Source organism: Phycodurus eques, chromosome 15, assembly GCF_024500275.1.
Source record: "Phycodurus eques isolate BA_2022a chromosome 15, UOR_Pequ_1.1, whole genome shotgun sequence".
NCBI lineage: Eukaryota > Metazoa > Chordata > Actinopteri > Syngnathiformes > Syngnathidae > Phycodurus > Phycodurus eques.
The window spans coordinates 15,023,632-15,264,807 of record NC_084539.1 but is presented as its reverse complement, the minus strand read 5'-3'; the positions used below and the strand labels follow the sequence as shown (position 1 = coordinate 15,264,807).

The window sequence follows — 241,176 nt, the reverse complement described above, 5'->3', positions numbered from 1 at the left end:
TGGTGCACCTCTCGGTTTTTTCCTGTTCAGTGATAGACAAAAGTGAAAAGCTAATAATGCTAAGTTTGGTTGTCAAGTGAAATAAAGTAAATTTTATTTTCATATCATCAATTCACAGTGGAACTTATCTCAAGGCACTTTACATATGGGCTAGGCCGAGAACCACGCTCCTCACAAATTAAGAAACCAACTAATCTCGCATGAGCAAGCACTAGGCAACAGAGGCAAGCAAAAACTCCCCCTTAGGAAGAAACCTCAAACAGACCTGGGTCTCTGTAGTGGGTGGCTCTTTACCTCAACTGGTTGGGTTGCCGTAAACCAGGGGTCATTGAGAAGGGCTACCAGTTTGCTACATCTGAAATAACAAATTTGCTCAAATTACCTTTTAATATATGCTTGCTTTGCTTTAATATTTTAGCAAAAATCAGTAAGTCGACGCTCATGATTTGCTTTGGCAGGCCACACACAGTGTCACTTAAAACTGAGCATGATTATACTTGACCCTACAATTAACTGTCTATTAAAATCCTAATAAAGTGTCCACTAAAGCAGTGTTTCCCAACCTTTATTAAGTCAAAGCACATCGTTTTTATTAGAAAACTTTCACGGCACACCACCCAAATTTTTTTCCAATAAAAAGTATAACAATGTAATTATACAACTTATAAACTTAGTTGCGTGATTAAATCTGGGCCTATGAGTTAAACACAAAGCTGTTATTTGCTTGTATGAATGGCAACAAGTAGACCGGTTAATTGTACCTAAGGCCATCTAGCATTTAATAGGCATTTAATTGTACTGTGTGTCACTATATGTTGCTGGGATAGATAGATGAACAAAGATAGATTATTTGTAGTACAACCCCAATTCCAATGAAGTTGGGATGTTGTGTTAAACATATATAAAAACGGAATACAATGATTTGCAAATCACGTTCAACCTACATTTAATTGAATATACTACAAAGACAAGATATCTAATATTCAAACTGATAAACTTTATTGTTTTTAGCAAATAATAGAATTTTATGGCTGCAACACGTTCCAGAAATGCTGGGATAGGGTCATGTTTACCGCTGTGTTACATCACCTTTTCTTTTAACAACATTCAATAAACATTTGGGAACAGAGGACACTAATTGTTGAAGCGTTGTAGGTGGAATTCTTTCCCATCCTTGCTTGATGTACAGCTTCAGCTGTTCAACAGTCCGGGGTCTTCGTTGTTGTATTTTATGCTTCATAATGCGCCACACATTTTCAATGAGAGACAGGTAGGCCAGTCTCGTACCCGCACTCTTTTACTAGAAAACCACACTGTTGTAACGCGTGCAGAAGGTAGTTTGGCATTGTCTTGCTGAAATAAGCAGGGGGGTCCATGAAAAAGACGTCGCTTGGATGGCAGCGTATGTTTCTCCAAAACCTGTATGTACCTTTCAGCATTAATGGTGCCTTGACAGATGTGTAAGTTATCCATGCCATTGGCACTAACACAGCCCCATACCAACACAGATGCTGGCTTTTGAACTTTGCGTCCATAACAGTCCAGATGGTTCTTTTCCTCTTTGGCCAACGTCCACAATTTTCCTCTTTAGACAACGTCCACAATTTCCAAACTCAATTTGAAATATGGACTTGTCGGACCACAGAACACTTTTCCACTTTGCATCAGTCCATCTTAGATGAGGTCGGGCCCAGAGAAGCCGGTGGCATTTCTGGGTGTTGTTGATAAATGGCTTTTGCTTTGCATAGTTTCAAGTTGCACTTACGGATGTAGCGCCAAACTGTATTTACTGACATAGGTTTTCTGAAGTGTTCCTGAGCCCATGTGGTGATATCCTTGACACATTGATGCCGGTTTTTGATGCAGTGCTGCCTTTGATGATATTATGGACCGTAGATAATGAAATCCCTAAATTCCTTGCAATTGTACATTGAGGAACATTGTCCTTAAACTGTTTGACTATTTTCTCACACACTTGTTCACAAAGAGGTGAACCTCGCCCCATCTTTGCTTGTGAATGACTGAGCAATTCAGGGAAGCTCCTTTTATACCCAATCATGGCACCCACCTGTTCCCAATTAGCCTGTTCACCTGTGGGATGTTCCAAACAGGTGTTTGATGAGCATTCCTCAACTTTCTCAGTCTTTTTTGCCACCTGTCCCAGCTTTTTTGGAATGTTTTGCAGCCGTAAAATTCCAAGTTAATGATTATTTGCTGTAAACAAAAAAGTTTATCAGTTTGAACATTAAATATCTTGTCTTTGTGGTGTTTTCAATTAAATATAGGTCGAAGATGATTTGCAAATCATTGTATTCCTTTTTTATTTATGTTTAACACACCATCCCAACTTCATTGGAATTGGGGTTGTAAATAGAAAATGGAAAAAAATGGAAATTGGATCCTTCCTACAGCACACCTGATGATCTCTCAGGGTACGCTAATAGTGGTTGGGAATCACTGCAATATGGAATGGTAACATTACCACACTGTTTGTAACCATTTTGTGTACGTGTTGCTTCTAGGTGTGCATGTTGTGTTCCGTCGGCTATCATCTGTTCTTGTGCCATCGATCGGAGAAGACGAGTCGTCGCTGGCTGGCGTTGGACTACGCGGGCATTTCTGTCGGCATCTTGGGCTGTTACGTGCCTGGCATCTATTATTCCTTCTATTGCAATGCTGTATGTGGCGCGCAGCATTTCCTCCAACTCTGACAGGACTTCACTACTTAATCAGTTTTTAATCATCTTTTTGTTTTCCAGTTTTGGCGGCAGGTCTACTCGCTGACGGTGCTGTGCATGATCCTGTTAGTCTGTGGTGCCCAGTTCCACCCACGGTACATGACCGCTGAGTGGCGGTGCATAAGGGTGTCCATCTTCTTCGGCATAGCCGTTATCGGTGTGGTTCCGACGTGCCACTGGGTGTTGCTCAATGGGGGGCTCACCTGTGACATCGTTAAGGTGAGGAAAGATTCATCCAACAAAAGCTCATGATCGGTGGTTTCCAAAGTACCACCATCATGACCAACATTATGATACAATAGTGTTGTAGTCCTAAATGTTAATCAAAAACAAGACAGAGCTTTTATTCCTAAAAAGTAGACTTAATATTATTGAAAGCCACTGTAGCTTCATGTATAGATTGAACATTACCACTGGACTTAGATATAGAAAAATAAAACAAATACTTAAAAATAATTACATTAAAATGTATTACACATAAAAGTTGAAGTAAAAATAACCTATTAAAACTATACAAAATAAATAAAATATTTCTAATATTTCTGTTGTTGCTGGGTCAACTTGCCACTGTGTGAAAATGGCCTTTTTCAAATTAAATTGGACATAAGGCCAAAAAGGCTTTGCACTTTCTTTGATAATCAATAAAATGTGAAGTCTAAAATCAAAAGTTTTACATATTCTGTAAATCTCAGGTGAATCTCAGTACTTTATTCAATATGACATTGCTTTGCCGACGTTGTGTTTTGTCATTTGTGCAGATGTTCCTGCCTCGCCTGATTGTCATGTACCTAATCGGTGCAGCTGCCTTCGTGTTCTACATTACCAAGATGCCTGAACGCTGCTTCCCCGGTGAGTCCATTTCATTCCGCCTTTGTCTCTCGCCAAGTGCTGCCTACTCACCAGCCGATGCACTGAGAAAGAGGACATGTTAGTGGAATTCACTCAGTTTAAATGAAAAAGTACAGTGCAATAGGGTTGGCACAATGGCGGTGAGCCAGGGGGAAAGAGTCCATAAAGACAGAAGTATTATTTCACACTTACCAAGGAACATAAAATTTCAATGTGTACCACAACAGCATGTCTCCGATTGCCAACACATGGTAACGCACGGATGTTAGCTAATTTAATATAGTCTGCTATTGCTATTTAGAACCTATTGTAATATCCCTGCAAGTGGTCAAGGACAGACACACTCCCCGGGGCACTTTCAATCGCTTTATTGATCAAATTCTCAGTTGTCCTGAGTTTCTTTGTTGCCTCCTAGATGTGTCATTGCTGTTCTCTTAGTGCAGTGATTCCCAACCAGTGTGCCGTGCCACATTAGTGTGCCATGAGCGATCTTCAGGTGTGCCGTGGGAAATTATCAAATTATTGATCGGTAAGACAAAAAAACACATAATAAGCACATTCCTAGGCGAGTTGCCGATGGTCACTGCCCACATGGAGTTAAAACTCAGTTAACAGTCAGCCAACTCTATAACACTCATTTAACAGCCAGCCAACTTTACGCTCTCCTTTGTCGACACCCATGCACTAGTCACACACACTCAGTCACAGATACGACAGTAGAATGTGAGGATGGCGACCCCAGGTGGACAAAAATAATACCTGTACCTCACATGGACTTGTTATTTTGTTTAATAATGCTAAATACATTTTTATCTAATTAATCGACAGGATAATTGGTTGAATACTGAAGTCTAAAAATTCAAACTGTCATGCAAGTGGAGTATAAAAAATAATTGTCTACTCAGCCTTAACGTTGATGAAAATTGATGCACACATAGCATTTCAGGAAGTGGAGAGGGAGAATTACTAAGGTGAGTCATCTTGTATGAAGATACCACCTCCAAAGCCGGGGGCAACTTTGTTGCCCCATTCCTTGTTGGTTCCGTTTTTACACAACAGCGAAAAAAGCTTACATCGAGTATTTACATACCTTTCTTTCTTTTAGGCCACGTGAACTATGTTGGCGCCAGTCATCAGGTGTGGCACGTTTTGGTGGTTGCAATGCTTTACTGGTGGCATCAGACCGCAGTCGACATCATGCAGTTCCGGCACAGCCAGCCCTGCCCCTAAAAGACACAATGACAATGATCAAATAACATAATAATGCACTTGGGTATAGGCGAAAAAACCAATTGCTTTTCGTTAATGTTGAAAACGTTTACATTTGGTCAATACAAACAAGCACGTCCACCGGAGCCAATATGTGTCAGTAGCAAGTCGATTAAGAGGACTGCAATTGCCAGTACAGTGGAACCTCAATTTAACTGACTCCGATATAACGGTTATCGGCTGGAACGGACAGAAAATAGTGTCCAGAAATAGTGCCCAGTTCACTCAAATCTCCGTTTCTAGTTCCAGAATCGGCCATTGTTGTTTACTGGAGTTGTGGAACAGTCAATAGGCAGAGACTGGGCCACATATTTCTGGCTTGTGCCGCTATTGTAACAGATATACAGTATGAATACTAGATCCGGCTAACAGATGTGCCTACGTGGCAGCCAAGTTGGATGTGGCAACATTTTATCAAGAGCAATGCAAGGAAATTAGCCTAGCGTCACCCTAGGTATGCAGCTCACGTATTTACCTATCTATCTATGGAATCTATGGCTGTTGTTTACGAGAGCGAGCGCTCGTCCCCCGTCCTATTAGTCTGTTAAATCGAGGTTCCAAAAAAAAAAAAAAGGAGCCTTTTATTGAACAAAGAAGCACTGTCAACGACACGGTGCGTGTCGCTGCCTAAAGTGTTCAAAAATATTTGGTGTAGGTGGGTGGGTATTAGCATGTTATTTATTTAGCATGACACAATTTGTGTTTAGAAGCAGGAAACTTGATAGTGTGATGGATGCCAACAGTCAACCAACTTCATTGCTCTAATAATCATAGATTTGGCTGTTAGGTATCGAATATTTCCAACAAACTGGAAATGTTACAAAAATAATAATCATTGCCATTTCTATTCCCTTATATGATTATGGAGTCGTATGATATCTATTGTAATGTGAAATGTATACTTGTCGCAAAGCACTACAATTGCATGGCGCTCTAAAGAGAACATTTACTTGATTAAATTAAATAGTGGGCGCTACCTCTACATTGCTTGTGGTTTCCAATAACATCATTGATATTGTCAGCATGTTTTCTTCATTTGTAATAGTTGAAAAAGCTCGGGGAAACGAATGATCCATGCTGAATTTGTGAGTTTTCTCACTTACAAGGAAATGAATTGTCTGTATTTATTCATTATAGTAATAGGCCCTGTATCAGTAAAAGTAGAAAGGTGGCACAATATAAATGTGATAAAATATTTGGCATTTTAATGAGAAAAGTAAGCATTTGATCCTCAAACAAAACATAAGTTCGTACTTGATATAGAAACCCTTGTTGGCAAGCAGCAAGTTGGTCACCAGGTTTGCACAGAGCTCAGGAGGGATTTCGGCCCACTCCTCTTTTCAGAATCACAGTTGTCAGACTCCAGCACGGAGGTAATTTTTCATACATTTGTGACTAATATGCCACACTTGTATATTGTATACAGTATAGTCTTCAAACCTACAAATCCAACAGAAGATCAAATAATCATGCCCCCCCACTGTAAAGCCAAACTATGCATGATGTAAATATCTATTTTTGTATACTTGTGTAGGAGTGATTGCATGTCTTTGGCCCATTGGGTGATTAGCTGCCTCTTTTGTTTTACTCCTGTTTTACAGCACAAATTAGGTAGGCCATCTCTGTATGACAGTATATTATAATGTGTGTGTAATGTGTGAATTGGGCCAGTCTGACTTGATCCGGGAAGCTTGAAGGATGTTTGTTGTTTATAATTTGGCTCAGTCTTTGTTATACAGCACAACTTCATTGATTTGCCTTGTACCAGAACAAACGTATACAGTACATGCACTGACTAGACTTTTGCACCACGAGGCCACTGTCGTATTCTTTTTATCTTTTAATTTTTATTCTGACATTAGGCTGTTTCTTGATGACGTGATGTTGCCTTCTGTCGTTATTACTTTGGACTTTTCATCAATCGTCTGTGCTTTTCTCAAATATGATATGTATCACGAAGCACTGGAACTGACCGTAAATGCTGAAACTTAAATAATGTCAGGCCCCATGTGCAAAGAAATATGTTTTCAATGAATAAAGAATGCTGGGAACTATTTGTTACCAAGTGTCATACTGTTCCAACTGTCACATTGTAAATAGACAAGATGCCACGGAACATTCCCCCAAAGGGTGTTGAGCTTGTCATTTCTAGTGTGAACGATAGAGGGCGGCGTTGGTGCTCTTATTAAGAATTTGAACCACAAGTAAAAAGTTTCTCATTTTAACCCTACGCATAGATCATACTGCATGTGATCAGTGATTTTAATTTTATTTTATTTAAAAACAAAATACCCAAAATGTAACCATATTTGGTCACGTAAAAACTAAATACATAGCTGTGAAAAAGTATTGGCCCCCTTCTTAAATTCATAAATGTTTGCATATTTCCCCCATTTCCATGTTTCAAATCATCAAACAAATGTAAATATCGGCCAAATATAACCCAAGTGAACTAAAATGCTGTTTTCAATTGGTGACTGTATTTATTAAGGAAAAAAAACAACCTAAAAACTGGTTAGGCCATCCTCAGTAGCAACAACTGAAATCAAGCATTTTCTATAACTGGCAATTAGTCTTTCACATCTCTGTGGAGATATTTTAGCCCGCTCTTGCTTGCAGAATTGTTTGAATTCAGAAAAAATGGAGGATTCTCAAGCATGAACGGCCTTTTTAAGGTCACGCCACTGCATTTCAGTTGGATTCAAGTCTGGACTTTGACTAGGCCTCACCAAAACCTTCATTTTGTTTTTGTAAGCCATTCTGAATTTAACTTGCTGTTGTGTTTTGGATCGTTATCCTGCTGCAGAACCCAAGTGCACTTAAACTTAGGTCACAAAGTGATGGCTGAACATTCTCCTTAAGGATTTTCTGTTAAAGAGCAGAATTCATGGTTCCATCAATCACAGCGAGTTGTCCAGGTCCTGAAGGAGAAAAGCAGCCTGCTGTTATGATGTTCCATTTCTGAAATGCTGTGCTAGATTTACACCAGATGGCACAAGACACACACTTTCAAAAAAGCTAAAATTTCATCTCAGTCCATATAAAATTCTCTCAAGTCTTTTTTTTTGCAAAAGTAATATGAGCCTTTAAGTTCTTGTTGGTCAGCAGTGATTTTCGCCCTTGGACCTCTGCCATGGATGCCATTTTTGGCAAGTCTCTTCCTTGTTGTTGTGTTGTGAACACTGACCTTAACTCAGGCAAGGGAGGCCTGCAGTTCTTTAGAAGTTGTCCTGAGTTCCTTTGTCGCCTCCTAGATGTGTCATTGCTGTTCTCTTAGGGCAGTGATTCCCAACCAGTGTGCCGTGGCACATTAGTGTGCCATGAGCGATCTTCAGGTGTGCCGTGGGAAATTATCAAATTTTACTTACCTGCTCAAAAAATTATTCATTTACAAGAAATAATGTATCTTTGTTACTCTATTTATGCCAGTGAGGCATTGTGATAGACTATTCTATTAGACTCTTCTATTAGATGGCTTCTATTACTCTTCTATTAGATGGCAGGAAGTACATACAGTAATTACTGTGTATCTACTTTTTGTGACATTTTTGTTTGTTGGTGTGCCGTGAGATTTTCCAATTGTAAAATATGTGCCTTCACTCCATAAAGGTTGGAAATCACTGTCTTAGGGTCAATTTTGGAGCCTCCTGCGAAGGTTCACCACTGTTCCATGTTTTCTCCTTGTTAGGATAATGGCTCTCCCTATTACTTTTTCACACAGGGCCAGGTGACTTTGAATACTCTTTTTCCTTAATACATTAAATTAACTTTTAAAAACAACATTTTAAAATCACTGGGGCTATATTTGTCTTATATTTAAATGTGTTTGATGATTTTAAACATTAAAGTGGGGAAACTATGCAAAAAATATAAGAATTTGAGAAGGGGGCCAATACTTTTTCACGGCACTGTATTTGAAATGTTTTGTTTTTTTTAAATACCAAAATATAACCATATTTGTTCAGGCAAAAACTCAGCATACACTATATACACAATAAGTAATGAAGGCCTCTCCAAAGGTACACAGTATGTAAAGTAGATGTGTAACTTTGCATTGAATAATTAGACCATGAGATTCTGCTGGATGCTGACACTCATTGATGTTTAACAAGTCACTCACAATTTGTAAGAGTGCTAATTATGTTGGGAAATGGCGTCGCGGAAGAGTGGAGCATCTGACGCATCACTTTGTCACTATTAATGTGACATACTCCACTTTTTGACTCATGGTCAACTTGTCAGACTCAGCACATCCGGTGCACGCACAGGCCATAAGAAAATTAAACGTGCATCTCAATACATTAGAAAATCCTGGAAAATTTTATTAATTTCAGTAGATTTGAAAATGTCACAATTTGCTCACTTGTATGTAGTGATATATTTATTTCTCGTAATTTTGCTGATTAGATCTTATACCTCATGAAAAAACCCAAATTCGCCGTCTTAAGAAATTGGAATATTACATAAGAAACATTCCAAAATGATTTTAAACAGAAATTAAGTAGGAATTGTCTTTATGAAACAGAATATCCTGTGTTTAATGAATCTATACAACATATGAGTTCACTTTTTGAATTTAATTACAGTACTGAAATAAACATTTCCAGGACATTCCAATTTATTGAGATGTACCTGTATAAATACATACAGTACATATACTGTGTAAATAGTCAACTTATTTCAAAGGTTGGTTTCAAATTCAACATCATGTTGTCACGGTTGATTTCAGGGTTGTATTGGAATTATGCATAGTAACATTTTAAAAAATTATTTTATTTCCATAATGATGACGCCAAATGTGTTCCTGCCAGTTCTGAGTAATGCTATATGATAAAAGTGTTTTGATTCATTGGATGCCTTAAGTTACATTTTGTTGTGGTTCAATGTTGAAATATTTAGTTTTTTTAAATTTGGAAAAACAATATAACTATCCACTTTTTCAGATTAAAAATAAAAATACCTATTTCACATCACATTACAGTTTTAACTAATTTCAGTGTTTTTTTTTTTCCAATTCTAAATAAAGTTCCTCCACCTCTCACTTAATGTTGGCAATAATTGCAGTTTTGTACCAGAATTATGTGTAATATTAGCATAAGAAATGTTTTCCAGAAATACAACATAAATGAGCTCTCTGTCCAAGTTTGTTTACAATAGTTCGTTAGAGCAATATTGTAATAAATACATTGTCGCTAGAAGAAAGTCATAGATGACCATCCTGTAACATTTTGGCATGGTTCACTGAAAAGTACTTTTCTGCCAATTTTTTTAAATCCATAAACACAAGGCCGTGTTGTTTCTCTGGAGTAAAAAACAAAAATAAATAAAAATAAACAAAACCTGGCGGCACGGTGGACGACTGGTTAGAGCGTCTGCCTCACAGTTCTGAGGACCCGGATTCAATCCCCGGCCCTGCCTGTGTGGAGTTTGTATGTTCTCCCCGTGCCTGCGTGGGTTTTCTCCGGGCACTCCGGTTTCCTCCCACATCCCCAAAACATGCATGGTAGGTTAATTGACAACTCTAAATTGCCCGTAGGTGTGCATGTGAGTGCGAATGGTTGTTTGTTTGTATTTTAGGCTCCTACACAACATTCTTGTTGTGGACTTCGATGTACCTCTGCCATATGTTGACATAATGTGACAAACATGACATATTTGTACCAGTCCACAAAATAAAAAAATGAAAAAAGAAGTGTGAGTTGTGGTGGCCCAGAAGGGTCAAAAAGTATATTAGCGAAGTGCTCCACTGTAAAAGTGGAACTTCAAAATAAGACATTAATAACATTACATTTGCTTGATAGTGAATAATGACCCAACAGGTTTATTTTGCTTTGATCTTGGTCATTGTTTTTGTACCTCCTCATACAGATTCTTGACCTGAGTTGCGGGATTTGATAAACGTCATAGGAATAAGCGTCATTTCAGCTTGTATCACAACAATTCGTTTACAGCTATATTTTGATTGACATTCAGAACGCGCCTGATTCAGCTGGACCAAGTGCGAGTGACAAGTACAGTGGTCTAAAGGGGTCAAAAAAGTGTTTTGTGAAAATGCGCCAACCTAAAAGTGAAACGTGCGGGAACAATGTGATCATTAAATAAAATCTGTACTGACTGATGAACTGAGTTTTGCTTTGATTTTGGATTTTTTTTCCTATCTTAAATTATTCAAATGCACATACAGTTGTGTGATGGGTACCGTCCATGGGTTAAGGGGTACAAATACTCTGAGCACTGACAACCCATGTGATGCTACCGCCTTGGTGCAGGTCTGCTGTGCTCTATGGAGTTCAATTTTAATTGGACTTTTGGTTGTGCTCTTTGACGACAAGTCTTCCCTCACAGCAATATCAAAGCTGCCCACATGTACTACACTGTTCCCCCGCAAATTTGCACATTTTATTGGAAACTATCCTCCGTTATTGGCTGAAATTTCACCTGTTCGAGCTTGTGCCGAGATTCGAACCCAAGAACTCTCGACTCTGTGGCAGATGTGCTAAACACTGCCCGCCATGCTGCCACGAGCCTACATATTTTCCCCATTTAGTTCATCTTTTGTTCTACAAGTCAGAGTCTTCTAAGCTCTTGTCCGTCTGCCGAATGCTTGTCTGCAGGACGGCATGGTGGACTGTGTGGAACAGCATGTTGCTCATGTCTTTGCCACCCTTCCCAAAAAACTGTCCCTTCTGCAAGGTATCAATGAGCGTGATGTTACAGCAGGCGAGCACCACTCTCACGCCTATCTCCTCAAACTCTGTGAGCAGCCCTTTAAAGGCAGCCATGCCAGTGGAGTCTATGAAGGGGATGGCAGAGCAGTCCAAAATGATGGCATGGAAGTCCAGTTCTCTTTGAACGAGTGCCACAACGACATCTCCATTGTTGGCGTCTCCGTTTGCCTGGGCCTGTGTCATGGACATCTTTTTGGCCTTCTTCCCTGCCTTTTTCCTCCTGGTCATCTCCAAGAAAGGTGTCACCCCGACAGCTTTGTAGAGGGCTTTCAGGAAGGTGTCCTTGTTGGCGTAGTAGAGAGGAGCCTGGAAGCGGAAGACTCGCACTCGGGTTGGCGGGACCAGGTTTTGGTATTCCTCCACATCCTCATAAAGATCAGAGTCGTTCGCCCGGCCCAGAAGAGAGACCTGATTTTTGACATGGGAATTTTGAGATTGACTTTCAATCTTTCACTCATTGGTAATCTGTAAAATTGCATAGATTGGCAAGAATAGGGTGCCGTATGAGTCTATTTTTGTCCGTAAAGGTAACTATCATACGTAATACTGTACTGGACAGAAAGATAGATGTTTGTACACCTTTCAAGTCTTTATACTCTAGGTACAAATATGTTCCCAAGCTATACGGTTAATTCTTAAAGGCACAAAACAGAATAGGGGCCTCTCTTCAATGTGTTTTAACGACTTGTTTTGCGTCACAAAAGACTGATACCGTTCATATTTCGGGCATGCCTTTAACTAAGGAGATAAATATTTGAGTTTCCACACCAACACTCGGGCGAGAGCTGTCCTATCTGCCATATGTGAGTGAACTGATGAAGCATGCTCCGATGAGAGGCGAAACGTCTTCTAAGACAACCAGTTGCGATCGATTCAATGCCCTCAGAAGGAAGCAAATGGACAGAAAATTGCTCTATGCAGTTCCATCGCTATCACTCACCTTAGGGTTCTGGGTCTTATAGATGATGCAGATCATAGAGAAGGTGATGCCAATCAGGAGGCCGAGCTCGACGCTTATCAGAGCTGTGGCCGACATAGTGACCAGCCAAACCACGGCGTCGTTGCGGCTGGCTCGCCACTTAGCGGGGAGGTCCTTGAACTTCCTGAGTGCCCCGCGAAGGCTGACAATGATGATACAGGCAAGGACGCACTTCTGGAGAGCGTGGAAGAGAGGCGCGAAGAAGAGCAAGACGAGCAGGATGACCAAAGCGCTGATCAGACTTGATACCTGATAGAAGGGCACAGAAACACACTCAGAATGCTACTTTCCACAAAAACTATAGTCTTCTGATGTGCTTTTCTTAGGTATGGACTTTACCTGTGTCTCACAGCCCGTTGAGTCCTTCACCATAGTTTTTGCCAAAGCTGCACTTGTGGTGAAGCAATGGAAGAAGGACGGGATGATGTTACAGCAGCCGATGGCGAACATCTCTTGGTTGGGACGAACTGTGTAGCCATTTTTCTTGGCAAACATCTCGGACAGTGACACGGTGAAGGCAAAGCTAGAAATGAAAATACATTTTTGTTGACCAATCACTATTTAAAAAAACAAAACAAAAAACAATCTATACAAACATACACCCTCATCGTACAAAGATTTCTTGTCATTTTTTATTATAAAATTATTGCAATTGTCATTGCTGTTCATATGTGTACCTGACTAAAAAGTCATTTTCTGATTCTTCACAGCATGTCTACCTAACTAACTAAAGAATTATGGGATAACACTTCAATTCTTGTTCATAATTGTGGCTTTTCACTTTTCTTCATTGTCATTATAGTTAGATTTGAAAATGCATTGATTTGTTATCATTTTAATACATTGTTAAACAATATGCAACCCACCACCAAGAACCAATGTGATGAATAATAGCAGGAACACACAGACAATGGATAGATCTCCAGTGCATTACCATTATAATATTAGATTTCATCATGAATTTGACATTTAGTGCAAATAAATGCCAATTCTGCTGCCCGTGAGACAGTAAGCCAGCTGCTATATTTCTTTTTAACAACCCATACGAAGAGATGCTGCTCCCACCAAGCAAAGATAGCATTAACTTGTTTAAAAATTACCTGATGACAGCAAGAGGAACGGCGTCCAGTGCTACTCTTGGCATCAGACTAAAGCTGGGCACTTGAGGAGGCATAAAGCCTGTGGGGATGTGTCCTGAAACACTGGTGCTGTAATGATGGTTGAGATTGCCAAAATGACTGGCCAGCGTGGCTCCGGCTACTACGACCAGCTCAGTGGGCAGAGGGATCTTTAAACGATTTTTGTAGCGTTCCTGGATCTCCTTCCCTGCCACTATAGAGACCCCGAAAACCCCCCAAATTAAAATGGCCTTATTGCACGTTATTCCGTGATGATCCAGAGAGTTCTGGTCCATATTTACCTAACACTGTGATACAGATGGCACTAGTGATGAGGTCACACACGTTGGTCTTGTGAATGTTGGCGAAGATGTTGAACCAGGTTACAACAACAGTGCCGTAGCCCTGATGGCGCGGGATCTTCAGACCCAAGAGGTATTTGGCTTGGACGGTCAGGATAGTAAACGAGGCTCCTGTGGCAAAACCATCCAACATGGGAGCCGAAAGGTACACAGAGACGAAGCCCAGCCGAAACACGGCCATCATAACCTGTGTAGGGAATTGCGAGACCTGCTTTATACTTCCATAAATAAAAGACTGCATTGTACATAGATGTGGGAAAATGAAGTAAATAACAGTATCGCTATGCCTTCTGTTCCAATATTATACTTTACTTTGTCATCCATCCATCCAGTTTCTATGCCACCTATCATCATTTGGGTTGCGATTGAACTGGAGCCCATTCAATCTTGCGATCTGTGATATGTTTAGGCTAGGAAACTTGAAAGTTGTTTCTTTACCTGGTAGGTACCAGCCAGGAACGTAAGAGCAGCAGCAATGCTAATAGCGTAACACTCCTTCCCACACTGCACACCCAATATCTCCACACAATGAGTTTGACTGGCTGTGAGGTTGATGCTGAATGAACCGTTGAACTCTGGAGCACCAGAAGAGTCCTCGTTGGGGTCAAATCCAGCGAGGAACACTTCTCTGTTGACCACCTGCAAAAAAGCGGAGGCTGTTACTAATAGATCAGCAGGTTGAAAAAGTCCAGGACCAGTGTGACACACCTCATATGTAGCTGTAGCTTACCTGTCCAACCATGAGGCTCATCAGGCTAAAGATGCCAACAGAAACATGTCTGGATGTCCCCATGAGGAAGTAGATGATGTTAGCATAAAATGACGTGTATAATCCATAGATGGGCTCTACTCCAGCCAGCAGGCAGTAGGCGATGGCTTGCGGTACCAATATGATTCCCACGATCAAGCCAGACATGGAGTCCCCCCACACGTACTCTCGCAGTTTGTACCTGGGCAGCCAGTGCAGCACAGGGAAGAGGCCATACAAGGTGGAACGTACTCGGGGCACAGAGCAGCTCACGCTCTGCTTCAGCTTGGACTTGAGGATCGTAACTGTGGGCTGCGGAGGACGAGCCCTCCGCTCCAACAGAGACGGTGGATGAGCTGGTGGGTATTCTTTGAGCTTGCCGAACTCCTCCATGGCCTCAAATGGGGAGAGTGCGCGGCAGATGAAGAGAAGGGTGGAGTTGATGGCTGGGTGGTCAGCTGTGCTCCTTGGAGATCATCAATTAGGAATAAACCAGGGAGAAAGGGGCAAAGACAGTGAATATCAAATGTTATGGCAGTGGAGCTACTTAATCACTCTACTCACAAATGACACCGATTCTCTTATTTACAACCCCAATTCCAATGAAGTTGGGACGTTGTGTTAAACATAAATAAAAACAGAATACAGTAATTTGCAAATCATGTTCAACCTATATTTAATTGAATACACTACAAAGACAAGATATTTCATGTTCAAACTGATAAACTTTATTGTTTTAAGGAAATAATCATTAACTTAGAATTTTATGGCTGCAACACGTTCCAAAAAACCTGGGACAGGGTCAAAGTTTACCACTGTGTTACATCACCTTTTCTTTTAACAACATTCAATAAACGTTTGGCAACTGAGGACACTAATTGTTGAAGCTTTGTAGGTGGAATTATTTCCCATTCTTGCTTGATGTACAGCTTCAGCTGTTCAACAGTCCGGAATCTCCATTGTCATATTTTACGCTTCATAATGTGCCACACATTTTCAATGGGAGACAGGTCTGAACTGCAGGCAAGCCAGTCTAGTACCGCACTCTTTTAGTACGAAGCCACGCTGTTGTAACACGTGCAGAATGTGGTTTGGAATTGTCTTTCTGAAATAAGCAGGGGCGTCCATGAAAAAGACGTTGCTTGGATGGCAGCATATGTTTCTCCAAAACCTGTATGTAAGTTTCAGCATTAATGGTGCCTTGACAGATGTGTAAGTTACCCATACCATTGGCACAAACACAGCCCCATACCATCACAGATGCTGTCTTTTGAACGTCCATAACACTCCAGATGGTTCTTTTCCTATTTGGCCCAGAGGACACAATTTCCAAAAACAATTTGAAATGTGGACTCGTCGGACACAGAACCCCGGCCCCGCCTGTTTAGAGTTTGCATGTTCTCTCCGTGCCTGCGTGGGTTTTCTCCGGGCACTCCGGTTTCCTCCCACATTCCAAAAACATGCATGCTAGGTTAATTGACGACTCTAAATTGCCCGTAGGAATGTGAATGTGAGTGCGACTGGTTGTTTGTTTGTATGTGCCCTGCGATTGGCTGGCAACCAGTTTAGGGTGTACCCCGCCTCCTGCCCGTTGATAGCTGGGATAGCCTCCAGCACGCCCTAGTGAGGAGAAGCGGCTCAGAAAATGGATGGATGGATAGTTTTCTGAAGTGTTCTTGAGCCCATGTGGTGATATCCTTTACACATTACACCGATGTCGGTTTTTGATGCAGTGCCGCCTGAGGTATCGAAGGTCACGGGCATTCAATATTGGTTTTTGGCCTTGCCGCTTACGTGCAGTGATTTCTCCAGATTCTCTGAACCTTTTGATGATATTATAGACCGTACATGATGAAATCCCCAAATTCCTTGCAATTGTACGTTGAGGAACATTGTCCTTAAACTGTTCGACTATTTTCTCACACACTTGTTCACAAAGAGGTGAACCTCGCCCCATCTTTGCTTGTGAATGACTGAGCAATTCAGGGAAGCTCCTTTTATTCCCAATCATGGCACCCACCTGTTCCCAATTAGCCTGTTCACCTGAGAGATGTTCCAGACAGGTGTTTGATGAGCATTCCTCAACTTTCTCAGTCTTTTTTGCCACCTGTCTCAGCTTTTTTGGAACGTGTTGCAGCCATAAAATTCCAAGTTAATGATTATTTGCTAAAAATAATAAAGTTTATCAGTTTGAACATTAAATATCTTGTCTTTGTAGTGTATTAAATTAAATATAGGTTGAACATGATTTGCAAATCATTATTATGTATTATTATGTATTATTTATGTTTAACACAACGTTCCAACTTCATTGGAATTGGGGTTGTATTACTCTGCTCACCTTATTTCCTAGACAGTGAACCCCTGTTTATTGCCAGGGATACGTTCCAGACTCGGCCGCAATAGGTGAAAATCCACATTATTAAGAAACCGTACAGTATACGTAAATGTATTATTATTATTTTTTTTTTTTTTTTTAAACTTCAAAATTGTAAAGCACCCGTGTACTGGCTTGATAGACACTCCGCTGGAAGGTTTTCAGTGACAATTTATTGCAACATTAAGGAGGAGTGCCCAAGGTAAAAATTCACTTGTGATAAGATAACAAAGCAATTTGCAAACCATACTCTATAGTACAAACCATATTGTGTCTATTTTATTATTTGTTTAATCCTCATCCTGTCTGCTGTTGCTCTGAGTGTCCACCAAAATTTAACTGACTACAATAACAAGACAGACAAGTTTTGTCCTAATTGTTTGCATTTCAATGTACTCTCTATAACTACAACGAAACACATTAAAGACTCTTGTCTCTAGCAATGATTATGCTTACACCAATGTACTGGCTTAATTTTGAACCATATTGGCACAAACCAGTGGTAATTATTGAAAAAAAAATTTAAAACCTTTGTCACTTTAAGTCAAATCACTGCATACTCCAATATAATTTTTTTTTTTTTTGCATCCTTTGCTTTTTATGGATCTGGTGAAAAGCACTCATAAAACTTGCTTGTAGCCTATGTGGTCATGCGGTGTTTATATCCTGGTCTTATATGTGACATAATGTGCATTGTAAAAGTAGTGTCAGAGAAAGCAACAAAATAAAGCATGAGCAACATCAACCATGCAAAAAGTCTTTTTGCTACCTTGGGGTCAAAATAAATCTTAAAAGCTGAAAAAAAAACAGCACGAGTCATGTGGTACAAAGTTCACTCTACTTTGTTGACTCTAATTGGAATATAATTTATGGATATATTGTCATGTCACTTCATATCTTATTGACTAGTTACGCTTAGAAACACCTGACAGTTTTACCTTATCAATATTTGTGGTTTTTGTAACCTCTTGTCAATTATTAATGGTAACATAACTTATAAAACAATTGCGCCTTAAAATGTTGATTTGTATGGTTAATATTAAAGAATTTTAGAATATCTCAAACTTTAATTTGAAATTGATCACATATAATGAATGCCAATTATCCACTTATCTGCCATATTATTAGTTTACAGTCACACTCTCACTGTGATTGTAGTTTTCCCTGTTGTCGAACTGCATAGCATTTATGTCTCAAAAGTGTTCTCTGTCAATTGGCTGTCTGTTGCCATACTAGACCGGCTCCAACTACCGCAGACAAATTCCTTGTGTTTTTTGGACATACTTGGCAAATAAAGATGATTCTGATTGTGATTCCGATTCTGATTCATACTGGTGGAAGGTTTTTCTTATATTATGGGTACCTTGTTTGGCTACGTGAGACTTGTTCAATTGTACCTAATAGCATTTTTGCAATGATACCTCTTTTCTGCAAGCTATAGTTCATTTGGTAAGATCAGAAAAGATATAGTATTATTAACTTTAAAGACAGAAAATGTAACTGCATACATGTTCGCCATGAATTGTTTGTCACACAGTTTCCACAAAGTTTGTTAGTTTCAGGAGCAAACCATGAAACCATGTGACACTAGCAGTAAAACAATATATGTCATCCATTATCATCCTCATCTCAACAGGATCATGCGGTGTGTTTCAGAACTCTTAATGGCCGATAACCCACTGAGGTAGTCAATAATAAACTACTAACATCTGTATTTCTCAGTTGGTATTAACACCCATTCATGATGTTACTGCATATATGTGACAATTGTGAAAATTCAGCACTTCCTTTACACGGTTACTTATGTTCTCTCACATCTTACAACAGCAGTAAAAGAAGGCAACTGGACCGTGAAAAGAAAGCATTACCGTCTTGCTCTGAAGCCTCTCTTGACTTTATATGGAAAAAAGCAATCGGACACAAATTATGAGACTATTTCGCTTTGTGATCTGACACAAGCAAGGTTAAAAACATCTCCCACAGAGCCTGGGGACAAAGCTCCATCGACAAACTTATAGGTTCCAGCCAAACATGGGCTTTCTTACTCAGTGCAAAAAGCACCTGATAAATGGCTGAGCATGGGAGGAAACACCCTGATGATCCTTTGTAAGCAGCAGTTAGATTGATCACCATGTCACACACTAAAACAATGGCCTAACTTTGTTACCGATTATTGGTAATCAAAGATGACAATAACTGATATTTGGAGGTGATATTCATTTGCAGTAAAAGGCAAAATATTGGCATCAAATATTTGAACAATGCAAACTCCAACACTTTGTTTAAATGCCTTTAAGCATACAAATGCAAGGAGTTTTCATGGTCATCAGCATCTCTTAGAAAGTCAACTGAAAATGTAATAAACAGATAAATAGTTGCCTGAAGTTTGCCCAGTTTTAAATTGATCTCTTATTGTAAAAAAAAAAAAAAAAAAAAAAAAAAAAAAAAAAAAACGGATATGCATCAGAATACCAAATATCGGTGTCGATAATCAGCCCGGCCAATAATCAGTCTATCCCTAATATTATATCTTATGACGTTTTAAGTTTAAAAGAGAAGACATAAAAATAACATTTTGTTAAATGTTTAGCAATTTACCTGAAGGTAATTTTTTTTTCCCCCCACCGGAATAATAATGTTTTTTATCCAAAATTTGATAAATAATTCAGAAGATGGAACATATAAATAATGAAGAATTGTTTTAAATGTTTTCTCACACATTCACTGCAAAATATTTCCGTAATATGAAATACTGTAGCAAGCAATCATTCGGGGAAAACTTTGGTACCACTTAACAATATGTCTCCCTTGCTGTAACAATAACATCATAAAGTGTCTGTAAATAATTATTAAACAGTTATAAATTACAATGTGCAACATTTTTCTTTTCTTACAAAATGTTTTGACAAGTGCATGCAATTTGTTTTTAACAATGCTTTATAACATGTTAATAAAACATTTATAAGCCATTAATAACATTTAAATAATGCGGTACTGCAAAAGGCTATTAGATTCCCCCCACACACTTGTACTCACCTGGTGAAGTTGAACCACAACACAGTCTGATGTGACGTCTAAGTCGTCCGTGTTGACTGAGTGAGTGCGATTGCTCTCGAAAGTGAATAAAGAGCAGCCCTCTGAGCAAACATTTTCAACTGGGTTGTCAGTTTACAGTGGGTGGGGCTTCATTTGCATCAAGTATTACATTTGTACATGAGGTTAACCTGAGTCAATTTTTGACCAAACTGCGCTGTTTATCTGGCGGCCTGTTTGCGCCTCACATAGACACATTGATTTCATGCAGGTTAACGTGTTTGACCTGAGCTGCAACCAGTCAGCACGTTAACAAACGAATCTAATGCCATCAACAATACACTTGTTTTTTTACACAATTGAAGATATCAGTCAGATATCTTTAATTGATTTACGCCAAACATTTCAAATCATTCTGCCAAGTGTTGGTCTATTAATTGCCTTATATTAGTGTAAAATGATCCTCATTATGACATGTTGTATAGTGTTTATCTTTATGTACCAGCCAGCCAGATCATTAGGACTACTTGCCCAGCATTGTTGCCTTTACCGTGGTGATATTGTTCTGTTTTGAGGTATTACAGTATTTGAACAATACATTCATTATTATACTGCGTTATAATGAGCGCTGCATCTAATATTTTAGTTACCTCAATTCGGAAGAACTCTCAATGGTCATAATGCTGTGATTGGTCGGCGAATATATTATTCAGTATCATCTTTTTTGAGGGACCATGTAGTAATTTGGAGACGGCGTGATTTTTCAGGAATGTGTTTGTAATTTTAAAAATTATCTTACATGGATTTGAAAACCATGATTGTGTCTGACCTTCTAAAAATCTTTTTTTTTTTTTTTTTTTTAGCAATATTTTTATGGAGAGTAACAAAAGTGAGGGCATCTGTTGTAATATAAAAATGCACTTGAGAGTTACAGTTTATAGTTTCCCTGAAACTATCAGTCACATTACAAATGGTACAACATCAGTGCAATTCACTTCAGAGGCTGAATGCACAGAACAGGACACAACACTGAAGTACTATAAATGATGACAATTGACTTTTGGAGCGCTTAATCCAAATATTTAGACATTAATGACTACATTTGCTAATAATAACTTCATTTCTAGAGCACCTTTAAAAAAAAAGGTTCACAAAGTGCTTTGACAGACAGAGTGGAAGACAGTACATACCTAACATCGCTATCATATATCATAAAGATAAAGTCAGACTTTTACTGAGAGCTTCTGTTTTTTTTTTTTTTTTTTTTTTGTCAAACTGGAGCAGTGTCAAAGTTTGCGCGCATGCGTACGTGTGTGTGTATTCTTTAAATACATTCTATGTTACAATGAAAGGCGTTACTGTCAGTGTTTCAGCTAATCTTGTCATCCCTTTCCTCACAACAGTCTTGGTGAAGATATTTATCATGAACGCTCATCAGCCCTACCATTATGTCCATCTTCCCAAGCTAATAATATTTCTTTCACAGGGGATGTATTACAGCTTTTTAAGGTGATGATGATGCGATCTGATGTTGGTCAGAGGGAGGAGATGTTCCAGCCTGAATGCATATGAATGACACTCACATATATAAATAGATTAAGTTTCTGTGGAACATCATCTATTTTGCCTGTGGGTGAAATTGAGGACACGTCCTCCCACTGAGAAACAGCCACAAGATGTTAGGATCATCTTGTCACATTGTTTAAACCATTACTGTACAACAACAATAACAACACTTGTCTCTTCTCCTGGGAGACGATCAGTGGACTGTCTCTTTAAATCCTTCTGCATCCATGTGTACAAGCTCCATCAGCCAATATGATGTCACAAGAAGGAAGACTAACCATGAGAGGAGGCGAAGGTTGGATGGCATGTGGAGGACATTCCATCTCCTCCACTGGCGTTATTTCATCCAGCATCTTTTAAGCTGCTGCCCACTGGCTTCTTCCTGCTTCCGACTGCAAAGCATGATGGGAGCTGTCAGCCACCCCCTGCAATTTTCCGTCTGGAGCAGAGCGAGAGGGGGAGGGGAGGGGAGGGGAGAGAAGAGGAGGAGGAAGAGGAGGAGGAGGACGGGCGTCGGGTGGGGTGGGTGGCAGAAGTTGATGGTTGCCATGGTGATGCATACTCAAGTGAACATATTGCTACATTTGTTGACATCAGCTGGTAAGAAATGCAATACATTTTTTTAAAAAACGCATCCTTTTTAAAGCCTTAGTTGCTGTGTTATGTGTTTGCCGCTTATCCTGTTCAGGGTTGCGGGGAACTTGAGCCTTTCCCAGCTGAATTCGGGCCAAAGGTGGAGAACACCCTGGACTGGTCAGTCGCAGGACGCATACAGTATAGATCAGTCATTCTTAAAGTGTGGTACACAGGATCCCCTAAGTACAGTTCAGTCCTATTTAACTTTTTGGTACTATACATTTGCATTTAATCTTTAAGAACTGTTTGTTTTAAAACCTGTATTTAGGTGCATTTTTTAAAAATTTATCTTCTATGTGCAATTCATGTCAATCAAATCATGATCTAATTGACCCCCGCCCCATTATCCTATATAATCTGCATAATATTGAATTGGCTACTACCAGTCAAAAATATTTTCTCATGCTATTAAATAGAGAAGTGTCTCAAAACTTTTGACTTGTAGTGTAAAACCTCTGCTTAATTTTTAATGAACACCTAGGCCTAGTACGCTGCAGTATTTTAATGTTAGCGTTACATGTATGTTTTGGAAATATGGTAGAAAGCTGGAGTACCCGAAGAAAACCCAAGCAAACATGGAGAAAACGGAAATGGAATGCCACACAAGAAGGTCAGGATTCGAACCCAAAACCACAGAGGTGCTAACCACTTGTCCATCGTGCAGCATCTGTGTGGATGTTAAACAACAATTTCACCTGCAATTAATGAGTAAGCTAATAAGATTTTTGAAAATTGACTTATAATTTGGTTGTATACATATATTTGGCTATCCGGCTGCTCACCCTATCAAGTGTGGAATTAAACAAACAAGTAAATCTTTTGTTATCTGCCTTGTTGAAAAAATGTGGTTCAGCATAACATAACATAATCATTGCCCCCATACCAACCCATACCATAACAAAGACACCTGGGAAATGTTTTGCGAATAAAAAATGGATCTCCTTGTAAGAATCATTTTTGATGGTCCGGGAGCATGAGTCTCAAAGTTTTCATGAGCCCCTCCAGATTGTGTTTAATGGGGTTCAGGTCTGATTGAGATTCAGGTGTTTCCCTCATTGACTTTTTTTTCTTTCTTTTTTTTTTAAATACTATCTGACATGTAGCGTCGTCCAACTGGGGAAAAGATTCAGAAGTGTCAAACATGATCTGCTTAAGCAGAAGGAAGCAAATATTGGTTCAAATATTGACTCTTCAAAGAGAGACAGGCTTATTCCACGTATGCTTGACACGTTTAAGGACCCTCGCAATCCCACAGTTATGCCCCGATGACCCTAAAAGTTCCACCAGTTAAGCTCCTCAACTATTGCAACACCGTCCCGGACAATTCCTATTTATTAACAGCCTAGGTTGAGAGCCAGCGCAATAATGTTTTAGTAGTAACTGTGACAAAGGTAGAATCATGTTCACAAAGAAAACAGCTGTCATCTGATGTGCGTGTGTGTGTGGCGGTGTGGGGGGTGAGTCGCTTTAATCATCTTGGTAACTGCATTAGTAGTGGAAGGTCAAAAAAGCATTTTGCTGACTCAGCAGAACACAGTGCAAATGACGAGAAAACCGGCGCCAATCAGCAAGAATGGAAAATATAGTGAATCCGCAACATATTCGCAGTTCAGCTTCATTAATTCATATTTCCTCTGCTATTCGCTGAAAAACTCACCTATTTGCTGTTTTTCTGCTCAGGCCGGAGCAATAGAATAAGAAATATAATACAAATATATTGCTTTATCACCATCTTTTGGCATTCTATTGCCAAGGAACTTTGGTCTTTTGGGAAAATATAACCCCTCAATTATTAATCCTAATTATCATGTTGCCTCATATTAACATGGTAAATTATTGTTTTGTAGCATAATGGTAATTTACTCGCGATTCATCACTTCTTCTCCATTATTGTTTTCTTTTCTTTCGCTTCTGTACTCTCGAGCGTCTTTGCGAAGAGTTTGTCGATGGCCTGGCCGTAAAGGATTGTGGGTAACATCCTTTTGTAATGGATGGTCAGGAGTAACCTATGCTTTCCTAAGCATTTTTAGAATTCGAGCAACCTTTCCTCCAATTGCATCCATGTCATCTTGCTCGGATAGAAAACAAAAGGAAAGTTGCTCAGCAAAAAGATAATTTTTAAGAGGCTTTATGTTGAAGTGAGTTGAGGAGCTTCATTTGGAAATAAGTAGTGATTTACTCCCATACGGCGGCATCTATAAACAATTATTTAAAACAAATTCGGGTGGGAGGGGCATCAATTGTTGCGTAATCTCTAACGCTGCACTATGTGAAACAACTACACAGAAGTCATCCAACACTATTTGCTTTCATTATACAAAATTCCAAGATTTAATAAAAATCTAAAATGTTCCATGGGAATTAAGTCCAATTTGTGGGAAATTATGTGACTGTGGGTTGTGTTTAGTGTGTGTCAGTGTGCCACATCCTCACAGTGTAGTGCAATCTTTCCCAACCTGATGAAGCCAAGGCGGTTCGAATGTGGGCTGTGGACTTCCTGTGTAGATTTTGCATTGCAGTTTGTCTCCCTGTGCTTTTCTGGGTTTTCTCCAGGTACTCCGGCTTACTCTCACTTTCCAAAAACGTACTTCACGTTATTTGGAGACTCTAAATTCTTTTTAAGTGTGGCTGTGAGTAGGCCTGTCACAATAAAAACTTTAGATACATTTCCCCCCTAAACTATCCCGATAAACAATACTATCGTAGTTTGATTTATTTATTTTTATTTTTTAATTTTTTTTTTAACCTGTCCTGCTCAGCTACATGGAGAAGCATGCAGAAGAAGCGAGCAGTTTAGCTCCCTAGCCCGTCAGCTAATTGAAAAGACACAAACAGTACATGTCATGTTCAGAAACAAAAACGAAAAAAAAAAAAAAATGGAACGCTGGTGACTGTCTGACACTGACATCTAGTGATAAGAAGCGATAAAGCACTTTGGAAAATAAGCAGTTTTTTTGTCTTCGTTTCCTAGGCAAAACCAAGCAAAGGTTGTGTTGTAAAACAGTACAAAAAACCATAAGAAGACCTCTGCTGTATCAATTGTCTATCAATAGTCTAGTACTATTATGTTGTACTTGCTTTCTTACTTTTTCAAAAGAAATCCATTTTATGAGGAATAATTTAACCTCTTGCAAGCTACTTTCCTCTCAGTCTTATTGCTTTGATGGTGAGTGGGACCTCTGAGCGCCACATGAAAGAAGATCATCCAGAAAATCCTTTGGACTTTAGTCACAAAACAGTCGCAATCCTACAGCAAATTGCTTTCCACAGACACCTCTTTTCAAGGAAAACTGATTATGAAAAATATGCAGACACACACACACACACACACACACGCGCGGGTCTAGAGTGAGGATGCACTTTTAGTAACATAAGTGATGTTACAACAGGACCTTAAAATCATTTCTTTTGACAGGAAGCACAGCATTTTGGGAGGCTTCACAAAATAACAAATTTCTCCACTGTTTGATTAATGATAGACTGTCACTGATTGTTGATTGTAGCGTCGCTGTCACCAAATAGACTGCCTGATTGATGATGCCGCTTGTTATAAAATGTCTCAGGCTGACACAGAACAATATATTCCTCCTTTGAAGACACATTTTAATTTGTTAATGTTGTTTAAAAGAGAGGTGCGATGACTAAAACACAAGGGACATGAACCCGTCCAGAACTTGATATCAGAGATTGTCGATGTGGGCAAAAACAGTAAATTTACTTCAATATTTTACAAATTGTCAGTTTATTTTTCACCTCCACCACAAGCAATAGACGGCGAACGTTGCAGACAAGACATTTGTCTGCCATTTGTAGTAGCCTACATTACTCTATTGTTTCCACTCATGTAGGGAAAGGTAGAGTAGAGTATATGACAAAATACATAAGAAGAGAGGATGGGCAACCTAATATACAAAGTTGCTGTGAACAACCAAAACAGAATGAGGTCCAGAAAAAGTGGTTTTCAAAACGTGTCGTTACAAAGATTACAAGAATGGCAATAACTTGGTTGCAGTCCTCCGCCAAGCCTTTGCCTTTTTTTTTCATATGCCTGAATTATAACACTTATGTACATGTGTCTTCCAGAGACAAATATAAGAAAATGTAAACAAAAGTGAAAAGGCTCTGCAACTTGATCAGGAGGAAGACCAACACAATCAATTCTTCACTCCTCCTTTGGCTAAAATCTGTTGTTTTTATGTAACCTTTCAAAAAACAAATAAACAACATGTGTATATATATATATACATATATCAATCCATCCATCCATTTTCTGAGCCGCTTCTCCTCACTAGGGTCGCGGGCGTGCTGGAGCCTATCCCAGCTGTCATCGGGCAGGAGGCGGGGTACACCCTGAACTGGTTGCCAGCCAATCGCAGGGCACATAGAAACAAACAACCATTCGCACTCACAGTCATGCCTACGGGCAATTTAGAGTCCCCAATTAATGCATGTTTTTGGGATGTGGGAGGAAACCGAAGTGCCCGGCGAAAACCCACGCAGGCATATATATATATATATATATATATATATATATTATCCTACTATTATTATGTAGCTGCTCAAGAGGGGGAGGTCATGATATTAGAACCAGCTTTTTGATACAGTTTGAATGCAAGCACAATAATAAACAATGTAACATTAATACCTCTTTGATATTATCAGATTTTTTGGGGATTTTTTAAATTTGCATTGGCTCTCATGAGATTCTGGAAGTTGACTTAATGTTTTGCCTATCTGCCCTCTAGTGGTACAAAGTAAGACAATGCACCTCTAAAATGGAGTTCACCAAGTTACATTAACATTAGCAACACAAAGGTAAATATGTGCTTGTAATAAAGTATTGGCAATTTTGTAAATATTAAATGCTTTACCTTTATAGAACCTCTTAAGCCAAACTGTCACTGCATAATGGGACCCACTTAAATGTGAAGGCGCACAAAAATTACTCAGAATTTTGCCACATAAGTTCCATCCATCCATCCCTCTTCCTCTGTATAACTTCCTTATCAGCTCATATTTCATCCATCCATCCATCCATCCATCCATCCATCCATCCATCAAGCACCTATAGACTTCCTCTAAATTGTTCATAGGTGTGAACGTTAATGTTTATTTGTCTACATGTGCTCTGTGATTGGCTGGTGACTAGTCCAAGACGTAACCTGTCTCTCATTCAAAATCCGCTGGGATAAACTCCAGCTCATCCGCAAGCCTAATGAGGACAAGTGATGTAGAAAATGGATGCATGGCTGTTCATAGGAAATCACTTGTGCTATACTTCAGTTACTGTATTTAAATCACATTCTGGCCTCCAATACTAGATACCAAAAATCAAATAAATGTAAATAAAATGTATATTAACAAAATAATTTAGGTAAAATTCGCCTGTTGTATAGTCCGAACAAGAGAACGTAATGAATGAATGAAAAAATTGTTTTTTGACATATGATAGGCGGGATATAATGAAATTTTGATTCAATTGTCAGCATTTTATTATGCGTCTTATTTTAAGATCCATTTCTTTTTGCAGGTGGTGCCTTTTCCTGATGCAGGAGGGACGCTTCTGCTATCAAAATAAACACAAATAAACATGAACTTATTATCTAGTCATAAATATTTTCACGACATAAGAAATAAAAACAATAGAAAATGACCTGTTACAGTATAATAAACCAAACACTGCAACATTATTGTATTCATGCAGGAAATGATCCAGGTTAATTAATGTTGTGCGTGTTGATGCGTTTATGTTGAGAGTCAATCTGAAAAAGTGGAAACACTTCCATACTTCCAACAAGGAGCTTGGTGGCATCATTTGAGGCCAATTAAAAACACTAAATGATGATGAATGAAGCAGAGACTGAGCTTTAATTCAATTGGACCCACAGTTGGCTCTTATGAAAATTATATAAAAACAATGAAGCACCTTGCAGCCTTTACATCCTGTCGTCCAGATGTTGCTTTAATAACTGGAATGTCCACCAGCGTACATGAGCTCATTAAATATCCAGGTATGATGTCATCACTGACCACTACGGTACAATTAGATCAGTTGACAGCAGTTGATGTCACAGAGGAAACTTGGCATCGCAGCAAGCCTTCAACTGGAGAAGTCTTCCTCATAGAGGTCCAAGGGAGTCCTGGGACTCCTGCTCGTTGGACAGTATGGTTCTTCGGTTGTCACAGTAGCTTCGATTTGGCAAGAAGGACAATCTGAAAAAGACACACAAATATATTTGCTTTTCAATTAGTATGTGCGAGAGGGATGGCTTTGATTTGAGGAAATACCGAAACATCGTTTCCCATCTTAGAACAAAAGTTTACGTCCTTCAATCCCGGTGATGAAGCGATAATACGCTAGATTGACAGCGTGCACACAGCCCAAGCGAGGAAAAGAAAAACAGAAATGTTCTTCAACTTGGGCTCCTCTTTTTTCCCCCTCTGTTTTTTCTGTACGAGAAGTGTGTTTGCTGTCCAAACAACGCCTCGTCTCTGTCCTCCTCTCAACAAGTGGAGACCTCCAGCAGTACAAGCGTTGGAGGGTTTAGTGTCCGACAATACGACGCCCTGCTAGTTTCACAAGCCAAATCATGGAAATGGGAAGCTTGATTACAGATCAACAAGGAATGAGTAAGGCCAGAGCTCTCCTCACCACACATGCCAACAAGTGTCTTCAGGAATATTTCTATAGGATGCTTTAGACATGTAAGCAATAAAGCCTCTTAACCTCATGCAGATGAGTCAAACACAATTTAGCACATGTCGGTTGCAGCATTTAGGTCGATTAAATATTCATTTATGAGCTCATTTGACAAGAACAGAGCTCATAAATAAAACATAGCAGTGACTGTACCCCAATGGTGCCAAAATACTGGACAGAAATCACATATTTAGGGAAAAAAAATGAAAGCAGGGACTGGAACATTAGCATCAACATTAGGTTTGTGTGCTCTCACGCTCAAATAAGTATATTTCTTTTATTTTCTAGAGGGATTCCTGCGGAAAAGTCCAAAGGTAACAGCAAATTTATGCCAGTGGATTATTAAATTAGTTGAATGAAGCTGCCATATCAATAGATGGATCTTTCTTGCAAAGTTCTTGTTTTATTATCAGTGTTGCACACATTACAAAGTATGAACACTATGTGCAAAATGAATAACTGAATAAGAACATCCGTACATCCATCCTTCCATTTTCTGCACAGCTTATTCCATTCAGGGTCGCGGGGAGATGGAGGCCAACCCATCTGATTAAGGCCTAATAGTGGCCTAATTTACAAAAGGTTTGCAACAAGCAAAAGTGGGCACAAACGTGGTTGCACAGTCAGGCAGACGCGGACGGTGATTTACTGACCCGGCAAAACCAGGATTGAGTCTTCCAAATGAGCAACATTGCCGTGCATTTCATTTTGGACGTATTGGGAGGAGTTAAATTCTGCAAATAGATACATTTAGAATGCACAGTGTGATTTAACAAACCTGAGATGGTTTGCAGAGGCTGATTTTGCATCTTTAAACAGCGCGTCTGATAGGCAGGTGCAAAATGAGAGGCGGCAGGGAGAACTTTTCAGCTCTCGTAAACATGTTTGAAATGCCAAGAAAGATTATCATGGCATATTCAGCAATGCAATTTTAGAGCTTCTGAATTATTCTAAGGGCTGTCACAAGAAGGAGTCATGCCACCTGTGATAGAACTCCTTTTCAACTCTGCATTTCCATGTATTTGGGTCTGTGACAATTGGTCAAGGCCTCTTCCAGAGCATTTTTTTCAGGCGTGCTGTCCAAGTTTTAAAAGCAATGTAACGCAAGATTGGGTACATACCTTTACATCTATATGCCAAGTACTTGGGACAAGTTAAATCAAACAAAAATGGCGTTTGTGTGGTTGCCATCTCTCCCCAAATTATTAGAGTGATAGATTTATTTTCTGTAACTCAGCAAAATGTTCGTTTTGTTTTTTTAGTTACACTTCCAATTCCATCACATCAAACTTCATTTTGCACTTGTGGTGCGCTCCCAGAATTACTCAGAATTACCTTGAGCGCAAAACCCTTTATTATGGTGGTTTACACGTTGCCAACAGTGCGCACAATCTTTCTTTCTTTCTTTCTATCTATCCATCCATCCATCCATCCATCCATCCATCCATGCATTGCCCAAAAAAAAAAAAAACATTAAAAAAAAACTATTGCAAGTGGCTTTAATTCTTTGGAACTATTTAGATTCACTCATATGTGTTGCATATGTGCGTGTTGCTGGTGAACTCAACTGTTTATAAATTCATAAATTCATTCCGGTTGAGTTGAGATCCAGGTCAGTGTAGTGAACATACATATATGGTATGATTCTTGGCTAGACTTGGCGAACATCTTGTGCCTTTAAGACCTAAGCAGATGTTTTGAGTATCAAATGAAAAATCATACTTCACATATTGAATAGATGAGTGTAATGCATTGTGTACTGTATATCTTTGTTGGGGCTTTAAGTGAAGATGTTTTTTCCACGAGCATCTTCAAAATGACATGTTGTAGCAGTAAACACATCATAGAACATTCCCAAAGTTAAAAAGGGCTGTTTTTCCATGAATTCCCATGACTCAAAAGCAAAAACACAAGACCACATAGTTTGACCGTTAAGTGCCAATTGGTCTCTTATGCCCCTCCCCCTTTTATTTTACTAATTTGCTTCTTCAGTGTCCTGATGGGAGTGGGGGGGGGGGGGGGGGGGGGGGTAGAAAGCTGCGCGAGAGCTTTTTCACATTTAGCACGGGAACTTTTCCACTAGTTTGTGCAATTTAAGAGCAGTCAGTGGGGGTTTTAGTCATGAAAAAAACTCGCTGTCAGGTTTAATAGAAACAAAAAGATGCGGAACACCGGAGTCACAAGGAACCACTGAATTGTTCCGTGGGAATGTTGAAAATAGGGAGAGAAAATGTATACATTCTGACAGAGCTAGCTAGAAAGACAGACAGACAGATACACAGACACGCAGACAGACACACAGATAGATAGATAGATAGATAGATAGATAGATAGATAGATAGATAGATAGATAGATAGATAGATAGATAGATAGATAGATAGATAGATAGATAGATAGATAGATAGATAGATAGATAGATAGATAGATAGATAGATAGATATATAGATAGATAGCAGTGGTGGCTGGTAAAGAGAGGATGCTCGGGCCACTATGATTAAGCCGATTCACCTCGAATAAGACAATAATTAAACAATGGAAATGAATTATTCTATTTAGAACACTTATATATATATATATATATATATATATATATATATATATATATATATATATATATATATATATATATATATATTTAGATGAGCAGAATGATTAGTAACCAGTTAATGATGAGTAAAATTGATTCGTTGATGTCCCGTCCGGTTTTGGGCGCTACGATGCTTCCCACCCATCGACTCTCGTTCCAAGTTTGACATGCCGAGTAGCTTTAATGCAAAAGATTGGGCGAAGGTAGAGTGTCAGTTTTCAGCGTCCGCTCCCCTCCCACTCCCCATACACTCATCCGAGTCATCAGACTTCATTTCCGGTCTGACTCTTGCTGATCGTAGGCCGGTAAATTGGTAGGGTGGTCTCTGGGCAAGCACAGTAGATTTTTCTGCCTTATTTGGTCATTTGTGTTTATTGGTTGCTTTCGCTTCTTCGTTAGCTGTGTTGTCTAAACAGCTCCTCTTGCGTCAGGCTATTTTCCATGTAAATGTCCTATAGTGGCTATTTGAGAGGCTCCTATGTAGAGTATATCATCAAGATGAAATCCAACATTGATGTGTCTTTTCCTCAACAGCAAGTGCTTAGTTTTCTAGTTTTGTTTGAACTTCAACTAGCTTGAGTCCAGAGACTTGATACTTCCAGCTTTTTGTTCTTGCATCAACACTGAGGGGAACACAAATTTGTCTCCCCAGTGGAAGCATTTGTGGATTGTTTTGATACATCTCAAATGCTGCAAGGCATTTGACTGAAAGCATGTGGCCCAAGATAAGCACAATATATGAGAAGTGTGTATGTGTTCCTTTCATTTGCTTCTAATATACTTCAAAGACATTAAATAATCAAATTACGCTCTTATCTCGCTTGCTTTTGGAGCTGCAGAAGTGAGAAAGCTGCACAGAGGAAGAGGATGGAGGATGAGACAAGTTTTCCCACAGGAATGTTTATGAGGGAAGTTGCAAGTTCAAATCTCGTTTGCTGGGCTTGATGGAAGCGGTATAAACTGGTTAATTACAAACTCTTACACCATTCTCCCCTTTAGATTAAAAACTGATTAATTTCGGGAATTTCTGGCAGGGGTCAGTGAACAGCAACACAAACACAAGCCGAGCATACAAACTCCACACATGAAGGCCAAGATTCAAACCCAGAAGTGCAAAACTGTGAGGCAGACGAGCTAACCACTACTGCACCTTCTGTGGCGAAACTACTTTGATGTAATTACCTTTACTACAGTAACACTTCCAACAAGCAGTACAGTTGGTGCCACTTGTTTTTTTTTTGTTGGTAAATAAGAAACGTCTATCTCAACACTTTTTTCAAACGACACGTTAGTTTTCTTCTGATTCTGTGCATGAAGCTGGAAGTCTTGCTTAAAAGAATTATTATTATTCTTTGAACAAATCAAACCGTGAGACTGTGTTGAAAAGAAACAAATGAGTAAATAAACACCAGCATGGTCTTGCAGCAACAAATCAGAACCCTTTCAATCCAATGTAGCGCGATTCAGGGATTACAACAATAGGTAGAACCTGTACAAAGCAAAGTTTGGAGCAAAGTAAAGTAAATATGATGCACTTTGGTAGTAGATTTTCTTCTTTCAGAAGTAACTATTCAGATTTTCCTGTTCACGCACACACACAAACGCACACATGCCAAAAATAGAACAGACAGAAGAATCACTTGGCCAGCTCTCAATACAAGAAATATGTTGGACAGACCAATAGGGAGTTCAGGCCTCATCTTGTCCACCTCATAGATAGTAAACATCTGGAGACGCATTCTACCGGCAGTGACGGAATGATTGGCACCGCAACCAAAACGCATTGCTTCACTTGTTACAATTGGTGACGCAAAGCTGCTCAAAACACGGATTCCAATCAAACGTTACACACTCTCCCGCCACAATTTAACTTAAGCCCACTCTTTACTTATTTATACAACACAAGTTTTACCTTGATGCTGCTGGTTAGTAACTGATTGACCATGATGAGATGACTCATTAAAGCATGTCACAAAAAGCCTCCAAATTCAGCTCTGTTGTTTTATTAGTGAGCATTAATATAAAACACCATAAGGCTCACATTAGCAAAACAAGACACAACAAAAAAGTGTATCCTTTGTGATTTGATACACGATCTGGTACCTTAATAATATAAAGCACTGCATTGTCTGACAAATCTTATAGGAATGTTTTGGATTGCTTGGTAGAAGTAGGTCATCCTTATGAGAAATGGAAGAAAAAAATTGCCGCTATAACGTGTCGGTGCGCAGATGTCTCGGGCTCTGATCTTTGTATTGAAATGCAAATAATCCCAGTGTGAAAGCTAAGCAGCAAGCATTCACTGTAATTGAACTGAGTGAACGCTGAAACACATGCATTCAACTGCAGCTCAATATCCATCCTTCCATGTTTCCATCTAATTAGACATTGTGAAGCATTAAAACATCCAATTGTGAGGAACAAATGTCCTACAACAAAGCGACACAGGCTTCTTACATCTATGCGGTTCTGCGAGTACGAAAATGAACTGGTTGTGGATGAGAATAGCGGTCAGCTCCGCCAGCTATTCTGCTCGCCACTAGTGTCGCGATATTCATGCCAGCGGGACCACGGGTCTGGCGGTGAGAGAGGGGCAGCGTTGTTCGTCGCCAAAATGTTATGTCCAGTAATGCACGGACAACAACTGTGTGATCACGGGAACTTGATTCATATCACATTTACAACACGCAACAACGTCCGTGGCGCTACGATATTGTGTCATCACACTGATGGTAATACGGCAGAACCATGCTATAACCATGTGGAAATTACACCGATAGATGGTCACTTTCAAAATAGGAAAGTCTATCCTCAAATAACAGGTGGAATACAGCCAAAGAAACAGAGAATTGCTTTATTTTTTGGAACCTGTCTATGATTTGTTTTTATTTAGTTTTGATGCCGGTCCGTCAAAGTATGTCTTTATGTGCAACCGGTCGGTGGCGCACAAAAGGTTGGGGACTGTCGTACTGTGCTGAAAAAATATCAATGACGTCATCCATCAATTGACTTTGACTCAACTTCCATCATATTATGGATCGACGACAGAATATCTTTCGTCGTTCAACCCCTCAGCGATAGAATATATGAGTTTTACTTTTTGAATTGAATGACTGAAATAAATCCTCTGATATTCTATTGAGATGGGCCTGTATACCGCTGGTGTCCCCATTCACTTACTTATTATATTCCTGTATGGTTGCAATTGACATCTGCATATTTGGTATTTATTATTCATGTACAGTTGCCACATACACTGCTGCTCACATTGGGCTCTGACTCTTTTCCTGATGTTTTTCATTTACATTTCTGCTATTATTCTTCTTCTTTGCTGCTACTCTGGAACTGGAATATCACAATTCCGGGACTAATAATGGCATATTCTATTGCATTCAAAATCGATTCTATTCTATAACTGTGAAAATATAAATTGATCAAATAAAATGTATATAAAATATCAGCTAAAAAGTAAGTCAGCTTATCCGACTCCTGAATAAACATTCATTTGGTAACAGACTATTAATACGGGCTAAAAGTGTATTTTCTTTATTTTTGTGTGCCTAGCGTGCAAGAAGAATGTTTCTCCAAGTTATCCCTTCTTCAGTTGAACAGATATTGTAATGTATCAGGAGATTCCGATTACGGGCATTTGTCATTATTCAGTGAGTAAAGTCAAGTCATAGTGTGAAGTGATTATTTTGTGGGCTAAGAAAATAGTATAGAAAATGTTTTTTTCCCTTTCCCAAGCTTATGACAATGTTTTTTTTCTCTGCAAAACTGGAAATGGCTTATTGTGGCTTCCACCCCAAGACAAATTATTGAAGGAACTTCCATATGAATACAAATACTGTATAAACACAGTCGGATCTTATTACTTATGTGTATGAGTATATGAATAAACGACTGTATACAATATTGCCGGTCATCAGCTCCTCTTAAAATGTTGAAGCCATATCAATTATTTCAAATAAAAGTCTTGTCTCTTCTATGGCGACAATAGCAGGGTGTCAACAGTGACAACAACAGCAACAGCCAAAGAACATGACAGCCAGTGGACCAAAAACGTGTCTGGAGCGTTAATATTAACATAATAATATGCAGGTAATCCTTCTTATCCGAGTCATCTTGGTAAAATAACCACCGGCCAAATGCTGTTAAGAAACACCAAATAATAAAACAAACATACTGTTGAGAACACACTTGACTGCGTGTGTGTGCGTGTGTGTGCGTGTGTGTGTGTGTGTGTGTGTGTGTGTGTGTGTGTACAAAGTTCATACTGAAACGAGTGTCCTGCAGCCTCTTCAGGAGCTTTTTCTGGGTTTCTGGGACATAAAGTCCCCTATGTGTCATGTTTGCTTCTTTTCAAGCAGGAACTCTCAATTAAGTAGCTCAATCCTTGTAAAGGACCTGTGTGTGTGTGTGTGTTTGTGTGTGCGTGTGTTTTGCTGTTATTTTAAATTACACACCCACACAAAGGATGGACAGATGCTTCATGCCATTTGATATCTGAATTGAAACATGATAAATGAGCAGTCATTTTCATTTTGTTATCCAGTTCTTCAGACCAGCTCTTCCAAACACTTCATATTCTGTAAATACGTGATTTATTATTTAATAATCAATTGCAGTGACAGTATATTATATATATATATATATATATATATATATATATATATATATATATATATATATATATATATATATATTACTGTACTGTAGTAACACTTTCTACACGTGACTTGTCTGGCCTAAACACATTTTGTTGGAACCCAGTCTTATTTAATTAGTTTGTGTGCATGGTTGTACACAAAAGCGACCATGTGGTCCTTTTGAAACTTTTCCACAAAATATTTTACTTGGAAAGGTTCTTTGGATATTTGTGATAAGAATTGGTTGCTTTTCACCTCAATCTAAAAGCTATTTGCCACATCTTCAAAATCTAAATCCAAGACTACTGACTGTTCTTATTGAATAAACTTCAAATATAGTGAATTTGAGAGATCCTCTTGCAGTTGCAGATTTCCACTTCAAACGCTCTGTTACAATTGTCGGATTGGGTAATGAAAAGATTTTGAAAATCTTAACACACCTGAAGCAAATCTTACAACAGGTTCTGACAAGAATTTAATGGGAACCAGCGGATATATGTTTGAAAGTGGACTATTTTTCAACAACCTGATTGATTTTGTAACCTATGGAGTGATTTACCTCATCCTAAATCCTGCAATAGAATTATCCACAAAGATGGCCGACCTGCTGTGCAGAAAACATTTTGCCCCAAAACCCACACTGTATGCAAAAACATGTTTAGGCTTTTAGTGATAAGGTGTTTAAGGGAGGAAAGCCTTCATATTTGTGCCAATGCATTTTTAGAACGTCTACTCCGACTCATCATTGTATGACCAGTTATAAAAATACCACTTGTAATGTTATTATGACGTGAAAAAAGGAGTCACCATTTTGAGGTGCGGCCTTTATGTAGTCAAATGGGAGACATGTGCAACGATTTAATTTGGACAAATGTGTGTTCCCTCAAGGCTCAGTAGTGCGGCAACTCCGAGGGCAAAAAGAGCGGCATCTATGCCTCCACGTAAGTAAACAAGCAAACAGGAAGAACTTGGAACGGCAGGCTCGCAGTGTGTGCCGCTACTGAGCGAGTAATAAAGGAAGTGTGACACCTGCTAATCACATTTAGGATAAGAGGCGGCCCCGTTCGGCCTCTGCAGCATTTTAATTTCATCTCCCGTCGTCCAATCGTTCATTCCTTCATGTTTAGTTCACTGGAAGCCTTTTGCTTCAATTTAGATCCCAGGACAAGATAATTCAATTCAACAAGAATCTAGCCGGCAAATCTTATTCATGACAAAACATGTCTTCTCTTTAGTACGAGCATCACATATTGTTTAAACCTATTTTGCAGGATGCCCTGAGGGTGAAACATTAGCGTTTACACTTATGCATAATTGATAAAATACTGTATGTGCATGGAAATGAAAGGGCTCCAAAACAAACCCAGGGAGGTTAAGAGTTTGTTTCACAAATGGGAACGAGCCAGCAGCAACTGCTAGGGAAAGACATATGATACATACAGCCATAAGCGTGAATTCCAGAAATGGACCCAAACATTTTAAAAGTCACTAAAACACACCACCAGAGGGTCGAGTTCATGTTTGGCATCCAAGTCGAGGCCACTGAAACACTCACACAATATTCAGCTGCCTTTAAAACAAACAGACTCAAATCCAACAGAATCATTTTGCCATTGCTACATGGATTTTGTACAAAAATAATAATAATAATAACATAGAAACGGCAAAAATGATACAAACCAAATGATCCAGCAAAAGTCCAGATTTCATCTCCAAATGTAATAGAAGCTCCAAAGAGTGCACCAGAAATGACTAGTCCATTACTTGTCTTAGCTGAGATATGAAGTCTAAAATTCACCAGCAGTTACAACAAGGTCACCCCTTTAATACTGAATAAAATGCTCTGGCGAGATCAGTGACGCTCAAACCTATGAACTTTTATTATTTTTATTATTAACGGAGCTCTGTCATTCTTCAGTCTCAATCCATGAATCATTATTGAAGCGTGTAGGCTACAACATTTTGGGAACCTGGTGATAGAGTAAAATAGGGCAACGTGCACACACACATGCACATCCTGGCATGTTGATTGACTGGAATTGTTCAGTCTAGCAACATGAAAACACATGAGAGCTGACTTATACAAGGGAACAAACCATTTTTAGTGTTACGTGACCATTTTAACCGGATCGATCGTGGATTCATTACTGCTGTCCGTCATTACCTCGCAAAGAAAGTATAGCCCAAGAAAACTGTGGACGAAAATAAGACGTTGAAATATCTTTGTTTTGAGTGGGCAAAAGTGTGTTCAGGCCTAATTTATAGTTCCTGGTAGGATGGACGAAAAGAAGGATAAGAAGAGACAACAGTCAATATAGGTATGGTTAATGTAATTTTTTTGACTAAAGTAATACTTTGACTTGGTATCACATCAAAATTGAAGATCTAAACCACAAATATAATTTGACATAAACTAATACATTTATCTATAACAAATTAGAGTGATTTGTAAAAGTTCAACGTATCATTTTGTTCAGTGCCGATATAATCTAGCATGCCACTATACAAAAATCCAAAAATCCAAAATTGCACGATTGACTGACTTTATTTTGTCTCCAAATGTACAGACATCAAACATCGTGTGTTGAAATTGGTCGCACATTTTTTTCCTGCTCATCCCGCTTGTGTTCTTAATGAGATTAGCTGCGAGAAACGAACAGCGCAGCGGCGTCGGTAATTCTAGCCGCCTCTCCGAACGATGGGAAAGTGCGATAGCGCAAACCCTCTGAGCCCCCCGTCGGGAGCCTGGCAAGAGATGTGACGCAACGAGCAAAGTTTCAACAGGCTGAAATGAAGTAAGGATTTATTTTCGAGCTACGTGTTGTTCTCGGCAGCATATCTCCCGGGCCATCGGTCAGCTGAGGCGAAAAGACCTGAGGTTGCGTTCACAGAGGCTATAGTTTAGATCCAATTAATCATCAGACTCCAGAGAAACATCTAAGTTCATTCCAAACATATTGAAACTGCTCAGCTTGGTTTTCCTCAGTGGAAAATGTTTATCTTATGGGAGTAGAAAAAAATAATTCAACATTTTTATAGACTTCTTAGAGCTTCATACGTACTTCGGCTGAATCATCACTCACAATTCTAAAACAATAAAATAAAACAAATAATAGAAATGGTACAAGTCTATTGTGCTGTCATGGCTATTTTTTTTGTCATTACTAATTTAATTCATTTTCTCAGGGTACTCGACTTCCTCCCGAATGACAAAAACATGCTTGCCAATAGGTGTAAAAGTGAGCGTGAAAGTTAGTTTGTGCCCTGCTGGATGGATGTAAACCAATAACAAATGATCGATAATTGACCATAGGCAACTACTGTAAGGTCACTGGCAGTATAATGGTACACATAGCTGAATGAATTCCTACTCACTGTCCATACTGTAGGTGTATATAGTTGTCTTTCTTTATGTTCGCTGTGATTGACTGGCAACCAGTGCACGGTGGTAGTCTGCCAAATTATCGGACTTCAGCTTTCCTGTCACCCTGAACGGGATAAGCGGTAGAAAATGGATGAATGAAGCCACCGTATACAGACGATTAATCAATCTGGCGCAAGGTGTGTCAGAAAAGTTCCATGACTGGTCTAGTTTTCTCCTTCAATGTGGTCCAGGCGATCAACCATCATGTCTACGAAAAAGATCCTGTGGTGTTTGCTTTATTCAGCACGTGAGAAGGAATGAAAGTTGCGACAGGACAACTTATGGTGGCTGCTTCGCCATGACAACGGAGAAAACCTATGCAAGCAGTGAGAAAAAAAATGCAAACTCGAACCCCCAACCTCAGAACTGTGAGATGGATTTGCTACCCCCTCGTGCGCTCCAAATTAGTTGAAGTAGTTGGGGGGAAAAAATGTAATCATTATAACACTGCAAAATAAACAAGGGAATCCACATATATTTTTTAAAAATCCTCGCATTCCAACTAATTATAGCCGCAAAATTTTCAAAATATTTCAACAGAAGGCGAAAAGGATGATGAAATCTGAGCAAGAGAGAGCAAGAGGGATGTCTCATAATAAATCACTGACTGCAACGTTTACACTCGAGCGGCCTGTGGGTTTTATGTCCTTCACAAAAACATGAGAGGTTAATCGCCTCTACATCACACAGTTACACGGTTGCAAGTTCACCATGACCCAACTCCTGATAAGTGGTATGGAAATGGTCAAATACAAGCGTGTACTCTCTAATTGAAGGCTTGTCTTATTTTCATTTATTTTATTTTTTTTGCGAACCGTCATCGTATCATACGAGCCGTCGGTGCACTTCACTAGACCCGCATCATTAGCGTGCCATCATGCGACGCCATATTCTTACGCCACACAACATTTTCTACTGTTATGTGCTGCTGTCCACTGGATGTTACCGTATGTAACTAAGTAACTTCGTAGACTCATATTCACATTCATGCTCAAGGGCACCTGGAAACTTTTTACAATTGTGAAAAAATGCATAATGTGTCATTTTTAAACCAAAGTGTCTTTTTACTTAAATGTGAGTGCTGAAATCGACAGGCACATGGTTAAAAGTAACAAGAATCATAAAGCCAACGTTGTTAGTGGCTTTTTTTTTTTTTTTTCCCTTACTTGCGCATTTTGAGGACAAATGACAGGGTTGTGTCTCTTTTATTGCAAAGAGATCTGTTACCGATCTGAATCGGATTCTACAGTGTCACCACTAAACAACCGACAGGAAGTCCATGGACGTGGGTGATGATGTCACTGCGAGGCTAAAGGTAAATCCAGGATGCAAGCCCACGAAGCAGATTTAGTGTTACAGGAAAACTTTGACATTCTGAGTTGTAGTTTGTTATGTTTCCATGCAGAAATGTGACACACTCCGGGGAAGCCAACTGTCATCATAGCCTTTTGGCTTACTGTTACATGTTTAAACCTCCAATTACCTTTTTATTGTGCACCTATCATTCTTGTTGAACCTGTGCTTTCATTGTGGAGTTCAGGCTCACGCATTCCCACTCTTTTCAGTTCTCAAGGCGGGAGACGTTGCTAATAATCCAGCGATAACACTTAGCGCTCAAGGGCAGATTTAACTGGGTTACGATTATCTATGAAACAAATGTGCTACATTTAAAGCACATGAAAGCCATTAGCAGCAGTGATCTTACATGGATTTATCATAACCAATTTAGCCGCGCTAAGTACTCTTAATGTTGAAAATTATACACAATTACCATCTATTTGAAACATAGACTACATGTAAAGCTGGATCTGTAAGTGCCCGCACAAAAGCAAAAAAATATATGATCAGTAATTTGTGCATTTTTCTGAACTGATGTATATTTTTGTCTCGTATTTTAATAATAAGTAGATTCATGCTGCTAGTTTCATACTGTTTAAGAGGATGTGATGCTTAAAAGCAGGATTCGCCAACTGCAGAAAGCTGTTGGAAAATATGACTCGAATTGTTAAAAAGGCTTGCATAACTTTAAAACGACTCATCCACATGTTAATCAGTTGATACATTCACTCAGGTGGTTGGATGTCAACACAGTTTAATTCCGTGTTAAGTATTTCGCAGGGGCAATAAACACATCTCGTCAACTGAGGCCAAAGACTTGCAGTAAAGCAGAATATAGCAAGAAATCACGTTAATATTTCGAGAACAATACTATGCTTCAATTTTGGAGCTGTCGGTAAGCATAACGCCTGCAGTGACTTCAGTGACAACTTTTACATACAGTACTTCATGTGGCTTATATACTGTGTATGTCACTCAGAGTCCACAAAACAAGAACTGTGTGATGACTGATGACAAATTAGTGTAGTGTGTCATCCACTATCCTCACCTGCTGTACAGCTTGTTAGGCCTTATACAGTACAGTACATATAAGTGCCACAATAGCACAGTGGCCAAAGATCACTTCTTTATGAGGAGAAAGATAATTTTTTTCTGATTCTCACTGAATATTTTGCCATACGGTGCCAAATTGAACTTCCAGTGACCAGTGTGAGAACGTGAGAGCGATAACCTAACAAAATCTAACAAACCGGCTCCTCATTCACATCTCTATAGCACTAACGCGTCACATGACACCGGGGAGAAAAATGGCTAATTGGGCCCAATTCGGACATTTTCCATTCCGGGTGTACTCAGTTTTGTCTCCAGCGGTTTAGACATTAACGGCCGTCTGTTAAGTTATTTTGAGGCGACATTAAAGTATCTTATTATACAAGCTGTACACCGACTACTTTACATAGTCATTTTGTTAAGTGTTGTTACATGAAAGAAATATGATAAAATATGATGGAAGGACTCTCTTTTGTGAGATACAGTATAGGCGTCGCAATGGCACAGCGACCAAAGATCACATCAAGGTTCCCCATGGAATTTGTGACCATGAGAACATTATGGAGGAATGTTGTACGATATGGTCACCGAGAGTGTAACACGTGATGATGCATATGACTGCTGAATGAATGAATACTACAAACTCGTTTCAACACGTGAGTCTATGTTATGGCGTTAAAAAAAAAGCTGATCGATCGAGCGGATTACAATTCCTCACCGCATCCATATGATATAAATTGGTATAATAAAAAAAAGATTAAATTACATAAAAAATCTACGAGCCACGAACTTTGATTTAATTTTTACACATTGCACAGAAAATTGTTTGTTATGATAATATATATATCTAAGATAGTGTTGCCAACACATCTTCTGCTACATTGTTTTCCAGTAATGATTAGCGTGGGCTTGTTATGAAAGTAGACTATTTAATTGCTTGTATACAGATAGTTGGTTCCCTGGAGTGCTTGCCCACAAATCAAATGTGACGTTCAACATTTAAGTAAATATTTGTCCTCTGCCTATTTCTGAAAATGTGTCTGTAAGTGAGCTGCTATGCACAGTGGGGCAGAAGTGCTTAGCGGCTCACTCATTTACTTCCACTCACACCAAGTTTCCAGTAAAGTAGGGAACTCCTACAACTGCCATTTTCAAGTGCCGGCCAGACTCTGTAGTATGGTCGAATTATATCCACTTGAGGCTTTGCACACGCGCCGTTCATTTGCAGTTTGGACGCGGAGCGGTGAAGAGCTCCTCCACCTAAATATAGCAACAAATAATAACAACTTAAAGCTATGTTGGCAACACTAAGTAGGCCCACTTCATCAAAATTGACCCACGGTAGCTCTGCCACCAGTCGTCCTGGTAACCAAAGGTGTACTTGAAATTTGCATGAAGCAAAATAGTGGACGAGTGGATATTAAGTGTGCTGTAATTCTTCTTTTTTGCGTAGTTTGACTGAAGAATAACGGAACTGTTAAAATTGTGTGGGAGCAGGTGGGGGGGGGGGGGGGGGGGCACGATATGTTGCCTTTAACCTGTACATAAAGAGTGACATAATAACCAGTGGTGCTGCTGTAATGATTGACTTGGAGACTTTGCAGTGAACAGTGATTGAATATCAAGGACTTAAACAGAAACACGAGTCACAGTACTGCAGAGGAATGCATGCAGACTGCTTGGACCCTTTTAGTGTTTCGAAAAAGAAATGTTAACAACAATGTGATATCCTGTATGATCTGCCAATTTAGAGTTGTTTCCTTTTCCTGTCATGAGAAGGAACTAATTACAAGAAGGATATCCACTTTAGAAAAGCATATACCAGTTTGTTACCGTCCAGTAACTTCACTATGAGGTTTTCCACGATCTGAGTCTGTTTTGTGTCTCATTCTAAAAGAAGAGCTCAGAGGTAACAGTTTGCCTTATCATTTCCTCCACACGTTGACCCCAAAATACACTATTTACTATTATTTATACTACATTGACGTTATCTCTTCAACCAAAACTAATCAAACACATGAATACAAAGCAACAGTACTTACAGTACAGAGACACAAGCATGGTTCTGCAATGTATCCCGTACATATTCAATCTTTTCAGTCTTTTTTTACGAAAATAAATACTAAATGTTTCTAAATTAATGTTGAAGGGTTAATTTAGCCAGTTTTTAAAACATATTCATGATTATTATTTACTTATTGCTTGGTTGAGGGTAACACGGGGGATGACTGGTTAGGACATCTGCCTCACAATTCTGAGGACCCGGGTCAAATCCCGCCTCGCCTGTGTGGAGTTTCCATGTTCCCCCCGTGCCAGTGCGGGGTACTCCGGTTTGTGTGACGGAAAATGAATGCATGGATGCTTGGCGGAGTTGTTGACAGTGTTTGGGGTATTTGTGTTTGACGATTTGTCCATATGCCACATACACGTACGCAGTCAGTTGCTGCCTCCAAGTTCAAATGCTTTCTAACCCTAAGCACACTCTCAGCGTCTGCTTTGGTAAGTGGAAGAAAGGAGCCAGGCTCAGCACACGCTCACCGCTGAGGAAGAAGAGATAGATAGAACCAAACACTCGCCCGGCAAAATAACCCCCAACCTTTTGTCTCATCCGCGTCGGCCGAGTGCTAGTGTTAAAGTTAAACAATCCAGACGCGAGCGTCTCGCCTCCTCAATCATCCTCTCCACTTGAAGAAGGGAACGCAAACACAGCTGTCAACTGAGTCACCGCCACTAACAGCCACATAAAACTTGCACTGAAAAAGAGCAGTGTTTATGGTCATTATTATCATGAAAAAAGTAATCTTTCCTCTCCTAAATGTTGTCTAAAGACTGAAATATTCTAACGAGTAGCTAATCTATATTTTATAATAGAAAGGGCTTTATAATCAATATGAAGGTACACTGGGTTACAAAAAGGGAAGAATAGCATCACTCTTGTTGCCATGGTGACCCAACTTTAATGGTCTATAACAGAGATGGATCAGCCTGGACACCTATCATACTGTGTTAGCATTAGCGACAGAGCTAATCTTACTGGTCAGACTTATCTGCAGTATTTGTACATACAGTAGCTGCACACTAAAATGAAATGATGAAAAGATGAGCGGAAAACTGGTCAACCAAGCTTAAAGGAGCTGCGGAAATATCTGGCGACTACTGACTGTTTAGCACCTATGACAGCTCCCACATACACAGAAAAAATGTGTTCTGATCCAATGAATCAAATGTTGAACTTTTTGTTCATAATTCCAAATGATATATTTAAAGCATGGTGGTGGCAGCATCTCATATATATATATATATATATATATATATATTATATAAAGCCTACTAGAACATCTGAACTTGATTTGGGGTTAATCAGTCATGATGTCATATGCATGTGCGCCGAGTCCCATTTAACATGAGTTTGAATGTGATTGATCAATTCTGAACTCAGCCACATCCCAGTTATAAGAGGGTGTGTACAAATGTGCAACTACATTATCTCAGTTGTTTATTTTTACTTCCCTTCTCTAAAATATTATTTTTAAATTGAGTTTTACACATTATAGGTCGCAGACAAGTATTACTTTGTACTTCCATACCTCTTAGGTCACTGGGTGCTGGCTCATTGTGTGCTAACAAAAACAGAACCAAATGAGGTAAAGCAGAATTCTGTTTGAAAACGCATATTTAAATGAAATTACTCTGAATTTGGATTTTTTTAAAAGTAAATGTTTGTTTTTATTGGGCTTGATTTAAATCAGGATTAAAAAAAAAAAAAAAAAAAAAAAAGTACCACCGTAATGACTAACATGAAAACACTGTCGCTATCCATCCATCCATCCATCCATCCATTTTCTGAGCCGCTTCTCCTCACTGGGGTCGCGGGCATGCTGGAGCCTATCCCAGCTGTCATTGGGCAGGAGGCGGGGTACACCCTGAACTGGTCGCCAGCCAATCGCAGAGCACATACAAACAAACAACCATTCGCACCCACAGTCACACCTACGGGCAATTTAGAGTCTCCAATTTATGCATGTTTTTGGGATGTGGGAGGAAACCGGAGTGCCCGGAGAAAACCCACGCAGGCACGGGGAGAACATGCAAACTCCACACAGTCGGGGCCGGGGATTGAACCCGGGTCCTCAGAACTGTGAGCCTGACGCTCTAACCAGTCGGCCACCGTGCCGCCCACTGTAGCTAAGTAGGCTCAAAAATGAGACCGAAGTTTAATTCCTAAAAAATGAAAAATATATTATAAACCACTTAATTCTGGGTTTACATATAGAAAAAAATAAATATACTCAAATAATGAGCCAAAAAAATGTGCTAAAAGTATGACTAAAAGTTAAATTAAAAAGAATGTACCAAAATAAATAAAAACAAACAGTTACTTAAAGTTAAACGTTAAATACAACAGAACTGCACTTAAAAAAAAATGTAGTGTCATGGATTAAAAAAAAAAATGTTAATGCCACTGCAACATTATGAACACTTAATTCAGGGATACTTTCGCCTACCACTAGCAGGAGCTCACGTACTACTAGTGGTACTTGCAGCACGCTTTGAGAACCACGGATTTAGATCATTTGTTTGACCCTGCAACCAAAGTAGGACATGGTTTGGAAATGAAACAGGTTGAGTCAGCCATAGTGGACGACCAAACGGAATTTGTCAAATATGAACAAAAACTGGCGTCTTTACCTCAGTGCCATGGACGTCCCATTGACGGATGTTGGCGAGCACACTCTGTGGGTAGGTCCGTAGGAGCGGCTCCCCTGCCGTACAAAGCGCTCATCCCCACAACAAAGAATGACTAGAAAGGCCCTCCGAAAAGCTCGGTTCAGGAAGGCGTACAGGAATGGATTAAGGCCGGAGTTAATGTAGCCTAGCCACAACCATGCTGTCCACAGCTGCCAGGGCACAGAGTAGTGGATGAAGGGGTCCACCACATTGGTGATGAAGAACGGTGCCCAGCAAAGGCAGAAACAGCCCATTATGACTGCAAGTGTCTTTGCCGCCTTTGTCTCAATGTGCAAGCGGCTGTTGGCTAAAGGAGCCGCCTCTGGGAAGGAGAGTTCCCCCGCTGTCCTGAGGTGGCAGTGGTCCTCCGAGTCCGAGCACGTCGACGACCTCGCGGTGACTGTGGGGGCCGCCGTCCTGGTGACTGGAGCGGAGCCGGCACGTTTTAGGGTCTCAATCTGTCGCACGTGGCTCATGGCAGTCACGTAGATGCGTTGGTAGGCCAGGACCATAAGGGCCAGCGGAACGTAGAAGGCCACCGTGGAGCAGATGAGCGCGTACGGCCGATTGACCAGAAAGACGCAGCTCGTGTCATTGGAGCCACCTGGTGACGTCCGCCTCTCTTTTATCTGGAATAAATATGAAAATAACATTCAGGACAAGCACGGTGAAAATCTTCACTTCAAGTCATCACAACTTCAAATTATATTGTGGCGTTCAGCATGTAAATCCTACACTTTTATCCCAGGGAATTAAGGGCATATCCATCCATCCTACCATGTTAATCTAATCTACCCAGGGCCTTCAGAATCAGCAGTAAGGGCCGATAAAATGTATCTACTAGCAAACTGGTAATTTTTCAAGTGTGGCATGAGTACCACTAACGGTATGCTGGCTCCCTCTAGTGGTACGTGAAAGAATCACTGAATTATATCTCCAAACTGTGCATGGTAATGTTATCCATCCATCCATTTTCTGAGCCGCTTATCCTCACCAGGGTCGTGGGTGTGCTGGAGCCTATCCCAGCTGTCATCGGGCAGGAGGCGGGGTACACCCTGAACTGGTTGCCAGCCAATCGCAGGGCATATACAAACAGACAACCATTCGCACTCACATGCACACCTACGGGCAATTTAGAGTCTCCAATTTATGCATGTTTTTTTTGGGATGTGGGAGGAAACCGGAGTGCCCGGAGAAAACCCACGCAGGCACGGGGAGAACATGCAAACTCCACACAGTCGGGGCCGGGGATTGAACCCAGGTCCTCAGAACTGTGAGGCTGACGCTCTTACCAGTCGGCCGCGTTCACGTTCAAACTGTGCATAATGTTACAATGGCTTCCAATAATATTACACATCGCTGGCGTTGGACGGAATTTGTACATCCAAAAGCATTACTTTTCAGGAAACCAAATAAAGGCATGTTTGTTGAGTCATTAACATTGCCTCATCAAAGAGAGAAAGCCTTCCTTAACACTTAAGATTGGTCAATAGTTTATAAAAATAACACACACAGGGAGACTGACCAATTTGTGAAAAAATATGAAATGGACTAAATTTGAACATAGGAGGTTTCGGCCTGATACCAGTGATATACGTTTTAGAAATAATGCCTCTGCCTCATTTTTTAGGAAGACTTAGGCCCACTACTCTACTGCATTTTAATGTCGTTCATATTGATGGTACTTGGGGAGCTAAGTGTTTTTTTTAAGTGCTTCTTGGTGTAAAAGAGAACCACTGATTTAGAATAAATAAGCAATGGCTCGGACTCTTTCTTTGACCAATCAGATTTCAAATTCGCGTCACAAGGCCAGCCAGCTGGCTCGCAAAAATGTCAGCATTTTTTTTGTCCTCCAATTTGTTGATCAGCACAAAACTGTTACAGCTAACTTTGACAATAGAAACACATCTGCAGTGATCTGCACACATTAATACGTTCAGCATTTCTGGTGAGTATGAATTTTATTCACATTTATTATGTTGTGTCATGTTATTAGATTAATATGTGGCAATGTTGGATACTGTTATATTGCATTTTTATATTGTGTTGATGGTTTCTATAAATGCAACAATGTGGTATTAAGAGGTGGATTAGGTCAGGTAAGTCCCCAGGTATAGAAGGCCCCCGCTAACGTATGCATGGCTGGACACTGCCAGCCATCGAGCCAATCCATTTTCTATATCGCTTATCCCGTTTAGGTCATGGGGGGCTGAAGGTTACCCCAGCTGACTTCAGGTGAAATGAAGACTACACCCTGGACTAGTCGCCAGACAATCACAGGATAATCACATTTGTACACTCAGTGAGTGGGAACTGAACTCATGCAGGCTGCACGGAAGACAGGCGAGTGAACTACTAAACCATCAGTATTCGGTAACTATGAATTTTAAAAAATGCAGGTAATAAACAGTTCAGCATTTTACGTTAAATACACATTTGGTCCATAAAATTATTGTCACTCTTCTGGTCTAACTTTTACTGAGAAATAGAATCTTTCAAGGTACTTTAACAATTCTGGGGATTGTGGGACCCATTTCAGAGAAATTCCCAGGCATATAAACCAACCAGCCACAAAATTCAGACGACTTGCCCAATATAATGATGCAAGAGCATCAAATATTGTCCTTACAAAGTTAATTATGTTTAGTTTTGACCCTATGTTATGTTTATTTTGCTTCATAATGAGCTGTGTCCAATATTTTTACCCTTATGTAAAAAAAGGTAAGCAAATTCTTAGAAACAGCTCTCATCATGATGCAGGATTCTGAAAACTGTACAACCACAATAATGAACCTATTGGTAAATGTCTACCTCTCTAATTGTATCCCTCTAAAGTGGACATTGTCATTTTAATTTTTTAAAACTTATATTACATGATTACCTTTTAAAGCCAGATTAATAGACGCAGGTCTTGTGTTGGATATCATTCTCGTTCACAAGTGGCCATAATTTATTCGCTGTTCCTGGGATTAGATGGAATAAACTGGCAAATGTCTAACTTGCAGGTTTAACTGCAATTGTTCAAAAGATGTTACTCCTGTCTAAAACAATCAGATTTCATGCAAATTCAGTTTAATTTCCACCCCACAGTGTACATCCCTCATTCTCAGGGCACACAGTTCAGTATTTACTGCAGTGCTATTGAGGCCATACACCTTATATACTCTTTTTTGGTTAGAGGTGATGAGAAGGAATGTTTATTTCATTCAACGTTAATGCTAATTGGATGTTTAATGCAAAAATAAATAAATAAATACATTTTAGACAAATACGTCATGGCAGCATGCATATTTGCCGAGGAAAAAACTAAATACTGAATTCATATTCGGCTCGATAGATAGATAGATTCCTTTAATTTACATGTGTTCCTATTCATTCCCTTGGAAAGTGTCCAACACGGAATATTTCCAAAATTTCACCCCGCTAAACATAACACTGGGTGTTTCCGGAACGCTTTCAGAAATCAACTGGCAATTTTCCGCCGTTTCGCAACCCTGCATTTTACCCAAAAAAGGTTTGTGATGATCTTTTCTACATGGTCATTGACTAACAGAGGTACACCATGTCCTCAGAAAGTAAAGGTAAAACGTCTGCACATCTTTTACATTCTGCAGGTGCGCTCAAGCCAAACAGAGAATTTTGCCACCCATAAATCTCAGCGTGTGGCGAGGTACTGAGGGGCTGTTGTTCTGATGTATGATTAAATCAGACCTCTCCATGGCATGTAACTTTGCAATTCATATCCAGTATTGTGGAGGTTGAATTCTAGCATTTTCCTTTCTCACGATAGCATGGCAGTTTGTGCTTGTCACTATAAGTACAACATTTGGAGTTACTTACACTTGTGTCTATATGATCAAATGAACACGTTTAGCATATGTGCATAATTGAAGGGCAAAAGACAAAAACGGCAAACAAACGTTATACGTACAATAGGTCTGAGTCTGACCTAATTCATCTCAGTGTTCCTGACACGTATGTTATTTGGGAGCAGGCCGTGGCTTAGGGAAAAAGCAAAGGGATGTGTATTTCATTAAACGTGGCTGAATGAGTAAGTCCATCTCTGCCCTCCCCCCTGGGATTTGTGCAGCTCATTTCAAGGTAGCTCTGAAATAACCTGACCGCAAAACATTGGCAGACCAGGAGAAAATGTCTGCTCAAGTGCTGTCATTGCTCGCAGCAAGTGAGCCTCTGCTGAGGACGAAATTGTTTTGTGATCACTGCATTACCATGTCATTGTTGGAGGGATAGAAAATGTTATTAGAAACACACAATATGAGGCTGTGGAGCTTTATGTTCCGTTTGCTCTCGCCGAAAGAACATCTTACTCTTTAAGGAGGATATAAGCGCTATATATTTGGTTGACCTTGGATTGCGATGTTTTTCTTTCTATCTTTGAGTTAATTATCTCGTCCTTGGTGACCGTGCCGAGTGAGTGAGGACTTACTATATCCTCGATGCCAATGGCGTTCCAGCTTTGCATGATGGGTAGGAAGGAAATGAACGTGGGGATGAGCCAGCAGCCACTGAGCATCACCGCCACTCGGAGAGGGGTCATCTTGTGTCTGTACACGAGAGGCTGGCAGCAGATAGCGTAATACCTAAAACACACGCACAAATGTCAGCCCACCCTTTTTCAATTACTTCATACACAAACACAAACACACGCACACACACGCAGAAACACACACACACAGACCTATCCAGTGCAATGCAGCACAGATGCAGGATGGATGCGGTGGTCAACAGGACGTCCAACGACGTTCGCACCAGACAGAAAATCTCGCCGTATTTCCACACACCGGTGGTCAGCTCGATGGCTGCAAAGGGCATCACCACCAGCGCCACCAACAAGTCAGCAAAGGCCAGTGACACAATGAAGTAGTTGGTCTTTTTCTTCCTGCGATTTGAGGAGGTAGAGAAAAATAAAAGGACTTCAAGTGGATTTGTACTTAATTACTAGATGTTGCTGGGGACATACATTCATATTTTAAATGCTCTTTAAAATGTGAGAGACCTCACACACGTGGAAAAAAAATGGCGACTGTGTGCTTACTTCTCTTATAGCGTGTTGTGCAATCGATGTAACGAATCCAGCACACCACAAACATCACAATGTCGCCACAGAAAACCGAGTCTCCTACCCTGACCGACCTGTGAAAGGCATCATGGTGCCACAGGACATCCAGACTGAACAGAACATACAAAGACGAAGACTAAAGTAGTAGTAGAAGAAGAACTAGAAAATGTTACGCTAACTGTTCACTGTCAAGTCGCTGCCTAATTGGCTGTCATTTAATTTCAAGTCTCAATCAAGGAGTCCGTGGCTCCCCACACCCTAGGATAATCACGAATATCATCAGGCCTTTGTTGACTTTGATGACAAAGCTCGAATTAAGCCCGATTATCAGTATGTGTGTACCGCACTATAACGGCGATACATTTTCAGAAAAAGAAACATATGAACATAAAGTAAGAGGCGGCCTCAATAAAATAATTTTGACATGGGTACATGTGGGGTTGTCTTTCGATGGTCTATTCCATACTATCTTAGCCAAAACTAAATAAAACGATACAAAATGAATGACTGGGCCTCCCTATTTTATTTCATTTAACAATCCGGTCATGTTGTTACCAAACAACGGTTGATGGTAAAATTACACAAATAGTCAGAATGAAAATAAAACATAGTAACACTGTATTTGTTCAGATTGCACTATTTTCCGGTAAAGTTAGCTCTTTGTGTACATGCAACCCCCTGTGGTGATGCATTCTGGGGGAAAAATGGAAAGTCATGCTCAAATATACACAAACCCACCAGACATGATTTGCTGAAATTAGTATATTTTGCTATTATTTCTTTCGTGGCTAATTTCAGGGGCGTGCACAGAGATTTAGGAGGGCAGGTACTCGATGGCCATAAAGGGGCACCCAAACATTTTTGTCGACCTTGGGTGGCTCTTAGTAAAAGTATTTGTCGATTGGGAGGTGGTGGCCAATGTTTCCCGCCAGGAAAATTGTCTTTGCCAAAAGGGCAGGTGCAGGATCAAGAACAGGACTTTTTCACAAGAACAAAAGGGTTAAATTTGGTAAATGTTTGAAAATGCAAGTAAAACCTTCCTAGGAATTGCAAGAAAAAATGGTTTTTATTTCATGAAGTGCATTATGTTTATATGCAATTCTACTAAATTGATATGTTAACAGAGTCCAGTAAGCTGCCTATATCTTGTCACATTTTCATTATCAAAGCTGTAGAGAACGAGATAGATTTAAAAAAAAAAGTTGATAAGTTCTTCAACTTTTTCCCTTACACACTTTACTCTGGGTACTATTGAAACAATGATGCTCGAGTACTAAAAGGATTTTTTAAATATTTAACAAATGTATCCTTTTGTGGAGAAACACATATGCGCTGGCAGGATTTCTGTCACTTACTTGTGTATGAATATTGTCCTCTGTGTTCAGAACCTGTTATCGTCAGTGTTTACACAGAACAATAAGGGTGTAATTTTCAAAAACATCTACTTTGATACCAGTTAAAATTGATCAGTTGTCAGAGAAACAGTGTCCTCGTGTCTAAAAAGTCTCACCGTAGATGTCGATCCTTGCATAGCGCCACCATGACCAGCAGGTTGCCGAACACCGTCATGATGATAATGACGGACAGCGCAATGGTGAGCAGGATGTTCTCCAGTGACCTCAGGAACTCCTGCTGCTTTTGCTCCTGTTGTTGATGTTCTGTATTTATCACACCGTCCTTCAAACTGCCAAAAACAAAACAAACCACAGGTGAGCTCGCACTTTGTAGTTCGACATACAATATGTCGATCATCTTCGTGACCTACATTGGCAATTTTTTTTCTTTTTTTCTTTACTTGATGAAATAACATGAATTAACAGTTTGGTACAGGAGTTTTCCCAGATGACCTTGGACCTTGCAGCAGTCCACAACAAGTTTAAGTATTCATCGCTTGAAAGTGATTCAGGACTTACAATGGAGGTGATGCTGTGGCCATCACTGGTCATCGGCCTTCAGGTCAGCTGAGGAGAGCCCCCTTCACCCCATGCTTCTGACCTGCCAAGATATTATACGTACTGTATTTATTAATCACATTACCAACGGAATGGCAGTGTGTAACATGTATTATACATATAAGCTTCATCACGATTCAGGCCGCAGAGGAGACATCTGAATCCATCTTTGTGTAAGGTGGTCTTTGCAAAACAATGCAAATAATGTCATTTTTTTTTTTTTTTTTTCTCATTTAGGTTATATAAGAGGTTAGCTGCTCTATACAGTGAACAAGGAATTCCTGGTTGAACTAATAAAGAAGAGTTGGTGTATCAACTGTAAACATAGGTTTACAACAGTTACTTGAATTATTAGTCTACTTACACACTCACGATCCGTAATATTAGGTACACCAGCACCAGCGCGTATACGTAATACAATGACAACAAACACCAATTAAACAGTATAAATTCATATTTTTTTTACTCTCGAATGTAGCTAAATAAGATAATCAAAATATTAGAAACAGCAGTCAGTGTAATGGAGGGCAGTTCTACACCACTGCAGACTACAATCATAATAAACATATTGTTCAATTCGTACCTCTTAGTCAATCTAAACTAAAGTAGGTGGAAGAGTGTGTTATATTACTATTACTATCAAGGCATACAGTCATTTCTTACACAGCACATGGGACAAGAGTTTCATCTCTACCTTTTTAAGAGTGGAAAATTTTATTTTAAATTATAGTAAAATTAAAAAAACAAAAAAAATCAATAAATAATGGTTTTGTGGCGTGACCTTCACCCAATCCAGTTTCTGGGTCCAGGACAGCTAACTAGGACAAAAGAATCCTTTTTCAGTCTACTACACCAACAGACGAGTTTTGTGTCAGTGTTTCCTCTTTAGTTGGCATGCCGTCTTCTGTTGACAAAATAGGTTACACCTCTGAGAGAGAATGAGGAAGTACTCAAATGTGAACTGCTCGGAAAGACGGAGCAGACACTCACAGCACAAGATAATCAGATCGTGTGCCCCTTCCCCAAATAAAGTGGTTTGTATATATTCATGCCCATATTTGTGTCACTAGAGATTTCAAGCAAAATGTTCTCCTAAAGTGTGTTTTGGCATTGTGCTCCATTCTCCTGTCTCGAATAACAGCAGCAAAGGGTTTGGTCATCTGTCATATCAGTTTTAAATACCTATTTCGACTTCATCCTTGTCTTTTTTATGACCCCTGCGAGGTGTTATGACACTCGAGTGTCAACATAGGTGACAGACGGTGATCCTGTCAATACCTACTTCCTGCAGCTAGAGCACCATTTACTCTATCGTCATATCATCCTCCTCCTCTACCTGTGACGTGTTAGGCCTTAAGGTGTCACTTTCGTCATTGAACTTGTCCATCTTTGCTATGTTAAGGCCTAATTGGTTGAATTTCTTAATTTTATGGGCTACTACTGCGTAATGTACTCTATTAAACTGGAACTTACTACATACGTCGCAGTATTCTCGCTACTCTTGATTTTACTGTACACTACTTTGTATTCAGCTCTATTTGTGCTGTACTTTGTCGATAATATTCCATATTGTAAATCACAGATGTCCAAGTCAAGGCCTGCAGGTCAGATCCAACCCTTGGTGTCATTTTTATGTGGCGTGTTAAAGCTTCTCACAATTCTTCCATGACTTGACTGATCATAAACCAATGCAGTGGAAATGGTGTAACATGACAGAGTGAATATTAGGGTTCCCACACAGAATATTTTATTCACTTAAGGTACCCAATTTGAACTAACCGTGACTTTAAAATCAAGGCATGTGCAAGGCTGAACCGATTTTTGACATTCTGGTACACATATAGAAATTGTAAAATTATGTGGTTTCACCTTTAAGGACATCACAACTACAACAAGTTTGACAACCGTGGTGTAAGATGAGCAATAATGTTACTATAATGTGACAATACCCCACTATCTTCTGACTTACTTTTGATTCGAGACAATCACTGGACTCCTTTAATCAGTCATTGTATCACACTGCCTTCTAATTACACATGCATCAGGTGCTAAAGAAAGAAAAAAAAAAGTCCGAAAAAATGTGCGTGGAAGAGGATGACGAGAAGGAGAAAGTGAGATTTCTCGTGGGATGTCCAAAGAAGGAGGTGTCGTTTCACATCTCGCCATTTCTGTTTTATGTGTGACTGGCACAAAATTGAGGTGAGGAGATGAGTGAGAGAACTAAACAAGAGCTTTTTTCTACCCATATTGGACTAGATGTCACTACATTTATTTCCTGAACAATGCACCTTTGATTCATGGCAATGTTGTTCAACCATTGCATTATTCAGGGCAAAATTGAACTCCTGTCAATGCGACAAATTACAATTACTCGTTATGCAACTTCAGGTTTGGTGGAATCAACACGAGGAAAAACAGCATGCCCGCTCTGGACACTGTCACTGTGAGTTGTTCTTCCCAACATTTAACCTTCGTCTTTGAAAAAAAAAAAAAGTCATGTTTATGATAAAAATAAGGGAATTAAAAATTAAATTGTGGCAGTACAACAGTATAAGTGCACTGTGCTGTACTCAAGAGTTTGATGGCGCGTGACCCATTTCTTTTCAACAGCGTGTTGCAATTGTGAGAGAGAGGCTTGTGGCTCCAATTCAATGCCCATTTGATGCTTATCAAGACAAATCTATGCAACCAAGAGCACTTCAGGATTTTTTTTTGGGCCCGCACATTATGGTCACATGGCACGATAATGCTACAAGCAACATCCCATGACTTCCGAGATACAAATAACATTTACAGCAAATGTTCACCGAAAGGTCAAAAGTTAGTATTTGTAAACATGGGAGGAGTCTCTACCTGCATGTACAGCATCAATCTTAAGAATATTGTCCATACTGATCCCATATCAACATAACATAAAATTGACGTTTTGTGCGTGTTTTTTGGGCCCATGCTGCAACCTACTCAAAATGTCAGCCCTAACCCTGAAAAGACAGTTGACAATGTGTCAACATTTTCAACATACAACATCATCTTCGCACAGCTCACATTATGAGGAGTGAAATCTGACCTGTGCATTGGTACTCACGAGACATTTGCTGATCCTCATGTGGAGGAGACTCTGATCCCGTTGCCAAGGAGACTGCGTGGTACCGTGCTTAACAATATATTCCTCTGCAATATTAACTGTTTGTGACAAAGATTGACTTTCAAAATACCGCTAGCACTGATGATGCAAATGGGGCGGCGATTTAATGTGTGTGATACTTACTTCAAAGTTTGTGTATGTGTTGTAAAGTGTGCAAAGTCAAGTTGTTAAGTGTGCGGCAAAGTGGGTCCACATACGCACCCACTTGGGTGCGTATGTGCTGGAAAATAAGTTAGAATGCTGTAAAGCAGGGGTTCTTAACCATTTTGACCTCATGACCCAACTTTTCATATACAAAGAGGCCTGGGGCCCATTCAAATATTTAAGTATAATTAATTGATTAAGCTCATTATCATCCCTTAAGGGGAAATTCAACTAAGACTCTACTGTCTATTTGTGTTGCAGAGAACCAAATCGCACACATGCAAAGAGTTAAAGGAGCACGCGAACACTGCTGCACCTCTTCAACTTGCAAGGTTGTGGGTGCGGGGGTCGGTGCCTTGCTCAAGGGCACCTTGACAGTAGTCAGGAAGCAGACTAGCATCTCTCCAACAACTAGAGTAGTTGCCATTTTACATTTTGTCCACAGTAGGACTCGAACCGGAACACTCCGGTTCCAAAGGCCAAGTCGAATAAATTGCATTTTTACAATGTAATCGTCACGATGACATTTATGATATGTACTGTGTATAAACCTACATATACGAGATCTTACTGTACGACACTTACTGCTGTGGTTTTTTGTTTTTGTTTTTGTCCAGTCATTGCTACCATCAATCACGTTGAGAAGGAATTACTTTATGAGTGGCCATGTGCTATGCACGAGACATTATTTCAGTACAATAATAATTGAAATTCAACGATTGACACTCACATTCACACCGACGGCCGGTTCACAGTCTTCACTTAACCTCCAATGTTTGTTCTGGGAATATGGGAGCAAGCCGAAGTACCTGGAGAAGACCAAGGCAGGCGCGGGGAGGACATGCAAACGCTACACAGGAAGGCCACAGCCCGGATTCAAACCCCAAAACTCAGAAGGAGTTCATGCCAAAAGATGTTTGATGGGATCCAAACTACTTCCCACAATTGTCTAAGTAAACTGAAGAATTAAGATTCTGGGGCAACTAGCGGGCCTAATTCAACCACTAATTGGTTAATTCGTTGACAAAAAGGTGTGTCCCAAGACTTTGGCATTGGAGGACTTAATTCAGGCATGACTCCAAACTCAATGTTTTGTACTCATGATTATGGCCGGCATGTGTGTTAAAACAATAACAAAATATGGCTTTGTTTGGAAGAACATTGGTTACTGGTGGAGAGAAGAACGTAGCTTAAACGGCCAATCCTCAGTGGACAACTGGCCCATATTGGCCAGGACAGATATTACATTCCGTGGCAGAGGAGCATCTGCAGGGAATATATTCATTATCGGACACAAAGGTCCACAGCTGCTTGGAAAATAGATTTAAAATAAAAAACGCAGCACACGAACTGGGGGTGGAGGGTGCAGGAGGGTCGTGTGTGTGTGTGTGTGTGTGTGTGTGTGTGTGTGTGTGTGTGTGAGCCCACGTAAGCTCTGTAGATGCGGCGTGTGATGTGCGAACAGGACATTTAATGCCCGTGTAACAAGCAGCTGAATAAGCAGGCTGCATTTGGAGACACTTTAGCCAGCTTAAAGACCATTTTTGGCAGCTGTCATACTAGTGATTTTTCCCCCCCTCCCCTCCCAGTGAGGCTATATAACGGATTGTGTTCTCCGGAGGGACGGGATTTTCTAAAGCGCAATTCTGTGAATGTTCTCTGGGTTATAAATCTCGAAGATAATCTTAGCATCTGCTAAAATTAAACCAGTCAAAATGTGATCCATTAATTACGGTTTTGTTCCTCTCTGATAGGCTGATCGTGTTGCGGTGCTGATTTTAGAAAGACACGAGGCCCGGGATCAGCCAGTAGCACTGGTGCAATGTACACTTACTGGTCACTATTTTAGGTACACTTGCACCATCTAATGAGCTGATATAAGAAAAACTCTCCCCTGTCTTTTAAAACAAGACAACCAAAATATTAGAAAGAACTCCCAATATAATCTATGAGTAATTTAATTGAAACTACCTCAAATCTCTAACTCAAATATTTCATGTATTTTGTTACAAACAGTACAAACACTTTCTTTGATAAGGTAAAAATGTGAATAAAGAGATACATGTTTAGATGCTTTCTTTGGCAAAGAGATTTGTTTGACTACTTCTTGATCAATGCAATACATTTTATTTACTGACTGGCTCGGGAGGAGTAGTGAAAATCAAGCTATGACGTGCGTGTCCATTGTGCAACAGAAAAGTGGCATCGGACAGATTTTCCTCCACTTGCTCTAATTTGCCATGCACACGCTGCGCTCTAAAATACATTTCAACATTTGGGGAAAACAAATATAGGGACATTTTTAGATTCAGCTTTATATCAAATCTTCGAGATATTCTAATGTCTGATACACGGAGATAAACAATTAATAAAGCTGGTAGAGGCAGAAATGGACAAAAAGAAAACATCACTAATTTTAAGCCAATGTCTCTGATTTGAGAGATTTTGTTAATGAAAAGCAATTATCCTGAATTTTGAGGTACACATTTTTTTTATAGTTCTAAAAGTCTTTCTTATACCTAAATAAAGTATCATGTTTGGGTTTGCACAATACTATCAGACAGGCTTCTACACTAAAAGGATCGGACATTGATTATTTCAAGACATGATCTCCGGTTTGTGACTGTTCAGCATGTTCATTAGAAGAGGCTTGATATTTTTTACATCTCAAGATGTCTTCGTCTAATGACAAAATCATGTTTACTCTGTTGTCTTGTATTGGCAGTAGCATCATAAAAGTAAATGTCACTTGTACAATAGAGGGAGTGACTTTCTTTTATGCAAATCCCAAAAAGCAACAACTAAAACTAAGTCATGCAAGCAATACAAACATTGTCAAGCAACTTAGGGTAAAACTATTTCAAAGGTGAAATAAATTCGTCTTAAAATACTTATCTTTCAAGCAAGTGTTCCCAAAAGTGATTGAATATTCATAAGGCCTCTTTTTGTTCGGCGTGGCTGATTTTTCCATGCTTTCACCACGACGCAGTCATTACTGTGCATACGTACGAATATATTCTACTGCGTTACACATGCATGAATGCAGCAACATGAAACTCCCTCACAGTGAAAGGAGCATGTCTCGTGAATAAAGCAGTAAGGCTGACGGTATAATGTCAAGTGAGAGGGTAATTGAGTGTGCAGAGCTTGTCACATTACGGAGACCACCACACTGGATGGGCTCGGAATGACCGGAAAATAATGATGGCGCAGATACACACTGTATCAAGTAAAGCAAGTCCAAGTCTACATGGCTTTCTCAATTCTCAGCACACACTGTTGCAAAACCAAACAATACTAAATAATAATAAGTTAGTACCTTTTATATATTTATTTATTTATTTATTTTTTGTGCAATGTGGTTTTGTTGGCGGCACGGTGGGCGACTGGTTAGAACGTTAGCCTCACAGTTCTGATGACCCGGGTTCAATCCCCGGCCCCGCCTGTGTGGAGTTTGCATGTTCTCCCCGTGCCTGTGTGGGTTTTCTCCGGGCACTCCGGTTTCCTCCCACATCCCAAAAACATGCACGTTAATTGGAGACTCTAAATTGCCCGTAGGTGTGACTGTGAGTGCGAATGGTTGTTTGTTTGTATGTGCCCTGCGATTGGCTGGCAACCAGTTCAGGGTGTACCCCGCCTCCTGCCCGATGATGGCTGGGATGGGCTCCAGCGCACCCGTGACCCTAGTGAGGACAAGCGGCTCAGAAAATGGATGGATGGTGGTTTTGTTGCTCAGGTGTGTCCTATTCCAACTCCAAATAGTCTACACTCAATTCCAGTGACTTGGCCTGTGAAGGCTACATGTATATATTCCTATTTTTCCTATATTGTAACCAAGATAAAAAACCACAGAGCTGTCTATTGGTGACAAACAAGTAATTGTGAAGCTTAGAAAAAGAAGATGAATAATCAGTCAGAGCCAACAGGGACATCAAAAAGTACAGAGACGAGCCTTGAAAGAGACGCTGTTACCAAATTCATTTTAGTGATGAGGCAAAGATTAACCTTTTCCAAAGTGAAGGAAAGGATGTGAACATGATGACCCCGAACATACAAGCTCATCTGTGAAACTTGCGGCAGTACTGTCATGGCTTGGGCTTGCCTGCCTTTTTTTTTTGGGGTGGGGGCAGAGGGTGGGGAGTGTGGGGGGTTACAAGCTCATTACTCTTCATTGATGTAACACAATGTCAGCAGCAAAAATAAAGTCCAAAGTCTATAAAAACATTTTGTCTGCTAATTTAAAGAAAGACACAACCAAACTTACTGAGAGAGCAAGTTAAGAAAATGATTCTGTAAAAACACCAAAGTAGTTCACATCTTCAGAGGCAAGACAGGAAGGATTTTAAACGGGCAAAGTCAATCAGACCTAAACCCTATAGAGCAAATAACCTCTGTAGCGAGCGGACTGGTAGACAAAGCAAATCTGAGTGTGCATCATAAGCCAGCGCAAAGCACGATTTCCTCACACCAATGCTAGTTACCGGTAATCACTCTTAACAGGTATTGATTATGCCCGGTGGCATTTTAATATATTTAATTAAACCTGTTCTGCCAATTATATGCAAAGAAAACTTCACAGCTTGCTTGGGCCTGAGGTGAATTAGGCTATTTTTGTTTGATCAAATATCTACAACACGTAATTAGACACACCTAGAAAGTCAACTGAACATATGAAAAATAAACAAATTTATCACAAGTGAAAGACTGGCAACAACTATAGTACTTTACTAATTTTATGGTTTCTTTTGTCCGGTCCTGCCATGTGTTACAGACTAATTATCTTAGTCCATTTTAGAGTAATTGCCATATTTCCTTATATAGTGGAGAATGGATAGTGGAATAGAACATCTATTTGGGGGAAGCATTTCTAAGTTACTTGTGTAAACAAAAACAAAAAAAAACCTGAAATTTCTTTCAGGTCAGTGGTGAAATCTGAAGCAGCTTTTCTCTGGAATACTCCATTGCAAACAGCAATGCAACACTGTTCTTTTAACACTGTCAGCTCCAGTTTTACAGATGCTACTTGCTGTGTGTGTGTGTGTGTGGTGTGTCGTGGTATCAGTCACAGTAAAGGTGACTACAACTTTACAACAAATAAGGTGTCCTGTGTCAAAATGTAACTTGACATGTTATGTTTTTGACTGAAATAGCTTTTGGTTTCAGTAAACATGACGAATGTAGCAAATTCAATAAATTACTATTTTCAGTTCTTTAAAACCTGCCAAATGTCTTCAAACTCAGTTGCGCATACCAATTTGGAACAGTGCTTTTTAATTTTTTTATTTTCCCCCAAAAATACTGTTATCATTAGTAGATTTATTCAAAAACATTTAAATTATATTTTCAAGTTTGATTACTTGAAAATTAAGCTGACTGTCATTTGTATCAACTATAAAGGAAAATCAGAAATAATATAATTTGCATAATGTTTGGAATGTAGTGTATGCATTATTCAATTGTGGAGAGATACAGTAGCCTTAAACTCTTTTTCACCATTTCATTTTTCGTGATTTTTTTGGGTGAGGCTGAAACGAGGCCCAGAGACTCACTTGGACCCCTGCATGAGTCACCCCCTCCCCCACTATATAAGAACCGAGCGACTGCATTCACATCAGTGGTTATCTGGCACAACTGCGTCGTGCGGTTAGTTAGCTAAACAGTTAACTTACAATTCCATTGTAACATGCTGCCAAGTTTGTCCTGAGATTGTAGTCATATCTCTGTTGGGCCAATTATACATTATTCATGCACTCACTGTAGTAGTTTCGCCACTGCACGACTTGCCTATCTGTTGTTGACCAATACTGGCCACTCATGTACTTGAGAAGTACCTGCACCATTTGCACAATTGACATTGTTCCAGATTATCACACTACTAGTCATTTGAAACTGCTTAATTTCTTGAAGTCTCTGTGCCATCTGCAAAATGGTCACTGCACCAGACTATTGTTCTATTAGTCATTTCAAACTGCTCTAAATTGCTAGAGGACTTTGCATCATTTGCACAATTGTCCAAAAAATAAATAAAACATGTATTGGCATTACCACACTACTGGTTACCTCTTATTGCTCAGTGAGTTTTTATGTTTTTATGTCTCAAAAGTATTCACTGTCAATTGAATGTCTGTCGTCGTACTACAGCGGCTCCAACGACCGGAGAAAAATTATTTGTGTGTTTTTGAAATACTTGGCAAAGTGCGCGCATGTCACACAGAGAAAGACAGAAGAATGAAGAGGAAAAAAATAAGTCAGACCTGACAGCCAACCTGTGGAGTGAGACTTGCCGGTGCCATGGTCGCTTTAGAGCGCCTCGTTGTGGCTGCGTGGAAAAGCCCCGCCACACATTCAAGAACAGAGACTTTTTTTTCCACAGTTTTGAAGCCTCATTATTTATACTTGGTGATTTTTTAAAATCATTTAAACAGGCAGAATTGGAAACAACACTCTTCTCTGCGGTGTGTCAAATTTAGAAGACATTTACTTTTTCACTTTCACAAGAACACATCTAAGGTGCAGGGTTTATTTTTTCAAGTGAGCGATTAATTGAGCACAATACACAATACCGACAGACACCCACCAATGCAAAGCATTATACAAATGGGAATGTTTTTATTTTTACGACTATTACTAATTATAAATTTTATTCATGTGCACTATTCAAAGGCCCATGAGCAAGAAAATAGATTTTCGGGAGCTTGGTTGAAGTCTTTTCTTCCTCCCTGGCTAGTAAGACCAGGTCAGCCATTTACCTCACATTAAACTAAAGTCTACTTAATGCTTATATGTAGTTGTGGATGGTGACAATGATAATGACTAAACCAGGTCAGAGAGCTGCAGTTGGAAACCAAATTAAAAGAAAGTAGTTCTCACCCTAGTGCCTACATGACAGGTAGGAGATAAGGGACACTCAACTATTTCTTGTAAATTAATAGTATACATTTACATATATTTTTTTGTGTGCTGATAACATGGCAGAATTTATATCACCTAAACGCAAACCCTTATTAATTGTACTGTGTGCTTCAGTGTGATCTGGGTGTTTCATTCTTGAATTGTTTCCTTTTGTTTGATTATAATTTTTACATTTAAGTTTATTTAACAGAATATTATATTGATAGCTAAACTCGGTAATGCCTCATAGGATGTCCATAAGCATCTAAGAACGACATTTTCTAAGGACACGCACGTCATAGCTCATCAATAAGCCATTGGGGGTTTGGTGCCTTGCTTAAGGGCATCTTGTAAATCCTCTGAAAATAATAAATAAAAATAACTGTTTAAATTTACATTTTGTTGTAAAAGACCTACCACTGGACTTGTCACCAGCCAATCACAGGGCACATATAGAAAAACAGTAATTCACACTCACATTCATACCGATGGAAAATTCAGTTTCGATTACCCAAAGCAGACATTTGGCGAGGAAGCAGACATTTGGCGAGAGAAATGGGACGATGTCCACCCTACACTTGCAACCAGCCAATTACATTGAACTTCTCAGCAAATTAAGAACAATTGCCCTGTGCCGAGATTCCAAAACGCAACCTCAGAATTTTGAGACGGACACGATAACCACACTTGCTGTAAAGACATATTTTTACGCACTATTTTCAGTTTACGAACAGTCGTGGCATAGCCGCGGAAGGCTCGGAACTTTGTGCTTTTTTCCTGTGTCGCATAAACATCACTGGCTCCGTGCTTCAAGTATCTTTGTTTTTGTTTTGCCTAAAATGGCTGCCACATCCCACAGTGCAACGCAAAAGCTGCACTGCATTGTGGGAGGTGGTGTCCATTTAGGGCTAACAGTAACCACATTGAACTTAAACATTACTGTACCCGAATAAGGCGAAGACACCGCACAGCGCTTTTGCTAGCGAACCCACTCATCATCAGAAATTGTGTTTTCACCTTTTTCTATATTGCACAGCATTTATGTTTGATTACACAATGATCAAAATAAGGTAAACACAATGTTGTTCTGCGACCGGAACGGATAAGTTGCATTTCAACTCATTTCAATGGAAACATGACCTCGGTTTGCAAACCGAAACCGGTTTGACAACATATTTCTGTGCTGAGAGGACATTTAAATGTTACTACCTCGTGCTTCTGGTTATGACATCACCTATGTCTTTATGGGACCGTTTGCGAGCTTTTGAATATTATTTTACAATCGTTTCCGCTTTCCTCCATCCCCCCCCCCCCCCCCCCCCCAAGCACTCAGACTGCCAGCATCTTATTTATGGTCGTAAACATTGTTTGTGTTTGCATGATCTCAACAGGTCACAATGACGGTCAAAGCAGACAAAATAAATTTGACAAATATCTCAGTTGATCACTCAAAAAAACAAAGAGATGCTAGCCCTCACCAGAGATTGTCTGGGTTCACTTTTCCACCCCCTCACACAAAAGTTTCACATCCTCCTGTTGTGCACATGGTTACCCATCCAAACATCTGCTGATAGAAGTCCATAACACAAGTAAACCAACATAAGGTCAGCTCAAGTTCAAACACGTCATGCAGGGACAACTTTATGAAGGTGTCTCTTATAAAACTGAAAAGCCTTTCCAGTTTTGGTTTTTGAAACCTTCTCTGCTTGGAGTCCATTAATCTCTTTTCATGTGCACCACTGCACTTTGCTCTCTTAAGAGCTATCTACTACCTGCACGACAAATATAGAACGTACGTCTCGTCTGTTTGAAAAGCATCTTTGCCCTACATTTGGGATGTAGAATGGAGACTATAACAATGCCAATAATGCTTAAACAACGAGTAAATATGATGTAACCAGATATGTCCACACATACAGGGGCTACACCAACAGTCAACAAACAGGGGAAATGTGCTAAAATGGGCCACAAATGTATTTTAAAGGTCATGCATCATTTGTATTTAGAGAAAAAACAGCAATAATATGTACAAGAGTGGAGAGTATAAACATCTACATGAAGAACACCCGTAGAACCATTGCAAGGTGACAGACAGACTACACAGGGGTTCAGCGATGAAAGCAGTGCTGTACATTCAAATGTAATAATTCATTTGGAAATGATTGATTTTTCCTTAATCTGAATGTTTCTTGATTTGGATAACTTTTTTTCCCTCTTCTTCTTCAAGTATCTCAGGTTAATCACTAACCTGTTTCAGGCACCTCGCCTCCCTTCCTCCGATCCACTTGTGTTGTGATGCTCTCATACTCCAGCTGGGTCCCCCAGAACAAGCAGCCCGGTGAAGGACTGACTCCTGCCACGAAAAGAGAGAAAGACAGGAAAAAAACAGCGAAAGTAAAAGCAGCGGGGGGGTGGGGGGGGGGGGGGTAAAGAGAGAAAGAGAGAGAGAGAGAGAGAGAGAAAGGGGTGGGGCGGTTGGAGTGAGAGGTGTGACCGATGCTGCCATCCACTGGTCATTTACGTTTGCCATAGCTGTACGTGGTCCTCAATGTTTTTTTATTTTTATTTTATTTAATTATTTTTTTTACACCAACTACTAAAACTACGGAAACGTATTGCTGTCACACCAAAAACAAACAAACAAAAAAAAAGGTTCACTATCACTTTATCATGTGATACGTTTCATGTTATAACATGATATGGTTCACGTTATAATGTGATAAATTACACGTTATAACGTGAATAATTTCATATTATAATGCGAAAAGTTTCACGTTACTTTTCATGTTCTAACATTAAATTTTTCGCGTTATAACGTATAATTGATCACGTTCTAACATGAAACGTAACACGTTATAACGTGATAGTGAACTTTTTTTTTTTTTTTGGTGTGGCAGCAATACGCTTCCGTACTAAAACAACAGCTCTCGAAAAAAAAAACAACAGCTCTCGAAGTACTACCATAGACAAAAATTAAAATACAGTAGCATGGTCGGCCGAAGTGTTGATAAAAAAAACTAAAAAAAATTAAAAAGCTTGATTCCTAAAAAGTATCATATTATCGTAAGCCACTGTAGTTTACAGTGGCTTACGATAATATGATACTTTTTATTAGAATGTTAATTCTAATTCAACTCGCATCCAAGCACTGCACACACATACTCCTTGCCTTGAGCCATTGTAAGCTTAACAAATATACCTTTGCGTTTCATCTGAAATGCTACTTTTTTCCTTTACGCTTTCATTTTTGACGTCGCAACTGTATGGAATCAAATTTGTGCCAAAAAGATTCAAACAAGACTTTTTAAATCGCAAACGTGCCAATTTTGTTTTTTTCTTGCGATGACGACTTTTGCGCTTGCATTGCTTTTTGGGGGGATTCTGTTATCCCCCTGTTTCTGTCTAAAAAATGTCAACATTTTAAGAACTCCACTTCTAACTTGAGAAAACACGTTGTAGGTAGGCTATCTGTATGTAATCTCTGCCTGGTTAGCCTAAGGTTTCAAAATTTTTAGACCATTTATCGAGGCATAAAATGTGCCTTAATTATTTTTATTAATGTTCATTATTGTTTTAGTTAAAGTGATTTTGTTGGGCAATATCTTAAGTTGCACATTCTTAGATTTTTGTCCATTTGAAAATTTAAAATGATAAACCAGATGTATCATATGCTACTCAACAGTTACTCAGTACTTGGGTAGTTATTTTATTTTTTTCAGTGAGTACTTAATTATTTGGAAGATTACTTTTTTACGTTTTGACTCATCTCATGCTAAAGTAACAGTACTCTTACTTGAGTACAATTTCTGGTTACTCCAAGACAGAAGTCCTTACCAAGTGATTCAGAACGTTATGTGCATGATCAGTGCACTGCTGACCTCTTGTGGCCACAATCCACACACCATGGTCTTCAATGACACTGTTCCTACTGGTTCAAAACTACAATAGTCAGTCCATTTTGCCTCACTTCCTGTTTCACACAAAAGAAGACATTTGGATGGAATATGCTCTATGCTCCATAAAGCAGGTCCAAAGAAATATTGTGTTGGCTACCCAGGTGCAAGGCAGTTAGACAAAATAAACGCAAATGTAATTCCCACTTTATAAGCTAAAAAAAGCTGATTTTTTTTTTTTAAAAAGCCCTTTCAGAGAGTTGCCTGTGAATATTCTCATTCATCCAGGCCATTTCATTCACAGGGACTTGAATCGATCGCAACGGGACTGTTCTGGTTGTCTTAGAAGGCATCTGTTCATGCAACAAGGCGTCGTTACGACAACCTAGCCTGAGTTGGTGTGGAGAAACTCAACTATTTATGCTCCAAGTTAGAGCCACGCCCCAAACAACGAGCTGTAAAATTCTTTTGGAATGCAAAAATTGGGACCGTTAGAATGCCTGGCAGAGAGGCCATTAGGTCATTAGGTGGAAACTCCCTCACTAATATTCCACTCAGTTGGAAAGTGGTAGTGGAGCCGCTTCACAGCCAAGCAGGCCACGTTTTTGTGTTATTTGTTGGGGGCAGAATTATGGAGTTTGTGTGGAATGGATGAAAGAACGAGATTCTAAGTGGGAGATAAGTGGTGTAGTAAGCTCCTCCTCTGTTTTGGGATGGTCTTCACATAGATCTCTCACTCCTCTTTCAAACTGTCCTCCCTGTCCAGAACATGCATAGTTGTCCTCAAAAGAGTGCTGCATCTCTAGGAGGTCCAGGCACACAGCTGAGTCTTGACCTGTTTGTGTTGTGCCATTTGCCTGCTCAGTGGTTGCTTGATTTCACCAATGTACTCTATGTACCTGGGCATTCCTCACTGCACTTGACCGCATACACCAGATTGCTTTTTAATGTTTGAAACAGCATTATAAACAATTCACTTGAGATGGAAGAAATGAGCCCCATATTTAAAGATGATGTGATTAGTGCCATGACAGACGTCACATATATGCATACACAGTATACAGCACAAAATCCCAGTGTTACACGTGTTGAGGAAGATTTTTTTTCTTCCTTATAAATAACTGAAATGCATTCCAACTCCCCTGAGATTGTTGCAAGGATAAATAGGTGTCCACATATGACAGAGCCCAAAGGTGAAACTTGGAAGTGAGACGTGAGCTTTTCTGCACACGTGTGAAAGGGTCACGACTCGGGCTCCAGGCGTGGCAGCACAGGGAGGATGAGGTTACCGAATGACGAGTCCTGAGTGATGAAGAAGCCTGACGAGTGTGTGTGCGCGTGCTGCGGGAAAAGACAGTGAAGAAAACTGCAGACTACATCCAGCGTTTTCAACATTCTACACAAAAGCTTCCTAACATAATGCTTTACCTGCAAGGCTGCTTTCTGCTGGGCAACAATGTGCTGCTGCTCTGCACTATCCCGGAAGTCCTTCATGTTGTGACGGGATATTGAAATGCTGTGGAATAAATGGAAGACAGTCTGATAGATGGATAGTTACTTCAGTTTATTATCATATACTGTATGACCCCAACTGATGTAAATGTGGAAACAGTGATGAACAAAGCCATTATGTTTATATCTTATCTTGAAAGATTTTTTTTTTTTTTTTTGCTGGAGCCTTTCGCAGCTGACTTTTGGCGAGAGGTATACACCCTGGATGGGTTGCCAGCCAATCGCGCGCAGTTAACTAATATTCAAACATTATATTTTTTGTTATGGGCCCATTTTACTTGACATCTTACCTGTCAATCCTAGTGCAATGAACTACGACTGGTGCCGTCTCACACCACATGATGATAATATATGTAGCTGTATTGCAGTTTTTATGGTTACCTTATTTCACGACACGGGCACAGTATGAAACTCCGTATGATGCAGTACACTTCTACACTACTAACCTATTGCTAAATGATCAAAATCCCTGACAGTGTCAAAATAATATGATTGTAATATGAATTTATTACCATCATTGTCAATATTGGAAATTAAATCTTTTATCTGTGTGTTCTTATTTCATTACATATGGGCAGGTAATAGTACCAATAACAGGTATCAGCATTGAGCCTATGCTGCCCTTATTTCAAGGTACTGCATCGGGTTCTCATGAAGGCTGTCGATACCAGCCACCGATATTTAAGGTCCCCAAAACTTTGACATTGAATAAGTTCTTCTCGCCAGTAGTTAGCACTAAATTGCGGCAGTTTGAAACGTCGGCGAATTCATCATGTGCGTCAGAAAGAAAGAAACAGATCTTTGTTCGCAATCATCAGTCATTGTGTTAATTAAAACTGTATTAAAAATACTAGTGGTACCGGAAATCTGTACCGGTGAGTACTCAAGAGTGAATACTTGTACTGATATCGGTCTTAAAAAAAAAAAAAAAAAGTGTTAATGAACATCCCTACATTTCATTATTGAAAACTCAAGATGCTATTCTACCAGTACACATTTCTTGATTGGCTTCAAGTCCTAAATACTGTAGTAAAAGCTCCATGATTGTGACTTTGGTGGTGAGATCTCCTGCTACCTGGCTCCTGGAGTGCTGATGGACTGATTCTGCATTAACCGTTTCCTCTCTTTCTCCAGCTCGGCCAGGATTTGTACTCTGGCCTTGTTCGGGAAGACTGCGTCGTGTAAAAAGACACAAACAAGAATGGCAAAATTAGCACCAACGAGCATCCCTAATACAGAGAGAGCACCGCAAGGCTATTTCATAAAACACACTGATTATACACAGGATATTTACAATATCTGCAATTATTCACAGCATGCAGAAACAGATTATTATACCAGCACTTTAAAATAGACAGATGAAGAAAGTGTACGTAGTTGTAATGACATTTTCACTGAAAGGAGACAGCACATTATGCTATTTTTCCCCCATTATTTAAAACAGTGTTCAGGTGTCTTAATAAAAGGTCCCTTCTTCTGTCAGAATAAATAGCCTGTAACTCGACTGGAGGCATATAAATTATGTGGTGTCTCAATCTGAACACTAGGTGGCTCCATGTAAAAGGAATTGGAGCGTCTGGTGGAAACAAGTATACCGATATCATGTTACCTCTGTGTCTTAACTACAAATTAAAGCGAGTAAAAAGAAATACAAGACTGCTTTTGATATTACCACAAATTATACAGTGAAATTGTGACAGCATAACTGTCGTGATCCTTTATTAAACCATCAATTACTTCCCTTTACTCAATGTGCCAATATAATAATTATATTTCTTTAAAAAACAAACAAACAAAAAAACCGAATTGTGATATAATTTTATTTTAATAATTTTTTTTTTTTTTTAGGTAATAGCGCCCTCAAACCAAATTTCCCCGCCCGTGGCTTGACAGCTAAAATCCTTCACTTTTAAGCGGCCGTCTAAAACACTACGTCAAAGTAAAAAGGTCAACTAAGCGGCCACTTGTCGTCAGATTACCAAAAGGAGTACTTGCTGTCAAGAGATTGGGGTGAGTTGTTGCCCATTTGCACGAGCCAGGACCGCCCCCTCAAAACAGAGTGATTTCAACCACGGTGTTTAAAGTGGATTCTTACTGTAATGTAAATCGTGATCTTTGAGGTATCTTGACAAAAGGCACAAAGGGAAGTGTTTTAAATTGTGACAAAAAGGCATAATGTCTTATTTAACAAAATGGGTACATACAGAATTTGCAAATGTATAAATAAAATAAAAACTGGCAAATATCACAGAAGACCTTTTGATATCATAATGAACCACACGTGTACGCTGATTAGCCAAGTAATGTCAATAATGCACGAAAAATTTAGTTGTTGTGCAAAACGTTAGCGTTCAAAATTTCTCCGATTATTTTGCTGCCGGCTTCAATGTTTTAATTAGTTTATCAGTACAAAGAGAATACATGTCAAGATAGTAACACTACGCCTCCGAGGCAGGCAAAGTCCCGACAAAGAACTATCGCGGTAAAGAGTCATTTTGTCGTAGTGCCGGCGAAAATAGTCAACGTACCTGGTCCTGAAGGATTAGCAGCCATGTCGTCGACGATAAAACTGAGAAAAATACAAATACAAAAACATATACCGTCGGATTTACGTGGTAGTTTCACCCCTGTCCGGCCGGCGTTCCTCGTTGTGTCTGACTAACGATCGTAAACTGTGCAGGGTGATCTCAGGACGCCGCAGTTAGGTGTCTGTGGTAATGCCTTATCAAAATACGGAACATTTTACATCAAATAATAATAATAATACATTTATATCACATATATTATAAAACACTAATACTATAAAAGTAATGTACATTAAAATAAGTCACAATGATTTTAAGACATTTTCATTACGACCATGCAGTTATGCTTACGTTTTAATGTGCATAAATACCTCTTGACGGCACAATTGTCTTTATTGCACATTGATAAATGTTAAGTGTTCGGTTTGTTAGTTGTTAAACGCTTCGTTGCCAGACGCGATGTTTACTTCCGGGTTTTGGCAGTTTTAACCTCCGCAGCTGCGCCGTCGGGGTCAGCTGACGATGATAGCGGCTCCGGATCTCCGTTCCTTACAAGCAGACGAACAGAAAATCTTTTCGCCTGTAGGTGCAGACGCCAGTAGCAGCCGTACACTGGACAACCGTTAGCCTCGACTTCCAGGCGAGCCCCGCGCCTGCCGCACGATGAGCGACGGCGCCCAGCGAGGCCTGGCCAGCTCGGGACAGAAGCACATCGCGGACATTCTCCATCCGCTGTCCGCCGCCGTCGAGCCCCTGTCCCCCGGGCAAGATGTCAGCGTCACCGCTGGGGGCGACAAGGTAGGCTGGACCCCGGCTTTACCCAAACCGTGCTCGGTGCTAAAAAAAAAAACCCAGAAAAAAAACAAAAACGAGCAGCGGGAATGTTTTTTTCCCCCTAACCTGTTGTTTGTACTGACTGCGCGGAAGATTTTTAAACTGATCGATTCGGAATACCAACCAATTATTGGGAAGTAAAACAAACAACAGTCTCTGTTCAGTCTTTATAAATGTGTTACATTCTACTCAGAAACTAATAAATCAGTTTAGGAGACGAAGACGAGCTTTTACTAAAGCCAACAGCGCAATAACTTTAACCACAATTTTAAATAACAGATTCATCAGCCCATGTTTTTTTTAATTTTTTTTTTACAAAACATTAGCATTCACTGCAAAATCAAGCGATTTGTGTATGTGTGAGGTACTAAATCGGCACCACCATAAGGTGCCTTTGAGTCTTGACCATTTCACCAAAAGCAGATAATTTCCATCGAACTTCATATTCATTGTATTATGTTGATGTTAAATAAATAAATTCATAAATTAACTGTTAGCAGGCAATGTACATACAATTCATGAAATTAATTGGAACCGCTACAAATACGCTACAAAATATTGTGGTCGGTCGGATTAATATTACAAGCAACCAGACCAGGCCCGATTGTCAACTGTAAATTTTGGCAAATGTTCTTTGAGATTTGTAGCGTGTGTAAATTTCACAATTGTGGATGAACTGGGAAATGTGTTGTACGTCATGAGTATTGGTGCATCTTGGAAAGGAAAATAACGTGAACGCAGTGAAACTCAGAATAGGGCGGTTCGATCGCTCTTCAAGTTACTCGACCAAGCGTCGATTTCATTGAGTGACTCCTGCCGACAAACAGCCAGTGGCTACATGGTGGACTTTCACTTAGAAAGCTCTCTGTGTACGCTTTTTAATTTTAACGAATGTATTTCAAATCTCTGAAAGGTTTTTAATATCAATTGAAATTTCACTATGACAGAGTGGACATGTTAAAAGCTTGACAACATCCACCTACGCACATAATCAAGTGTAAATATTCACTCTTCACTATCCACTGTTTCAGCCAGAGGAATATATAATGCTGGTCTTAATGGCAATGAAAACATCATTATGACAGCATGGGCAGCAAATTCAGGGACACATGCAAAATGTTCAATATGATTGAAAATGGAATAGACATGATCAAAATGATTCAGTTCATCAAATAACTTGTGGACGATAAAACAATGGGATTTTTTTTTTAAAAAAGTATCATTTAACCACTTATTACACATGTAGTGTATATACTACATACTGCAGTTAGCAGAGCAGTGTGGAGGACATGCCAAAACCACATGCACGCAATACAAAATTGTATAAAATGAAGGACGTGGACTTTAAGAAATTAGCCAATGGACTGCACTTGTATTGCGCTTAATCTACACCATCACAGTGCCCAAAGCACTTTACAAAGCCTCACATTCACCCATTCACACACCAATGGGCGGCTGCTGCCATGCAAGTCGCTGCCAGGCCCACTGGGTTCAGTGTCTTGCCCAAGGACACTTCGACATGCAGACAGTCGGAACCGGCATTCAAACCGTCGACCCTTCGGTCAGGACGACCCACTCTACCAAGTAAGCCACAGCTGCCAAAGAAACTCATTGTACTCATTTGACTATATATGGCCACTTATAGGATGACAGTTTCATTATTCTGTTACATTTTCATGATGAGTGAGTGATTCTGATGAGGACACCAAAGGCGATTTGTAGTGATCAAGACCCTTGCAAGAACAAGAGAGTGAAAAAGTTGTAATATTTAATTATATTTTTCAGTCAGGCTGTAGTATAAGGTTACTGTTATTTAAGTACTGGGTCACAGTCACACGAGACAAGCATATATTCAATGGTGCAAAAGGTCATCCATCCATTTTGGATAGTGCTTATCCTGTTTTGGGTCACGCGGAGCTGGAGCCTACTTCAGCTGACTTCAGGCTGAAAGGTGGACGAAACCCTGGACTGGTCATCAGTAAGGGCACACATAGACAATCATTCAGACTAATTGTATGTGTGAACCCACACTGCTTGCACCAAAGTGAGGCGAGTGTGCCCCTGCACCATCAGTGACCAAATCAAATTCCAATACAGTATCACAATATGGGAGGGACATTCACACATCTGTCAGTCTTTGTGAAGAATGAAACCCAGATCAGGATCATATTGTGAACGTGACTCCTTTTGCAATGAGTGACTTTCGTGCTTGTCATTCACTGCGATGCAATGATGCAACCCAATGCAATTATGTGAGCTGTGATTACAAGTTAGGCTTTGCACCGCGGTGTAGAAAAAGCACGCACAACCAAGACCGAACTCGGACTGGCGCTGAGAGGGGAAGGAGAGCGAGCGCATGTGATGGCGTGGGAGAGAGCGGACACGGATTGCACTTTTTTTCAAAACATGAGACCAACATGGTGGAAACTCTGAAGTCAACCTCCTGATTTTAAAATCGTTTCCCCAAAGGTTTCAAACAGTCGGAATCATCATGATGATAATGTCAAGCTCGCATTGACGGGGTATCGCCGATCTGTGCATTTACGCTGCACTCGCCTCGGCAGATAGCTGATACGCATCTGATTTTCATCTACACTGGAAGAGGCCCGATTACGATCAAAAGATATCTGATTTACACTGGCATTGACGCATATCCAAATTTGAGATGTTTATTTACACTGAGCAATGAAATTCTTCCCCTTCACCTAAACAAAGAAGATAAAAAGAAAATTATAAATGTGATATATGAAAGGTAGGCCTAGGCAATGTAAATAAGAACAATTTAAAAAGAGAATTTAAAAAAGACTTTATTCAAGTTTGGTAGGTGTTTAGCCAATGCAAAAATGTGCATGTACTTTATTGTAAAAAGATGTATGTATTCAAGTCTTACAGGTTGCAAAGATATTGCACAGTATAGTGTAGACATTCAAGTATGATCAGGATTACAGTGGGCTTCAAAAATAGCTCTAGATTCTATGTTCTTTGTTAAAGAGTCTGTTGGCCTGGGGGTAGAAGCTGGTTTTTAGTCTTGTTGTGGCTGGGATGCTCCTGCAGCATCTGCCAGATGGAAGGAGTGTGAAATTGAGCCACTTGAGAGTCAAAAATTGGAATTGTGTCACTTCAACCATGCAGTGTAAATCCAGCCTTAAAGAAAGTAGTAAGCAAGAATGTCTCGTACAATGAGGTACTGTACCTGTCAAAGAGGTTTACCTTTCAGTCCCAATTAAACAAACACACAAATACAACAGCGGTTGTTATCTTTTGGTACAAAATGGATCCTGTTTTCAGTGTACAGTGCAAATGCTTGGTCCATTCCTGTCGCATCGTCCATCATTCAGATCAGTCTATGCAGATATAGTGTCACATGATGGGTGGTGCAAGCACACAGCCACGACCTCAACAAGAGCCTCATTCACAGCGACAAACAACTGCTTCAATCTATCACCTCTTTGTTTGCACTTCCTCGTCTTGATTGTATTTATTTATTTATTTTAAAATGTGTCCCTTCAGGAGGCAGGGCTGTCCAATGGCACGCCAGTGGACACGCCAAGTCCCGCCTCGGCATCGTCGCTGTTCAACAGGCTGCAGCTGGACGACATCGAGTCAGACCCCCAGGACCGCTATGGCTCCACCGAAACGCGTGACCTGTTTGTAACGGTGGATGACCCAAAGAAGCACGTCTCAACCATGGAGACCTACATCACCTACAGAGTGTCCACCAAGGTCTGGTTACGGCTGTTGTTATGTGCATAACATCTATCCATCCATTTTCTGTAGCAAGTGTCCTCATTAGGGTTGCGGGTGAGATAGTCTATCCCAGGTTTAACGGGGGGGGGGGTTGCACCCTGGACAAGTCGCCAGTCGATCGCAGGGTAGACTGAGGATGCATCCTATTTAAGCATATGTAGTGGAACACACTATGGCCTCCAGCGAGCTGCATATTTTTTGATTTGTTCCATTTTCTCAATTTGTTTGCATTTGAATCAATGTTGCCCAGAAGAAATAATGGAAATGGAGTTATACAGTTCAAGGGGCCGATTTCTTGCCATCAAAATGGTTTTAAATCAAATTTGAGTCATCTTTTTGAGAGTTTAGCTTTGTTTTCCGCCTGTTCTGGGGTACTGATAGAGTATCGGACCATCTTTTCCTCAAACTTGTTCAGCCACTGTTTTGAGGGTTCGAATACAAAAGTAAAAACATGACTAAAATCTAAAAAGATATATTATTGTAGAAAACATACTACATCTAAATAAATATATACCAACAAATGTGTTTTTAAATTATATTTATCATTGTATTTTTATGTATTAAAGATAGTAAAAAATTTACACCAATATCTAATGAACGTAAGTCTGACCAAAATATTTAAATGGTCTCACTAAATAAGGAGATTCCTGCTGGGCTTTTTTAATAAGTGATTTTGTGAGCGCTTTTGGATCATTGTCAGCCTTTTTCATTCGTCACATTTATTTAAGAATAATATTTGAACATCAAGACACATCTAAGCGATAAACAGGAAAGCTAGATCATCATGACTACATAAACAGATCGCGTGGGAACAGAATGTGGTCAACTAATGCAGTTCTCTTGGCTGACAGAACTCATTAATTCCATTTTGGGGAAAGCGCTCTTCCCTTCAGTCCTAATGCAAAACGATCCAGGGATAAATTCACTTTGATTTGCCGCACTGACACTCTGCTTGTATTCGCTTCCTCTTCGTGGTGACTTTGAGAGCGCGATTGCCATGCAGGCCACTTCCATCTTGTAATGAAGGAAAGAGAGTCAGGGGGAGACACTGCCAGGAGCCACCTGGTGGCGTCATGACGACTGTTGCTAAGTGCACCCGAGTGCTCAGGTCGAAAGGCCTTATCCAAATATCATAGTCAAATATGAAGGCATTGTGTTAATTAAGAGAGAATATGCAAGGTCTTTTAACAGTGACCTGTCATGTATTTCCATGAAGGGAAGTGAACACAACCCTGTTAAAAATAACTTTTACATGTATGTAAAGTAGGCTAATAGTTAAATGTAAATAAAATAAAAACCTTTAAAAAAATTCTATCCATTTTCTGTCACACTTGCCGACAGCTAATAATAATAGCTGGAGCCAATCCCAGCTGACATGAGGTGATCGGTGGGCTACACCCTGGACTGGTTGCCAGTCAGTTGCAGGGCACATATAGGCAGACAACCATTCACACCTCCTGACAATTTTTTACAATCTTCAATTAACCTAACATGCATGTTTTTGTTCTCAGATTCAGAGTCCTCTTTATTGGACAAGTATGTTAAAACACACAAGGAATTTGTCTCGGGTAGTTGGAGTCACTCACAAAAAATATACAAAGTAGAGAGAGTAATTAAGCAATATTCAGAATGTAACAGGGCAAAAGAATTTGCGACGAAGCCAGATTACTGGTTTTGTTTCTTTAAACAATGTAATACTTTATATAACTATTATGCAATTTCACAATTGAAAAATAAAGAAATCTTGTGTAGTCGTTCGTCTTCAGGTTGACACAGGTTTTCAGTGGGCTTTAGGACTAAGCTCAGACCTTATTTAGTTTAAAAACAGGGGAAAATATGTTCTGGTTCAGGTCAAAAGAAGGGTTTGGGCTTTTTGGCCTTAATTCCATTAAAAGAAAAAAAGCTTTTTTGGTGCAAAAAAAAAAACTGCCCATCACCAGAAGAATCCTAGTTTCACTCTCTACACCCACTGTACCGTATGATTAAGCTCTCAGTATCAACGCAACTCTTAAAAATGTAAATGTAGAAATCACCCTGTTAACAATGCAAACCTTGTGTATATGTTCTGTCAAGACAACGCGGATCGAGTTCGACCTGCCGGAATACTGCGTGCGACGACGCTACCAAGACTTCGATTGGCTGAGGATCAAACTGGAGGACAGCCAGCCCACCCATCTCATCCCGGTAAGTGACCACGACAACCACACTGCTTGTCGCATACGAAACAATTTCGTTCACCCTCTTCTTTCAGCCCCTGCCAGAGAAGTTCGTGATGAAGGGCGTAGTGGATCGTTTTTCGGAAGAGTTTGTCGAAACGCGCATGAAGGCGCTGGACAAGTTCTTGAAGCGAGTTGCGGACCACCCAGTCCTCTCTTTCAACACACATCTCAACGCTTTTCTGTCAGCTAAGGTGAGACAACTAGAGGGCGGGAAGCATTTTAATCCTACAAAAACTGTTTTGCCGACATCAGCCATTTAACGACCCTAATACAAATTTTACAGTGAAACACAAAGTAGACCTGCTGATGCAAGAAAAAAAAAAAAAAAAAGTAAAGATACAAATCCCGAATAAATTCTGTTTACTTTCTTATCACGAGTAGACAAATAGCCTCTCTCTGAATGCTATAAAGTGGTCCTCTATCAAGTCCGTCCAGACAATCTTCCATTCTCGTATCACATGCTCACCTTCAATTTAGGTCACATTGGCGCTATGGCAACATCCCTCACGGGTCAGGATGTATAAAGTGTGATAAACTACGAAAGGCAATGCAACTGAATGAAAGCAGATATCAGATTCATTCAACATAATGATGACAGCGCTTAACTTGTTGAGAAGGAGACATTATTCAAACCGGTTGATTAAAAATGGACTAAATTCTTAATCAAACACTTTGGTGAATGTGGCCGATGATAACTGGGAATTTCTGAACTTGTGCATCTGCAGGACCTGAACAAGCGTCAGGGTCTGGCACTGCTCACCAAGGTGGGCGAGTCGGTGAAGCATGTGGCCGGAGGCTACAAGCTGAGGGGGCGGCCGCCCGAGTTCTGCGCCATGGGAGAGTACCTGGACACTTTCAGCCAGAAACTGGGCACCATCGACCGCATCGCTCAGAGGATCCTCAAAGAGCAGTCAGGTGACAGACTGATGCTGGCGACTGATCATCAAAAGTCACGTTTCCATCAAGTGATCTCACTCTTTTCGGCTTACCGTCATATAGTTTGGAGCAGTAAATGCTCATCAGGCTTGGGTCTCCACAATTCGGTGTACTTCTGAAATCCAAATGCATCCATGAGAGGGTACATTTTTAAAATGTCAGCGACCCCACATGGGAGGAAAGGGTGAAGGCAATGCAAGGCACTTCATAGGGTTATTGCCCTATATCAGGTGGTACAGTTGGTACCCCAACATTGGGGTACATAAAGTTTGATGATACAGGTTTTTGTTATGCTTTACAATACTTGGCAGTGGAAAAGCAATACATACCACACTGAACTAAAGGTAAGGGAACTGAAAATAATGTCTAAATAATACAGTAAATCACATCTATAGTCATCTGCAGGCTTCTGTTGCACAATTTATTTTGGTATATTACATTAAATACAGTATAGTCCAATTTATTAAGATGTAGCTGTAAGCAAGATTAGCTGTGCTGTCAGTGGCTGGAGTGAGGAAGTCAGATTGTCATAGCTTCATCTTTATGCACATTTGATGTTGTGAAACAGGAAGCGACACAGAGATAACACAACCTTTTCCTGTTATTTGTCTTGTTTTAAACAGTAGTCAGCTCTTCGGTTTACAACCTTTGGACCTCATCATCCTCCACATACAATGCTCATCGTCACCAACTAATGATGTTTAACTCTGCAGTAAACAGATGATTAGACTCTTTATGTTCTCCTCTCCCTCTCACTAGAGTACTTAGCTGAGCTGCGGGAGTACGGCACTGTGTACTCCAGTTGGACGGGCTCGGAAGAGGAGCTGCAGCGCCCCCTGGAGGGGTTGGCGAGCTCCATTTCGACGTGTTGCGGGGCGATGGACGACCAGTGTGAGAACATGGGCCAGGACTTCCTGCCTGTTCTTAGAGAGTATATGCTCTACATCGAGTCCATGAAGGTGAGACTGATGGGAACCATTTTCTCAATCACCTTACACCACAGTTGGGAGTAAGGCCCACCGCACACCGAGCGACGCGGCCGAACATGACTGAACTGGCCAGTCGCAAACAAATTAACTAATTACAGTGGGCAACCCACATCCGCACACCTGGCAAACACTCTCACACACATACCAACTTGCTGCAATTGAAAAACGGCGACCCCTGTTGTTCCTACGTGGAAACGTTTTTAAACCTCCACATACTGTTCTGTTATTTTACATTGAACCACAAGAAACATGACACAATTGTCGGAAGAAGTGAATTGTCCTGGCCGCTGTAGTTTTATTTGAGTAATACAAAGCGAGAAAATGGGAGAGAAATAAGAGTTTGTGAATATTTTAGAATCTGTTGGCAATGATTGCTTCATCCATTGAGAGCACTAATGCATTTCGGTGACATGCTTTGCTTTTTAGCCACAGGTATATATGAAATTATAAATACAATTGAAATATTATTGTAAAACACCATATACTAGTCTGTATTGGAATGGTTTGGCGGCAGGCGGCTGGTGTATTTTTTATTGTGAAAAGCTCATGTGATACGACATGGCATTTTTGATTGGCCGATACATTTGCAACATTGCAATTAAAATTTCCAGTCGCAGCAAAATTAGTTGGTCGGTCAGCCGTGAAAACTATTTGCAGAACCCCACGCACTGTCGCATTCGGCCGCATCGCTAGGTGTGCGGCGGGCCTTACAGCTTTAACTGAAGAGGTTTCACAGATTTACGGCATTCATCACTAAGGAATTTGTGTCATATACATACAATTTAAGGCCTTGTAGCTACATCAACAGCTACTGAATTTGCAGAATGTTTTGAAGAAGCGTGACCAGAGTCAGGCGGAGTACGAGGGACGCCTGGAAGCCGCCGTGCTACGCAAACAGGAGGACAGAACGCCTGTAAGCATCATTTTAGTTCTGCTTGTTGCTAGCGCCCACCTTTGTGGCCGGGTCTACTGTCGTTTTGCAAGAGCGAGTTAGTATTTATCTGCGGTAACGGCAAAAAGTGGCTTTTGTCCTTTACGCTGTAGCATTTAGGACCCTGTAGCAGTAGTCCTTTTGTGTGTCCCGCTAGATGCCACCCGAGGTGGAGCGGTGCCAGGACAAGGTGGAATGTTTCAACGCCGACTTAAAGGCCGACTGGGAGCGCTGGCAGAGCAACAAGCGACACGACTTCAAGCAGCTTCTCAGCGGCATGGCCGACAAAAACATCAATTACTATGAGAAGGTACACCGCGTAGCCCCTAACTGAGCACAGAGCACATATACTGTTCATTTTTTTTTTTTTTTGTTAATAACAGGGTCCTCCTACAATTTTGTCATTTTTTTTAGTGGTTTAAGCGTTGATAAATCCACAATTGATCAATGTGGCTGTGATTCTCTGGTGTGATGTAAAAAAAAGCCTTGTCAGAGAGTGACAATTGCTTTCAGTACAACATGGAGGGTTAAGTGATGTAAAACGTCACTTGGTTGTGGATTTCCACTATTTTCATTCCACACAAGCTGTGTTCTGCCTCTGATATGATTGATAGTACCTCGCAAGCTGTGAAATTCCATGCTGTTAACACAGAACAGCGAGATGAGACATAAGAAAGAAGTGGCTAGACTTCTTGTTTATCAGTTCGAATTTTTGGGTGGTGAGTACCCGAATTTAAGGCGCCAATTACACAAGAGTATTTTTAACTGTAAATCTTATGATTATGGCCATTAGTTTGTTAGACGGGACCGGTTTGGAGCCTGAAATTACATCTATTTAATTTTTTCTTTTTTTTTTCTATTTACAGAATGAAAGCAGTGAGGCTAAAACAACAGTTTTGTTGCAGTGTTTGTGCTTAGAATACTTCTTCAGCAAAGTGTACATTTACTACACATCACCTGCATCCTGTGAAGGCCAATTACTTAATACAGTGTATATAAATTACATATACTAATACGTTACAACTACTGGCCAGACATGCATATTATAGCCCCTTTGTTTGTTTTTGGAAGATTCATGGGAACGGGTATTGTGTTGTCAATACTGTTGGTACTGGTATGTGAAGGGTGCTCACATAATATAGGGTAATTTACCAACTTCCCCATTTTTTACAACTATTCCCTTCCCTTCCCAGTTAACATGGATATTTGACTTCTAAAGCTGTCAATGGCAGTGAATGTGTTAAGACTGGATATATTATATACACCGCAGGGTTCAAGTGATAATTCAGATAATTTTTTTCCTCCCATATCCCAAAAACATGCATCGAAGGTTAATTGACTCTAAATTGCCCGTAGGTGTGAATGTGAGTGCGAATGGTTGTTTGTTCACATGTGCCCTGCGATTGGCTGGCGACAGTTCAGGGTGTACCCTGAACTGTCTCGCCTGAAGATAACTGGGATAGGCTCCAGCACACCCGCGACCCTAGTGAGGAGAAGCTGTACAGAAAATGGATGGATGGAAGATTTATTGTATTTCCTCAAATAGTGTAAACCCAGCCTTAAAAAACATTTATATTTTCGTTCACTTTCGTATTGCAATGCATAAAACCCAGAAAAATGACCATATGTTTCATTATCTAGACATCCATCCATTTTCTGAGCCGCTTCTCCTCACTAGGGTCGCGGGCGTGCTGGAGCCTATCCCAGCTATCATCGGACAGGAGGCGGGGTACACCCTGAACTGGTTGCCAGCCAATCGCAGGGCACATACAAACAAACAACCATTCGCACTCACAGTCACACCTACGGGCAATTTAGAGTCTCCAATTAATGCATGTTTTTGGGATGTGGGAGGAAACCGGAGTGCCCGGAGAAAACCCACGCAGGCACAGGGAGAACATGCAAACTCCACAAAGGCGGGGCCGGGGATTGAACCCGGGTCCTCAGAACTGTGAGGCTGACGCTCTAACCAGTTCTCTCATTTCTTGCTTTATTTTAATTTATCTTTGTCACACTCAAAAGCGTTGTTTCCTCTCCGTTGCAGTGCCAAGCAGCGTGGGAGTCACTCCTAAGTGTCCTGCAGGACAAACAGACTGAGGATCAAACGAGCGAGACGGACTGAAGCGTCTGGTCACGCTGGCCTGTTGGCTCTCGTCCATCACACACATTTTCACGCCAAGAACCAAGCGGGCCTTTGGCCCCCAACTGTAGGACCGTGTCCCCGTTCTCCCGAGTCGACTGTCATTATCGGACCTTTCCAGGAGACAGTGAATGCAGCGTACAGTACGTGTATGTGACCAGCAGTGACCTATCTTTTTGTCACCGCTCTTTTTCTACTTCATATCACCCGTTAACAGTTGCCAATGCTGCTTATTTAACCACGTGCTAAAGGAACGTGTTTCATTTTTTCCTCATCCTATTTACAGTTTGAGACAAGGGTACTTTTTTTTTTTTTTTTTTTTTAATTTTTTATTTTTTATTTTTTTTCCCCCCCCTTGGTCAGATATTGTCAGTCGGATTCCAGTCAGCAACCTGTAGATAGAGCCACAAACTAATTCCCCCTCAATTACCTGTTAAAGATTGTTTTCCAAAGGTTCTCAAATTTTTTTGTCCTTCCACTTATGTCGGATCACTTTAAAAATCCATTTGCAGAAAGCTGAAACTTGCCGCGGTGTCTTCGTTTCACAACACGGCCCTGGAAATGCTGCGGCAGCTTTGCATTACGGCCTCAGACGAGCGCATTAGCTGTTCTGATTCCTATTTGATTCACGTCCTTCAGCCAGACAGACAGTGAGCAGCTAAGGTGTCCCATTTGAAGGCTGAGCTCCATTGGATCGATCTCTCTTTCGATTAGTTTGCCACGAAATCACTCTCACTAATTAGAACATGTTTTCTAGCTCGTCACCTCCGCTGTGGCTCAAGGGAAATATTTTGAAAAGAGAAACGGTACTGCAACTTTAGCTGGTGGCATCTTCTTCTTATCTTTAAATGTTTCTTAAATGATCTTGCTTTAAGGAAAATGTCCACCTATCTAATGTTGGAGACCTCACACTTGATAGATGGCTTGGAGCAGTATGAATAAAAAAAAAAACTCTATTGGATCAAAATAAGGATTATAACAGCGTATTGGATGACATCTAGTGGTAAACAAGGGTTTATCCATTTTATCTTGCAAATCTCTGCTGCCTCTTTCCAGTCATTTGCTTTTATTTTGTAGTTATTATTACCTTGTTTACAGTGCAAATGACCTCTCAGTTCAGTTCTAAATAATTTGACAGTGTCATTCAAAAATGAGTATTATGTTTGTAAGTCCAGATTGTTTTGATACAGCGATCGTTAGTTACACAAAGTGATTCAACCACTATTGTAAATTACATTTATTTGCTTTCAATAGAAGGGCACTTTCAAATAAACAATTGCCGCTAGTAATTTTAGCTGTCTTGAGCTATTTAAATTATTCTTGTTTTGTTGAAGTCTGCTACCGTTGCAAATAAATATGATTTCAATGGGGATATTAATGTATGACTAATTTTGAGTGCATCTGCATAGTCCTGATAGTAAAAGACAATGCCTGGTCTCTTACATATGAACTTAAAAAGCACAAGAAGTATGAGGGAATTGTAATTTCAGTACTGTTGTAATCGGATTTCAAGATGGCTACAGCTTGGGGATGTGCCTGGTCGCCAGTTGGCTTGCCTTCTAAGCAAATGTTCTGCTGTATTTTGGTTGAAATCTAATTAAGAGCATACATTTGCTGAAGAAGCACCACAAGGCCTCCTGAAATCGAACTGTTTCAGCAGAGGCGCAGACTAAAATGAGCTCTCGATCTGTTGATACTTTTGACTGAATGTAGCAGTTGCTAATATTTAAAAAGAAATGATTAAAAACTGTTTCATTTAAGTAGAGTATTTTTGTTTTGTGTAATGTATCCCAAATGTACAGCCGAGAAGTTGTCGGTTGATCCATTTAATGTGAAAATGTAACCATTATAGAAGGGATGAAACATTCTCAACAATAATATTAAGCTAATGTACTGAAAGAATTGACTTTGTTGTTGTTTGAATCAGAGATGCTAATTTGAACCTCAACAGCATCTCTTCTATTTTTGTCGTAGCTTAATGTTAGTTTGCCTGCTGATTTATTGCTGCACGATACACTATTCCTCCTACTTGCTTCTTTTCTTTTCTAAAAAATGTCTTTGAGTTGCCAAAAGTTAAAATCCTGGTGGCAATTTTCCTTTGTATTTTGATAATGCAGAATGTTGAAACCCTAAATGAAGACAAGATGACTGCCAACACCTATTCTGTACGAAGAGATGTTTGTTTGAATCTACAAATCTTTAGAAAAATGACCAAGTCCTAATGTCCTCATAATTTCCTTCATTACATCACAGGAATAATATGATCACATTAATTGAAGACTCTAAATTGCCCGTAGGTGTGACTGTGCGTGCGAATGGTTGTTTGTTTGTATGTTCCCTGCGATTGGCTGGCGACCGGTTCAGGGTGTACCCCGCCTCCTGCCCGATGATAGCTGGGATAGGCTCCAGCACGCCCGCGACCCTAGTGAGGAGAAGCGGCTCAGAAAATGGATGGATGTTAATGTTTATTTTTCAAAAAGCTAAGTGCTTATGACTTCAGTTATTTTCTGCCTTTTGCTCCCTGATGTTTACATTTTACTTTCGGTCCATTTTGTACACTTGAACATCTTGTAATTACATATAAATATAAAGCCTGTATATTGATGTTGTTTTGATGCAATTATCTTTACCTCAAATTATTTTGGAATATATTGGACCAATATTAAAATAAATTGATTTGATATTTATCTGCGCAGATTTTTTTTTTTTTTAATTGTAGTTGAAATGTAATTTTTTTAAAAACAGCTTTTCATTCATTGAAATTTAAATAAAAATACTAATGGTCATGTAAAGATAATGTATAAATTATAAGTAATGCCAGTTTGGCCACAGCTTTAGAGTTATTAAACGTCTCCAATCTGTGTTGTCATCATTTCTCTGTCCACACATTCATTATTCTGAAAGACTGCATGCTATCTGATTGCTTACATAAACACACACCTGCTCATTTCCTCCACTTCCTTTTCTGCAGTGCTCGTGATTATATCTTTTTCGGACGTGTTTTTTAGTTGTCCTTGTCCGCATGGCGCGTCTCGGTCGTCGCCTCTGTCTCTTGGGAACGTTTGTGCCGAGACCACCTGCATCCCACGACACTGCAGGGAGGAAAATAATTATTTTTAAATACCTATCATCATATACGCTGCTCACAAAAACTTCATGAAATTTGGCTTTTGGGTGAGATTTCAGGATGACCCTAAAATGTACTGGAACCTCTACTAGTGAACTCAATTTGACCTTCTTTAAACTTTTAAATACACATCCATTGTTCAATGTTTCACTACTTTTTTTCACAACTTGTTGTTCTATAACAAGTAGCTGAACGACAAAATTTATGGCAGGTGTTTGATCCATGAATGGACCAATACATTTCCTGGTTCAACTAGAACTGGTACTTAAACAATATACTGTATTGAAATACAAATATATGTACAATACGGTCAGATGATGTGAAAAACACCTGATGGGTATCATTCCCAGAACGGCCATTATGCTCGAGATCGTGAAGACGAAGCCTGGGAACCAGTCTAGTGTTCTCTGGTAGAGTTTAGTGAAGGCAGGGATGTACGCCAGGGCTGGAAGCCTCAGGGCCAGCTGGAGGGCGGTCAGAGTGATGCCTGATGGTAATAAGAACAAACACAATGGGGGCGCTGAAGTACACTAGGCCTTGTCTACACACTTTCTGGGGAGTTTGAATCGTAAACTAGTTTGTTCCTCACCAAACAGAGATGATGGAACCTGCTGTGAGAGTAGTGATCTGATCGTAGGCAGAGGGATGAGACCAAAAAGGCTGAGTGCGCGAGCTGTGGAGAAAGTCAACATTATGTTTGGTGTTTTTTTTGTTTTTGTTTTTTTGGGTCCTGTTCGGCTGTTAGGTCAAGCAGAATGGAAAATCTGTATCCCTTTCATGCCGGAACAGTTTTACTGTGTCACAGTGGAGTTTTTAAGCTTCTGCTGTGGTATTATAATTGAGGTTTATTGAGAATCAGACTTGATCAGTTGAACAGAACAAAGTTTCTAGAAGGGAGAAGGGAGACACAAAGACAAAAGACAAAGTACTAATTGTAAAAAGGATGCGAGAAGTAAATCATTACATTATCTACAACAATGAAACATTAAATATGATGATGATAAATATGAGTGTTGCGTCTTTTAATACGTCTGAAATGATCCCATTCTTTGGAAATTCTCTGTCTTTAAATCACTCTTTCCTCCTGGCTTGTGTTTTTTGCTCTGCAGTAACAGTCCATGTGTAAAAATAATTACCACAAAATCCCGCCAAACAGAAAATAATCTGCGAACCTGCATAAAATGAACTGCAATAGCAAGGGACAACTGTAGTGGAAAAATATGACAGCTTACCGAGGTAGAACATGTAAGATGCAGTGACGAAGGACATGAAGTAGATTCCAGAGGCGAACGAAAGCATGCCGATCAGGATGAGCGCCACATCGCTCACGCAGCGGCGAAAAGCAACGGCGCCAAGGAAACTGGTAAGGAAGACCACAAAGCCTGCTGCATTCCCATAACCCACCTGCAGGAGCAATCTCGTATGTTACACACATGGGTACATTTCCACCAAGAGATACACTTCAGTTCACCGTGGTACGATTTGGACCAGTAAATCTTAATTGGGATTTTGTTTCCATTTAGGCAGGATGGTGACAGCTGGGAATTCAATTCTAAATGAGGCCAAACATAAGACTATTTAAGATCACTTAAATTGAAGACCTTTCATTTACTTAACATTTCCACTGGGAATACATGTATATCGCAATAGCTTTGGAATCCGACAATATTTTTTATATATAGCCCACTATATAAAATGACAGGGATTAGCGCTTGATTTGAGCTCCACGGATGCGACACCCCTGCTCGGCACATAATCAACTGCTCAGTGAAGTTGTTGATGCGTGTGTTTGGTTATGTGTCCAAGATTCGCAGACACAAACATACAGTGTAATGTATGAACCGCTCCCTCCATGAGTGAACTTTTTTAACGTCTTTACAGGCGCTCTTTTCCTCTCTCGCAAGTAGAAGAAGCAGTCTGGCCTGTTCAATCCCTTAACTCCACCCTTCGTCATCATGGGGACGTAGGCATACTTGCTGTTGACTCAGCTCAGGTTGTAGCCTTTAGGGGATCCTCACAACTTTTGATATGGAACAAACAAAATCATGGCAAAGCAAACAGTACCGCTTGGCGGAAACAGAACTCAAATGTGACATCCCAAGACAAACACGTCACCTGGGCAGCGTTCCATTGGAGCGGCTCTTTTATCACGAAGATGCCCAGGATCTCAACGGCTCCGCCCACGGATGAGCCGTACAAGATAGCAGCGGAGAAGAGCAGAACCATGTTCACGGTGCTCTTCCTTGAAGACGTCTCCGCGGGGACACTGTTGGAGGAGTGAGGGAGGAGGGGGCTGCTCTCATCGGGCTCACTTGATGCTTGCCTTACCTTCACACAGTGAGAAGAGTCGAATATTAGCTGGCAGAAGTACTCACATTTTATTTATGTCGAAATACAGATACTTGTGTAGAAAATACAGTTGTCAAAGCTGAAGTACTGATTCAACTCAGTAACAAAGTATGTGTATTTAGTTACTTCTCACCACTGAATAATAGTAGATTAAAGTGCAGCAAGGTAAGCAACAAATAGTGCCAAGCTGTTATGAGAAGTTCTCATAGTTATTAGTCAAATGTTATTGTCTATTATGTAAAAGTACAAATACACACAGACCTGCAGCAGCACGGTGGCGTGAATGAGGCTCAGCAGGTTGAGAAGCGTGCAGACATAGAGCAGGACTGTACCGTGTCCAACACTGGAACTGTACAGCAGGAACACATGACCTGACAGCAGACTGCCCAGCAGGCCCGCCGCTCCGTACATCAGCTCCACTCTCATCATTACCTGTGCCATACACAAGTTACCTCCACTAGTAAGCCACACACTAGAAGAAAGTGGTACAATTTGGGGCTCAGGTGGGACTTCAGATGAGCGAATCACGTGAGAATTAAGCTCGGTAAGCATGCCGTTTGTGTGATGTGTAATTATAACCGTCCATCTATTTTCTATAGCGCTTGACCTCTTTAGGCTCGCGGGTGAGCTGGGGCCTACCCCTGAAGACCTGGGACTTGTTGCTAGCACACTGCAGGTTGCATACAGACAAACAACCATTTACTGTACGTTCACACCTGTGGACGATTTTGAGTCTTCAATGAATGTGCATACTTCGAGAATATGGGCTTGGCCTTCCTGTGTGGCGTTTGCACGTTCTCCCTGTGTTTGTTTTTTTCTGCAGGTACTTTGTCCTACATTCCAAAAACACACATATCAGGTTCACCTAAGACTCAAAGTGTTCAGGTGTAAATGTGTTTTGTCTATACAGTACGTGCCCTGTGATTGGCTCAGGAAGTTCAAGTTGCTTTCTAATGGGCTGTCATTCTCTTTCACATCAGAATAAGCTTTTAGAAATCCAATAATCAGGCCTTTGCTGCAAATCAGGCTCAAAATGGGCCCCATTATTGGTATGTGAGTGCCCACTTTAAAAGGACTTCCTACACATTCAACAAAATTCTGATTTTCTTAAACCGCAGTGCCATATTCTTTATCTACTGCGGAATTGGTGCACTTTCCCCACTGCTTTTGGACATTTACGTAAATACACGTTCAATTCTTTGAATTGATTTTAAAAGATAAATGAATTGTAATACACTGGGACGTCCCAAAATTGTTATTGTATTTTAAATCCATTTTGAAAACAAAGCACAAATATTTCATGAACAATCTACTTAGGAGTTGTAGCCTATAGGAGGTCCTTGATTTACAATGTACACAGTTCCGAGGTTATGAACAATAAACTGGTTTGTGCAGCGGCGAAAGAATACATTGTCAAGTTGTCACGCAGCCCAAGAAGGCTTGCTTAGTTACCATCATACTTAATGTTCTTCATTTGATTGTTTTATTTTTATGGCCTAGAAGTGTTTTTCATTCAAATATTCAGAACGATCCCAAGGCATAAGCGAACGAAGAACCTGCTTTGGGCGTCGTCACCACTAGGCGGGCCCCTAGAGCTATTAACGAAAAGAAATTTATTGCGAAGATGAAATAAAGAGGTATTTGAGATCTTCCATGGCACAAGACAGAGTGGACTGGCAGTGAGTAATTGGCACTAACAACAAATATACAAGGGTGTGCTCACTTGTGCAACCACATTCTCAATCGTTAATTTATTTCCCCTCCTGAATTTTTTTGGGGAATTTGTAGTTGTATATAGGTCACATGCATAGTGGGGGGAAAACGTTTTGGAATGATTTCTCTTGGTCTCATTCTTTCTTTATCACTAAAACCTGGTATTTGAACAGGGGTGTGTAAACTTTTTATATCCACTGCAGAGTTGCCTTGTTCCTGTTTTTTTCATCTCTGCTCTGTGAGCCTATTGTGCTGTTTAACTAGCATAAAGACAATGGAGGAAGACCAGTTCCAATTTGCCCTGATTATAAAGATTTTATTTGACATTATTATTTTTTTGAACATTTTGTTCGTGATATTGTTGGACTATTTGAATGTGCACATTCATATTTTAGTGATTTCATTTCAGTTGACGTCCATGTTCTTATCTATAAAATAATTCATAAGTTACTCACCAGTTACTCTGTAGGCTACTTGAGTATATTTTTTTTTCACCTAGTACTTACTCTTACACAATTATTTGGATGACTACCTTTTTATTTTTTATTTGCGTCATATTATTATTATTATATATTATTTTTTTAATATTGTATTATATTATTTAAAAGTAACAGTACTCTTACTTGAGTAACAATTTTGGCGACTATACCCACACCTCTGTACATAACTTGCAGTATGTATTTAATATATTATTTGATACTCTATTTTTAAAAAAGTGATTGTATTAGTTTTTGCATTTTATTGTTGTTCTTGCACAATATTCGAAAATCTTGCAGTGCAAGATTGCACTTGATTTTTTTAAATTCTAAAACCACGGACAGTAAACCAGATGACACTTTTACAGCTGACTTGGAATTGTGTAAATCAAGCGTTGTTCGCTCTCGTAGCCGAATGCTCTACCTTTAGAGATTCAAAGTACAAATTCGGGTTACGTCGCCTTCGTAGAAACGGAACGTGGTCGTAAAGCGAGGAGCCCCAATAATAAAGTTCTCTGACCTGAGAGCGATTCTCCGTGTTGGAACCGAGGGAGGCCAACGTCATGACGCCGGGCCAGTAAGCGCAGAACCCGCCGGAGATCCCAAGGAAAACCGCCGCCCCGAACATCACCTGGATGGGCAGCCCGAACAGAACCACCTGGAGGAGGGCGACGCTAGACAGCAGGTACCCGCACAAGGGCACCACCACGGGGACTCTCCTCCAGCCGCGGTCGCCCGCCTTAGCGAGAAGGAGAGCGGGCACGATGGGCGTCAGCTGGGCGATGAGGTTGTTGACCATGTAGAAGTCCGACATGGCTTTCTGCTGCTCGTCCTCCCCGGAGGCACGAGTGCCAGTACCGGGGTGAGTGGCGTCGGCATACCGGTCCTTGACCACCATGAGCAAAGCGGTGTCGAACAACGACGTGCCCAGCTGCTCGAGCACGACGAGCGGCTCAACTCCACGAACCGCCCCGAAAGCGCTCCGGCACCAGCTCGACATCGCCGCGCTTCGTTCAATAGGTGTTCATGATTTAAAAGGCGAATTTGAAGGCATGAAGTAGTTATACAATGTCGGCAAGGGGAAGTATAAGAGAAACCCGTTTGGGAGTTCCACTTCCTCATCCTGGTACAGGAGCGAGACTCCTCACTTGCTTCAAGTGATACATTATCATCAGTCGTTTAGAGGTTTAAAATTGATAAGCGGTCCAAAAGTACACATTGATATACAGTACACTTACTGGCCATAAGAGAAAAGCTGTATTAAAAAAATAATTACAAAAATTATATATATATATAAAATTACTTTTATATATATATTGCCCAGAAAGATACCTTCATACAGGTATTACGGTAATTAAACAACGCACTGTACCAACTACAGCAAATAAAGGTGCAATTTAGACATGTATAATAAATTAATTAATAAATATGAAGACAATACTTTTGAACAAGGTAACCAGGACATTAGAAAGAGCTCAGTGGTCCACCAAAGTGCATTCACAATAAAGTGGATTAACAACTATTATCATTGTAAAGACTAGCGCTACGAACGAGTCAGTGGTAACTCAAATCAACTGACGAATGAATCAAAAAAGTAAATAAAAAAATAACACAGAATTAGAATTTTCACATTCAGATCACAACAAACGACTTACTATTTTTTTCTGACGAGCTGCAACCGTCGCATTTAAAAAAATAGATGCAAGCTTCTACCTTTGGCCAAGGTACGGCGAGGGATCCTGGTTAAAGTAAGCCATTTTAAACTTAAAGAAATAACAAATTTCCATTGGGAGACGCAGCGGCGAAAACCAAAACGTGCCAGCGGAGTTTTCATTTTTTGCACTATTATTTTGGAATAGTACACGGAGTACCGAATCGGTCCTGATCTGCTATTCATTCATTATTGTCAATACGAATAACAAATGGGGATTTCTAGGGTGAGTCCGCGTCCAAGTAAAGAGTGCAATGTATTGTTTGGTTTGAAGTGTACTTCATAAAGTGCCCAGCGAAGTGAAGTGACATGAAAGAACTACACTAGATATCTAATTCATAAAGCGTCACTTATGATATATTTTTTATGCAAAATTTGATTAATCAGCTAATTGTCAGTAATTTCACCAAATCGACACATGAGAAGCAGCTAATGTATCCAGCATGCGTGTTTTAATCAAAAGGCCTTAAGACATCCTGGCACACACAAATGATCACTCAGAAAATTGTGAAGTTTTATATTTAATGAGAAAATATTTATAATATGTATAATAGGCGTATAACTGTGAGCCGTACAAGTGCTATATAAAGTGGAGCACAATATGAACATACGAGTGGTTAACATAAGGACAAAGGTTATAATTTGGATCATAATATTGCATCGTCTCACACACTGCAGCGACCTGGAGGGTAAAAAGCAAGCTACCAGCGTTTCAAAAGATAAATAAATCATCCCCGCATCAAGAATTCAAACAAAAACGCTGCATATTCGTGTTAACGATGTTGTCATTGGCAATTCCAACCACATTTAATACAGATCGTGTGAACCTAAATCAAGGACATGGACAAGGACTCTACATTTGTATAGTTTGACAATGGGAGGCTTTTGCTACAATGAGTCCACCAAAAAATGCTTCTGTTGCTAAAAGTTTTAAAAGTGAAGCGTAAGAAGCAACTAATGCTCTGAGGGCATCTGAATAAGCCACTGAAATTAGCATACAATGCAAATGATTCATCCTGGTGTGCATTCTTTAAAAAAAAAAAAAAAAAAAAAAAAAAAAAAACACACAGCAACTCCACAAGTGTTTTAAATAGCTTCAAAGTCACTTTTTTTATTTTTTTTTATTTTAAAGAAACCTCAAAACAACTGATTTGTCAAAATTTGGCTGGCTTAACTTCGTCCTTTGTCCTGGCTGGACCTTTGTCAAATTGCATTAGAATTACATCAGAAGGGACACGTCATTTAAATATTTGTCATTTAATACATTATTATTATTATATGTGTATAAAGGCAATAATGGGGAGTCTGTGAACTAGAGTGTTTCTTTCCTAAATTATTAGCGCTCCTGGTTTCTTTGACATAAGAGATTTAAAAAATAATATGATTAATTTGAAAATAGGTGAACATCTTCATAAATACAATCAGGGCTTGTTGTGTGTAAGTTTACTACAATTCTCACCATAGTGCGCACACTTTACCTCAGGTTGAGTTTGCATTGCATTGTCGGTGAGGATTTAGTTGCGTGTGAGTCAAGGGGCAGACAGGTCAGTGTCTAGCTGAAGGACACTTGGACAAGACACTCTAGCAGATCAAAATGTTGACCTTTGGTTTAAAACCATTCTCACCATTCTCTTGACATTCTCATGCCGGAAGAAAAAAAAACATTCTGCGAAAAGACCAAAGAGTAGAATATTCCTGCTACTTTTCAGTTCAAGTGGTATAGAAACACACACACAAGCATAAAGACTCTTAATTAGGATTCATTCCTTGTGCTCCTGTTTGCTATTTTGAACATGAATCTGGGTTTTACATTCATCTCAGATGTCCACATCCAATCATTGTCGAGTAGGTTTCATTATTTGTTGTAGAGTTGGTAGGAAAAAAATAGCTATTGATGAATATAATTTTCTTAAATAGGCAAACTGGCTCTCCCCCAACTTTTTATAAAAAGTTTAGTTATTTTTTTCAAACATCTGTCATCACACCATGGTCAGCTAGCAAGTATAGTAGTTACGCTGGAATACATGTGCATCTTTCAAATACACAGTCCTACCTCAGTATAATACAACCCTTATTCCAATGAAGTTGGGACGTTGTGTTAAAAACAAATACAAACAAAATACAATGATTTGCAAATCATGTTCAACCTATATTCAATTGAATACACGACAAAGATATTTAATGTTCAAACTGATAAACTTGATTGTTTTTAGAAAATAATCATTAACTTAGAATTTTATGGCTGCAACACGTTCCAAAAAAGCTGAGATACGTGGCAAAAAAGACTGAGCAAGTTGAGGAATGCTCATCAAACTGTCATGTACGGCCCTGCAGTTCCATTATTGGAGCCGGGAGGGCGCTTTGCGTCCTCTCTCTCTCCCGCCTCCCCTCTCTGTTTTCAGCACCTGTCTCCAATCAGCCTGATCACCACCGGGATATAAGTCTGCCTGTTCCAGGAAATCCTCGCCAAAGTATTACAGTTACTTCCAGCGGTAACACGGCCCTTTTACCCCATGTAAGTCACTCTATTCATCATTCCCTTTTTTGTCAGTGTTTCCCCCCCGTGTTCCTGATCCACGTCATTGCTGCCGCCAAGCCAGCCGCCTGCTACCGCCTGCCAACCCACCGAGGACCACCGCCATTATCTTTCCCCAATAAACTGTTCATCATTTTACATCTGGCTCTGCCTTCTCTTGGATCCAGCTACTCCCCATACGTGACCCAAACACCAGTTTGGAACATCCCACAAGTGAACAGGCTAATTGGAAACAAGTGGGTGCCATGGCTGGGTATAAAAGGAGCTTCCCTGAATTGCTCAGTCATTCACAAGCAAACCTGTATGCCGAAAGGAACATACAGGTTTTGGAGAAACATGCTGCCATACAAGCAACGTCTTTTTCATGGACGGCCCTGCTTATTTCAGCAAAACAATGCCAAACCACATTCTGCACGTGTTACAACAGTGTGGCTTCGTAGTAAAATAGAACGGGTACTAGACTGGCATGCCTGTAGTCCAGACCTGTCTCCGGTTGAATATGTGTGGCGATTTATGAAGCATAAAATACGACAACGGAGACCCCGGACTGTTGAACAGCAGAAGCTGTACATCAAGCAAGAATGGGAAAGAATTCAACCTACAAAGCTTCGACAATTGGTGTCCTCAGTTCCTAAGCGTTTATTGAATGGTGTTAAAAGAAAAGGTGATGTAACACAGTCGTAAACATGACCCTGTCCCAGCTTTTTTGGAACGTGTTGCAGCCATAAAATTCTAAGTTAATGATTATTTGCTAAAAACAATAAAGCTTATCAGTTTGGACATTAAATATCTTGTCTTTGTAGTGTATTCAATTAAATATAGGTTGAACGTGATTTGCAAATCATTGTTTTATGTTTAACACAATGTCCCAACTTCATTGGAATTTGGGTTGTACAACAACAACCGCTTATAAAATACACTGTCAACAAACCAATGGTACAATAAGTGATTTTAGACTATATATATATATATATATATATATATATATACAGTTTATACTGTTATACAGCCCGCTCAGAAACACGTGATACACAATTAGGACCTTCCCTCCTTCCAATTTAAAACCTCACAAAGATGAAGTCACCAAAGTGATTATTGAAAAAGGATTTCATCTATTGTTGCTGCTTGTTCTCTCGACAAATCAAATTGTGGCAATACGGGATAGGGCATTAAATCATCATACGCATCATGCATTCAAGGGTCTACGGCAAAGAAGGCCCTCAAGTTGGCGCCGACCAAGATGGAACATGGCTGCCTGAAGGGATGCAGAAAGCTTGGAATCTTGGGAAAACATCATCGCCTGCCTGTTGATTGATGATGAATATGTGTAGCCTCACTAACATGCCAGACTCAACTTTTGACTCATTCAGTGGATGAGTCAGTGACTTACAGGCGACCTTTCAGACTAAAACCTACAGTATATATTCAAGTTACCTCCTATGAATACTTAGCATCCACAACTCTGAATTTTGCATCTTCAATGCAAATTGTCTCTTGCATCACCTTCCTTTTGTCTCACATACTCGCGTCACCTCCATTCTGTTACACCTGCAGAATCCAAGTTCAAAAGTCACTAATTGATACACTTCCTTGTTGAGCTCCATTGGTCAGACCAGAGGGTCATGTGATCGTCAGAACACTAATAGTAAAATAAATACTGTTTCCTCAGCCTGTCCTCTTTTCCGTCATAGTTTCACTCTTCCTCCTCCTCCTCTTCTCCATCTTCATTGGCATAGATACCGGCTTCCCACTTCAGCGCCATGTCACTTTTCCTCCTGGTGATGCGAGTGGCCTCCAACACCTGTTAAAAAAAAATACATCGAGAAAAATCACTTGTTGTTAACTTCAGTGCTTCCTATTAGCGGCATCATCACACCACTGCACATGCCTCTTTGATTTCAACATGCACTGTCAACCACAGAGGGAGCTGTAGGTTCACTGGAGAAGCACTAGCAACCACATGGCACTCGTGGTAGCCAATTGCAGGGCACATGTAGACAAACAACCATCCACACTACAGTCACACAAGGACAATTTAGGGCCTTCAATGAACCTATCATGCATGTTTTGAAATCTGGGAGGAAGCCGGAGAACTCAGAGAAAACATGGGCAAGCACGGGGAGAACATGTAAACTTCACACAAGAAGGCCGTGGCCCGTAATTTAAACCCCCAACATCAGTACTGTGAAGCAGATGTGTCTTGAATCTACAACAAATGAGCTTCACTTTTTGATTAGAACTATTAAAATAAATTAAATTTTACATGACATTCTTATTAATTGATATGAACCTTTATTTATTTTTTCTTCACAATAAAGCACCCTCAGCACTTGACAATAAAAACAAGACATTTTATCCTCACCTCTCTAGTGTGCCATGCTTGGTCAGATGCCCCCTCTGCCCACGCATGCACGCACACGTGCCAGGCCAACACAAACGTGATGCAAGAGGACCATCAAGGACGGCAAACGTGTGCATGAATCCATGTTAAACTTGGGGTGGATTATTGGTCTGACAACACTCAGAACGGTTGGGTAATGATTACAGACGCATTTAATTGGTTAATTGATTGTTAACAGTTCTGTTCTTGGCTATGACAGAATTCAACTAAAATGGAGAGTCCCCATTAAAGTACAGATTGGCTTAATAAATATGTTATATTGTATATCTAACTACAAAATGATCATGATTTTGTTTTGTTTTTTTTCTTACACGTGCTGGTACAAACCTTATATTGCCAGATTCTCTCTTAAAGCACCAACTTGTATAAAAATTATTGGTGATCTAAATTACTAACAAGGTAACACGTGATGACTGATTCCTGATATTATTCATTGATTTAATCATCGTCTCCTGTGCATTCGGTGGGATGGGGTGGGTAAAAGGTTATAACAAATCCAAGTACAAGCACATGCACCATCACCACCCCAGTACACGATAGCAGTGAGACCAAACACAGACCTGGGACACATTTCTGTTTTTAGATTGACTTGATATTAACTAAAAGCAAATTAATAAAAAATGACTCATAACAACTGACTGTGTTTACTGCAGTGATTCATGTTGAGGAGACTTGTGGAGGAGAATGAAGATAATCTGGTTTTGTGGCTATGGTTATGGGGTTAAGGCATTAAAACACTCATTAAACGCATGGTAGTACATTCATATGTTTAATTTGTACTAAATTATCTTGACCTAAACAATGCAAATACAGTACATATTAAATTGTATAGATACAGTTAAGTCTGTCCCAGGTCTGCCAGTAAAGTTAGTGATATCAGGTTTGTGGTGTGCATCAGGTACCTCAGTGGTTACCTCATTAGCCAGCAGAAAACGGGCATACTGAGCGACAAGCAGAAGGGAAGCAATAGTACACAGAGTCAACACACGTGATGTCACGATGGACAAAAAATGGTAAACAACAATTTTACATTCAGTATCTAATAAATGGGATTTCAGCAGTTTTATTGAAAACTCTGGACAAAAATCCCCTACGTCTGCTACTTTTACTTTCATTTCCTGCTTCAAGGTTGGAAAATGTCCTTTGGTTTGCAAACATATTGACTCATGCTGACTGGAAATGAAAGTGACGACAATGAAATGACAAATCCTCACAAAGCCCAACAGAGTCCAGTGTGCATATGGCATTTGGCTTGTTGCCTAATACACCCTGATGTTTCTGAACATACAAAAAATATATTTTGAAGACTAGGCATACATGAAATAATTACAGAGTGAATAATTTTCTAGAGTTGACAGCTGTGAATATTAACTTTCAACAGAAAATAACTCTCCCCTTATTTTCACCTGGCTTTGCATGTGAATATAATTGAATACATGCTATGAATACTTACACTGTTGTCCTCTATTTTCTCCCTCCTCTTCACCTTGTGCGTTTCATAGTCTTCCATGAGCGTCTGCATGAAGTTTTTGGGTCGAGATCCTCCAGAGTCCTCACTGCCTGCGTCAGACAGGGCTCCTTCTGATGGCGAAGGCGAGACTGGCGGAGCAGGTCGAACCTTCTCGATCTTTCCTGCGGCGCAAAAATTAAGTGGTTAGATGAAGAAAATTCAGAGCACACAAACACGTGTACACTTCCTTTTGAACATCCAATTGGGACATTAATTATCATCGTTTAAGATATGATACATGTACACCTGCCTACCTCAACATTATGAGCACCTGCACCATCTTCTTCTTTACCTTTCAGCTGAACGCTATTTGGGGTTCGCCCTAGCGAATAACCCGCTTTCATCTCCCCCTGTCCTCTGCGTCTCCTGCACTAACTCCAATTATCTGCATACCTTCATTCACCATATCCATAAATATCCTCTTCGATCTTCCTCTTTGCCTCCTACCTGGCGGCTCCATTTCCAGCATCCTACTGATATAGCCATTGATTGTCCTTTCTCTCCACATGTCCAAATCATTTCAATCTCTCCAATCCTTCACGTCTGTGCTGCCACTCTGATGAGCTCATTCCTTATCCGATCTACCCTTGGAAGATCCTTTAAAAAAGATAATCATACTATTCTTTTCAATTAATTTGGCATATATTTAACAATATGTTTTAATATTGTGGGTATAGTTTACACTCGCATCAAACTACACTCATATGAATATCTGTTTCTAATTGTTTAGCATGTAGCTAAATGAGGCAACCACGATATTTAAAAAAAACCTGTCTGTCAGTGTTAATCACAACTTGGCATTACTATCACTGTAAAAGAACAAAACATTTTTTGATTCAGCTCTTGTATTGGTTCCTTTTGCATTGTCCAACTAAACAATATTGTTCCAATAATAAGATCAGCTCAAATGAAATGACCACGTATGATAGTTATAAACTTAAAAACTAACATAAACTTTGATGTACGCTCCCTATATTAGACAACCATTTTGTACCAGGTGTCACACAAGAAGTAAGTTAACTAACCTGGTGCTGTCCTTGATGTCATTGTGAGTCTAGTTGGCAGGCTGTTGCTCTTCAACTTGTCTGCCGGAGATATTGTAGTTTTCCGTATCCCTGTTCGTGCAGGAACATGACTGCTACTGGAAGTGCTACCAATGCGAGGAATAACTGCAGGTTGTGCCTCTCTCTGTTTCTTCAGTTCTTCCTCTCTCTGCTGAGCTGCTCGGATCTCTTCCTCGATCATGGACAATGTACGCTGTTTCTTGGAGCGAAGGCGGAATGGCCCGCTTGTCACTTCCACCTCAGGGCCTTTTGTTGCGGCTGCTGTGCTACGCAGTTCAGCCGCTTCGGAGTACTTACTGAAGTAGCTGTACTCTGACTTTTCTGGGCTTGGAGGGGAAGGGGGACGGCAGATTGTGGATGGCCGAGGTACATTTGCTGTGTTCACATGACAAGAAGCCGCAGCAGCAACTGAGGCTGAGGAAGCAAGTGCTCTAGTATAAGAAGACTGGATTTTGATCCTTGGTCCTCCCTCTTTGGGTCTCTGTGGGGGAGAAATAAGTTGAGGAGTTGGAGATGGTTGTGATGGCGGGGTTGGGCTGGATGACTGTTGCTGCTGCAGAACATCTTGTGTTTCTGCAGGTTTCTCTTCGAAAGCAACCTCCACCTCTGGCAGCCAGTCTGGCTGCTGGGATGGGTTACATGTAGCAGTGCTGGAGGACACAGGTGTCTGCAGATGGTCAGCTTCCCCAAAAGACAGAGGGGAGGAAGATACTGGCACTGGGCTACTTGTTGAAGCAGAGGATGGAGACACAGGGCCGCTCATTTGTGAAGAATCTAAATTCGGGAGAGATGACTGCCAGTTATCTCCGTTTGTTGAGAGAGCATTTTGGATGACATTTTGGACAAGGATCTCTGCCTGGTATTCCAGCTCGTCCTCTACTGCACTGCCAGTGGTTTGCCCGTTGACTGGCGTAGTGGGCTGGGGGGTAGATGGTAACACTGGGGTAAGTGGTAGTGGCGTCGGGGGAAGTGAGGCCCCACTGTCCGAAACACTATCCAAGCTAAACACAGTCGTGTCATGAGAGCGGACGGATAACTCTTCCAATCCCGAGTCAGACTCCTCGGGGTGATAGCCTTGGTGGAACTGGTTCTTCCCTTCCTCTTCATCGCTCAGATTTGTCATTACAGCGCGAACACTGGTAAATTCTCCTCCAACACCTTCATCAGACCAGGTCACGTGACACTCTCCGGTTTCTGGTACAGTGTTGCTGCTCCCAAGGTTGCCCCTGGGTATGGACTTGGAAAAGGGTCTGGCAGAGTATAAGTGAGGAGCTATGGAATTCTTGGTCACGTCACCTTGCAGGAATTGCTTCCTGGCAGATGAGAAGTCAATCTTTTTTTCCACAATTTCTTCCTTCCTGATTAAGTCTGGGTCAAAGGTGACCAGTGTGGGAGGTCCAGTAACTTGGGGCTGCCATTGGGGATGAGAAGAGTTAAAGTCAGAAATCAATCACCATTGAATTAAATACAAAAGGTCAACAAATCCTTAATAATCAGCAAACAAACACTTACCATGTATTCAAAAATACATACATTTAGTTGTCTTTATTTTTTACTCAGCAAACCATTTATTATTTTACAGTTGGAAACTACTTGTGCTATGGTGCTTACTGCTTGTGTGTACAGTCTGCTACCTGTGTGTATGTATGAGTTGAATTCTGCTTCTGCGTTTTTCTCTCTTGGTATTTTCGGAGAGATTCAAGCTGTTCAGGGTCCAGCTGCTCCTCCAAAGGAACCTTCAATAAATGTAGAAATCAATAAAAAATCCTATTCATCCATCCATCCATTTTCTGAGCCGCTTCTCCTCACGAGGGTCGCGGGCGTGTGGACCCTATCCCAGCTGTCATCGGGCAGGAGCCGGGGTACACCTTGAACTGGTTGCCAGCCAATCGCAGGGCACATACAAACAAACAACCAGTCGCACTCACATTCACACCTACGGGCAATTTAGAGTCTCAAATTAATGCATGTTTTTGGGATGTGGGAGGAAACCAGAGTGCCCGGAGAAAACCCACGCAGGCACGGGGAGAACATGCAAACTCCACACAGACGGGGCCGCGGATTGAACCCGGGTCCTCGGAACTGTGAGGCTGACGCTCTAACCAGTCGTCCACCGTGCCGCCAGATCCTATTCATGAGTAGTTCAATATTATATAATCAACAAGGATGAAATAATTAACTACCTCCTGTGGAGGGTTCCACCAACGTTGAGCAATGCCAGGGTTTTTCTTCACTGCCTGGTCTCGGATCAGCTCCTGACGCTCACGTTCCAACTCCTGCGCCTGTTGGACAGGTAATCAATGAGTCCTTGTTGCAATACTGATCACAAAGGATGTACAATCATAAATTATTTTCAGCCTCAAAATACATTACATAATTCTATATTGGCACTGCTGTTTTCCGTAAAAGACCATTTTGCAAGATGGTTCAGTTTGGTTTCCATTCAAAAAGTTGTAAAGAGTACTCAAATATTCAATCACATTGCACTTTTCAAAATATTTTCCCTACAACTGTAACAACTGCACTAATACAGAATGAGTAGGGTTTGGTTTGTTGAATTACCATAAGGTTTATAAGATTTATCCTTGGAATGAAAAGAACACAAATCTGACATTTTACAAAAAAAAAACATTGAATTGTGATGAAGATGAGCTGTCAGGACACAGCAATGCAACATTTTGCATTCCTCTCAACAACAAATGTCCCAGTGGAAATGCAAGATGGATTGGAGTTTAAGACTCCACACACTTGTGGTTTGTGAACCGTTATAGCTGATTACATGACCCAATTACCTCTTCTGGATTTCGTCTCATCGTCACTCTGACGGCCTGCTCTTCTCCTGGAGTGAAGAGTTTTTCCGGCCGTCTGTCCTCCTGAAACGCTCTCAGCTCAAACTTTGCACCGCCGTGGCTCGATTCCTCCCTCGGCATATGCCCATTGGTTTTTACAGTGGATTCATCCTGATGTAGGAAGGTGGTTTGTCTTTGCCCCTCCACAATGATTGGTTGGTGATTACCAGGAGATGAATTGGACACACTCACAGACGAATACTTTCCATCGATGCTGATTGGTTTGGTGCACGTAGATGGGGAGGCGTTTCCATTAGTGGGTGTGTCTGAGGCTGCATCCAGCACCTGATCCAGGTAGCGGATCTCCTGAGAAGAGAGTAGATAAAGTTAGACTCAAAATTAGGGCATACATGCCATTTTGCGCACCAACAATAAAACCAGTGGTCCACTATCAGCATTTCTTAAAAATGTTTTGGTATTTCACGGCTAATCAACGCAAGGTACAAATTAGAAGTACCGTAATTAAACCCTGTTTTGTGTTTTACAATATTAAAGTATGTGTCTTGTTACAAAGTAAGAGCTGATGCCAGACTAGAAATGTGGTTGGTGGAAAATTATTGTAGATGTCTGATCAGCTTTATCTTTCTCAATGAGCTGCCCCACTATGTGGTTCACTCAAGTTTTGAAGGTGAACCAAAAAGTCTATCGGTACAATGTTATAAACAAGTGAGATTGATGGAAATGGTAGTATTTGGGCATGAGTATCAATTATCTCTGTTAATGGGATTGCCACTGTAATTGTAAAACTATGGGGCTGTGAAGTACTGACTTCACAAAGGATTGGAACTTAAAATAATGTCTTCCCTTTGTGGAAGGAGCTCACAGCTCTTCCAGTATTTCAGTAATTTGTATGTAGTACATTCATTTCAAACATTTCACCTGGCAAAAGCCTTCTTGATCAATTCAACATGCTGTCGCGAATGAGGGAGTCAGCATTTGGCAGATACCACCTGACAAAGCAGAAGCTACTCAATGTTTTCTTTGAGAAAAACACCCTGAAGAATCAAGTAAGGGACCTGAATACTCAGCTCCAGTTAGCAAACGAGCAGATAAACAGTCAAGGACAAAAATTAGCAGACTTGTCTGCCAAGCTCAAGTCAGAAGGGAAGGAGAACAAGATTCTCTGGGACCAGGTGGAATATTTGACCAATGAGGTAAAAGCTGGAAGTAAAAAGGAGAATGAGGCTAGACTGCCCCCCAAATTACAGGAAACAGGGAGTTTTATTAAAAAGCATCAGAGGATTCCTAAAGAAGACAGCGAAAACATGCTTCAACAGCCTCAAGAGAAAACCGATCCAAACAGAATCCAGGTTTTTTGTGTCATCAAGCAATATGTTTTTTGTGGACACACATCTGTTTTTCAAGGAGAAATGCTTGTGGGCTGAATTACAAAAAGAAGTCACTGAAATGCGGCAAGACGATAAACAGATGGTTCTGGTCTGGTCGAGTGATTAAAACTTGGATGAACAGTTTGTGATAAAGGGATATATTGTTTTTTTTATGGATAAAGCGAAGTTGTTGTTATGGATACAATTTTTGAAATATCATGTATTTGCAGATTAAGCTCAATAATATATTTTTATCATTAACAAATGTATTTGGCACCACAGAGGCCAGAATCCCTCTAAATCAGCTACAGGTTGTCATGGTGATGAAAGTGACTTCACAAAGGTTTGGAATGTCCTTTGCATGATGACATCACAGCTCTCTATGCACATTTCCTTTTAAAAAAAAATTTAAATTTAATTTTAATTTTTTTAGTACTTTTGTAGTAATGGCTGACGGATCAAAAATTAGTTCTATTTAGACACTTTACAACAATACAACAATTCAATTCCAAACCTTAATGTGAGCGCAACACAAAATGTTGTCGCGAGTGAGGGAATTGGCCTGTGGCAGGTATAACTCGGCCAAGCAGAAGATCCTCGGTGTTTTCAGTGAGGAAGGAAAGAAAACATTGGAGAATCAAGTTAAAGACCTGACAGCTCAGCTCAAAATGGCAAAGGAACAAATAAAAAGTCAAGGACAAAAATTAGCAGACTTGTCTGCCAAGCTGAAGTCGGAGGGGAATGAGAACAAGATTCTCTGGGACCAGGTGGAATATTTGACCAATGCGGTCCAAACGGAGAGTAAAAAGAAAGACACTGAGGCCAATCTGCTTGGTAAACCACAAGAAACAGGATATAGCAGCTTTTGGGAAAAGCGTCTGAGGACCAACATTGTCAGGGAAAATGATGGGGGAATCTCACTCAATGGCGAAACACAGCAGCAAGTAAACAATCCGTTTCAAGTAGGTTGTAGGTTTATGGTGAACTACAGTGATACAATTTCCATGGGCCTATGTGATGCATTTTCCTCAAGTGATACAATATCTGACAACACATCACGAAGTGTTTCATTGTGTGATGACATTGATGAAAGTGACAGTGATACGTTATCGGAGGACACATATGATCTGGTCTTCAACGAGACAATGTGGGGGGACCTAAAGAAAGAATTCATCGAAATACGACAGGACAATAATCAAATGGTTCCGGTTGAGTAGAGTAATTCTTTAGAGCCTGGAAAAGGTGCTTGGTGACAAAGGAAAAGGGAAAAGGACATTGAGACCAAAATGTCAAATCATGACATTCATGTTATATTTCTGTGCAACTAGTAGTAATATGAAACTGGAGTATGCAAACAATTGTGATTGTGATAGCTGCTAAATGTGAGCTTTCCTTTGAAGAAGGTGTGAAAATAGGCAGTTTTAGAATGTGATAAAAAGCTTGTAACATAAGTGGTCACACACAAAATCTCATAGATAAATGTTATTTTTTTTTTAAATGTACTGCAGTGTTTCATTGTTTCAACTAAAGTTGTACATTACATTCACACAACTATTCAATGCCTCACATGCATTGTTGTAAGATAACATTTAGTTTTCAGAATATATATATATATATATATATATATATATATATATACACACACACACACACACACACACACACAGTGGATATAAAAAGTCCAAACATCATTTGTGTGATATAACAAAATGAGACCAAGATAAATGATTTCAAAAGTTTCCACCATTAATGTGACAACTGAAGTGAAAAAAGATTCCTGAAATCTCTTAGAGGGGAAGTGAAAAGTGAACAAAAGAAATTCCAAGGCATTAAATATACCATAAAACACAGTGAAGACAGTCCAAGTGGAGAAAATATGACAGAACAGTAACATTACTAAGAACTGAACTTTTTTTTTTCTTTTCCCCCCAAATTTAGCAAATATTGGCATCTTGATGCCACATTCATAAGACTCCTCCCCAAAAACACAAATCGAGTTTTACAAGATAGAAGTCAAATTAAAGCTGCAATAAGTTTTTAAATAATTGATCTTTGACAAAATTCTTCTTACATCATTCAAAGTTGGTATCTGAACAGGGGTATGTAGACTTTTTATATGTATGTATGTAAACAAATATATGTGCAGTGTATGGAGTAAGGAAAGTAAAGTTATCAAGTTAGAGAAACTAATTCATAAAAACAAGTACAATAGTCATGCTTATCAAGTGTCTAAACTCCAAAGACCGTACATTAGGTAAACCTTGCAATTAAAAAAAAAAAGAAAACATTTGTGAGACTCCTACTTGCTGTTGTACAGTTTTTTAGTTTTGCTATGTCAAAATGACTGTTGTGAAAAACAAAACTACGGGTTAGCTGAGTTTGTAATGTTTAAACGTCACCCCCCCCCCCCCCCCCCCCCCCCCCCCGCCCCCGTCCCCCGCACCACTAGAAAAATCTCAGCTGTACAATTTCTGTCACAGATGCACAATTTGTTTAAACAAAAGCATTTTTTTATTCTGAGAACATGCTTTGAGAACATGCTTTGCTTTTCCACTCATTATTTTATAAGATCAACATTAGATGGACCCTAACCTTAAGGGTACAGCCATACATACATAAATGCATGCCCATCTTGTAAGATTCTGCATACCTGCTCTACATCGCTGTCGGATGTCTCTACCTTCAGCTCGACTGCACTGTGGCCTTGCACACTGGATCTGCTGAGGCAGCCATGCTGGATCTGTTGGCTCTCCACCTCCATGATTAGCGGACCGTCAGTGATGATGCTGACTGATTCCTGGAAAGTGACACTCTTCAAGGCTCGCTCCTTAGGTAGTGTGCCACTGACATCCTCGGGTGCATGCCACGATTTCTGTGAAATGTAAAAAAGTAAAATCAAAAGCTGCAGATTCTAAGTCAAAATAATCCTTATTTTCTAAGCCTGTTGAGGTTAATTGTGAGAGGTCAGGGTTATTAAGGTTTGATTTTAACTACATAGACAATAGACATCACTCGCATTAGTGTGTCTGCATTGCAGTGATACATATGGTATATATGCTTAGTTCAATCACTGAGTGGAGCCAGGACCTAGCAGTTGATGTAGGACAAACCAGAAAAACCCATCCCAAAAAGTGAAGAGTTTTCACAATGATCATTTTGTGACAACCTTTGTATGCATGTTCAATAAATAGTGCCTAGAAATGAGTCCCTACATTTAATTTGACTGTTTTTGCAAAACTAATAACTTAAGGTCACATCATTTTGAGTGTAGTAGTTATCAGTCCTGCTAAATTTTAATGGTATACTATATTATGTGTCATGACAACAAATGGCAACAATTTGTGAAAATATATTAATTTGAAAATAACTAATGGCGGTTATTTACTGAAACAATCGTTAAATAGAATGTCACGTACTGCATTATGCAGACATTGTGCCTTTATTACCTCACAACAAATATCGGAATTAACCAAGTTGACAAGCAAGCATTATAATTCAAATCCACATACATTCATACATTCTGTAGACAACACCCAAATGAACACTCAAGGGAAGAGCAACTTAAGGAAATTGTAAAATTATGTTCTTCATGTCATATTAACATTTAAGGGACTAATTGATCCATTAATTCGGTTTTCCTGTTAAGGACAAACAGTGATAAATCTGGTGACCCTACGGTTTTGTACTCAACACATTCCAGACCTCACAGAAGCCCAACGGTGGTCCCTTTTCATTCACCACAAGCCACAAACAAAAAGCTCTGTTGGCTTTCTTGTTTTACAGCCCTGTATCTTTACAATCGATTTTTAGGATGTTGACTTTCACAAGAAAGCTTGTCGGTCTTGTGTGTGTACGCAACTTTAATGGTCACTGATGGTGTAGTGGTACACTCGCCTGACTTCGTAGTGGGCAGCGTGGGTTCAGTTCCCACTCAGTGACGGTGTGAATGTGAGTGTGGATGGTTGTCCTTGTCTATATGTGCCGTGCGACTGACTGGCGACCAGTTCAGAGTGTAGTCCGCCTTTTGCCCGAAGTCAGCTGAGATAGACTCCAGCGCCCCGCGACCCTGAACAGGATAAGCGGTGTTGAGAATGGATGGCTGGATGGACTGCTTTAATTACCATCACTTCAGTGAACTGGGTCACTGTTGGATTGAAATTCCCTGTTGCACTTAAAAGTTGTGTTCAAATGATGATATTTGCTGTGTCATGTTAACAGACACATCATTCACACATATTGGATTTGTTAAGAGTACTTGTTTCCAAACTTTGGTTTTGGACCCAAAACAAGTCCAGCATAGATTCTTGTTTTTGTAGTCACTGACTGTCAAGAGTATACTGGAGTTTTATGAGACCATGTATGAAGTGGTCAAGCAGGTATTTTGTGTGATTTATCACCAAATATTTATTTCAATTTGAATTTCAATGTTATTTTGATAACCAAAAATATTGTGCTCTTCAACGTTTGAGTGAATGTTTGAGTACTGGGGAGGAACCAAATTTCCAATGTTGTGCTTGAACTGAAAATTGAAAACTCTTTTAAAGCAATGGAAGCACAATTCAAGAAAATCTTATAAGATAAAAGGAAAATCCCTTTAAAAGGGAGGTGCAGGGAGGTGCAGTATTGCCTTTAAGGAACTGTTGTGCAATGGAATACCCACATTTTTTTTTTTTAAACCCTTTCTGTTTTTTGGCTCTTTTCCGCTCTCCTGCTGAGCTCATTCTTCTCCTTCCTTCCTTTTTGCTAGGATTATTAAGGAAACAGTGCAGTCACATGGTGGATTATTAACACTGCCTTTCCACAAAAAGATTTCTCTGTCATACAGTTAACAACACTCTCCTGTAAGTTTCTTCTTGTTCTCATATCTTCTGAGGACAAATTAATCCCTCAGGACATCTTGGTGACCTATTTTGCTCAGTCATTAGAAGTTTCATACTGTTAATGAAGTGCAATGGAATACCAAAATAATATTTGTTACAACCCCAATTCCAATGAAGTTGGGATGTTGTCTTAAACATAAATAAAAACAGAATACAATGATTTTCAAATCGTGTTCAACCTATATTTAATTGAATACACCACAAAGACAAGATATTTAATGTTTCAACTTTATTGTTTTTAGAAAATAATCATTAACTTAGAATTTTATGGCTGCAACACGTTCCAAAAAAGCTGGGACAGGGTCATGTTTACCACTGTGTTACATCACCTTTTCTTTTAACAACATTCAACAAACGTTTGGGAACTGAGGACACTAATTGTTGAAGCTTTGTAGGTGGAATTCTTTCACATTCTTGCTTGATGTACAGCTTCAGCTGTTCAACAGTCCGGGTTCTCCGTTGTCGTATTTTACGCTTCATAATGTGCCGCACCTTTTCAATGGGAGACAGGTCTGGACTGCAGGCAGGCCAGTCTAGTATGCGCACTCTTTTACTACGAAGCCACGCTGTTGTAACACGTGCAGAATGTGGTTTGGAATTTTCTTGCTGATATAAGCAGGGGCGTCCATGAAAAAGACGTTGCTTGGATGGCAGCATATGTTTCTCCAAAACCTGTATGTACCTTTCACCATTAATGGTGCCTTCACAGATGTGCAAGTTACCCATGCCATTGGCACTAACACAGCCCCATACCATCACAGATGCTGGCTTTTGAACTTTGCGTCCATAACAGTCCGGATGGTTCTTTTCCTCTTTGGCCCGGAGGACACGACGTCCACAATTTCCAAAAACAATTTGAAATGTGGACTCGTCGGACCACAGAACACTTTTCCACTTTTCATCCATCCATCTTAGATGACCTCGGGCCCAGAGAAGCCGGCGGCGTTTCTGGGTGTTGTTAATAAATGGCTTTTGCTTTGCATAGTAGAGTTTCAAGTTCCACTTACGGATGTAGCGCCGAACTGTATTTACTGACATTGGTTTTCTGAAGTGTTCCTGAGCCCATGTAGTGATATCCTTTACACATTGATTTCGGTTTTTGATGCAGTACCACGGGCATTCAACGTTGGTTTTCGGCCTTGCCGCTTACATGCAGTGATTTCTTCAGATTATCTGAACCTTTTGATGATATTATAGACCGTACATGATGAAATCCCTAAATTCCTTGCAATTGTACGTTGAGGAACATTGTCCTTAAACTGTTCGACTATTTTCTCACACACTCGTTCACAAAGAGGTGAACCTCGCCCCATCTTTTCTTGTGAATGACTGAGCAATTCAGGGAAGCTCCTTTTATACCCAATCATGGCACCCACCTGTTCCCAATTAGCCTGTTCACCTGTGGGATGTTCCAAACAGGTGTTTGATGAGCATTCCTCAACTTTCTCAGTCTTTTTTGCCACCTGTCCCAGCTTTTTTGGAACGTGTTGCTGCCATAACATTCTAAGTTAATGATTATTTACTAAAAACAATACAGTTTATCAGTTTGAACATTAATATCTTGTCTTTGTAGTGTATTCAATTAAATATATGTTGAACATGATTTGCAAATCATTGTATTCTGTTTTTATTTACGTTTAACACAACGTCCCAAGGTGGCACGGTGGCCGACTGGTTAGAGCGTCTGCCTCACAGTTCTGAGGAGCCGGGTTCAATCCCTGGCCCCGCCTGTGTGGAGTTTGCATGTTCTCCCCGTGCCTGCGTGGGTTTTCTCCGGGCACTCCGGTTTCCTCCCACATCCCAAAAACATGCATGAATTGAAGACTAAATTGCCCGTAGGTGTGAATGTGAGTGCGAATGGTTGTTTGTTTGTATGTGCCCTCCAATTGGCTGGCAACCAGTTCAGGGTGTACCCCGCCTCCTGCCTGATGATAGCTGGGATAGGCTGCAGCACGCCCGCGACCCTCGTGAGGAGAAGCGGTTCAGAAAATGGATGGATGGATGGACAACGTCCCAACTTCATTGGAATTGGGGTTGTACAAAAGTCACACAGTCAGTGTATGTTAACGATGCACAAATGCAAAATTGAGAACTGTGCAAAACTATCAGCAGTATTTTAAATGTGAACACACACAACAAAGGAGCAATTATGTTGAATTTGGTTGTGCCAAATGTACAGAAAGCCAATTAAATCTGCAACATCCTTCAAGCATAGTGGCATTACTGAGGTCACTCCTGTGTATAGAGAGTTATATTTACTAGATTTTTATGACGTGTAATGGGAACAAATGTTCCTGTGTTTCCTTGGTCTGTTTTTCCTTCTATGCTCCATAGCGTTAAAGCACATAATGGGCAGTCAGAACTGAGGTGCAACCACACCCAAGAGTTGACCGACACGCTGTAATGATGGAAACCTTTGGCATAAACTGAGTGCTTTGAGAAGTATAAAACCATACATTGACACAACTTTGAACTATTTCTCAAGAAGTGTCTTTGACCCGCCCTCCCTCACTCTCTTGCATAGCGTCAGGTCAAATGATTTTACATCGTTAATTTTATTACTGAAAATGAGCATCAGCTGCCACTTGTATGCACATAAAGTCTTTTATCTTGTTGTGGTTGACCACCTGTATACTTTTGGAATTTGTGTGTAGGAGGAGTGTGTATCCATCAAACAGGACTAAGCAGAAGAGGGAGGATATCCTGTTACTGCCTGAGGAAAAGAATACGACAGGGATGTCTCTTATGCAATTATGCCACACAAACCTGAGCAAAAACATAATGGATTGGGGGTAGTATGTGTGTGTGTGTGTGTGCGTGTGTTTGTGTGTGTGTGTGCGTGTGTCAGTGCACAGCAAGTGTGTGTCCATGTGTATTTGTGTCTCCATGAGGTGAGCTGACATTCCAGACATACTCTAGCTAGCTCAAAGCTCCAACACTAATGAATATGATGAAGGACACTGTATGCTGCCTGCAAAGTTAAAGGTGAAAACAGTCCTTTTGCATGAGCGTAAGAATGCAGGAATAAAGGAATTATAAATAAGTCAAACGCATACACTTAAATAACTTACTGTTAACTGCAGTAAGTTATGCAGTTATCAGAAGACGTTTTGGTTTGGGTACAGCTCAGCAGAGGAAGTTATGGAGGAATATTGTGTTATACAATTGAGTGGAAAGGAATCACAGGCCAAATAAAGACACACATGGACAGTGTGTGTGTGTCAGCTGTTAGTCTAAATGCTGGTTCTCGCCCTGGCTGTCACCATCCCAAACACATCTGGAAACTCTTATGATGCTCCTATACTGTGACGCACGCAAGTCACAATCACAAACACGCACATTAAGACCTTTTTCTCTCTTTCTTTTTAATACTCGGCACATCCTCTCTAAATACAATATCCATGTCTTTATCACATCTACTGCACACACAATTGGAATATTTTAATATGGCTTTACTCACCTATAGTTTTCACAAGCCTCAACAGCACGTCTGTCTCGGTGACTCTTAAGCCATTAATCTTCAAAAGGTGCCTTTCAGTTTTAAAAGACTTCCTTCCACTAGTTTCAATAATGTGTAATCCTTCTCAGCTCTGCTTGCTCCAGCCTTGTTTCATTCCTGCTTCAGATTGTGGGAGTGCCAGACTTTTCCCTGGCCAAGCCTTTTCCTCCTCTTCCCCCCCTCCTTTTCCTCCCCTCCCATCTCTTTCCTCTCCTCCACAAAGCCTCTCCTCTCTCAGCAGCATTCCTGCTGGACGCTCACTGAGCTGTGATGTCATAGCGCACACGCATGTGTGTGTGTGCGTGCGTATGTGCACGCTCACTTCTCCATATGCCCTCACGCACAAAGATGCCTTCTGTGCAGATGGCCCAGCAAACATCCATCCATCCATCCTATTGCTGCCCACTTCTCCCTTCCTGTCTAAAAGCCAGCCCCTCCCACTTTCTGCTGATTAACAGATGATGAGTGAAGAAAGGTGGAGGAGATGATAAGAAGGTAATTATATTTCATTCTGTCATCGTCACTTTAGGCCTGTTGACTCAGTCCCATATGACATTTAGAAGGATGCTGTATGTTTTCCGTAGTCGCCCTTTATTAAAAGTCTAATGAAATACACCCTGGTGCCTCATCATTCTCTTAGAGCTTCTAAACTTTAATTTAAGCTTTAAGGCAGGACGGGAGGAGAGTTATGTGGGAAAGTATTTAATAATCAGGGTTTTTCCATGAGGCTTTAACATGGTGTATAAAATCAAGGGGTTAAACACGGATATGAGTCACATTTGTATAGGCAACGCTCCCTACACAAGTCCATGTGTGTTTGTGTTGTGTGTGTTTGGTAACAGGATCCCAGAAAGGGAAACCAGAGATATAGAGTCACAGTTAACTTTCTCTGCTGCTCACAAGCCTTAGATCAACATGGAAACACTTTCCTTGAATGTACAACAGCAATTACCAATATCCTTAGCCTCGCAAAACACCAAATATACTGCCTTAAGTGAGGATAAAATATTACAATAAGTATCATGTGTGTGTTTGTGCAACTGGGTCAGGGCTAACGGGTCAATACAGAGCATCGCCCCAAGCAGTCTTGTGTCAAGGAAGTTGGTCATGATTGATCAGAAACACACCAACTGACTGCTTTAACATTTCAGCAACTGCAAGTTTTTTTTCCCTTTAAGTGGTGAGACTTGAATTTGATACCTCAGTTCATTTACAAGCTGGTCGGGTTCTTTTCGAGTTCTCATCTGTCCCTTTGGCAATCAAATCTTTCTTCCCTATCACATTTTTCCAGTAATCGTTTAAAGGGGCAAGTAGAACTAGATTCAAATATACTGTTTATATATTATGAGCTGTATTATTCACGGGCAATACAAGGCCAGTTTCAAACTATAAATTGCAGTCAGACTTCAAGTGTTTGAATAGAAGAATATTTTTTTGTTGGATGACAAGGACAATAAAAGCTATTCAAGGTTTAGCATAGATTGGATTAAAGCCTATTCCAGATCACATGTACTCTAAACAGGAAACCTGTGCTAACTTGTATCCACGGATATGGCCCCCTAACATCGGAATTGCAACCAAAAACAAAAGGCCACCTGCGCTACATCACAACATACAGAAACAATGCGCTGTCAGGCTCAAATTTATCAGGTCACCCCAAAATAAACCACAAAGAAAAAACTCATTATTAGAGTTATGAAATGCACCTACTGTATACATTATCTGGACAAATGTATTGGGATACCTGGAAGTGAAAAAATATTTCCCACCCCTTAGGTACCAAAAACAGCTTCCACAAATTTCCAATAAAATATTAGAGTGTGACGGTTCACACTGACGTTCACCTAGAAGAATATTAATCATTGTAGATAAAACTTGAGTTAATCTTGACAGAAGCATGGAAAATTAAATGGTTGGTGACACATACATTAAACACTGTGGTTTGATGAAACAGTGGCATCCCACACAGACCTCAGGGGAGTATTAATATACAATAAGAGGAACCAGCGTGTCTATTGTACATCCGTCTGACTGAGCTCCATGCATATTGCAGCACTCCAAAAGAATAACAATGAAAGTAATTTCAGCTAGCCACTGCCGGAGGTTACAAAACCAGACTACAAATAAGTTAGGTTGGATTTTTCAGTTGTGTGACAGAGAAATGTACTGCATGTTTGAACTCATGGCGTACTGTGTTTTTTTTCCTCTCTCTCTTTTACAACACAACCCAGACACCCCCCAGAAGAAACAACAATAAAGGCTCCAACATGCAGGCATAGAGTGAGACTCTCCATGCTGAATACTAATGCTCCATTTGAACACTTGAAGAGATGCAGAGCTCTTTTCAAGCAGAGAGTTCTGTAGTCACATAGTCACTGGACAGAGATCCAGAGTAATGACCCGCCCACCGAACACAAGTGTAGGAATAACTGGGACACAGCACAGTCTACGATAACTCGGACCAGCCATATAATATAAATTATGTCTTGGACCTGAGCAGAATTATTGTCGACTATGCATTTTGCAGCTGGAGACCAGATGTCTCTGCGAAAATAATAATTTATCTTGGGAACAAACATTGCGAGCCTGCACTGTGACACTGTGTCTGTATTATTTATGAAATTAGGATGTGCATTAATGTACACTGGTTCAAGAATGACAGCAAAACTGGTGTTTGAAACTTCCTTAATAGGCAATAATTAGTATACTGGCCATTGACGGGTTAGGGTACAGCATCAATACACCAACACATGTAATCGATAATGCCACTGTCCAACGGAAAACAGCATGCATCGTCAATACTAAAAAAAACAACAACTAAAAAAATCGTTTATCATTACATTCTACTGTTCATAGAATACCTCCACTGGCAGCACTTAAGGTATTATTATTACATTTAAGTGCATGCATGTTGCTGTCAAACTCAAGGCCCGAGTACCAGATCTGATTTTATGTGTCCCACTAAAAACAAATTATGAGCGTCTACTCTATATTTGTTGTTAAAATCTGTCCCAAATTTGCAAATTGTCTTCAAAAGTGAAGACAATTTGCAATTTTAATTAATATTGAGATATTTCAAGCATTTTTTTGTTACCAACCCCCTTTTCTAGAATAAACGGAATAGTTGAACAAGCTATTTTCATTAACTTTGGATTTCAAAGCTAGTTACCCATCAGTTATTTGTGTATATAATAATATGATGAGGCGATTATACATTTACTGAATATGCTTTCATAGTCATAAGGACCATCTGAGGGAAACCATAACTACAATTTTAACAGCCTTGCTTTACAGCATGGTTCACAAGCGTATGTTTTCATTTGTTTGTTGTTATCAGCCAGGTTTTTGTTTCCAATATATTGTGTATCATGATTGATTGAGTTTGGGTAAAGCATCGTAATAGTATAATGTCATAAGTTACTTGGTGATTTCCATCTCTGCTGATTAGTATCCAACAAAACATCTCACTGACTTGTTCTATGCAGAAATTCCCCACTATAGAAAAGTAAGAACCACAAATGATTACTAACTTCCGGGGATTCTGGGAAGTTGCACATTTTGTCCATAAACTATTACCACAACATTTTTCCCTCTTGATTCTAAGTGCAGAAAACATACACTGAGGCTACCAGGTTAGGAGGTAGGCTTGTGGGCTAAATACTGGTGGCAAAAAACTCAAATCAAGGCCTGGAGAGTAGGGTGTTAAATGAAATAAATTTTGCTTGGTGCCCAGTTATTTCCAAATTTGTAATAGCACATCACTGCCTTTTCACTGCTTTAGATAAATAAGTAAGGCGAACACAGACAGCCACTTTAACCCAATCACCAATGTTGATTCTACTGGTAGCAATCATTAAGCTCTAATTAGCTGCTTGACATCAGCCTAGTCTTAAATGAACTACTTGATGCTGCAAGAGTAGATCAGTGACAACAGGATAGCGTCTATGTTTAGACAGCTTAATGCACCTTCCAAAACACACCACAGGCTACTCTTACCACTACTGACAAGGTGGTCAATGCGAACATTTCAGACACCACAGAAAATAATATAAGATTTGTGTACTGTAATTCATGATGTAGTCTTAGTTTTAGTGAACAGTTGCACAGAAACTACTTGTTAAGTTTGTCCTGTATTTATGGAAAGTTCACAAACTTTCAAAGAAACTAATGATCAATAACCTTTCGTTTGTAAGTCTAGAATTTGACTTATTAGTAAGTCATAGTACACTTAATTGGAGAGGCATTATAAGCTCAAGTGCTGCAAAATCAGCATGTTTCACCTTAGTTGTTTTGGCTATGACACACAGTGGTTAAAAAATTAATAAGCTCATCACCACAATTTTTTTGTTTTTTTTCTCAGAGCCCATCCAGCATCATGAAGTTCTGAAATGCAGACACTTTCAATTTCAGTGAGCTGACGTTTTGAAAAGGAAGGAGAAATTTCAAATTGAAGTTACCTTTTTCTGCCCCACATAAATTTGAGCCGGCTAACTACTACTCTGAGAAGTCAAGAATTAAGCACCAATAACATTCACCGTTAAAAGTAATTATATAACTAGGTATATAAATACAATTTGATATCTTGAATATGAACATGCTATATGATTTTTTTCAGTTTTTTTCAGTTTGAAATTTCACGGATAAGAACACAATTATATTTTAAATTATTTTTTTTTTCAGTTAAAGAACATTTAAATGCTTGTGTATTAGGTATTTGAGAAACTTTTTTATTTATTTATTTGTTTATTTTTTAATTTTTTTTTTACCAATGCTGATGTAGGGCAGCTTTGGCATAAACATTACAATGGGTGGTGGGCTAGTAAATTTTAACTATTATAAACAAATAACATACATGTGTATTACCGAGAATACCATTTTCAGTGTTGACGTGAAAACGGTAATGGTGTCGTTTTTTGACGTCAGATCAGTCAGTTTGTAGCTGTTTTTAGTTACAACCAATGTCGTGCAGACAACTCTTTGAGTATTTTAGTTTTAAGTAACGCCAAGAGCGAAATGAAAGCTCACAACAATGCAGATATTTGATTGCTGACATTTGAAACTGGAATCTGACCTTAGCATCCATCCACAAAGTGCTCTTCTTCGACAGGAAATACATTTGATCTGATTCTAGAAAGGACCTCCCAATCCCAATCTATCCATACTGTTTGACGTTTTTTTAGTCCCAGGAAAACATGTTTAACACTCAAACTTCTTCCCAGTGCTAGCTCACTGTATTAAATCACTTTGCTGTGGCATACACTGAGAGCAGTACTGTGCTAATCACCTGTCTATTTCAGGAAACTAGCTCATAAGCCTGCAAAATTTAGATAGAGGAAGGAGGCTTCACACAGGAAGAAAACAGTTTGCGAGCCAGCATGTCTGAGCCGCAGATTTATGGTATTCCTGTTTTATTTAAATAGAATTGTCCTTCCATCTGCCCGCTGCATTCACAGAGACTAGACATTGTTTACTTTCGAGAGAATATTCTGGAAGAAAATACAAGATTTATTTTCAAAAGCAACCCTCAAATTGCTGAACCAGTGTGTCTATTGTATGTACCGGGTATACTGTATATACTGTATCTATTGCTTATATGACACCACAGATGAGGTCATATTACAGTGACAACCTGCTGATACTTAACCCTATGACCCTGTTGCCTGACCTATTTTTAACCTCAACCCAAGTATAAATCCTAACATGTAGCTGACCCGTGTGGGAAACTCACATACAACATTTACAGCTGTGTATAGAATAAAAGCAATGTGTTTAGAAAAACGTAAAGCTCAAAATCTCAATGATAACTTTTATTTCCAGATGTCCAAATGGATTTAGAAAAACTGCAGAAATGGAATAATGGGCTGTTCAAAAAAACAGTAGCTTAATGTTTTTCTTGATAAATGTGCAGCAGTTCTCAGAAACAGTGTTTCTACAAGAAAATGTTAATTCAATGACTCACAAGAAAGCAAAATCTTCAAGATTTTTTCACTTCACCAGTAAAAAAACCCCAACTGTCAGCATTTTAAGTAAAAGCTGCTAGGACTGTGAAAAAAAATAAATAATAATAATTAAAAAAAAAAAAAATCAGCTAACTCGGCTAAATTGACGGCAAAAATTGGTCGACGCAATAGGAAACATCTATAGGATAATCAATACAAATTTTTTTTTTATAGTGTCAGCCCCACTGAGGACTGAGTGGGACACATTTTATTAAGCCACAACCTGCCATATTCCACGTAATGTTTGAAAACATGACCATCAAAAACAAAAGGTCAAAGGTCAGACTCAAGTTTGCTATTGTTTACGGATGAGATTTGAGCGCAGTGATATAAAAAAGCAAAAATCTGTAAATATTTGCAATTATATCCTCTTCCACTGTACAGTATTTTCTTTCTGGCTTGTTCAATGTCATGCATGCTTGTGTTTGCACTTTGCTTTGTGTTAAATCAATGAATTGTGCAGCACAGCACACCAATAGCAGGTGGATGCTGTGGACAATAGCGGGTGGCGGGCATTGTGTAATGGTGGCAATCACGTGTTCAGCTTGCATTGTTTGATTTCCTGCATCTCTCTTGTTCTTTGCCTCAATGGATCATAAATACCAAAACAGTGGACAAAATACCATTATGCGATGGAATGCAAAACTTATGACCTTGTTACATGCTTCATTTAGACTTTCACTGTTGTTTCCAAGTCGATAAGCTTAGTAGCATAATAAAAAGTCTTTCTGGTCCTAAAATGTGGTTCAAGATGAAGGTTATCCATAAACTCAAATACAATTTTCCATGACTGCAAGATAATGGATATACATTTTTGTGTGTGTGATTTTCATTCCTCTATATTTGGGGTAAATAAAAGTGCAGGATTTTCTTTTGATAATTAGAGATGTATTTCAAGATTTGTTTGCATTTCAAGTTGACAGTATTAAACATTTTGGACTTTTCATATTGTATAAAAAATAAAAAAGCCTATGACGGAGGTGTTTCTAATCCACATCATTAAATGTTATCATTACAGTGTAATGTTTTCATTTCAATGGCTCTGAAGTCATACAATTCAGAATTTAACCTGAATTCTCTGAAAAAAAATACACTTCAAACCTTTGTTACGCACTTCCTCACTTTGAGATGCCAATAAAATCTTGCTAGACTTTAGTTCAGTGAGCTTTAACAACTGCGTTTCAAGACCTAATACTTTACGACATATGAAAAGAATGCAGTCAGAAATTGACACATTGAATGTCGTATCTAAGAAGTTTATAGCAACCTTGAGCCACTAAACTACAGTTTGCAAATCCAGGACAGGCTTGTCTTTATTAGATCTTTTTGGGTAATGCAAGTCTACCTAATAAAGTGGCTAGTGAGTGTGAACATTGTTGTTTAGTTTGACAAAATCAAGACTGTGAAATGTAAATTGCCTGAAAATTTGACAGATGATGATTGCTGTGGTTCCTCTTGATCTCTGACACGATATGACATCTTTGTTACCATGATGTGACAAGAGCCTGGAACAGGAACTAGCTGGGCAAAATATATATATCCACAGAAAAAAATATATAAAAATGAACACAGCGTGACAATGACTTTTTGAGGATCTACTTAAAATAGCAGCTCTTTCAAACACACAAAACAAAAACACTCAGAAAATAATGTTCAAGCTTCTGTTTTGCCTGAGGGGTTCTCACATGCTTTCTGGTAAGCCATTTTTTTCTTCTCCTATTCATGTTCTCAACTTGTGATCGGCTGACTAACTTTGTGAGCCAAGCTCATCCGAGTCGAGTTATAGTAAAAATCCAACACAAAGCATATCAATCAAGCAACATCAATGCCCTTAAAACTGTGAATGCAATTCCTTCCTGGAAGGCGGCCAGTGGCGGCACATCAACAGATGGGCCATTGAAAGGCCAGCGAGCTGTTAATGTCAACAACACTTGAAGCTGTGTGAGGCTGATCAGACTTCCTTCTTGCATACTCCACAGCACGCACCCCGACCCTCCTATTTCCCTCACCCGCCTTGCAGTTCACTGCTGCGACGACACCCTTCTCGCACCACGACCGCCCTTTATTTCTCCTTGGAGCTTTACATGTTATTGTCATTATGTCCGCCCCCCTCTCATCCGTTCCCCTTCAGAACCCTGTTTCGCCCCCTGACCTTCAGCCCTATCAACCAAACAGCTGTTGTCGAACCTATGATTATGTCGGTGTGAATCTTTCTGGGAAGAGGGAGAGGTTTGGAAGGAAGAAGACAACATTGATTACATTTTTGCTGCTGTCTGTGTTCTTTCACTTGGTGGTGCAGAGAGGGGTGGAAAGGGAAATTTACTTGAAGCTACCCTCAAAACACAAAACCATTGTAACTTTAAGGGTACAATGGCTTGTCACTTGGGTGCTACCTTATGGATACCAAGTATATTAAGTACTTGCAAGCCTCTGGAAAGGTACAAAGACTAATCCAGTATTGTCATTGAAAGAAGCTTCTTTTTTAAGACAGTGCATGATATGCTGCTTGTTGCGACGATTTAAACATGGTAGCCCCACGTTATTTACGCCAGTGGTCCTCAACCTTTCTTGTGCCACAGACCAGTTTCACTTAAAATACTTTGACAGACCGACCTACAAACTATGGAGGCACCGTTATCACCATTGCACCATTGTCTTTGGGATAATGAGTTTGTGGAGGTTACTCCTTATCATATTATAGAGGACCGAGCCTGACTAGTTTCCTGTTATTGTACCTATATGTATATATATATTTTAATATGAATGCATTCAAACATCCATTTAAGGAACAAAATGCTTTTATTGTTTGTGATGGGTGTGCTATTAATTACCCAAACCGCTTGTGCTTCCAGAATATTGGACTCTTTGCTACAAGAAAGAGACAGCAAAAGAACAACTGTGCAGCATTGACGGATTTCCAAATTAACATTTATTTTGATACTAACTATTGCTTGCTTGCCCTGTTGCGTGTATATGAATTTTAAACATTTTCACAAACATGCTTAGTCCAGTAATGGTGTAATATTACTGTTGTTTTTTTAAAAGTCAATATCATGCGGAAAGCTACACAGCAGAGTCAAATTCATAATAATAATCGAGAGGTCAACTCAGCATTTTGCAGGGTTATTTTTGCCACTATGAGCACTTATTAGCCTTAGTTGTCTTATTTAGGTACACGATATATTAGAAAGAGCGCTCAGTTTAATGCAGTGCATTCACTACATCACTGAAAAATTTCCATCCATCCACTGTCTATAGTGCTTGTCCTTATTAGTGTTGTGGTGAGCTGGAGCCTTTCCCAGATGACTTTGGGCAAGAGGTGGTGTACAACTTCAACTAGTAGCCAGTCAATCACAGGCCACATATAGACAAACCATCATTCACACCTGAGGACATTTTCTAGCGTTCAATTAATCTACCATGCATGTTTTCGGTGTGTACCTGGAGAAAACTCAAGCAAACACGGTGCGAACAAGCAAACTCTACACAGGAATGCCGAATCCGAGATTTGAACCCGGAACCCTAGAACTGTGAGGCAGAGGTGCTTACCACCATGATAATAAACAGGTACTGGACATACAATACTTCTCAATGCAAACCCAGATGATATGAATATGCAACAAATACATCCGGCATGATGATACTGGATTGCACACATAAAAGACGCCCTGTCACATGCGGACACGACTAGTCTGTAACTGTGTCTATTCAGTGCAATTTGAAAAGTGGGTTAAGGTCATTCCGAATGTAGGTTAAAGTGATGTGGCGGAGGAGTACTGTAGGCAATTCGTGAATCAATTGTTCATTTTCAATTAGGAATCAAAAATGAAAAATTGGCAGATTATTTTGTTTAATGCAACACACACACACAAAGAGGAAAATGCCTGATTTTTCATATTTTAACGTTAGGCTCATATGAAAAAAAAAAAGGAGCACAAAGACTGAGGAAGAGACTGCAGTGAGGCTTCTATTGCCCCACTGCCCTCCTCCTGCTTTCAACAGCTGCAGTTTCCAGTGCCCTTCACCCTTTGAAGCCAATCAATGTTATTGTAGGCTTCTTCTGTTTGATATATACACCCGTTTTTCAGTTAATAGTCTAGCACTATTTATTAATATCTTCTCATGTTTATATTTAAGCACTTTCACTGTAGTATAGCTATAGTCCAGGCTTTGGTGGCATTCAATTGGACGGTAGGACACATAAGAGGCAAACAATGACCGGGATTCAATGACAGATGTAAAACTTACCTACTGGCTGTGACTTCTTCTTTCTCCTTTGTCTTGTTTTGCTTCACTAATGCGCTAAAACGTGATAGAAAAGTGTTTACTCCTCCGGTCCGGGATTTTGTGCTCTCTGTCCAGCATTAACAGTCAATGGCACGCGCCAGTTTTGAGCATTGGGCTGTTGTCTTCTCCTGCTCGCTCACCCCCCTCCCTCCCATCCTCACTCTCTCTCTCTCTCTCTCTCTCTCTCTCTCTCTCTCTCTCTCTCTCTCTCTCGGCACGTGTGCTGAATAATGAATGCAGTTGGCGGGAGTGTGTTCGGAGTCCTTCTAGAAACAATCAGCGTGCCAGCGGGCGGCGAACACAATGGGGGCTGACCCTGAGCGGATCAGGTTGCCTCTGTTTAGGACCTTCGTTTCATTTATTCAGTTGCACAACGAGTTCTGGACAGGGGTGTAGCTAGTCATTCGGGGGCCCGAGGCAAATCCAGTCATTGGGCCCTCAATTTACTTTAGTTCAATATTGAGAATAGGTGAGAATATAATTTGGGTCACTTTGAATATGTTTAGAGGCACAGCTGGATGCTTGGTTTTCAGGATAACATTTCCTTTACACTCTGATGACCAATAAACTATTTTTGTCCAGTCTGTCTCTGCGGCCTGGTACCAAATGTCCCACAGACCAGTAACAGTCCCGGTCCATGGTCCGATGGTTGGGGACCACCAGTGTAAGGGGTGGGGGTTTGAAGTTTAATTTTTAAAGGAACCGAATCGCGAATTTGCAGGGGTCCACTGTACCGGACGTCATTGGCTTAAAATAGAGTTCCGCTCCACTGGCGGCCACATACCCCAAATTTATACCTAAGTCAGAACATATCATAGTCAGTCACTACGCTAATGCAGTAATCACTAACCTACGCTAATGCAGTAATAAATTCGTATTTACAGGAATTTTCTTTTTTTTAATGAAAAACACTTCTGGGCTATAATATATATATATATATATATATATATATATATATATATATATATATATATATATATGTAGGTGTTTACACCTACATATATTTAATTTGTAAATATTAAAAGTTTAATTTGGTTGCTTGGTACTGAAGTGCTGCCTCCATGAGTGAAAACAGAATTGAATCTTCATGGGTGCTTGCGTTATAGGGTGGGATATGGTTAAATTAGGGAATGGTGTCTTCGCGGATGGGTAAACATCTGCTCAGGATAGCGTTTCAAAGTTTTCCAGTGTCCAACACAAATTACGAAGCTATCTTTTCATCACTTATGTTGTTTGTGTATGTTTATGTTTTCCCCTATAAGTTAATTCAAACAACAGTGAGCATGGCTGGCATAAGCCAATACTTTCATTGGCCAATGGGTCTGTTATGAAGGAGCCCTACGAATTCTGCCAGGCAAAAAGTAGCTGGATAAATGTGTGACATAACCAAATGCACAAATGTCACAGAACCAATAAAAGGAACCAGCATTATGCAATTCCTTAGGGAATTCAATACCTGTGTTAAGCCACATAAAGTGAAGGTCTTACAGCGGTGTTTATCTGACTTAAAACTTTTTTTTCAACACTAAACCATTACTCGGAAAAACAAGCACTGACAATATGTAAAGTAGGGAATTACCGAGTAAATAATTTTGCATGTTCCCTGACTTGAAGCAGATACGCCATTCTGTTTGTCTGTAGTTAAAACTACAGATAAACGAGTGAAGGGTTTCATTATTACACACAGACAAACATACACTCACCATGGCAGTGTAAGGAGTTCTGCTCGGCATCACGGCTGGATGTCCATTCGTTGTTGTCCCGAGAACGCCATAGTCTGTGATGAAAAAATATATATACATTTGTAAATATGTACAGAAAATATAAAAAGAGCACTTTTCTGTAATCTTCTCTTCAATCATCATTTATCACAATGCTTAAAATTTCAAATTTGAAGAAAACTAATAATTTAGATTTGTAAATGTGACAAATTATCTATCTATCTATCTATCTATCTATCTATTTATATCTGCTTTCCTACATACCAAGGGCAGTGAGTGACATCACCGTGAAGTACTCTGAGGTACCATTTTAAATGCAAACCTAAATAACAAAGGAGAATTGAGGCACTCCTATCAAAGGTTTTGGTTCTGTCAAGGTTGGAGTATCTTCCAGAGAGAAAAATTGGGCTTGCTTGATTGTTATTCAGAATGTGGGTGCACCTGTACCGAATAAGAACTTAATACGTGAATATCTACCCTGTTAGAGAAAGTAAGTCGTGTGTCAAAATGACTTCGTTTTAACAATCCTAATTCCCTAACATAATTTTCTTTCATGTGCTTTCATTAAAGCAGATGTGGCCTCGAGAAGTACACTAACTTTGGTTCTGTAGCTACATGCATTAAACATGCCAAACATCATGTGATGATGTAGAAACAGTCATATCCTTTATGTTACGTTGTCATTGCCCCAAGATAATCTGATCAGTGTTTATTATCACACAACCAGGAATAGAATGTGTGTGTGGCCTGGATCTGGTTGTCACCAGTTTAATCTGAATTATTACTGATTGAGATTACAAAATAAATACTTCATCTTGCTTCCTCTGCATGCAAATACAAAAGCTCTCTTCCGCCAAAGTCCTCTTCCTTGTTACTTACCTACCATCTCATGTTTCGTACAGTTTACAGTAAGCTAGTAAAAGGTCTCTGGTTGTCTTTTATTGCATAATGTACTGTGAATACAAAATAAAAGGCTGCCTAATAATCAAAAGGGCTCCCACTGCAGGTGTATTGACATCGTTGTAATTGGTTTCTAGTTGTATAATTTATACATAAAAAAATAAGTTGTATTATATGTATCATTTTACGTACACTGCATTTTACAGTAATACTGAACCTTTGTACCACGTTTGGCTTTAACATTAGTTAACTTAATCATATATGGCATGTGAGACTTTTGAACACACTGAACTTAAAGTGAAGCAAGGTGCTCAATCACAGGCCACAACATTAGGCACACTACTATGGAAAGGTATATAAAAAAAATACAGCCATTGAAAAGATAGGTGATTTTTACATTAACAAGAGAGGTGTTGATTTAGTATAATTGTAGTTAACCTCATGCTGACAACTGTTGCCCTTATGAGAAAAAGTAACACTTCTCACCATGATGCAGTGCAGTGCATTGTTGTTTTACTGCTTTTGCATTATCTATATCAAATGTGTATCCCTGAAAAAGAGAATATTGTAATTTTGTTAAAAAAAGAAATATGTAATGTTACACGTACAGTATTCTATGAGGATAAAGAGTAGGGTTTTTTTTCTTGAAAAATACTTCCTTTTCTCAGAAATGTTGCTTCTTTCTTCTTGTAATTGTTTTTCTTTTCAGTGTTGCCCCAATAGGCCTACTTAGGTGTGCCTTTCGTGTCATGGCCAGAGACAGTGCACTTGTTAGTGGCAGCGGGTATTATCGGATGAGCTCGGGGTGCAGTGAGGAGAGCTTGTGCTCCTTTTCTGACAGCAGCCAATGGTGAATGTTAAAAAGAGAGACAGATGGAAGGAACAACAAGCAAGAGACAGCAGGGGCTGAACTGGAGAAACTCAGCTTTATTTGTCCAAAGATAGTGAGAGGATACAAATGGTGAAAGATAGGGGAGGATGTGATAGTGAGACTGAAGAACCATAGAGAAAGAGCGATGTGAACAATAGAAAATGGCTCTTTTTTAATAAACAGTCCATAAACCATAAGGGCAGGCAGAGGGGATGAAAGGGCGCCTCCTAGAGCGTTAAAGTAGTACTTCACAGAGTGCCACTCAAGTGGAGCTGAAAGAGGACCAAACTTTTACAACACACTAGCAAACCCAGACACGCAAACTGCTCATCATCAACTTTCTCCATTTTTTTTGCACCCTAACTATTTTGGAAATGGTGATTGTATTTCCTTTCGTTGATGCTTCTTGATGATAAATCTCTGCATAGTCTGCACCGTTTCAGAAGGCAAACTTTGAATATGCTGTGATACTGAAGAAGGGAACACAAATCTATTGTGCTTGCTGCAATTAATGTTTTACCATCAGGTAGCACAATCACAACCATTCAAATTAACTTCAAACTTCAACCCATCGATCTATTTTCTATTGTACTTGTCCTCATTAAGGTCGAGTGTGAGCTGGAGTCTATCCCAGCTGACTTTGGGCAAGAGGTGGGCTACACCAGCCAATCGCAGGAATTTCAACCATTTATTCTACTCTAATGACAACAGCTTCTACCCCTGAATTGCATTCCCAATGGTTGCCAGAATATCTAATCTAAAAATGTTGGTGGTCTGCGTGGGAGGGAAATTAAACACATGCTTAGCATGCAGTTAATGGGCAACCATGCACATCTATTGAGATAGTTAGGATCCTGCCTCTGTAAACTGTTTTTAACATAATCGCATGCCTTCGGGAGTCAGCGTGACACATCTGCAGAAGGAATTAGAAGTCATGGGGCTGTGATGTCAAAGGGAGCAAAACAAAAGTTGGGTGTGTTTTAAATGCGAGAATAAGTACCGAAGGAGAATGAAAACATAGAAATATCTTGTCATATTGCATCATTGGACAATAAAAATGTCTATAATAGTGTATCTCGTGTATTATAGATGTGAAAAATAAATTGCTGGATTGGATATAGAGCCTACAGTATTTACATTTTTTTTTACCTACACAAGAATCCCGACGCAAGGCGTGCTATTGGCCGGTCACTCAGCAGCAGTGGCCAATCGCACTAAATAAAGCATGTTTATTTTAAGGCAAACTATTATTTGGTTTTACCAGGACCATTTAGAGAAGAAATAGCTTTGATTTTTGTTTGGTCACATTTTAAACTCTTTAATCTTAATTGTTTTGTTCCAAGATGATATGATGTATTGAATTATTATTAAAGGTGGCAAGGGTACATGACTATTACACACCTAAGCCATAAAAGCACCACTCAATATATTTTGTGGATTTGATTAGTTCGAACCTTAAACTGCCTGTAACGCACATCCTCACATAGTGACAAAGGTTTTTATTTTCTTACTGCAGAGGGTACCAAGCCTCTGTTATGGGTAAGGCATTCTTTGGGGAATTAGACCTTTATTTGTACGAATGCATTTATATAATTGCATAATAATAATGTAATTTTATATGTATTTTATTTATATATATAATGATAATTCCCGTCAGCTTTGTTGAAATATTTGCCCTGGCATGTTCCAAGCTGCGATCCTCCGCACTCTTAAAACACAGCTTTACAGATGCCATGTCTTCTGTACAGGCAGTCTGTGTTATGGTGAATATGTCAACCGAAACACACGGTATCTATGTATTAGATACATAGTAAAGCTAAGTGAAGCCACCTAGTCCCCCTATCTAATATCATACCTGATAGGTGCATGTGTAAGTTGCGGTTTTTATTCAGGTTGACGAAGCCCCCACCAATGAATTGGTGCTCGCCATCTATTAGCCACTATTTGTGACAGACAATGTGAATTACCTTGAAAATTGTCTGTCACAATTCCGGCGGCTTGGCTATCCATCCATTTTCTATACTGCTTGTCCTCATTAGGATTGCGGGAAACTGGAGCCTATCCTAGCTGACTTTGGGCACGTAGCTGGGTACATCCTGGATTGGTCGCCGGTCAATCACAGGACAAACAACTAGGGCTGTCGATAGCGAATGTTTTGAGAATCGATTCACCCCCCACTAATACAATTTTTTTTTTTTTTTACTACTAATATGCATTTTACTGTCATTTATGAGGGATGGAAGTCCATCTTTAAACTGCATATGTTGGTACTGAGTGCATGGTAGAAATTTGGTGTACAGAATTTGAGACAGCAAAATGCTATATGCTAAACAGTTAGCAGTAGCGATTAGCATCAGCGCGCTAGTGATTACCATTTTCGGTAAAAAAAAAAAAAAAAAACTACCTTCAGCTAACATACTTTTCATGTTATATTTACATTATACATCTAACAGTGTCTTAAAAATAACTTACAGCCGTTCCTTTGTTGTTTTTGGCAAAGTTTATGTACAACACTGCGTCCGTCTGTAATAAATGTTTGTGTGAAACATGGATTCTCTCTCTTTTCTTTTTGTCCCGGCAGAGCTTCGAGGCATACATTTTGTGTCGACATTTTTTAAGTCGACTTAGCAGAGTTATTCGACCCCCCTCCCCCAGCCCTACAACCATTCAAACTCACATTCACACATATGAAAAATGTAGAGCCTTCACTTACAACACGCATGTTTCTGCTAAACAAATCTCAAATCTCTTGACTGTGATGGAGACCCGCTAAGCACTACACTACCATACTGGTGGTTGGCAATTTATATTAATCTTTGTGTGCACGCTATTTGTTGTCACTGGTGGTGTGTCCAATGTGCTCGTGAATTTGTGATTTTAGATAAACAGAGAGAAATGGCTGCACAATTCCCCAATGTGTTTCATGGCTTCTTATTGGCTGCTGAGTTAGGAAGTGACTGAATATGAGGAAATGACTTCATCGGTGGAATAGCCTGAGTTGATGGACAAAACAAGAACCGATGACGACGATGTTAAAGCTCACTTTTGCATTGAAAGAACAATCCTAAAAATTATCTGAATTTTTTTCCAAAACAAAAACATGTTCTGGTAAAAATAAACTAAATAAAAGAGTAATTAATAGAAAATCTTAATGTTCAGTTATTTGTTATGACTATTCAGGTCGAAGAATAAAAGAGGCACATGAAGAAACCAAGGCAACAAGGACCCTCCCCATCTTCCCTGCTAAGACACACACCTTCTCCACACTCCAACACTTGTTTCTTTAAATTGTGTCTGTCTTTGTGTGTATGGAATTAACGAGACAGAGTAGGAAAAACAATTGATAGATGATTGTATTATTATTTTTTAAGTGTTTTATGACCGTTTTTACTGAAGGTGATTGTGTGGTTCCATAATGTCTGCTTGGAAACACAGTGACTGTGAAATCTAGGTGAGAATAGCCGTTTCTATCCGTGCTTGCCAAACAAACACGGATGTTTCTCCAGCGCTCTGTCTTTCTTTGCCACGAGTGTAGCAGAATTATTACAGATGAGTTCCTGCTGATTGGTTTGAATTTGTTGAACTAAACTGTCAGGAGGTTAGAACCACGGTGTTGGCACAAAGGAAGAAAAAAAAGCAGAAATGCACGGCTGAATGAAGGCATAACAGAGTAAAGTCAAACGATGAGTGTGCGCGTGCGGTCGTGAGTGTGGCAGCCGTTCAGAGTCCAGAGGAGAAGGGGCTTCAGTTAGTAACCATCCAAAGACAGAGGGAAAAGAGGGGTGTTGTGAATAATAATAAAAAGGAAGCAGAAGATTCAGTCACATGACTATGCAGCACTTGCAGCATTTCCTCTTGTCTGTACCTGTGGCAGGGGTGAGACCAGGAGGCGGGGCTTTGTTGGCGTCGGGATTTGGCGGGGGCGAGGCGGCGCTGTTTGGCTCGCGGCCATCGGATGAGAGTTCTGTGCTGACGGCCTCAGACGTGACCGGTCGACCCGACACGAGGTCGGCCGCCGTGCCGTCGATAATGGACAAGTCGGTAACCGTCTTCTCCCGCAGGGACTTCTCGTCGTCTTCATCGATCAGCACCACCTCGGCCTTGACGGCGCCGTCAAAGCCGAGCAGCCGTTGGCTCTCGCTCGTGTCTTCCAGGTCCTGGTAGCCCAGGAACACCATGGTGACTGGGTGTTCAGCGCTGGTTTGGGGCACGGAGCTAAGCTCTGGTCCTGGGCTGGCTGAAGGGCCAGGCTGCGTCATGATGGGACCCGAGGATGGTGGCATCATGCCTAGCCGAGTCTCCCTCTGCAGCGTGACCTGGGCAGGCGGGCTCGACGGGATGGATGGCGGGGCGCAGGATGGTGGGGACAGATCGTCCGCAGCTGCTGGCAAGAAGTAGGCCTGCGGGGCAGCCGGGGTAACCAACACCTGACCCCCCCTACGATCTCCCCCTTCACCAGGTCTAGCTGCTCTCTGGATTAGCTGGTCGACTTGCGAGGAGCTCCACCCGTTCTCTAGCGAAGTCGTGGACACGCCCCCGGAGGAAGTGACTTCGTAGACCACTTTCCTGCCGTCGTCGTAGACCTTGACGCCGCGCAACCCCGCTTCTGAGGGGCTCACACGGCTCGCTGACAGGATGCGCTGCTCGCCAGTCTGAGGGTCATGCTCCACGTTGATCTCCATGGCAAACATTGCTGTTACAAAGGGAGAGGGGGTAATGCAGAAGGGAGTGGGGTGTGAAGGAAGAGTGAGGGGGTAGAGAAGGTGGAAGGAGTGAAGCGTGAAGTTGGGGACAAAAACCTTCAAGACAATCACAGTATTACAAAGCTTAGCCTGTAGAACTGTAGGCCCCAACTTCATATGCGGCAATACGTATGAAAAAGAGCATGAAATATTTTACTTTTACAAAGATAATAATTTTCTGTTTTGATTGACACTGTCAGAGAAGTATTAATCTAATTAATTAATTTGTTTACCGTAATTTCTCATGTGTAATGCGCACCCCCAAAGTTGACCTCAAAATTCTGGAAAACCCTTCTACCTATGTATAATGCCTTTTTACAATGCATGATTTTGCTTCTACCCATATGATCATAACATGAAGTATTATCTGTATTTTGTTACTTTTTTCAAATAATTATTCTTATACACTTATAATACTTTGTTTTTATTTCCTCTCTCTTATTTTGAAATTCACAGCCCTACTTTTTAGTAAATGTGAAAACACACAGTTGTGCTAATATGTTTGATTACCCAGGCAGAATTTTTAAGATGTGTACAATTATTTTACGAAAACATGAAAGACCAGGCAAAACACATTTCATTTTATTTAAATGGAATTCAAATTAAAAGCATTTCAGAAAAGCATTATCATAAAACAAAACATTATCATTAAACAGCGGCACGGTGGGCGACTGGTTAGAGCGTCTGCCTCACAGTTCTGAGGACCGGGGTTCAATCCCCGGCCCCGCCTGTGTGGAGTTTGCATGTTCTCCCCGTGCCTGCGTGGGTTTTCTCCGGGCACACCGGTTTGCTCCCACATCCCCAAAACATGCATGGTAGGTTAATTGACAACTCTAAATTGTCCCTAGGTGTGAATGTGAATGTGAGTGCGAATGGTTGTTTGTTTTCAATGTGGCCTGTGATTGGCTGGCAACCAGTTCAGGGTGTACCCCGCTTCCTGCCTGATGATAGCTGGACAGGCTCCAGCACGCCCGCGACCCTAGTGACGAGAAGCGACTCAGAAAATGGATGGATGGATTATCATTAAACAAAACATAACACAGAAATTAATGACAGTTGTTGTTCAGTCATCAGTCATATTTAAAAACAAAAAACAGTATTTCACAAATTCTGCCTAGGTATGTAAACTTATGAGCACAATTCTACATATATGCAGTCATATGTACCCCTGTCATATTGGAATGAAAGTGTAGCCTGAACTGATCGCCAGCCAATCGCAAGGCACATATAAACAAACAACTATTCTCAGTCACATTCACACCTAAGGGCAATTTAGAGTCTTCAATTAACCTACCATGTATGTTTTTGGGATGTGGGAGGAAACCGGAGTACCCAGAGAAAACCCACTCAGTCTCAGAGAGAACACAGGCGAGGCCAGATTTGAGCTTAGGTTCTCAGAAGTGTGAGGCAGATGTGCTAACCAGTCGTCCACCGCGCCGCCCCCTGTGCAATATAGGAGCGCAAATCCTTATGTGTGTGGTCAACACAGAGTTCAGCCGATCCACCGACGATGTGATTGTGACGTTAAGTGGAACGCTAGCCGATTAGGAAGTGACCTGAAGCTTGTGCTGTTGCCGGACTCCATAAATAGAAGAGCAACTGGTTGTGTTGAGAGTTTGTATGACATGTCTCCAAAGTTATTCCCCACAATAAAAATGACTGCAATGTAGTTACCAGATAAGCTAACAGTTAGCCTAGCCTCTATTTCTTCTTCGTTGTATTTTCCAGCAGTCTGGATGTCTGGTGGCACCATGCTGCCTCTCACAGGTCGGTCCTGGTACTACAACTTTCATGGAGATACTGTATTGTTACGTGTGGGGTGCTGTTTTGGTCAAGTATGCCAAACACTAGAAGAGTATTAAGCACATACTGATTTTTCCTCATCATGCGTAGGGTCTCACATTTTAAAAATCCGTTAAGATGTTAAAAATGGGCAAGCGTGCAACCCACTTTAAATATTTTACTCTCTCATGTAACAACCAAAATATAAGATGGAAAGGCACAATATTTGATACAGCTCTTGTATTGGATATCATTAAACCTTGTGTAGAAGATGCCTTTATTTTAATTGTGCTCACGTCAAGCAGTACGGTTGATATAAAATACGTTTTAATATGTTTTTGGGACACCTGGCATTACAGCTACAAGAGGTGAAAATGGAAGAAAATATGGAGTGGCTACCCAATTCCTCGAGAAAAATATTTGTGAGATCACTGGTCAGCGATGTTGACTCACAATCTCAGTTTGTTTGATGGGGTTGAGGTCAGGGCTCCCAAATTATTCCGCATTGAAGCATATGCTTTCATGGACTTACTTTGTGCACTTGGGCACCAGTCATGGTGGAAGAGAAATGTAATTTCCCTAACTGTTGGGAGCATAGATTTGTTCCACACCGCTCCTGAATTAAAAGGTGTGCCCCAAGACAGTTGTCCATCTAATGTACTTTTATCAAACAATTCAATCATTTTAATCAGTCAGCTTCAGGTTGCACTGTTATTCCTGTTATTTGTCAATTTTTACCATTCATATTTTATGATTCTGCAAATATTTATCCTGCTACAACAAATGCTAAAAAATTTTTGGGGGTCATTTATTTTTACTCATTTAACCAGATAAGGCAGTTGAGAATAGATTCTTATTTGCAATGCCGACCTGGCACAGTCAGCATCAGATAATATAATTAAACAGACTTGTAAGCTAAATAACTAAACAACAGCTTAGGACACATTCCATTTATGAATTTAAATTTAAAGTTTTTTCCCCCCCTCATCTTATAACTACAAGGAACACACACCACCCATGAATTCAAAACTTTGTTTAATTTGGACCAGTACCCTAATGGATACCCACCTCCAGCATATGCTTGAATTTTCTCATACAGGTTTATGTATTATTTTCGGACAAATTTCAAGAAAAAGTGTCCTATCTTGCAATTTCTACTCCACCTAAAATATGAATGAAAAGTAGCCACTAGTAAACATTTTAATGTAAAAAATGTGTCACCTACTGAGCATGTATTTCAATGTCTATGCTGTTCCAATGTTTTATTTAGCATATATTGATGTCTGATGTTAATTAAGCATGTACACTGAAGTATTAACCTTTCTATGTCTTTGTGCTCTGTGTGCGTCTAATCCAACTTGGCCTCGTCCCAAACCCTTGATGCCCTTTCATCCTCGCTCACCGAACCCCTCCTTTTCTCCTCCTCTCCTCTCCCTCGCCCTTGTCATCATCTCCATTCTTACCGGGTCTTGGCGCTGCCTTATCCCCAGGCGCAGGTGGGCTGGTCCGGCACGGCGTGGCCAGGATGAGTTGTTCGGGATCGAGCTCTGCGCCGTCCGAGAGAGAAGCGGACGTGCAGCCGGTGGCCTCTACTGAGCACGAGCAAAGGGGAGAGGGGGGGTGGAGGGAGGTCAGTACGAAAGTAATGTTGGATGCAGAAAATGACACACGCACGCACACGCGCGCGCACACACACACACACACACACACACACACATTGGGTACACAAATAAATACAAAGTGATGAAATGAACCATTCACTTTCACACACGCGCGCACGCACACAATACACATTATATGCACAAAGACATTAAAAGGATAGTTGTTTAGTTGTTCTTCCCAAAGGTGTCATTGTTGTTTCCAAATGTGTGTGCATGTATCAGTGTGTGTTTGTTTAGATAATAATCTCGCTGAGGCAGGAGCGATTCGGGCCAGAGCGTGCCCATGAACCTTCAAACACACACACTGATTGCCACGGACAGAGCACACAGACATACTAACTCTGCACACTACCTCTAAAACACACACACACGCGCACACGCACACACGCGCGCGCAAACACACACACACACACGCGCACACACACACCATGCTCAGCAAGACTATTGACGCTCACACTCACACAAGGCCATGACTATGCAGCCAGCAGTCGCTGGCTTTATCCCCCCAACTATTCTCCAAAAAGCTCTGTAAGCCCCTGCTGCTTTGTTCTTCCCATCACACGCACATGCAAAAACACACAAACACACACACACACACAAAGCAGTGAGACAGACACACACACACACACACACACACACAGAAAGTTTTGCTGCATAAGCACTTGAATCTCTGGGGTGCTACAGTTGCTGTGGACACAGACGTGAGACAAGGACAGTTAGACGGTGTGTGCGTGTGTGTGTGTATGCGTGTGTCACATCGATTGTACCTCCATCATGGGCCATCAGACTCTGAAAAACAAACAATAACCTCATCATTCCTGGTGATTTAATTATTTTCATCAACTTGTTTGCTATATATTTATGCCTCTATAAAGTCACACAAAACTTTCATTCTTACATTTGAAAGGAACAGCATCAGTGAGGGCCGTGAAGAGATGAATGAATGAAGACGAGAAGCAGAATATACTTTGGAAGTAATTAGTAAGGGGACTCATTAAAAGCAGTAAGACGTCAACATCGACGACACAACGTTAAGATGGAGTGTTTTACAGTTTATAGGGCCTTATTTACTACTATCCCACATGGCGGGCGCTAAATTGTGTGTGCACGTTAACAGATTGCACACAATGTTGGTGAGCATGTTACACGTGATTCCGTGTCACTTAACAGTCTGGGATCGCTGTTGGCAACAGGTGAAAAGTGGTGAAGACCACCTTAAAAGAGGGTCTGGCACTTTAGGTAGCACTGATGGTTTTCCCCACAGAAAATTTAGGAGAGCACCGCAAGCAAAAATTTTTTGTTTGAAGTGATGGAATTGGCAGTGTGAGGTGGCTCGCCAACACGACTCACCTCGGCATTAAGCCTTTGTCATTATTCGCTCAAGTTTAAGTTGAGTGTTACTATGTCTTAATATTAACAGTCATTGACTTTTTTAAACACTTGTATGACTGTTAATAATGTTACTTTAAAATATCTGAACTAAAGGTTTTATGATGGCAACTGTTTGATCCTAGAATGGATTATTTCCATTTACCGTTATGTTCAATCTATTACTATTATTTAAACTTGTTAAGGCTTCAAAGTACAAACAAATCAGAGGTCGACAAGATTGCTGGGACAGATTGTGTTTGACTTTGGAGGTATTAATTTTCCAAAGGGAGCATTTTGGCCACAACTCTTGGACTGGATGTCGTTAAGATTGCATAATTGTACCTAATGTTGTGCTCTATTGTGTTCAATTTCAATTGAACAAGACAACAATTCAGTATCATCTGTATTGAGGTGCATTAATTATGTCTCCGGAAGCATTACTTTGCAACTTGTCATGTAACTACACAGGTTTTTTTGCCAGGTTCATATTTTGTACCTTCTGCAGGTCTTCTATAGAGCGTTCAGTCTCCTTCAGTCGTTCCCGTAAAACCTGCTCTTTAGCCGAGATCTGAGATTCTTCATTCTCAAGTGTGCTAATTTCAGATTCCAGCCTGCAAACACACACATAAAACACGTTAGTCGATATTGGAGAGGTTTGCTGCTTTTGACCTGCATCCTGCGGCTGCTAAAGTCTGACAGTCCAAAGACAACTCAACACAATTGAAAACAGGTTAGTGTGATAGTAGGATTTGGCTCTACATTATATTCCAATGAGAGTCAACCATGTCAATTATAATTATAATTGCCTGCAATAGTGGCTTGGACCTGAGTTCATTGTCAACATTTTTTTTTTTTTTTAGTTTCTGTTTCTGATTGAGGATGTGGCGTTAAAAGATGCAGTTGGAATGTGCGGTAGGGACATCTGGAAAAATGTTCGTCACGTGTTATACAATGTCGGCATGCCTGAATTGTACTACCTAATTTCTACACTGGGTGACAAGACAGAAGAAGAGAATAAGTTCATTCCCATCTCTCATTTGCTTGTTTTCCACCAATCACATATTATTGAGTAAGACAAGCCTCGGCATACTGTTCGATGCATTGAATTTATGCCGTTAATTTCGTCCTTGTGGAGAGTAGCGTTAAAAGTGTGGGTGTTGAAACCTTTCATCGGGTGCGATGCCCCTGGCTGCTACTACTACTACTACTATTATTATCTTTACCTATGTCGACATTTGATTAGTTAAGTAAATGAAAGGTAAGTAATGTCAGTAGCCCCTTACATCCTTCAATTTTTCTGTATGCGTAAACGTTTGGATGTCAATCCAAACCAGAACAGTTATGCCTGACTGTTTGCTTCTATGGCAACATGACATTTATTGAACTTGTTCAGCAAGACAGCCTAATTTGATGCAAAGTACCAATGCTGAGCCAGATAATGGCTGCAGCTGGTTATAGTAGAAACATATCTTGTTGTAAAGGCTCAAAGCAGTTTATCCTGAGTGAGATGTTAAATAATCCATTATGAAGGCTCAACAATAACATGATCCATCCAAAACATCCTGCAGTACTAATCCTATTAGCTGTCTTTCCAAGCTTAAGCCCCAGTTTAAATTTTGGGAAGGTCATTTCACATATATTAAAACCTCCCAAGTCGAATAAATATGCTTCAAAATACACATAGTAAAACATTGAACTGCCGTCACACACATGGCACGTCATCGTAGCCACATGACCTTATTTAAAAAAAAGAATCAAAGGATTCAATTCTGGGTGTGTTTATTGCTTGTTCCTAAGATTTTTTTTCTTTTGTCGATGTCATGGATGACCTCACACAATATTTGATCATATCTCATGTGGGAACCATATGATTAACTTTTTCTGTATTTTTTTGCAACACTTATTCCATAGAGTAACTAAATTGACAGTTTAAACCCTGGAACTAATTGTTTATATTTCTACGCTCTGGACTGGTCACCAGTCAATCACGGGGCACATTTAGAGACATACATCCATTCACACACATATTCATACTGTCACGGAGTGGGAACTGAAGCCACACTACCTGCACAGAATTCACCACGACACCATCAGTGACTACCAGTCCGAAACAAAGCATTACAATTTACATGAGCGAACATGCATGTGCAATGAGAAAAGCAATGCAAACACAGGGAGCACAAACAAGCCAAGAGTCGATCAAACCAGGAGCCTCTCGACTGTGAGGCAGATTGTCTTTGACTTTGGAGGTGTGCTTTCCACTATTTTCTCTTGGGGAAAAAGATTTACAAAGGAATAGATGGCATCCCAGAACTGATTTGTGCTTGACCTTAGAGGTTCTAATGCATGTTGCAGCATTTAAAGTATGCCAAAATCTTGAAAAGTGACAATTTGGGATTACATTTAGGACACATCATGATACCACAACCATCCACAGTTCAGTCCTCATCAATTCTAAGACGGTGACATGTAAGGGACACACACACAAGGACATTATGAGATGAATGTAACAACAATAGTAGGAAGTGGTCAGGGAGGAGAACCACGGTTGCTTCCTCAAAGCCTGCCAGCACTGTACAACATTTTAGTACACTCCTCTGGGATGCAAGGAATGTGTGTGCCATAATTATGTGTGAAGAAAGAAGACTGTCAGCTCATCGCACTAAACTGTTGTACATGCCACAGTTTTACAAAATAAACAGTGGTCATCCCATCAGGGTGATGGGTTAGCAGTCAATCAACCACATTTCTGTTTGTGACAAATTTAATAGACAGGATATTCAGAAATTTGGTATTCCAGATCAATTAAAAAAGGAGTAGAAGTCTTCTTATCAGTAGATTCACTGCAGTGAGACATTGGTTGAAAACCCAATTACGTTGGATGGTGGAACTATAAACTTGCTGATAGCAACTAGCCAACCTTGGAACCCCAAACAAGGATAATGAGCAGCATACAAATCTTTCCAACTACAGCAGGACCATAGCCACTTCAGGCACTTGAGCCATTTGTCCTTGGTCCTCTTTATCTCGTTTCCTTATTTAACCCAAGGAGTTATGTTTTCTCTTCGACAAGTTGACTTATCGGTTCAACCCGCTCGTCTCAGCAGGGGTCTCTGCTCTTCCAGGTGCTATTCTCATCTTTCAATGTAGATGTAAGGTATTTCCTTAAATAGTGAATAATGAGGATCTTGTTCCAATTTAGTCAGTGTGAAACCTGGATCTGTTTAAATGAACACAAAGCTGATACACTGCTGTATGAATGGAAACAGGTTTATTGTACCTTCTGCCATCTAATGGAAAAGCATTTAATTGTTCTGCCTGTCACTTTACGTCGATGACATAGATAGATGCACAAATGTATGATTTGCAATTATCAAATAATAATTTTCATACAAATTAAGTGATATTGCATCACTTCTTGTGATTCAGCCACCCCCCCTCGCCCGGCCCCCCAGACAGTACCCTGGTTGGAAATTACTGCTTGGTTGCTGAGCCTCAAGTTGCCAATAATAAAGTGTAAAAATAAAAAGCTACACGCCTCCATCTCGCAGTTTGTCAAATGTAATGGACCCCTCTATGATTTTTAACTATGCAAGGCTCAGCACATACAGTACATACAGTATTACATGTGACTGGCACCCTCTAGTGATCCAACCAGAAACACGACCAACGCTGGCAGCAAACAAGAGTAATGAAATTTTGTACATTGTTATACTGTACTGCATGATTGTGTCATGGCTCCTCCATGGTCTGGCTACATCCTTTCTCATATTAGTCACCTCAAAAAGATAAGATTCATGCTACATTTACAGTATGTAGAAAAAGAAGTGGTGAGATTGTTGACTTTAATATATATATTTTTTGCAATACTAGATCACTGTCCATTAAAGACTGATGAGTTTCTAAAATTTGTTAATGCATGTATACGTCTGGCAGCAGCAATGCTAAAAGAAAACCCAGTGTCAATGTCACTGTCCCACCCTGTCAGCCAACCGCAGGCCAGTTGCCATAGATACGCCCGGCTTTCCACATCATACAGGACAGGCAGGAGTTCATATCTGATTTTATGGTGTGGTGGTGGACTGTGTGCATATGCCCACATGCGTTGGAGATTCAGAGGCGATCCAAACGACTGATGCTATGGAGGAAGAAGATGATCTAACCACACGGTAAAGAAGTGAGTATTTTTACACAGTAATTCATGTGTGCTAGTATGTGAACTTTCCTTCTGGGTGTGCTTCTTCTCTTGAGCTGCTGGAAAGATCATATTGGTTGAGGTAAGCCTCAGCGGGCGGTGCCAGCGAGCCACCATTTTCCCAAGCGTTTTACCGGTGAAAAACATTATTACTTCTATGCTCTTGCAAAAGTCTCAAATGTATTTTCCTTTCATGAATATATCTTAAATTTAAGTTTATCATTTTCTCTCATTTCATCTCTCTGCCGTGGTTCATCAGATAGTCCATCTATCCATCCATTTCCGATACCACTTGTCCTCATTGGGGTCATGGGTGAGCTGGAGCTTGACTTGACGTTATGCATTTGGTCTGCACTGGTTTTCTAACGTACTCGAAATGAGAACATCAGTTTGTCCAAATTACACAGCTGTAATGTCAACCTGGAGGGCGTGCACAGATGAAAGCACCGGAAACCGGAGAGCACTCAATAAAAAATGTCATTTGGGTTTTATTTAAGCAACTGGTAGTGATGGAGAAACATTTTCATTGCTCTGTACTTGAGGCAAACTGATTGGTTTCATTTCGTACATAAGGCACAGTTCCACTAATGAGAGTTGATATAAGCGTATACACACACATTCATAAATGCAATAATGCTCAAGTTTGATTAACAGCCTTCCTGTGTGGAGTCTGTGGACTTTCCATGTTCTTCCCATGTTTGTCGTCAGGTACACATTTAAAGAAAGTGCATGTTGGATTCATTAAAAAACAAATTGCCAACAGGTGTGAATATCAGTGTGAATGGTTATTTGTTTCTATGTGCCCTGTGACTGGCTGGCGACCAGTCTAGGGTGTATCTTGTACTTGCCCAAAGAGAGGTGATATGCAATTTAGAGCTTGACAGCATGGCAAACTACATTAATAATGTTAAATGAATGCATCTGTTATTATCTTTTCAAATCTAAGTGTTAATAAAGCTTATTTTACTGCTGTACAGTCCAACTGTCTATATAGTGTAGCTGCACCTGATGAAGAGGACACTGAAGTACCACTTTATAGTCCAATGTTGGCATCTACTGTTTGCTTTCCTTTCTGCTATGTTTAGTTAAAAGTTTTTTCCTGTCCCGTGTTACACGAGAAAATAAAATGCAGTTCCCCCACCCCAAAAACATTTACATTTGGAAGCAGTTAACAAGTCCTTACCACATCATAAATCTACAGTTCTTAGCCTACATGGAGCAAAGTTTTAACGGTGGACAATCTCAGTTCCGAAATGTTATGTTCTTGGAAGAGGTAACCATACAAAGAAATGATCTAAACACCAATGCTTCACACTGAGGCAAAAGACGATTATTTTCAAAGCCTTATGCAATGTGGAACAGGCATTTCAGTGTTATTTTCTGCAGAAAGTATAGTTTGTTTCTGCCAAACATACACAGTATATCCCAGAGTTCCAATTTGTCTCGTCTGGCATGCTTTGGGCTAAGTTAATGGTTCTTTAGTCTGTTAAATGACTGACTGTATGGTCAGATAAAATAAAATATCCGTCTTTCCATGTCTCTTTAAATAGCTGGATTGGTTGAAACATTTGATTGACAGATAACAAACAGGGAAAATCCTCACTACACTGCATCATAATGCAGCTTCATGAGACCAGTGTTTAATATTTTTGATACCTCAGTTAGTTACCCAACATAGTAAAACATTAGGAACAGCTTTTAGTATGATGCAGTACATTTCTACACCACTGCAAACTACAACTACAACAAAAAATTTAAAACAATACCTTTCTGACAGCATCAATCAAAACCAAACATGATGAGGACCTTGGTAAAGGCAGAATATTTGATACTGTAAAGCTCTTGCATTGGATATGTTTTGTGCAATGTCATAGCATATCTCAAATCAAATAGGCGAGAAATACAAAGTATCCACCATTTGCATGGGAACGTAAACCGTTCTGCTCCTCTATAATGGTGGCTAAATATGTCTGTGTAACGTGAAATATATAGCACCAGTCCAAAAGTAGCACAGTATGGGTACACGTCAGGTCAGTGCCACATTGTGAAAGGGCCTTTTACGCTGTATTCCTCTCTCTCTTGTTTACTTAGCACGGCCATGTAATGATAGGGATATTTGTAAAACTCCCACAGCTCACACAGTGTTTATCCTTCAGGCAGTGTGAGCGTCCTCTGCTGCACACAATGCCTCCTCTTTCTTCACCACTCTGACGCTTTGTATGCTTCTAAAGTTTGGTTTATGACCCAAAAATCTTATATATAGGGATTTCCATAAGTGTATAGCACAAAGAACATGCTGTTCCTCCAGCTTTATGTTATTTCCAGTTTTAGTAATATAATCACACAAAGATGTTGTTTTCCCCGTCTTATCGTTTCTTGCTCATAATGGTGTTTTGAAGATTTGGTTGGCGGCTTCTTCCTTTCTTTCTTTTATAAATTTGTTTTAAACTCTGTGACACCTTAACACTTTTCTTACTTATGTGCTCAGCAGGTCGTGACAAGACACGAGAGCCCATAAAAGAGCTTTGGCTTTGTCTTGGTTACTTTCTATCATTAAAGTGTCCAGTGGCGCACATGTTACAAGTTTAACAGTTGTAAAAAGAAGATGGGGAAAGGATGCCTCCTGGGCTTCTGTGTATGTACTAAGAAAACAGTGGAGCCAAACTTGGAAACGTTTATAAGGGGAAGGAGGTGTCAGTGGTCATACCTTATCTCATGCACTCAATCCCTCACACCACTATGTCCAATCTGTAGTGGTTGCTGAGGTTATAGGTTATTTTGGGATCATAAATTTTAGGCGTAATCACAACAGCTTCCATGGTGTCCGCTGGGATCACCTTTCTAGCAGAATCTGGCAACATGCGTCCTGTTTTTTATCATAACTGTGGTTATGCATTGGAAACAAAAACTCTTTGTGCCTTAATTGTGAAAATACTCTTGTGTCCCAACCAGAGATACTGCTACAAAGCATCATGGGACATTGGTCAATGCAGCTAAAAGGGTTCCTGAGATTAGTAACTAGCTATTGGTTACATATGTCCTAAGATAGCTATTTATGTAAAGCTTATCATGTGGGTTTTCATGTTCCCCATAAGTTTGTTTGATGCTACATGAAGAAAATGTTGACTTTATGCACCCTCATTCATATGTTACAAAAGCCTTCCAAACTTGTTTGTACAAGTTTGGACTGCTACATCGACAGCCCCCTTGCGACACCATATAAATTTGAAAACAGCACTCTTTCATAAAAACGAGTGAATGCAGATCCTAAACACACAGGAGTGTAGCAAAGTGAAACAAAAAACAAACCCCAAAGTTCAATATCTCCTCAGTGAGAAACAAAACGTATCAGACAACAAGACTATTCAGCTAAATGAAGTGACAATCTGCCCCACAGTGCTTTCACCATTCACTACTGCTGTTTACCTTTTAGCGCCCATGTTATCCTGGAGTATGTGGCCTCGTGACGTTTCCGTTATTTCAGCATTGATGATAAGCTACAGTAGACGGTGGCTAACACAGCCTCTTTCATGTCAAGCCCCACACACTGCACGAAAGTTCAGGCGGTTTCGGTCACATCTGACTGTCTACTAATGACTGTCAGATAAAGGATAAAGTGTGGTCGTGTCCACATCTTGCCAGAGGACAACACTTCATGCCGACTAGAGTCAAATGTAATGATGACAAAAGCTGGCACTTCATTCATAGCACCAGTGAGCTCATGCACCGACTTCATCTGGAAATAAGTCACATAATGGTTGAAGGGAATCAGGAAACTCCTCCCCAAGACACAAATGTAGGAAGTGCGCACAGAATCACATAATTTTCTCCCCTTCGTTCAATGTTCACAACATCTCCCTGCATTGTCAATTACTGTACATCCCACTTTCACCTATCTCTCTGGCATGATGCAGCTGTTCTGGCATTATGAGCGAGCTCTTGCTCGCTTGTTTTTTTGTCAGTCAGCTCATGTGGCTGTTACTAAAATACCCAGGAGCTATTTTCTACACTTACAGTGTTCATACTTTGGTGTGAATTTTAGTGACTGCAGACAAGAGAATATTTGTGATGTGCCACATGTAGTATTACAAAATTAGAGCTCTATTTTAAGACCCCGGTTGACACTTCAAATACGACTGATGTAATCAAAGTGTCGCACGTAGCCCGATTGTTAAGAGTTGATGCACGGCTGTATGAAGAGAAACCAAAAAAATGTGATTGAGTCATTCTGAGTCATTGGGTGGGCAGATTTGACCTTGGCTGCTGAAATGAGGATTGGACAGAAGACGGACTGACACAGAATCCATTTGAAAATGAAAGACTACATAATTAACTTATTCTCATCACTCTTCGATTTGCATTGGTTCTGCCTCTCTGCCTGATCCAATTGAACAAATAAACGTAAAATGTTCAAAGTACTGAAAGATCCAGGAATACGACAAACAACAATACCTCTGTATCATGTCTTCCAGCATCTTCCCTTGCTCCTCGTCCAGTTCCAGCTGTTTCCGCCGTGCCCCCTCTTGTTCCCCTGGCATTCCCTGGAGGAGCCATCGTTCCCGCATGGCTTTGGACTGCAAACAGACACATCTCAGGTGACAATGTTGCAAAATATAGAGATCCTAATCAGCTTGACTTCAGGGAGAACATGGCTCGGTTGTCTTTAGTAAACTTCAGCTGAGATCAATAAACCATGGTTCAAACTGCTTTGACGTCCCAGAAATAACATTATTATGAAAATTATCTTTCGGTCTGTATGTTCTCGCAATGCCCCACTTTCATTCACCAATTCTGTTCCCACTGAATAACATCCATGCATTCATTTTATAATTCACTCTTCATGTTCAGGATCCAATAAAAACAAAACAAAGGACAGATGACAACAATGGAAATAATATATAATAATGGAGCAATGGAAAATTATTGGACGACTGGTTAGAGCGTCTGCCTCACAGTTCTGAGGAGCGGGGTTTAATCCCCGGCCCCGCCTGTGTGGAGTTTGCATGTTCTCCCCGTGCCTGCGTGGGTTTTCTCCGGGAACTCCGGTTTCCTCCCACATCTCAAAAACATGCGTGGTAGGTTAACTGACAACTCTAAATTGCCCGTAGGTGTGAATGTCAATGCTGTGCTGTTAAACACTTGTCAAACATAAATCTCTGACTCGCCATCAATTTAGTTTTCATCAAATCATCAACTCCACACAGGCGGGGCCGGGGATTGAACCCGGGTCCTCAGAACTGTGAGGCTGACGCGCGAACCAGTCGTCCACCGTGCCACCTGTTTTTACATACTTGGCAAAATAAAGATGATTCTGATTCTGACAGGCTTAAAAAAAACAACCTATTAAAATAAAGTAAAATAAACCTTAAAACGTTTTAACTAGTAGTAGGTTAAATACAAAAGGAAAAAATACACCGAGGTACAGGGAATATTTGACTTTAAATTCACTATGATGTTTAATTTGTTTGCAGACCAATGCATCCAATCTGAGAGGCCCGGCTGTCCTTATCAAATCACTGAGTTCTAGTCTCCTTTTCCTCTCTCAGGGCACCAGGACCCTGGAGGGCATACTACAAAGCCTACTTCATGCTGCTTGACCGCGTGGCACTCAGACGTAACAGTCATTTAATGGGACTGTGTGACCAGATGCTGATTACATCAAGTCGACTGGTGGTGCATGCTGAAAAGTAAACATAGCAGTGTGCTGACTCCAGGGAGGTGTTGCACTCAATAAAGCAAGTTGTCCAATAGTGCAGATTCTGCAGTCACAACACTATTGATTATTTCATCAATTGCCTGTGTGGGTTTTCTCCGGGTACTCCAGTTTCCTCCCACATCTCAAAAACAGGTTGATTTAAGACTCTAAATTCCCCGTAGGTGTGAATCTGAGAGTGAATGGTTGTTTGTTTCTATGTGCCCTGCGATTGGTTGGCGACCAGTTCAGGGTGTAGCCCGCCTCTCGAGCTGGGAGAGGCTCCAGCACGCCCGCGACCCGAGTGAGGATAAGCGGTACAGTAAATGAATGGATGGATGATTGAAACAGATAATTGTACTGGCACAACCTATTCCTTTACATAAAGCACAGATGTAATCATAATGAGAGAAAAATAGCAGGTTCCTTTCGGCCTCACCTTTTTAAACTCACGTAGCAGACTGACCATTCTTAAATCTTGCAGCTACACCTGTGTTGATGTTGGCAGAGTGGTACTAAGCAGCAGTAGTATCGGGTCCGACTATTTCTAGGATCATCAAACTGATAACATATTGCTAGAGTGACAGAGGAATACCTGTAACTACATGACCTGCCTCCTCTGTCAGTGTGGAAGAAGTAAGAACTTTAATACAAAGCAACGGAAGGATCAAAGAAACACTATTCGTGAAACACACATACATGCAATAAAGTAGCTTCACACTGTATAAACTATTTGAGAGCACAACAGTGAACCAGATGTGAAAAACACTTTGACCTGGAAAAACAAGCAACAGAATTTGTTGAAAACCAACATATTTTGTGTAACCTGAAAAAGCTATGCTTTTCAAGCAGTAATAGGGAGACATTCCTCAATGCTTTTAAATTATTTATGCAATGGTAAAACATTGTGAAGTGTGTTGTGGTAGGCACCGTCTTGGGATCTCCCTGTGAGGGTTTTATGCTTATGCATAGAGCTCATGTTGCTGGAAAATAGTAGTTATGAACTTAACATTGTCCTTAACATTTCATCCAACATCCTACTAAGTTCTTATGAGAGCACATTGCTTGGTATCAGCATGAAGGACTCCACTGCATTGAGCACAATACTTTAATGGCCAGAAAAACTAAGGTGTGCATGGCTTTAATCAGCAGTCCTTTGTCAATGTTTCCATAAGTGGGTGTTTATAGCTGGAAAACACCAGTAGTCAGGATTGAAATGTACTTAATAAAGGACCTTTTCATTCATTCAAGTGTTTAAAGGCCTTTCATTAGAGAAAGGAATGTATTTTATTTCCACTGGCTAGATATTTATAGCGAAACAAGAACCCACGGACATTTTCCCACGCATATCTCTGGGAGCATTTACAATCAATTCACAGAGGGGGAGTCTGATCCCTATGTCCAGTTTATGATATCATGAATTAATATAAATTCTACAAAGAGTACTATAAGTAGTAATGGTGTTAAGGTTGACATTGACAACACATCACATGATTAAGATGTCTCTATGTGATTTGTTTCTCGAGTTATTTGAATTTCCGATCATGTTTGTGAAGTCAAGGGACTTGACACTGGGTGAAATGTTCAGGAGCTCAAATTAAATTGCTCCCTGTGGCTCTATTATTAACACTAATAACCTATTAGCCATCTTGTTCCCACAGTTAAAAGGCACTTTGGAATGATGAATCAAAGTTTTTCCGCCAGCCCATGGTAGTAATTTATTTTGTGCTTGCACAATGTGCATGTGATATACTGATCCTTAAAACAATTTAATACCAAGATACCACACATTGAGATTTGCTTTGACTTTTACACCCAGCCCTTGGACACAGTTGTGTTAGGTGGCACTGAAGACTTGCTGTTTAAAAAAAAAAAAAAAAAAAAAAAAAACACACACACACCAACCTTGAGATGTTGTAGCTGTAAAACCAAATCATCAAGTTGAATTCTCTTGTCTTCAATCTCAGCTTGACGTTTTCGCTTTTCCTGCGTAACACAAAAGAGAGATTGTTAAACACCTACAATTGTTATATCCAACCATTTATCATCTATACCGCTTATCCTCACTATGGTCGCAGGTGAGCTGGAGCCTCTCCCAGCTGACTTTGGGCGAGAGGTGGGGTACACCTTGAACTGGTCACTAGTTAATCACAAATAAAGACAAACAACTATTCACACTCACATTCACACAAGAACAATTTAGATCCTTCAATTAACCTAAGAAGCATCTTTTGAAATGTGGGAGGAAGCCCAAAGAAAACCTACACAAGCACTGAGAGAACATGCGAACCCAACACAGGACAGGACAGGATTTGGATTCAAACCCCAGACCTCAGACCTTTGCTGCCGGAATTGTTTGTGCAGTAATTGCCACAGCTCCAACCAGTGGTTTAAACAATATACCAAAGGGAAACAATGATAGCAAATTAGCGAACTTCCCATTCTAAAGACTAGTGGGGAAAATATTACAGGAAGGAAGGAAATATTAGTGCAGTTGGAGGTCAAACACTATCAAGGACTGAGAGGGCTAAGGATTCACCTGTTATCTCAACAGGAATAAGCCACTTCAGTTCTCTAAAGAGACAAAATAGAGGTCAACCTTGAACTGGGGAGAAAGGTGCTTAACTGAAGTGGACATGAATGGGGGGCGAGGACAAAAAAAGAAAAATGGGGAAAAAACCCAAAACGGAGTAGACAGAGGCAATGTGAAGTAGTTGTCGACAAAAATACATGGGAATGTAAACAAGACAGCATAGCCCTGCGTGGGATTCTGTGGATGTCTCTCACACGCACACACTTCCTGTTTGTGAAAATGCATATGAACATTGGACCCTTTTTCTCTGATACATTTCTGGGGGTTTTAGCAATGAAACTAGAACGAATAGAGAGAAACACTTTTTTCTTTTTTTTTTTTTTTTTAATAGAAGAAGAACCAAAGCTTGGTGTACAATAATAATGAGGAAACAACAGATTACACACAAAAATAAGAGTAAAATCCAAACTATTCAGGCACAACTGTAACTCCACAATGATATCTGGCAAAGAGACCAGAGTAGATGCTTGTACGAAACCATTTAGTGCTGAGTCTGCTGTTCCCACCCTTTCATTTTGCACCTAAATTGAACGTTTTGTTACTCCACTGACATACTACATTTTTGCTCTTTTGCCCTCGCTTGCCCTTTTGTCAACAGAATCGTGATGGACATGGGCTGCTTTTGTGTCGCCGTCTGTTGCAAGACTGAACAGATGGAACAAATCAGTGAAAAGAGTGAAAACAACTTGGCTTTATCAGGTTTGCTGGGAGAATAGGCCATGATGTAATGGAATGGAAGTAAGTGCAAGAGAGGGTATGCGGGGGTGGGGGCACAGGAGGGTAGTCTTGTAGGAAAAGTTGACACTGCGTATACATTGGCTACAGTACAATGCAACAAAATCTGCACCAAACACACAAACACACACACACACACACACACACACACACAGAGACACATCCAAGTGGCGGGGAAATCTACTTTGTGGTTATGCTGGTAGCAAAAATAGCAGTAGCACTTCTACTGTGTGTGGGGGGAAGGTTGTTGGGAGACTCATCTGAACTATTTGAATGGTTATCTTCATCTGTGGTAATCTCTGGACTCATGAAACAATGTATTATTTTGAATATACATACAAATAGTATGATATGATTTGTGTTTTAAAGCTTAGATTGAATTCATAACGTTCACAGTAGTTTCCTCCAGAGAGCACACCATCCTCCTCCTCGGGAAAATATGTTGACATTCTTGAAGACACATTAATAGCTACCCACAATCTGACTCACTGAGTGGTTGACCAAAGTTTGCTTGCAGCTGGACCCTAATACACAGATAATCACTTGTTCAAGTACTGGTGACACACTTCAATTTATATAAAAAAAAAAAAAAAAAAAAAAAAAAAAAGAAAAATTATAAAATGTAATTTCTTCAAGGGAATGTTAATGCAACTTCAATTCATCTCAGTAATCAAGAAAAGGAGAGTGGAGACTTCAAAACCAGTTCAAAAGTCACATATACAGCAGGATTTTACACTGTATTTGAAACAGTTTTTTTGTTGGGGTTTTTACTGTGGTTGTCTGTGAAAATGACTCCTACCATGTAATATTTGCTTTGCTTACTTTAATCTGGCTGTTGCCAAAAAAAAATATATATATGGTGGATGATTACCCAGGTACAAGCAAGCATGGCATACATTTTCTGACAGGCAGCTCAAAAAATGTACTTGAATGTTTAATTTCAAACTCCAGGCATTCCAGAGACCCCAACATGTGTATACGACCAATTAAAAAGTCAATTTTTGATATGTTCTCTTGAAAGAGCTTTTACAAGGCTGGCTCTTTAACACCATCATTCATATAATGATAGTTTATTAAGCCATGGAAGGGAATTAAATGTCTCATTCATATATTGATGATACAACAGTCAATAATCATTTAAGTGTTGCCAAGTAAAGTGCCTACAGTAATTTCCCTGCGCTTATAATTTTGTAAGGCAGTGCAAAAACGCCTTGGCATACGGCAGCATATCACAATGGATGACCCATCAAGCGAGAGATGGGGAAGAATATTGTAAGATAAGAAGAAAACACCAAAGGTTATGGATTTAGTGAGAGTCCAGCTAAGTATACGCTATGAACAAAATCTGAACAAATCAAACGTCGACCAATATCTCCATATGGATTGTGTTCGACTTTAGAAGGTCCTCAAGCAAACCAAAGGTTAACATGGAGTAATTTCAATGTGAACCCAAACTATGAATATGCTGGATACCACTCACAAACCAAGTATAACATCACTCCATGGTCAAAATGAGGTACAGAAGTTACACAAAGATCTGCTGATGCTTCCCTCATCTTAAAGAGACGAGGGGTACAACACGGATGCTTCACATGCTGAACATTCCAACACGCCCAAAAGAAACATCTCCCTGACGAAGATCATCTTCCATTCAGCCAAATGCCACAGAGTGCAGAGCCCGAAGTGGACCTTTATGGAAAACATTGTACCTGCAAGCTCATGATTCTATTCTCTCACATATAGCAACTTTGTTAAGTAACCTAAATGAAGGCAAACTGAGTAGCTTCTCAGCAAATGGTGTCAGGAAATGCAAATCTGAGACATGACTGAAATACCTTGCATGCCATTGTCATGCAATAGCAGCAGGTGTCGTCTACACTCATCATGTCCATGCTGGGATGGCAAATGTGTACAAACTGTGCACATCTTCAATTTCCTGAAAAAAGTCCTCCAACCCCTAACAGAAACCAGAAAACACGAAAGTGAAATCAAGTCAAATCTTTAGTGCATTGTCAACTGGGACTGCTAAATTGTTTTAACCAGTTGAAACTTATCTGTTTATATAAAAAAACGGTAAACCATACCCATTATAACCAACCCTTAAAACATTCGATAGGTACCGGTACATATTGCAAGATCTGAGATGGATGGGCTTACAAACACATGGGGGCTGCCATCTTGACGGTGCATAATTAAGTTGTAGTGGCGTATCAGGCGTACTAATTGCTAACATTTTGAGCAATATTTACAAACAGTTAAGGGTCATTTCACTTTGTTGTAATACTCTACTTTGGGTGAAGATCAAATGTCATGGAAATCACTTTAAAACAGCTCGGCTCATTCTTTCAGCATTCCACTCTCTCCTGTGTCATTTAAATGATGTCCAATCTCATTCACAGACATGACCATTCAGTCGGTCCAAAACAGCTGCTGCTAATTTTGGATGGCATGTAATGCCTGTCGTGCCCGAGACCCCCTCATACCAAAAAAAACCTACCCTCCCACCCCATCTCCATTGCCTGTACCGTATGCAGTGACTTTGCCCCAAGCAGGCGCACCCCCACACACATTCATAGACTGCCCATAAAACGAGCGTCCCATTACCATGTTTCCTCTGTTACGACTAAAAGATCCAATCTGTTCAGATAGCTGTTCGACTTTGCCAGATAATCAAAGGTCAAACCGCCTATTGACGACATCAATTCAATATGACCTTAAACTATACTGTGGATGGACAGTTACGCAATAATCTTGGTGATGTATCATAATTATTTTAGCTCTGCCTTTGTGATGTTTTCCTATATACTATTTTCAATTTACAAGGCAGAAGAGATTCTACTGGTCATTTTTGCCTTTTTGGCTCACCAGATCGAATCAACATGATCCCATGTTAATGCACTTTCAAACAATGGGATACACGTGTCACAGAATACATTGTGGGTCAGCGCCTGACAGCATTAGGAAATACAGCAAATTTTTGCATAATGTGAACCAAGGAAAATTCATTCATGCTTATGTAGAGTATTTATTTCATGATATTGAATACAGTGGACCCCTGCTATTCGCGGGGTATAGGGACCGGGACGGACTGCGAATAGTGAAAACCTGCAGATAATTGATAAAAGGAAATATTCCACTCCCCCACACCCCCCCCTCCCATTTTTTTAAACCCCAAAAATTCTTCAACAAGCAAGGATAAACCACCACTAAGCCTTTTTTAAAAACGAAAAGAAATGGGAAAAAAATGTGGCGTTAATGTGCGTTTGACTTTTTCAAAATTTTGAAGAAAAAAAAAAAACCCAAACAAATATGGTGACAGGTGAATCTGCGGAGTAAGCGGGGGCCCACTGTACTCCAGTAACACACTACGTGTTTGTATTTAAATGTTTTTCTTTTTTAACATATCTGTATTTGCTGCATCTGTGCTTCACCATATTGAAACACCTTATTTAAAAACAATATGTGAAATACCTTTTAGTATTATAGCACAAACTGTAAAAAAAAAAATACTCAAATTAATTACGCAGATTTTTAAAAAATCAAACCTGAGCATCGTCATCTTTGTGAAGGCAGATAATTTTGATCATACTTGGATCATATGAGTAACCTAATGTCGTCACATTTTGACATTTTTTTATTAAAAAAATATATTGAACAGTACATTAACTCAATCACTGCTGTGGACTGATATCCAAATGTTCACTGCCACAAACGAATATTTTTGTCAAGTTCATTTTTCAACGGGCAGGGGTGGAAGAGGGTCTCGCACAGGTTTTCTGTGAAATTCTAGCTTGTAAATACCTAAAGACAAACAGACGCTGGTAGATGTCAGCATTGTATTGCTTTGATTTAAGATAAGCACAGCTTTTGAGTAGAAGTAACAAATAAGGTAGTGAATATCGGCTTGTCACGTTAATTATGAGGAAGAGAAATGACAACATGTTGGAAGTCGGACAAGTTTAGGCATCAGTCTCTCGAACAGAGTATGTACTGTATATGTGTGATGATATAAATGGAATATGTGTAGTGGTAGTAGCAGAAAGCGTGTGCCCCGATCGTAAGAAAAGATGACACAGTTCATTGAGTGGATGTCGAACGGCATGTAAAAAGTTAAACTTGAGTCATGCAGAATCAGAATCAGTATCATCTTTATTTGTCAAGTATGTCCAAAAACACACAAAGAATTTGTCTCCGGTAGTTGGAGCCGCTCTAGTATGACAACAGACAGTCAATTGACAGAGAACACTTTTGAGACATAAAGACATTGACAAAAAACAGTCACTGAGCAACAAAGGGTTGCTAGTTATCTGGTAATGTCGGTAAAACATTTTTTGACAATTGTGCAAAACGATGCAGTCCTCTAGCACTTAGAGCAGTTCGAAAGACTCATATTGAGTGAGTCAGTGTCACTCAAGGTGCACTGCTTAATTGTATATCTGGAAATTATTATTTTGCCATCAAAACCCTCTTAATCTTGCTTTTTTTTGGTTTTATACTTTGCAGTATACTTGACATTACTTTTCACAAAAAGCTTGTTTTCTCCGTCTTCAGGTCATAATCTTGTCTTTTTGGTGAAACTAACTCATGTTGTACTGATGATTACGAAAGAATGGAAAACAACCTTTTTTCTGGTGACAAGAGAGGGTCTACTCTTTCTTTTGGTAGGTTCAGTGCTTATATTGTCACAGAACATTCAGTGGGTCAGTCTAAATGCTCTAAAATCGCTGGCAGTTTGTGGAACTCTGCTTTGAAAATGGCTGGCAGTGAATGAGTTAACGGTCAAGTAACTTATAGAGAGGAGAAAATTGTCGATCCGTTATTAGGTAAACTGCACAGTGCTGCTGACAGCATAACCCCTCTCTCCATTTATTACTTTTGACGCAATCCATTCCTCCCGCCCTTCCACTGCACAGCAGTCACGAATCTCAGCACATGCCAATGTCTAGTTATTGCAGCCCCCTCCTTCTCACCCCGTCCCACTCACTTCCCGCTGTAAGACCCTCACTAAGTGGATCCAGAAAGTGTCCAGCATCCGTTACGATCACTACTTAGTCAGACTGGGAGCAATCTGTGGTTGAACAGGGGGCTTTAGCAGTTAAAACATCATTACTTTTACAAGATTGCAAATATGAGTCTTAAAGAGGTCGGGTACTTTATCTAAAACTTTGATCTGCCACAGTTTCTGTCTCGTGGTCAGTGCCTGCAGATGTCTTCTCCCCAACACACACACACACACACACACACACACACACACACACACGTTGGAAAAACGATTGTGGCGTGTTTGAGGGCAACTTAAAGTCCAAAGTGCTGAGGTCATCTGTGTAAACATGTCCCAGAAACAGCAGCATGACCAGTGTGTTCACACGTTTGACATGGATTTGCAGTGTAACCTCCCAGGCCGCTATTTGTGCCATGGGAAATGGCTAATTAAAAAGCCGTTGCATTCGTCATTCATTGGTTGATTTTCAAACCACGCGTCCACCCACACACACAAAGACACACCCTCACATGCAAACATATACTGAGCCACACATGTAATCAGTTCTTTAGGAAACCCTGACCAGACTCTACTCCCTAACTAGTGTAATTGCATGTTAGGACAATGCCAATTACAGGCCTGAATTTAAAAGCATGACATCAACTTAATCTGACCAATTAGTAACCACAGAAACTGGCACCACTGGCATCTGATAGGCTGTAATCACAATCAGACAGTAGGAATCCCTGTTTGTGTATTTGACAGCCAACAGACTGATGAAGAAACAGAAAATTGCTGTGCTGAATGAATAATGGTCTCAATATGGCCCTGATATAATGTTTGATTCGTTTACCAACCTTAGCTTAGATACAATTTGGGTTTATGTTTTTTTGTTTTGTTTTGTTTTTACAATGTGTAACATGTCTACGAAATAAAGTTATTTAAATAATCATATAACTATGCAGGCTTGGGGATTCGGTCAATTCAGAATTTGCATTTTGTGGACAAGGCGTGACCCCCAACTGCTTGGGACACGGTTTGTGTGCAATGCTCTAATTCTGACATCTTTGCATTGAGTGCATGTCTGCATTATCCAAATAGTGCATGCCTAAATCTCTGGCATTGTTCCGCACAAATTGGTTCCGTGGTCTTTAAAAGGGGCATATTATGGAAATTGAGTTTTTCTGTAACGAGACCAATTAGCCATTCGTTAGCACCACCCCTAGTCGTCATGGTGATTAAAGCCGTACTCAGCTTGGCACACCCTCCAGCAGATGTGTGATCAGTGTCTCATTTGAATGAGACAGAAATTCCTCCTTAAGACAGGGTGATTTCAGCAGTGCTCTGAATAAAAAGGTCAAAAGTGTGCTGAAATCTTTGATCCTTGGGGGATTTTGATAAATGATCACAGCAATATTATTAAGACATCTTTGAATTGGTTTGAATTTTGGAAAAAAATGCACAATTATTTCTTATTTAAAAAACTCTTACATATTTTTAGTTTTTTTAAATATATTTTTGAAGGGAATAAAACAGACACCCACACACTAGATCCAACCATTTGCTATAGTGCTTGTTCTAATAAGGGTTGCAGGTGAGCTGGAGCCCATTGCAGCGGACTGGGGGCAAGACCAGCCAATTGCAGGGAGCTACAATGTCAAACCCTTTTCCAAAATGGTATTAATTATCAAAGCTTGTGAGACATGGAGTGGAACCCCTAAAGCTAAGGAAGTCAGCTTTTCTCATTCTTTACAGTTGTATTCAACTTTCTAGCACTATCCTGGAGCATGAAATTTGAAGCACTAACTTTTTCAGATGGCCCCCTTGGAAGTCCTGCAATGACATAATAGCGATGACAGTTATGTCATAATTCTTATGAATCTGGGAGAATAAAATCTACCATTAGTTCACTGCTTTATTCATGAGTTACCCTACATGAGGTACCCTCTGTGGTCCATGTACATTATGCTTGCAGCTGTCTGCTACCTCACATAGGCTTTCTATTTAAATGGATGAAATATGACAAGGGCCTGGCAGCACAGTGATACATGTGGCGAGCGCATTTGCCTCACACTAGTTCGACTCTTGGCCTGGGTCTTCCTGTGTTCTCCCCATGCTTGTGGGGGTGTTCTCTCAGTACGCCATTGTCTGTCGGCGTTAATGTGAGTTTGACTAGTTGCTTGTCTGTGTGCCCTGTGACTGACTGACAACCAGTCCAGGGTTTACACGGTCACTAGCCCGAAGTCAGCTAGGATAGGCTCTAGCTCACTTGAGACCCTCAACAGGATAAACGCGAGTAAATGGATGAATCTATGATGAGGGACAACTTTTCTCTACCATTTGACACATTCAGACAGAGACAGATTGATATACAGCATGTGTGATAGGAAGCTTAATAGAGGTGATTGGTGTCTGCGCTTGGCTCTGAATCGAGTTAAGTCTTCCAGCTGGCTAAAGAAGTGACGAAAACAGACAATGATGTGAACGATAATTACATTTTGGACTATGAATTATTGATGCGATTATTGGCTCATCAGCTGTAGAGCGCTCACACTGTAAAGCTCCATTTGCGGGTGCTCTGATGCTTAGTCAAACAAAAGTAGATTATTTTAAAAAGATAGAAAAATAACGTATTAGGTGAGAGTTCAATGCACAGATACTGTTTTAAACATTTCTCAAATTCCAGTATGCATTTGGGCATGCTTGCCGTTTATTAATATTATCTTTCCTCTGCCTCTTGATTGGCTCCTGTATCTGCATTGGACCTGCAATGCTTTACACTAACAGAGAGAGTGCTTAGTGACTTCAGAGAATTGTCAGCAGTGTAAAAGTAACCCTCTGGTGGGTTTGCTTGGGAGCCATTAGTGCTTTTATTGTCTTTGGGAGACAAGACAGACTGGCTCAAATGAATTACTCGCATCTAAGGGCAATGTTCTTTACATCACAGCTTTTGGAACCTCAAGGAGAACCTCAAATAGGATATTTCTACGATGACTACATGGCACATTTCTTTGTAGGGGAAAGTTTACAACAGCTGGCACCATAATCTGCATGCTTTGCAAAAATGTTTTGTTTTTCTTGACCATGTGCATCACCCCAAAGTATAAAACTACAAGAATTGTCCACCTCTTTTCCACCAATGGGAGCTTTCCACTTGGTTTCTTAATGTACCAAGCTCTTGGACATAAATGAGGCCTGGTATGGCTGCCATGTTTCATTGTGGCTAAAATAGTTCCTCCATCTGCTGCAGCTGTTGCTGCTGCTCCCCTCACTTGTGTGCTATGGGAATGTGTGTGTTCCTCTGCCCCTTGAGCGTGTGTGGTATGCTTTGGTTATTGCTGGCGCCAAATTTAGTCACAGGCAGCGAACCCAGGTCTGACTGTTGCTCTGAAGTCCTATCAGCAGATAACCCAACACTTCCCCAGAGACCTTGATCGCACAACATGTCGTTAGTAAAAACCTTTAGTTCATCACCATCAAGCAATTTAAAAAAACTGTGCAGTAACCACATTCGGTCTCCCCCGATAAACACACAGAAAAAGACAAGACGAATAGAGCAGCACTTCCAAAACAGAAGCCATGATATAGAAAGCCATGATATCAGACCCCAGGCTTACCATTTTGCCTTTGCTTTATTTTCTCGTTGTGCAGCGAGCCTCATTAGTCAACTTCATTTATTTTCAAAATGTTGCCTTTTTATCATCATAAGATTTTTAATGGTGTCCTACGTGTCCAATTCAAAGAATGTATCTAAACAACTAAAACATGCTTTACAATGCCATGTTTTCAACAACTACTTCCATTGGCTGACAAACCTGTCATAAAAAAAAAATAATAATAATGATAATAAACATACTTCCGCTTCAGACCGCACCTTCCCCACTCAAGACAATAAATATTTTGCATTAATTTGTGTTAATAAATCAAGCACTGACAACGTTGGTATATTTTTACTGAATCATTTGTGTTTGATGCTACATATCAGAATCAGGTGACACCAAATTCCTATGTAAAATTCATTACTATGATAACATCATGGAAATGTGTCATTATATGTATCCATTAGTCATTGGAGGCCACATATTTCAGATATTTTCCCTTTTGGACACAGCCATTCCAGCCTGTTTAAACATAAAATCATGAATGTACATGTACACCATACATTGATGTCTGATAAGATCATCGACAATTAATATCAAATACTTAGTTGTAAAACTGTTCTTGCACCTATAAAACCTTCCAACCTGACATACTAATAAGGTTGTCATTTGACAGTGACAACATGTAGCTTTTGATAGAATCTACTACTAAATATTGCTCACTTAATTCTATGTTTACCACAGTTACCATCTCGACTACTTTAAACACACACGCACACACATATTTATCCGTTCTGTGGAATGAATAATTGCATCAAATTGAAGCAGATGAAACGTGAATGAATGTTGTGGTCGATGAGACACAGGCTAGTGAAAGAGGCTGTAGGACTTCAAAGGCGCTCCATAGATGGCAAAGTGAATAACACACAAGTAGATGAAAAGTGACTCATCTATCCATCAGTCTATGAATTTGAGCCAATCACAGGCAAACAGACAGATGACCAAGGCAAAACAAAAAGGTGAGTGGAGACAGTTTGAAGACACTTTGACTTACCGCCAAGGCCTGCAGCCTCTCTTTGTGGAGCTGAGCCTCCTCACACGACATCCTGAGAGGGGAAAGCAGGGGAGCGGGGAGGTGGGGAGGGTGAAAGGAGAATGAGAGGTGAGACTTTGGGAGAGCTGGGGTCCTATATGTCAGAGACTCTAATGGAGGGTCAGGGGGTTGAGCAGAGTGGGCAGGAGAGGTATCAGGATGAGGTCCTTCGTCAGGAATAATCCAACAGGCAGGAGACAGCTACCAAAGATCTTTCATTCACTGGCCACGAGTCTGCCACTCTCTGACGCGATCAGCCACTCTTTCTTTTGGCCCGCCGTCTCTCCTCCCATTCGCCCCCTGCTTCCCTCCTTCTCTCTTTTTTAGGCAAGAGCCATGTGTGATTAAACAGCTGGGAGGAGCAGCTGAGGGAGAGGGAGGGAAGAGACAGCGTGAGGGATGGAGTGAGACCACAGGGAGAGGGACAAGCAATAAGGCTAAAGAGATATTGGGAAAAGGTTTACGTTTACTTTCTGTCTAAGCCCATACTGGACCAATAGATCAGTTGCTCCCATCGTTTGGCATGTAAAGCATCATCCACCGCACATTTTTCATCCAAAATCTTCGTTCTGGTTTGCATGGTATATTTTCTGATTCTGGTTATTTGAATGGTTTTGACAGAAGGGTCTTGTCGGAGAGGAAGCAAAATATACAACCTCATCAATCTGGTTGCCATCTCTTGGCAATACTCTTGGCTCACAACACTGGAAAGACGAAACACAAAACCCTCCTGTTTCTGTGTGCTGTGAGTAAAGGAAGTATTCAGCATGCCAAGACTGAGGTAAAAAAAAAAATGAGAATTTTAAATAATTACAGTGCAACCTCTGAGGTCAAATACGCTTAAATCATCCAAACCAGAGCTCGACCAACATTTTGAGGAAAAATATCGGCCGACAGTTTCACAAAACTTTGTTCAGTTGTTGAGTTTGAACTGCTGTAAGCTGTTATATCGTGAGAGACCTTATCTCAACAAGCATTAACGGATTGATTCCATTCCATTTAAAAAAAATTTTTAGACTCTACATTGAAAAATATGGACATTAATTTCAAGTCAGTGTATCTCACTCGTAACCATCAAAAGAGGAACTTGCTATTTGTGTGTTGTTGTTGTTTTTTGCAACAAGTCGCCATCGTTGTAATTCAGTGACAGATCGATAGAGCAGGGTCATCGATGAATGATCAGCCAACCAACTCATTGCTGGTACTTTCTTACGCTGTCATGAATCATACAAATTTCATGGTTCCTTGTTCTCCAAGACAACATGCACAACCATTTCCAGATGCAACACCCTCATCAGTAGTAACATCAAGGTGACATCATCATTATGTGCCCTCCAAAGCTAGTCTGTGATTCCTAGGTGAATGGCTTAGTCAGTAAATCCAAGTGCCAGACAGGCTTGTATTAGCATGAAAGGCGTAAGTGATGTCATTTAACCTCAGAAAACTAAACCTTACTGATAAATTAGATTACGTCATAATTCAGATTAGCTCTGTGGTAAGATCACAGTTTTGGTTAAACTTTACATTGTGAAAAAAAAATTTCCTTGACCTGAAATCTCGAACCATTACAATCATTTGTTATCGTCATCATCTTCTTAGATTAAAAAGTGTACTGATTGAAATGTTTGCTGGTTGAAGCGTCATTTTATCCAGGTAAAACATTACCAATAAACATCACTCGACCTCAATATTCAGCTCTTAGCCAAGAGTGTTTCTTTTGTTTTAGATTTTTAATCTATTTCATGTGAGTAGGCGGTGATGCTGCCCAAACACAACATTTTACAGCAGAATCTTCAGCTTCTATTTCTGGATATTCAGTCATATAGTACACACATTATTATTATTATTTTTATTATATTTACATCAGTATAAGGGCAATGGTTAAAAAAATTAAATAATGGTGGACGATATTGAAACGGAATTGGGTGAATTGTATTGAATTCCCCCAATTTCCTACACTATGTTTATCAATTGCAAGTTACAGTGTTATTTTTTCCATTCAAAGTTTTGGTGAGCACCGACTTGTGTTTAAAGTTATGTTATCTTTATTCCTTGCTTGTCTTTTAATTAGATACACCCCTGCCTCGTTCTACAACTCTTTATTTTTTTTATTTCAGCTATCCTTCATTGTATACTTTTTCTACTTCCTCCTTCACAGAGGTTCCCTCCTTGCTGCCTATACCTGTCTCCTCCCAAACATTTGTTTTCTATCACTTTCTTTTTCTACCCTCTCTCTCCGCCTCCTTCCAGAGGCTAACCTCCTTATAAGGGGAAAAAAAACAGCAGCAGGGCTCGTATGACTCAGTAGGGAATACAGAAGCATGTAACACACACAAACACCTACACTGTAGATGCAAACACGCTCAGACATAACAGACTTCGGGTTACTCAGCGAGAATAACAACACAAAACGTGACTGCAGCTGGACAGTCATTGTCCTGTTACCTGGCTGCTGCTATGGACCAATAAATGAAAAATTTTCTCTCAGTGCAGTTTGGGATTAGGAAATTTAGAGATGCAGTGGTGACTTGAGATACGATAGACCCTACTTGCGGGGTTTTTATTTTTCGATTTGAGCTGCCGTAACTTCTGCTGATTTCTAGTGAACTCAAATCAACTGACTTTCTATCAAGCAGCACAACAAAAGGAGCCTCAATGAATTAGTCATGATACCCAAACTGTTTAATTATTTACATAAAATGTAATCATGTTACTACTTTTTTTTAATAAAGTAAAATAGAGTGCTATTTTAAGGCACAATTGTATTTGAAAGCTGATGAAGACATTCGAATCTGACCAGTGAAAGACAAGACCATTTACCTGATCACCACATCATTGTGTCAATGAAAAGGTTAAGGGTGAATGGCGATGACAGTCACAAAGTAAAGCTATTCCTCACATAGTGGCCAAAGCCTTATATTTGCTTAACTGCAGCGATTACTAGGCGCTCTATTAGAGGCAACCTGTTTATTGGGTTGGGGGGAGGGGGGTGCTGTATTTAGATTTTTTTTTTACATTATGTATTTTAACTCCCTGCTAACGTTCCAACATTTTCCAAACTCCGATTCTTTTCAGGTTATTGTTGAAATCTTCAGCACCTTTTCCATTCAGCAGAACCATGAATTCCACTGTAACTTCACTTTCACAAATACCATATCTGCTGCCTGGGGCGTTTACATCAGTATAAGTTTGTTGAGTTCTTTGTCACATTTCTGTCGGGCCAATTATATTATTATATATAATTATATATTATAATTATATTATTATACATACTCGTGCACTCACTGTAGTAGTCTCGCCACGGTCCACTATTTGCTTATCTGTTGTTGACCAATTCTGGCCACTCATGCCAGAGTAGCATCTGCCCTACTTGGACACTGACTGAGGAGTATCTGCAACATTTGCACAATCAACATTGTCCCAGATTATCGCGCTACTAGTCACTTTAAACTGCATACACTCCAGAAAGTCTCGCCGCCCTTTGCACAATAGTCATTATTGCTATATTAGTCATTCAAACTGCTCTAAGTGCTAGAGGGCTCTGCATCTTTTTGCACAGTTGTCAAAAAATAAATAAATACATTTTTAAAAATACATAAATTGTACCGGCATTACCAGATAACAAGCAACCCTTTATTGCTCAGTGACTGTTTTTCTCAATGTCATTATGTCTCAAAAGTGTTCTCTGTCAATTGACTGTATGTTGTCTGTCGTACTTGAGCGGCTCCAACTTCCGGAGACAAATTGCTTGTGTGTTTTTTGGACACACTTGGCAAAGATGATTCTGATTCTGATTGTCATGTGGTAAAGACGACACGTGGTGATGTCAGATATCACAGTAAAGGTCATTACATTCACCTCGTGCCATCACCTGTTTTTTTTGTTTTTACTTGGAGATTAAAAAAGGAGCCAAATATTTGAGGTATGACATTTATTTATTCAAGATCTTGTTTTAATTCAGATTCATATAAGCCATGGTGTCGACTAGAGCCATGAAATACTGTTAAGTACTTTTCTTATTATTTTTATTTTGCTCCTGCATTTCACTTTCCTATCATATTGTGTTAATGTTATGCCTATGGATGCATTATACATTTTATTTGGAGATTGGCATTTGACAAGTTATACTATGATGCAAAAACCTGTTGCTGTTTTGGGGCATTTGGCCTGTACGTCTCTTACCTTCATTGTAATTTCTAGTTTCTCCAACATGTTCACTTTATCAGCTTTACAATGTGATTGTATCAAGTTCTGCATCTCACTGTTGGTGGTAGTAAAATGAAAGTGTATCCCTACTAAGACATGCACATGCAGACTGTCAGTGTCTCATAACCAGAATGAGTTGTACTGTACAGCTGTCTGCCTTGAGAACGCACACCAGTCAGAGACATGAGTCTTTCTTTTCTCTACGACCTGGATTAACACCAATCACACCACGAGTCCACATTGGCCTGCGCACGCTGTCGTTCTTCACATGCTTCTTCTATTTATCACAACCTTTTCAATTTCTCAGACCGCATTGTTCTGGCCTGATACAGTCATGCACCCTTCTTCTTCACCTCCTAAAATTCTGCCAGCTTCCCCGACCAACGCTATTCTGGCGTCAGTTTCATAGTTGCCCACCTCCAAAGACAACGGCATCATTGTTCGTCTGCATCGCCACGACAACACAATGACTTCACTGCAGAGTCAGCCCAGCTCCGCCCACCCTCAATCCCGTAATGGCCTCCAGATGTGGAACTACAAGCAGGATAACACACACACACACACACACACACACACACACACACACACACACACACACACAGGAAAATAACAACATACACAGTGTGATGGAGGAAGGGGGACTTTGTAAATATCCACAAATAAAGTAAATTGGAAAATCTTGCATGAGTCTGAGTGAATGCTTAACCTCAAGAAGCTATTTTTCTGCTAATGGGACTGCCAGAGCTTGTTCTCATGCATATCTTATACATCAGTGATGTCTACTTGTTTACATGTGACACCGCCTGGATGTCATCTTCTCTGCTTGCATAGTATATTGGAACACAATCAAAACGTTTAAACAAATCTGGAAGCATTTATTTGATGTTTTGTGTAATTGCTGGCTCGCAAACTGGCTGCTCTCAATTGTGCAGATCAGGGCTGAAAGAATCTGATAGTGAGCCACCAGAACTCCACGGAGGCTGTAAAATGGACTCTTCGCATCAAGGTCAGAATATTGATTTCAATGTAAAATTAACCTCTGATACTCTGGAAAAGCTCTGATCTGATTCATACGTCCCTGCAACTTGCTGTTGGTTCTTGCTTTTCAACACATATGGTCAGTCTGCCCAGGAAATCACTTAGCATCCAACTAATTGGCTAAAGTTCCCACAAAAAAAGCCTATAAGTCCCCATTTAGTGTTTTTTATGTTTATTTTTACTTATTCACAAAACACAAATATTTGAAAAATAACAACAATAATGGACAGGCGACGTGAAAGTGGCACAAGCCCCTCTGCAGAAGCTGAATATTGTATTTGAAAATTGTGGCAAAAGATAAAAAAATATATATATTTGACTTTTGATTCTGTACTGGCAGACATGAATATGTCCAGTAATAGCATGATACAGTGCACCCACTCCTCGTTTTACTACAGCATCACTGTGGCTGCTTGTCTTCTCAATCTCAACACCTAATTTTAGCCTCAGCTGGATGAATTGAAGGTGTAAATTCGGATGGGCGGCACGGTGGGTGACTGGTTAGAGCGTCAGCATCACAGTTCTGAGGACTCGGGTTAAATCCCCGGCCCCGCCTGTGTGGAGTTTGCATGTTCTCCCCGTGCCTGCGTGGGTTTTCTCTGGGCTCTCCGGTTTCCTCCCACATCCCAAAAACATGCATGAATTGGAGACTCTAAATTGCCCGTAGGCATGACTGTGAGTGCGAATGGTTGTTTGTTTGTATGTGCCCTGCGATTGGCTGGCAACCAGTTCAGGGTGTACCCCGCCTCCTGCCCGATGACAGTTGGGATAGGCTCCAGCACCCCCGCAACCCTAGTGAGGAGAAGCGGCTCAGAAAATGGATGGATGGATGGAAATTCAGACGTGTATTTTTTTTAAAAATCATTTCCAAAACTCTTGTCAATTGAGCCAAAAAGGCACAATAAATGAACTAACACATGGAAGTGGAAAAACAAGACTCACCGCATAAATGCCTAATGAAGATGGGGCAAATATAACCACCAGATAAAGGACTATTTCTGACACTATAGTGTCCTACTTATAACATATTTCTTGTTTTTTATTCATAGTGACGCAACAAATTTGATAATTTTAATACATTTAACTTGGTGTGTGTCATTTTCTAAGACTGTCTAACACTCTGAAGGGACAGTATTACCACCATGATTAGCCTGTTAGCTTAAAAACATTTATGGTACAAACAACCCACAATGCACCTGTCTCTTAAAGCGACATTGACACTCTTACAATCAAGTTGCTTGTCAAAAAATAGTAACCTTATACTGGTATGTAAAGCTGAAGGGATGCATGTTTGAAAGAACTGCTGACAGAGGTTAATTTTAGGTCCTGGGCGTTGGTCGGTATACTTCTGATTGTTAAATGTATTTTCTATATGTACTTTGTCTCTGATACCTTAGAAAAACTCATTCATCATTTTTCTTGACGACATGACAGACTATATGCTATCACTCTGCAGGATGATATATAATGCACAGATGGAACTTGAAAAGCACGGATGAGAGTGTGGACCTCCTTCAATGCTAAACAAACATGAGTTGGATCAGCACCAAAATTGTATTATGCATTATTTATTGAGAAATTAATTATCTCATAATGGGATCTGGTTCATCCAAGGCCCATTCCCTACTGCCTCTACAACATTTCATGCAATCCCTTAATATTTTAAGGCTGTTCAACAGTCCGGGGTCTCCGTTGTCATATTTTACGCTTCATAATGCGCCACACATTTTCAATGGGAGACAGGTACCCGCACTCTTTTACTACGAAGCCACGCTGTTGTAACACGTGCAGAATTTGGTTTGGCATTGTCTTGCTGAAATAAGCAGGGGCGTCCATGAAAAAAAATTATGAAATCCCTAAATTCCTTGCAATTGTACATTGAGGAACATTGTCCTTAAACTGTTCGACTATTTTCTCATGCACTTCTTCACAAAGAGGTGAACCTCGCCCCATCTTCGCTTGTGAATGACTGAGCCATTCAGGAAAGCTCATTTTATACCCAATCATGGCACCCACCTGTTCCCAATCAGCCTGTTCACCTGTGGGATGTTCAAACAGGTGTTTGATGAGCATTCCTCAACTTTCTCAGTCTTTTTTGCCACCTGTCCCAGCTTTTTTGGAACGTGTTGCAGCCATAAAATTCTAAGTTAATGATTATTTGCTAAAAACAATAAATGTTATCAGTTTGAACATTAAATATAACGTCCCAACTTCTCTGGAATTGGGGTTTTATAATACCAACTTTAACAAAGCGGTGTTTGGAAACTCTATTTGTTTTTTTCTTTTCTTTGGATTTCCTGAAAAGTTTTGGAGAAGGGCGTATTTGTTTGTTCAAAGGCACAAATGGCAATAAATTGTAATCTCCCATATTGCGATAATGACCACAAATGAAACATTCTAATTATCTTTTATCAACACGATCATGGTACACTACTTCTGTCGACAGGGTCATACAGCAAGCAAGCAAACCAAGTCATGGGGCCGTCCACATCTGTGTATTCCAAAGATTTTGAATATTTCATGAACTATATAGTCCTTAAAATCCTTCCTGGGTATTCTTATCTAACAAGTGAATCATCTCAATGTTCAACTGTAATTGATAAGAACATGAATCAACATTTAATATTGCTTACAATTTTGATGGCTTTAATACTCACATCTTCGTGATGAAAAGCTTCTCTCGTGTCAATTCTTCATTGAATTCTCCTCGGCTGACACTGACAGCAGTGCTACTGCAACTGGCAAGAATGTGTGGCTCTTGCTTTTGTTGGTTACATACATTCAATGTCACCGTGAAAAAGGTTGAAACCTTTGGTAGTTTTGATAAAATGGTTTGTTTCACTCTTGCCTTCTCCTCTTCTCGAGGATAACTCTTCTTCATTTTCCTCACAATGCCAACGTTTGTTGCAGTACCGTTTCTGAATCATGTCTGCATATGCACAGTCAGCAGATAGAATAGTCCCTTGCATTAGAAAGGAGGGGGAGCACTCAAAAAGATCATAATAGGGCTAAGATCTAGTTTTAAATCACGTGAGTTAACACAAAAAAATAATAATTGTTTGAAATTGGGGAAAGAAGCGTCAATCAGTTTTTATGAGACATTTGGGCATCCATGGAAATCTTGGCAATTGTCTGCCTTTTGGTTATGGTTATGGTAAGAAAGATACATACACTAACAGTAAAACACGTAGAAACGCATTGAATGAAAGGGTCTGCAACATGGCTTGTCTGTGCTGACACAAGGAGGTTGGACTGAGACTGCAGCCTGCACATCGTCAATGCTGAACATGCAACATTACACACATCCTCCATCACACTCACTGCACTGCACTGTATTATGGTGTTAAAGGTGTGGATAGAAATATCCACAAAAAGGAGGACAAATACATGACAGATCTGATGGAAGATGGCGACAGATAATATGTAACACTTTGCTGATTGCACAGTGCTCTGCAAAGGGAGTGTGAGTGTGCATGAGGCCAAGCAAGGAAGGAGTGTACAGTGTGTTCCGCGTGTCCCCTCTCCAGTCATGACTGAGCAGCAGCCTCACCATGACAGGGCACTGGTTCCCATGACAACCCCTGTCAAATGGAAGGGCGAGAGATGGAGGAGTACATGCAGGGAGAGGAGAAACGGAGGGAAACGATTGATAGAGATGAACGCTGAAGTGTCTACTCACCGTACTGTCACCGTGCCATTCCGCTGCAACGGTGTGTCCGACATTATGGCTGCAACACCCTCTGGTCTTCTTTTCTTCTCCATTCCTCCCTCTCCACTTATCCTGCTGCCGCCGTCCTTTTTGACAGGGTTGTCTTTCTTCTTCTTCTTCTCCTCCTCCCCTTCCTTCTCTTCTCCAACTCCTTCTTCTTGTCTTTTTGGTGAATGTTTGTCACGCTATGAGCCGGAGAAGCTGCCGCAGCTCCTGCATCCCTGCATCATCCGGCTCTAGAAGGGATGGAGGGGAGCATTGTGTGTGCGCGTGTGTGTATGAGACAGAAAGCATTAGCAGGGTCACTCGTATGTCAAAATATGCAGGATGTGCAGAAAATACTCCTCTGTTGGTCAACGCCCTGATTTCAAAAGTGTACTAACATAAGAGATGTTGTATACTAAGACTAATTCTACATGATTACCTGCAGATTAATAAAACAGCCATCCAGATGAACTCCACAGTAAATCCAGCATGAGCAGCAGACAGCACATGGACATCTTTAGGCAACAGGAAACATTTAAAGCTACAAGAGTATGACCAGTTCTGCCAGATGTAGCCAATTTGAAAATGGACACACATAATCTGCAGAGGATTTACAGCCTGCTCCAGACTTGGTGCTACTGTGTTGTTAGTAGCAAAAATGTCCGATGCTCCCGACATGAGTGCACATCACAAAGAGAATGCTTCAGTTATCATGTATTTGTTTATTTAATTTGTTTCGTTACATTTCATTTTGATTACTTAAACTGCATGAAATCATCTTTAGATGTAATCCATTCTCAAAAAAAAAAAAGATTCCCCGCCATAACTTGAGTGGACATTCACACTGGATACCAGACATTTATTAAAAAAAAAAAAAAAAAAAAATATATTGATGAGTGAAGAAAAATAGTGGCTGAAGCAAAAAGGGCGCTTCTTTCAACCAGGCCAAAAAGGGCAGGTGCTTGAGCACCACCTAGTGGCTATGTGTGAACGTGCCTCCAGTGGAGTAAGGTTAAAAAAAAAATAATAATAATAATAATAAAAAAAACTTACACCACTGGCAATTTTTGGGGGTTATAAACACAATGTGGTGAATATGAACAACAATGTGTAGAGACACTTACTGGCCACAGTATTGTGTACACTTGCACAGTCTAATGAGATCAAATACAGTGCAAGTAAAATATTCTGCCTTTAGGTTCATTGTTGCGGTTGTAGTTTACAGTGGAGTTGAACTACACTGCATCCTGCTGAGAGTAGTTTGAAGATTTTGGTAAATATGTAATTTAAACGCAAAGCCCCAAATCAGTTCAATACGATACACATTTGCTTCCAATTCCATTGTCAATAGTTGTGAAAGGCGCCAAAACAATGCATGCACAATGTACCAATTTCTGCCCCCCTTTCAGTGGGACAGCAACCACAGGACCTAAAGGGTGCATCTGGGACAGTGTGCTTCTTCGATTGCGCAACGGTATTGACATTGTGTTCATTGTATTTTTACACTGGAATGAATGACTAGTTATTCAAGTGCTGTAATAAGAACTGTTTACATTTTGATTGTGTAGCGGCTTAATACGCCAGTCATGTAGCAGCAGCATTATTTTAGCAGATCATTTGAAATTGCAGAGTGAATGAGTACAAATATAATCTTTGGCAAAAAATTCCAAGTAGTCAGCAGTCAAATTCTCATTTTATTTAGATAAAGCTTCCCCATTTCCCCACAGAGAAGTTTTAATCAAAGCCTCATCGTAGGTTCTTGTGAGCCAAAATGTTTCCCATTCTTGACTGACACACACTCCATATGAAGTCCTGTCGAAGCACTTTCTTCTTCTTGTCTTATGTGGCTCTTCTCTGTGCCCTCCATGGCTCTCATTCATGTGGACTTCATGTTTCTCATGCCAGTTATCCCAAGGCCGCTCCTCAAGTTGAGGTACTGACCTTACATGGATAGTACACATGCAGGCACTCAGCTTTTTATGCACACAGACAGCCAGCCAGACACTGCAGTTTTATTCATGGAATGATTGATATATTGCTTATTATGTTACTTAATTGTACCAGAGCAACAAGTAATGCATTTAAAAGAAATGAATCTTCATTGTATTTTTGTTTGTAATTTGACAGCAAAAATACACATTAGTGAACACAGTCCAGCAAATACACTGATTAATAATAATAATATTGCTAGTGGTTCTTTTGAAGAACACTGCCCTCTTGTGGAATAGTGGGCGCTATTAGAACGTGATAAACCTTTTTAAAAATACGAGCTACTTGGGTACTGGTTAATAAGGGCTACCAGTTTGATGCACACTTTCGAAATAAAATTTAAAAAAAGCTCGAATTCCCCTTAATTATTAGATATTATCAATCATGAATGATATTCTTCTTTGTGAGGACATTGCGCATGTTTTTGAGTTCTCACAATAATTATCAACAATGATTTAACAAGACAGGAAACAGATAAATATGCAACTTTTTTTCTATCCATCTCCGCCAATGTTTACATTTTCAAATGATCACTTCTGCAACATTCCTAGAGAATCACAATGTCCCATCACTAACCGACTCATGTGGCCCTTGAGGGCGATCTGGTGCCAGTGGGCACCATGATGGTGACCCCTGTTCCATAGTGTGTATGGTATCACACAACTTCAACTTGAATTTTGACAGCAGTCAAAATATTAGGTAGCCTACATCGGCACACTCGAATGACATCCACAACATAAACTGCCTCAAATGTACATTCAGGACAATGCATTATATTGACACACGTCAATGGTATAAGGTAACTTTGTTGCTTAGATAAATGTATGTGTTTTTTTTTTTACTGAGTTAATAATCCTTGAATTAAATAACACTTTTTGTTGTTGTATTTTTGGTTACTTTATATTACTGAACATGAACACTCCATTAAGATGTATTCCTTCCTTTATCGTATAAACAGAGCAACAGAGTACTGCCAAAATGGAGCCTTTTTGCAGAAAGGACCACAGCATATTATAGTCCATGGCATAAAATCCAATAAGACTGTTTTATAGACAAGGGTCCCACCAGCTGTGTCTTATCTCCCATCTTTTTCTCTATCTCCACAAATTACATGTGCAGATGCCTGAGTGAAACACCTGACCATGAGATTTGTGATAAGAACAGGATCACATCTGGTGATGCTGCCACACACTACTGCACCAGCGAGAAATCAAAGGCAAGGAGATGGTGCAAGTGGAACCCTTAAGCTACAGGAAAGACACAACATTGTCTTTTTATGTCCATTGTAATGACACATTTTTGTTTTTTTTTAAAGGGCACATTTCTGCTGAGATTTGTTTTCCTTTTTTTTTTTTAAACAGCTGCTGACAAATCATTCGTTGACTACTCAATTATAATATCTCCTCAACATCACTTTCCTTTAGGTAAAAGACAAAGCTAAAGTGTCATATGTTATCAACCAGTCAAGAAAAATAAAATACAGTTTTCACTTTCAGACAATCACTCTCTGGTAGTATTTAAGATTAGGATTATGAAAATAAGTTTTAATTTGAGAATCAATCCTTAATCATTAAAAAAAAAAAACGTTTATATACAAACTGTAAATACAGTGCACTACATATTAAACCAGCATTCACCATCAGAAGAACACCGTTAGAGGGCACTGTCTTTCCGAATTTCAGGTCCATGCAAGAGTAAAGAATAAAGCAAACTACCATAGCTATTGTATAGTTATTCAAATCTATTGCCATCTAATGACACAATAAATAATATGTTTCAATGATAAGGAGTAATGTGATACATATGACATTAAATATAACCTTAATTTGAGTTCATCCACTAATTGACTTTACCTTGCTTTTTGGTATTCTTAAACCAAGATGACTGTATACAATAGCTTCATAGTTTCCTTTTAATGTGAATACAATATATAAGATGCAATTTTATCTTTTTACTTGTATTTAGGGATCGATCAGGTTTCCCATGTTTTCATTTGCATCACAGTAAGTTGAATTGAGCAATTTATAAAAGATTTTTGTGGCTGTGTGAAAAGTCCCTTCGACTGCAGTTTAAGAATTAATGAGGAAAAAACATGGAATGTGAGCAATAGTTTCAGATGCTGCAAAGCTTTGAGTATATGCCTCCATCCATTTTCTAAAGGGCTCATCCTCATTTAGGGTGACTTTGACCTGCTAACAACTAGTCTATTGTGCTGCCACTTTAGGTTTATGAACAGCCTGATTCTTCACAGTGAAACAGCCAATAAACTTGCACGTGGCAGTTTACTGACCAACAGCAAGACAAATTCAATTATAAAATAACAGCTTGTCCGTGGCATTCCAGTGTGGAGCTTTGTCCTCAACAAAGCCATTTATCGCGACAGATTCAACCATCCAACAAGCAGTGAAGCTGTGCGACCCACTTCAGCTGAGCAAATATGTGCTGATGAAAAATTCACCAACATCCCGGGCAGAATTTGTGAGAAGATAAAGCATGATGACTTTCCTCTTATCAGTGCAAAGTCATTGAAACAAATGAAATCATTTAGCGCCATTTTGTTTTGGGCAGGAAAACATCAGTAATTTTATTTTATTTTTTTTAATATGATGTCCTTATTCAAACCCCTTTCCCAGCTGGGAAAAGCTCCTTTTTTTGTTCTGTTGTGTTTGAGGTGAGATAAGGTGAAGTCAGAATAAAAGCAAATTCTGATTAGTCATCGTGACGGTCCAAATGCTTTTCTGCATCTATAGAAATCCACATTACATAGACTAGTTTTAATATTTAATTCTGGGCCAATATTGCTCTTCTGGTCGAATCGGACAGACACATACACAAACATGCCAAAAGCTCAATTAGGCATGCATAAATGTGGCATAGAAGGGATTCCTGATAAGGACAAAATAGCTGGGAAGGCCCTTGAAGCGACTGACTCAGAAATCCCAAGCACTGGTTTGGAGGAGGGGAAGTCTTGAATCATTTTAGGGAGAGCTCTGTTTACAAAGGTTGCAGGGGGTGTGAGTGCATACAGTATGAGGTCGCGTGTGTGACGATAAATGCTTATTTTGTAATAGAATAGATCAATAATTGGGATTTCTGCAGGTCTAGTGTGGGTAAATATGTGTATCCTGGAATGTGTTCAAGTGTGTGTGTGTGTGTGCGCCCATGTGTAGCTGTGGCACATTAAAGAAGGCCAAGGCCCCCGGGACAAACGTGGCCACTTACCCGCTTGGTTGCCATGGTGATGAGGAGATGGGAAAGGCTCTATCGGAATTGCCATTAAAATGGAGAGCAGCGAGCGCACGTACACACACACGCACACACACACACACACACTCAGAGACAAAGAAAACAAACACATTCGTGAGTTGGGGTGATGTGGGCTTTCTCCACATAAGGGTCATTGTTACAGTCTTTTTCTTTTTTTAAACTAAGCACTCTGATTTGCCTGGACCACTCTTAATGACATTGATACGATTCCCCAGGGACATTGTGTGTGCATGTTAGTTTGAATGCAGTCTGGTTTAATGTGTGCATACGAGTGTGTGTGTGTGTATGCATACCACAAGTTAATCATGTCTCTTATGATTTGAAGATATTACCAATTGCTGCTGAAGGCCAGCCAATAGTAACCTTATTAAGTAAAGGTTTGTGGTCAAGACTGCAGAATTGCAGAGTGTAAAGATTATTGATCAATGTTCGGAGCTAACAAAGCAAACCGACTTGCTGACCATTTGAAAATATCAAGCGAAAAAGGATGTGTGAAAAACCGGTGAGCCAATATCAAATTATGTCACTGTTACTTAAAAAAGCATCTTATGTTAAACAAATAATTGTTGTAAAATGCTTATCCTAGCGCACTTGAAATGCAGACTACACCTTGAACTGGTCGCCAGTCAATCCTATAGCGTACACATAGTTCAGTAGGGGGACTGATATTAAACTGAGAGACTGCATGGATTCCATTTGTCACCGTAAAAACAAGAACATGACAACACAACACGGTATTGCAGTCTGACAACAACCTGCCAATGTAGTTCATGCTGCTGTTTAACAGCACTCCTTCAATAAACTTGGAGAGAACTACAAGGGTCAATAATACTGTTGCTTTGCTTGGGAATGTGTGTCCCCCCCCCCCCCCCCCTCCCGTTTCTGGATACGCTGCCGAGATGTGTACCCCCCCTTCTACTATTCCTTAATTCATCTCAGTCTCTCTCCATAATTTAGTCAGCACTTTCCGCTCTCTCGTCCTGTTTGCAAATCCCCTCTGACACAATGGTGTGACTGTGTGTCTGTCTCCCTTTGCTGACATTCTACTTTAAATACAACCATTTACTTTCAATCCACTCCCACGTCATTCCAAAACTATTCTGCAACAGGTTTGTGTATATAATCCGAACATGGCCAATGATTATCTAACTGTTTATTAAGAGTTATTTTGAGATGCTTATTGCATATTACAGCTCACCACATGAATGAACCATAAAAACATAGCCGTTTTCGAGCACTTGCTAATGGAGCGCTTATTACCAGCGCAGAGTAATCTTATTTGTGATTGGTTGACGCTTGCTATTTTTGCAAGTATAATCCTATCAGCTACGGCGTTATAGCTTTCTGCCTAATGGTGTTGTATCATATTTCCCCCTTCCTTTCGCTAAGTACTTGTCAATTTGTAACTTTTCGCGCAAATGAACAGTGAACAGTGAAAAATGAACTCATTATAGTACATGAACTCTTTATCACTGACCATGTGAACGGAATTTAAAAACTAAACCGTTTTTGATGAGCTAACCTAAACAGGCGGTCCGGTAAGAACTGGGCGTTCCCATCTGCAAATACAGGAACCCCCATGAACCCTATTCCCCTAATTTTACCCACTTTGAGGGATATTTTTGTTAGCTCATTATGTTGACAGAATGTCATTATTACAGTAAGTGTCATACAAGTGAAAAGGCCACTGTTACTAGAAAATGACCATCCATATATTGTGGGTTGTGTGTCTTCATATAAATAATAAACAGTTCATTTTCTGGTCTAGATTGTGTTGTTATTTTTATTATTGTCAACTTGAATTGTGGCGGCACAGTGGATGACTGGTTAGAGCGTCTGCCTCACAGTTCTGAGGACCGGGGTTCAATCCCTGGCCCCGCCTGTGTGGAGTTTGCATGTTCTCCCCGTGCCTGCGTGGGTTTTCTCCAGGCACTCCGGTTTCCTCCCACATCTCAAAAAAACATGCGTGGTAGGTTAATTGACAACTCTAAATTGCCCTTAGGTGTGAATGTGTGTGCGAATGGTTATTTGCTTGTATGTGCCCTGCGATTGGCTAGCAACCAGTTGAGGGTGTACCCCGCCTCCTGCCCGATGATAGCTGGGATAGGCTCCAGCACGCCCGCGACCCTTGTGAGGAGAAGCGGGTCAGAAAATGGATGGATGGATGAACTTGAATTGTCATTTTGAATTACAAAAAAATAAAAAAATAAATCAAAGAAAAGGCAAAACCAATTTTATTCATTATGCCCACTGAAGAGAGGTGTTCAACCTATGTCTTACTACATTCCGTCGCACTGGGCAATAACCGGCATGCACCATTTAAATGCTTCAAATGTTTGTTTCTACATTTTCAGCAATAGTGTGATCTGGAATTTTTATCTCACACCGTTTACCCCAACCTCTTCTTCTCCATAGACCACGCCTAGACAGATGCCACTTCCGACCTATTGCCTCCATCTGCCTTCCACTATCACCCTCATACAACAGCCATACCCCTTGACATGTAGCATATCCGAGCCCTGTGTGCAGAGACACTAATACTGACATAAAGCTCGACACGAGCACAGGGAGAAAAGGGAGTAGGTCATTCCTGGGATGCGAAAGAGTGAAGGAGGGCAGGACTGATCGGTAAGGGTTGGGGGTTGTTCATGTTAAAATGAGTGTGAGAAATTACAGAGGAAGGGTTAAAGGAGAGGTTAGATTATGGAGCAGTTGAAGGGGGAAAGGTGCAGCGAGGAGATGAGTAGGCCCAGAGATGGAATAATGATGGCAACGCAGAAACCAGGAGATGTTCAGAGAGGTAGGCTTAAGGAAACATCAAGATGACGGAGCAGCAGAGAATGAATTAGACAAGCACAAAAGAAAAGCACAGAGGAGCCAAGTCAGCCTTACTTTATGGTCTAATTTTACCCCCCAGATCCTATATTTTCATGACACTGGATCCGTGCAGAGATGATTGACCCTCATCCTGATGGAGAACAACACAGCCTTCGTAGGAACAGATGTTGTCAATAAGAAAGAAGCCCGAGACACCTGAATGGGGTCATGTCACCAGGGGAGGGTTTTCAATGGTTGCTATGGCAACTACAATTAAAGCATTTTGCTGTCAGAACTTGAGGATTTAAATTTTACTGTTGTATGTTTTTGTAGTATGTATTTGGTAGTTATACTTTCTTACCGCAGCAGTTTTCAAAGACAGGATTCTATGCCTTTGTCTTGAAGATAGGCCTCTATAACAGGTCAGTGCTCAAAATGCAGGTTTATTGCACATTACCAGGACACGTACGAGTTAAAGGTACCCAAATGTGCATATTAGAAAGTGCCCCAAATAATCCCAAATTCATATGCAGGCCTGCGAGTGCCCTCTCGGATTTTGTTTGCATGGGACATAAGAGAAAAAGGTGAGCGTGGCAGCTTATTTGTGTGATTAAATCAGCGATTAAGGTGGAGGCAACATTCAACGCCACTCGCGACTCGGAGGGCTAAATGCTTATGGAGGCAACGTGACTCAACACACACACATACAAACAGAGTGAGCGAGAGAGTCCTCAAGGCAGTGAAGTGTCAAACAGAGACTGATACAAATAGAAGTTTCATGTGGACTTATATTTGCAAGTGTAAACCTATATGATTTGATTGAAAACAGTAATGTAAGGAAAAAGTAATTTATTTTGGTATCAAGCAGATATATGGTGGCCTCAATGATAAATCATGTAGATTCACATGTGTAGAAAATGAATAATAAAAAATGACAGCCGTGTTTGCTTCTTTCTGCTTCTCTCTCCACAAGCGTCCTCTCAGATCTCTCCGCTCTCAGTCTCTGATTTTGTCTACTCTCCTCCCTCACAGCACTTTTATAGGTCAGTGAACACAGCACAGGCACAAATGTAAATGCAAATGTAAAATCCTTGTAAGAAACTCATGCTAGCAGAGAAAAATGATAAATCCTGTTCATAAAAGGACTCTACAGCTTGCATTTTACAAGTTGTGTGCCTGATTCGTGCTTGAAAGGTCAAAGATATCTCATCAACACAACTTTGACATCATTTATATTGGACAATCCTGTGAACATAAACAATACAGACTGACCAGCCACAACATTATGGCCACTTGCGCAATATAGAGGTATCAAATACAAGTGTAGTATCATTTCACATCCACTTCCTAACCAGATGCATGACAAAAATGCCATTTTAAACAAGGACAAAAAAATGTGCATGAACCAGTGTACATCATAGTATCTTAATATATATCATGCTCCAATGCATGTATAAAATATCAACACTTCAACAACAAAGGGTTTAAAGCACCCAGAAAATAACCACATACTGTGTTTCTTTGTTTTTTTTTGGTACATACACTTTCCTTTAAATTTACTGAGAATATAATCTGCTTCCTATTCTCCTTCTCTGATGTCTGCCATCTCGCAGTGAACTGTGTTATGACAACTTAAAACTGATCAGGTATGGTAGAGGAAACATTTTTAGAATTTTCAAAAATGTATCAACCACTGTGGGCCAACAGTTGCCCATCCCAGCTCTAATGCAATTATCCATCCATCCATCCAGCCATCCATTTTTCGTACCCCTTACCCACACTAGGGTCACGGGTATGCTGGCCCCTATCTCAGCTGACTTCGGGCGAGAGGTGGGGTACACCCTGAACTGGTCACCAGCCAATCACAGGGCACATATAGACTAATAATCATTCACACTCGCACACCTATAGGCCAGTTAGAGTTGTCAATGAACCTACTACGCATGTTTTTGGAATGGGGGAGGAAAGAGAAAAGAGAAAACTCGCACAGGCACGGAGAGAACAAACTCCACACAGGCGAGGCCGGATTTTAACCTGTGAGGCAGTTGTGCTAACCAGTCGTCCACCGTTCCACCCTCTAAATGGAACCAGTTGAGGTAAAAAAATAAATAAACAAACTCTCATTATGATGCAGTACAGTTCTACACCACCGCAAACTACAACCACACCTAACATTTTTCGAATAACTTTCTGAGAGTGTCAATCAAATATTAGCATTATTATCTTTGTTAAGGAAAAATAGTTGATACAGCTCATCTTTTATATTTTTTGTTTTATTCACTCGACTTGATCCGCTTACACTTTTAATGAATGCACTGATGCAATTAACAGAGAAATTGTTAAAGTGAGCCATGTACAGTATATACAAAAAAATTACATGGAGTTGTTTTGGTATTCAAAATGCCCCCGTAGTATGCTTACAAAAACCTGATTTCTGTCCCAATTTTGGAAAAGATTAGCTTAATGATAAAAATTCACAATCACAAATTACATTCTGGATGATCATGGACAACGTTTTATTTTCAAAGACAACATCGGATAGCTGTGACTAATAATATGTAGGTTGTGTTGAGCTGCTGTTTTGAGCTGTAAAGTGACTGTGAAATCATTATGCTTCCAGGTAAATAGGACATCAAACCATCTCAGTGTGTCATCTGCATGTGATCTTATTGCATGTGATCTTATTCATAAAGCAGGATGACCTCACCAAATACTGGCAACCTATGCGTGTCGGCATTGTGACATTATTTTCCATTTTTCAATTTACTGTATATTGATTGTCATACTCTGCCTTCCTCCCACATTCTAAAAATATTGAAGACTCTAAATTGTCCTTAGGTGTGAATGTGTGAATGGTTGCCTGTCTGTATGTACTCTGCGATTGACTGGCGACTGCTCCAGGGTGTACCTTTCCTCTCGCACATAGTCAGTGTAGATAGGCTAAAGCTCAACCGTGACTTTAATGACGACAAACGGTATAAACAATGGATGGATGGTTGGCTGATTGTGTCTGTCATGCTGTGTGACACACCCCCTTTTCTGTGTGGCAATGCGTGCTTACACTTCATTAAAAATATCTACCTATAGCCTAAACAAATGTTCAGTTGGGCGTTTGTTTTTCTTGTTTTAACAAAAACTCCTGAAGTTGAACTGAACAACATTAATTAATGTCTTGGCCAAGGCTTTGCTTTTTGCCACTGCGCATTCTTAAATTAACTTTCAATGTTGTTGCTATAAAAAAAAACAAAAAAAACTGTATAATGATTTGCACATTAAAATTAGTTCAGTAATACAACAGAGGAAGATATAAAGGATGAATGTATAATGAATATTTATGGAAACCTAAACATAGGGCTTCAGATTCTTCAGAGGATGTTATTTAATTTCTTGAGTGCAAAAGAAGTTGAGTATGAGGTGGGAAAGGTGAAACATGCAGCCTACTCAAAAACAGTAATAAGATCTTAGTTATGAGTCTTTACATCCTTGTACAATATGCAGCAATTAGAGTGGATGGGCTCATGCGTGAGACAAGTCTGTTATAGTTAATGTGTTCTCAAAATGACTTCTCAAAAGTCGAACTATAAAGCCTCAGCGGATTGGATTATACTGTTGGGAATAGCTCGCATCAGCCAATCAAAAATAAGATTACTCCGCGCTGGTACCAGGAAGACGCCTGCTCTCCAACATCAAGTGCTCGCAAATGTCTTAGTTTTTGTATTTCGTTCAAGTTGTGAGCAACAATACACAATAAGCACCTTGAAATAATGTTTAATATATGTACAGGGGCCGTATTTGGTCATTTGTGGCCACAAGAAAAACCCAGTTATGGGGTGATACTAGCCACAGCCATGTAGCTACTGTAGATTTGATTTAGAATATTGTTTATCATCAACTAAAAAGTGTGAATTTGAGAATTGTCTCTGTTTTCCTGAACTATATAGTCTTCTTTTAAGAACAGGCCCGATTTGGATAATGTATAGATTAAAATAACACATGGGCCGTTGTGCAGTTCCAATCCAGTTACCGGACACTTTATGACAGCTCAAACAGTAGGCTATTTGACTCACATACTTTACCGACTGGCACCTATTCGATGTTTTCAATCAAGACATAACACAGAGTAAAAACTATTTTAAAGGGATTACTGCCAAGAACAAAAGCAAAAGACCTTGTGAAGATGCTGGAAAACCAATCAATGCTGAACCATCCTCCAAGGTTGCTGGCAGAAAAACACCCCAGAAACTCTGCTTTTTTCCCCTGTCCTCAGAAAGCATCGGCTATCTACAAAAACTGTAAATTTTATGTTGAACCACAAGATATTCCCTCAAAAAAGAAGTTTAAATCTGGGCTAAGGAAAAAAATGTCTTAGCGTTTCACAAGACTCCAGTAAGTCACTGGCCCCATTAGGCCTCGTGATCACACTTTGGGATTTAAGGGAATCTGTGATGGATTCTTTGAGTTGTTTTATGGCTTCCCTTGCTTTCGCCACCTCTCTTTTATGTCTTCACATTCCTCCTTTTGTCACTGCCCGTCCCTTAACTGAAGGTGCTTTTCTGAAGGAGCTGAGCATTCCCACCCCTGGCATCATCAGTTTGTTGGTTGCTCTGACAACCATGCAGCCCAGTTATTTATAGCAGCAGATCAGCATGACTCCCACAATAAATGTAAACTGTGAAGGGATTTTTTTTCCCCCCATAATTTGTGAATTTACCTCAGAACAGTACCGTATTTTCAGGACCATAAGGCGCACTTAAAATACTTAAATTTTCTCCAATATGGACGGGGCGCCTTATAATGCGGCGCGGCTTATGTGTGTTCCAACATCTACAAATGTTATGTGATGAGCGCTCTGCTTGACTTTTTTTTTTTTTTAAGCATTTCCTGCCGACACGCTGCTTACATCTGCATGTGATCTTATTGCATGTGATCTTCGCGCTGGTGTGTGAGCTGAAGATAGGCGAAGGGTGCGTGAAGGAGGACGCTAAAGCCACGTCCCCAGTAGGTATATAGTGCCGGGGTGTGCATTGTGCAAAACAACATCGGTTTGGCTAAGGAACACCGAAAATGGCACCTAGAAGAGACACGCTTACGAAGCACAGTTTAAACTGCAAGCTGACGCGGAGGAACATGGGAATCGAGCAGCCCCGAGAGAATTCAAGATCAACGAATCCATGGTTCGCAAGTGGAGGAAGCAAGAAAACGAGCTTCGCCAAGTCAAGAAGACGAAGCTCTGTTTCCACGGAAAAAAAAGAAAAACAAAACGCGGAAACAAGGCGAGGTGGCCCGAGTTGGAAGACCAACTCGAGGAAGCAGGAAAACGAGCTTCGCCAATCAGGAAGACGAAGCTGTGTTTCCACGGAAAAAAAGAAAAACAAAACGCGGAAACAAAGCGAGGTGGCCCGAGTTGGAAGACCAACTCGAGCAATGGATTAATTAGCAAAGAACAGCCGGGAGAAGCGTCTCAAGTCACAATTCCGGGAGTCTTGACTAAGGAACTCCAACCGCTGGACATGCGTGTAAACAGGGCGTTTAAAGTGAAGCTGCGAGCGGCATGGAAGCGATGGATGACAGATGGCGAACAGTTTTACTAAGACTAGGAGGCAGCGCCGGGCGAGTTACACCACAATTTGTGAATGGATTGTTGATGCTTGGTCTAACATGTCTGCTTGCACTGTTGTTCGAGCTTTTGTAAAAGCCGGCATCATTTCTGAGGAGCCGCACGGCAACGAGACTGATTCAGACAATGACGAGAGGCAACCCGGCATGTTTGATGGAGAACTTGCCCAGCTGTTCAACTCGGATACAGAAGATGAGGACTTAGATGGATTTGTGAATGAGGGTTGATCAAAAAATAACGTGAGTACATTGTTAAATACTTCAATAAAGTACAACCAAACTCAGTTTTGCTCCCGCTGTCTTTTTAAAAACATTGTTTTAACGTGCATGCATGCTACCGTATGTTTTAAGCTAGCGTATGTTTTACCATGCCTGTGCCCAATAATGCGGTGCACCTTATGTATGTGTTAAATACAGAAATAGACCCCGTAACTGAGACTGTGCCTTTTAATACGGTGCGTCCTATGGTTGTGAAAATACGGTAACTGAAAACCTGACTTGTGAATAGATTTCATTTTGATAAAACTGAATATCATCTAATGTTACATTGATTAAAATGTAATCTTCATATATAACAGCAACAGACAATATTCCCACCAAGGCCTGTGGACAAACCATTCATCTGATAGTCAATCACCTGTTGCCAACTAAGTCATTAGCTCTGCAGTTTAACATTGTGGATCTCATGAGACATTTTGGGACGGAGAAGATGGTAGAGCGATGGCAGATTTGCAACAGCTCGACTGAATGGACAGGAGATGGCAAGGGAAGTCAGTTAATTGCATTGGAAGTAGTTGGCAGGAGTATAAAGCATCAAGAGAGGAAGCCGATAATGAGCAGAACCGGTCTATGGGCATTGTTCAAAAGGAATGCAAAGCAGTTGTGACTGTAACTCAAGAGGGTACATCATTCGAAGAGTCAATTCCGAGCCAATGCTAAATGGAATGCTGTTGTTTCTCTGCAAAATAGATCGAAGGGAAACCGGTTCAACAGTCTGTGATCAGTACTATGAAGACAGTCCATCCATCCATCCATCCATCCATTTTCTGAGCCGCTTCTCCTCACTAGGGTCGCGGGCGTGCTGGAGCCTATCCCAGCTATTATCAGGCAGGAGGCGGGGTGCACCCTGAACTGCTTGCCAGCCAATCGCAGGGCACCTACAAACAAACAACCATTCACACTCACATTCACACCTACGGGCAATTTAGAGTCTTCAATTAACCGAGCATGCATGTTTTTGGGATGTGGGAGGAAACCAGAGTGCCCGGAGAAAAACCACGCAGGCACGGGGAAAACATGCAAACTCCACACAGGCGGGGCCGGGGATTGAACCGCGGTCCTCAGAACTGTGAGGCAGACGCTCGAACCAGTCATCCACCATGCCGCCTGAAGACAGTACATGGAGCCATATTAAGGATACAAATGAAGGAAAATGTAGTTGGAGCATAGGTGACGGAGATGAAAGGCTTGAAAACGATGCGTAAAGAAAAATAGCAAATAAATTAGTCTGATTTTGGCATTACAATACTAAATATACCATGAGAGAGCAACGGTACGCAGTCATTTTCCTGCAGACGTACACTAAGGAAATAACACCAAAAAAAAACACTACAGCGTAAGCATGATGAGACATGCTTATTTGTAGTAAAACATGTCTGCTGATTAAATAATGCACACTTTTAAACGCAAATTACTGCTACTGTCATGTCATGCAATTACAGTACATGCACGATATGTATTGTTTTTATGTGTGTGTGTGTGTGTGTGTGTTATTTGTTTGAATAAGCATTTACAAGTCTCTCCAGGAACGCTGATCACAGCCAAGGCCGGCACGTCACGGGCAGTCTGTTCCGTCGCCATGGAAATGGGGTGCTCACAAGCTTAGGAGCCTCTGAGAAACCAAACACTGTCTGATCAATACGCTTCTCCAATAATGAGACCACGCACAAAGCCCAGATGAACACTGTGCTGTGCAACAGTTCCAGTATTGTGTAACTGCGCCTGTGGATCGGAGCTCATCTTAAGTAAACTATTCAAAAACCTAATCAAACAGTGTACAGAAAGACCTTATATATATATTATTGAATTATTTCACCCAAAAATAACAAAAATGTAAACATTTACACCATGTTGTATACAGTACTTTATGCAGGAATTTTGTTCATCTCAGTCCAAAAACTCTATTGAGCTTAGTTTATCCTTCCATCCATCCATTTTGTAGACCACATATCTTCATTGGGGTCACGGGTCCCAGTTGACTTTGGACAAGTAGTTGGGTACACCCTGGACTGGTTGGTAGCCAATCGCAGGGCAGATATATTGATCAAATTCAAACTGATATCGTAATGTAATGGAATTCAATTATCAAATGACAAAGGATGCAATAATAAATTTACAAAAACAACGTGACATGTGAGCAAGCACGGCAGATAGAGGTGTGCCACCCAAAATTTTAAATATTGTCTATCAACTAAAAAGTGTGAATTATAAAAAATAATCTCATATTTCCTGAGCTAAAGTCCTTGATAGTTGTTATCTAAAAAGTAAATCTTCGCAACGCTTTTACTAGAAGTTATGAGAATGATAATCAATATAGTTTACCATTGAATTGCTTTAATTTTCAAACCTTGGTGATGAAAAGCATCACTTGTGTCACTCTCAACTTCATGCTCAGTTGACACTGACAGCAGTGCTACTGCTGCTGGCAAGAATGTGACATTACATGTTTACAAGGCGCTGCGTTTTTCAATCAGTCAATATTCTACTGTGGTTGAAGGTTTTTCATTTTACAATTTAATATTGAAAGAAAGATACAGTATGCTATTCATATCAATACATTGTAAGATTTAGGCCTAACATAAAGCAAGGAGGTGTTTATATGTTGAATATATCCAATGTCGTGCTGGTCATGCTATAGAATGATTTATTTCTTGTGTTTTGTGAATAATGCTGAACATAACAAACTTGCCCCTAAAAAAATAAATAAAAAAATCACATCCTAAATTGCAATAGCAATATTGGTTAAAGGTTCCCTTGCATCAAAAACTTTTTTTTTTTTTTTTTTTTACTGTTTTATGAATAACAGGTGAAAATTAGTCTGTGACCTGGTTTAAGTCTGACATCTATGTGGTTTGTCGATTGAATGGGGGGGGGGAAGACAATTAATGCATAAGGCTGGCAAAACGACCGCATCAGATTTCTGTGTATTTATTTATTTGAATTGTTTATTTCTACAGGGATAAGGCACAATAATTCAAATAAATTGGACCAGCGCAAGGTTATTAGAGTAAAGGAAAATGTACAAAATACCTAAAATTAAAATTGAAAAACATTTTCTTGAAGGAAAATAAAAATGAGAATGTTTTTTGAAAAACAACTAACTAAAACGACATTTTATGTTTGCAAAACGAACTAAAACTAACTATAATTACAGTGTAAACGCCCTATGTTTTCTTTGTCAATTAATTTGATAAATGAGCTGTCAGCATTAATGTTAAATGTATTTATTTCATTCACATACATAGATACATAACGGATACGGAGGGAAGGTCGAACAGCCATTTGGGAATTGTCGTTAACTTACTGTGTGTCGCCTAGAAGTGGTGTCAATGGGCAGCGCTGTCGTATTGACTGCTCGCCAGACTGACAGCCAGACCAAGTGTAAATTTTGCCGCGAAGCTAACTTTTACTAGATGGCTACCGACGCTCATGGACGCAAGAAGCTGTTTAGTTCTCTTTTCCTGTATTTTTACGAATCGTCCATTCTTTGTGAAGTTATTGTTTCTTTCTGAGGCGAACACATTTACAAATACAACAGATCAGATTATTAATGCACCGTTCGCGTCCATTCAACTCTGCCCACTCTCTCTGTGTTTTGATATGCTAGTCATCATATTACAGAAACTCTACACGAGGCTGTTGAGTCTGAGGGAAGCTTTGTTAGCAGATTAAAAGACTAATGCCAAGCTTCCAGTGTATGGCATGACAAACTCCAAGATGAGGTGTAAGCTGATATTTCCATGTGTGAGTACACTACAGTATCGTGTGTAGTCTCCAGAGCTTCTGATAATGCAACAGCTCCTGAAGTGGTGCATGCACATCATGGAGTAATTTGTCAAAATGCAGATATACTGTAAATACAGTTTATACAATGTGCAATGTGTTCTTCACTAGTAGTGGTAGTCCTACTGGGCAATCACTGTACAGTAGTGCTACTGCGTAAAATACTTTCTGTATAGGGTACACACATTGGCTATCATTCCATTGACCACACACACACCACACACATTGACCTGCGATCATCCTTATCTTATATGGTTTTTGGCTCTAACCGTTTTTTGAGGAAAAAAAGAAAATCACCCTTGGCACATCACACAGAAGGACTCAGGATAATCTTCTAGAGACATCTGATAATCGGGCTTTTACTAACTGTTGCTGTATACATATTTTTCCCATAGGCTTGAACGGTGCAAGTTTTTTAAGTGACCCTTTTAACATTGAAGATAAGTATGAAAGAACAAGTCATTCCCGCATAAGAACACTCACGAATGATGTGGGTGTAACGTTAAGGTGAGTCATAAATGAGCTTCATTCATCAATTTTTTTTAAACATTCTTATAAGACTGTAAAAACAGAAATAGCGAAACACTTTAACTTAGAATGCATACAAATGACGCTGGAATCATCCAACTTTTCACCAGAGTTGAGTTATTTCGTGCAACTTTCATTCTTTATTTTTCATTGAATCTTAACAGCCCTTGTTGAGGGCTGGAATAAGTGTGACAGAAAAAAACACAAAGCCAAACACACAGAGTTAAGAGTGAGGCTCACTTGAACTGAAAATTTATCGTCATGCATGACAACTATTCTAACTGAAAACTCTAAAGTTTTGTGCAACTTTAAATGCATGCTTTTTTCAGTGTTAAAGTTTTGTTAAAATTGTACAGTTTGACTTTAGGGACTCAATTTTTTAGGTTAGATTGTACTTTTATATTAGAGGCTGTTTTTGCTAAGTGTTCACCCATTTTTTTGGCATGTTTTCCACCTAATATAAAGAACAAACAAAACCATATTCACAGAGTTTGCACTTGATATGAATGCTGAATTTGTCTAAGCGCTCTAAACATGATTGTGCTGATGCATTAGACAAAGCTAATGGGCCAAACAAGCACCGAATTGCTCCTCTGTGTCACCAATGTACCGAGTTTACATACTTGTGACTCAGTCATCTACTGTATTTGTACAACACCCATATGACCTTTCTATTCTAAACAAGTATCTCAAACCCCCACGTGAGTGCAGATGACCTTTGTTTTTTTATTAAAGGAATAGGAGAAAAATACAAAGAGTCAGCTGCATTGCAACTGAAGAAATCATATGATGAGATTTAAATGTATTCTTCTTAATACCTGCTGAGTTATTTGGACACAAATGCCTCAGTCTTCAAGCTATCTTGCACAAATTCTCTGCACTTACACAGAAGGAATAATGCTTGTATCCAATGGAATAAATATAATAAATTGCTTCTTCTGAGGGTGCCGTCAAAACGTTTGCAAATAATTCTGAATGATTTTACATCAATCTCAAAATGTTTCTGCACTGTTTAGTTTATATGACGGGAGGCCTCAGCGAAGTGAGCTGGGCAGGAAAAGAAGACTGAAGAGGGGTAGACAGAGGACAGAGTGTAATGTAGCGTGCCATCTAGAATCTAGATCACTGAACACACCAATGTTTTCTTCACTTGCTTCTTGTAACGTCAACGTGCATCACAGTATTCCATGTATCTGTCCCACCGCAGTGCTGACAACCTTATTTCAGTGCTAATCACGTAAGATTTTTTTAAATTTCCTATTATGGGATAAACATGTATATCAATATCCATAATCACCATACTGGATGGTTACTGCTGCACGTCGAAAACTTGACCATCCAATCAATTCAATGCTGCTTATCAGAATCTAACACTTTTAGCTAATCTGTGCATCCAACAAAAAAAATGTATTGGGTCTGCATGATACTGCTTCAAACAGTGCAGTCCGGATGGCTGGAAAGTGGCAGATCTAAACAAGCTTCTAATTCACAGGCTCTCTGAGGGGCCTGGTATGATATAAATTAGCCCGACTGTTATGTAGCAGTGGGCTGGAAATTCATAACGGCTCGCTCTCGGGCACATTTTAAGAAATAGGCAGATAACAAAAGATTTACTTGTTTGTTTAATTTCATGCTTGATGGATGGGTCGGCACTCCAGAGACCCAACTACAGTGTTTGTATACAAACAATTAAAAAGTCGTTTTTTTTTTTTCAATAATGTGGTCCTTTTAATATAACAAGCACTCATTATGATGCAGTTCAGTTCCACTGTAAACGACAACCAGACTAATAAATACGTTGTTCAATTAATATATGCCTTTGCAACAATAACAATGATCATTTATGCCAAATTGACTGGTTGTACTTAATGAAGTGGACTGGTAGGGATCGTTTCTTTTATAAAAAAACAACAACAACAACAACAACAAAAAATTAAAAAAAATGCTGGTGACAATGTCAGCAAGTTGGGCAACATTTGCCGCCATCTAAAGATACTTGTCGACAGGAGAATATTCCTTGGCAAAAGGGCAGGTGCTGGACCAAAAAGGCAAAAGCCTGGGCACCACTTTGGGTGGATCTGTGCACGTCCCTGGCATGCAAGCATGGGGAGAATGTGCAAAGTCAACCTAGATTTTAACTCTCAAAGATAGGCTATTGGAAACAGAAGCAAGGTAGTCTGATATTGTCTCTTCATCTCCTGTCTCAACCTTTGGTCTTTTCCTCTTTCTGAAGAAGCTTTTTTGTTTTTTGTTACATTTTGACATGGGTACATAGGCATCCGATTTCAACATAAAACATCTTTCAGACACTGATGTTTGATAACGTATTTGTTGAGCTCTGTGACAAATGTACCACGGACATTGGAACCGCGCTGTCCATAAAGCACTGGCAACAAACTTAATTGTGATAGTTTTGGGCTCTGCATAGCCTACCATTAATATTCATGTCATCAATTTAGTCTGCATGTTATTTTGGGGAAATCTGCAGTGTTTCTGATTATTCTTCAGAATTTCGCTCATCCATTGTGTAAATCCACATGAATATGGCTAAGCATTGGACAAACCCCAATGGAATAAAAACAAGTAATATTCGTGGGGTTGTAAAGGGCAGCCTGGCTGTGAATAGACGGACTAGACAGCCCACTTGCACGGAACACAAGGTCCCTCCAGCGGGTTAAGCACGCTCCACTGGAGCCCACTGTGCGTCTTGTCCCCGCCCTCCGACAAAGCACAGCATCCGTCCTCATCCACGCCGCGTGATGCCCCTCACATCCACGCAGAGCAGCCCGTGGAATAGTAGGAGTTGGACTAGTGGGAGTATAGAAGCGCTCTTCACGCCTTCCTCGTCTTTCATGGATTCGCCTTTTTTCCGGAATATTGCTCCATCCCATCGCGGTAAGCGTGCGCGTCTGCGTGATGTCGTGGCCGCCGCGCGGTGGCGGGGGGGGGGGGGGGGGGGGGGAACACGCGCACACACACACACACACACACACAAACACCGAGGGGTTGGTGTGGCGCTATTGTGTGATGCCGAGGCAGGCAAGTTGGGGCTTCAAACGCGAGGGGCTCGTTTGGTTGCAATGAAAACGCTTTCAACACCAGAAAAGACGGTGTTAAAAATAATAATTATAATGATAAGGGTTTGAATGAGTTTACGATCGTGTTGGTATTCAAGGGGGGCGACACCTGTCTCTCCAGCAGCAACAGTGGTCGTGGATGCGCGCCCCACAACACGCCCTACATTTTCCTAGTATGCGCGTATCCCACGCGTATTCGGTCCACATTTGTCGCTTTTCTTGCACGACAAATGCTGCTAAATGAATATAATGTGCCTCCCCCCCCCCCCCCAACACTGGAGGCTGACCCCCCCCCCCCCCCCCTCGGAACCCCCCACCCTCCCCCTCCCACTCCCCCTTTGTGGACTCAAGGCGCAGTTGATGCCTCTCGGATCACTCAAAGGCTGAAATCTCACGCTTGTTAAGATGAATCCAGGAGCTGTAACCTTGCAATTAATTCAGGGCATCGCCCTCTTTGGCATCTTCACAGCTATAAGTGCACTTGCATTTGGGTTGCTCTTTAAAAAGAGCTCATTCGAACGTTGGGGAACGCCATCCTCTTGATTGTATCTCTCTGATGCACATGTGCACCTTCTGTATTCAGGAGATGATGCAAATGTATGTTTTAGCAATGTGCTCTGCCAGCATTTTCCTTTAAATGAGCATAAAAGGTTGCCGATTACAAATGAGTACTAGGACCATCCTGAAGCCCCCGCCCCATAAATAAATAAATAACTACACTAAGGCAGTGGTACATGAAAGAATCACTGCCGAATTACAGTTCAGTTGTATTTAACTTTTAAGGTCAAAACATTTGCATTTAATCTTTAACAGCTGTTTATTTTCAAACATTTATTGAGGTACAATTGTTATCCAACTTTTATATGCAATTTTAATTGCATAATTAAGTGTAGTTTTTTAATTTTTAGTATATTTAACCACAATAGTAATTTCAAATTGCATAATTTTACAGTGGCTTACAATAACATAAAATATACCTTCTAAGAATAAAACCTCTGTCCTTCCCTTGATGAACCGTTAGGCCTACTGTGGTACTGCGTTTTAATGTTGGTTATTATAGTGGGATTTGGAGGGTTAAGTATTTTTCTAGGTGGTACTGGATAAAACAACAACTACTAAGCAATTGAAGTCATCATTTATAAGAATAAATGTTTTAAAGCTAAAATATATTTTAAAGATTCATAAGAACGAAGTTGTATAATGTGGAGACAAAAAGTACAGTGAACCCCTGCGAAAATCTGTGAGAAATTGATGGTGCCCCTTTCAAAATGTTTCCTCTGATAACATTACCCTTAAAAATGTATTTCTTCCAGGTGAAGAGGGTGTACGCTGTCACTTTGCAAATACCAATTACTACTGTCCTATTAGACATTTGTTACTTTTTCTTTTTTGACAGTGTGAATCATAGATACTCTCATTTAGAATATATAATGTAATACGAACCATCATTAGTCGGACACTGATTGTACCTACCGTCGAGCAGCTCGCTGTTACCAGCCATCAGCTGTTAATGGGAGCGTAATTATCGGTAGCGAATGCAATTAATGTGAGGTGAGAGGTGTTGCTTTGATTCTATTCTATTCTATTGATTAGGTTGGATGGTTGGTCAACAGGATTACACAAAACCTATTTAACCGATCTTAAAGCCTTTTGAGACGAGCTAGGCAGGAACCCTTTCAATTTTGGTGCAGATTTAGTAGATTGAGGAATTTATGTTCAGTTTACATGGTTCCAGTCTGCTTGACCCACCAGATCCAACAAATGTAGCTGAGATTGAAAAATTGTAATGCATATTTATGCCACAGACAGGAACAGGTTTAGAATTTATGATAGTTGGACCTGAGCAGATAAAGGAGAAGAAGGAAAAAAAATCACTCCTGAAACTCTTTAAACCATGGGATAATATTTCAGAGACATCTAGTCGTCGGTTCTTTGTGGCGTGACATTCTTGCTATTTTTGTAAAGGCATCATTTTAAAAAGGAGCTTTGTATCAGATGATTTCATTTGATTCTGCATGTGTACTAAATTAAATAACCAGTGAAAGTGCGGAGCAAATGTGTGTTTTAATATTGAATCGCTGCAAAATGTGCCTGTGGAAATCAATATATACATCCCTTAAAGTCAGTAAATGAAATCAAATAGTAGCATGATTTGCCAATTTATTCGCAAAGAAACAAGATTGCTCACCAGATTATAGGGGGTGATGGAGAGATGGAGACGTTACGCGAATTTGTACGTAAATCAAAATACTAGTAAATAGCAAAGTCATAAATACAGTACATGAAAAACCCTTCAAGGCCATCCATTTACATCAACAAGTTAAAATAGTAGGTGTGGCGGTAACAGTTCATTGCGCTTCTTGAAACGTTGTATGCCACTACGTTCACAAACTGAGGACCAACTGTAATACTTGTAACCTTGTAAGTCAACACATTGTATAGTACTTTATGTTGGTCAAGTGATGCACATTTTGAAGTACCTTGCACACCAGCTAAAACTGACATTAGTTGTAACTCCATGCGTGTTTCCATTAGCATTTAATCTTACATTTTCCCACGATATTTTTCCATGCGGCAGCACAGTGTAATATGGGTTAACACGTCTGCCTCATAGTCATGAGATCTGGGTTTGAATCCCCCATTAGAGCATTTCTATACTGTATGTGTCATTTGAACATTCATCCCATGCTTATATGGCTTTTCTCCTTCCACACACACCCCATAAAATGCTTCAGGGGTTAATTGATGACTCTAAAACTGTAAATTGCCAAGAGATGTGAATTGGTTGTTTGTCTCTGTGCCCTGCGGACTGGCGACTAGTCCAGGGTCTAGCCCGCCCGCCTCTTGCCCAAATTCACCTCTGGTAGAATTCAGCTCACCTGCGATCGTAATCCGCACAAGCGTTATAGAAAATGGATGGATGGATTTTTACATGCTATTTATTTATTTGCGTGTAGATTTGTGAATTGTGTGCACTTGGCAAAGGTTATATTTCATCAGACGGATGGCAGGTGGTTGGGCATCAGGTGAGCCTGTCACCAAGACCAACTTTTGTTTTATGGTGATTTTTTTTTTGTTAGGTTGTAAATAGTAATAACAGAATTGAAATGCCAACATTTTTTGTTTTTTGTTCATAAATAGGGTGTGTGTGTGTGTGTGTGTATGTATGTATATATATATATATATATATATATATATATATATATATATATATATATATATATAAAACACCCATTTCTTTGTTTTGTTTCATTATAAAATTACTTATTTTATTATGATTTTATAATGATTATCATTGATAATTTCGCCAACATCAAGAGTAAACTGAGATTTTAATCGCCGTTTGCATTCTTTAACATGCAGTGCAAAAAAATAAAATAACATAAAAAAGACATCTGCAGAGTTTCCCATGTTATTCAACAGTGAACCTCCTGTTAATTTCTCCTGTTGGAGAGATAATGATAATGGATGGATGGCCGGTAAATCACATTTTAAACAAGTCGTTTAATTATGGATTATAATGATCTCTGGGATCACCCACTAGAGTCTGTTTCATGCCTGGGACAAAACTTCGTTATCAGTTGTTCAATACATAGAGTGTGTTATATATGTAGCCCGCTGTGTGCATTTTATCTGCTGCTTGTTTGAGGCTGGCATATTTGTCATTTATTTTAAGGATGCACTGGATGAACAATGTAAAAAGTCATTAGTGAAATTGCTCTGTGTTTCTCATGAGAAGACTGTAGATTGTGTGGCTTAAAACACCTGACACACACATTGTACTGAGACTGCAGGACGCAGGGGCTTCTGACGTCAGGCTGGTTATTGATCACACACACATTACACACACACGCGCACAAATGATTTAGTGATAGCAGGTATTTGATTACCTCTACATGTGCGTGTGGTGGTTGGCAGTGTGATTTGGCCAGTGGTGTTTTCCTGATTGGATAACAGATCTGTCAGTGATCCCTGAGGGGATTGATAGGCCCTAAGGTGAGATAAGAACTGCTCGTGGAGAATGAGTCTTTCCTCTCCCCATACATCATCTACAACTTTAGTTGTTTTTTTTAGAGGGAAAGGAAGAACACATTCGGAATAGTGTAGTTGGTAGACCAGATTGTATTTGGCTTGATTGATTTGACGCTAATTCTGTGGATAGTTCATGCTGAAACCTAAAAACCTAAGCTTAACAGCCTCGGCCGACTAATCTATACAATTAATCAGAATGTCATTGAATACAAAGACTTTGAACGCTATTGTGACAGCACACAAGAGCAGAGCAGATATGGAAATTAAATTAATTTTGAACCTTTGTAACAACAATTTAGGCATGGAGTATTGTGGTTAGCACAGTCGCCTCACAGTTCTGGGTTTGAATCTTATCCACCTGTGTAGGGAGGGTTTACATATTCTCCCTATGCTTGAGAAGTTTTTTTCTGGGTACTCTGGCTTCCTCCAAGATTCCCAAAACATGTGATATGAGCCTAATAAAGACAAGCACTATTGGAAATTAATGGAGGAATGGTAACAACAACTGCAGCTACTTGAGAAGGAACACATGTTAACTGCACCGTTTTAACAATCCACACCCAGTGTAGCAATAGAATAGTGATTAGATCAGATATAGCTTTCTCAGCTCAGTCAGCAGTGATCATTCTTTGTGTTTTGCTTTTTCAGAATGGTTATTCCCAAAATGTGTCCCCTGTGATATCAGCATATCTCACCAGACTTCAGCGAGAGTTTTGCTTTTTCTTTGCAACACTTATTCCAAAAGAAAAGACTAGATCTAACAAGGTGTTGAGAGAACAAGAATGTAAGAAGATAAAATAGAACTGGAAGACACATCTAGTAGTAAGACTCCAGCGCTGTCCCAATTATTTTGTCCAATGTGAATAAATTGTACATATTGTCACCTATTAATTGCATTGTTCTCTTTTTGTTTTACTTAAGTAAGTAAGTAAGTAAGTAAGTAAGTAAGTAAGTAAGTACTTTGTCTAATATCCAATAACTGGACTACTGCCAAGGGGTTAATCAAGTCCATCTATTGGAGAGGATATAAGTCTTTATCTCTTCCAGGCATTCGTGTGCAACGGTGGTTCTGTTGTTGATGAGCTGACAACTAGCTGAGAGTTTGATTGATCTTCTTGATAGAAGTTCCAGGGCAGCTTGTGAATAATCTGCGCTCCCACTGAGGAAAGACATAAATCACAGGAGTTTGAGTGCTTGAGGAAATGCATTTTTCCCCATTTTCATTTTATTTTCTACATTATGCAAACCTACCTGCAGCTGTTTACCAGTGTATGCAGCACAACCCCCTTCTGATTTATTTGACTTCACATGCCACAAAATTTTAGTCTGAATACAATCCAATGTAAAAGCCATATCTGATCCTAATTTTGAATGTTAAATGATTGTATTTATCACTTAAAGCTAATGGACCTTAGGGTGGTCTGTTTTCCTTAATTCCTGCCTTAGAGTGTGGGCAATATTATTAACAGCCACTTTACTGCCCCTGTTAGACTCAGTGTTGCGATGTATTTTTTTGTGCTGCATTCATGTATTCTTAAATGGAACTCAAAGCACTTTACAGTGTGTCTTACACACACAGACACATAACTAACACTGATGGTAGAATGAATGAGGGCTTCTTTCCTCTAGTGATACAAAAAATACTTAAACAGGTTTGTTTCTTTGCGTTTTCACTTACAGAAGACAACGTGGTCAAATACCCGTTCACACAACCCTGAAGAAACCACTGAAAATGCTGAAATACGCTTGCCAAGGGAATCCGTGAATGACAAAAATATGCCAACCCATCACAGGGTGCTGATAGACAAACAACCACTCACATTCACACCGATAAGTTATTTATAGTCTTGAAATGACGTAACAGGCATGTTTTGGGGATGTGGCAGGAAGCTGGTGCATGTGCAGAAAATCATGGGGAGAACATGCAAACTCCACACAGGAAGGCCTGAGTTGAGATCTGAAACCCAAAAGCTCAGAACTGTGAGGCAGACATGCTTACAAGCGCGCCAAACGAACAATACTGCTGGAAGCACTTGTGATATGGTGCTGTCACATATGAAGATGCTTCTAACTCAAATATCTTTGAACTTTGGGGGCATTTGAACTCAAAAGTACCACTGTACCTGAAATCCTCAACATATGTCCTTTAACAGAAGTCGCAGTGATTTTTTTTAAAGGAGGTATGTTAGTAAGCAAAGTTTTCTTTTTTTGCCTCATGGCGTGAGAAAAAGCAAAATGCTCAAACATGAATCAGCCTCAGAAAAGCCCAGGGGAGGAATGAAACATACTATTTATAGCAGCAAAGATGCTCCATTGGCAAGAGAGGCAACCATGGGACAGTTCTGTCGGCACTAGAGTGTGTGAAGTGCAAATGAGGAATGCAAAAGAACTTGTGGATATTTATCTCCCGTATAATTATTTCACATTGAATCTATAGCCTCCAGAATAAATACCCTTTGTCACACTATTTTTAGCATCCAAAAATTGTATGGTTAAATTAGCCCATGGTGGCTTTGCGCAGGCTGCATTCATTCTGGGCGCACAGGGTAAAACATTACATCCCAGTCAACAGGTAGGCAGAGCTGAGCTAAGTTTTGTTGGATGCAAGGATTAGTGTTAGCTAACAAACACACCATGACGGTAATGGACAAGAAAGCAATAAGATGGCATCGCTTCGAAAGTATTCAAAAAAAAAAAAATAATAATATATTTTTTTAAACCATTGTAAATGATAGTGTAGTCTATACAAACTAGGTTTTTTAATGTCTGAATAATTCTGTGTCATCATTGTTCTCAGACATCAAAAGTCTGTCAGACCGGCCACTTGAGGATCTGTCGAGGGGACTGCATTCATCCAATATTTAAAACTTCTTTTGGACCAATTTCTATTTTAAAGCAGTGTTTCCCAAGCTTTGTTCAGCTATGGCACCCATTTTACATGAGTGAAATCTACTGTAACTGCACACCACCAAACAAAAATGTACTTTTTACTTTTTAATTTAATTTCATAGATGACCAAAGATACATTTGTATTTAATAAATCATAATTTTCTGACGATTTAAGTGAAATTGGACAATTTCCCATGGTGCCCATGATGATCTCTCACAGCATTCTATTATGCAACGATACCCAGGTTGGGAATTCCTGCTCTAAAGGAGCCAGCCTTTGGAATTATTTTCCCAGTGAGTTGAGGTTGGAGATCAGTCTTTATTAGGGACCTCAAAAAATCCAGTCTGGACAGCAGGGGCATCACAAGGTTTTATGGAGAAGGGAGGGCTTAGCCCTCAGGAGATGGGGAGGATATGACTGAACGTATCACGTGAGCACAAATTTCACAAACAGCTAAATATAAGACGAATTGACTAGCGACCAGTTCAGGGTGTACCCCGCCTCTCGCCCGAAGATAGCTGGGATAGGCTCCAGCACGCCCGCGACCCTTGTGAGGATAAAACGGTACAGAAAATGGATGTTTGGATGTTTTTCAGTGGATTTTAAAAAGATACAATACTATGTGTGGCGGCACGGTGGACGCAAATCTGCCTCACAGTTCTGAGGACCGGGGTTCAAATCCCAACACTGCCTGTGTTGAGTTTGCATGCTCTCCCCGTGCCTGTGTGGGTTCTCTCCAGGTACTCCGGTTTCCTCCCACATCCCAAAAACATGCGTGGTAGGTTGATTGAAGACTCTAGATTGGAGGTGTTAATGTGAGTGTGAATGTTTGTTTATATGTCTCCTGCGAATGGCTGGCGACCAGTTCAGAGAGTACCCCGCCTCTCGCCCGTAGATAGCTGGGATAGGCTCCAGCACGCCCGAGACCCTAGTGAGGATAAGCGGCACAGAAAATGGACGGATGGTTATCTCCTGCATCCTCCTCTCCAACATAAAGTGTCCTCATCTCTTCCCTCATGACATCCATCAACCTTCTCTTTGGTCTTCCTTGAGCTCTCTTGCCTAGCAGCTCAATCCTCATCACCCTTCTACTTCTACTATACTCACTCTCGCTCCTCTGGACGTGTCCAAACCACTGAAGTCTGCTCTCTCTAACTTTGTCTTCAAAACATCTAACCTTGGCCGTCCCTCTGATGAGCGAATTTCTAATTTTATTCAACCTGGTCACTCCTACAGAGAACCTCCACATCTTCATTTCTGCCACCTCCAGCTCTGCTTCCTGTTGTCTCTTCAGAGCCGCTGTCTCAAATCCATCTATCATGGCTGGCCTCACCACTGTCTTATAAACTTTGCCCATCATCCTAGCAGAGACTCTTCTGTCACATAACACACCTGACACCTTCCGCCACCCGTTCCAACCTGCTTGGACCCGTTTATTTACTTCCTTAGCACACTAAACATTGCTCTGGACTGTTGACTTAGGCTTTCTCTAGAGCTACAAAGTAGCAAATGTAGCTCCTTCTGGCCTTCTCTGTACTTCTCCATCAATATAATAATAATAATAATAATGATAATAATAATAATATAATCATATAATAATGCAGGCGGCACAGTGGACGACTGGTTAGCACATCTGCCTCACATTTCTGAGGACCCGGGTCCAAATTTGGCCTCGCCTATGTGGAGTTTGCATGCGCTCCCTGTGCCTGCGTGGGTTATCTCTGGGTATTCTGGTTTCTCCCACATCCCCAAAACATGCATGGTAGGTTAACTGAAGACTCTAAATTGCCAGTAGGTGTGAATGTGAGTGTGAATGGTTGTTTATTTGTATGTTCCCTGGGATTAGCTCGCGACCAGTCCAGGGTGTACCCCGCCTCTCGCCCAAAGATAGCTGGGATTGGCTCCAGCACACCCACGACCTTTGTGAGGATAAGCGGTACGGAAAATGAATGAAATTAATAATAATGCATGTGTGGTACTCTTTCTAAGCATGAAACCATATTGTTGCTCGCAAATACTCACTTCTTGTCCTGAGTCTAGCCTCCACTACTCTTTCCCATAACTTCATTGCATGGCTCATCAACTTTATTCCTCTATAGTTCCCACGGCTCTGCACATCACCCTTGTTCTTAAAAATGGGCACCACCACACATTTCCTCCATTCATCAGGAATCTTCTCAACTGCTAGAATTCTGTTAAACAACCTGGTCAAAAAGTCTAGCTCTCCTAGATCTTCCATACCTCCAAATGTATGTCATCAGGACCAACTGCCTTTCGATTTTTCATCCTCTTCAGTGCCTATCTAACTTCCCCCTTACTAATCATTGCTACTTCCTGGTCCACCACACTTGCCTCTTCTACTCTTCCTTCTCTCTCATTTTCTTCATTCATCAATTCCTCAAACTATTCTTTCCATCTATACAGCACACAACTGGCACCGGTCAACACATTTCCATCTCTATCCTTAATCACCCTATCCTGCTGCACATCCTTCCCATCTCTATCACTCTGTATGGCCAAACTGTATAGATAATTTTCTCCTTCTTTAGTGCCCAACCTGGCATACATATCATCAAATGCCTTTGGTTTGGCCTTTGGCCACTTCGTCTTCGCTAACCTCTTCCCTTGTATGATTTCCTGTACTTTGAGGTTCCACCACCAAGTCTCCTTCTCCCCTTTCCTACCAGAAGATACACCAAGTACTCTCCTTTCTATCTCATCACCTTGGTTGTCGTGGTCCAGTCTTCTGGGAGCCCCTCCTGTCCACCGAGAGCCTGTCTCACCTCTTCTTGAAAAGCCGCACAACAATGAACACAACTCCTTTCTCGCTTCCACCACATGGTTCTCTGCTCTGCTTTCGTCTTCTTAATCTCCCTCCCCACTACAAGCATAACACCACCATCAGAATCAGAATCATCTTTATTTTGCCTAGTATGTCCAAAAAAAACACACACAAGGAATTTGTCTCCAGTAGTTGGAGCTGCTCTAGTACGACAACAGAAAGACATTGAGAAAAACAGTTGCTGAGCAATAAAAGGTTGCTAGTAATATGGTAATGCCGGGACAATGTTATTTTTTTTATTTTTTTGGGACAATTTCAAGTTTCAGCCTCATCACTCGATCTGATACTCTTTTCACCCCCAAGACATTCTTAGCTAACTCTTCCTTTAAAATAACCCCTACTTCATTTCTCTTCCCATCTACAACATGGTAAAATAATTTGAACCCTGCTCCTAAACTTCTAGTCTCACTGTCTTTCCACCTGCTCTCCTCGACACACAAATATAAATATTTCTCCTAATCATCATGTCAACCAACTCCTGAGCTTTTCCTGTCATAGTCCCAACATTTAAAGTCCCCACCTTCAGTTCTGGGCTCTGTGCTTTCCTCTTCTCTTTCTCCCTAAAAACCCACTTTCCGCTTCCTTCGTCTTCGACCGACAGTAGCTGAATTACCACCGGCACCCTGTAGGTTATCGGCGCCGGTGGAAGACGTTGTTAACCCGGGCTACGACCGATCCGCTATGGAATTCTTTGGATGAACGCTCATATTTGTTTGGCAGATTTTTAAGCTGGAAGCCCTTCCTGACACAACCGTTTGCATTTATCCGGGCTTGGGACCGGCCTACAGTTCGCACTGGCTTGTGCCCTCCAGAGGGCTGCACTTTATGTCCTCAATTGATGTGCAGTACTATGCTTGGCCCACAGTGAGGTCCTAGGACACTTGCTATAGGACAAATCCCTGTGTCTTTTATGTTTGCTTCCTTCCTGTGTGTCAGCAGAGTTTTTTCATGCTTGGATGAGAGACTGATTTAATCACAGTTCCTTAATAAATTTGCCACGCTTGGATAAATATACAAATTTTCTCCATCACCCATTCATCCAAATGCAATGGTAAGCTGGAGCCAACCTAAAATAGGCCTAGCGACACCACTGCTGGACAGCATTGAACAGTTTAATATTTATGTTTAATATTGAAACTACTTACTATGACATTAATTTTTAATACAGACTAATGCATTTGACTGTGTTTTATCTACCTTGTTAAAATTGTCCCCCTGTGGACAATTTTCGAGAATTAGCACTTTTGCTAAAATGCTTAACGCATCTGGTTTCTCCAATGTTTTTGTGATGTGCATGTCAAATAAATGAAAATAGCCAGTAAGCGTCGCTTTCTTGATTGCTTGATGAAAGTCTTGTTTGGTAAACTCTCTGCTGCCACATACACTGTTATTCAACAACTTGGTAATGAAGTGCTGCCTTCATGAGGGAAAATAGAATACATGCTATCTTTGTGGGGGCTCACGTCAACTTTGCAGGTCGCTGTCACATTTGTTCCCAGTCAGGGTGCTATGTTCCACCACCTTTACCTCAGGCGATAGTCATCATGGTTACGGAATCTGTACATGCTATAGGTCCTGCAATATGTGGGACTGGATGAGGACTGGCTAATTTGCATGATGCAGGGCTGTCCAATCAAATGATGAGCTTGAGCAAGACAAGAAATTGGCTGCGCAAACTGAGGTATAATTTTTGATCATTGGGGTATTTTGACAAGAGCATGTCACAAAAATGTTATTAAGCCATCTGAGAATTGTTTTAAATCGTGAAACAAATGCATAATATGTCTCTTTTAAAAGAGGTGGAGGCATCTTTCAAAGAAACAACAGCCAGCTTTGTGGCAGTTTATCTTCATCGGGAGAAGATGTCAGCAGGAGTCGAGATGTTGAATTCGATAATTTTCGCACTCAATATTTTACAGCCAGTTCTTGCCTCTCTCACGGGGAGGCAGCGACGTTATGACAAAGTCGTCACAGCTTGGCTGAGCGTAGAGGACGAAGCTGATAAAACGTGACAGGGCCTGTAGGCTTCTGGTTTGATGAGCTCGCTTCCGGGACGACTGTCTGATCACCTTTCAGCTCCGACGATTTGGAGAAAAGGGGCTCGTGATTTTAATCCTTGTGATGTCCTGAAGGTTAGATGAAGGGTAGAAGAAATATGACAATACTCACTACAGTCAAGTGCGACTGTGCCACACTGTGACCTTATCATAGCCTGAAGACTCCTCTCGTGTGTAATATGTTATTGGATTTAGTGTAAACTCCCTCATGATTAGCTCACCCTCACCACAAGTTCCCTGATTTTTGTAATTTGTCACACAGCCTCCAGTCAAAGCATACTGTTCAACTGTTAAATTGGCATTGGAAAAAAACTAAACAAAACATCATTTGATGTAACAATAGCCTAGGATTTACACTACAGACCCCCTGCTATATCACGAACGATACTTTTTTTTTTTTCATTACTTACTGTAATGCACTCACGTGTGGGGAAAAGAGGGCCACAGTCGCCAATGTACTTTTCATTATTTGAAGGTCGGGACAATAACAGGAGTAAAACACAGTGAACACATTCATGCAGAAGCTGCTGTAAACCACAGCTCTCACCCAGTATCTCAGAAACAGACTCACCGACACCCTACCAGGCCCCACCTCTAAAAGGCACATGCACACATGGCAGACACTAAAATACCTACAGTATTTTCTATACATTTTATCCATTATATGTGTTTGGAATGTGTTTAAGTGTGTTTTAATAAGCTCGACTTTGTTCTGGTCTCTCTGTATTGTAGATTTACATCTATTGCAGAGGAGGGGGCGATAAATGGGAGCTCACAGTTGTCGCAAAAGTCCATTGTGTGGGTGGAATTGTCTGCGACATCCAACTAAACGCTCCCGAATTAATGAAGTTGTCCAGTTCTGATCACAGAGCTACGCCACAATTTATAACTGTGTTATGCTTTATTCATTTAGTTATTGTTTTGCATGTTATTATGTTTTTTTTTTGGAAGTTTTTTTGAAACTTGACTTTCAGATCACTTGTACTGCATGACTAAGCTCTCAAAAACGACACGTGAAACACAAATGTCAAACAATAGAAAACATGAAAACAGCTTCTACCTTAAAGACCCTGAAAAGGGATTTCACTGATTTGCTTTTAAATGTGATAAATATGTTTGAAGTGCTAAAAACGTGTAAAGACTGAGAACAGTTTAGTACTGAATGGTTGAGATATGTCGTTACTCTTTTTCACCATTTCAGGTCTCTATTTTGTATGATTTTGGAGCCTCATTTCATGTATTATTTAGTTTTTTACTCCTTCAAATTTGGCAGGCTTGTTAACAACATTCTTCTCTGTGGTCTGCCAAATTCATAAGACTTTTATCACTTTAAACCAATTTTAAGTTTGGGTGATGGCATTTTTTTCTCTTAAGTTAATAACCTTTTCCCAACATTGAATATACTGTATATATACTTGGTAACAAAATTGCCCAAAAACGCTGCTTGTTTTTCAACTGTAAAGTCAATTTGACAAAGGACATTAATATTTTAATGAATACTTTAATAAGAAATTCAAATGAATAGAGGGGGCAAAATGAAGCATTCGGGTGCATTTGAAGTAGGTTAAGAAGACTTTTCCCAAAGCACGAGAGGCACTCCTACTCAACTTGCTACCTGCCATAATGCGAACAGACACTGAGCCACTAGAGGCCGATTACACTGTTGAAGTGCGTTGAGGCGGATCCAATGAATGTCTAGCAGCAGCATTTTCCAAGAATTTGCAGAGTGCAATTCAATTTACATGTCATTTGAGGCGAATGCTTGCTGTTTTAGTGAACTGAAAGAAAATGATCGCTTGGTTACAGCTGAAGCACTCTTGATCAGGAAACAAGCTCTGCACTGATGCCACATTAAAACTGAAATGACGCCTTGTTTACACACATAATAAGGTGATGTTTCAAATCTGCCGAGCTAGTTGTATAGGTGTGAGAATAAGTGTGACGTGGGCAGATGTTTTGTAGCTGCTGGTGTTTGGTACACTGACATCAGCAGATGTTTGTGTCCATGACGCTTTGTCTTGCCGAACAAGGCATCGAGACAGATGTGAGAGTGACGATCAGGATGCCGCCATCCAATGTCAGCGTGATGTTCCTGGGTTTAGTGTTGCAATGAGATGGGACAAGCACTTAGGGACTGATTAAGCCTCATCATCATCACTGTCTCGCCTGCCTCTAATGACTCAATTTGGGAGGGGAGTTGCAGTTGCGTGTTTTCTATTGTTTGCAGAACTGTGACTAAATAGTGTTCAACGACGCAATGAAAGGCTCTTTTACAATTTTGGTTCTTTATTAAGGCAAGAAGTAACATTTAAGTTGATTATACTGTACGTTATATTTTCAGCCAAACACGACTGTAGCCGTCAAGAAAACTAAAACAGAAGTAGGAACTCTTCACTCATACTTTCCTTTCTAAGTAGGTTAACAACAAACCTCATGCCCTAAAAAGAAGCTCATACCAAGAATAAAAAAATATCTGACAGGGAACTAAGAGTGATTACATAATTCCTTTGGCTGCAGGATTTAAATGAAACAATGCTGGGTTGACACTTTTCAGTTTATGCTGCAATCTAATTGGTAATTTTGTTATTCTCCACATACTGCTATTTCTACCAGTGAGTTATGTTTTCTGCTGTGTTTGCAAAAATGATAAAGATAGTAGCTCTGTATTTTCAAAAAGCAATTCATAAACTGCAGTTATGGCAGAAATGATTGCACACAGCCAAACTATCTCAGCACTTACTAAACAAAACAGTAAAAAAAGAACAAATACGTAATACTCATCATACTGTAGCTAATAAATATATAGAAGCCTTAGCAGTGAGAAGCGTGGTACCCTAGTGGTGAACATGTCTGCCTCACAGTTGAGAGGTTTGCCCAGGTTTTCTGCGGGTCCCGCGGCTTACTCCCACATTCAGAAAACATTCATGTTAACTTAATTGAATACTAACTTTTTCATAGGTATGAATGTAAGTGTGAATAGTTATTTATCAACTGTATATGTGCCCTGTGATGGCTGGCAACTAGTCAGTATAACGCTCCTCTCACACAAAGTCAGCTGGGATAGCTCCAGTTCACCCGCAACCCGAATGAGGAAAAGCACTATAGAAGCCTTGGAAGATGTACAGTATATACTTTACCAATGCCTCTGTTTCCACTGCACAATACCTCAACTGTCCTTGATATTTCCACTTTTTTACTGGCAAAAAAATGGATTACCATTACAAAGTACTATTTGTAGTACCTGTTCAGCCTGGTTTCCAAGTATGCTGAGCTGATACCATACGGGCGACATAAATATCACTGGTTTATTGGAGCATGTTTGCCATGGCTTTGTCATTGGAAGCTTTGAGTATACAGTACACAGCAATGAATAATGAAAATAAACATGCTAACTCTATGCCAAAAGTCTCAGCTTTGCTGCAATGGTCTGTTTTCTTACTGCCATTAGTATCCTCTCAACTAAAATCTCAGCTAACTTTGGTTGAGAGGCGGGGTATACCCTGGACTGGTCGCGAGCTAATCACAGAGTGACTTGGTTCCTGCTCTTTATTATTCAGGTCCCACATTTGAGCTTATACAGTACATACTGTAATTCATATCGAAGTAACATAACATGCCGAACTATTGTGTCGGTCAGACTGATTTACAATTGCATATTACATGAATAAACGAAATCAAGACTCCACATGATGTCGTAGCGAATGCGTAGATTAACTGACAAGTAAACGTTATTCCAATTTCTGTGTCTACACATTAGTTTGGTTTGCAGTGATTATGTATATTGTTCTTGCACATGTACATTCACTGACAAAATTAGTTTTTTTCCTCAGTGTAAAATTAAGACCCAAGTGGATGACCCCCGGGTCAACTAAGGCACGGTTGCGAGACGAAATCTTCCAGCTGTCCGGGCAGCTCTTGAGAGTCCCCAGAAGGAAATTAGTTCGGTCGAAAGGACATTTGAGCTGCTCTGTTTGTTCTTTTGTGCCATTGAGGCCAAGGAGAAGCAGCTCGAATGTGAACGCACAGATGTTTGTTAGGCCTCTTATGATGTTTCAAGGTCACCTTAAATTTTGCTTCGTAGCTATCATATTACATGAAATTGACACAATAATGTGCCTCTGAAGCCAGTTACACACATACTGATTTTGAAAATGAACTACAAACCACCAGGAAGAAAATTATTTGTGTTCTTGTAGTGTGTGTCAACAAAGCTTGAACCAAGGCAACTGGACTGTTCTTGTTTGTTGAACAAGAATAGTCCAGTTGCGTTAATTCAACGTTTGCGGATTAACATGACCTGGATGACTGAGAATCTACACAGATTTATAGTGTGTGGTGTACTCGAGATGAACAATCCAGCACAACACACACATAATTTTTCCACCGACATCACGAGTCTCCTCTCCTTTTCTGATGTCTGTTATAGTACCAAGACTGATATGAGAGTATGAGGCATGGCATCAAAACTTTCAGAAAATACAAAGAAGAAAGAGTAGCAGTAGAAGAAAGAAAGCAGAACCTAGGCTACTGTTAGCCTATTTAGTAACTACATTGTGTCTGCAAACTCTTCTCCTTGTCATTCTGATTGTGGTGAATGATTTATGAAACACGTTATATAAACACACACCTCAACTAGTTTCCCCTATATTTGAGAGTCCAGCAACAGCACGGGTCTCAGTCAGCTTCCTACCTAGCTATCGTTTTCGTTATAACATCTCAACCATGGAGTCTGTAGATCAGCAGATGTGTGATTCTAATTCTAAACCAGTTTAACATTTTTGATTCCCAAATTAAGCTTTTGGAAACATCAGGCTATCGGGTCTGCTGACTTTACAGTAATTGTAGGCTATATATATATATATATATATATATATATATATATATATATATATATATATATCCATCTCACTAGCAATATATTGTACAATGCCCAAAATAGCAGATCAAAAATAATTTGGATGCTTCACATAGGCTGTGGATACTAATATCCAACTCAATAAATTCAAGGACACTGATTTTTCTGATTTTTAAACTGTTTTTTTCCCCCCATAGGAAATATAGGAAGTAGAGGGCAAGGGTCAAAATGCCATGAAACCATTAATGTAAAGGTCAAAGTTACATTTAAGTAAACCTCCCATTGAGTATTGGGCTATTAAATTTGCTAAACCCTGTATTCAGCAACTAAAATGTATTTAATTTGAAGAACATATTTTATTGCATCAAATACTTTTATTCTATTAAAATGCAATTAATTGGGATTAACTCATTTGAGTCCCACCATTACTTCAAAACTGTATTGGCATCCATCTAACAGAAAGAAATCCCTGATTGGTTATTTAACTATCAGAAGTCTTTGAAATCTGTAATAAAGAAACCTTTTTACTATTCTAGCGAGGCAAAATCAAGGCTGATGCACTACGCCAACCAAGCAACAACTGAATTTACTGACGAGTGTCTGACTTTCTTATAAGATTAGGATTGACGTGATGTCTTTTACAGAGTGAGGAGTCGTGAAACCTGAGAGGAGAGGTCTCCTGACGGGAGCCAAGATGGCGTCCAACCACATCCTGCGCAGCTACTCCATCATCCCGTGTTTCATCTTTGTAGAGGTGATAAGTTGTGAGAAGTGCGATGTGTGCACAGACCATGAAAATGTACACACTGAATGTGAATGGATTCTTATCTTGGCTCAGAGGATGCACATGAGATTTTGTGTGCATGAGAGAGATATTCACCCATTAGCAAAATGACCTTGTCTAGTAAATTTGAAATGGATAAGTGGAGCATGAAGTGTTGGGATGAGTGTAAAGCAGCATGTGTGTGCCATCCTCCATATTTAATTACCTTGTTAGCAGAGGGTCTTAAATCAGAGGGATGTCTCAGGGCACCCACACAACTCTCTGCTTTTTTCTCTAGCCCCCCCATTACCCAAAAATAGTTAGAGAGAAATCCTCCGTAAATTGGTTAGGTATTACGATAGTTTGGTATCACCATTTAACCTCATGCTTCTCGACTGACCTCTCACTTTTGGACAGTCTTCCCTCCTGACACGCGACATGATATGTAATATTAAATTAATTAATATTAAAATACACACAATTTTAATTTCTCTCCTTATTTGCAGATCTCCACCTTGCAATCAGGGCAGCCTCATGCACTTATGTAAGAATCACATGACAGTTCTGCATCTCTTTTCATCCCCCAGACAGCAAATAACATGCAAAAATGTATATGTCACTGTGTAACTATTTTGCCCGGAATACTTTATTTTTCCCACACTGAATTTCCTGAATAATGAGTTTAAATTTGTTGTGGTTTTATCTGTTCTGTATGTCTACTATTTTATGGTTGTAGCTTTTTCTACAATATTTTATCTTGTAACCTGTGACCAGTAATCCATATATTTTGCCTTAATTTTATAGTGCTTTGGTTGTTATTTTCATAACATTTACTAACTACAAGTTACACTTAATGACAATAATGAGTGTGAATGGGCTTCTTTCTCTATACGAGTCCTCTGATTGACGAGCAAACCAAAACCGGGTGTAGTCCGCCTTTCACATGAAGTCAGCTGGGCTCCAGCTTCCCATTACCCTAAACAGGATACGCGATGTAAAGAATGGATGCATGGATGGATGGATGGATGTACAGCTTAAATGTTTTGTTTTTATGAAATGCACCATCAATAGTTTGTCTTCTTCTAAGAAAATGAAGGATGTAACAGTCACACTTTGAACCGTTCAAATTATTATTCTACAAAACAAAAACAAATCACACACACACCGGCCCTGGAGAGTGTCCAATTGCCCTGGAAGTAGTGTTTGCACCACGTTCACTTCTTTACATAGTCACAACCGCATGTCGCCATTTCAAATTAGTCAACAAGTTTGACATATTTGTAGGATGTCTGTTAGCTAGAGGCTGAGCTGCACTGTATTTGTTTACAGAGCGTGAAGCAGCTACATTCCCTGTCCCTTACCGACTGTTTCGTATGCAGAAACGTGGGGTAATACATATACGGTTACATCCCTGTGAGGAAATGACAAGTTGTTTGATACTGTACCATAGAAGTTGTTTGACAAATCAGGTCCCAATAATAACGTCTGCTGAAATGAATTTATGAGAAAATATGTTGGTGGCAAAACCTGCTGGGTCACAATATTTGTTGCAGTCTGTCCTAAAGGTGAGTGCTAGGGTTGAGGTGAGGGTTCTTCCACACCAAACTCATCCATTGTGTTTGCGCTTAAACATGCATAGAATCATCATGTGTTTGTCTCTTATCATATATATTTATTTTTCTGCTAATTCCATTTTCTTCAACACCTTACAAAATTCTTTCCAGAAAAACTAATATTTGATTATGAGACCCATGAACATTTTTGTTGTGCCAAAGAAATTAAAAAATTTTTTTTAATGCTCAATGAGTTTTCCTTATTGTATCAAATTATGTATATTAAACATAAAACATATTCTTTGTTGGTCAGAATGACCCCAGGCTGTTTTAGCTGTATGAAACCGATAAAAAATTATACTGTATGTAGGCCTATTTAGGTAGTCAACACACAATTATAAAGTAACTGACATACATTTATTGTATATTTTTCTGAGATATAAATTGCTCAGTACAAATTGGTTGTATTTGTTGAACACAAAGTAAAGCTTTGTGTCTTTCAAAAAATATGATAAAAGTCCATCTGCACCTATTCAGCTAGTTATTTTTTCATTAAATTCAATAATTAGCTCTGAAGCGCACTACCATAAATTGTAGCTCCATAATAAAGAGATTAGTCAGGTCTAAGCATTGTCTTGAAAGACTACAAGGTACCTAAACTCAACTGCACTGCCTTTGATAATTCTGCAGGTGTAGTGCTAAAAGATGATATACGCTGTGACGACAGGGATGCTGTTTTTTAAATGCCATTGCAGACAGTGACAACACAGACAGATTGAGTCAAACCATGTTTGATATTGCTCTGCAGCTTGCATTGACATTAGAAGTGACCACAGACACATTTTAAGCAGTGTTGCCTCTAAAAAATGTTCTGTCGTCTGATTCACAGCTTGACTTCACTGTACAGCATGTTGCTCATTCCACAGCTTTCAAGTGTCTTGGCTTGAACCCAGTGTGTAGCATTCATTTGGACATCGCTAATCACGGCTAGGCAATTAGTTTAATTAGGGTATTTAACAACAAGAGTGGGTCAATAAGTGACTGTTAATTTTATTGATGACAACATCCCCAGATTAACATAACGTAGGTGGGAAAGCCTGCCAAAAACTCCAAATTATTCACTGTTGACACTGAAATAAATACAAACATTCAGTCAAACAGACAGACGCTTTAGAAAATGGGAACCAGTAGTGCTTGTAAAACATGCACCAATATAAAAACATGCACCAATATAACCTAAAACAAAACATGCACCAACATAACCTTTTTTAAAATCATATTCTTTAATGGAGAGACACATATTTTCACCATCTGTAACAGCTCCAGGGTATTTTAGTAACATGTCTCTAATAAGCTTTGGTCAAACTATCTCTTAGGATCAAGAATTATAGTTCTCCAAATAAGACAAAGCGGACTTGTTTCAAGCTGTCAGTCCCAGTCGAAGTTCACTGTAAAAACCCCACACAAAACAAAATAGAATTAAACACCAAAATGTTTAACCAATCCATATACTTTCTCCGTATGAAGGTTCGCAAGCTAAATGCATAATGCAGAACAGAGATTGGCATAAATGTTATGATAATTATACAGTTAAACCTTCAATAAAACGACTTTAATGCACAGGGAGCCGCATTCAACAATACTCACATTTATGTATTCTCGCTGCTCTTTGGGAACAACGACCACTACAGCAGTTGAGTTGGGGACCTTTTCTGAATCTCCTTCTTGCTCTCACTTATGCTGCATCTACATCAGATGAGTGCCGCCCGGCATGTGACAGCACCGTCGTCGTCCTCGACTGAAGGCACGCGACTCTAAATTCAGACTTGCCTTTATACTGTACTGTAAAAACCCATAGAAATATGCAATATAGTGGGGGCACTAACGATTAATTGCAATATAAAGCTCATTGTACTTTATAAAGTATTTTTCTTTAAAGACATTTTAGGAGCTGGCTTCAAAAACCAGTCAGCCGTCATCCCGCCCCATATACTTCAAGCATTGGCCTCCAAGTATATTGGGGGGGGGGTTAAAGCCCAGCTTTCGTTACAAGACGACTAATGGGCTGGATCTTGAGTAGGCATGTCTCTTCTTCTGTAGATAGCTGATGGATAGATGATGGATTTTGCTGCATGCTGTTATTTTTCTCACTCCAGCGGCCTGTCACAAACACGTCGACGCATTGGGATGTTTTTTATTTTTATCACATAACCAATACAAAAACCCCATCCAGAGTGGAGCAGCTGGCCTTTGAAGTTTTGCCCTAGAGGCAGTGTTGACAGCTTATGGCCATTTGTCACTTCCTTCCTTTCTTGAACCTCAAGTGCTTGTTCATTGCGGACTTTTGACATTACCTTTTACCTGAAAAATAATAAGATGAAAGAGGCACACAAATTATAACGAGAAACGAGAATACGCACCAAAAGGGAGGTGGGATGGAAGAAGATAAGGAGGATGAGTAAGGTGTAATGATGTGAGGTGAAAGGAAGAGAGAGTAAATTAATTAAAGGAGCAGTTGTACCGCGGAAAAGTGAAGCAGATGAATGCTGAACTTCCCTCTGGCTGTGGTTATGCAATAATAGAATTTAGATTGAAACTGTGGAAACGATAAAATATATTTATCGTGGCAACTACTATATCGATATCTCTTATGGTACTATGTCACTATTGCCACTGCCCGATAAAAACTAAGCATGTGCAATTACACATTGAGGCTTTTTAAAATGAGGGTCTCCCTATTTGCCAACAACACAACACTGTCAACACTCTAGGTATCAAAACAACCAATGAAAACATTTTATTACAATGGGTGTTTTTATAATCCACCATTCGCCGCTCCTTTCAAGAGTGCATTTTTTTTTATTTCAAGGTAAACATTATTTTTCTTAAAACATGCTATTTTTCCATATTTTGCAGTTGTTACAAGCTGACAGAAACAATTTAGACTTGCAGTTCCCAATAACCCGTTCATGTGTATTAAAACAAATACAAAAATAAAAATAACTACGACCAATGAACATAAACCAATACGTACTCAAAATGGTAAACGATTCTTGGACTATATTATATAGTAATATGGGAGACAAGTGTATTTCTATATTCAACTATTGAATTAATTTATTATTGGCATTCTGTCTTTTTTATTTTGCTGAATGCTGTATCAAGATACTATAGTTATTGTTTACAATGTATCATTGTAATATTGTATTGTGCAATTCCTGCTTGAAAGCTCACCTACGACCAAACAGAGGACAAATGCTAAATGGAAGATGGATAGATGGATGGATGCTTTCTATCCAGAATTCTTCAAAATTATCCCAAGAACAGACTTAATATAATACAAAGGGTCTCAGGCTTTCATCAATTTACCCAACAATCAGCTTCGAAATGTAAGTTCTGCGTTCAATATTACAGAGGCCTAACAAAGTCCCAGAAATAGCAGCAGCACCTTGTCATGGAGCCAACCTCTTGGCTAAAGATCACCCTCAGTAAACGTTGCCAACATGCATGCAGCCTCGATGATGGTAAGACATCATGTTCTCCATTTTATTTCTTTTTCTTTTTCAAACAAGTTATTCTCAGGGACACCTGACTCCCTCTTGGCTGAGCTCATGCAATGTGACTTCTTCTACCCAGGGGACTGTAATAAATGAATAAATAAATAAATAAATCACTGACTTTCATTTGTGGACTAACTTATGAAATATTTTTTTTTTTGTAAATGGTATTAATCAATGCTCAAGCAACTGGTTTGATTGTATACGGGGTTTTGGAGAGAAAACTATCTTCTGTTTAGTGTTTCTGCTGTTCACCTGTACATACACAACATTTGAGATGATTATTTTTTAAATATCCAGTTGGTTTGACTTAGAGCACCTAGAGTAACAAAAAAATAAATTACTAAATTTAAAAAAAAAACACACACAGATGAATATAATACTATTTTTCACAATATACTGACTGAATAGGAATGTTCTAGCACAACCCGATTTAATTTGATTGCACGCATGTCGCATTTCTCTCAGTCAGGACTGAAAATGCATTAGAGCTGATAAATTATTTAAATCAACGAGCGCCTATTTTGTCTTTGCTTTCATCCACTAGTGTTGGTTCTAAAGCAGGTCATGCATTTATCCTGCTGATTGCATTTGACAATCCTAAAATCAGCAGGCACACCTTTGTCGGCTCTGAGGGAGTCTTCTTGCGTGCTCTCCACATGCTTGTGTGGGTTGTCTCCGGCTTCTCCCCAAATTCCCAAAGCCACACATATGAGGTTAATTAAAGATTCGGTTCCACTGCCTCTTGAGACTGTCAAGCATCAAAGCCATTCTATTTGAACGCCAACTTCTATGGTTTAGCCATGTTTTACAGATGCCTGACAATCGCCTCCCTAAGATTGTTCTGTACTCTCGTCAGAACTTCGTGATGCTATCGCCCACATGGGGCTCCAAAGAAACCATTCACTGACCACATGAAAAAAAAAAAAAAAGTGGTATTGATCCTAAAACCGTCAAAGCCTCTGCTGCTGAGACACCTGATACAAGTCCAGACAAACAACAGTATTTATGTTTGGTGATGTGTCTATGCGCCCCATACATGCAGTGTTTGTATAAAGCACTGCCTCCACAGGACAAAAATATTTGATTATCTTCATCTGTTCGCTTACCTCCCTTGCATTAGTCTTAATACCAGGATTCCACCCAAAAAAGCCAGACTGACGATTTGCCTCGCACTATTTCGGACAGGGTTTACAGTTACTCATTTGCATGAAACAAGGCCAGCTTCTAAAAATTAACTAATATCGACGGGACAAGAAATAGGGTTTGCAAAGTTTCCTATTGTAAAAATGTTTTTAATCTTTGTGTTATTTTGACAAAAAACACAACCACAAACATTACAGCAGCACAGAACTGTTTTCTATTGAGAAAAAAAGCATAATAATTACTCTTTTAATCCTGCTAACAAACAAAAAAACCTCTCCTCTTTGTGTAGTGTTTATAGAACCTATCCCCTGCTAGAGTGATGATATACCCATAAACAAGTGCACGCAAACGACTGCACCAATGTACTCTGTCAAGTTTGCCCTTCAAGGTAGGCTGGTATAATGCCTTGCTGCAGTAACTTTGTACCTTCCATTTATGAGCGACAGTGCCATCAGTCTGCCCTTCTCACAGTTGAGGTAGCATGACGCTGGCAGGAGAGCAGCGCACAGAATGGAGCCAACACATTTCACAAAACAACGACCCGTGTTCAGGTATAAAAGTGTCACATAAATAAGCCATATGAGCCCACATGACATCAAGTCTGCCGCATACAGGTACCTGTAGACGACTGTACCACTGAGTAGTTGGTTATTCAACGTGCAGTTCGCGCGTCTTTGTACATGCATTGGGCCACTCCAGCTTCCCTTCACTGACCCAAAACATGCTAAATAGGTTAACTCTAAATTGCCCCGTTGGGGTGTATGTGTCTGTCTCTGTGTCTGCACTTTCTGGTGCTTTGTCCAGGCTACACTCACGCCCAGTAGGGCCCTTCTCAGCATGACCCAACACAGAGTAACCACTGCAGCAAGTGGAAATGATTAGTTAAAAAAAAAAAAAAAAAAAAAACTAAATAATGTTGTAATCATGCCTTGGGAATGTTGTGGTCTATTTGCATATGTAATTTGGTGGAAGGTCAAGAGTAAATGCAATCACGCTAATGATATTAAACATGCCTGAGTGTCATTGATCTAAACTTCAAGCTGGTTTTAGGCATTGGCTGGGTAACATGACATTACATCTACAAGTGATCTCATATGGTATCACACGACCCAAACTCTTTGAGGTGACAACATAAGCTTCAGCTATTTTTGTTCCACTTTCATATTACAGAGTAATCATGCTACAATCTTTGTTGAAAAAAATAAATAATAAAAATAATTGAAGTTAATTGAAGACTCTAAATTGTCCATACATGTGGATGTGAATGGTTGTTTAGTTTTATGTGCCTCGCGATTGGCTGGTGAACAGTCCAGGGGTCACCCTGCACTCGCCCAAATTCAGCTGGGATAGGCTCACCTACAATACTAATGAGGACAAGACCAACAGAAAATTAATGCCTGGATGGGTACCATAAAGTGCTCGCAATGGCATATGATAGTAAAGTACACTTTTTGGTAGAAATACCCCCCAAAAACTAACAAACCAAAAAAGAAGCAGAAATGTTAATTTCAGAATGTGATGCACACAAGCACACACACTGTATCAACATGGCCATCTGGAGGAGGAGTATATTTGCCAAAGTATCATGCTTCCTTGTGTTGTCATTCTGCACCCTGCTGGTCATTTTGTCCAGTCTGGTTCACACAACATGATATGCTGTAAATCCTATGAAAGAGGAATATGAATTTAACTAACTACTCTTGAGAAGGGATTCTGGTTCCATTGCAGATGTAGTATTAATTTGGAAAGTACACAGACTCCTTTTATATAGCAGTCATTTTTTAATGTATGTGAGCCAAAGCGGACACTCTAAAACAACAAAAAACGTAATAGTAACTAGATATTCACATGACTAGCGAAGACTCAGTTAGGGTAGTTGTAATGTATATGATCAAATGAAATAGTTACATTATTTAATGTTTCATCTAATTAGGGCTCCTATATGATTGATAAAAGCATTAAAAGCAAGTTGAAAATGTATTAAGCATCTTGTGCTGTGTAAAATTAAGGCCACCATGAAACGAAATTTGATCTGTCTTCTTGTTGAAGCTGAAGTTATCCTGCAGAAGTCATTTAGTGACATCAAGTGTTACTAAGTGGTACTACAGTTATTTGACATGCTAAATGAAAGCGATATAACTTTGAATTATGATTATTGCACAAAGACGACAAATTACCACAGGTAAACCTATAATCTGACATCCATTTTATATTTTAGCTACAGTATATGTGTCTTCTTTTTGTTATGGAAACCCTATCATATACTGTACCTATTAAAACATTGGTTTTCGATTGCTGTCACCATGGGACTCATTTTTCTATTGTTACCAAGTTGCGACCCGCTTTTACACAAATCCCAATCTTCTAACTGCATTCACAAAACCCCTGACTTTTCTGTCACAACTCAAACTATCACCTCAAAATCAGTTAAGTGTGTTCAAATCCAAACAATCTGTAGCAAGTTGAAATACATTCACCACAGAGCAATCATTTGACACTACATACAGTAGAATAATTCACGACACAGCATCCAAGGTATCTAGTTAGCAGAAAATGTGCATTGTGAATGCATTTAGCAAAACAATATCATAGTCAAACTGATATCTATCTACAAGCAGCTAATACATAAATAAATACATAATTAAATAAATAAAGCACATTACAGCCAACAACATGTTATCTTTGTGTGGGGTCTGGTCAGAGAACTTCATTCACATCATATCTACAAAGAGGAAAATGCACTTAAGACACATACAGCAAATACAAATCTACTGTAACGAGCATCACAGTACTTACAGTACTGTATTCTGAATGTCAAATGTACAACAAGAAACAATTACCTGGCAAATACAAATGGTACTGTAATTAACATCACAGTACTTACTGTATAGTATTCTGAATGTCAAATGTACAACAAGAAACAATTACCTGTTCTCTTTTCTGATTGTCCTGATGATGCTGACCACAGAGAAAACGCTCACATTGAATTAGACTCTTTATTCTGCTTTTCTCATTGTCATCCTTTTATTTTGTCGCGTCTAACGAATGCTCATGTATAAGATACTTGTAGATTATGATAATGATGATATACGTATTACTTGCTGTGTGTAATATCTGACCGCATTGTTTGGTTTTGAACACAGGATAACTGGTTTTGAGGTAATAGTTTGATTGTGATAGAAAAGTTTGGGGTTTTGCTTTTAGTTAAAATTTTTGGATTTGTGTTTCAGGTTTTGAGTAAATGGGAGGTGGTTTCCATAATAGTGATTTAGCAATTGTGGAAAAAGTGCTACACAACCACCACAGATTCCCAGTAGGTTGCCTGCAATCTTGGTGCATTAGTGAGTGAATGATACAAATGCAAAAGATTTTCACTGAGCCATTTAAAAACGCTTCGAGACGCCTTACATTTTGCATTGTAGCCTTGATTCGTCATCACAGACTAAATATACCATACTTTATAAAAAGAAGATAACACGCCTGCAGCTCCTTCTGGAAAGAGTGGGGTAAAAGAGCAGAGACAAAAGCTTCACATTGGAGGGATAAAAAGGATGAGGGGGTGTCGGAGGATGAGAGATGGTGGTGTTGAGTGAGCCTACGAGAGAGAGAGAGAGAGAGAGATCTTTATGTGCGTGTTGTATGTCGTTAAAAGATGCTAGACAAGCACAGTCGTGGAGAGGAAAGAGATGGATCCTGTTTTGAGGAAATTTACTTTTTAAATTGGAATTATGAATGACTCCTAAATCCAACATGTTCTTCTTCCAGCTCGTCATCATGTCCGGCACAGTCTTGCTGGCTTACTACATGGAGTGGACAGACCTTTTCAGCGTGCACGTGCAGGGCTTCTTCTGCAACGACGCGGAGCTGATGAAGCCGTACCCCGGGACGGAGGAGGCCAGCTTTGTGCCCCCACTAATCTTGTATTGTGTGGTTACCGCTGCTCCAACCGCTATTGTGAGTAAAACCGCTTCATTGACTAAAACTTTTTGCTCAGTGCTAGGTGCTATTTGGTTTTCCACTTGACTTTATCCATCCATTTTCGATAGCACTTACACATCTGATATAGGCAGGTACACATTTGCACAATGGTCAATGGTCCATTGGTCATTGCACCGGACTATTGCAATATTACTCGTTCGAACTGCTCTAAGTGCTAGAGGACGCTGCATCTTTTTGCACAATTGTTTTTTGTCAATGTCTTTATGTCCCCAAAGTGTTCTGTAAATTGACTGTCTGTTGTACTAGAGCGGCTCCAACTACCGGAGACAAATTCCTTGTGTGTTTTGGACATACTTGGCAAATAAAGATGATTCTGATTCTGATTGGAAACATGCAGCTGTATAGTGTTTGTCAAAAAACATTTGTTAACTAGTTTTGTGTGCCTGCGAGTGAGTGAGTGTGAGCCTTTTTGCATTTGTACAGCTTTGATATTGTGTATGCTTTTATGCAGCTTAGTCATGTTCCTCGGCTTGTGCGCACTGCAGATACTGTATGCAACAAGTACACAAAATTGTTGGTACCCTTCCATTAATGAAAGAAAAACCAACAATGGTCATTAAAATTATATGAAACTGACAAGACTAATTTGCCAAAATTAATACACAACCAATTCAGTGTGTACTCTGCCTCTCGCCCAGAGTCAGCTGAGATTGCCGCCAGCATACACCCTAGTGAGGATAAGCGGAAGTACGGAAAATGGACAGATGAATGGATCTTCTGGGAGAACGTCCTTTGCACAGAGGAGACAAAATTTGAGCTTTTTGGCAGCTCACAAATTGCTCTATGTTTAGGGATACAAAAATGAGTGGCACAAAGAAAAGACTTAACTTACTGTGACTTTATAACCTTAATGTAATGCACTTTGAACAAGTAATGTGTATTTATGTTGACATGACATTATGTTACATTTGCTTGGTTTGCTTTAAAAGCTAGACCTGTTAAAGCCCCTCAACTAAGGGATACAAAGCTGAAAAAATGATATCAGTATATATTGTATTTGAAAACATAAAGTGTACCTTTATTTTTGTTTTAAAATCTGCCAAAAAAGTAGGCGGTCAGTGGATGAAACGGTGCCCTTTGCTGTCAGTTGAGAGCAAACTACGTAAAGGCTTACAATTGGGATTCCCAAATGGCCTACTGACCAGGCAACCTGCTCAAACAAGATCGGGCATTCTGAGGGTAGTATAGTCGTAAGCATCTTTGAGATTTAAAAAAAAAAATAATAAAATAAAATAAAATAACATTAATAATGTCATAACTCAAAACAGCACTGTGAGGAACAAACCTCAATATGAGTGAGTGCTCTATTTACAGTGCCTGACTGAGATTTGAGCTTCAAGATGACATATTGTCACATGTACTACAAGTTGCCGTACCAGGAGAATCATACTTTCTAGTGATTCATCACATAAAAGTCAACAGATTTTTATCATAAAAAAAGGTGTGCACGGTGTAGTAGTGGATAACAAGTCAGCTTCACACTTCTGAGGTTCAGGGTTTACAGCTTGGCTCCGGCCTTGCCTGTTCTTACTAAGCTCGTATGCATGGAGGTGAAAAATATGAACTGTGACAGAGGGCTTACAAACAAAAATTTCTCCTTCTTAATATTTTCTCTTTGCTGTGGGGAAAAAAAGTAAGAGTATGTATTTTGATTAACTGCTACTTCTAATCTGAACCATATGGCTATTGTCTAAATATTTGCATTTATAAATGAAATATAAATAATTTAAATACAATAGACTATGCAGTTCAAAACAACAACAATTGCATCAATGTTTTACTTTATTTAAATGTTTTTAATCTTCAGAAATACTGAAAGGTGTTTTGCAGAATATTAAAGTGATCAACATTATACGAAAAAACAAAATGCAACGGGTGGTTTTAAAGTTTACAGAAAACGTTTCCAAAACATGTGCCTAATATTTAGTAAGAGAAATCAGGTTTGCAAAAAGGCAATAAGTGGTTTTAACGTTTTCGAGCATTTTCACATTCACTGGGGGAAAATCCAGTCTGTGGTGCGCTTGAACAAGTGCCTTAAAATCTAAGATCAGTATTTAACTGCAAAGTCTTCAACTACAGTGCAATAAACTCTCCGTCGGAGAAAAAGATAATATTTGCTATTTTGAAAGATTTTGTGACATATGACGTACCAATAACTTGTCTTCACAGCTGCTTCTCTGGATGTGCAAACTTATTATTATTTATTTTTTTTAAGTCCGCCAGTCTTGTTTTCAGCTTGGCTTGCAACGCTTTGGACTCCTTTGCCTGCTGTCAGTCCAATTCTTGTATTTTTCCTCACGTTTGGTGACGTAACGGCGATTCCGATTATAGTCCTTGAACACAGCTACATATGCCACAAACTAAGCACACGGTTTTATCTTGGACTTCAGTAAATAAATATTTCGCAGTCCATGTCTTGTTGAAAACACGGCATTCCGTATCAACTTTTATTTTTTTCTTAAGGCGAGCTGACATTTTTCTGGGCTAGCCGGTGTGCAAGTGCTAGCTAGCTGCATCACTTGTTGCCGCCAGTAGTTAGCACATGCGGACAATCCGGCTTTTCAAAATAAAATCAATAAACTTATATTGCGCGCACACAATAAATACTTGTTTGAATTTATTTTGACGGGGACACCAAAATGGCCGGATGTGCCACGTGGGCCGTAAAATAACGACGTTGGGGTTAATTGAAGACTCTTAATTGTCCACAGATGCTAATGATTGTCCCGCGTTTAACTGGTGACCGGTCCAGGGTGCACTATACACTCCATATTGCATAAAAAGAATTGTGCCAGTTGTGGAAATGCAGCACATACATTATAAGTAATGTTTGATAAAATTGGAGCTCACCTGCAATCCTAATGAGGACGAAGACTTTAGAAAATGGACGGTTAATCGATAACACTAAACACAATAAGTTGGAGCAGTCCTTCAGATAACTACCATGAATTTAAATTGAAACTTTTTTCTAATCGACTCTGTTGCCGTTATATAACCTTTATTAAATCTTCACACAATGTTTTTAGTAACATTTTAACATGCCAATTTACCATACAAGTACCGCATAAGAAGAAGTTAACCAGTGTATATTAATCTGATAAGAACCATTTAGGACAAAATAAGGTAATGTATGCCACAGATCTCAGTTTTTAAAATTGTCACACAAACACAAAATAAACACTCTTCGGATTCGCAGTCTTCAGCTTCACTTAACTCCTCCATCTTGTCAAACAGACGGACTAAAATGCGCAGCACTAGTCACAGAAGATCCAAATCAAAGTCCTTCCTATCACGCAAACAGGGAAAAGAACAAAACTGAAAATAGCAACCTACCAAAATAAAACCAGTAACAGTGCTGAACATCACTTAACAGAACCAACACTTCTCCTGCAGTCCACATGACTACTGTCCATCATCTACTACTATGGCACTGAAACCCTGGACAAATGTACTTGTATCAATTGATGTTGTTCTTTCTGATAAAAAATAATAATTAAAAAAAATAAAGAAAAATTAAATGAAATTAATTAAAAAAAGAAAGAAAAAAGAAAAGTGCCAGAAAAAGGCCAAAACATTCATGCTGCGTCAGTCTTTTGATGCTAGTTGATATCAGCTTGATTCACGCTGACATCACGTATGATGACGGCACTACTGTAATTACAGGTTAACGTCTTGTAACTAACGCTAACCTCTGAAAGACATGTCAGAAAGCCTGAACGACCGTTATTGTTGTGGATACAAGTTAATGCTCAAATTGCTCTAATCGGGAACTTGTTGTCATCTTTACTGCCTCTTTTGTCGCACTCTGCTTGCACGCTACAGACAGTTACGCCGTGTTAAACTTTGGTTTTAATGCAATCCGGATGCAGTTAGTCACACTTACACGTTTATCAGATGAAGTGAGAATGAAATTATGTTTTTATTGCTTTCCGTGACCGGACGTGAGCCCCCCCCCCCCCCAAAAAAAAAAGTATTTGAAGTGCAGAAACTCCTCATAAACAGCCTCATTCAATTTCATGATATTTCAGGACTAAACCAATGTCCCACATGCTTCAAATGCCTGAAAAGAAGCGGCTAGGGTCTGCCACCAGGTGTCAGTGTTTTTCCATGCATGGTTCTCTAACACTCAATGGACCTTTTGCATTTCAAATCTCGACTCCAGTTTTTGTGTGCATAAGTTTTCCTCATGTTTCCGTGGGTTTTCTTCCGGTTACTTCTCCCACACAACACAGTGAGCAGTGGTTAGTTTATCAGCCTGACAGTTCTGACTTTGGGGCTTCCTTCCTGTGTGGTGTTTGCATGTTGTCACCATGTTCGTGTGGGTTTTCTGCGGGTACTCTGGCTTCCTCCTACATTCCAAAAGCATGCTTCTTAGGTTAATTAAAGACTGTGAATTATTCGTAGGTTTGATTGTGAGTTTGTTTATGTGCCCAGCAGTTGCCTGGCGACCAGCTCAAGGTGTACCCCGCCTCTCTCCCAAAGGGTAAATGAACGATGTATTAAAGAATTTAAAAACATTTTGAAATCTTTACATTTTCCCAAGTGGTCATCAAAATACCGTCATTTATCTCAAGGTGACATTGACTGATCAAATAATTACTCTTTGTCATGTAGAAAATTGTACGACGCATGTATGGTAATTTATTGTTATTTGTTATCAAATACACAAATCAAATTCTGCTGCATGCAATTTGTCACTGTGGCTAATTAGTGTGCCTTATCAGTCCTCTGTGTCACATACCACAAATCCAGAGGAGCGCTTTGATTGGCCAGGATATGTGCCAGAGAATGTTATTTCCAGCTGATTAGTGAAGAGTGCATGTGTGTGCACATTACTGACAGGCTTGCACACTGATAGGATGCCTCAAATCAGCTGTCTAATCATGTTATGTTTCGCATTTTTCTCTGAAGGGATTGGATTAGTTTTTTCCTGTACCCCTAATTTCATTTTCCGTGTAAATATTTAAATAAACCTATTTATAACATTATATAAATCCTTTTAGCTGCTTGTCCCTGATCACACTTTAGCCCCATGAGGAGTGCTGCGTCAGCTCCTCGAGTTTGGTTTAACACTACTCATCACTTCCCCTGTTTTACCTTGTACACACGTGTATTTTCTTCACTTCTTAATTGTGCCCTCTGAGAGTGCTTTGTGAGGCGTTATAGTTGACTCTGCACATCACTCCTCTCCTCACGCGTCATAAACCAATCAGAATTAATGATGACAATTTATACAGAGTGTGCTCCACTGCCTCTTGTCTGCGGGTAGAAGCCCCACCATGTTGTCACAAGAATTTGGTTGGAAATCACAGACAACCTTAAGTACAAATATATAGAAATGCGTGTCACGGCTGGACAAGCTCGATATTTACAGGTGAATTAAAATCTGGTAGAAAAGTCCATTTATTTTCAGTAGTTGAGTGAAACTCATATTATACAGTCACTAAACAAATGGCAAATAATTTTTCACCAGGCTCCTGCCTAATTTTTTTTACATAAAAAACAATTTGGATTAAATTTTTGTTAGCTGTAATATCTAATCATCACAATTATTAAAAAAAAAAATAATTAAATATTTCAATCTTGGCCAACTGGTCAGCACATCTGCACATACAGTATGTGCCGTGCGAATGGCTGGCGACCAGTTCAGGGCGTCCCCCGCCTCTTGCCCAGAGCACCCCCGTGACCCTAGTAAGGACAAACGGTATGGAAAATGGATAGATGAATTCATTTTTACGTATGAATCTATATAATATGAGTTTCACTTTTTGAATTGAACTAGTGTGGATAAGTGGTTCAGAAAGTTGATGCATGGATTAGGGCTGTCACAATCGAATCTTTTTAGAATCGAGTATCCGATAGATATTTCATCGAGTACTCGAGTAATCGCCGCACTCTCCATTTTTGAAATTTTTTTTTTTACTTCTAACATGCATTTTAATCTTATTCTGGATTTCTATCGTAAAACCGTATATATTGGTAATGAGTGTATGCTATAAAATCTGTACAGAATTTGAGACAACAAAGTCAGCCTTTCCTAAACGATTAGCATTCGTGATTAGCATTAGCGCGCTAGCGATTACTATTTTAGGTAAAAGAAAAATACGCTAATTACATTTCAGCTCACTCATACATCATGTTATAGTACATTACACATCTAATAGTGTCTTAAAAATTGCTGACAGACAGGCCTCTGTCATTTTTGGAAAAGTTTCTCAGTGGCCCAACACTGCCTCCGTCTTTAATAAATGTCCATGTGAAACATTGGTTCCGGCAGCGCAAACATGGTTCCGGATGGAACTTTTTTTTTTTTTTTTTTTTGCTCGCGGCGGAGCTTCGGACCAGTTTTTGAAGTTGACTTATTAGTTATATTATATATAGTTATTTATTTTTTTCCCTAGCCCTAGTATGGATGGAATAAAAATCTGTCAAAGATGTGATTTGCCAGCATTTTCAATTTTGTTTAGGATTAAGAAATATAATTTTCATAAAACATATGTGGTGTATCAGAAAAGTTTCAAGACTGGTGTCAAAGATATGAGTTTGAAATCCATCCATTTTCCAAGCCGCTTATCCTCACAAGGGTCACGGGAGTGCTGGAACCCAGCTACCATCGGACAGGAAGTGGGGTACACCCTGAACTGGTTGCCAGCCAATCGCAGGGCACATTTAACCAAACAACCATTCACACCTAGGGGCAATTTAGAGTCTTCAATCAACTTACCACACATGTTTTTGGGATGTGGGAGGAAACCGGAGTACCCGCAGAAAACCCACGCAGGCATGGGGAGGACATGCAAACTCCACACAGGCGGGGCCGGGATTTGAACGCCGGTCCTCAGAAATGTGAGGCAGACGCTCTAACCAGTCGTTCACCATGTTGGAGAGTTTGAAATTCAACCTACAAAATACAAGTTTTCCACTTCAAAGTTTTCTGCGGTACTCCAAATTCCTCCCACATTCCAAAAACATGTAGTAGGCTAATCGGATATTCCAAATTGTCCATAGGGATCAATGCGAGTTTGAATGCTTGTTAGTTGATTGGTGCCCTGCGAATGGCTGATGAGGCAGCTGCGTTTGGCAGTCCAGGGTGTACAGTTCCTCACCTCTTGCCCAAAGTCAGCTGGGATAGGCTCAAGCTCACCTTGGAGCCCAGTGAATTACTTTTTTTTTTCTTTTTTACATAAAAGCCTGCTACATTTTCAATTTATATATGACAAAGTTACAGTTGTTTCTTAGAGGTATTCCATTCGGGAAAAATCATAACCAAACAGGTTGAAATTGCTGTCCTGTTCAACATTAGTACCGATGTGAGTATGAATCACACGCCAGATAAATTAGGGAAGTGTATTTTTTGAGCAGTCCATTAAGAGCTTTGGGAAGTGATGGTACAAATGACGAGCTCATGCTAGACAACAAAGTGGTCTTTGTGATGAAATGGTGTTGACCGAAGATGTAAAGATTAATTTCTAAAAGATCACTCTGTAAAATGAGAAAAATGAGCCTTAATGAGCCCAAAACTGATTTATGTTTTCAGTTATTTGTTTCTTCCTTGAAGGGAAATATATTTGTTTCACAGTTTGGGCACTATATTGCTAGAGATGGCGAGAGTAAGCAAAAATGCTGCCGTGCAAGAAATCAAATATAGCACGGAATTGATTGGTTGCATCAGCAGATGCTGAAATGATGTTACTCATACAATATTTTGAATTGCATTCCATTTTGTTTTTTTGTTTGTTTTTAAATCCAGCTTTCTGGATTTCAACAGTAAAGATAATGGAAGGATGATAGATGGGTGGTACTTGGGTAGGACTGATGAACAAAATCCCGATTAACATTCTGTTACCTAAAACCTATTTAGTTGATTTGTTTGGTGGCCACAAATGATTTACTTTGGCAGCACCTTATGATGGAAGGGAAAGGCAACATTCATCAGTTGTGCCTTTCCTCCAGGGATGTCGACATGTCGCACTTACTGTGTGAATAAGGCGATATGCACAAAAAGAATATGGTGGGCAGTTGCAATCTGTCATTTTAATGTCACAGGTGATGCGTTTTATGAACCTTCAAGGGTATTGCGATGCTGCGCTTCCATTAATTACTCTGTCAGTGTTATTAAGACACATGGACCTGCTCTTTTTGTTTCCAGTCAGGGAAAGTGTGTGGAAAAATGTGACGATTCATAACGTCTAATCCTGTATGCCATGCAAAATTTGTTCAGGCACACATTTCTGTATTTAGCATGAATGCCTTTTCGGAGTATTCAGGATATGTAAGACTATTAGAGGCTATATTTTTGTCATGATGCATTTCATAGCTGTATATGAGTTGTCAGGCATCATCCATTTGAAGATTTTGTCTCCTTCATTATTACTGTAGTGATGATCTAGACAGGATCTAAATCTGTCCAAAGCCGTCAACAACATTCAGAACCACAATGAGTATCACTGAAAGTTAGCCTTTGTCAAAATTAGTGTTGTGGTTGGCCCACACGCATTTGTACAATAAAATAATAAAATTCCTCAAATGAACATCCAGTGCTGTCTGCAACTGTGTAAAAATCAGTAAGAATATGGTAGTGTTTTTATCTTTATAATACTGCTAACTAAAATGTGGACAAAGTTGCTTGGAGGAGGTTGTGTTCAAGAGAAAACCTTTATGAAGGCCATTGTGAGGGTCAGAGCAAATTCTGTTATGAACACACACACACTGCAGCCTGCCTCACTGTAGGAATTTCATTTTGTGTGTCCAGCAGTTTTTCCATCATAGGTAATGAAATGTCACCAATGTAATAGAGCCGAGCAAAGACGACATAAAGAAACAGTAGTTGTGTACCACACACGACTTCAATTTTATCTCTCCTCTACATTATAAGGCGTCTCTTTTCTGTGTGCGTTTCTAGATTTTTGTCGGCGAAGTGTCCATGTACGCCATGAAATCGACAAGGGAATCTCTCTTGGCCCAGGAGAAGACAATCGTAACTGGCGACTGTTGTTACCTCAACCCTCTTATTCGTCGTGTCATACGCTTCATAGGTAAGGAGGTTGTTTGTACACCCTGCCTTATATATTCACAATCACAATTCATGTTTAAGATGCTGGGGTCAGAGGAATACGCCTTGTAGAAGTCAAACTGATTGATTATACATCGTAATCATACAATTCAATCAATAGTTGCCAGTAATGAATACTTTCTGTAGCTGTTCTTTTGTGGCACTATTTACATATTTATTATGAGGCAAAAACTATTTATATAATTTATAGCTTGTTTGTCACACTAAATTGTCTACTAAATCATTTACAAAGTACATGCGTTTTAAAATATTCTGACTCTATTTTCAGAGTCCTCTAAAAAATGTTTTTGTAAGTAATATTAGTCAAACAATATTCCAATAAGCACAGTGACAAAGCAAATAACATCTCCATGACCTTTGTGTAACATGATACATGACAATATGGGTCATTTCTCCCTTGTGGCACATGGCCAGTCGATAAAGTGACGGATGTGATGCAAGAGATGCCAGCGGGAAACTAAATAAATAATATATAATACTATATAATATATATTTTATTCTCAACAGAATAAAAAAGTACATTGAAAATTCTGACTTGCCGTTTGGTTTTTGTTGTTGTTTTTTTTAACTTGAGAGTTGATTCCCTTTACGATCGACTCATTTGTACCTCTATATGCTGTGTAACTTTCCAATTATTTCTATTCAATTTCTCCCCTTGCTGGTTTTGCTGATGTTGTTTCTGTAAAAAAAAGTGTACCAAAAGGAATATGAAATAGAAGAAATTAATAGATATATAGTATAATAAAATATATGGGGAACATAAAAAAATTCTTAATTCTGACACTTTTATGTCATTTGTGCTCTGTATCTTAGATTTCAAAACTTACTTTGTCTTGCTGTTTAATATGGAAAAAAAAAATCACATGCCACTAGTCTTTGAAAAAGTCGTTGTATAAAATAGTTTATTTTGTATTGTATTTGTATTCTTAGTTTTACTATTATTTTTATTTCGTAAACAATCTGCTGTGTGCTGCTTTACTGCCCTATACTGCTGAAACACCTGAATCCCCCATCATTAAAGGATATCCTATCTTATCGTAGCTTTATGTTCCACACATTACATATCCTATTTAAATAAAATGGGCTCTATAAAAAAACAATTTCCATTTATATAATGTCACAACTATACAGCATATACTGTACTGTATAGTTTTGCGCAAACAGCACTTTCGTTCAATTCATTCTCTTCTGTAAGAAACTTAGAGGGACCAATTACAGAATGTTTTTACAAATTGTGAATTTATACTGTAAATGACAACACGCATTTGAAAAACTATTCAATATATCTACTGTATCTTTTCCCATCCAAACCTTTAATTCATAGAAACATTGATGCACAAAAGGCCTTCAGTTTGTTCCTCATACATGGTCTCACCCCTGCAGCCATCCCTCTGCATCACCACAACTTCCCCACAGCAGATGAGAATACAAAGCACAGTCATTTCATGGCTAAGCAAGCCAGACAATCATTAGTCATATTTCACAGTGAAATCAATGCAGACGCTGGTCTGATTCACTGGGCTGAAGATGTCGACGCAAATATGCATATTAGGCATGATTTGGTTTGTTGTTGTCCACTGTCCTTCCCTACCAGTTTAATTTGTTCGCATACACACCAAAAACAGAACATGTACAAGAACAGAACTAAATCTATAGTTTTATACCCATTTAAACATGTTAATTCTGTTCTCGCTAGTGTATTTTTATCCATCTTTTTATTGCTCACACCTCACGAGTTTCACCCTGTTTGTCTCAGTACCACCTAAAAAAAATACTCAACTCTCCAAGTACCACCATCATTGATAAACATTAAAATACAGTTCAGAAGTAGGCCCAAGTGTTTATCAAAAACAAGACTGAGGTTTTATTCCTCAGTGCAACAGTCAAACCTTTGGTGACACGTCTCCATTCAATAGCATGGGAGTGTGTTTCAAAACCTTTGACTGATAGTGTGTAGTTATTGTAAGCGCCGCTGTAACATTATGCACAGCTTGATCATAACACTGGGCCTAAATATAGGGGAAAAAAACTGTACTTGAAAATGATTCAGTTACAATGTATTGACATAAAAGTTAAATTAAAAATTTAGTGGAATAAAAGTTAAAAAACAAACTGTTGTTAAAGATTAAATGCATTGTATGTTTTGTGCTTAAAAAATTATTAAAACTGAACTGTACATAGACAGTGATTTAAGTGGTGCTAGTACCACTAGTGGTACGCGGACCCCACTAGTGGTACTAGCACCACACTTTGAGAATCACTGTTTTAGCTTATCAATGTTAAACTATTCCACGGTTTTAAAATGCCACAATAACAGTTTTATGCCCTTATGATGAATGGCAGCATACTATGTGCTACATAGCTGCAAACTTAATAATTATAGGCGCTTACATTGCCAGTTGAAGGCTTTATTGAGAATATGACACAGTTGTTTAGTTTTCATTAGCGGTAAACTAATAAGCATTTATTTACACGCTCATCCAGTGTGTAATAACTGCATATGAAAAAGCTCTCATCAGTAGGCCACAGGCTTTCTGTTACATCACTGTACCACGGCCAGTGGTGTAAACTCCATTTATTTGAGTGTATATCATCTCGGTTATTACTTTTAATTAAGTAAAGGTGTTGAAATAGTGGTGGTTTCTACAGTGTAAATGATGATTTTGGCCGAAGCACAGAGCACATAGCTCAATTTCACACTAAATGTCAACTCTCACATTCACTATCATTACATAATGCTGTGCAGTGCTTTTCTGCAGCATTTCAGGGTTCTATCATCTGACCATTCACATTGTTATTCTTTGTGTGTCTGCAGGTGTGTTTGCATTTGGCCTGTTTGCCACAGACATCTTCGTCAATGCGGGCCAGGTGGTCACGGGTGGTCTCTCGCCCTACTTTCTATCAGTGTGCAAACCCAACTACACCGGCACCGAGTGCCGTTTGAACCATCAATTTATCACCAACAGCAACATCTGCACCGGAAACCCCATCATTGTCGGGAACGCCCGCCGCTCGTTTCCGTCCAAAGACGCCTCCCTGAGCGTTTACTCTGCTGTTTACCTAACGGTGAGACATTTTGTATTATTATTTACTATCATGTCATTGTGGCCATTTTAAATACTGACTGTTCAATGATGATGAAAGTTCTAAAGTACTGCATTACAAACATTTAATTTTACGCATATAAACCTTTTATGATACTTTATTATGTAATAAACAGCAGTACATTGAAATACGAGTGACTTGACTTAAGAGTTTTTCGAAATTCGAGCTGTCGTTCGGCCAATTTTGTGCTTTGACTTGAGAGCAAAAGTTTGAGATTTTACCACTTTATGGTGGAAGTGAACTCAACTCACTTCAGAACAAGCAGCAATTTGTCAGCTAGTAAGCAATTCTTCAAAAAAAGAGGCTTCAAACTGTTTAATGGCAGAGAGAATTACACATTGTGTATTTAGCTCAACCACATAACTTACCGTGAAAGTCCACTAGCTTATTCCTAATGCATGGGAAACGCCATAGACAGGCTAAGGAATCGTATCAATGTTGCGGTGTTACAAACCGTGAAGCAACAGACATTTGAACACAGATGGAGAAGCAACACATAAAGACAATAATACAGCGATACTCACAGGGATCTATTCTTTATCCTCTGCGAACGAATAATATTACGGCGGCTTACTGAGGAGCTCAGACCGTCTCCATGTACAGTACTGTATATCGGTATGCCTGTATTTTATTGCCTACAGGTGGCCAAGGCACACACATCAGAAGAAGTAGCACAATGTCTAATGAATTGAAGCAAACAATGTGGCAAAAGCTCTCCATTACTATTTATCGATGTCATTACTGTATGTGTTTTTTTTAAGTACAGTATTATAGAGTGCTCTTTCTTATCAGGAAACATTACAAACATTTTTTGTTGGATTTTTTTGGGGATGCTGGATGGCATATCCATTCATTTTAATGGGGGAAAGATGACAAGCGATATGAGTGTTTTCAATAACGAGCATGGTCACGGACTGAGTTCAACTCATATCTCAAGGCACCAATATACAATAAAATATTAGTCACATTAAATTTTTTGTTAATAAACAAAAAAAAGTCTTTATCATCATACAGTGTATTTATATGCAAATAAATTTTAAATAGAGGAGTTAAAATAGAATTAGAGAATGAATTTGACATACACATTTCATGTGTCTGGTAATCTTTACAAAATATTTTACATTATTCTGTTATTATCAGGGATTAAAATGCAATATGTTATTGAACCATACCAGCAATGCACTGTACATTATGAAAATTTATACTTCATTAGTTATATCTGCACAATCTGATGAAATCATTACAAGTGCTATATTAAAAATGTATGTCCTAATGTATTTAAATTGTATTAAATAATATAGATTTTTTAAATTACAGTATTATTAATAAAAGAAATAGAGTATAGAATGTACAGTTTTGGTTGACACTAAAAAAGAGCTATTTTTTCATTTTTATCATTGTATAATACTGCATAGCATCGCAGGAAGAGAAGTTCCTAATATTATAATCCAATCTAATCCAATATATTAGATAATAGTGGCTGCTGTCAGTTTTATATGCCCCCACTTAAGTATTTTTCGGGGAGCAGCCATTTCGTGTCCTGTTTTTGCCCTCCCAAATTGTTCATTGGAACACAAGCATGGTATTTTTCTGAGAACATCTATTTGTTTATGTGTGTGTCTGTGTGTGTGTCTGTGTTTGTGTGTGTGTGTGTGCGCCTCTCTGTGTGTGTGTGTGTGTATGTGCTTGTGTGTGTGTGCATGCCCATGTGTTTAATAAACAGAAACAATAATCCTCACAGGTGTTTGTTGTTATGGGTACTTTTGAAAAAGTGTCCCACTCCAAAACATGGCTTTGGTCACATATGGAAATGTGAATTAAGCAGTAGACTTTTAGAAATAACAAACCATATCACATTAAATCTAACAAACTTGTGGCCTTGGTCAACATTGTTCATAAAGGCATTTTTTTAAAGCATATTTTCCTTGCTAAGGGGTATATGTGTAAAAAAAGAAAAACATCAATGGTATCACACAAAGGAGATTTAAAAAAAACTGTCCAAATGAAAACCCATTTGTCGGAATTCTATAAACCCCATTCCTATATGTGCAATATGTTTAAATAAGAGCTGGTCTGAACAGAGCCTTGGATTCAACATGAATTTACATATTTTTTAAATGGCCATTCATGGTAAATGTGAACTTGTGTCTTGTCATTGCCAACATTCATTGAAACATATACTGTACAGTTTTGAAAATATCTCTTTCAGTCTGGACATGGCCTAATGTTATATACTGTAAAAGGGTACCTTCACATGTGCACTCTAGTTCATTTCCCCCCCTGGTGTGGTAGCTTGAGTAGAGTGTAAACACAATAATTGAACACAGGTGTGGACCAAATGTGGTCCGAACCTCTGGTCGTCGCGGTAGGGTTTCAAACAAAATGTATAGAGTACAGTTTCATTTCATAGTTATAATTTCTTGGTCTCGCTTACAAGGTTATTGCGCTCAAAGGACGCCAGTGTTGCTCATTCCTCCCAAACAATTTTCCTCGAAACAATCTCTGCTGTCAAGATGGTAAAATATTGAACTCCCCTCACAGTTGTTCTAAATGGAACTGTCTAGATAAGAGATAAAGGGCTCTCTTTTCGTGACTGGTATAAATCCGGCGCGGCGCATGCCGTAACATTGCGCGGAGGCACGTTTGAGTTGGTAATTTCGTGGACAAACGCAACCGCAATTTAAAAGAGGGACGTGATCACAGCTGGCTGCTGACTTCAATCCTATCCACTCAAAGTGGCTGCTCTTATCAAATGTGGTGCACTCACAGTCTCACATGGAGACATCTCTGTGTGGAAGAAGACGGTGCATAATCGCAATGATCCGTGCACTGACATGGATCTTGGCCAATGTGGTGAGAGACAAAGTGAGTGGGTACCCTAATTAAATACAGAATAAGCTGGAAACTGAAATAAGTTTAGACCGACCCTCGGCCACCAAATTCTCACGCTGCCGGGCACATCTCCAAGGGCACACACTCGCTGCGCCGAAACACCCATCTTGGTGCACAACGGTCTGGCAAATTGGTAAACACGTGCAGTGAGACTTCCGCTTGCACGAAAATCAAGATATGTCAATTTTTGCACTCCGCAGCAGTTGCACCATCTACGCAAATAGAGCACATAGGGTAAAACTGTAGTCTAAACAACACATTCCTTCTTTTCCAGATGTACATCACCAGTACCATTAAGACCAAGTCCAGTCGCTTGGCGAAGCCTGTACTATGTCTGGGCACTCTCTGTTCAGCCTTCCTCACCGGACTCAACCGGGTCTCAGAGTACCGAAACCACTGTTCAGACGTTGTGGCTGGATTCATACTGGGATCAGCGGTTGCCGTTTTTCTGGTAAGAACAATGGAAATTAGAGATATCAGAAGAGATTCTGATCGTGACTTATTTATTTTCATTTTTCTTTTTTTAATCATATGTAGCCTTTGTTAGGTATGCACCTGAATGACTAATGAAATTATTATTTCAGAGCACAAAGCTTACCAAGCTGTTTCTCAGGTTTGAACTTTGTTTTTAACATCTATGTTTTGAACACAAGGCAGATTACAGTCGATTTAGGTTAAAAGGTTGTGTACCTGCTGACAAAGAAGGGAGTTGAAGGGAATCCCCACAAAATCAAAAAAATAATTTATTCCATGGGCTTCATTAGGTGTAATCGCTCGGTCCTCAAGTGTCACTGCAGGAGGGAGTACGAAAGAGAAGGGAAGAGAAGAGAAGGGAAGAGGGAGAAGACAGCGGGAAGACTGACACTGTAGTGGAACAGGAGCCCTACTGGCACAGAACATCATTTTAATCAGGGGATTGCATTGTTCCTTCTGCCAAGGTTTTAACCCGCATCCGTCTGTTTGTTCGTCCGTCTGTCAGCAAGGCTGATTTCCCTCATGGGGAGCTTGCAAAGGCTGCTGTCAGTCTCCACTTCAAGTTAATCACAAAGATTTTTTAACTGTTGATGTCCAACTCATTGCTTAGGAGACAAAGAAAGGGATGGGGGCTTCCTTGTCCAATTTCTGGTCTTTTTTCCAGACATGATGAAAATGTTCAAACTATTAATCCATTGGAATGTACTTACCAAAGCATCTGCACAACTGCACTCTGTAAAATAGATAGATAGATAGATAGATAGATAGATAGATAGATAGATAGATAGATAGATAGATAGACACAGACAGACAGATAGATAGATAGATAGACACAGACAGACAGACAGACAGACAGACAGATAGATAGATAGATAGATAGATAGATAGATAGATAGATAGATAGATAGATAGATAGATAGATAGATAGATAGATAGATAGATAGATAGAACTAGCCGACACAGGACCATTATATACCTTTTCCTTGTGTCACACAAAGTCACATTTCAAATGAATTTTCATGGAAATTCTTGCACATGTCTTTGGAGGAAAATTACAAAACAATCCATACATTTTCTATAGCTCATGTCCTCATTAAGAGCTGGAGTCTACTAGAGCTCAGTGTTGGTGACCCTTGACTGGTTGCCAACACACTCACATTCAGTTAACCGAAACCCACATTCAGTTAACCTACACTGCATTCAGTTAACCTACACAGAATTCAGTTAACCCAACATGCATGTTTTCAGAATGTTAGTAGTACCCAAAGAAAGACAATGCAAACACAGGAACAACATGCAAACTGGAGTGCCTGAGCCAAGATATGTACAAAGATGAAGTTGAAGATGGGGCTGATTGTCCTTGGGAAAGGAGAAGCCAAGATCAAGATTTTAAAGGTTGGTAATCAGATTGATTGATTTATGAAAAATCACATACACTGAGACAGTGACCTCCAGGCGAATGTGGTAACAAAAAAGTCAATCGTCATCTCAGTGTGCTTATTTCCATCTTATTAACTGCATACCTTGAACTGAGGAGAGCTGAATTTCCTCTCCACGTGGGACCATTGGTTCTGATGTCTCTCATCACTTGTCTTTTCATGAAATATGAAGGTTGATGGATGGCGTCTTAAGGGGGAATCCACGGTGCAAGCCGTGCTCTCACAGCAGACGTGTGAATGGAGTCATCCCGTCAAACAGCAACTCCCTTCAGGCGTTAAGTAAATGTGTTTACTGACTGAGTGAGAGCTCATTAAGTGTGTCAAAGTCTCAGTGCGAGCGCCAACATGGCGTCCCCCACTCGTAGCTAAGTTACTAAATCAACCTTAGACTTCCATCAAAGTTATGGACAAGTTGGAGCATTCAACTAACCTAACACAGATGTTTTTGGGAATTTGGGTAGAGGCCCAGAGTCAAAGCCCAACAAGGACACCAAAGATAAACAAAGATAAACAAAAAAAAAAGAAAAACAAACAAAGCTGGACAAGGAGATGCTGAAAAGTCTTCTCGATTATATAGCTAAAAGTTACACCCTTCATGGAGAAGTATAGGACACCAATGAATTCCCCAAATAAAAGACGCTGGGAGCACTCCCCAACTGTTGCTTTGACACACAACAGGAACTGTGGTGACATTCTGAAGTCCACTGACAAAAAAAACAAAAAAACTGCCCAGTTTTGACACGCAACTTGCTCTGGTTAAGGTCCTCGAAAATACTTTCAATCGCTACGCAAGGCGCTATGGTTCAGCCATTAAGAGATTTTCTTGCTTCCGGCTGGAAATGAAAACCTCGTCGAGTCTCAGTCAAGTCCCTCTCTGAGGTTATGATGAATACGTGCATAAGGATGCTATTCTGGACATCCAGTTGTGCAGCCTGAGGGACAATCTTATCTTTTTCAGTGCAAACAGAGGATCTCAGAGGAAGATCTCAAGCCAACCATATCGATAATTCCTCCACACGCAATGTAAAATTGTTGAGAGATGCAATAAATAACCTCTCCTTACACTGGGCTCATCGACTTGGAGGCAAGAGAGGAGACGGCCTTCATCCAAGCTCCATCATGGCAAAATTCATTATTTCAAACAAAAGGAAGTGTTGAAGACTGGTGGCACACCCCAATTGGAATCGACTGCAGCTCACCAGTGACCCCAAACAGGAAAAGCATTTAAAAATGGAGAGATGGATGGACTGGAAGACAAGGGAGTGAGGGAGTTCAGCTCATACAGAGCCACATTGTCTCATCTTTCTCCAATTTTCCAATGTACTCAGGTTTTGTTTGTTTTCTTCCTTAATTTTGGGGAAAATTCGAGGATGTTTGACTGCCGAGTTGTTTGAGGTCTGATGGTTCGTAGTTGAGCCCCTTTGTTGGTGTAATAGACAAAGATTTGGAGGATCCTGTACCGATTCAGGTTCGTCACTATGCAGACGACATGTTTTATCTTCTCGTCTGCACAAAATGTCTTGGGATTGTAAATTCCATTTTCCATGCTGCTGCCCAATAAGCAATCCAGCTGAGCCTGGATGGCAGGAAAAACAAAATTGGAAATACGATTCTCCCTCACTTTATTGGAGAGGTTTAAAACAAGACACTGTTTAGATGGTTTACCTAATATGAGGTTTGTTGCAGGATCAGATACAATGTGTCATAAGCAAATAGTGACCGTCATGATTAATATAAACACACAGTGTTTGGATTCACACCGCCAGCCTGTGTGGGTTTATAAAGTATTTGTTTTTATGTGAGTAACTTCTTTAGACGTAGTCAAACATTCATTTTCAGATCTTATATCACACATCCATTTTCAGATCTTATGTAGGAGCAAAGGTGGTGTGTAATTTATGAATCTTCCTGCTTCATACTCTGAGACAAGAATCTTCTGTTACAAAATATACTACATGACAAGATAAATCCTACTACTACTACTACTCCTACTACTAGTAATAATAATCATAAAAAAATATTATTTTCTAATGAACATATGTCAGAAGAGCTCCTTCGCATAAAGGGGTTGCAGAATTTTCTTTCCCCTTGTTGCACAGTCCACGTTATGAAAGAAAGTTAGTGTAGGCTACCAACTTACAGGCGTCTCTGTGAACCTCACTTTTCCCACAAAAAATATTTCCATTCGAACACAGAAGACAGTCAGCAATTTTTTATACACCAATCACTGGAGAGCAATGTAAAAAAAGGAAAACAAAAGTAAGCAAGCAATACAATCATCATACCAAATTGAACTGCACTAAAATGGTGGAAGTGTGGCTATTTGCTTACAAATAATCTGAAAATATAGCCATGAAAAATATTAATACAATTGGTCTTGTGTTTGTCCCAACACTACAGGGTGTGTGCGTGGTGAACAACTTCAAATGTGTCCACGGTGCAATAACCAAACAGAAGAGTGAAGATTACCGCGGTCTCCCCCTGATGACTTTCCCTCGCGTCGAGAGTCCACTGGAGACTCTTAGTGCACAGGTACAACCTCAATGTATTGTTTTCAATAATTGGCAGAATTCCCTCAAGGCTTTCAGGCTCTTTCTGGATACAGATTTCACTGAAATGCACTGCAATTTCTCATCATTAAGTGTGGATTTTTTTTCTTTTAAACAGAGAGTGCTTTTTTTTCTTTCTTTACAAATGACTCATCAACAAAGCACAGGCATGAGTGTTTGCATGTACCTTGTCCTCGTCTCCCTAATGAAACACTAACAGAAGCTCAGCTGGAGCTTTCCTGACACTCTCTTGACGATGTTTTCCTCTTTCCATTCACCACGCCCCCGCCCTTTCCCCTTTTCCACACTTCTCCCAATTCCTTTTCTTCTCCCTATAATCTTTCTCCGTCCTCATCCCTCTTTACCCTCCCGCTACCACATCCATTTTCAGAACCACTCGGCATCAATGACGGAGGTCACATGACTAAGGGGGCAGCACCGGGTCACGTTTGCGTCTCCGCAGCACTTCCAGACACAATGACAAGGACGCATGTCACGTGGCTTCGATTGCTTACCAAAATCAAACACTGATATATCTGTCTAGTTCACCTCCGGGGGACGAAATCCACCATGTTTGTAATGGGCATCCGTATTACAAAAACAAACTCAAGCACAGATTTTCTTCATAATAACTCATTGCAACATGGGGCATTTATGTTCCTCCAAGGTGTTCTGTTTTTTAGTTCGAGGATGGTGTTTTGCACATTTTGTATGAGCGATTGCTGTTTAACCTACCCTGACAGTGGTCCGCCTGCACACCTTTGTGTTGCATCTCATCCTGTCAGGTGACTTCCCTCCGTTCACCACGTCCTGTCCCGTCCCCCTCAGTCTGAAAATGTGCAATGGAAAACTAGCAATGTTGATGTTGTCATTCTGTGATGTTTGTCATTTGTACAGAAAAAAAAGATAGAATCCTTCTTTTTTTTTTTGTTATGGCTGTATATGAATTGACCACGTCAGCTCGAATTTTGTAAAGATTTTTGTTAATCTGTACTATTACGATCCTTTTGGACCTGTTTGCCTGCTGTAAACATCAATATGTTTTGGTATCAGTCAGACACATTCACGCTGTATTATCAGCAACATGTATGACCATGCACAGGGTCCCCAACAATTTGATATCATTTCATAGTCTAACAACCTAACCAATTCTCCATCAAATTATCTAAAATTTGAATGAGATGTTTAAAAACTAAGTTTGAATGAGACATTTTATGCATTTTATTTATAATTAGCTCCCAGATGTCTCATTTTACATCCTTTTGTCATAAATACCCCGAGGATAAAAAAAGTATCCACAATTGGCTATAAAATCTATATCCATTTGAATATGTTGTTGGAACTTTCATAAGTAAATCTTTAATTTTTTTAACATGAAGCCCATGTAATTTTATTTGCCTAGTGTTTCTCAGACTTATTTAAAAAAGAAAAAAAACTTATCTCTCAAACTACAACCATAATGACCAACATTAAAATATGATAACGTAATCGGACTAAGTGTTCATCAAAAATGAGAGAGAGGTTTTATTCCTTAAAAGTATATTTATTATTCTAAGCCACTGTAACCATATAAAGTTTGACCATTTACAATGAGCTTAAATATAGTAAAATTTAAAAAAACTGCTTGAATAAAGATACAGTTAAAAAAGGTATTGCACATTAGAGTTAAATAAAACTTGTAATTAAATATTTTAAAAAATAGTTAAAGATTAAATGCAAAATGTATTGTACTTAAAAGTTAAATACAACTGAACTGTTTGTTGTACAGTACTTGAAGAGTAAAAAATGTACTGTAAGTTATTTATTTTATTTGTATTCAATTCAGTGATTCTTTTGAGAAGAAGCCCGCCTACCGCTGATGGTACAGGTAAAATACAGATTCGGTGGCCTACGACATGTCGTTAGACAGACATTCATATTTCAAATGATGTCACTTTTTTTGGGACACCTTGGATGTTCAGCTCCAACTACTGTACAATCTACTGTATGTGTATCCGGATTCATTGTTTTTTTCGTAGGAGTTTCTTTTCAGAGAGGTACTGCTGGGCTAGCCTGTGCCAGACCACTCCAAAATCAAATCCTACTCTTTATACTGTAGAAACAAGACAAGTTTTTGGGGAATAAATGGCTTGCTATAAGGCCTGGCTAGCCATTTTAAAAATTGTGCACCAGGCTAATAATTACTTTACCTTTCCTCCTTGAGGTATCCCTCCCCCACCCACCAGTGGATTGTGATGCAATGTTGTGACTCCATTTCCTATTGGAAGAAAACACCCAGCATGAAGAGAGAAGTCAAGATGTTTTATAAATATTCATTATTTTAATTCTACTCTTTAACATTGTGATTATAATTGTATTTTATGATATGTTTGAAAAGAACTGTTTTAATTTAAAATGCTGCATTTATTTTTATTCTCAGTATGTTCTCAAATTAAATAGTCGGTAGCAACATGTTCTCTTGTGTGTGTGTGCGTGTTATTTAATAATTAAAGAGCTTCTGCATCCTAGATTATTACGATTACAGATATACTGTATAAAACATGTTTTTTTTTTGTGATGACCGGTGCTGCTGTGACCAAAACCTTAGATTGGATGTTGGTCTAATAAATTGTTTAAACCCAAATTTGTGAGTTAAAATACATTGTATTTGTTGAACAGGTATATTTTGGCTAGAAATAACAAGTTTTTGGAAGAAGCCAGAGCACCTGGAGAAAACCCACACAAGCATGGGGACAACATACAAACTCCACGTCCTGAGCTAAGATGACCACTATTGCACTGTGCGGTGTATTCATTTTATTATTATTAGTGTTTTAAAAACAGGCAAACCCCTTGCAACTCAGGGCTGTTTTGTGATGCATATGAAAGAAAAAAAATGTGATGGTGCGTTAGGCTACTTAAAAGGGGAGAGTTTCTATTGGCTGCACTGATCCAATGGCGCAGAGATTGCTGGCTTGATGCAAGTGAATGGTAGACAGAGGGAATATTGGCAGGAGGAACGTATAGTGCGAATGCGTTGACCAATTTACAGCCTGGGGTGGGGAAGTGCTAAGAGAGTTGGACATAATGGCATGTTGCAGAGAGGAACAAGACGTTGAAAGACAAAGCAGCCAGCTATCTTTGTGAATCTGACAGACAGAGCGAGAAAGAGTGCTGCTTTGTGCTGACGTATATGTCACTAAAGTTGATAAGATCTTGACAGAATGACTTAACTAAAAACAAAACAAAGTGTCAGGTTTAAGCCAATCTCCTTCTAATCCCCTGTCTGAGGAACGTCGATTGAAAAGGAAAGCGTTGCATCCCGCCGTGCTACATTGGTACACAAGGAAAATAAAGACAAGGTGTTGTTTGCTAACAACACAAGTTTAACACTGTTCAGATACAAGATTGTTGTCAGGGCGCTTGCCCTTCTGCTATGTCAGGTATTAATTTCAATGGTCACAGCTTGCGCTTACCCTGCACACACTGACAAAAATTAAGAACCCCTTTGTGTGTGTCACAGTCCTTGGCTTTTCAGAGACTGCCTGCCTCCTTGTCCATATTGTTCTCTCCAAGCAATATAAGTCAGGGTTAGTGCAACAACCAAATGTTGGTTCAAGGTAGGAAGCGGTGATGGGGTTGGTTATGTAGCCGTCGGCGTTGTTTTAACCTATAATGGAGTGTTGTTGTTTTTTTTAAGATGGGAAAGCATGTGTAGCTGTAGCCAATATCATTGTCACGTGAAAGAAAGAAATCAATCCTCACAAATAAATATTATAAGAACTGGCAAACTTGCATCCGCTTAAAGCCGGTGCTGCTAAGGTCAATGTCAACAGTGCAAATGTTGATCTGTTTAATCTGAAGATTACGGAAATTATTTTGTAATTATTATAAGTGCAAACGAGAGAGGTCAGTCTTTAATGGCAGAAGTCAAAACTTGAACAGCAAATGTAAGAAAAACACGTTTTATCACAGAGGGACTATATCAATTGTGAATGGTCAAGATATATAAAAAGAAGTGTCAGGAGTGGAATGATGGTCTGTGTGTCACATGTAATATTCAACTTACAATGCACAAAAAGCTTGATGTGGTTCCATGTAATGAGCTTCTTTTTTACCATGAAAGTTCTTCATAAATGCTGAGGTCTTCCCAAACTTCATTCAGGTTAACAAATAAACTTACAACATGATTAC

The 241,176-nt window shown here is 39.8% G+C and overlaps 8 protein-coding genes across 17 annotated transcripts in view; 3 read left to right on the top strand and 5 right to left on the bottom strand.

Moving 5' to 3' along the window:
- Positions 1–6,910, top strand: part of LOC133413779 (progestin and adipoQ receptor family member 3-like) — an 11,571-nt gene extending 4,661 nt beyond the window's left edge. For all 3 annotated transcript variants that reach the window (XM_061698566.1, XM_061698567.1, XM_061698568.1), the window contains exons 4-7: positions 2,523–2,678; positions 2,760–2,957; positions 3,497–3,587; positions 4,693–6,910. In XM_061698566.1, coding sequence (XP_061554550.1) covers positions 2,523–2,678; positions 2,760–2,957; positions 3,497–3,587; positions 4,693–4,817 — 570 coding nt within the window. In that variant the 3' untranslated portion in view covers positions 4,818–6,910. The remainder of the gene's footprint in view (positions 1–2,522; positions 2,679–2,759; positions 2,958–3,496; positions 3,588–4,692) is intronic.
- Positions 6,911–10,678: 3,768 nt separating this feature from the next.
- On the bottom strand, positions 10,679–22,168 carry slc26a1 (solute carrier family 26 member 1). The gene is made up of 8 exons (XM_061698790.1): positions 22,046–22,168; positions 14,774–15,257; positions 14,482–14,682; positions 13,984–14,230; positions 13,664–13,895; positions 12,903–13,086; positions 12,525–12,812; positions 10,679–11,992 (listed from the first exon to the last, which is right to left on the bottom strand). The coding sequence occupies exons 1-8, from the start codon at positions 22,072–22,074 to the stop codon at positions 11,417–11,419; spliced, it is 2,241 nt and encodes a 746-aa protein (XP_061554774.1). The 5' UTR covers positions 22,075–22,168; the 3' UTR covers positions 10,679–11,416.
- A 3,989-nt stretch (positions 22,169–26,157) lies between these two features.
- Positions 26,158–66,476, bottom strand: si:dkey-247m21.3 (5-hydroxytryptamine receptor 4). Its single transcript, XM_061698323.1, has 7 exons — positions 66,341–66,476; positions 53,874–53,955; positions 53,471–53,644; positions 51,580–51,780; positions 51,328–51,481; positions 46,842–47,509; positions 26,158–28,616 (listed from the first exon to the last, which is right to left on the bottom strand). The coding sequence occupies exons 2-7, from the start codon at positions 53,894–53,896 to the stop codon at positions 28,523–28,525; spliced, it is 1,314 nt and encodes a 437-aa protein (XP_061554307.1). The 5' UTR covers positions 53,897–53,955; positions 66,341–66,476; the 3' UTR covers positions 26,158–28,522.
- Positions 66,477–68,915: 2,439 nt separating this feature from the next.
- LOC133413747 (SOSS complex subunit C-like) lies at positions 68,916–72,410 on the bottom strand. The gene is made up of 5 exons (XM_061698487.1): positions 72,374–72,410; positions 72,026–72,066; positions 70,573–70,669; positions 69,414–69,501; positions 68,916–69,326 (listed from the first exon to the last, which is right to left on the bottom strand). Exons 1-5 carry the CDS (start codon positions 72,385–72,387, stop codon positions 69,228–69,230), a joined length of 339 nt encoding a protein of 112 aa, XP_061554471.1. The 5' UTR covers positions 72,388–72,410; the 3' UTR covers positions 68,916–69,227.
- A 99-nt stretch (positions 72,411–72,509) lies between these two features.
- Positions 72,510–86,679, top strand: snx30 (sorting nexin family member 30). 2 transcript variants are annotated; one of them, XM_061698486.1, is made up of 9 exons: positions 72,510–72,820; positions 76,367–76,579; positions 78,677–78,787; positions 78,855–79,013; positions 79,548–79,737; positions 80,518–80,717; positions 81,583–81,660; positions 81,836–81,988; positions 83,723–86,679. In XM_061698486.1, the coding sequence occupies exons 1-9, from the start codon at positions 72,686–72,688 to the stop codon at positions 83,798–83,800; spliced, it is 1,317 nt and encodes a 438-aa protein (XP_061554470.1). In that variant the 5' UTR covers positions 72,510–72,685; the 3' UTR covers positions 83,801–86,679. The 2 variants fall into 2 exon arrangements, with proteins under 2 accessions (XP_061554470.1, XP_061554469.1); XM_061698485.1 differs by having other exon boundaries at positions 81,571–81,660.
- On the bottom strand, positions 75,683–92,547 carry LOC133413745 (solute carrier family 46 member 2). Of its 2 annotated transcripts, XR_009769915.1 has the most exons (8): positions 92,004–92,547; positions 89,556–89,726; positions 89,061–89,273; positions 88,178–88,349; positions 87,535–87,618; positions 87,276–87,432; positions 86,759–86,910; positions 75,683–75,913 (listed from the first exon to the last, which is right to left on the bottom strand). XR_009769915.1 is itself a non-coding variant. In XM_061698484.1 (7 exons), the coding sequence occupies exons 1-7, from the start codon at positions 92,481–92,483 to the stop codon at positions 86,823–86,825; spliced, it is 1,365 nt and encodes a 454-aa protein (XP_061554468.1). In that variant the 5' UTR covers positions 92,484–92,547; the 3' UTR covers positions 85,413–86,822. The 2 variants fall into 2 exon arrangements, 1 of the variants encoding a protein (XP_061554468.1); XM_061698484.1 differs by lacking the exon at positions 75,683–75,913 and having other exon boundaries at positions 85,413–86,910.
- A 1,160-nt stretch (positions 92,548–93,707) lies between these two features.
- LOC133413589 (PALM2-AKAP2 fusion protein) lies at positions 93,708–168,587 on the bottom strand. Of its 4 annotated transcripts, none has more exons than XM_061698160.1 (17): positions 168,407–168,587; positions 159,445–159,496; positions 148,388–148,468; positions 145,243–145,364; positions 137,092–137,206; positions 135,992–136,013; positions 135,027–135,155; positions 130,905–131,732; positions 125,251–125,324; positions 107,533–107,754; positions 103,498–103,860; positions 102,889–102,987; positions 102,340–102,441; positions 100,667–102,116; positions 99,585–99,763; positions 99,034–99,072; positions 93,708–97,531 (listed from the first exon to the last, which is right to left on the bottom strand). In XM_061698160.1, the coding sequence occupies exons 1-17, from the start codon at positions 168,487–168,489 to the stop codon at positions 97,424–97,426; spliced, it is 4,068 nt and encodes a 1,355-aa protein (XP_061554144.1). In that variant the 5' UTR covers positions 168,490–168,587; the 3' UTR covers positions 93,708–97,423. The 4 variants fall into 4 exon arrangements, with proteins under 4 accessions (XP_061554144.1, XP_061554146.1, XP_061554145.1 ...); XM_061698162.1 differs by having other exon boundaries at positions 99,046–99,072; XM_061698161.1 differs by having other exon boundaries at positions 135,027–135,152.
- Positions 168,588–189,434: 20,847 nt separating this feature from the next.
- plppr1 (phospholipid phosphatase related 1) lies at positions 189,435–239,615 on the top strand. Of its 3 annotated transcripts, none has more exons than XM_061699435.1 (8): positions 189,435–189,595; positions 207,098–207,207; positions 217,238–217,426; positions 226,374–226,506; positions 229,360–229,610; positions 232,816–232,992; positions 236,855–236,986; positions 239,229–239,615. In XM_061699435.1, exons 2-8 carry the CDS (start codon positions 207,148–207,150, stop codon positions 239,325–239,327), a joined length of 1,041 nt encoding a protein of 346 aa, XP_061555419.1. In that variant the 5' UTR covers positions 189,435–189,595; positions 207,098–207,147; the 3' UTR covers positions 239,328–239,615. The 3 variants fall into 3 exon arrangements, with proteins under 3 accessions (XP_061555419.1, XP_061555420.1, XP_061555421.1); XM_061699436.1 differs by having other exon boundaries at positions 239,207–239,337; XM_061699437.1 differs by having other exon boundaries at positions 237,395–239,300.
- Positions 239,616–241,176: the final 1,561 nt, after the last annotated feature.

What these genes read in the sequence shown, in the direction of transcription:
- slc26a1 (XM_061698790.1), bottom strand. Translation starts at nt 22,074, where the DNA reads ATGCCATCCAACCTTCGCCTCCTCTCATG. An exon ending in AACCTTCGCCTCCTCTCATG is followed by an intron (nt 15,258 to 22,045) that starts GTTAGTCTTCCT and finishes ATGATCTCCAAG; the next exon opens with GAGCACAGCTGACCACCCAG. An exon ending in GTTCCTCTTGCTGTCATCAG is followed by an intron (nt 13,087 to 13,663) that starts GTAATTTTTAAA and finishes TTTCATTTCTAG; the next exon opens with CTTTGCCTTCACCGTGTCAC.
- si:dkey-247m21.3 (XM_061698323.1), bottom strand. Translation starts at nt 53,896, where the DNA reads ATGGCCACAGCATCACCTCCATT. An exon ending in GCCACAGCATCACCTCCATT is followed by an intron (nt 53,645 to 53,873) that starts GTAAGTCCTGAA and finishes TGTTTTTGGCAG; the next exon opens with TTTGAAGGACGGTGTGATAA. An exon ending in CCATTGGCATCGAGGATATA is followed by an intron (nt 47,510 to 51,327) that starts GTAAGTCCTCAC and finishes TATTTATTCCAG; the next exon opens with ATAAAAGAGAGGCGGACGTC.
- LOC133413747 (XM_061698487.1), bottom strand. An exon ending in ATCAGCACTCCAGGAGCCAG is followed by an intron (nt 69,502 to 70,572) that starts GTAGCAGGAGAT and finishes TTTATTCCACAG; the next exon opens with CATTTCAATATCCCGTCACA. An exon ending in AGCAGAAAGCAGCCTTGCAG is followed by an intron (nt 69,327 to 69,413) that starts GTAAAGCATTAT and finishes CTTTTCCCGCAG; the next exon opens with CACGCGCACACACACTCGTC.
- snx30 (XM_061698485.1), top strand. Translation starts at nt 72,686, where the DNA reads ATGAGCGACGGCGCCCAGCGAGGCCTGGCCAGCTCGGGACAGAAGCAC. An exon ending in TCTACATCGAGTCCATGAAG is followed by an intron (nt 80,718 to 81,570) that starts GTGAGACTGATG and finishes CTGAATTTGCAG; the next exon opens with AATGTTTTGAAGAAGCGTGA. An exon ending in ACATCAATTACTATGAGAAG is followed by an intron (nt 81,989 to 83,722) that starts GTACACCGCGTA and finishes TCTCCGTTGCAG; the next exon opens with TGCCAAGCAGCGTGGGAGTC.
- LOC133413745 (XM_061698484.1), bottom strand. Translation starts at nt 92,483, where the DNA reads ATGTCGAGCTGGTGCCGGAGCGCTTTCGGGGCGGTTCGTGGAGTTGAG. An exon ending in GGTTCCATCATCTCTGTTTG is followed by an intron (nt 87,433 to 87,534) that starts GTGAGGAACAAA and finishes TATTACCATCAG; the next exon opens with GCATCACTCTGACCGCCCTC. An exon ending in CTGGGAATGATACCCATCAG is followed by an intron (nt 86,911 to 87,275) that starts GTGTTTTTCACA and finishes TCCTCCCTGCAG; the next exon opens with TGTCGTGGGATGCAGGTGGT.
- LOC133413589 (XM_061698160.1), bottom strand. Translation starts at nt 168,489, where the DNA reads ATGGAGAAGAAAAGAAGACCAGAGGGTGTTGCAGCCATAATGTCGGAC. An exon ending in AATGGCACGGTGACAGTACG is followed by an intron (nt 159,497 to 168,406) that starts GTGAGTAGACAC and finishes TTCCCCTCTCAG; the next exon opens with GATGTCGTGTGAGGAGGCTC. An exon ending in TGAGACGAAATCCAGAAGAG is followed by an intron (nt 102,988 to 103,497) that starts GTAATTGGGTCA and finishes CCTGTCCAACAG; the next exon opens with GCGCAGGAGTTGGAACGTGA.
- plppr1 (XM_061699435.1), top strand. Translation starts at nt 207,148, where the DNA reads ATGGCGTCCAACCACATCCTGCGCAGCTACTCCATCATCCCGTGTTTC. An exon ending in CGTGTTTCATCTTTGTAGAG is followed by an intron (nt 207,208 to 217,237) that starts GTGATAAGTTGT and finishes TTCTTCTTCCAG; the next exon opens with CTCGTCATCATGTCCGGCAC. An exon ending in CCGCTGCTCCAACCGCTATT is followed by an intron (nt 217,427 to 226,373) that starts GTGAGTAAAACC and finishes GTGCGTTTCTAG; the next exon opens with ATTTTTGTCGGCGAAGTGTC.